Below are 263,903 nucleotides of genomic sequence, written 5' to 3'. Positions count from 1 at the left end.
GGCAGCTTTCGCGAGCGCGCCGACCAAATGTCGCCACACATCGAGAACTGGGACGACGACGACGACTTCCACGGCGATCTCTTCGCCCAGAGCGCTTCGTCGCACGCCAACCTCTCGCGCTCGTCGCGCGCCCCGTCGCTTCGCTCCGAGTCAGCCGCAGGCGAGGAGGACTGGCAGGTCCTGCTCGCGCCCAACGACGAGGCCTCCACCAAAGATGCCATTTCCTCTGCCAAACATGCCGGAATCCCCATTCCCACCACTGTGCCGTCCTCGGCTCTTCTCGGTGGTACCATTAAGCGTCTGGGAAAGAAGCCATCCCGGCAGAAGATCCACCAGGACGATGACTGGGCCGACGACCTCGAGCTGCCCGGTCCAAGCTCGGGCACCCTCAAATTAAAGACTCTCCAGCCGCCTGCTACGCCTTCCCAAGACGACGATGACTTCGACGATTGGGCTGAAGGTGGTTCCCTAGGCATTCGCTTTGGTGGCACGCGGCGCGACACACGCACCCGTGGCTCCTCCGTTTCAGCCGCCATGAGCCCCAGCATGGGTAGTTGCATGACCCTCGAGAGCGAGGATGACGACTTTGGCGGCTTGCTGCTTCCCAAAGAGCCCATCGACTTCAATGCCATTCTGCGCAAGCGCCAGGACGTCGAGACCGACGATGAAAAGACGCCCCAGCCCGAGCCGCGCCCTCCGCAGGAAGGCGCTACCGAGCCCGAGCGACAGGAAGAGCATGAGGAAGCTGCAGAGGCCGCTGCGCCGCTTCCAGATGGAGAGACCGCGCCGCAGTCCGAGAACGAGACCCTACCTGATCCGCAAGGCGAGCCGCCGGCTGAGCCAGAGCCACAATCTGCACCGCACCCAGAGCCGGAGCAACCCTTGCCACCTGCGACCCTGAAGTCTGTTCCCGAGGACGACGACTTCTTCGCTGATTTAGACATGGGTTCTGGCGATATATTGGATCCCGCAAAACTAACTGTTAACCGCAACGTCAAGGTCAATTCAAACAAGCCTCAACCCACGGCGAGCGTTCGCGCGACCACGACTCTAACCTTCACCGACAAGCCGTCCGTCTCCTCTACCTCTCGCATCCCGAGGCCAATGGTCCCTGTGGCTCCTCGGTCCCGTCTTGATCCCGTCTACGAGCCGGGCGCATTCCATCAAAACCGTCACGGTCGCATAGGTCCCACTACAACTAGCGCCCAATTGTTGAGAGCCAAGCGGTCTGCCCCAGTGCTTCGCAGTGACTACAAACCAAGCAGCAAACAGCCGACCAAGCCTTTTCTTCCTGCTGGCGTATCGACAAGGCAGTCGCAACACATCACCGCCAAGTCGTCTACCGGTCAGCTTCGTCGCGATTCTGATCCCCGCGCTCTGTCGCCCACCCCGCGAACATATTCTCGCCTCTCGCGCCAGGTGGAGACACCAAGTCGGACCGGAAACAGAAAGGACATTGCTCCTGCTTCGCTCGTCCGCGAAGCTGCAACCAAGCGCATGTTCACGAAGCCCGCGCGGAAGCGCAATTTTGGTGACGGCTCCGAGCTTGATGCGTTTGATGATCTACCAACTTCTGTAACCAAGGAAAGCAAATACGTCAAACAACCTTCCAACCGTCAGCCATCGAAGATGATCAGACAAGTCAGCCACAGCAAGCTGCCAGTCAACCCCGAGCGATCGCAGCAAAGCCCTCAGCCTCCGCCGACGCCGAAGAGAACGCTCAAACGCGAGAACACACCCAGCTTCGCACGTGACACCGCGTCAAGTCGCATAGCCAGGGAGGAACGACTAGGTGGGCCCAAGCGACGACCGGATTCCGGGCCATTGATGCCGATCAACACTAACTGGAAAGCTCAAGTCGCCTCACGCAACCCGAGTCCCCAAGCGCATAGAAAGAAGGGGACGGGGCAGAAGCCCTACCTCATCAAGCAGATGAACACGCCTGCAGTCAAGAGTATGTGAAACTTTTACCGTTGATTACGGATTCGGATACTGACTCATATGCAGACGAGAAGGGCATGACGTACAACCCCGTTCTCCATCGTTGGGAGGGTAACGAAGCCGCACTCCACCGATTTTCTTCACCTGTGCAGGAGATTAAGCGTCCGCGTATCGCCTCTCACCACTCATACTCGCATTCTCAACCTCAGGCTCAAATCTCGAGTCATCAGCACACGCGTTCGACGCCATCATTCCCGACTCCGGCGGCTGCACCGCACGCGAGCTCGCCACCGCGGCCAGCTCTTATCTCTCACATCTCATCCTCTCGTGGCGTTCAGATCGAGAAAGGCATGGTCTTCGATCCTCGCAAGATGTGCTGGCTTAAGCTTGACCCACGCCATACTGGCCCACTGTCTCCTGCCGCCTCGATTGGCGACGAATCTGATCCTTTCGCCGACATCGAGGACCTCAAGGATGACATCGACGTCGGTGCTGGTGCTGGTGGATACTTCTCCATCCAAGGCGGCCCTAGCGTTGCTCAGACTCCTATGGATACCTTTGTGTCTGAGGAGTTCGACCTTGGACCCGGCTTCATCCGACGCCAGCGCGAAGAGGAAGAAGTGTGGCGAAGGAGAGTTGAGGGCTGGGTTGGCGGGAGGAGAGAATATCTTGGCGAAGATTGGCGATGGTCAATCAGGGACTTGTCCATTGAAATGGCCGAGCATCTCCCAAGGTAGATATATGACGCCACCACATCTGGTTCTGACCATTTTCACGTCTTAACGGCCACCTCGATCACCCGAATACCCTCACGACATTGCATGGGGTCTCGCGACCTCCTCATACCCAAGAGAAGAAAAAGAAATCATGGTATTCGGGAATCTACATGTGTTCCCCGGTGGCGTTATTGAGTTTGTTGCTTTTTTTCCAATTTGCTTTTTCTGTTCGAGTGCCACGAGTTCCCTTTTTCGAGTTACGAATCTCATTTCAGGTCTTGGATGGGATTTGGGATGCGGTTCTTTCTGTCATCAAGGGAGGGGCGTGGGAAAAAAAGGAATTCGATGACCCGGAACTTTAACGACCTGTTCACGACCGCGATACACCTATACAAAGCCTTAACGACCGGATACGACCTTGCGAGAGTTTATGATGATGACGGAGAATTTCTGGGTTTCTTTTTTCCGCTTTGTCTCATTGTCCTGATTTCAGTGCTTCTACCTTTCTGAGGCCGAGTCGATTTTGATTTCTTCATTTCGTCGAACTCGAGTATAATGGAGGAGGCCGACCTGTGTTATTTTTAAGATTCTTGGGGTGCATGCTTTCATCGTGGGGAAGAGTAAGGATGATCGAGAAGTCTGGGAAGTGGAATGGCATTTACTGAAGGGATTATGTGGGCTTGAGGGGGGTTAGAGCTGTATTGGAAAGGCGGATTGAGGAGGGAGCCGTAAGAGAACTTGCATCGGTATTTGTTTGATGATCTCATTTTGGATTGTTCACTGATGGAACGGGACGGGAATGGCTGGAGCCGGAAGAGCATATTTTCCTCTGCATCTTGCTACTTTTCGTTTTGTTCTTTCCATTCATGCCGGGTTGCTCGAGATACCTCTAGGCTATTTTATGAACTGCTTTCTGCTTTGGGTAATGTCTACTTGGGTCAAGGTGATGGGCTTGCACGGAACTGTAATATTCTCTTGACTACGTAGGTAAGGAACATAGGATCCTTCGCACCATTGTAGCTAATTTCTGTCGTTACTTAGGTAGCTTCCGCTCCATCCGTAAGTCGGGTGCCTTTGCTCGCGAATATAATTACGGAAGATCACTTCTTTTGGCAGCTCCGTTTCACTGACTCAATTTTTGGACCCCAGGATTTCCAGATCGTCAGAAGTTAACGAGGAATTGAGTTTGGGAGCTATGCTAGGAACAGGAGCGAAATCGACACATCACCACCCGAACTATGGCGCAGTTTGATCGCCCTGGCAGACCCTTTCGTCCGCATTTACGATACCGCAGCCGACACCATGCCGCTTCCTTCAGCCGAGGGATCTCTAGTTCGGGCATCAAAAAGCCACGTACTATGCACGCCGGCGCCTGGTCACGGACCACCACGCTAGATCGCCCGGGGCGGGCGAAGACGCCATGAGGCGGCGAGGCGACGGATCAATAGGAAGCGGGAATTTTTGGGAAAAGGAAAAAAAAAGTAAAAAAAAAAAACAGGAGGTGGCAATGACGAGAGTGTCCACCAGGCAACGGCGCAGGGGCCATGAAAGGTGTGCGATGGTGGTTTCATTGAGCGAGGCGGTCGTAATGTGACAGCTAGTAGAGCGTTCGCCTTATTGGGCTCTCTCTCTTTGTCTTGGTTTTTGGCTCTCGTTTTACCCCGCGAGTTTGCCTTTTTCGAAACTCTCTGGAAACCCGTTTGGCATTTCAGAGTATGCGTCGCAGAAGCGTATGCGACATCGTTATCTGCGTTTTCCCATTGGAGCGGGGCTGCAGCTTTCTGGAACGTGGGGAGGGGGGGGCATGCATATCTGCAATGGCGATTGCGAGAGTGGGTGCCAGCAGCAGCCATCTTCCGCCCCGCTGATCCCGACGACCAGGATGGCCTGCAGGACACATCCCCTCTCCACTTTCCAAGCTTTGTCTAGTGCCGACATGACACGCGTGTGTGCCGGTTGAGGGGGGGGACGCTGCTCCTCTGGCATTTCCACGTGGCAGTGCGAGTCGGCCCATGTGATTGGACGCCCCACCGCCAGCATATCAACGGCCGACACCTGGTATTCCTGATACAAAGCAAGACCATCTGCCCGTGTCGCCCGACTTGGGGTGACCTGCTGGATGCCTCTCGTCCGAGGGGCCCGGACGTGGTGCCACTGCGCCGCTCCATCGCGGATATGATCGTGTTTCCACATGAGGCAGCTTCCTGCCTCCTGCTTTTGCTGACCGCCCGTTGGCTTGGAGTGTACGAGACGATGCGTCGGGCATCCGCGAGCACCTGTCTGACGAGCTCACGTTTTGGGATGTCCGCTTCATGCTGCAGGCTTCAATGTCAGTGGCAGTAATATCTCAGGATGAGACGGGGCTGAACTTTGCTCACATATTCACATCGTTCTACTCGCAGCCACTGAATGCGTTTACTACAGGTCTTCTACCACGGTAGACTACGGGAATCTCACATTTCTACAAAGAGGCATTGCAGCCGACGACTAGCGTGGATTTATTTTTCGCTCATGGCATGGGTAAACTACATTTACATCCGGATGGTAGCTTCAACTACCCATACATGTTCTTTCTCATTGTTGAAAAAAAAAAAAAAAAAAGAACTGAGGCATACTTACGCCATGTTCGAAGGCTCTACTGTCCTTCGCGCTAGCCATCGGCTACAGCACCTCTCTGTATGTCCTGTGAAGTACGAATACCCTGGCGGTTCAGGCAGTCAGAACCTAGTCAGGATATTTGCGTGGCACGTGGTTCTATGAATCACATTCACACAAGTGATTGTCCAAGTAGGCAGGTATAATTATATATTTCGAGTGCCGTTCTCCCAGAGAGCAATTCTACGCACAACCTGCTATGGTATAGCTATGATTCATGGTAATGCTTCCGCAACTGTGTTTTCGTCTTGTGCTGAGGTAGTTTGCGGAGGAGAAAAGGGCGATTTCCGTGTAGGTGACCAAGCAAAGTCCTGAGATACCTTCGATGCCGAACATCACCATTCATAGCATCATCTTCTCAGCATCATAGATATCGAAATGTGAAGGCGGCGTCGATCCGTTGGAGGTGGGCCTTGTCTCAACTTATCGAAGGTCAAACCAGCCGCTGCACACCAACACCAGTAAGATATGTAGAATTCGCTGGACCCCTCGCGGGACACCCCAGTTTGAAGCATCTGCTCCGCCTGCGCCCTGAAGGCAACCGAAACACTTGTCATAAAAACTTTCGAATAACATTGAAAGTGAAACTTATAGATTCCCAATTCGCTTGAAAGTGAATATTAAGCCCCGATCTCGAGGCAAAATCAATATTTCTTCACTCGTCACGTTGAGCTTTGAGAAGAAGCAAGCACATGTCCTGCCACAGATCTGCTGCTGAGGGTTCATGATATACAGAGTTGGGTTTACTGGAGGTCCCTTTCCCTGGTAGTACAACACTTTGATGACCTTTGGGCGCAGAGATGGCAGCATTATACTTCAATCACGCACATAATTAACAGTTCAAGATGATGTATTGCAACAGCAAGATGTATGAATCCTCACCAGCATTTTTCTCCGGGTACGGTGCGGCAATTTCCCAGCTGATACTACAAAACAGAGGGCTGAAAGTCCCGCCCACACAGACGACACAGTGACCTCTTTCTTGAGATCAGTTGCCAAATCCTCGTAGACTGCCACACAGGAATGGATGACGGACGAATAACCGATTTTCAGACTCCATTTGCATTATTTATCCTTACAAACAGAGCCTCCTCCACCAAGCACCCGCTGACCCATGTTCTCAACAGACCCTTCACGAAAAGCACACACACCTTCATCACCCGTGTGATGCGTCAGAATGCAGCTCAACATCACAGGCGCCTCGTCACAAGCCCCAGTCCATTCCCATCACGCGCTGCTACCTGGAGCCTCAGCACAAGAATCCCATGCATGTACTTTTGCTTATTGAAGTGTCAACATCATATAAACCGTATTATATGAGAGCGTCAACTTAGCCCACCAGCCAATTTTCTACTCTTGTAGCAGTCCTTTATGGAAGCACAGTGCACTGGCTCCGTGCTCGTTCTCCTCCGTTCATACACCAGCCCGGCCGAGTCGGGGAAGCGAAGTCGAGAAAAAGCTGCACCACTGCACCATGACCGTGTTCTTCAGCAATGGTGATGGATGCTGAGCCCCAACATTCAAGTTACACGATGTATTATCGTCCTTTAGCTACGGCGCCGCGCTGCATCATTGTACAAAACTGAATGCTGCATGTTCGAGATCAGAATTGCATTCCGAGACGTGACCATAGAACGACTTGAGGTCCCCGCCAGAGAGCGGACAGTAATGGGCGCGTCGATGCTTCCAATCAGTGGAGTATTCGGCTTCGGTTTGGAATCCTGACGGCAGAGCCGAGCGTCGAAGGAAAGGTTTATTTCTCAGGTAAGAACCCTTTTTATACTCTGCCTGCACCCTCACCAAGCGACCATTTGCCCAGATGACCACAATAATACACCTCGCATGTGCGGACCGGCGCACAACAGCAGCAGACAGGGCATCAATCACGCAGATCACAGCCATCTTCACACGTACCTGAAACTGACTCCAAAACAAACATTGCATACCAAGGCCAAAAAAAAAAGCGCCGCCCAGCCCTCTCACCAAACTCCATAAAAATGGTACTGAACACGATGATTTCCACCTTCCACTTCCATCCATCCACCCAACCACCCACTCAGCCCCCATCACACCACTATCCCCAAAACCTACAAGCCCCACCCGAGCACGAGCCCCACCGTCGCCGCAACAACCGCACTCCTCCTCACCACCACCCCCAGCCCCCTCCGCAAACTCGCACCACCATCGTTGACGTAATAAACGGCCCCCAAATAACTACACGTAACGGTCCCGTCCCCATTGCCCAGGCGATTGCCATAGCTCCTTTCCAGCCCCTTCCCCATGACCGGACACGCGAAGCCGAAGCTGGCAGGACAACTCTGAATCAGGCTGTAGCACAGGTCCTCGCAAGGCAGGACCTCCTTGTAAGGCCCCGGCTGGACGAGCTCGTCGATCATGGCGTTGCGGCTGCTGTTGGCGTAGGTGCGGTCCATGAGGGTGGCGTTGCTGAGGGGGTCGCGGCCGTAGTCGGTGTCGGCGAGGCGGGTGCCGTTGACGAAGGACTGGGCGATGTTGCGCGGCTGCAGCCAGTCGTCCTGGGCGCTGAAGTCCTCGCAGCGCGGGATCGTCACGGCGCACAGCCAGTTCTTGTAGTCGTGCGCGCAGTCGTCGCACGTCTTGGCCAGCGAGTACTGCGCCGTGTTGGTCGTGTTGCACGGGATCTGCTGCAGCGAGTAGTTGAAGTTCTGGTAGTGGCTCTTGGCGTAGTCGTCGTACAGCGTCGTGAGGTTCGTCACGTTGTACTTGTTCTGGTTCGACGGCACTGCGTATGCCACCTCGCTGCAGAACGTCAGGTTGAAGATGACCTGGCAATTGCCGTCTTTGAAGGCATGGAAAGTCAGCGCCCCCCGTCATTATCCGCTAGGGTTGAAAGCATATCACTTACCGGCTTTAGTCGTGAAGTTCACTGGCGACCAGACCTGCCCACCACCGCCGACTACACCAGACCCAGCAGCCGTTGAGTTTCCGTACATGACTGGGAATGCATGATATCGAGTGCTCCCATTCAGGCCCTGGACGTAAAATTGCTCCTTCGGCTTGCTTCCCAAGCCTCTGGTGGTCATGCCACTAATTTGGCTTGTCGGTTCGTCGTTCCAAGCGTTCAACAACCCGCAGTACGACCTTTCCATGCCCTTGATAGAGGACATATTGTAGCTGTAAGCGAACAACTGGAAAGGATTTCCTGCCTTCATCCAACGCTCATAGTCTTCTTCGCCCGGGTCGGCTGTCGTGAGATTGTCCGTAACAAAGAGCGCAGATTGAGTGTCCGTGTCGACGAGATAGACGAAACTGTTGGTAGGATCGTGGTAGTTGAACTGGTGGAAGGACTGGTCGATTGAAGCCGCGACCTGAAACTGCCAATCGCCGGTGAAGCCGCTGGGTAGAGGCGAAGGAGCAGATACGCCAATGTACACGTTCGAGGTCGCGTTGACCGTTGCGCTGGCGAAACCGCTAGTCAGAGTATGCGTACTTTGCAGGTTGCTATCCGCGTCCGGCCCGGGAGATGTGTTCCTGTCGGACGTTGAAACATACAGCGTCAACTGTGGAGGGGCTTCTTCCGTCGTCGTTCCATTGATGTCCGGCTGATTGCACGTATTCATCGACACGTAAACCTCCCTCGTCTTCGCGCTCTGCCGCTTCCTCAGCACAACCTTCCCATCCTCACCCTCCTCTTCCACCTCCTCTACTTCCTCCAATTCCCTCTTCTTCAGCTCCCTCTCCATATTCTCCCTCGACAGCAACTTCTTCCCATTGATCTCTGGCAACCCCGGCGTGGATTCCGAAAAATTGCCCCAAACCGACGAGTTCTCAAACTTGAAATACAGCGTGTTCCCAGCCGTGAGCGATTTGGTGGCGACCTCGTTATTCGTCAGCGTCACGGCCTCCGAGTCCTGCCTGCCGATGATATCCCTGCTGACGCCCACGAACGCCGGTTCGTACTGCGCCTCTGCCTCCTCCCCCTCGCCCACTTGTTCCGCCTTCTCCCTCGCTGCCCTAGCGTCCAGCTCGACGCCCATGAACCCGATGTTCTCTGCTAATCTCATGTGATTGTGGTCTGCATCCTCCAACGACGAGGGCACCTCGGCCGCGTAAGCTAGATGCGACGGGCCGAGCGAGAGGAAGACGAGGACGAGGAGGACGAGCGCCGACAGCGACGCGGCCAGCCGCGACTGCAGCGGCGTGGGGTTGGAACAGCTCATCAAGGGCTACTGCTTCTTCGTACGCCCCTGCGCCGCTTCGCTCTCTCACACACACGCGCGTGGGTTTCTCTGGTCCCTCTCGCCTCCAGGGGGGGCAGACTGCCGAAATATGTCTTTGAAACCCTCGATTAAGCAGCGCTCCTTCCCTTCCCCTCAGACTATGGTGTTCGCCGGGAATCAATTGTAATTTGGGGCGCCGAAAGTGCTCGGGGAGGGTTTCGTTGGCGCGGCGGCGGGCGATTCGAGAGCGAGCGTTTGCGAAAGCGATCGGTCGTGAGGGCGAGTCGCGCTTGAAGGTACGACCAGGCCGGCCGGTAGGTATGAAATGGCGCGACGAAAGTCCGTAAGGGCAGTTGCCGTGCAAGCAAGTTGGTACAGCTAGTAGTCGAGCTGGCTAGCTTGCGCTGTCCCCGCGGGGATGAACCGTGCAACGTAGATCGGAGAGAGCGTGCGCGTCTGTTCTCCGGCCGGTGCGTGTGGAGGAGGCTCTTTTCTCTTGCGATTCGAATCTGCTTTCTTAGAATTCTAGCGTCAGAAGGGGACCCGGCGTTTGGAAATGCGCGCGGGACCGCGGCGCGGGCGTGCCAACGGCCGGTACCTACAAGCCAAGCCGAACCACTGGGGTCGTCGGCGGACCGGCACCGCGTGGTTTCTTGGGTCGTTCGGAAAACGAGTGCAGATGGATTCGGCCGGCCGATCGAGAAGGACGAAAATCCTCCCAAAAACGGATAAACAAGAGAAAGAGAGTAGCAAGACGGCCGGGCGAAAGTACGAGAACGAGAGGATGCAATTTCGTCCTTGGGAGGAGCAGAGAGGAAGCTCAAGAAAAGTAGCTGATGATCCTTGATGAGACGCTGAAGTAGCAAGGGTGCCCGCTTGCTGCGAACACAGCATGACACGAACCTCCCGCCCATCGCATCCTAAAACTAAATAATACTCTCCCGTGAAACCTTCTACCTAGTGAATCCTTCCGCTTTTCCCGTCGCGCACACGAAATCGCCCCGCCAAAGGCATTCAGCCCTACGAGAAGCACGGATTTGCTTGCCGCTTTTCCCGGTGGCATTGCTCACGATCTGAACCAGACAGCGGGAATAATATTATTAGTGGAGGCAGGTAATTCACGGGCAGAAGCGGCCCGACAGGAGTGTGGGTGTTGCTATTTTTTGCAACAAAAGCGTTCCCCATACCCTCGCCATCGGCGGGGTCGCGCTTGCGTCGTGCGATTCTTCTTCATTCTCTCACAAACTCCCGCTGTTGTGCGCCCCGTCTGTTTCTCTCTCCCGGCTCTATCGGCATCTACTTCATGTTTCAGCAACCGAGTGTCACACCCTCCCACGTGCAAAGCAAGAGAAAGGGAGCTACGGTAACTCAAAAGCTTGTTGTCGCCGTCGTCGCAAGCTCGGCAGTTCCCGAAGGATATTTCAATGTCGCTTTCCCTGGCTCACGGATATTGACAGATTCAATCGAGAAACGAAAGTCAAATATAGACAAGAATCCCATATATACCTTATACTCAGACAATGCTCATGCCCATGTTCCTTCCTCTACCCTCCGACCTTCTTTCCGGGTCCTTTGCTAGCCGTTAAAACTTGAGATGCCTCCCATCTCATCGCGCCCACCTAGCCTCTATTTCGAAACATGTACAATCGGGCATTGGCCACTAATATGACCAATACGATAGCCCTATATGCTCATCGAATCACACGTATACGCCCAGTAGATCAATCGACGCGCAAGGCTGGCGTCCGGAAACCCAGCACCATCAAAGGATACACAATCCCCAACATCGAAGAGAAAAAGGCTGACTCGAATTTACAGCTTCGCCTTCGGAGGCTCCGCCAGAGCCTCCTCGTAGCACGCATCGATGAGGTCGCGATACTTCTTCGCCGTCTGCGGACGCTTGAGCTTGAGCCTGTTCGATCATTAGCACGACCCATTATCCATCATTTCTCCATCGGAGCACTTACGTCGGCGTCAAAAGCTCGTTCTCAATCGTAAACGGATCAATCAGCAGCCGGATCGCCTTGACCTTCTCGTAGCTGTTGAACTTGGCCTTCTTGCCCGCCTTGTCCAGCTCCTTCAGCGCCGCGGCGCGCACCTTCGGGTTCTCGGCCGCCTCCTTGAGCGCCGCGACGTCTGTCTGCCCGATGCTCTTGCCGAGGACCTTTCCGGCGAAGGTGGCGAACTGGTCGGGCTGGATGCCGAACAGGCCGACCAGGCAGGCCTGGTGCGAGTCGCCGTGGACGTAGGCCGTGGCCAGCCAGTTGCAGCTGGCCAGGTAGACGTTCTCGATGCGCTCGGGCGAGATGTACTCGCCCTGCGCCAGCTTGAGCACGTTCTTGCGGCGGTCGATGATCTTGAGCCGGCCCAGCTCGTCGATCTCGCCGATGTCGCCCGTGTGGAACCACCCATCCTCGTCGATCGTCTTGGCCGTCTCCTCCGGGTTGCGGAAGTACTCGCGGAAACGCGTGGGACCGCGCAACAGGATCTCGCCGCGCGGCCTGGGCGTGTCCGTGACGAGGTATTCCATATCCGGGACGGATTCCAGGCAGAATTCGGTAGACGGGGTGGCGGCACCGCAGTTTCCTGAAGAGTGATCGCCGGAAAGCTGCGCAACAGAAGCAGCGTAGGTCTCGGTCAAGCCATAACCTTGGACGAAGTCATTCGCACAGACAACGCGCAGGAAATCCTGCAGCGAGGGATCAATTGGTGCTGAGCCAGTGACCATGGTCTTCGTCCTGTCCAAACCAAGCGCTGCGGCAGCCTTCTTCGACCAAATGCGGTCATAGAAGAAGTGCTGGGTGGTGGGGTTGGGGCCCTGCAGCGCAGCCAATTTGGTGCTCACAACATGCCTTGACAGCGCTCCCCTGACACCAGGCGCCTGGACAGTTGCAGCCTTGACGGCGCCGCCAAAACGGTTGTACAGGCGAGGAACTCCACTGAAGACGGTGGGCCGCAAAAGCTTCAAGTCATCAACCAGCTCCTGGATGTTTCCGTGGAAATAACCGATGGCACAACCACCCCAGAGCGCAGCATGCTCACCAACACGCTCAAAAATGTGGGCAAGAGGCAAGAACGAGCACATAACATCATTACCAGTCTGGTTCGTGATGGTCATGGACGAACTGGTGGCTCCCATTGCATTCCTGTGCGTCAAGACAACACCCTTGGGGTTTCCAGTCGTTCCAGAGGTGTAATTGATGGTGATGATGTCATCCGGAGTAGGAGGGTTGTAGGCGCGCGGGTTCTGCTCTCCAAGCGCCTCGACATCCCTCAGGTAGAAAATACGGACTCCGAGATCAGCGGCAATCGCATTGAGAAGGTCGCCCTTGGACTCGCCCGGTCTCTCGCCCGCGTCAAGAGGATCCAAGCAGATGATCACCTTCAACGTGGGCAGGCGGGGCTTGAGCTTCAGAAGAGACGCAATATGGTTGAGCGAGGTCGCGACGCACGGCAGCTCCGCGTGGTTTATGATGTACTCGGTGGTGTCCGGGCCCAGAGTGTCGTAAATGGAGACGGTGTACATTCCCTGCGACATTGCCGCCAGATCTGGACCGTCATCAGTCGCGCCGGAATACTGGTCCCTCGAGAGCAATCACGTACCGGTTATCTGCCATTCCGGCCTGTTCTGGCACCACAGGCCAATACCCGTACCGCGCACCGGTGACACGCCAGCTTCCTCGAACAGCTTGACCAGACCAGCACCGAAGTTCCTCCTCCTCGTCTGAACCGTCGCGTAGTCTTCCCACACGTATGCTCCGTACGTTTTCGTCACAGGATCGTAGGGACGGTGGCCAAGGCAGCGGCTTCCAGGGTTGTTGTTCGCTGCGGAGACGTCAGTGTGGCTGTCGAGCAGGTGCCGTACTTTCCAAAGGGCTTACCGGACTGCTCGAATGCATCGTGCAGCGTTTGGACCTACAAGAAAAAAAGTTAGTGATGAGTGATCAGTGGGTTCGCTCCACATGGGCCGACTCACCGTCTCGTCCAGCGTCTCCAGCGGCCGGTCGACGAAGCGCCAATGTCTGTAGGTGCCTGTCCTATTCTCAGTGGCAGTGCCGGGGACGGGCACGCTGTGAGGCTGGCGGTTCGGCGGCAGTCCTTGCAATTCAGCTGCGCGCTGGACTGCGAGCAACTTGGGAGCCATGGCGGAGTGGTGACGAGGGGCAAGACGCGAGCGCAGGAGCTAGAATCTGGGGGAACACAGCTGGTCAGCGGGCGGAGAGCGTACAAATTGGTCGGTAAGGCCGGAGGGGCTGAGGGAACTCACGCGTCGTGGCTGGAGGGCGGAGCAGGCGGGCCAAGAAATGCAAGCGGAAAAGTGATGTCAGGCGGGCCAGGAATTAAAAGGACGAGAGGTGTGGTCTATGGCTCTATATCTAAAAGCTAAGGAAATGCGGGAAAGAAGAGCCGTCACACGTCCGGGGAGAGGGGATCACACAGGGGAGAGCAGAGGAGCAAAAGCTGAGGTGCGGCGGACGGCGGTTGATACAGCGCATCGCCGGCGGATGTGCCTCGGCATCTGCCCATCTTGGGGCAACGGAACGGGCTGCGAGAATGTCGGCCGTAGCGCACGGACCTGGCGCGTCCGCCGACCGACCTGTCTTTAAGGAGCCGCCATCTCCGGCACGCAACTCACACCCCAGAACAGCAGCGTCTGCGGGCTGCTAACGGCCGGACACCCCGCTCACGAGCCCACCGCCTCGCGCAGGGGGGCGCGACCGGCTGACCGAAAAACCCAGCGCCTCCTCGCTCAGAAACACACGCCCGCTGACCTCTCCCCCCAGCAGCGCAACTGGCGCTAGACGCCCGGCAGGAATTCCGGGGTAAGCCACATGCACGCCATCCAGATCGCCTTGCATCAACCTGCGCGCCGCACGTGATGTCTTCACATGCAAAATGGAAAAACCTCCGCTCCCTTCGTCCTTGGCGTTGACACATGTCGACTTTGGACTTTGAAACGAGCCAACAGCCCCGAAGCCATTTGACAGCCACGCGGGGGAGAGGTCGCTTTTGATGGCCTGGTAGCGAAGCTCCCCCGCACATCTGCCCGCGCTGCTGCTCCATTTTCTGGGGATGCACCGGCCTTGCCGCTTCAGGCAATCTGGTTACAGGAAGGTCAAAACAGGCTCAGAACTGTGCCGAATAAATCATAGCATGACCATATTTCCACGGTGTGATTCATTCATACGAAAGCCATTGCCAAACACACCAGTTCGGTTATATCCAAAGCCTCGCCATTCATAATGCCGTGTACATAGCACTCCCCGACTAAGCGAAAATACTTATGGCACTTTCTCCGAACGACAAACGGTACATGGCTTCCCAACAGAACACAAACAAGGTCACCGGCCCGGGAATGTTCAGGGAACAGTCCGATATAGCCTTTTCCAGTCTTCCCGAAACGCCGGTTATGCATGGCTGCACTCACCGCCGTACGAAGCTCTTGAAACGTTTTTGCTGGCCTTCTGACTCGGAGATTCCCCAGCTCCAATTTCCCTCTTCCCTTTGGCTTCATCTGTCGCTGTGAATACGTTTGATCTGGAAATGTCGGCTGCATCCCCGTTGTTTCGTCCAGAATCAGACTAAACACTTCCTCGAAACTGTCCGGACATGGCTGTGTCCCGTCCGCATCCTTGCCGGCAACGAGTGTTTGACAAAAGGCGCTGAAGACCATGCCTCCGGTAGGGTACGGATAGCATCCCCGTGAAATCTCGATCCACTCACGAAGTTCAGTATTGATCAATGCCGGGTTCTCGAAGCTGATCTGCGAGTTGGTGCAGCGGCGGCTTGGCCCACCAAGCTGGTCGAATATCTTCCCCTTGATGGTGAGAATAGACGGATTGATCCTGTCGAATGCGATTTCCGGGTTCAGTTGACTTGCTGCAGCGTAGATGGAGGCGGTGCAGTGAAGGTATCCCAAGGGAATAGTTCGCCGAGGCTGTCTCCAGTCGGGCACCCATGACGGCAGGCCCAGAAGGTCCGAATCGTGGTCGACGCTGACTAGCGACCTGAATATCGAATGCCGATTCAACGCATCTGCCTGGTCATTGTGTTTTGACTTGGTGCGTTGGAAGTTGTTGATCACTCGCATCATGTATTCGCGGGTTACATCGCGATAGAGATGCGCCGCGCTCTGCGAGTAGTCGATCTTGACGCAGTCTTGGCCACAGATGCCTAGAAGTCCGTAAACCTTATCGTGAGGTACGAACGCACGAGAATACCGAGTGGTAGTCATGGCCTCAAACAGCTGGTAATGACCTCTTCGAACCCTGAACACTTCGGCTATCCCGTATCTCAGTTGCTCCAACACCTCGGCCCCGCCGCTCGTTCTTGAGTTGGTATGTCCGTCGCACCGCACCAACTTATTAAGGCCGCTCCGCTGTAAAATACCGCAAGCTGTTTTGAACTCGTCTGCATTGAACAATCTTGTGCCACAAAGTTCCCAAAAGTCATCGGACAGGACATTTTCTTGGATAACCCACAATCTCCTAAAGTATGGCCGGGCGAGGAGTCTCCAGAGCGCTTGCCAACACTCGGAGGATGGACCGGGAATTGAAAAGGTGTCGAAGTCCTCAGGCGTGAGAGTTCTTTCTACAAGCGACAAATTGGTCCGAATGGTTCTTAGGAGATCGAATGCTTGGTCGCTTTCATCTGCTTCACCGAGCCAGCCCACGGTATTGAACGCATGTCGATAAATCCTCCCCATGAGTGGTATTTGTCGCGCCTTTTCTCCTTCGTCGTTTTGATTAATGCAGATCTGATCAATCCAAATGACGACAGAATAGTTTAGTTGACGAAAGTAGCGTAATGCAGTCTCCAAGGGCTTGGTGATGGCTAAGCTTTGATCACCACAGCTTATTTTACCTTTCAGAATGGAGCTTCCCCAAGTATAACTTAGCGCCGTATACTATATAGGCTTAGTAAAATCTGCTGAATGCAAAACATGTTTGGTAGGAACTAACAGGTTTGAATTCTTCTTGTCCAAATTTCCATACTCAAACTCAATGGAACAGTGATGTAAAGTCCCTGCCAGGTGATCATCAAGTGCCCCGGGGTGAAGTTCGAGCAGTCTTATATCCCAGGCACCAGTCAAGGGGCGATAACGACTTTGGAGGAGCGATATACTGCAATCAACTTGGTCGTATATTAACTTTTGATACTCGACTTCCCCTTTGGCCCATGAATGGACGGCTTCCTTATAGAATGTTTTCGCGTATGTCTCAAAGCCGTTGAGTCTGGCGAATTGAAATGTGTGGAGTTCATTGTTGTCGAGGCTGTATATATATTGCATGGTACCATATTCTGTGGCCTGAAGCCAGGGTAGTAGCCTGAATAATATTGAGAGAGGTAAATGGTGGTATTCCAAGTAAAAAGTGGACATAAACTATAGGAAAATTCAGCGAAGATAAGTCTGCTGGCAAGTAAAAGACCCCAGGCTACCAGGGTCAAGGGCGACCTCTCTCACGGCGGACGAGACTAACAACCATGACTCCCCCACACGAAAATCATTTGCAAGAGGACTGAATGTGTATGAGATCAGCCAATATGCAATATCTATGGGAACTTGTTCCATCTAGTAGCACATCCAAGCCAGAGTCATGATGGTTCAGCAAGTTGTTCCGGGGTACTTTATTAAAACGGTGCTCAAATAGAAACAGACACACACACACTTTCCCCGGTATATTCGTGTTGGCTCACGTCTTGGCATGGAGGCCCCACGATACTGCAGGTCACATAGCGGTTATGTGCTGACATGCAGTAGCGCCTTTGCAGTGCATATATTACGCACCCATAGCATTGTTTCAATACGAAGCAGTCTCGCTTAGTTGTAAATGGAACAGGACAGTGTTCCAGCTGCAATATCGACATTTCCCAACGGCTCCAGATCCTTGGGTTGCTGCCTAGGGGAGAAGTCAGTTTTTATAGCCGGAAACGAATCTCCCTTGCACTTCTAACCGTGTTGCTGTTCTATTTCTAGGTGGAGGGACAGGGGCGGTGCACCGGCTTCATTGAAAACTACCAGCAGAGAACGAACCGGAGTCCCTAGCACACCGTTCCCGGCTAAGAACAGTCTTTCAGACACAATGGCAAATCACTCCAATGACCTCAAACAGGACCGAGACGGTATCTCATTCCGAAAGGGATATAATCGCATTTGAAGTTCGCTAAACCATAATTTTGAAGGAAACCACAGGATATATATAAGTAAGACTGACATCTTTCTTCTCTTTTCAAACCTCTCTAGACCGTCTTTCCACCACATTCTCTCTAGGTAGAACCGCTCAACTTGGCATCGACCGCAACGTCACCAGTCTTGGCAGCGTTCGCCGCATTACCAGAAGCGTCCGGGTGGGTCGAGGATTGTGCGAAGGACTGCTCGAAGTCGGCAATAATGTCGTCAATATGTTCGGTGCCGACGGAGATACGGATGAGGTCCTGTAAAAGAAGAGATCAGTAATCCGCCCTATTGTTTTGACCCGACCATTGGATGATTACTAACCTCGGTGACACCGCTGCTGATCTTCTCCTCGTCGGTGAGCTGCTCGTGAGTGGTGCTCCAGGGATGGATGGCCAGAGACTTTGAGTCACCGACGCTGTGTATATACCGTTAGTAATCTTCTAGCAGGACGGATTGCTAAAGCATCTGCGGAAACTCACTTGGCAAGGTTGGAGATGAGCTTCAAGTTATCGACAACCTGGCTACCAGCCTGAGCGTCGCCCTTGACACCGAAAGACAGGACGCCACCGAAGCCCCTGGGGAGGTACTTCTTGGCAAGCTCGTGACTGGGGTGGCTCTCAAGGCCGGGATACGAGACCCAAGCAACGTTGGGGTTCTTCTGGAGCCACCTGGCGAGCTTGATGGCGTTCTCGGCGTGCCTCTCGCAGCGCAGGGAGAGTGTCTCGAGGCCGAGCAGGAGCTGCTGGGCGGCGAAGGGGTTCAGGGCCGGGCCGATGTCGCGGAGGAGCTCGACGCGGACGCGGATGGCGAAGGTGATGGGGCCGAATGTCTCCCAGAACTTGAGGCCGTGGTAGCCTGGCGATGGCTCGACCATGGTTGGGAAGCGCTTCGCGTTCTTGCCCCAGTCGAACTTGCCGCTGTCAATGACAACGCCGCCGATGGTGGTGCCGTGGCCGCCGATCCACTTGGTCGCGGAGTGGACAACGATGTCGGCGCCGTGGTCGATGGGGCGGCAGAAGAAGCCACCAGCACCGAAGGTGTTGTCGACCTGCAAGTTTTCCAATAATGTTAGCGCTTGGAGTCGCTGCGAGCTGCCCTGAGTGGAATTGAGAAATTACATACAACAACAGGCACACCGGCATCATGCGCAATCTTGCAGATAGCCTCAAAGTCCGGGATGTTATACTTGGGGTTTCCAATGCTTTCCAGATAGATGGCCTTGGTCTTGTCGTCGATCAAGTCCTTGAAGTCCTCAGGCTTGTCGCCATTGACGAATTTCGTGTTGATTCCCAGGCGCGGGAAGGCAACTTTGAATTGGTTGTAGGTACCGCCGTACAGGTTCGAGGTCGAGATGATGTTGTCTCCGGCCTCAGCGAGCGCTGCGATGGCCAGGAATTGAGCAGCCTGGCCTGAAGAGGCGGCAACGGCGGCAACACCGTTTTCGAGAGCTGCCATACGCTTCTCAAAGACATCGACCGTGGGCTATGACGCAGTCTCCGCTCAGCTTATGCGCCCGCCAAAAACTTCCACTGGGGCTGGATCGCTTACGTTCATAATGCGACTGTAGATATTGCCAAACTCCTTGAGGCCGAACAGCCTCGCGCCGTGTGCGGAGTCATTGAACACGTAAGACTGCGGAGGTCAGTTTCTGAAGCCATTGCGCAAGAAGAAGTCGTGAGAACCCACAGTGGTCGCGTAGATGGGTGTCGCGCGAGACCGCGTCGCCGAGTCAGGCTCCTGGCTGTGAGTATCTTGTCAGCACAGTCATGAAAGCCCATCGCGCTGAGTAGCACATACCCAGCGTGAAGCTGGAGGGTCTCGAATCTCTGGGGAAGCTCGCCGCTCATTTTTCCGGTCGCAATCTGGGGTTATTTGCAGGCGTTACTCTGGTCGTATGACACGACCGGGTATCTGAAAGTCACAATGTGGAAGCTGCACTGAAGGAGAGGAGGAGAGAAACGAAAGAGAGCGGGAAGGAGCTGGAATATTTGAGTCCCGAAATCGGTCGCTGGGATGACTGTCTTTGCGGGGACTTGGGATGGCGTCAAGCACGCCATTGCTCTTAACGCGTGAGCATCACTTGTCCCGCCCCAATTCGTGCGACCCTCTGGATCGCAGAAACGCCCATGCTCAGATAGGTGTGGTCGTGGGGGATCTCAACTACAAATGGCTATTGTCATGTGTTTTGCGCAAGAAAGTCAATATATGAGCCTGTCGATCGGCGTTGTTTGGACGCGCTGGGGGTGCGCGAATGCTGCTGGAAATTGTCGGTGCGCTGCGGGGTAATCCTTATCGATAGAAAAGATCCTTTCCCGCGGACCGCGCAGCTGGCGCCAGGAACAGTCTTCCTCCCCACCATTGTGAGGTCATGTTGCGTACGCGTGGCTCCGTCTCCTGCCATGTGGAAATGCCGTTACTTAACTACTAGGTCCCATTGATCCACGATTCTAAATTAAGGAGCGCTGCCTCAGTACCTACATGAGATCGCCGAAGCGAGTGGACCAATGACAAGCTTGCTGAACCTAAGCAGTAATCAACGCGCATTGACGCTGCCAGGCTAGTCGTGAGACGTTTCAAGGGAAAATGCATACAACAGCGTGAAGTATGAGATTTGGAATCCAGAGCGGTTGGAGCAACTACACAAACATGAAAGTCTAAAGAGTTGCGTTTGATGTTTGCTTCGAATGCTTGTGTCCCTCGTTCGTCTTTTATCTCGTGTCGCATTAACTTCTAAACTCCACGGGGTAATTATCCCGCTATCCGTCGCATGCTTCCATTTGTATGACAAGCACGACAGTTCATGAGGGTAATTGGTCCTACCGTCAATAGTTTTGTCGTATGATGTGACTAGCCAGTCGGATTGCGTCCGAGCTCACTGTCTGACTAAAGCTCCCGTCATTGATCCAGCACCGAGGCCTGTATCACCATTTATAGATGATTCCTTGAAAATCCGGGCGCCCTTGTTGGTCGATATTTTTAGACCCCAATACCATCTGCGAACTTATGCCGGACCTGTAGACCATGTTCCTTTCCATAACGCCACCTAAGATGCAAAACCGCTTTTTGAAACGAAATCAAGCCGACCTTTACGACTGAGACTTGGGAATGACAAATAGGCTGGGCTTCATGTTGATTTTGCACAAACGTGCAACGCATCCGGACAGCTGCAGGAAAGTTTGCACGCCTTCGAGAATGCGCATATGTGTGAAGCCGATTTCTTTGATGAACTCGAGCTTCGCGTGCTCAGACAGGGTAGGAATCGTTTTGGTGACCTTGAACATAGTGCTGATGATGTCGTGACAAGAGTAACCGAGGTCCCTGCATCAGACGTCAGCGATACTGGCACGTGGAAGTAACGGAGACGGAACGTACCAAAGTTCACGGAGTGTATCGAGAGCTACATCAACCTTCTGCTCGTGGCAAGCCTTGATCATTGCTTGAACCTTGATGGGATGCGGACTGTCAACGACCTTGAAGACATTGTCACCGTTGACGAATCCGAAACCTGCGTGTGTGCTCTGCAAGTTGTTGATTGCCTGACGCATATCTCCCTCGGCCGAGAACACAAGAGCTGCAAGGCCGTCTTCGGAGTATTCGACCTTCTCCGCGTCACATATCAGCATCAGTCGCTTGACCAGCTGCGCGTCGGTCAATCGGGAATAGCGCAAGATGGCGCAGCGGGACTGAAGCGGTTCGATGATCTTATTCGATTGGTTGCAGGCGAACGCAAACCGGGTCGTCGAGGAATAGATTTCCATAGTTCGTCGTAGGGCCTGTTGCGCACCGGACGTCATGCTGTTGCCCGGTCAGCATCGTACGAGATGGCAATTTAGCGTGACGTACCTGTCTGCCTCATCCAGGATGACAATCTTCTGGCGGCCTGCCGGCAGCGTGACTTTCTTCTGCGCGAAACCCTTGATACGGTTCCTCACCACATCGATGCCACGCTCGTCACTGGCGTTGAGCTCCAAGACCGCTTCCTTGTACGCATCTCCGAGCAGCTGGCGAGCCAGGCACAATATCGACGTCGTCTTTCCAATACCGGGCATGCCCGAGATGATAACATGCGGCATGTTGCCATCCTTGGCAATGATTTTGAGGCGCTCGATTGTCTCAGTGTTGCCAACGATGTCGTCCAAGAACACGGGACGGTACTTCTCAACCCTGTATGCAATCAGTGTGGGAAGCGGCGGGGTGGAGCGCAGGAGCGGACCATGGCAGCTCGTAGCCGGCGGCTGCGCCGCTTGGCTGTGCCTTCAGGCCGTTGCGAGCGGCAACGCTGGAAGATTCGGCTGTCACCATGGTGGCGAGCGATACCGTTGTCGTGGTGGGCTTGCGCAATGCTGGGCTTGACGATATCGCGCAGTCGCGTAGACGCGTGCTCGAACGCGCCTGGAAAACGGTGGCCCGTGCCCTGCCAGGCTCCAGGGTCAGGGCTCAGCCCTTCCAGGCTTCGGCTCGCCACAGACCGGGCGCTTCGATCTCCGTCAGCCTCATTAGTGCTCTCACACACTCCCCGCACCACAACATCCCTCCTGTCATGCAGGGCCCGGGGCCTGGACGGCTGCTGTCGCACTCCCAATTCCTCGAGCCGCCCTGATGCGCTCGCGCCTCTGGTTCCCCAGCGCCCTCGCCAAATCTGCCAAAAGCCGACGGAGCGCCGGAGACAGCCGCGTCTCGGGCCACACGACCGCAGCCTTACGCGTCACACCCGCCCTCAGCGAAGTCTCAGCTTGGCGCCCCATGCGGTACGGCGCAGCGGCGGCAGCTGGCCAGCTGGCAGCACGCAATCCAATATGTATGGCCTGACGAGCACCTTGGCCAACAGCGCCCAGGTGCTGAGCGCGGCTCGGGGCATGGCAGATCTCGGGCACAGCGGCTTCCGGCGCATCGCGGCTGTTCCTGTCGCAGATGCTGTGGGTTGCGGGTGCTCGCCTTGCATCCTATCATTCTCCAACACGGCGCTTACCAACAGCCTCCCGGCCCCCAGAGCCGCTCTGATCCTGACATGGTCAGCGTATTGAGCAATAATGCCCTGCACAGCCTGGCTGATCGCGTCGGCCAAGCAATGCTTAGCCGTCAGCTGTCGAAACCGCCCGTTGCAATTGCACGTATTTCTCAGGACGGCCCCGCGCTGTCTGCGCACCAGTGCCAGCCTCGTCTTCCCTTTCTGTTGATCGTCTTTTTCGCCGGTGGCGCGTGAGGTAAGCTTGGTCCGTCGTTGCCGACCACCGCCACACTACTTCTGGAGAGTCGTCGTCATCACCGTACGTCGTACGTACACGCCGCCGGGGCTCATAATAATCCCTGATCGCACAGCCGTCGCAGGCTCTGCGCGGCCCACTACCCGAGTGCCTCTTGCCTTCTTGAAAAGTTATATCCCGGACGGCATCCTGCCTTGCTCTGCATTCCTGTTTTGTACATCTCGCCAACCTCTCGTTCAATCGGAATCATGAGGTGTACTGCCGCACTGACGCTCGCTGCGGCGTTAATATCCTTAACCGACGGCCTCCAATTGGCCCCGAGATCAGTATGTCGCTACCTCCTTGCCACAGCATCCATCCCCTAACTTTGAGTTTAGAACTCCGAACCTAAAGTTGTCGGCGCCGAAATCCAGAGGAGAGAAGTCATAAATCCCATTGCACGCGACCAAGCGAGGAGAAGAAGAAAGCGGGACAGCCTACAGGCTACTCTTGACAATTTGGAAACGCTCTACTTCCTGAATGCTACCATTGGAACACCCGCACAATCACTCCGTCTCCACTTGGACACCGGCTCGAGCGATCTCTGGGTGAATACCGATGAATCCAGCCTCTGTTCCTCCTCCAGAAACGACTGCTCAAGCGCTGGCACCTACAGCGCAAACGACTCGTCGACATACGAATATGTAAACAGCGTGTTTAACATTTCCTACGTTGACGGCTCTGGTGCGTCCGGCGATTATGTCAAAGACACGTTCAGCTTCGGTGGTACCAACATCACCGAGCTGCAATTTGGCATTGGCTACACATCGACCTCATCAGAGGGTGTTTTGGGCATCGGCTATACTTCGAACGAAGTCGCCGTCAATCGAGCAGGTCTCGATGCCTATTCCAACCTGCCCCAGCTTATGGTGGACAAGGGACTTATCGAGTCCAACGCTTACAGCCTGTGGCTGAACGATCTGGATGCGAGCAGAGGAAACATTCTTTTCGGCGGCGTGGACACCGAAAAGTATCATGGCACTCTCGCGACCCTTCCCATCCTCAAGGAGGGCAACCAATACAGGGAACTCATCATTGCGCTGACTGGCATTGGCGCTAATGGCGAGAGCGGCACCTACTTGAGCGCCAACAGCAGCAGCGATGCCGTTCCTGTGCTCCTCGACACGGGCAGCAGTCTCACCTATCTGCCGGATTCCATCGTCAGCAGCATTTACTCGGATTTCAACGCCGTTTACGACAGCAGCGAGGGCGCCGCTTTCATCGACTGCGACTCAGCGGATAGCGACGACACGCTGGAGTTCACCTTCAGTTCCCCGACAATTAGCGTCCCGATGAACGAGCTGGTCCTCTTGGCCGGTTATTCACGTGGCCAAGCCGTCTGCATCCTTGGCATCAGCCCAGCCGGAGACTCGACTGCCGTGCTTGGTGACACCTTCCTGCGGTCCGCTTACGTCGTCTATGACCTTGCCAACAACGAGATCTCGCTTGCCCAGACCAACTACAACGCTACGGACTCCAACATCAAGGAGATCACCACTGGCACCGATTCCGTGCCCGATGCGACTGGCGTCGCCAATGCCGTGTCGGCCCTTGTGGCTGCGACGGGAGGCGCGAGGAATGACGGCTTGGGTGTCTCCGGCAACGCTGCCATGCCGATGAAGACCGCCATGCCAATAGCTCCCGTCGCCGCCGCGGCTGCCGCGGGTCTTCTGTTTGCGCTGTAGTCCCGCCAATCTTCATTGGGGCACGGTGATCTTCATGCGATCCCGGCCCGCTTTTGCTTTTGCGTCACGACCGTATGGGGCATCATGAGCGTTTCATCTTTTAGCTGTTGCATTAGGTTTTGGAGTTAACTTTGGCGGGAGTTTCACATATTCTAGACGATACCTCTAGGCTATTTTTCAATCGTTTTATGACATAGGGATAGCGATGAAGCGGGATTGGGAGTATATATCACTTGAACATTATGTGGACAATACAGAGATGATTAGGTAAAGAAGAAACCTAAAGAAGAAACTATTGGCTGTGCGCACGTTTCGTGAGTTCACGAAAAGTGCTTCACACGATAACTCGGAGAGGGCTGTGCGAGTACGAAGTGGGTTTAGTTTTTCAGGTGGCTGATCCTCATACTATCTTGGGCGCCTGGCCAGAAGAAATCTATTGGCGCCAGATGGCGCCATCGTCTTATGCTCTCTGCCACAAATAATGAAATGTGGAAAGTGTAACAGGTGTGTGAGAGATTAAGATTGTCAAATGCCAACCCCAGACCCCGGTCTCTCCGCCTATAATGCGGGCGCCACTATATGACCCTGTTGATGCACCCTTTTGGCATGTGGGCCGTCTGCTCGCGGGGGAACTGCAGAACGGGAAAGATCCCTCCCAGCAGAGATATCGAGCGGCAATAAGAAGTCTGTGAACCCCCAACAAGGGAAGGATTCCGAGGCATTGAATCTAAATACAAATTCACCCGCTTCGAGACGAGCACGTAAGATGCCCAAATCATTTGGCGTTTCGGTTTCTTTAGAATTTCCGGCTAAACCACGCGTGATTCGTTTTCCTGCGACTTGTTCTGGGCGCGGACGACACACTCTGAAGAGCTGGGGGCTTTCACAAAAGCGGTAGGTCGGCTAGAGTCAGTTGCTGATCGAAGGAGCGAGCCCATCAAGTCTCGCGTGAGAGCTCTTGTGATGGATACGGAGGCTACAGAAGCTCATTCTTCATCTGATCAGATAAGATCCATATTGTTCAGCCCTGCCCCTCAACGCTGCCCATCAGACCACAATCATGTGTTTCCATCTATCCAGTATTTTCCCAATTGCAAAATATCCGTTGACGCCGATTATTGTGCCGCCCTCAATCACGGATCTTTAGTCTCGTCTTTTAACGCCACACCCGCTCAAATGCAAATAAGATGTCGAAAAAGATTCGGTTTGGGTAGCTGTTCCGTTTTTTCTTCATGCATCGCCGAAGTCCTCCTGCTCGCTTCCGTCGCGCCTGTAGGGTATTGGTCAATTGCTGCCAATCAAGTCATGCGCGGCAACTGAATCACTTACGGAATGTACTTCACGCCCGCAGCCTCACATGCAGCTAACTGCTCCTCACCAAGCTGCATAGAAAGGACATCACATTAGCAGAGGTTCTTCCCTTTCAAATCCAGCAAAGACTGGCACTCCTCCACCGTCGGGCTCCTACACCAAGTAGACCAACCTCGCGCGGACAAAAAAAAGAGAAAAGACAGGGAGAGAGAGCAGAGGACTTACAATGCCGGAGACCTTGGTGGCGTACATTCCGGGCACGTAGCCGTCGAGGCGTTGCCACTTGGCGACCCAGCTCTGGCTAGGGTCAGCGAGAGCGATCAGGCCCTCGAAGACAGCCGACGTGCAGTCGGCAATGTGCGCCTCGTCGGCGCCCTGCATCTCCAGGAACTCGCAGTTGGGGCAGCCCAGTTGCCGGAACTTGTTGGCCGGCTGCACGAAGCTGCACACCATGCACGCGCGCAGGTGCCGATGCTGCGATGGCGTCACGTACGAGCGGGACATGGCTGTGGCGAAAGGCTTTTCTTGGTGTTGGTTATTTGGTAGGCGGTTGCTGCTGGCGTTTGCGCGGCGGGACGCGTGGCGGTTCGATGAGGGGAAACGGTTGAGGCGCGCAAGCGGTGGCTCTGGGGCCGAGTATAGGGACGGTGACCGGAGAGGAGCGCGCGAGAGCTCAAGGGATTCGTGGTTTGGTTGTTGAAAGAGACGGCGGCGGAGCACAATGGGGGAACACAGCAGCTCGGAGGAGCCGCGCATTGGAAGCGGGAGGGCTGCACGGACCGCGCCTCGGCCTTCTCGTGCTTTCCGCCGCCGTCATCGCATTCCAGAGCCCGTTACTCGAATTTGACGAGTTCTCTCTTTTTCCCTCCTCCGCCCGCTTGCCCTCTACCCTTGCGATCTTCAGCTCAGTTGCATTCTGCCCGGCTGCGCCCAGCTCCCGCGCACTCTCGCCTCCCTTCGTGCCTCGCCACTGCGCGTGCATCTGCTTGCGCCTTTAGACTTCCACCCCACGCGTGCTCTTACTTAGCTAGGCGCACGCCCCGAGCGTCAGCGGCGATTCGGTGATAGCAACAGTAACTGTCTCTGCCCACCAACCATGGGTGCACAGGAAGACGCCATTGCCCTCAAGGAGAAGGGCAACAAGGCCTTCAAGGAGCATGACTGGCCCACTGCCATCGACTTCTACACCAAGGCCATTGAGGTGTACGACAAGGAGCCCTCGTTCTACACCAACCGCGCCCAGGTATGCCTGTTCACCCCGCTTGCAGCAACCGCGCACGCGACAAGGAGCTGACGGATCCCTGTGCAGGCCAACATTAAGCTTGAGGCATACGGTTTCGCTGTTGCCGACGCGACCAAGGCGATCGAGATCGACCCGAATAATGTCAAGGTGCGTGGATATTACCAAGGGAAGGGTTGTTTAAATGCATTGCTGAACAAGCCTCGGACAGGCCTACTACCGTCGCGCCGTTGCCAACACGGCCATCTTGAAGCATAACGATGCGCTCCGCGACTGGAAGATCGTCGTGAAGAAGAACCCCGGCGACAAGAATGCGAAGCTGCAGCATGCAGAATGCGAGAAGATTGTCAAGCGCGATGCTTTCCTCAAGGCTATTGAGGTCGCCGATGCGCCCTCGGCTATCGAGGGCCTGGACCTGGACAACATGGTGGTGGAAGATGGCTACGACGGCGCAAGGATGGAGGATTCGAAGATGACCAAGGAATTCATCGAGGACATGATCCAGCGGTTCAAGGATGGCAAGAAGATCCACAGGAAATACGTCTACCAGATCATCATCGCCGTGAAGGAGCTAGTGTACAACGAGCCCACCATGGTCGAGTATGACGTTCCTGAGGGCACCAAGATCACCGTCTGCGGTGACACTCACGGTAAGTTGCACAATTCGCTCTGTTCCTGCATTAGCTGACCATGTTGCAGGCCAATTCTTCGATCTTCTGGAGATCTTCCGCCTCAACGGCTTCCCGTCGGAAACGCACGCATATCTCTTCAACGGCGACTTCGTTGACCGTGGATCGTGGTCGACTGAAGTTGCGCTTACGCTGTACGCCTACAAGATGCTGTACCCCAAGCTCTTCTTCCTCAACCGTGGCAACCACGAGACGGATGACATGAACCGCATGTATGGTTTCGAGGGCGAGTGCCGCGCCAAGTACACGGAGCGCGTCTTCAAGATCTTCTCCGAGTCTTTCTCCGCATTACCGCTGGCGACGCTCATTGGCAAGAAGTTCTTTGTCCTGCACGGCGGACTGTTCTCGAATGATGATATCAGCTTGGACGATGTGAGGAAGTTGAACAGGCACAAGCAGAGACAACCTGGCCAGAGCGGCTTGATGATGGAGATGCTGTGGACAGACCCTCAGACTGCACCGGGCCGTGGCCCCAGCAAGAGAGGTGTCGGCCTGCAGTTTGGACCTGACGTCACGAAGAGGTTCTGCGAGAAGAATGGTTTGGAGGCTGTCATCAGAAGTCACGAAGTCCGTATGGAGGGTTACGAAGTCGAGCACGACGGAAAGTGCATCACTGGTAAGTGCTCTTTACATGAAAGCTGCTCCAGGCTAATCAGATGGAAACAGTCTTCTCGGCACCCAGGTACTGCGACAGCACGGAAAACAAGGGTGCTTACATCAACGTTGGCCCCGAGTACAAGCTCGAGTTCCACAAGTTCGAGGCGGTGCCGCACCCGCCGATCAAGCCAATGGCGTACGCGCACAACGGCCTCATGTCGATGATGTAGATGGGTTATTGTGTGTAACGATTTGATGGCCTTTTTCTCCAGTTGATGTCTCGACAGCGGAGTTCTCGCATGTGGCAGCATTTGCTCGCTGCCATTCCGAATCTGGATTCCAAAAGCTCATTTTTCGGTTCGTACTTGCATCCGGTCTAAAGAGAGCAGAGGGATTTGGATGGGCGTTCTTGATCTATCATGAGATCACTGTTTTTCGTATCCTGGGGATTGCTAGGGAAAGGCTTTTCTTGCATAGCGTTGCGAGGAAAAAGTTTGTGGTGAGCCAAAGGGAGCTACATTCGGATGACTGGAAAGAGAGTCTTGATTCTCATACAATCTCTTCCATTTCTTTCGCTCGTCTTCTCTTCTTGATGTGTTTTTCAGAGATCCATTGGCTGATTTTGGAACGTTTCTGGCCCCTGGCGTAGGCGCAGAAACGGTTTTTCCTTTGTCCACTTTTCAGGGCCTTATCAGAGGCGCTGGTCTCCAACTGGTTGGCTGGCTACATGAGTTGGCTGATAGACGAGCATTACGGGTTGCTCTGGAGGCGTCAGGACTGGTGCTTGGTGGAAAGTCGTTTTCTACGCAACGCTGTTTCCCTTCGTAGTTGCGAGTTCGGAGGCGCCGTGTGCATGGTGCTCTCTTAAGTATAGGCATGTGAAAGATGAATATAAGCAATCGAAATGGCTATATACACCCCTCCTGACCGGCGGCAATCGACCTGGACATTGTCTTTGTATCGTACGCGGCGACCACATCAGACGTCATGGCATGATGAAGAAGGTGGTGAGGGCAGCGGAGCCTCTCGGTGCAACCGCGGCGCGCGCCGCCTCACCTTCTTGTTTGCTGAGTGGGCTGGGCCACAGACACACACACACAAGCAAAAAGTCAAACGACGTCAGAGCCCCAGTGGGAACTTTTTGCGGGTCAACGAGGACAGGAGAGGGAAGGCAGGCCGGCGGCCGGGCAACCCGAGTTGTGGGTCTTGCAAGCCTTAGCTCACAGCTTACTAGTTAGCTCGAGCCCTTTTAATTGCTTGCCTTGCCCCTCCATTTACCCCTCCTTCGTCCTTGCTCATCCACACCAACTTTCCCATCACTTCACAAGGTAGGTTCGGCTTTTCGGATTTTTCGTCAATGTGTCTGTTTCTTTTCCATCGTGGCGAGCGAGCGAGCTCGGTGCCGCACGGTGTCTCTGGGTTGCCTTGAAGCGGCGGAGGGGCAAGACGTGAGATCAGACCACGAGCTTTAGGGGCGCCATTGAGTCTCGCTGCTTGGACTATTCTTATCCTCCTCTCTTGAACCCAGGAGAAAGAGGGAAGTGTGGGTGAGGGGCGGGAATGCGGTTCACTCCACAGCTCCCCTTGAGGGCCGGGGGGTGCCGGGCTGTCCGCTGCGAAAGCGGCGCATTGGCTGCTTTTCCAGCATCGCCGTCACCCTTTCCAAAGACGGGGAGAGCTCAGCGGCCTTCCCCTCTGCATCCGGACTGCCAGGCGTTCGATCTCGGGGTCGCTATTTCCTAGAGTTCCCAAGCGTCCAAGCCTTAAACCTTCGTATGCGTTGTTTGGAGCGGAGCTGACGATCATCTGCACCAGCAAAACCAACCACCTCAGCAAAAATGGTCTACACCATCGTCGTTCACCTTTACGCCAAGGAGGGCAAGGAGGTCGAGGAGAAGCTCCGCAACAAGCTGATCGAGGCCTCGCAAGTCTACTCCAAGGACAAGGAGACCATCGGCTGGCACGTCATGCAGGACCACAAGGACCCCCGCAAGTGGTGCATCGTCGAGCGCTACGAGCACGAGAGCGTACGTTGTCCAAGACCAGCTGAAGTTGTGCCCCCCTGCGAATTGTGTCTAATCGTTCCGAACAGAGCCAGAAGTACCACCTGGAGAACCCCTACTGGAAGACCTTCGACCCTTATGTCATCCCCCTCCTGGACAAGGAGATGGACCTCCGCCGCTTCCACGAGCTGGACACCAGCAAGCCCGTCACCGTTGTTTAAACGGGGTGTGGAAGAAGTTTGAAACGCCTGGAACGGATGACCTGTATTAAACGAATGTAAATATCATGAAATCAACCCAGGGTAAATCCCTGTTGTCGGCTCCTCATTGCTCATTGACACGTGCTCTTTTGATGGCTCCTGCTTTGCCGGTTGGGGAAGCAGTCATGTGCACCTGGAGGGAGGTGGTCGACTGAGGAAGTTGGAACTCGATTATTTAAATGCCCTGGCTTTCTTGTCGTCAGCCAGTGTCGTTGCAACTAAGATTTCGCAAGGACTGCGATATCTGCAAAGAAACTTGTGGAAGCTGCCAACGGGAGCGCCACGGTGACTGCGTCTTTCGGTGCGTTCGGAGAGCCTGCTCGCCTTCTCTCGAATGCGGAGAGTTTGTACGTGATAGTATGACAGATCATGATGCACTTCATCAACTCATGTTAATGCTAAGCCACTGCACACTGACAGCTACTTGATGTTGGACTTGGTTTGATTTTATTGACGAGATCTGAAATGATTGACAAAAGCTAGATTGTACGGGAAGCCTCTGTCGAAGTTCTCTTTTTCCTCCGCACTATAACACTCCGCCAATCCACAGTAGAAGTTGTTGCGCCAACCGTTTTGTATACTTTCCTCTTGGTCCTCTCCATGGTAGATTCGAGTGCAGTACCGAATTACAAAACCCTAACGTATTATTTATAGGGAAAGGATGCCATAGCTTCAGCAGCTTAATATTGTAGCGATAACCGGTGGAAAGGGAAACCGCGTAGAGCTTGGATAATTTGGCAGCGAACGGTCCGGGAGAGTCCCGTGCAAACGCACCTTTAGCACAAGGCGGGCGGGATTTTAAAGAAATATAAAGTTCGGCTAATACACCTCAACGCATTTACTTCACCTTCTCGCCAAGCGAACAGAGCAGCGTCGTCACTTGTAACGAAATACTGGACTAGTCACCCTTGTACTTTTGTGGCTACATAAGCGCTTCAAAGACGATTCATAGCTCAGTGTTTCCAGCATCAAATATTCTATAAGTCAACTCCAACACCAGCATTAAGTAATGATAATCATATAATTCATTAGATGTTCTTGTCCTATTGCCTTATTATCGAATAATGAAGTGAACGAAGCAATCTAAATTCTATGCCCCAAGGAAAAGCGCCCAATAGATGGGTGCAGTAGCGAGTCTGGAATTGCACATGTCACCGCACGACGATGGAAGTAACCGTAATATCTAAACCTCACTGGACGCTGGCAAAGAATCCCACATTTCCCCGACATTTATAATTAGAGATATTTACCCCACTTACTTGGGTAGTTGAAGCGTACGTCTGGATGCATTTGTATAATTTAGAGTACAAATGCTTACTCAGATGTCTGGCCTCATTGTCCAGGCGGGAATTTGGAGGGTTTTCACAGACATGAGACGCGATCGTGGTGAAGCTCTGGAGGATGTTCTCCGCATCACACCCAAGACATCATCATCTGCAAGATCCATCTTTCTCATCGTTCTTGGCCCAATTCCTTGTGCCGTGCTTTAAACAAGAAGTACTGTGACTTACGGTGACTACGCCAGCACATCTGTCATCGTGCTATGTTGTTGAGAAGGAAGCTGCCTAATCCGGAAGATGAGGTATCGTGAATTCCCAGAGTAAAGTGTCGAGAGATAGTACGCCTGCTATACTCTGAGCCTCCTTGTTGATTGTCTGCTTTTAGCGACGAAAGAGAAAAGAAACAGACATGCTGGGCACTACTAGTGATAGAGGAGATCGTCGACACCGCCCGGAGCACAGTGCTCCGAAGACGTCAGCTCGGACTTCTCTCGTCCGGAAGTCTAGACACGAAATTTGTGGGCGACAGCTCCAGACAGGACTGGATGATTAGCACTGCACGTCTGATTGGACCGCCAAACACTGTCCCATGCGTCGATTGCCTGCTGTCACCAGCAACCAAAGGGCGTTCGTGCACCGGCGCCACCGGTGCCGACATGGGCCGGTCTCCGGAGCCGTCTTCGCTCCCCCGCAATCTTTCGCCTGACCTGCCCCACCATGCCCCTCTCTCAAAACGTCGACGGCTTGCTGACGTTTACTTTTCCTTCGCCCGCATTCCAATCATGCCAGCACGATCGGCGGGAGGGGGAGCCATCTGCTGCAGGGCCATCTCATCCCGGATTACAGAAACACGACGGCCCGCAATTTATCTAGCTTGGCCCGGCCGGCAGGACAGCTCCGGGGGAATTTGAGGCTGCGATTCCCCGCCAGCTATAAAAGATAAACAAACGGCCGCGCTGCCCACGATGTCGTGATCTCGCTATCGGGCCATTCCGTCGAGCACGCAATCCGCCAGCCATTGACCGTTCCGGCAAAAGAAAAATAAGACGCAAATAAAGGCATTGAGCCAGCCCCTCATCCGAAAAAATATTACTGGAGTTCCCTGGAATTCGGTCAACACCACCACCGCACAACCGTCGTCATGGGTAGCAACGGCGTCTGGCCCGCGGAGTCGGAGAAGGTGTGTACGTCTGAAGCTCTTCTTCTCACCCTACCATTATTCTTCTCCATTATCTTTTACCGGCCATAGTGCTGCAATTGAAAGCATGCCTGCCACCCAAAAAACACAACCCAGCTAACCGCACCCCCAGAACCCCTCCCTCCTCCTCCACAACCCGCACGACTTGCGCCCCTCAAACCGCCCCGTCCCCCAACCCACGACCCCTCACGACGTCCTCGTCCGCATCGCCTACGTCGGCTGCTGTGGCAGCGACGTGCACTTCTGGCACCACGGCGGCATGTCGCGCAAAGTGTCTCCCACCAACCCCATCGTCATGGGCCACGAGGCGTCCGGCACCATCGTCGCCGTCGGCGCCTCCGTCACCTCGCTCCGCCCCGGCGACGCCGTCGCCATCGAGCCCGGCTACCCGTGCCGCCGCTGCCGGCCGTGCAAGGAAGGAAGGTACAACTTGTGCAAGCTCATGCGCTTCGCCGCGGCCCCCGGCGGTATCGCGGCCGGCGTCGAGAAGATCGCGACGCATGGGACGTTGTGCAAGTATTTCCGGATTCCGGAGGACTTTTGTTATAAGTTGGGGGAAGGGGTCGGGTTGGACGAGGCGGTGCTGGTCGAGCCGCTGGCTGTGGCCGTGCATGCGAATCGCCTGGCGGATGTGAAGTCGGGCCAGCAGGTTGTTGTGATGGGCAGCGGGACGATCGGGCTGTTCTGCGCGGCTGTCGCGCGCGCGTTTGGGGCCGCGAAGGTCGTCGTCGTCGATGTGTTGGAGCGGAAGCTAGCCTTTGCTGAGAGCTTCGTGCCGGGCGTGCGGACCTTCGTACCTCCTACCGGTAAGCCGGAGGAGGGCGTCGATCCCGACGACGTCAGCCAGGCGACCGCCGCGCGCATGGTCGACGAGCTCGACCTCGGCGACGGCGCGGACGTCGTGCTCGAGGCGACGGGCGCGGAACCATGTATCCAAACCGGCATCCACGTGCTCAAGTCGGGCGGCACGCTCGTGCAGGCGGGCCTGGGCAAGGCGCGGACGTCGTTCCCTGTGGTGCGCATGAGCGAGAAGGAGTTGACCGTCAAGGGCTGCTTCCGCTACGGCGCCGGCGATTTTGAGCTCGCGCTGCAGCTGATGCGCGAAGGGAAAGTGTCGGTCAAGCCGCTCATCAGCTCGGAGGTGCCCTTCGAGCAGGCGAGCGAGGCGTGGGAGAGGACGGGGAGGGGCGAGGGGATCAAGAATTTGATCAGGGGCGTGCAGGATTGAAGGGGGGGAGGGGGGAGACACTTTTCGAGGTTTGAAAAAGATTGACGTGAAATGATATGACGTTTTCGACTGTGTACAATTGCGAGCTTGCAGGATCCGAAAGCTGTATGTACAATGTAGTTTCAGAAGAAGAAAATTTACCCCATCGAAACCGTGTCTTACGAGCCATTACACTCTCTACTTACGTTGGTGAACCCGCTGTCCCGACGTTTTGTACTATTCTGTGAAGTCAATTTTCCGGTCCGGATGTGCTGTAACTCCCCCCGCCAAACGAGCCTGTACGATTTTGAACACTGTAAAATCCTTTGTAACTCCCTTGTGTGTACCATCTATTTCTTCCTTGTCCTTCACGTCTCTAGCAACACAGCAGGTGTCGACAGATCTTGGAAGTCAAATTCTGCTCCTTCTCCTAAAATCCCTCCGAGATCCCCTTTTCGAGCGGCAACGGTCGCCGGCGCGGCAGAAGAAGCAGGAGCGGTAGACTGAATAGCGGCGGGGCCCATGCTGTTATAGACGCCCGGTGCCGCTGCTTTCTCCGGGTTGGCATGCAGCAGATGCACCCACGGCTGCAACCGCTGCGCCCAGAGGTGCAACGCGTCATCAATGTCGAGGGCCGAATACTGCAGATCGAAGAACTGGGATGGCAGCGAGCTGATCGAGAGCGGGATCTTGTGTTCCGAGAGGGCGGTACGGATGACCTTTTCACGTCGGTCTATCTGGGGTGTCAGCATACAAATGAATACTTGGTAAGAAGAAAACATACGAGATACCGGCCAGCGTTGACCGGAAGTCTTGAGGGCGTAGACTAGGAGATCGAGGTTGCGGGGGGTTTCGAGGTTGAAGTGTTTTGCATGAACTATATCGAATAAATGCGTCAGTTCTCGAGAATGCCTCAGACGATTCTGGTTGCTTAATTAATAGTCATACCGAGGAGGAATCGCGCTGCGACGAAGATGCAGAAGCTAAGTTGTGGATTCGTGGTCTCGATATCAACATCGTCCACTGAGCGCACAGCTGCGGTGATGTCGTCGCAGCTTTCAAGGCAGCGTTGAATGGCGTGGTACCACGGTTCAAAGAGGTGATCGAGACCGTGTGGCGGAACGGTGAGCCGTTGGTGTATGAGAATAATTGCACTTTGCCTGAGGTTAAATTAAGGGTACACCATTCGCTTGTGGGCTGTCACTTACGCATTGAACATGCATCGGGTCATGAGGATGTTGGGGTCAAAGGGGGTGAGAGTATTGCCGGAGGTAAATGCAAGAGCGCCGGAGCCAGCCCGCCACTGTAGAAGCCGAGTATCCACTGCCTCGCAGTCTGATTGTGCCTTTGGACGGTCTTCTGCTGATCTCATGTCGTACGATTGCTGTAGGAAATTGTGGACATGCCAAAGCTCGTTTGTGAAGAGACTGACGTAAAGAGACAAGGATGAGGAGAACTCGAGGTCATCAAGCGACCATATACCCATGGCTGCCTCGGAAAAGGACCACACAGCATTATTGCAGGGTAATAATGCGTTTTCAATAGGTTGAGGTAAACCAAGGTTCCAGGCTACACCAAGAGTGGAAGAGGAATCCAGGACTTCAGTCATCCAGTATGCGCGGACATTCTCCTCTTGCGATACCAAAGTACTGGGCAGTGGTAGCATGCGCGGCGGAAGAGTGGAAAGTTGGTTGAAGTTGGAGCATTTGTTAACCACGAGATCCCGGAGGCCTAGAAGTGTGGATATTCGCTTGCAAAGGGCTATGAGGTTCCAGTAATCCGTCAGCTTGCCGGCAGCTGAATCAAGGAGGGTGATGATCAGGATGGACTGAAGGCATTTTAAGGACAAAGTGCCCATTGCTTCCATGACAACCTCATTGCGTAGAGATTTGCAGATGCGTTGTCTTTCGTCAAGAGATGGAGCCCCGGAGAATGAGGAATGTGCAATAGTCACAGCAGCGATAGCCTTGAAAACAATATTCAAGTGGGAATCGGACGGGGGGACATTGGTCTGTAAGACATCCAAAACGGAGGGTTGATGCAGGATTGAAAACCAAGGATGGTAGTCGCGAAACCACAAGTCGCATAACTCATTTAGGACTGGAGGGCTAAGAGGGTCGAATGAGTGCGAATTAGGCGGAGTGGGAGATTGACTTGGCGAAAGGCGCGGGCTTTCACTTGAGGAGGCGGCGCTGGCGTTGCCGGAATCCGAAGAGGATGGCGGTGGGGGTTGCTGAGTTTTGAGATCGCGAACTTCTCTCTCAAGAATGGCTAGAGATTATCAGCCTTATGCTAGACTGGCAGGGCGACAAGACCCACAGAGCCTCTTTTCCAGCTCCGAAACATAGCCGGCGCGAAGGCCGGGCTGCTTCGCAGTGACCCAGCGACATTCCAGATTGCTTTGGGTGCAGAAGTTGCAGGCAGGGAGGCGGCGATCACACTTCTGCTTGCGCGTCCGGCACACTATACAGCTACCAATAGCTTAGCAGTTGATTACGGGCAGTCGGCAGCAGGGGGAACGTACACTGTCTTGCTAAGGCGACGGGAGTCTTCCATGTTGGGTGGTGATTGCTGAGTCGGAGGAGATGGCCCGGTGGAGCAGTGAAAGGCTTTCCGGCGAGCAGGCGGCGATATGACGCCCTACGGCGGGTAAGACTTCTGGGGCGCCAGGGTGCGAGGGCGAGGCAAACACTGCTGGCGGCGGGCCGTGTCTCGCCGAAGGATGGCGAGCAGTGGGGACGCGGGGCAGGGCAGCGGAGGTCTCGGCCCACCTTCCTTCCCCACGATCTCGGAGATTTGTCATGGCCGCTATGTATAGGTATCTTGCTATTGTAAGCGGCAACAACAATCATGCATCGCTCTCTCCGCATTTCCTGCCCCGCGATGCATCCACGTCACCCGCGATTTGCTGTCGTCGGAAGCAGCTGCCCTCGGGCCACATTCCCCGAGCATGCTGTGTCACCGCGGGGCCAGATCACCGCTCAGCTTCTGTCTCACGAAAATTCCCAATCTGCAGGATCAGGAGTATATAAGAACTAGTCCAATCCTTGGCTTCCTTCCCAACACTCTCTCTTCTCTACTCTTCAATTGACATCCCTTCGCCCGAAATGCTGGCCACCGACTCCCTACACACCATCAAGTTCCCAACCTTCACCAAGCCGGAGCCAGCACTCGCCTCGAAGACGCCCTCGCCGCCGGCAAACCCCAGCGAAGTCGCCTCCAAATGGCTCACCTCGTTCGCCGGCGCGCTGTCGGCGGCTGACCTGAGCGCCAGCCTGCCGACGGTGCTGCACGCCGACTGCTGGTGGCGCGACCACCTGGCGCTGGGGTGGGACCTGCGCACCGTCCGCGGCCTCGACGCGCTGAAGACGTACGTGGGGGCCGGGCAGCCGCGCTTCCAGCTGCAGCCGACCAAGCTCGCCGACCCCTCCAACAGGTTCGCCCCGGCCGTCAAGTCGCCGGTCGAGGGGCTCGAGTGGGTCGAGAGCATGTTCGAGTGGGAGACTAGCGTCGGCCGCGGCAAGGGCATGCTGAGGCTGGTGCTGGATGGCGGCGAGTGGAAGGCGTATATGCTGTACACGGCGCTGCAGGAGCTCAAGGGGTTTGAGGACAAGGTTGGCGTTAGGAGGCCGCATGGCGGCAACAATTCGCTGGTTGGAGGTGTCATGAATGGTGGTAATTGGACGGAGCGGAGAGAAAGACAGCGTGAATTTGTTGATGAGGAGCCGCAGGTTGTCTGTGTGGGGGCTGGTGAGTGCGGGCCGAGTCAATTCGTTTGCGAGTGGGAACTGACGCACTACCAGGCCAATCCGGTCTCAACATTGCCGCAAGGTTGCAGGCCATGGGCGTGTCATGCTTGTTGATTGACAGGAACAAGCGTGTGGGCGACAACTGGCGGTGCAGATACAGGGTAAGCCCCAAAGATACTCCCACATACCTCATCCAACCCCTGACATACGGCGTAGACTCTCGTCACCCATGACCCCGTCAACTACACCCACATGGCATACATGCCTTTCCCGAGCACGTGGCCGCTCTTCACGCCCAAGGACAAGCTCGGCGACTGGTTCGAAGCCTACGCCACGCTCCTCGAGCTCAACGTCTGGCTCTCCACCACCATCACCTCCAGCTCCTACTCGGACGCCACCCACACCTGGACCATCACCGTCAACCGCGGCAACACCGGCCAAGCCCGCACCCTCCACCCGCACCACGTCATCTTCTGCACCGGCCACTCCGGCGAACCCAAAATCCCCACCTTCCCCGGCCAATCCGACTTCGCCGGCACCGTCTACCACGGCAGCCAGCACGCCGACGCGACATCCAGCGGCGCCGACCTCTCCACCAAAAAGGTCGTCGTCGTCGGCACGGGCAACAGCGGCCACGACATCGCCCAGAACTACCACGAGGCCGGCGCCGCCAGCGTGACGATGGTCCAGCGCCGCGGCACCTACGTCATCTCGGCCGCCGAGGGGAAAGGCATCTTCGCCATGCACCAGGGCCTGTACGACGAGTTCGGCCCGCCCACCGAGGACGCAGACGTCTTCGCGCAGAGCTTGCCCGCCGCCGTGCAGTTCGCGCTGCACGTCCCGTTCACGACGATGGTGAGGGAGGAGCTCGAGCGCGAGACGGTTGAGGGGCTTACGCGGAATGGCTTCGTGCTGGACTGGGGCCCAGATGGTAGTGGGCTTTTCAGGAAGTACATCACCCGTGGTGGTGGGTACTATATTGATGTCGGCTGCTCGAAGCTCATCTGCGATGGCAAGGTTAAGGTTGCCAACAGCCCGGATGGTATCAAGGGCTTTGAGAAGGACGCGCTGGTCCTCGCTGATGGAAGGAGGCTGGAGGCTGATATCGTCGTGCTGGCGACCGGCTACGATAATATGCGGACGAGCGTGGCGAAGGCGCTCGGCAAGGAGCAGGCGGATAGGTGTCAGGACGTGTGGGATTTGGATCGGGAGGGTGAGATTAATGCGGTAAGTCATTCCTTTCGGAACGTAGTGCTTGAGACTGTTTTTGCTGATCTGCGTGCTTGACAGATGTGGCGCCCCAGTGGCCATCCTGGATTGTGGTTCATGGGCGGGAACTTGGCGCTGTGTAGGATCTACTCGAAGTTCCTGGCGTTGCAGATCAAGGCTGTTGAGGAGGGCTTGAACGCTTGATGGAGTTGTAGTTCTGGGTGATAACGAGAAGAAACAAGAGGTAGAAGACTGTCTAGAGAGTGACTGCTGAGAAGCCATGTATCGAACTGAAAGTATCTCAATTGTTGCCACGTTTGCCGTCGGAATGCGGAAAAAGAGTTGTATGAACAGTTTCTTAGCAGCCGAAGTGGGTCCCAAAGACAGCAGCTTCCTCACGTGGATAGTCAGGGCAAACTTCTGGATGACGATTCCAGAGCGCCCAGCCGAAGCTTTCAGCCCCCTCACCGAAGATAGTATACCAGGTTGTTGTATCACTTGATCGTTAGGATAAACTCATTGCCGGAGTCTGTCCTCTCCAGCCCTAAGCGCTCGTGGGATTCTGGAGGTAGAGGAGTCCCAGGTAGAAGTAACCGCCACTCTTGTAAGAACATAGGCCAATCATGGCCAATTCCAGGATCCACTCTGATATAGAAAAACCCGCAGCGATTGAAGTGTTGAGCATTTTCAGCAGGTTCAAGGACGAGTCCGAGGATAGTGAAAGAACCACCGAATCGTATATCGCCCTTCTCAAATGTCGCGACCGCTACAGGCAAAACGTAGCACGCCTTTAATGATAAGAGATCCGGATTATCCAAGTGGCGTCGCACTTCGTAAACCCACCTCTTGTGCATGATTTTTAAAGGACGATGCTGCTGTTCGTATAGGTGACGACGCGTGCTCTCGTGTAAAATTCCCTGAAGTTTGAGATAGCCATCGGCGATCTGTCCAAATGGCTCGTGAACGGGTGTAGTTTCTGCGGCTATAATCCTCACAAGGTCCCGCCTAGCTTGCGGAGGGTAGGGGGGATAAACTAACCACTCCATGTCCACCGACGCCCAAGACCAAGAAGGCGCACGGTAACTTGTCGACCGAACCGCAGTGCCAATATCATGCCAAAGGAGTTGCCACGCCAAATCGGCTTTCCACAACCCGGCCAAATAGGCAGCTTGCGCGCCAAACTCTTTCGCAACGCCGCTGAACGCGACGAGCTTATCCTCTTCGAATGTCACCCTGCAACTGCTGTATTTCTTAACCAGTTCGAACCAGTCTGAAAGTGTGCGGGTTTCCCTGATGTGACTCTTGTATGCCGACCTTCCAGAACGAACGGGGATGAAACCATCAAGTTCCGGGTACATTTCGCAAGCAACGGCTTCGCATTCCCAATGCAGTTGTTCCCCGAAAGATATCGTGCGTGGTGATAGGACCTGCTCCTGGAAGACCCATCCCCCGCGGCCGAGAGCATTTTCCTCGTGGTTGTTAGGATGATGACTGTTAACGAATGCGTAAAAACCGTTCTCTAGGGGTTGCCTGTCTGCGCTGGGTGCGGTCCAGGTTGTCCTCGCCAGGAAAGGGGTCCACCAGGTTTGTTTACGATCCACAAAAAAGCCATCCGGTCCATCAGCAGCTGCAGTTGCCGCAAAGTTACAAAACCCATGTTTGTATACACGACCCATGGCCGCACTTTCCATCTCCCAATCTTCGTTTGAATCTTGAATGATACACAGACAGTCTATCCAGACTTAATCTATGCCAAGAACCCTTGCCATTTCAAATGCGTCAAGGAAGGTTCTAGATAGCTCCTGTACGGGGATGGCATCTTTGAAAGCTTCAAGCTTGTCTGTTGTAAGTTTCACGAGGTCTCCTTTCCACCGATGGCTCAAGGTGGTGTATGCTGTCTGTGATGGAATTGCTGATCCCTTCACTAATCGTGGCGGTGATGTTGTGACATTGACTAGTCGTGTTGGTATCCATCCTTCGCTGTCAAATCGTTTGCAGTGTGTATGATTTTGAAAACAATGCTCGATCCATTGCTTTGCGAGGGTTATGCACGACTCGCTTCCCGTATTCGTCGGCAGACGGCGGTGGGGGTAGAACTGGATTATATCCTGAGAGAGCCTGGACAGGTCGGGATTTCCTCGTGGCAAATTTAAGGCAAAGTCTGTGAAGACGCAACGTTCAACTTCGAATAAGAGTGTCCTCGCTGTGGTGGGGCCCCAAAGGCTAAAACAAATGGTTGGGTTTTCGTTTTCTTTCAAAGTGAGTCCCAAAGCCCTAGGGCGAAACTCAAGGTAATCAGAGATAAGCATGCAAAACCGGCATCCATCTTTAGCTGATTGTCTAAGGTCGGCAAGGCTGAGGTGTTTGTAGAATATTCCGTCTTCGCAAGGGCCGGTGAAAATGGCTGGGCAACGATCACAGAGCATGGTTTCGTCGAATGGAATAGGGACAACAGTGGTTGCCCCAAGGGAAGACAAAATGGCAATGAACGACTTGTGAGGTTGAGATTACGAGACCAGCCTGCATGCGCATCATTGCGGGGATGTAAGAATGCCAAGGAACACGTGAGCAGGATGTATTACAGGTTACACAATATGCTATTGGAGGGGTTATTTAGAGAAAAGAACTAAGGTCTAGGTTGGAGACCGAATGCGTTTTTGCCAAATAATGTTAATAGAAGCAATATTGAGATATTGAGTTCTTATTCGCGTGCTCTAGGAAGCAAAACAGTGGCTCAAGTATGATTGACCTCAGCGGAGTCTTGGCCAGGATCAGGACTGTTGCCTGTGTCCGGAGGGATTGAGAACTAAAGGCAGACCGAGCAGGTGGCTTGATGTATTTTTCTTCTGGTGTTCTGTGTAATATTAAGTTGGCTTGGCTATTATCAGCATCTTTCCTACAGACACACATGGAATTCGCCGAGAAGGAGTTGGCGAGTAATACTACGCCCGTATCAGAAATCACCCGTATCTTCAGGGGAGTTGCGATAAGCTATTTGCAATGGACATTCAAGCCTTTTAGAAAAGCCCGAATCTTCGACGGCGAAGCCTTATTACAGCGATCACAACGGTCGGACGAAGCTCGCAAGACTCAAGTTCAGTGGCTGGCTAGACCAGGAGCAAGGTTATCTGTGGAGAGAGAGTGCAAGGCAGCACTCAAGCACCGAGCCAAGCTCGGGTGAGGCTCCGCATTTGCGGGTCGGGGTCTGATAGGCATGGAACCAGGGCTACCGCGGACGAAGATCCAAGGGGCCGCATGGCGGATGACGCAGCTGGGCTGCGACGAAATGAGAGCTGGGCGTGGGAGCGGTGATATGTCCGCTGCATGATATTGCCGTTTGGAGCAAGGACAGGTTGATAAGGAAGGCTGCAGGGACCATAGATATGGCAGATGAAACAGGAATTCTGGTAAGCGCGAGAGATTGCAAGTCATGGGCGGGCGCAAAGAGCGCTTCGCGGGCTGGTGTCTGGGGCAAGAGCTGCCGGCTCAGCCCGGTTGGGGGCTCCGATGACCGGGTTTTGCTCGTCAAGGCGTTATGTCACTCTTATCGCGCTGCGCGCCTGGTGCCGCTAACCCACACGGCAATCGACGCCCACACAGTCCCGTTGCCGACGCTATCGCGGGGCCTGGCCCAGTAGTCGTGTGCGCAGGGCTGAGGGCGAGGACATCATAATGGCGGCTCTGCGCCCGTCTGCGCCGCTCACACACCGAACGCTTTCCCTCCCACTGGTGGCGCGTCGCGCAGAAAAGTGAGTTCACCACACACCTCCACCCCGGAAAAACCGCCGTCTGTGCGGTGCGGAGCAACCCTCAGATCGCGGATTTGGCGCCCCCAGCTCTGCGCCATTCCGACCGCTGTCCGCCCGCGCTGGGCGGCGCGAGTGGGTACGCGCGGTGTCATGGCCCACGAGACCGCTTGCTGACAGATTTCCCCATAGGACGACCTCCGTTCTCTTCCTCGTCGCCCAAGCCTCAATCGCCGCCCGAAAACGCTTCGGTGCTCAACCACCATGCGCCAGAACTCGGTCGCCAGCAGCCGCCATGGCTCCGTCGACGCCAACGCCAACGCCGCGCTGGCGAAGATGGGCTACAAGGCCGAATTGCCCCGGAATCTGAGCATGTTCTCCGTTTTGGGCCTGTCGTTCGCCATCATGGCTGTTCCCTTCGGTCTCTCCACCACCTTTTACGTACGTTGCGATTGCGCCCTCGAGACACACAATTGGCTGATTTCAGAAAGATTACCCTTGCCGATGGACAATCCGTGACTATCCTCTGGGGCTGGGTCCTGGTTTCGCTCATTTCCCTCGGTATCGCCGCGTCTTTGGCCGAAATCTGCGCCGTGTATCCGACCGCCGGCGGTGTCTACTACTGGGCTGCCATGCTTTCGACCAAGAAATACGCACCAATTGCTTCGTGGATCGTGGGCTGGCTCACACTCGTCGGAAACTGGCTGGTCACTTGCAGTATCAACTTTTCCGGCGGCCAGCTGATCCTTAGCGCCATCAGCCTGTGGAACGAGGATTTTGTCGCCAACGAGTGGCAAACCATCCTGATGTTCTGGGCCGTCATGTTCGTCTGTTTCTCGGTCAATGTCTTCGGCGCCAAGTATCTGGACTTGATCAACAAGATTTGCGTCTACTGGACCGCCGCCAGCGTTGTCATCATCTTGGTGACGGTTCTGGCCATGGCCCCTTCGAAGCGTAGCGGCGAATTTGTCTTCGCTCACTTCGACGCCTCCGGAAGTGGATGGTAAGCTCAGACTGCTCATGCCCCGATTTTTGCAATTCCTAACTCGTTTCGTCTAGGCCGTCCGGCTGGGCTTTCTTCGTCGGCCTTCTCCAGGCTGCCTACACCTTGACCGGCTACGGTATGGTTGCCGCCATGTGCGAGGAGGTCCAAAACCCGGAGCGTGAAGTTCCCAAGGCCATTGTCCTCTCGGTCGCTGCCGCTGGCGTCACGGGTGTCGTGTATCTCATCCCCATTCTTTTCGTGCTGCCTGATGTGCAGATGCTTCTGAATGTGGCTAGCGGCCAGCCCATTGGTACCCTTTTCAAGGAGGTGACTGGTAGCGCGGGCGGTGGCTTTGGCCTTCTCTTCTTGATCCTCGGCATCCTGTTCTTCGCTGGTACCGGTGCTCTCACTGCCGCCAGTCGATGCACGTATGCCTTTGCCCGTGACGGTGCCATCCCCGGTAGCCGGCTGTGGTCTCGTGTCGATAAGCGCTTCGACATCCCCCTCTGGGGTCTGGTTCTCTCGACCGTTGTCGACTGTCTCTTGGGTCTCATCTTCTTCGGATCCAGTGCGGCTTTCAACTCCTTCACTGGATGCGCCACCATCTGCCTAAGCGCCTCGTATGGTGGGCCCATTCTTGTCAGCGTCCTGCGTGGTCGTAAGCTGGTCCGCCACTCGACTTTCTCTCTCGGCAAATTCGGTCTTGCTATCAACATCTTGACAATCATCTGGATCGCCTTGGCCGTAGTGCTTTTCTGCATGCCGGTAAGCTTGCCTGTGGATGCGACGACGATGAACTACGCTTCAGTTGTGTTTGTCGGATTTGGCACCATCTCGTTGGTGTGGTACATCATCAGGGGACGCAAGGACTTCAAGGGCCCGCCTGTCATGCAGACCGAGAACCCCGAGGATATCGGAGTCGTTGCTGGAATGCCGGTCGTGCCAGATTCATCGAGCGCAGATGGGACCGAGGGAAAAGAGGAGCTAGCGAAGGCTTGAAGGAGAGGAATGTGTTCTTGTAGATCATTGTAGCTTTGTCAATACCACTGTGATTTCTGGCTCCCATTTATCCGTGCATAATGCTTGCGTGTAGCTGTGTTTGGGAATATAAATAGCGAAATATCACAAGCATGCCGTGCAGTGTTGTTGAACGGAAGTCGGAGCACTGGTGTCTTGTGTTTAGAGAAGACGAGGGAACGGAGTGGAACAGGTTCCCCAGCGACAGCGAGAACCAGGAGAAAGCTTGACTCAGCAAGGCTCCTCTGCAATCGGCTGATTCTGGTAGAGTGGAGCTTCCAGACGAAGGCGTTCAAGCAGTCGGGGCGAATAGCGTGCTGGGCCATTCTGCAGCCTGTGACCGCCCAGGGTGAGCGGTCTTGGCGCATCATCACCGGCGTTGAAGCTCTGAGCTCAACCCGGCCGCCTCCAGCTCCAACATCACACATCCATCCGCCCCTCCATCTCCACCAACCCCGCCTCTCGCGCCTGCCGTCCACTCCAACTCGGGCCATCGCACCTTCGGCCCTCCTCCGCACCCACTTTCCGCCTCTCCAGCCGCACCGCCCAGCCTGCCCGCCATGCCCGCCACAACAGCAGAGACGCTGTCGCTGGTGACGCGGAACGTGTCCGTCGCCCCGCTCGTCCTCCTCTCCGCCGCAGACCACTACGGCCGCACCGCCAAGGGCACCAAGAAGCGTGTCGTCGGTGTGCTTCTGGGCCAGAATGACGGCAAGAACGTCCGGGTATCAAACAGCTTCGCCGGTAAGCTTGGCCACGCGACACTCTCCCCCGGCGCCAGCGCCGCCACAACCGCAATCGCTGATGAAACATTCGCTGTGCAGTGCCCTTCGAGGAGGACGAGAAGGACCCGTCAGTATGGTTCCTGGACCACAACTACGTCGAGTCGATGAACGACATGTTCAAGAAGGTCAACGCCCGCGAGAAGCTGATCGGCTGGTACCATTCGGGCCCCAAGCTGCGCGCGTCGGATCTGGAGATCAACGAGCTGTTCAAGAGATACACACCCAACCCGTTGCTCGTCATCATCGACGTTCAGCCCAAGGAGGTCGGCGTGCCGACGGACGCATACTTCGCCGTGGAGGAGATCAAGGATGTATGCCATCATCGCCGCCCACAACGCATTCGTCGGGATAAATGACTAACGCTGGAGGATAACAGGACGGCACCACCACCACCAAGACGTTCGTTCACACGCCCAGCATAATCGAGGCGGAAGAGGCAGAGGAGATTGGCGTCGAGCACCTGCTGCGCGACATCCGCGACGTGGCCGTGGGCACGCTGTCGACGCGCATAACGTCGCAGCTGCAGTCGCTGCAGGGCCTGCACCTGCGCCTACGAGACATCGGTACCTACCTGCAGAAGGTGCTGGACGGCGACCTGCCCGTCAACCACGCCATCCTCGGCAACCTGCAGGACGTCTTCAACCTGCTGCCCAACCTTACCACCCCCAAGCCCGTGCCCGCCGCAGCCACTGCCGACAGCAACGGCGCGGCCGTCCCGGCCGTCGGCGACAGCGACCTCGCCCGCGCCATGAGCGTCAAGACCAACGACCAGCTCATGACCATCTACCTCAGCAGCTTGATCCGCGCCATCACCGCTTTCCACGACCTCATCGAGAACAAGATTCAGAACAAGCAGCAGCAGGAAGACAAGGAGAACGGTGGCGCCAAGAAGGAGGGCGCCGAGAAGCAGGCCAACGGCTCCGCGGCAAACGGCGGCTCCAACACCGCCGCAAATGGGGAGAACAAGGACGCGAAGGGCGGCGATAAGGGGAAGGACAAGGCGCCGGAAAAGAAGAAATAAATGGGAGAGAGATTGGGGGGGAAGACAAGGGAGAGTTTTCCGTAGGAAAGAGATTAATGCCGAGAGAGCATATGAGCATGACAACTTTTTTTGAAGCCTTTTGTTTTAAGACGTATACTTGGCGGAGGTGGTGATGACGGTGGGGAAAGTAGTAGACGGAGACGGAGACGGAGATGGAGAGACTTTTTGTTTTGCTTGCATGACCGAAGCTCTGGCATGGGGTGTCTTTTCTACTTGTGTGTGTTGCAAAACGGGGCATGTTTGTCTCATTGGCGCTGCTTTCTCTTTGCTCCTACCGCTGCTGCTGCTCCTGCCGTTGCAGCCGCTGCCGCTGCCGAGCGAGGGTCTCTGCTATACACTGACTGCATAGCTGCTCTGGATGGGGTGATTGTTCAGGGCGTTGTAATGAATACTATAGAGCGCTTGTTTGGAAGTCGGTTCTGCTTCCTGTGACTCGTGTGTGGGCTGGAATAATTGTTTTCTGGCAGTTCCGTGTCACGGTGCTGGATGTACAGGCACTTCCAAGAAGCCCGAGGACTACAATGGAAATCCTCTCCGGATTGTCTTGGCCTTGATGTACACCGCCTGGAAGACCTCTCCAGTAGGCAAGACCAGAGCGGAGATTCAAGCCGAATCTGGTCATGCCTGGCTTCTGGTCACCATTCGGGATCCTCACAAGTATGGGCAAGAAATTTGTGGTCTTCTGCTCGGATATGCGCAACTCGAGCGACTATAGCAAGGCTAGAGAAAGGGATTCGCTTTTTCGAGCGCGTAGAAGGCATTTCATCGCCCACCTCAAGATTGATGACTCGCCCTAATGCCGAGGTTTGCACACTGAACTAGCTACGGTCCTGTCGGTGGACACTCTGATGAACGCCCATGGGTAGTGGAGAGGCTCCCCTCTGGACAAGATCGCGCTACGAGCACGGGGTTCCCATCAAGAGGTATCTCGTCAAATGGGAAGGCTGGGGACCTGCCCACAACGTCTGCCGATCTGAAGCGGAGCTCGACGGCGCTCAAGAGCTCATGGACGACTACGACGCACTCCACCCGCTGCCAGAAGGAGACCTAGAGCCCAGAAGGACCCGGGTCGCCACGACAAGACGAAGGCGCAGGAGGATGTGAGCCAAATGGGGCCCAAGCTGTGAGAGAAGGAGGAGACTCGGACGACGACGAACGCCCTTGGGCTGTAGAGAGACTCCTCTCCCGGCAAATAAAATACGAGCACGGTTTCCCTATCAAGCGCTACCTGGTGAACTGGGAAGGGTGTGGGGCTCCGCTCACAACATGTGGCCCTCCGCAGCGGAACTCGATGGCGCCCAGGAACTCATGGAGGAGTATGACGCTCAACACCCCCTGCCCCAAGAACACATGAAATCCAGAAGGGACCCGAAGCACCGCGACGAGGAGAAGACAGAGGAGAACTTAAGCTCCAGCACTCGGCTTTCTGGAGCGACCCGGGCACGATTCGCGCAAACTACACCAAACCCCACAGAACGAGCGAAAAAAAACAAATTCACGCTAGTCGTCGGCCGTAATACCCCCCTCTGTAGATGGAGGTTGGGTGGTCGAGGTAAATGGTGAAGCCTTCCGTGCTACAGTTTGGAAATTGGGAACAGCTGTGGCGGGATCTTCGCGTGATGACTAGAGATGGTGGTGAAAAGTTATTGAGACCTCAAATTTTCGTGATGATAGATGGGCTTTCTAAGAGCTTAGTGGAGTTGGGTGAATAATTGGTGAAGAGTATGATTGAAGGGAGTGGACTGGTTGAATCACGCAATAGTCTATTCAGAGTGAGATGACGTATTGGAATAACTTTCATAACCAAGTGAAGTCTGTGAATGAGCACCTTTATCACCTTTTGATGGTGGATTTCCGCCTTCATGCTTTACGTACTATTTTCACCTCATTCGCACACTTGCTTTTCTGCAAACAGCGTCCTCTCGTTTTGTGTTTCCTCTTGAGACTACTTTGCTACATCTCATGGAGAATTTGGAGCACATTTGGAGAATGTAAGCGCAAGTCCAAATTCATACAGACGCATCTGAATATGAACTTCACTTATGTATGCACACAAATGGGGGTGCAGTATCTTGTGGTAAGTATGTATCGACTATCGTGGTTTCGTGGCGACTCGAGTGTCCAGTTGAGACTTACTTTGCTATTTCATCCGCGAAGTGAGCTGCCGCTTACTGGAGAAGGGCATATCCAAAAGCCATCATCGTCTAATGTCCTCGTCATGTTCTATATCGGTGTTGATGAAGAACCCGTATGAATCAAGATCATCTAGCACGGCGTCTGTGGTGTAGCTTGCAGAGTGCTCTCGGCGTCCTGGCTTTGTAGGAGTTCGAGATTCAACCGGTGATGCTCGGCAAAAGCTCTGAGTTGGCTCGCACAGGTTGCGACCCCTCTGATCCGTTGCTTTTCGGGGCTCTTGAGTTTTCGCCAAAAGATCGTTTGCCAAAAAGTGGAGTCGGTTGACTGATCCAGCTTGACGAAATTCGGCTCCGGCTGAGAGCCGGCGCCACGGTTGCACGTAGGAGTGAGATCAAGGTATGCAGAGCGGATGGGGTGGGCCGTGGGACGGTGATTTATTTACTACCTTATGAAGGCTCAGGGAGGAAGAAGATTGAGGCTCCGGTAATTATGTCGATTAGTTGTCTGCAGTGATCTCATTGCTATTTGTTAATGAAGTTGTTCTCTTACTACTCGTGTAGCCCTACCATATGGGTAGTTGAAGCTATCATCCGGATGTAAATGTGGAATTGATAATTATATATCCACGTCCGGACGATAGCTTCAGCCAACCATATATGAGCGAGAGGTGAAGGGCGTCGTAAGGATGAATCAGTTGATGCTCCAGATGCACAAGGTCGTGGAGAAGCCGTAGATATTGACGAGCCATTGCATGATGAGTGGGGGGACGACACCAGAGAGGCAGGTGCCAGCCTGGAAGACGTTTTAGAATGGGATTGTAAAGGGGTATGTGGTATACTACTTACCACATGATGCCAGGAATAGATGAATAAGAATATCACCTGCTCGCTATAGAAAAGAAGTGAATGTGGGAAAGCCCAAGACGAGTTCGACATTCCCTGTGTCCATCTTTACCTTCCAATACGTTGCGGCCAAATAATTTGCCTTTTAGAAGGTCCTTTTATTATCAATCTATGGCTTAAGACCGTAGTGAAAATGTAGCTTGGAATCGCGGGGCGAGAAGAACAGCCCGCCATTTCTTTATTGGCTTTAAATACACATATGGACGTGAAGAGCTCTTTTTACAGGAGATTGGTGTGCACTACTCTGGTTAAGTGGAGCGGGAGTGGAGCGCAAGCGGAGCGCAGAGCTATTCAAGAAGCTTATACCGGATCTCCGAACGAAGTTGGAGGATTCTGTCCGTACGGAGAGCGATATTTACATCTCCACGCGGACAATTGCTCCTACTCTCCACAAGAACGTAGGATATCAAGGCTATTTTTCTACGCGTTACTTGTTAGTATAGCTGCAAAACATTATCACGTCCGTTGTTGCTGCGCTGCACTACTACGCGAATCAAAGGCATTCGATGAGGTCTTGTTAAACTAAAACTAAACCAAACTACTTTCCACGGAGGTTAAAGCACTCGTACTAACGCAAACCCCAAAAGTCAGACTACTATACTTGTATCAGATGTCTTCATTCTCTTCGAGCACTGGGAGATGCTAACTAACTTCACTGCCATAAGGTTATACCCTACTTTGTGAGCACGTCTTAGTTGAATCTATCGGCTGGCTTAAGTGTCTTCTGCAAAATAGCTCTCGCTGCGAATTTGGCGTCTTTGGCATTGCTACCTAGTCCTCTATGTCCTTTTCTTTCGAATCTGCCAATATGTAAAGTGCCAGCATTTACTACGTAGCACCCAGCTATGAAGTATAGCTCTTATTTTTATGCTTATATATACTTCTGACGATTCTGCACATAGAATCAACAGCATTCCGCCTCCATCAGCCCACGCCCTACCCACCCCAACCCGCCGCCCACGCAGCCGCCTCCTCAACACTAACAACCTTCTCCTCCACGCTTCCTGCAAACAGCCCCGGCGCCCTCTCGACCAGCAAGCACGCCAGCAGGTGCTTGCACACGGGCGGCACGTGCCCGGTCTCGCCAGTACCCCTCCTCAGCCCCCCGAAACCAAACCGCTCCCAAACGCCTTCGCCTCCATCACCTCCCACACCACCCTCCTCCTCCTCCCCTGCCGCAACGCCTCCTTTTTCCTGCTCCCCCTTCGCTTCTTCCTTCCACCCATCTTCCTCCATCCCGGCGGCGGACCCCTCCATCAGACCAGGCCCAGGGCTCGGGCTCGGCTCAGCCAGGTTCGCCGGAAACGACGCGAACGCGAACGCGGGGCACGAGCAGTTCCACGCGGCGAGTCGGACCTCGTACCAGTTCCCGGCGGCAGCGCCAGCGGGCTCGGCGGCAGATGATGCTACTGTATCATCCTCGTCTCCAAGAAGGGCGCCATGGCCGCCGTGGTGGTGACCGTGGCGCGATCGATGGCGGTAGTGGTGAAACTGGTGCCGATGCTGCTGTTGGGCGGAATGGACGTAGTACAGGGGAAGAGGGGGAGGAAGTCGATTTGTGGTGGTGTGCTCGGCATCTCCTTGTTGGTGCTCGGCGTTGTCGTGTGAAGAAGAAGCATCCGCCGGTGCCGATGCTGGGCGAGCGGGGTCGACGACGTCGTCGTTGCGATCGCCGCCAATGATGCCGGCGTTGTCGTCGTCTGCGGCTGGCCGACCAATGGTTTCTGCTGCTGCTCCCTCATCACATCCAGCATCACCGCCCCTGCGCGCCGCTGGAATGGTAGTAGCCGTCGTCTGCGCCCCGTCACCACCACCCACGATGAATCGCGTCACCAACCGGCGATCCAGCAGGTCCAGCGCCGGCAGCAGCTCGTTCGGGAATAGGACGTGTAGGGTTAGAAAGACGTTCCGATCGTTGCCCTGCAGGCCGCGGAGAGGGTTGGCGCTCGTCGTCGATATTGGCGCTGCTGCTGCTGCTGCTGCTCCTGCGACACGTGCCCTATTGCCGGCGGCGGCGCCATCGTCTCGCCCATCGTAGGGAGTAGTAGCAGGGGTCGTCCGTCCTGGAAGCGAGCCAAACAGGTCCGTCAGGAAGGCTCGCGGCGTGGGGAGATGATGCGGCGTCGGCGGCGGCGGCTGCGCTTGTTCGTGTTGGAGCTTCTTCTGGAACGGCTCGTCGGCGGTCTCATGAGACATTATGGCGGGGGTGGCGGTGGCATGACGCGGTTGATTGCGTGATAGCTAGTTGCTGCGTTGCGGGTTTCATGGTGATGGAGGATTGGGCGAATGGGCTGTTGTCGGAGAAAGCGCGTTTGGTGGAGAGGCGTTTTTCGGCGCGATGACACGTGATTGGCTCTGCTATGCTCGACTGATTAGGCATCTACGCTTTAGACTTCACCACTTGCTTGATAGCTCTATGGCAGTTTGGAATATGTGTCTACATCTATGTGAGGCTGCTGGATTGTCTATCGTTCGTGGTCTGGGACAACTACACGGCGACATCTCCAGCTCACCCATATTGCCTGAATGGTCGCGAGTCACGGCGTGAGTCTCTGAAGCAAGTGTCCAAATCAATTTATCTTTTGATTTGCATGGGCTTGTGTCAAAGAAGCTCTGTATGACTAGCTGTGGCCTCTATGGAAGTAGCTTTTTGACTATTACCTTTCTTGTTCGGTCACCACATATTAGCCGGAAAGCAAGACTGAAACTCCCAGAGCTAACGTCAGCCACGCCAATTGATGCAATCCACGGCTGCCATGTCGTGTGACTGAAGCTGCTCAAGCCTTTTCCACGAGTGGAATGTCCTTGAAGCTCGTGTGAACAGTAAAAGCCTCGCGATCGTCGTCCGAAAGTGGCTCATTGCCTGGACGGTCGATGACGAAGGACTTCATGCCGGCCTCAAGTGCGGCCCTGACCTCTGTAGTGTGGAGCGGTTAGATCTCCCATTCGCCCCAATTGCGCGCGGCCACATACCTTTTACGTTGTCACTAAGGAAGAGGATCTCATTGCACGGCTTCCCCAGCGCCCCCGCAATCTTCGTGTAGCTGGCGGCTTCCTGTTTGGGGCCGGCGTTTTGCGTGTCGAAGTAGTCGACGATCAGGTCGTTGATGTCCTCACCGAGATAAGGGCGGTGGAGCTTCTTGTGCTTGCGCTCCTGGACGCCGGGCAGCCTAGCTGGGGGATCCACCAGCGGCTCGGTGGCCTTGGGCTTCTTGGCCGCCGGCTCCTCAACGCTTTCCTCCTCGGGCTCATCAGCTTCGTCCGGCTTGCGCTTCTTCTCGGAGCTCTCGGCAACGTCGTCGTTGGCGGCCACTTGGGCGCCGTTGGCATCAGCGGTGCCGACGTGGCCGAACAACAACTTCTGAGCAGGCACGCTCCCGGACGAGAAGATGGCGATCTGTTTACCCTTGGCATGCCAGTCGCGTAGCTGGGGCAAGACGTCAGGGTACAGTGGCGCGACGAAGGCGCCGGTATTCCAGCCGTTCTTCCAGAGATAACCTGCAGACCATTGCCGCGTGAGCTGTGCGATCCACCAGTGGTCCCCTCTGTGGCTGCCGATCTGTGCGTGGGTGCGGGGGATACGCTGAAGGCATTGCCAAACCGGGCGGCGGCTTGGGGGGTCACGTTGGAAACGGACCGATGTCGCAGCCGCCGCTAGTCCGCAAGCTCAGGCCGCCTGCCACGTATCCGCTCTATGCGCGTGTGACGGCATCTGGTGGTGACCGAGTTACGTACCTTGCAACTTCTTCAGATACGGCACCTTGGAGTCCTGTTTCATGAGATTGATCGCATAGTCGGAGAATGTTTTGGCCGACTTCTGCGCAAGCTCAGGGAAGGCCTCCACGTAGCTCTTGAACTCGGCGTCGTCCCATTTGGCCGCCGCCGTCTCAGGGAGCACCTCGATTGCGTACGGAAACTGCTCAATCGCGTAAGCGTTATGTCAAAGCAAACATGCTATCAGCGCTCGTGCAACGCATCTGCCCCAATTGCGTGCACTCATGAACCTCGAGCCCTAGAACGATCCCAACGGGCGCCCGCATCCAAAGCGACCGGTGAACTCCACCAGCTCCGCATTATCTGTGCAACGACGACATTCGCTAACGATATGGGAAATGAGCCACCGGGGCTCTCTCTCTGCACGGCATTGATGCTCTGACGTCTCGCGACGGGATAATTAGGAGATGGGTGCTGGAAACGGAGAAACTGGCAACATCATTGCCCGGACGAGTAAGGGGCTATGACATGCCCGCGTTGTGAAGCGACATGTGCCGGATCATGGACGCCACAACATTGACAGGATCTATCTCCAGCCCGTCTTACGTCGGCAGAGACCGCAAATCCGATAGAAGTGTTGAGGACACGAGTCGTTTCAACAAGGGGGAGGCGCTTCGCGCGAACCGAGCCCGAGGTGCTCGCGATCGTCAACGATATCGTCCGCGGGCAGCTATGACCGTGTTCCTTTGCGCACCGGGTTCTTGGCATTGCTTGACTGGAGCAAGGGAGGGGAAATGTGAAGAAGTTCGTGCTCAATATGCCAAGCAATATGCGGAAATGAGGCAGTGACTCGGACGTCTGACTGGACCAGCAGAGCAGACAAACCCATCGCGGTCAAGCGTTTTACTCCACGTGTGTTTGCTCCAGCAGCTCAACAGTTGCACGGGAAGGCGAGCCTTGACCAGCGGCGACGTGCCTCAACGAGGCCTGTCCGGTCCGCGGGTGCCCTTGCTGGAGATTGATTCAGTTGCAAGATCTCTGGCTGGCTTGAGCAAGCCCGGACGAAACAGATCTGAGAAACTGTCAAACACGCGCTTCGCTCCAGCGCAGCAACGCGCGTCTTACCTGGCAGCCAGGTAGCCAGGTGGAGTTTCGCTACACCTCCTCTTTTGCCGCTCGCGGACGTGGACTCCCAAACAGAGCGGTGGACACGCGTAGGTGAGAATGTGATCCGGATGGGTCTGCCATGTCTTTGTCCGGGTGATGTTGCCCACGTGTTGGAACAAGTCGAGGGCGCCGGTGGCGCAGGAGGAGCCTCGCGCCATACGGCGGTGTGCAGTTTTCGCCGGAATGGGAGTACAAAGGTGGTGTGGTGAACACGTTCGCGGAAACTTGGCTTCTTACACGTGGGCAGGAAAAAAAGAAAGCAGGTGGAGAGTCCCGGACGAAAAAGAAAGAGGCGGTTGAGATAGGATGGAGCAAGGAAAAAAAGCTTACCAGGACCTCTCTGACGAATGAGATGGAGCACACGGTGCCCTCTGCAACAACCCGGGTCAGCGACTATCACCAAGACGAACAGCACCTGCAGGTCGGATCAATGCGAGCGAGGCGGAGGAGCCGCACACGGCAGGCGCTCGCATGCGGCACGCAGTAGTGTCGTCGACAGTCGGTGAGCAGCCGAAGTCGGGCGCGCAGGAAAAATTTTGCTGCTGAGACAAAGAACATACCGATGTCGAGCAGGAGGGTGGTGACGGGCTGCAGGTCGGCCGCCATGATGGAACAAAGGTGTAGCTAGTCAATTGAGGATCCTCCGGAACCAACCGAGCAGTGAAAGAGTAGTGGGCTGCTTCTATGGAGCCTCAGCAGAAACTCGCATCGACTCCACACCAACGATCTACGCGACAACGCCGCAGACCCTCTGCGGGCCGACACGAGGCCGATCCGCAATCGGCTGCTGCTCCACGCTCCACCACGAGCAGCGTGCTGCTGTGGCTGACTCTTGGTCTCCGCTACTGCATAAGTGGCCGGCAGTCACAGATAGTGTTCACAAAGTCGGTGTACCATCACCCGCAGCCGTTATACCAGCGCGACCAATGTAGATGTGCAACTGCTATCGCTTGGGGCCAGAACGGCGCCCGCATGCACCCGCCTGCATTAGCCGGCTCGCGCGGTGGCGAGACATGGGCGGCATAAGCGGGCGCGCTTGTGCCTGCGTCCAGCGAACGGCAGCGCGCGCAGCATCGGCCAAGCCCAGCTCGTCGCATGCGCGAGCTTCATTCCTCTGCCTTGGTGCTGACCGACTTTTGGCCGTGCAGAAAACGGGCAAGCGGCCATGGCCGAAATTAACAGCAGCGCGTCCTTGCGGGAGCTTGACGCCTCCACATCCCGCAGCGCGCGTCCCGAGCAGACGGCAATGGGAGGCACGACTCGCGGAGCTCTGACGCTATCGCAGCGTGTGCAGGTCGAGGCCGGAGATGCGCTCGTCTCCTGGCTGCAAGCGAGAGGCTGGCCAGAGCGGTTGATCAAACTCGCGGGGCGGCACAGCAGGCGCTCGCGGGCGAGTGCAGCAATTGCCGCGCCGAACATGGTCGCCTGAGGCCCGCCGGCCACTCGAGACCGCGCCGGGCAGCGTTATTGTGCGACATGTGCCACACGGCGGCATTGGGGCGGCGCTGTTACGAGAGCAGCGATGGCATGACCGTCAGGGCCGTCGTCACCGAGACAAAGGTGGGCGCGTCTGACGTCGATCACGGCGCTTTGCGGACCCTTCAGTGTTATTTCGGGTGGAGCCTTCGGGACATCGTTATTTACGGGCCAGGCAAGGAGACGGCGGGCGAGGGCGTTTCATCAGCAGGGGTGTGCCCTCTGTCGGTTTCAGGGCGCCGGAGGGCGACTTGTGCGAAAGCGGGGAGCCCAGCGAGCGACGAGCGAGCGGCACACGTAATCGCGACAAAGCGCTCGCTGGACGCAGGCGGGCGCGCGTTGCCATGGCGGCCGGGCGAGAAAGCGTGGAATCGGATCGAACCAGTTCGCCACCCAACGCTGCGAGGGTGGGCGGCCGGGCGCGCCGGCTGTTGGCTGGATGTGAGCAAGGGCCGCGCTTTCCTTGCACTAGAGCTGCCACGTTCGCGTGACGGTAAACCCTGGACGCGCTTTCCCCAAAGCGACGGCGCTGGGGGCGGCCGGGGGGTCCCGGCGGCGCGGCCAATCGAGGCCGGGCGCGCGCGTTGCGGATGGCTGTGCCCTGTATTAACGCTCGTCGTCCCTACAACAGCCAGCCCTCTCCTATCTGCCTCGTCCCCAGACTTCCAGCCCTCCTCGCCATGTCCTAACCTCTCGAGCCAAGCTTCGCTCACGTCGTTGCATCCCGCCAAAAGCTGCAGCATTCCTCTCCCTCCGTCCGTTGCCCCCTGCGACTCGCACCTCGTTCCATCATCTGCGCGCCTGCCTGCCGCCTGCCTGCAACACTGCTGCACCAGCCTCGACGAGCGACCACAACACACACGGCTCATCTCTCTCCCGCTCCCCCCAAACTTCTCTTTCGCACCGGAATCCTCTTTCGCACCTCTCGTCTCCACCCCCGAGTGACTCATTGCATTGGGCACTGCCGCCATCCGGACCCACGACCGACTCATACCGAGCTTTGACCTCCTGCCTCGCGTCATCGCAAACCGGATGCTCTGAGCCACGCCGACGACAGCCCAGCCGCTCATCACATCATCCCCACCAGCACCAACGCCTTTAAGCTCCCAGAGTCCGCCCTTTGATGGTACACGCGATCAAAGAACACTCGACAGCCACACCTCTCGCCTAAGGCAGTATCGTCGCCTCCGTCGATCCCGCTGCTACAGCCCTCCCCGAGACCCGGCTCTCGTCTCGACCACCTCTCTGCCGATAGACAACCGCACTCTCCTGGTCAATTCCCCGAGTGTTGGGTGGATCTTCGGGTCTTTCCCTACGTGCCACGACTTCTTCTCTTCTTCCCTTACGCAGCGAGCTCTTGCGATTCCTTCGGCTTACACCATCGGTTCCGGCCTCGGCTTCCGACAATCTTCACACCTATCGACCCTCACCGGCGACCTCAACCGATACTTTTCCTACACTCGTTGATTCGGGTTACACCATACTCTGATCTAATCTCTCAAATGCCAACAACCACACTCCTTCCATTTCCTTGCCTCTAACCTTTCGCGGTTCCTCCACCCACTCGACTCGACCTCTCCTCCTCTGTGCATATATTCCGATTACGACACTATACCACCTGAGCGATACGGTGTTTTTGCTTTGAAGCGCCTAACGAAACTTACAACTACTGTTACTGCAAAAAAAGTCTCTCGACTCTCGGACTTTCCTATCTCCCATTATCTATTCTGTATCATTCTTACCAGGTCCATTTCGCTTTCGCACTAAAAGCACCATAGAACTGGCCTTTTTTTGCTTCCGGAGCGGATTGTCGGCTTGTTCTTTTACGACTCGATTCTTCTTTACGGCGCTTTCTCATTCTTCTGACGCCGGTTTCTTGCTGTACGACCCACCTCGTCGGCCAAACTCCTCGTCCTAATACTTTTGGAAATGGAGTGTATGCGCAATCAGTTCAAGGATGGCGCACTTCTCGACGGACGTTTCGAGACCCTCTCCGCTCTCAATCATGGCTCCTTCGGCATGGTCTTCATGGCCAAGGACCACCACACCGGAGAGACGGTCGCCGTCAAGTGCTTGACCAAGACCACAGATGCCAGCGGATGCCCGTCGGCCTTCGCGATTGATGATCGCTCCGAGGAGCTGACCATTCACCGCAAGCTTAGCTCGCACCCGAACATCGTTAACCTTGTCCATACTTTCGAGACTGAGCACCATGTCTACCTCGTCCTCGAGCTCTGCCCGAATGGCGACCTGTACGAAGCCATTCGCCTCGGCCGCGGCCCCTTGGAGACGGAGCACGTTCGTGAGTTCATGCTCCAGCTGATCTCCGCTGTTGAGTTTATGCACTCCAAGGGTATCTACCACCGCGACGTCAAGCCTGAGAACATCTTCCTCACCCAGGACGGCGACATGAAGCTTGGTGACTTTGGCCTTGCGACTACTGACGAATGGTCTTACGAGTCTGCTGTCGGCAGTGACCGCTACATGGCTCCCGAGCAGTACGACTGCGGGACCAACGGTTACTCGCCTGCCAAGGCTGACGTCTGGGCGGTCGGCATTTGCCTGCTCAACATCCTGTTCTCCCGCAACCCCTTCGCTACGCCTACAACCTCGGACCCCCTGTTCCGCGATTTCGCCAGCGATCGCCAGTCTCTGTTCGATGTCTTCCCCAACATGTCTCAGGACACCTTTGAGGTCCTGATTCACTGCCTTGCCATCGACCCGGAGAACCGTTCGCTTAGCGCAGTCCGCAAGGCCCTCGACCGCGTCATCTCTTTCACCACCGATGACGAGTCGCTCGATGAGTTCTGCAACGAGGACCGCGACGTCATTGGAGCCACCGCCAACCGCGAGCCCCTTCGCACCCCTTCGGTCAGCACTGCCAACCTCGGCCAAGATGGTGCTTTCCCTTGGGCCAGGGCTCTTGCAATGACGCCTCCTCAGCCAGTCCGCCAGCTTTCGACCATTCACGACATGGACAGGTACTCGGAGGATTTGTTCCCCGAGTCGGAGCGCACCGAGGGCGATTGGTGCTCGTTCAAGCCTGAGCGTTCGTCGGTCGTCTCGTTCGTCGACTCTGGCCTTGGCATCTCTTTGCAGTCCAACGAGGGCACGCAGCCTCGTCCCATCCAAAAGGGCTCGTCGAGGCCCTTGGCTATTCCTGGCTCCATGCCCATGCGGCCCATGCCCAGCCTTGCGTCTGCGTTTGGAGCTAAGACCGACATGGTCTCTAAGAGTTGGAGCGACCTTTGGGAGGAAGAAGAGGAGGAGAACCTCGGAGGAATTGAGTACTCCTTCCAGGACAAGCTGGGTTTCAAGGAGCGTGTGTGGAGCAACGAGACTGGCTCTGGCCGCACTACACCTCGCGCTGGCCTGACGGAGATGAAGGACCCTGCTAGCATCCACAACAGCAGGAACCGTAGCCCGCCGGCGGCACCTCGCAGTGTCATCAGCGAGCAAACGGGCTTCATCTTTGAAGACCTGCAGCACCAGTCAAGTGAAAACAAGGAGCAGCGCAAGCCTATTGTTGTGCAAGTACAGCACAAGCCGACCGCTGCTAATCAGCTGACTGGACCCCGCTACTCGCCGCCGAAGAAGCGTTCGGGCTTCGACATGACGGAGAAGTGGGCGGCGCTGGGTGATCGCAGGCGAGCTCAGCCAAGTCCGGAGAAGACCAAGTCGCCGCAGATGGCGCACTCTTTGGGTTCTAAGCAACAGAAGAGCAACAAGACTTTGAATTGGAAGAAGGGTATGGGGTTTGGACATCACAACTTTCATGGATTTGATTTCGGCGTTGGAAAGGGACATCACCAGGGACATCAGGAGTGGAGTTTGAGTAAAGATTGGCGCCAACACGCAACTACCGGCGACGACATCGGCGATCTTGAGTGGGTTGGGGGCTGGAATGACCTTCACTTGTAGTTCGGCTTTCTACACGTGCATTGGGGCAGTAGCGATTGGAGCTACGGCATGCATGGTTAAGAAAGACTAGGAGCTGAACTCGTATCTTCGCATTGGTAGTAGGCCGCTGCGACGACTAGAATGCAAGATTTACCCGCTCAACAAACTGTCTCATGTGTGCTGTGAGGTTTGGATTTCCGAGTGCGGACCTTCGAGTCCCTGAACTGACAGACACTAGGCACAGTTCAACGTCAAGCTGACATGTTACAGGAGCTTTCGGCAGTTCTCGAACGAGACGAGAGCGTCTGCTCTCTTCCACCGGCTCATCCAGGGTCTGACAACACGTGTTGTGGGATCTGGTCGGCTGTCACGGAAGCAATTGGAGCGTCTCGAAGTGCCACTTCGTTCTTGTCTGGCCCCATCCCTACCCTCGAAGTGTTGGCATCAGATCTATGGAACCAACGGGCGGCCAATGACAGCTAGCAGATAACAAGATTTACCTTCCGCGGTTAGGGAACGGTTCGTCGTAGCGCACTCCTTCGTTACCGTAGTTTGTTGCACCTTGTCCCGGCCGGCCCCAGCCACCGAGCCGCCGTCCGTCTTGGTAATTCGCATCGTCGGCCGCCCCTACCGCCGCCGTCGCTATAACTATGGCCCGCGGCCGCCTCGGCCGCCATCAATTCCTCCGGCGAGCCGCGAGGCATTAACCACGGATTTCATCATCGCTCGGAGGCGGGCGTGCTCCGCGCGCGCGCCGGCCGAGCTATCGCATGATTTCTTTTCGATTGGAAATATTGGGCGAGGAAAGGGTGCCAGTAAGTTTAGTGCCGGTTCGGGTCAGAGGTGCATTGGTCCATGGGCCCTGTTTTGAGAGAGAAGCTCCAAGCATTCTGATTGGTGATTGCGCAATGCAATCATCCCTTTACTGGTCTTCTTGCTCTCGTCTTCCCGCCTGCATATCATCATCTGACGATGGGTGCTGGGTTGAGGGATGTTGTTTGTTTGTTTGGTATGTGGAACTCACATCAGCGCGCACATAGCCCACTCCAGTCAGCCTTGCGGGGCGGCGCGGCGGGGGGAAGGGAAGGCTGGGGCATGCTGCAAGAAGGAGGGGCTTTGTGGCAGGGTCGCACGCGCACACTCTCTCACAAACACTGTAGCACCGATCTCCTGTCACGCTCTTCTTGGTGTTGTTGTGCGCGCTTATGCGGTCAGCCATCGTCGGAATGGTTCTCCTCTGTTTCGTCTCACCATCATCACCCTACTAACTGCTAACTTGTTTATTTTTCTCCGCCCCTCCTGCCTTGCTACTCCTCCCCCCCTTCCCCGCTTTCTTGTCTCGTCGCACCACCAGCCTGACCTGTTCATCCCTTGCAGACGTACATACATACGCGTACCTGACAAAACAAAACCTCGCAAGGCTGCTTTCCTTGGGTAAGTAAGTGGGTCCAGGCCTAGGGCCAAGAGCCGGCTGCCACGCTATTATGTCTCCTGTCCGCCTCATAAACAGGAAAGGGATCATTAGGCAGAGGTGATCGTCTCTCATTCCTCCGGCCGCTACGCATTTTTAGGTTCAAGGCTGGGCGGGCGTACGGGGCGTGTGCGGCGGATCCGCGGCAGACATAATTATTATTTCGTTCAAACCCGTCTGTTCGTCGCCCGGCACAGCCCCTCCGGCGGCGGCAGGGCGCCAAAGAAAGTGTAAAACCTGACACTACTTTTACCCAACCCCCTCCCCCCGTTCCCCATGTTTTGGTTCGCTCCACACTTTCCCTGGGCGCTAAGAATGGCAAGGTGTCTCGGAGTCGCTCCCGTGGATCGAAGGCTTATCATTTCACGAACCGTTTCCCCGGCGCGTCCTCCGAGCAGGCTGAGTGGGCGTTTTTTTCTGCGCTTGGCTGCTGTCATACGTGTGATCTGGTGAGCGAGTGTTGTCCAATCGCTTCACTCTTATTTCCTCCAGCCTTTCCCGCTATTCTGGGCTCTAATTATGCAATAACGGTCATGAGCGGGCTGTAATTCGGCCGAATCTTGGAGCAAAGGAAAAGGCAGGGCAGATCACTTGCAGCGGCGGCGGCCAGTAGTCAAGATTGGTAGGCTTGCTCTGCAGCTAGGCTACTAGGTGTTCATCATTACTCGTATCCGCGTCCCCGCCGTCGTTCGTTAATCCTTCGAGACGGGGCGCGGCCCACCGTGGCGCCCAGCGGCCGCCCCCGTCCCCACGGGTGCGCGCGTTGTTTTTAAATCTGGGGTACGCTAGGGTTACGCAAACGTAAAGCGCACGGTTCGCCACGAAAGCCGCTGACGGCTTTTTTGGCGGTGATCAACCAACCCCACTAGCACTTCCCTCCAGGCCCAGCTGGTGAAACTCGCCGCGTGGGGTTGAGTGGCTTTTTGCTTAACTTTTGATGAGAGGTTTTTTTTTCTCCCGAACGGATGATGGCTGGAGTCTGGCTGCTGAGTGGCAGCTCGTGGTGGCGCGGGGAGGGGGAGTTCTGGCTTTGGTACAATATTTCGCCTTTTATCTTCCGTTTTCGGCAGTGAGAAGATGGTCGAGGGGAACGGTTCGCACAGAGCACACCCTCGTTCCTGGCCTTAGACAATAGTGCGAGTCCGAGCTTTTCCAGAGAGCTTCATTCTTTGCCTTTATCGGCTCAATATTGGTCCACCCGCCACGAAGTCAATGCGACGATGGCCCGTTTGGGAAACGAAGCAAATAAACGACCGATTGATCGTTTCCTGCTGCAGTTGTGTCTGGACCCGGGGCGGCCTCCCGCGGAGCCCAAGGCAGATAGATGACCCACGCCCGTCCGGTAGATGCCGTGGGCGTTGTACCTGTACCTGGTGACCATGGTGGAGGGGGGGGCCTGTGTACCTACACACATGAACCCCCCGCTAAACTTGAAACGGGGGCCGTACCCCTCTCTCGCGTACTATGTACCCTGCGCAGGATCACCAGCTCCTGCCAGGTACACACGCGCCCCAAAATAGGCGAGGGCAGCCATGATGAGACAAATCGAACAACCACTGTATTCTAGTCAGGAACAAGAAAACTTGATAATAATAGTAATTATGTTTTATACGTACCTCTCTTCTTTCTGTCTAGTGCGTTCCTGAGCCGCGTCGTGTTTTGTTTTCTCATGTTTCGATTCTCATACAACACAAGTTGGTCTCTGACTTTTGCTGTTTTGGCTGTGGGGTAGAATGCAATCTATCCACGACCAACGAGAGACGGCATTGCGCGCGCTCTTCCCTGCAACGAACTGCGCGTCCGTGCTGGCTGGGCCACGTATCTATCCGCTTCCGTCCGTCCGACCCGCGCCCCGGCCCGTGGCTGCCTGATGCGGGTGCTGTTTGGTTTCTTTTTCCGTTCCCTTTTTTCTTTTTCCTTTGCGGTGTTTCAAGCGAGAGGGAGAGAGCCTAGAACAGAGCTTATACCCGGTAAACACCATACACCCATCACATGATGGCTAAGTCTGTGGAGGGTGGGGAGGGGGATCCCTGATTGAGACAGGCTGGCTGGCTGCCACGTGCCAATGGGCCACTTTGAATCAGTTTCATCAGAACTCATTCCTTCGCCTTCCTCCTTCGTGCATTCTCAGGTAGAGTTCCGATTGGAGGATCACATGTCCAATCTCGTTTGAGTTTCGCAGGGGAAAAGTGAAGTGACGTAAGGGCATTTGGCTGGAATTGGTAGCTCCCCGAAATTAAAGCGAAGAGATAACGACCAGTGTCCGCGTGCGTGTGGGTAAACAGAGGGGTCGAGGCCGATAAGGAAGATTGTCAAGTGAAACCTTATCGCAAGAGGGGTGGGCCGCTGCAGCATGTGATAGAGAAGAAACCGGGGGGAAGCACTGATCGCCAAGCCAGCCAGGTACGTACCCTGCCAGATAAGCATGTGTGTTTTTGGAACTTTGAGCTAAGGGGCTTGTAGGTAGAGAAGCGCAATGACGGCAAGCTCCAAATCCTTCGTGGCGTGACGTGAGTCCCGCTAATTTCTGCCGAAATGCACAATCTGACAGGGTCCTGGTCCTCGGGAAATGCGTCGTCAGCCGAAGGTTGTTCGTTTGCTTGCGTTATCATGACTACTACTGCTTACGCCTTTTTTCGGCTCCTGTAGTTCGTACGAAGCCTACCCTTCGGGATTTGTTTCGGGAATCCTTAGGGGCACCGGATGAATGCTGATCCATGCCTGCCTCTTCTACTACATGATCAAACAGCTGGGCAGTGAGCGTGTAAGGTGGGGCCGATGTGCGGAAAAGAAACGTACGCCACACCCTTCCTGACTAGCCTAAACAGGTAATAGAGGCCGAAGTCTGAATACACGTCCAACCTACTTTGAATGTATCTTTGGTGGAGTTAGTCTTTATTGAATTCAATTGAATTGTTTAAAGAAAGCCAGACCTTCCGTAGGTTGCGTCGAACTGTCGTCCCAGCGACTTTTGATTGAAAATGGTAACGGGAATCCATATTCGAGAAACTATGGCAACCATTCTACCACTTTATGCCTATATAAAGCACCAGACGTGCATGACTATAAAACGACTTTTAAGTACCTGTGTGTCCGCGCCCTCGGCGATACTCTGCTGGGTGAATATGCTTCAGTGTTTGCAAGATGATCAAGTTATATGCTAGGGAAAGAAAGGAAAACAGAAAGCCGATGAGGTAGTACCCTATCCCCCCTAGAGCCGAAACGATCTCTCAGTCTACCAGAGTCGAGATATCCTTATATGTAATGCAAAATTGTCCAACATAAGGAACTCCGTAACCGACAAGTTTCGCAACATAGCGACGGTACCCTAGAAACAAAGCAAAAAGAAAGAGAGAGAGAAAGAAAGAACCACTAAAAACCAGTACTACTCCCTCGGCACATTCTCCTCCCTCCGCCTAAACTCAATCTTAACTGCCGGATCAACAAAGAACTCGGCATCCTTCCCAAACGTCGGGGGCCGCTCAGTAACACCACCGGGCAAGCGGATGTCGTACATGAGCAGCAGGTAGGCGAGGGCGATCTTGGCCTCGTTGGAGGCGAAGAAGCGCCCCGGGCAGGCGTGGGTGCCGTGGCCGAAGCCGAGGTGCTCGGGGCTGGTCGTCACGAACTGCCAGCTGTTCTCCTGGCCGGGCTGCTCGCGCATGCGCAGGAAGCGGCGGGCGTCGAACTTTTCCGGGTCCGGGTAGATGGCCGGGTTGCTCAGGTTGTCCATGGAGCACGAGACGACGGCGCCTTTTGGGATGTGGGTGCCGTCGCTGAGGGTGACGGCTTCTTCGGCGACGCGGTTCATGACGACTGGTGAGGTTGTGTGTTAGCATGATGAGAGAGAGTGAGGAGAGAATGGTGGAAAACTTACGCAGGCCGGGCGGATTCACGCGCTGCGACTCCTTCAGGAAGCTGTCCATCAGCCTCATCTTGTACAAGCTCGTCTTCTTCCAGCCCTCCTCCTTCAGCACCTGGCGCACCTCGGCGCGCAGGTCCTCGATCACGTCCGGGTGCGAAACAAGGTCGAGGACGGCCTGCGTTATCAGCCCGCTCGTCGTGTGCAGCGCGGCGACGGAGAAGAACAGCTGGTTGAGCACGGGGTCGAAGGGGCGGCCCTTTGCGACCTCGTCCATCCACGACACCGTGTCCTTGCCCTTGACCTTCTCGCCGCGCGCCGCCGCCTCGGCCACGGCCTTCCTGCGCTTCTCGATCTCGGGCACGATCAGCTTGCGCGCCTGGGCGATGGAGGCGCGCACCTTGCGCGGGCCCGGCAGGTACGCGTTGACCACCGGCCGCAGCCACGCAGGGTAGTGGCGCAGCTGCTGCACTGCGACGAAAGCCTCGACCGTGTAGTTGACGAAGACGTCGAGCCACTCGCGGTTGCGGCACAGCGACTCGCCCAGGAAGACGCGCGTCGAGAGGCGCGCCACGTAGTCGAGCGTGAAGGGCTTCAGCACCAGTGAGGTCCATTCTTTCGGCTCCCCAAGGCTGTCCAGCAGCGTCAGTTCGCTTTCTTGGCACAAGTCGTCGGTCAGTGTGCCTGGTAATCCGTGTCAGCCAACTTTACAGGCCTGAATATCTTCAGGGGAATCTTACCGAGTGCCTGCGTGAGCTTAGTCCGGACAGTTTCGGTGAAGACTGGCGTTTCAAACACTTTTCCGAAGCCCTCAAAGCCGTCTAGGTGAGACAAAAACTCCTACAATTTGCGCCGTCAGCGATTGCCCGTCTCCTTTCCTGGCCCCTTTTCTTGAATATGTCCTTTGTGGAAAGCGTTCGCAGGGAGGGTTTCTTCAACGCACATTCGCAGTCCACTTCCCGAAGCTGAACCTTTTATCGCTCTTGATCTCATTCACGTACGAGTTCGGCAGGATGATCTTGGGTCCGATGGGGCTGACGACCTGGAACGGCTTCCGGAACTGTATATCTCCACATGTCAGCATCATCTGCTAACAATAAAGAAGCAGAATCAAGGGAAGAACGCACAATGTTCAAACCGTGTTCGACCACTTCTTTCGCGCTTGTGCCCCAGTCCTTCTTCGCCTTCTCATAGTCCTTTTCATTTTGTAGGAAGGCGACTGGGAGCACGGGATATAGTCTTTCGCGGCGGACGTGGATGGCGGCGAGGAGGAGGACAACGGCGGTGGCGACGAGTTGAAGGTAGAAGGTCGTGCTTTGGTTTGCTAGGAGCATGGTGGTTGCAGGAGCGCCGGTGGCAGCTCCTGCCGCAGCTTGTGCTGGCATGGGATCGTCCATCTTCGGTGGAGTTCGTCGGCTATCTGTGAATGCAAACTGTCAAAGGAGAGACGATGATCGTGTATCGTTAGTTCAACCGATCATCTTTGTTGATCGTTTATATATGAACGACTGTTATTCTATAAGATATCTGGTTACTAAGCACCGAATTAGCAACGGAGTGGCCAGTGTCCTCTTCCTCCTTTAGAAATATCGGCCACCCGGATTCCCGCTACCCGAGTTCCCGAAGCCGATGGCCATTGCGGCAGGATCGAGCCAGTCAAAACGCAACGAATGTCATTTGATTGGTTGGTGTGGATCCAAATCCAAACGTCTTTGGTATTTCCTAGGGCCTGCTAGATCGGCTTACTTCACCTCCGCCTCCCGCGTGGCGCCGCAGATGGCGCCGTACTGCAAGCCCTCCGATAGGCTCCTCGTACTTTTTGCATGTCGATCAGCAGCAGAAGGGCATAGCCTCATCTCGTGTTACTTTTTGTGGTTAGTTTTGACGTAGAGAAGCTCGTCATGGCTAGTCACGATGCATTGCCCGTCTCCTGGCGGCCGAGTGAAGCCCGTGAAGACGTGTGACGACCTCTCATATTGGCTTAGGCTTCTGCATCTGAGGCAGCCACTTGCGCAGATCGACTGTCTTCTTCGCCTATCGGGACTTTTCGAGCCCTTCAGACCCGAGACAAGTTGCGTACGACGTGCCGGCGTAGAAGAGGATCCGTGCCGGTTACGAAGCTGCTTTGTCCTATCCGACGGAGATGGAGAGTGGGGATGGATGACGGTAGATTGCGAGTTTAACACTTCTTCTCTATGCAAGAAAATGTGTTATTACAAGTCCACAAAAGGAGATTCTTCTGGTGCTCTATGTACTGAATTCGCAAATGCCACTTCCAGAACTACCGCCCATGGTGTGGGTATCTCATAATGCAATCATGAAAAAAAGAAAAGGCAAGATGTCTCCCTGCCAAATCGAGGAACACCTGGTGTGCCGCTTGTACGCCGAAAAGACGTTCGACCAAAGGAAACTTTAACCTTGCAACCAAGCCATTAATGATCCCTGACGTACGTCAGGATGTAGGGTGTGCCGCCTCCGCTGTCAATAGGGCGCAGAAGTTCCTGAACCGATATGTGCGGCTTAACGTGCATGTCGCTGATGTGCTCAATACCCTTAGGTGAGACAACGTTGGCAACGTAGTGGCCGCTGCTGCGGCTGTCTCCCTGGTGGATGACTGTCGATCTGAGCTTGTATCGCAGCGTTCCAGACTGCTGCAGCCTCTTGCCGTTTTCGTCGTCGTCGCAGTAATCGGATAAGTCCAGGTAGAGGGGGAACTTCACCGGGTCGGATATCTTGTGAAATACCTGTTTTACGTCGCCAAACCTGGTCGGCTTGAATTTTGAGTTGAACCGCACCAGCTGGATCGGCAGGATTTCCGGCGCGCTCAAGATGAAATGCTTCCGGGTGTGCTTCCTCTTTTTGCACCCCTCGCAATCGATGGCTACTTCATCTTGAAAGTTGGCGTCGAGGTACCGCTTGAAGCCCAGTCCTTTTCCTGGTTCGCGCAGGTTGATTTGGGTATTCGTCCAGACCCAGGGTCCTGAAGTCTCTTGGTGTCCGCAGTTGTGGCAGGTACGCCTCGCGGAGCACTTCAGCCCGAATAGAGCCTCAAACTCGTCACGAGGCATGTATACCTTCTTGTCATGCAGAGTGTCGGAGAGGTTGTTTAAGATGAAAATCATGAACTCATGCGCGTCCTGCTGTTGATATTTGGCGCTCCCTGTACCAGGGCAGTTCGGCAGCCTGCTGATTGCTTTGTCGAAGTTTCTGACCGCTTCATTAACATACTTCTGGCTCTGTTTATTGCCACCAGTTGGCCAGTATTGATCTGCAAGCTTGCGGAGAGCACACGCCAGACAGCCGGATTGCGGGCAACGGTATTTTTGGCTTGTGCCGTGGCGCTTGATCCACTGGACGAAGACGGGGAGGTTCATGAGAGCTTGAAGGCAGCTCCTCCGGTAACACTGCACGCCGGTGTCGTTGGGAAGTCCAATGGCGCCAAGGTCCTTGCGCGAGAAGTCGCTGTCGAGGTTAGCGACGATGTGGCTTCGACCGGTTGGCTCTTGGGTGTGTAAGCGACGGCGCTTGTGGGTGGGTTCGGTGCTCATGGTGGCCTTGGTCGCCGGAACGAAGTTGATGGGGTCGTTGAGTAGCTCATCGAGCCTGCGTTTAGCGGTGGACTTGAAGTGCATGGCTTCGTCAGATGCCGTGGCAGGAACGCAAGGAATCTGGAGCCTCTGGACGGATGCTCCAATGGTGTCATGGTATAAGAGCTGATGGTCCGGTTCGGGACAATGGGGGGGATCCTCTTTGTTGCTGGGTTCCTTGAGCTTGATGGCGATTTTCGGCCTCGACTCAGGCAAGGCGTGCTTGTCGAGCGGCATTGTCTTCAAAGATGGCCGGGTGCGATGAGACAAAGGTTGGAGGTGACGAGAAGAAAGGACGACCAGGCGGCGACGACGGGTTTTGGCCTTCAGGTGGGCCTGGGCCAGCACCCTGCTGCTCACCCGGGACAGAGCCATTGTGAATGAAAATGGACCCAGAAAAGTGTTAACCGTAAGAATGATGCAGACTACAATAGACAAGAAGGAAAACGCTCCTGGCAGAGCAGCAGCGGTATTTACAGGCCGGTCCGGAAGAGGCGAGGACGGGAGACATGGAGCGAGCACGTGCCTATGCTGCCGGAGGGGTGACGGAGGCAGCCCGCAGCAACGCGCAGGCAATGGGACGACGCGCAGCAGAGCAGGCGCAGAGGCGAGGGGGAAAAAGTCGAAGTCAGCGATGCGCGCTCGGGGAAGGATGCGGCTCTACTTTTCCGCTATTTTTTTTCCTGGCCGGCGCCACTTCCGCCGAGAGATTGGAGAGCCCCGCCCGCTCCGCTCCCGCTGCGCTGCAAGTCATTGCTCTCCGCCCATGGCCTTGGATCAGCCCTGCCCGCTTGCAGCCATGCCTGTCGACAAAGGCCCTGCCTACGAGGACGAGCACGTCCACCAGGTCTACGAGCAGATCGCGAGCCACTTCTCCGAGACCCGCTACAAGGTAAGCCAATTCCATCGCGTCTGCGCCCTAAGCTCATCGCGCCTCTAGTAGCCATGGCCCATCGTCGAGCGCTTCCTGAACGGCCTCCCTGCAGGCGCCGTCGGCCTTGACATTGGTTGCGGAAATGGCAAGTACCTTGCCGTCAATCCCAACGTCTACATTGTCGCTTCCGACCGGTACGTTGGCCCGACGCATCGGCTGCCAGGTCTGACTGACGATTCAGATCCACCAACCTCGCCAAGATAGCCGCGAGACACCAGCCACACAGTGCCCTTGTCGCCGACACCTTAAGCCTACCTCATCCTCCCGCTGCCTTCGACTTCGCCATCTCCATCGCAGTCATCCATCACCTTTCGACTCCCGAGCGACGCGTTGAAGCAACTAGAGCCATATTGGACCATCTGAAACCCGAGGGGACGGCATTGGTGTATGTCTGGGCGCTCGAGCAGAAGGACAGCCGAAGGGGTTGGGATGAAGGTCACGAGCAGGATGTCATGGTGCCCTGGGTCATGAACAAGAATCAGCCAAAGAAAACAAAGAAGAAGGATGCCGCGCCGGAGGAGCCGACGGATGCCGCACCGACCGAAGGTCCAAAAACGTTCCACCGATATTACCATCTCTACCGGAAAGGCGAATTAGAGCACGACATTGAGCTGGCCGGAGGGGAGGTCGTCGAAGCTGGGTATGAGAAAGACAATTGGTGGGCCATCATGAAGCCCAAGGCTTAACCTCTGCTCTTTGTGGCACTGGAACGCACACACATCAGATGCGGCGCGAAACTCGGATCACGTTTGTACTTCACTCACGTGAGTAGTTGTGAAGTCTCCATCTACTTAAAATTAACATTATGTCCGGACAATGTTTCTCGCTGATCTTGCCTGGCGAGGTTAAAATCTTTTACCTCTCACTGACCACAAGTCACATCGAGAGCACTTGATGTGAGCCAGCAATTAATCAGGTTCAGGTTATTAGCATCCAGTCTCTCTCTCAGACTTCTCCCGCATAGAGCTTGTCCATCTCAATATCAGCCATAGGACGCGAGCTTGTCCCTGCATGGCAAGTCGGTCCCGAGACCTTGTGTCCCCAATACAGAACCGGACTCCACTCGTCGATGAGGTTCGCCAATGTCTGTATATGGCCGTACGCCGCCGGCTGAGGACCTTTTGGCCTCCACAAGCTCAAGCCCGTAATGTAGGCGGCCAACGCGGCCACGGCTCCAGCGAGGTAAAAGAAGGGGGTGCCCTTGATGTACACCCAGCGGTCCTCGACGGTCACAGCCAAACCAAAAACCCAATGGATGGCCGGCTTGGCTAGGAAGAGGACGAAGGCCTGCCAGCTGGAGACGGCTTTCCAGACGGCGTTGTAGCTCTCGAGGCGGTAGCCGTTCTTGGAGGCGGCGCGGCGCCAGGCGCGCTCGTCGCGGACGAGGTTGACGAGCAGCTCTGCGCAGTGCAGGGCCAGCGTGACGCCGGCCTGCAGCAGGCTGAAGACGAGCGTCTTGAGCAGCATGCCACCGGCCTCGACGCCCAGCTCGCCGCCGACGCTGACACCGGGCGCGCCGTCCTTGCGCGCGACCAGCGACACGGGCACGGCGCCCACCAGCGTCAGCGCCGCCAGCCCCCACAGCATCAGCACCACGACGCGCACCTCGCGGGCCGCCGCCCAGCTCGACGACTGCCGCGCCCGCGGCCGCACCGGCTCCGACCCGTGCGTCTTGTCAGTGACGCTGAGCAGGCACCGGTTCGGATGGTACCGCACGCTCCTCTCGGCCGCCGTCTCCCGCTGGCACGCGATGACGGCGTCGAAGGGGCTGGAGCTCCAGGTGGGGTTGTGCGTGAAGACGAGCGCGCACGTCGCGACGAAGGCCTGGGCCAGCAGCGCGGCGCCGAGGCACACGGTACTCGTGCTCGAGACGCTGACGGACACGTTCTCGACGCTCCACAGGCGGCGCAGGCGGTCCACATCGAGCGTCTTATTCTCTCCGTCATGCCAGTTGACGAGGATGAGCGACGACGACGAATACGCGACGACCATGGCGACGAACAGCAACAGGTTCGCGTACCACGCGTTGGGCACGCTGCTGCGCGCCGCCGTGAACAGCCGCAGGTTGCTGTTGAAGCCCAGCCGCCCTTCGCGCGCCAGCGCCCACTTCAGCGTCGTCGCGTGCACGTAGCCGACCCCGTCCAGCAGAAGCGTCAGCCACAGGTTGAGTGCTAGCGGCGCCAGCTGCTTGACGATTTCCGGCAGCTGGATGATGGTCGGCGCGCTCTCGGTCCAGGCGTGTGACGATAGCACCCAGAGGCCGCCGCCGAGCGCGGCGAGGCCGGTCGCCCAGGCGAGGACGACGAAGATGACGCAGACGTTGCGGGTCGAGAGATCGCGGTTGAGAGAGGGGAGGGGGCGACGGTGTGGTGGTGTTGTTGGGGGGTAGGGCGCCGCGCTTTTGCGGGTTGAGTTTTGGCTCTTGCGCGTGCTGTTGGAGTCGGTGAGGGTGAGGGTGCTGGTTGTCGTCTTGGGGGTTGCGTTGAGGGACGAGTAGTAGTAGCGGCCGTTCATGGTGGAGGAATAGGGGGCTTCGTTTAGACGGAACCGGGTTCTTTTCTCTGGGATGCTGTTTTTGGGATATATGTTTTCATGCCAGCAGTGCGGACTTTTTGGTCGCTACTGCTGCTGCTGCTGTTGTCGTCGTTGTCGTTATCGTTTCGTCGTTATGGGATAGGCTGATCTTCGAAGGGGGACCTCGAAGCAGGTACTGGTGTCCTCAGTGCATCTGCGGTCGCTTCGGATGGTGGTTACGGGGTACAACCAGGTCCCATCAGGCCACGAGGTCACCGAGACCTGTTCTCTTTAAGCTTTACTGCCTCGTGTGTGTACGGCTGAGTATTAGCTGACGCCAAGAACGTCGCAATAAACATTCTCTAAACCTTCCCCTCCACAAACCACTGCGTTTCCTCCCCCTTCACAGCCTTGCGGCGGGCAAGGTAGCAGCAAGCCAATCCCGAACAAGCGGGTTGTCGCTGCGAGAATGGCTTACTACATGCAAGCCACACAATGCCGTGTTTCGTCGAATCCCGCGCTAATCCTGAAAATAAGACTGAGGCCCTGCTTACTTTCTCGGTCTAGGCTCGAATGCTTTTCAGGGTAGGTCGTGGCTGGCGGAATACGCGCTGAGAATAGTAATACTAGTAGGAACGTGCGTTTTGTGACGTCGCACAGCCCGGGACCGCAGTTCGTCTCTCTTTTCTCTTTACCCTCTTTCGTCCCGTAAGGCTGACGATTGGATGAGGCTCTTCGCTCGTTTTTTTTTTTTTTTTTGCGGCATGTGCGGCGGTGCGCCTGGCAGGAACAACACGGTTGGGGACGTACGATTGTCATGCGGAGAAGTCTCGGGCTGGCTTGACTTGAGGGAGGGCCTGTTTAGAGATGGAACAACATCTTCATTGGGGGCTGTTTTGATTTTTTTTTCTCTGTGTGGGGCGTGGTCGCTCGCGTTCACCTATTGTGGAATCAGTTATACCACATACATGTCACGGCTGCAGAAGAAACTGCATATATGCAGACAGCCGCCGTCGACGCGATTTGTTCGGCCGAGATGTGATGGGCGCTTTGCAAAGGCGTTGTGGCGCACGAGGCTGAGTTGGTACGCTTATGGGGCGGCTCGAACCTTTACTTATTTTTGTTTTCCAATGCATGTATGACTCCTTTCATTGGCTGCGCTGACACTTCGACGTATGGTTCCTTTTTGGTTCCTGAACGGAAGGCTTGATTCGCGAGAATGGTTGTAGTTGACGTGCCGAATTTTGATGTATTATTTTTAAACCAACACCAACGCCTCAATTCCTCATTCGACTGCCGAGAGCGCCGGCTTATACATGTAAAAGAAATGTTCAGAGTGTTCAGGAAGCACGTACTTTTCCAAGACTTCTGTATAGAGTAGGAGAAAATTCTCACCTTATAGCCCTAAGCAATCACACCGATAGCCTCATTTGGTAAAACTCCTAAACGCAAGTACGAGAGTGGGGTCACAGCGATAGCCGGGGGTAGCTCTCCGGAGGGAAGCGGGGAAGGTGGATACACATCAGCCCATGATTGCGAGAAGTTTAAGAGCAATCCAAACCCAACGAAAAATTTGAAGAGCCGAACAACTTCTCAAGACATTCATCCAATTCTGAACATGGTTGACTGGCGCGCCGTTGCGAAAGAAAGACGAGCCGTGCAGGCCGCGCTCATCCCGCCCGCGCTTCGCCTCGAGAGCATCCCTGAAGGTCTCGTCAACGCCGTTGAATACGTCGAGTCCTGTGGACTGCTGTCAGAGGAAGAGCTGCAACTAACGAGCATCACCGACGCGCGCGTCTTGATTGACAAGCTTACGTCCGGCTCCGTCTCGAGCGTGAGGCTCACGACTGCCTTTATTAAGCGGACGGCAATCTTGCAGCAGCTGACTGGCTGCTGCACCGAAATCTTTTTCGACGAAGCGCTCAAGCGGGCGGAAGCGCTCGACAAGCACCTGGCTGAGACCGGCAAGTTCATTGGGCCTTTACACGGAGTTCCAGTCTCGGTGAAAGATGGGTTCGATGTCAAGGGCGTGGACACCACTGTCGGTACGCAAATCCAACAAACCCAGTGTACTGTAACATAGATCTGATTATGCTAGGCTGGGTCGGACTCGTGGGCAAACCAGCCCCAGAGAACGGCCCCGAAGTCGAGGCCCTGCTCAAGCTCGGAGCAGTCATCTACTGCAAGACCAACATCCCGCAGTCACTGATGGTGAGCAAATCAACAAACCCGGCACGTTCAGAGCAACCACAGCTGAGATGGCTCAGATGGCAGACTCGTACAACCACGTCTTCGGACAGTGCGTCAACCCCTTCAACCGCAACCTCATCTCGGGCGGCAGCTCCGGCGGCGAAGGCGCCCTCGTCGGCGGCCGCGGCAGCGTGCTCGGCATGGGGACGGACATCGGCGGCTCCATCCGCATCCCGGCCTGCCTCCAAGGCCTCTACGGCCTCTGCCCGACCATCGGCCGCATCACATTCCTCAAGTCGGCGTAAGCTTTGCGGTTTCCATCTTTTACTTCCTTATCCCCCCATCCCCTGATCCCCCGACCCCATCCTTTCGTCCTCCTAGCATTCAGAGAAGCTCATGTTTTCCCTCCCTCCTCTTTCCTCCTTGCAGGTGGGACCAGGAATACATCGTCCCCCCAGTCGCCGGCCCGCTCACCCACAGTCTCGACACGCTGGAGTACTACATGGATAGCTGGCTGGGCACGAGTCCGTGGAACGCCGACCCCCGCATCTTCCCGATCCCGTGGCGCAAGGAGCTGGCAGCGCCGCCGCAGCGCCCGTTGAAATTGGCTTTCATCTTCGACGACGGGTTCGTCAAGCCGCAGCCGCCCGTGGCGAGGGCGATTCGAGAGGCTGCCGATAAGCTGAAAGCTGCGGGCCATGAAGGTAAGTGTTCACGAGAAGTAGTAAAGAGGGGGTGTAGATTTGAAGCACGTCACATCTGCTGACCGAGATTGTGATTCAGTCGTCGAGTGGGACACCAAGCTGCACGAAGAAGGCTTGCGGCTGTGGGTCAAGGCCATCGTGGCGGACGGCGGGAAGAGTTGCAGAGACCACTGCACGATCATCGGCGAGCCGCTGATCGAGGGCATGGTCGTCGGCCAGGAAAAAGACTTTCTCGAGATTCCGGAGCGGCAGCAGGTACGTGTGTGCTGGCTCTCTCTCCCTCTCCCTCTCCATCTCTCCTCCTCTTTCCCTTTTTGGGACTGCATGTGCTGCAAGACAAGAAACATTGACAGGCAATCCAGCTCTCCGCCGAAAAGCTGAAGTACGAAAAGGCCTTCCTCGCGCAGTGGAACGCCGAGGGCATCGACGCCATCGTCCTGCCCGTCCTCCCTTGGGTCAATTACCGCCCGAAGACCTGGGTCAAGAGCAACCCGTGGCTCGGGTTCACGGCGCTGTGGAACCTGCTGAACTACACGGCGCTGGTCGTCCCCGGCTCGCGTGCTGATGCCGCGCTCGATCAGCCCGGGGATGATTGGAAGAACCACGTGCCGCGTAACGAATCGGACAAGTTCAATCATGAGCAATGTGAGTGTTGTTTGAGAGATCCTTGTTATGCTGGAAAGTGTTGCTGATGAAGGTGGGACAGACGATATCAACTTGGTGAATGGGATGCCTGTCGGGCTGCAGCTCGTTACGGGCAGATTCGGGGAGGAGAAGGCTGTTTCCATTGCGAAGGTTATTGCGAGCCTGAAGTAAACGAGGGGTCATGTTTTGCTGGTTCGCTTGATATGATCACTTTTGTAGAGAGTGACAATCCACGACAATGGCTTACCACCAGCCAATGGTTGATAGAAGCTACCTAAGACAGTTTTATGAGTAGGTGCATTCATACATTTATGTCCGAACAATGGCTTCAACTACGTACGTCTATGCTTCATGGTAACTCCTCAGTGACCCACTGTGGCGTTCTGACTCGGCCAGCCGATCACCTGCGGGTATCCGAGAGATTTGAAAGCATGATACGATTTCGGCGCTGACTCATGAAGAGGTGCACAGGGCGCGCGGCTTTTTCATTTACGGTGGCTATACATGGAAGGGCGGGGTACGGCTGCGGGGTTTTTAGCAGCCGAAGATCGGAATGTGAGTCAACGTCATGGTCTTATCGCGCTAGTGCAGGGACTATAAAGTCTGCGAAGAAATCTCCGTATAGCTAAACAAGACCAGTGGTATTCAATGGCAGACATGAGATCTGAACAGGAACGCGGACTGCTGTCTGCCCGAGGCAGCAAATTGATTGACGAGGCCGGTCATCGCAGCTTCCATGACGTCTTGGAGGACATCTACCAACCAGAGCACAACCCTGATGGCATTGTAAGCTTGGGATTAGCAGAGAATGTAAGTTGATGTCTTCTCCTGAATCCTAAAAGCGTACTGACGGCAATCTCGCAGTCATTGATGCACAATGAGCTCCTGGAATTTATCAACAACACGGTGAGTCACCCATCTACTCCAGGAATTCCGCAGGGCTGATGCGTCCAATGCAGCCGCAGTTCAAAATGTCAAGCCACTTCCTTATGTACGGCGATGGCTCTCACGGATCTAAGAAGCTTCGCGCGGCGGTGGCTAGCTTCGTGAACGAGCACTTCAACCCTGCGCTACCGGTCGAGAGCAAACATGTGCGTGTCTCGCTCGGAGTATCGAATGCCAATGAAGTGATGGCCTTTGTTTTGGCCAACGAAGGCGATGGCTTCCTCCTCGGCAGGCCGTACTATGGAGCTTTCGTGGGAGACTTTTGGGCACGTGCGAAGTATGCCCTTCTCCCGCCCCATCTTTGGCACTCCATACTAAGCTCGCACACAGAGTGAAGACCGTCGGCGTTGCCTTTGGCTCCACTGACCCATTCAGTCTTGAAGCCGTCGCAAAGTACGAAGAGGCGCTGCTGCGGTCCAATAACGAGGGAGTTCCGATCAAGGCCTTGGTCCTTTGCACGCCGAATAACCCACTTGGTTGTCCATTCCTTCCCCCAGCTTCGATAGGACCTGCGCTGACAGTTGCTAACAGGCCGGTGCTACTCCCGCGAGGTCATCGTCGAGCTGATGAAGCTCTGCCAGAAATACCAAATCCACCTCGTCAGCGACGAGATCTACGCCCTGTCCGTCTGGGACAACCCGGAAGCGCGAGACGCGCCACCCTTCACCTCGGTGCTGTCCATCGACACAGCCGGCATCATCGACCCCTCCCTCGTGCACGCCATGTGGGGCATGAGCAAGGTGAGTCACAACGACTCAAGCCCACCAAAACAAAGACACCATGCTGACGACCGCACTCCCCACCAAGGACTTCGGCGCCAACGGCCTGCGCATCGGCTACATCATCGACCAGCACAACCCCTCCTTCCGCGAGTCCGTCCGGCAGATCTCGTACGTCTCCAACCAACCCCTTCTTCCCATACTAAAATATTAACCCCGTCAACACCAGCCTCTTAAACTACCCCGCCGCCCCCTCGGACCTCCTCGCCACCGCCATCCTCTCCACACCCCCCTTCACAACGCCCTACATCGCCACCAACCGCACCCGCATCGCCGCCGCCTACGCCTTCGCCACGGACTGGCTGCGCGCGCGCGACATCGCGTTCGCGCCGGGGAGCAACGCCGGGTTTTTCCTGTGGATCGACGTCGGGCGCGCACTCTCTCGAGCCACTGGGAACAAGCCGTACGATCATGAGTTGTTTAAGAAGTTGTTGGCTGAGGCGAAGCTGAGCGTGGCGGATGCGCTGGCGTTTGGGGGCGAGGAGGTGGGGTGGTTTAGGGTGGTGTTTACGCATGGGCGGGGGTTCATGGAGATGGCGTTGGGGAGGTTGGAAGGGGTGATGGGGAGGTATGTTGGGGAGGTGGGGAGGTGAGGGGGGTGAGAGGCGGGAGGAGGTGGAGTGAAGGATACATAGAAAGAAGGGACAGTATGGATGAGGATGAGGGGAAGCGTAGAGGGTTGTAAGCTCTGTCGCATTTTGCAAGTAAACGGACAGCAGTAGTGAGTCACGTGACGTCATTGTGATGATGGTGGCCGCCGAGCGCGTAAGGCCCGAGCCTTGTAGACGCAGTCGCTTCATGACTTGTTTTTCTCGTGTGCGTGCATGAGTGAGTGACCTGCGGACGGCGGTAAGCAAAGGCTGTGTGTTTATATATTCGAGTCTTCGACCCTCACTTCATAGACCCGGCCAAGAATACCAGTAACGAGTGGGGAGTTGATGCAGACGCCCTCCCTGCTTAAGCTGTGACTTGGCCGCCACACGCAAGGGTGGGGTACGGTCGGAGGGTGTAACGGGAAAAAACAGGCGGTCCTTGAAGAGCCTGTTTCTGTGCCGACAGGCATAGTTTTTTGTCTTTTTTTTCTCTTGGTCCGGCAAGGTTGGTTAGTCTCAAAGGAAGAGAGAATAGAAGTATCATCACGGTATACCGGGCTGCATTTTATTCATGGTTCATTAAACTAAATCCTCGCGCATACTACTACTATTAGACCCGAAACGAATCAACTTATGGAAACTGAGTAACAACGACCCGTAGCTTCGAGTCGCCAATGCAGTTGACAGTCTCTGCTACTATTAAACCTTATAGAAACCCAACTTCTTAGTATTTCTCGTTGTGGACTCTCTGTTCCTGTACATCCGAGTTGTCGGCTTTCTGCTCCTGTTCGTGGCGGTGGTGCACCATTTCGTCGTGGAACTGGTACAGCGGGGGGTACGGCTCGACGTCCTTCCTCAGAATGTACTTGTTGAGGTACCAAGGCAGCTTCCGGGCGTAGTACTGCGCGTGCTCTCTGTTGCCGACCGAGAAGACCGTGTCCAGCTCTTCGAGAGTGAGGTTCTGTTAAAACTCAAGTCAGCTTCGATCACTTCAACCCGCAAAAGCAATGGCGGAGAAAAACTCACCTTCGTCTCCGGCAGGAAGAAGTAACAATATATCCACCCCACAAAATTCCACCCGGCGTACCACCCAAACGCGCCCTGAGGCTGGAAGGCCTCGACGAGGGCGGGCCAGGTCAGGCTGAGGATGAAGTTGAAGCCCCAGGTGGTGGCCGTGGCGAACGACATGCCCGTGTCGCGGATGTACAGCGGGAACGCCTCGGCGCTGTACGTGAACGGGACGGGGCCCTCGCCCGGCGAGTAGACCATCATGAACAGGAAGATGGCCGTCGCCACGCACGCCACGCGCGAGTCCGACACGCCGCCGTTCGGGTCGTCTGGGATGTAGAAGGAGAAGCCGCAGAAGAGGAGGAAGATGCCCATGAGCGGGAACGTCGTCAGCAGCAGGTTGCGACGCCCGAAGGTGTCGATTGTGTACACGGCCTGTGGGTTTTGTGTCAGTTTGCTTTTCCACGACGAGAGATGCGAAAAGAATAGGTGGACTAAGATCATGGTGACTTACTGGCAACGCAAACAGCCAGTTAGTGACGCCAGTTCCGAAAGATACAAGCAGGGCATTCGACCGCGAGAAGCCAGCCTGCTCAAAAATTTCGGACGAGTAGTAGGCAATCACGTTTACGCCGCAGAACTGCTGCATGAACATGACGAAGAAAGACGACTGAGCGGCGCGGCGGTTGCGCTTGACCATGAAGAACTCCTTGAAGAGGTTCTTGCCTTCACGCTCGGCGGCTTCGATCTCCAGGAGTTTGTATGCGTAGTACATATCACGCGCGGCCTGGATCTCATTCTTTCGCAGCCTCTTGAGGGCGTTGAAAGCTTTGTCGTACTTGCCCTTCTCCATATACCTGTGATGAATCAGCATTGATAGTTCGTCAGGGAAGGTAAGCCGTAGATCAACACTCACCATCTCGGACTCTCCGGGCAGAAGTAGACTTGGACCATGACAATGAAAGGCGGGATGGACGTCGACGCGAGCATCCAGCGCCACTGCGAATACTGGCCGAGGAAGTCGACGTTCTCAAAGGCGACCGAGACGACGAAGCCCAGCATGATGCCGAAGGCGGTCCACATCTGCCACATCATGGTCAGGGCGCCGCGGATGGTCTTGGGGGCCGACTCGGCGGCGTAGACGGGCGTGGTGCTGGACTTGGCGCCGACGGCGAAGCCGAGGGCGAAGCGGGCGATGAGCAGGTTGTACCACGAGTCGGCGGCGGCCATCCAGAAGCCGGTGACGAAGGAGATGAAGCACGAGATGAAGATGGTGCCGCGGCGGCCGAAGGCCTTGTTGAGCGGGGCGTTGGTCCAGCACCCAATCAGGGCCGAGGCGAGATAAGGAGCGCCGTTGAGCAGTCCTCGTTGCCACACGTTGGTGATTCCGTACTCTTCGAGGTAGTAGAGCTGTTGGGGGTTAGCTATGCGACTGAATCATTCGGGGAAGTAAGTCATCGAACCTGAGCTCCGTTGACGGCTGTCTGGTCCATGCCTTGCACGATGGCAGAACCGGCGCAAAGGATGACCAGGAAGTAAAGCATGAAAGGCTGGCTCCATCGGTGCTTGATCTCGTGCCGCAACAGCTCTTTCTCGGCTTCACTCAGGGCAGAGACACTCTCGAAGCCATCGTCCCTTTGCTGGACGCGGGCAAGTAGGGCTCCCTTGCGGAAAGCCTCTCTCGAGTCCTGGAGGCCCTTCTCCTCAACCCAAGCGTCGACCTCGGCGAGGACATCCTCTTCAGTCCGGCCTGCCAGAGGGTTGCGCAAAAGAGCGGCAACACTGGGCCGTCTTTGGCCATCTGCGTGTTCAGTGTTGCGGGCCCCGTCTTCAGCCGACTTGCTGCCCGTGGATGAGGCAGAACTGAAGGGGGCATTCGGCTCTGTCGCCTCCGTCGCCTCGATGTCCACGTGAGGCGGAGGCATGGTGTTCCGGGGATCCTATGGATTAGCCAAAGAAGAGTAACACGCGCGATCAGGGCAGCAGATCTGCAGAATAGTGACAACGACGGAGCAACGGATCGCTGCGCGCGTCGAACGGAAAATCGGGTCTCATCTCGCATTTAATACGTGCCCATGGGGCCGTGAGCTGAGCAGAAGCTGTGGGGAACCCAAGGCCGACAAGAAATCCTCGCCGTGGGCCGCATATAGGCCGCACCTGGGCATACATCATCGGCGATGCCGAGGCGGGCAGAAAGAAGCTCGAGGCGGAAGAGAGCACGGGCGCGGACAGGCTCGGCGAAAGCCCTGGGCGCGAGTGAGACGCACCAAGAACAGTCCGGGGAAGTGACATGTTGCGTGGCGGAGCAGAGTGGAAGTGGTCTTGGGAGTGCGCAAGCGGAGTCTTGGCTCGGCTCGCGGCTTCCGTCTGGGGCGTCTTGTTAAGCTCCCGCAAACGTCGCGCGCCGCTCATCTACCCGACGCCTCTGCCGCCCAGCCGCTGCCCGCCCCCCGGAGTGCTTGGCTCCGTCACTCCACCCGCCCATCGTGACCTTGCTGCTTGCAAATTATTGTGGGTCCGTCACTCACCTCCAGCCTCTTGGCACCAAGCCATTGACGCGGAGGCTCCGTGGGGTTCTCCATCACATCAGGCCTGGGAAGTGATTGACACATACATGTTGGATCCGTGGACCAACTTTCGCGCCCCCCTTGACCCGCCCGGCGGAAATGCTACCTTGGACCTCGTGAGGCAAGATGAAATGGGAATTTCAGTCCGAGACCGGAGTCTTTTCCACGTCGGAGATTTTGTGTTCCCCCAATCCAACACCTCCCTGAGACAGGCCATCCCCGTCGACCAAAAGAGGCCGTCTTGCGCGTCCTCGCCGCAATCCTCGTGCTGACGGCCAAGGCTCCTCGATGCGGGCGAGGCTGAGGTTCCATCCACCAAGAGGCTGACTGAAACGAGACGAAAGGGGCTGGACGAATCATCACTTCTATAATAAACTCCCTTGACAAGCTCGTTCAAGCAAATGTAAAAGCTGGAACGTGGGGAATCTTGAACAGATCGTGCAGCCAGACTTTTGGACGCCGGGCATAAGAAATCGACAAGCCACTTGGCGACAGCATGCAAACAGGAAGCAAAACGAAACACAGCATATCTCGGCGTGTAAGCGGCATACTTGGCATTATAAGCGGGGCTCTCCGGCTACCAGGAAACGGGATGCCCTGGTTTCGAGGTGGAGAAGTCTCGGTGGTACAATCCTCGTCTCGAGATCCTAGATGCTACTGGAAGTGAGTACAGAGGGCCATTTCAGGCCCGCGCGAAGAATAGTAGGGCTGTATGTCTACCTCCCTCAAACAGACGATCAAGTGCTTAGAAACCGTATAGCAAAAAGCCACCCTTGCATTTTTTTTTCTGTAATACTTTTTTCTTTTTAGAGAAGCCGGGACGGAGAATAAGGAATTTTAGCGGCAACAAGCCCATTCACGATCGACTCCCCACCGTAGCAGCCACACTTGAGTCATCTTCTTCGCAGTCATACCACTCATCTTCCTCATTCTCCACCACGTTTTTGTGTTTCGGCCGCAGCAGGTTTCTCCTTGCCTTTCTTTCCAAAGCCTGGCGACGAGTCTCCAGACTCTGTTTCAAGCGCTTCCGCTTCTCCTCTTCCTCCCTCAATTTCCTTTGCTCTGCAAACAAGTCAGTTTTCTGACCTAAAAAGAGAAATAAAAAAGAACAATAGGGAAAGCAACAAACCTTTCGTCAACGCCAACGCCGACAGCCCCAACGCGCGCAACGTCTCATTAGGCAGCAAAAACGCCCGCTCGACGACGACCTCGGCCCCGAGTATAACATCGCGCGGCATGTTCTCGAGCACGACGAACTCGTCCGTCCAGATGAAGCCGCCGCCCTTGCCCTTGCGCGCGTTGAACCGCCACCGTCCGTTGGCGATGTATTTGGGTTTCACGATGGACCCGTCGCCTGCCCAGAAGTTCAGGTGTGTGCACAGTCGTAGCTCTAAGCCGGCCTCGAGCGCTCTGTCTAGCCGGATGAAGTTGCGGTCTGCGCTCGTGTCGAGGAGGGCGCGGAGGGGCGTTTTGTCTGAGTGCGCGTTGTAGAAGTAGACTTCTTTTTCGAGTTGCGAGGTCGAGGAGGTGGTGGGTGGGGAGGAGGTGGTTGAGGAGGTCGACGACGAAGAGCAGGTCACGTCGCTGGGCTCGGGAGTCGTGGATTGGCGGGGCTGTTCGATGGTGTGGTGGATGTGATAGTTCTGTGGTTGTGGTTGCTGGTATTGTAGCTGGTGCTGTTGCTGGTGCTGCTGCTGTTGTTGTTGCTGCTGCTGCTGGCGGTAGGGGTCGCTGCGGGTTGAGTATGTTGGGTTGTAAGGAGTTGGTGCGTAGATATTGGGGCCAGGTGCTTGGCGGGCAAAGTAGGTAGGATTTGGTGTTACGGGATTCGGGGGTGCTGGGTACATCGGTGGTGTCTGTTGGTATGCCGCGTAGTAGTTGCCGTACATCGAGGGTCCTGGGGCTTCGGGGAAAGGCCCGGGAATGGGAACGGCGGGTTGCGGGGAATTGTAAAATTGTTGCGGAGGCGAAAAAGAGTATCTTGGTCGAGGAGGCTTTGGTCTATTCTGTGGTGTAGAGCTGTCTTTCTCCTGCTCTTGAGCTCTCTCATGTATCGTGTTTCGACGCGGAAGCACACGCCTAGGCTCGGGAGGACACGATCGTGGTGGCATCGGAGTCGGAGAGACTTTTGGTGAAGGGCCTGGGGATGGAGCCGGAGATGGCGGGAGGTTGAAGGATGGATGTGGTGCCGTGGCTAAAGTCGAGCTTGGGGAAGATGGAAGGCTGTGTTGAGCTGGCACCGACGAAGATCTGCCAAGCTCGTGAGCATGCACGACCTGGTCGTTGCTGTCCGAGTTGAATGGAGTTGCGCTCCTGAGCGGGGTCACGATATCAGATGCTGCGACTTCGATTTTGTCTGTCTCTTCGCAAGCCTCGTTTGCTGATACCATCTCGAACTCTGCCGCTGGTGTGTGGTATGAAGATGTAGGACCGGTAGATGCGTTGAGGTCGGTTGATTCAGGTGTCAATGGTCCCTCCGATTTGTCATCGGTAGCAATCGTGTGAACAGACTCACTGCGTTCTGGAGTCGTTCCTCGACCACACACACAAGCTCTGATTTCGTGAGGAGTAAGTTGCAACCAGTCGTCCAACCAGTCAGGCTTTAGATCCACTACTGGTGACACTGATGGTGTAGATTCGGTATCAATGCTGTATGTGGATTCGTTGATACTCTCATACAGAACTTCGAAAGGCTCCGGTGTCGACTGATAGTTCGAAAGATCGATTGGTGTTGCTTCTCTTGTGAGTTCTGCAGACTCGGAGTCTTCAGCATCCTCCACGGTAGGATAGACATAGTTGGAGAACCTGTTGACTTCTTCTAAAAGAGAGTCGACCTGGAAAGCGAATACGTCAAGGATTGGATCTGGTTCACACTGTACCGGTGATGAGTCTGGGAGCTCATCAAGGAGGTCTACAGGGTCGTCAAGGTCTTTTTGGCCAGTAGAATCCAGAGCAAGGTTATGCTTGTCATCCAGATCCTGATCCGCCTCATGATCAGGGTTATCCTTTTCAAGAGCTGAGGCTTCGGCAACTTTGCTAGTGTCTGGAGGCTCGGGTTCGGCAGGGGTAATTTCAATGGTGACCGGAAGGCTTTCTTGTTCAACGGGATCCTCTTGTGCTGCAGTATGATTCTGACTTTCATCCTTCTCTTCATGCCATTCTATGAGGAGAGGAGCTTTGTCTTCAGCAGATCCCGCCTGTTGATGCGGAGAACCGGGCTCCTGACTGTCACTAGGGATGCCGTTTTTGATGTCTCCTACATCAGGGCGTTCCATCTGGTTGTCAATAGACTGGGTGGGCCCTTCTTCATCGGACTCGACAGTGGCAGAACAGTATATGGGCTCAGGGACACCCGAAGGCTCAACAGCACCCGAAGATTCAGTGGCAGCCGCGGGTTCAGCGGCAGGCGTAGGTTCAGTGACAACCGTAGGCTCAGTGGCAACAATAGTTTCAGTGACATCCGAAGGTCCAGTGGCACCAGAAGAGCCAGAGACAGCCGAAGCTTCGTCCGGGAACGGCAGGACCTTGAGGGCGTTGAGGGCCTTGTCCGCTTCCTCTCGAGGATCCGGAGGCAAGACATCTGGTGGATCCGTCACCATGGTGTCCACCAGCATGTCGTGTGATTGTTCCACGGGCGGTGCGGGCCTTGGCTGAGGCGGAGACGATATGACTTTGCGCTCCGCGGGTTTCCCCTGGACTTTGAGGTATTCTTCAACGAAAAAGGAGAGGTCCCGCTCGAGAACATGTCCCAGAGGACACACGGGGTGTGAGTGAGCCACTTCAAAGTCCTGACCGTAGTTGAGTCGTGTTTTCGGGGAGAAGGGTTGGGCTCCTTTGTCTGCTCTTGCGCCGATAGGCTGACGTAGCTTTTCTTCTCCGCGAAGAGGTCTTGGAGGTTGGGCGACTGTATAGATAATAGCATGTTCGTGCTGCTTGCCTCGAACGTCTGACCGAGTCGTGGCCCGACCTTGGTAAGTCTTGATCATCCTGCAACGCAACTTAGCCACGACTTCTTACATCTGGTACAGAAAAAGGCTAGCTTACAAGCATCTTGACGACTCCTCGCCGGGCTCGACTACGACGTAGACACGAAGTGTACAATCCCAGTGCTTTATGCGGAAAATCTGCGCATCGTCAGTGGCCTGCGAGGGGGTTCAAGGGGCGGGAACGACGGGTCTTACCTGTCCAGTAGTGAAGAAATCAGACCATAGCTCTCGCGGCACGCAGTTGTAACCTGAACGAGAAGTCAGTAGAGGATCAAGCGATCAGTCGCAGCGCATGGCGGGGCAGCGAGACTGGGCGGTCGCGTGCGCGAAAGCCATGTTGACTTACTTGACGCGTCGGACCGCTTCTGAGCGACCGTTGCCCTATCGGTGCGTCCCCTGTATTGAGCCTTCCCCGACATTGACGCGAGTGATGCGGGCATCGAAAAGAATGATGGAAGTGATACGGCGTTGGATGGAGGTGCGTGACGACACACACTTCGGCGACGGACTTGCCTCCCTCGGCCGCTCTGTCTGGTAAGAAGAGGCTCTGCCTGACTCCGTCATTGATGGGCTGGGTGCATGTGCTCGAGCGGCCCGACGGCTTGGGACTGCAGAGCGTCGCATGTGGGCGCCCCAGTCGGTGGCCTACGATTGAAACGCGGCCACGTTCGCAGCAGTGCATGCAGCACACATACGAGGCGCACCACTTGGGCTCATGCATCAAGCCGTAAGGCCGGCAGAAACCCGCAGACGTCGAGCTCGTACTGCTTACTGCCGGAGGGTGCGAGGACTCAACTTTTCTCAAATTCGAAGGGAGACGACGACATGCGAGTGGCCGAATAAGGAGATAGAAAAATATTGCGGTTGTGCGGGGTCGATACCAACTGGTGTGGCATCCCAGTCAACACCAAAGGCGCTTACCTGCCTGCAAATGGGACGGCGTGGTGCAAGGCATTTCGGCTCAGCCCTGCATTACGCATGCTTTGGGCATGAACCCGGCGGTTAGGGCGTAAATCACCCTGTCCTTTGCATGACAACCCCCAGTCGGGGCCCATTTCTCCCAACCAATCACTGTTGAACCCATCCGAAAATAGACTCCTCATTAAATTCTCATTTCCAGGACGAAAATCTATGGTTCGACCTCGCCTTCAATCTAGCCAATGTATCTGAGTAAGTCTATATTTTGGCTCGGTGGCACCTTGCAACCGCGTAGCGGGAGGAGAACAGGATCCCCCTTCTGCGTATCAGGATGCACCTCGAACGTAGGATGTGGCTCAGCCGTACCGAACCGTACCGCCTCGACTGCGGCCAAGAGGTCAAACTCATCATCCGAGGGTACGTTGGACTGCTGCGAAAGCTGTACATCACTCTGGGTATTGACGCCAATTGCTGATGCAGATCCAGCATTCCTCGATGCACTCCTAAAACCGAAAATGCTGCGTAGCGACGCTACTAAGCCTGCATATAGGTGGCGCATCCATCTTGTCGGCAGACAATACTCAATGCCAACCCACAGTTTGAAGACCAGCTGGTCGGGGACAAGACGGATCAAACTACCCAAAGGAATCGTCAAGAAGCCGAACAGGATCGACCACCCCCATTGCGCGCCTGTGAGCGGGACCGTGTGGAATGCCTGTCCGCCCACGAAAACGATGATGATTTGGCCGGCGAGCGTAACTGCTTGGACGAATATGAACCACGGGTTTTGCATCACCCCCTCGAGGATGTTGAGTTTGTTGTCGGCGCGTCGAGAACTGTTCAATCGGATTAGGATACGTGGAAGCAAGAGGACTGGGTCTACATACTTGGCTTGGTTGAAGAACTGCATCAACACGTATGTATTGAACGTCATGGTCTGCAGCTGCCCTCGCTGGTCATCAAGGGGGGAGTTGAATATTGATTCGCCAGCGTAATAGAAGACGAAGATAACGGCCAGTTGGTATATCGACTGCCCGGTGATCATCTTCCACATTGTCGTGTTCAAGACTGATGTCCCATTCACTTCCGGTTTTCGTGAAAATAAGTCCCGGGTAGGGAAGTCTGTAGCCAAAGCGAGGGCAGCGAACGTGTCCATGATAAGATTGATCCATAGAAGCTGGACGACACTGAATACCGAAGCATCTGTGCCGCCGACGAGGGCGGATATGACAGTGAGAAGCCCGGCGGTGATGTTGATGGTGAATTGAAACTACATCACGTCAGTTCAGAAAGGGAGAAATAGCGAAGGGAAACGTACCTGTAGAAACTTCTTAGCGGCGTCATTGACAGCCCTTCCCCAGCCAATAGCCTTCACAATAGAAGCAAAGTTATCATCCATGAGAATAATGTCGGATGCCTCCCTCGCGACTTCTGTACCAGAGATGCCCATGGATAACCCAACATTGGCCGCCTTCAAAGCCAGGGCATCATTCGTGCCATCACCAGTGACGGCAACAATCTCGCCCATGGACCTCAGGTGCGACACAAGCAGCATCTTGTCATCTGGACTGGAGCGGGCAAGAACCTGTAGACGCGGCACAACGAGGTCCAGCTGCTCGGGCGTCAACTGTCGGAATGTTGGGCCATCCATGGCAATTCCGCCGGCCGTGTAGATGCCGCATTCCGAGGCGATCGCCTTAGCTGTGAAGAAGTTATCGCCAGTCACCATTCGTACGAACACACCGGCGGATCGACAGCGCTGTACCGAGTCAACGATCTCGGGGCGCAGGGGATCGCGGATGCCAAAGGCTCCAAGGAAGACTAGGTCTGAGATGTTCGCTGCCAGTTGCTCTTCCGGAACTACGCCATCCTGGAGAGCAGAAGCCGGCAAGTCACGATATGCAACGGCAACGACACGGAGTGACCGTCCAGCGTATTGGTGCATCGTGGTTTCTAAACCGTGGATTTCGTCGACCGATAGGATCTTGGTGGACATGTCGACGCTGGGATCTTGAAGAGTCTGGGTGCACCTGCCGAGGACGACTTCGGCGGCTCCCTTTACCAGTATTCTGCAACTCTCAGGGCCAGTTTTCATAAACGTGGCCATCCATTTTCTCTTTGAGTCGAATGGAAGCAACTGGACTACGTTCCCATTTGCCCTTTCTTCGCTCAGTGCAGCCATTCCAAGGTGATCAGAAGCGAATTTCAGGAGAGCTGTCTCTGTGCTTGACCCAACAAACTGATTGGAATCGCTGGTTTCGATAGCGGTCGAATTAAGGCAAAAGCTTGCTTTGAGGAGGTTCCGAACATTTGCAGAGAGAGATTGGATAAGTCTGCCTGCTGTAGGCAGAGTTTTCGGTTCTTCGCTAAGCGCATTGGAAGGCGTGCTGGTATCGAATCGTCCAAATGCACCCAAAATGCCAGACACCACTGTCATCTTGCTCTGCGTCAAGGTTCCCGTCTTGTCCGAGCAAACAGTTGTCGCATTTCCCATAATCTCGCAGGACCGTAGATGCCGAACCAGGTTGTTGTCCTTTAGCATCCTCGTGGTGGCGAATGCAAGCGCCAGAGTGACGGTCAGCGGCAGACCCCCGGGCACGGCAATCACGACGACGGTAATGGAGAGGATAAGGACGTTCAGGAATTCCTCTGCCTTAGCTCGTGGACCACGCTGAATATCGTCGAGCTGGACAAGAAAGCGGATGAAGATTATGGTGAAGAAGATAAGACCAGCTGCCAAGCCGAATCTGACAATGTGGTTTGCAAGAACACCAAGCTTTTGTTGAAGAGGCGTCTCTCCCACATCGTCTTGCAATGACGACGTAATCTTCCCGTACGTTGAGTTCACACCTACGGAAAGGGCAAGGTAGTTACCCACGCCGGTCACAACTTTTGTTCCGCTGAAAACGAATGGGTCGCCAGGCTGCTGGGTATGGGGTGAGATCTTGACTACCAGCTCTGACTCGCCTGTTAGGGCCGACTCATCGCATTGAATGTCGAATCCCTCGATCATGACTCCGTCCGCTGGTACGACGTCACCGGCTTCAATGTGTAAGACATCTCCGACAAGTATGTCAAAGATGGAGATGGACTGGTGCATTCCAGAGCGGGTGACCGTTACCATGCGCTCTTCTTTCTTCTGGTTGAGTTTCTGGAACTTGAAGCTCTTCTGGTAATCGTTGATTGCAGTGACAAATACAATGACGATGACAGCGACGATAATTGAAACACCTTCGACCCATTCGATGCCTCCCTCTTCAGTGTCGTCAACAGATTGGTATATGCCAAGAGCTAGGGAGACGATTGCAGAGGCAGTAAGGAGGAACATCAACTTGTGGTTGAACGCAAGCCAAAGGTACTGTACGAAGGTGGTCGGTTTCCTCTTAGGTACGCGATTCTCGCCGTAGATGTGTCGGCGATCCGTGAACTTTCCGGGGTCAGATTGGACGACAACACCGGATCCATCTTGCCTCAGCGGCCGGTTTCCGGCTTCCAGAACGTCCTTGCGAGTGATGATGCCATCCACAATGTCTTCATCTGCACCAAGACCGGCCTTGGTGTCCGTTCGGAGACCCTTTGACAGACCTGGTAGACCTCCAAAGTATCGTAGCGCGGCGAAACTACGAGAAGTAACCAACTGTTGTAAATGGCTCGGTGGAAACGCGAATTTGTTGCCGGGGACTGCGTCGGCCTCGGTTGCGGGATTGAGTGAGAATGTTGCTTCATCAAGGGCTTGAGTAGTAGTCTGTAACGTGTATTCCGTTGGTGCGGCTGGTGTAATCTCGTCTTCCATAATGACAACAATCCTGAATTTGCCAACGCAGAAGTCGGAGAAGGCAAGGAGTAAAGTGGAACGCGACGAATTCCTATCACGTTATGCAAAATGCTCTGCTAGCTGAGCCGTGTTTTCCGTCTTGGCATTCATTTCAGCATCCTCTTATACATCAGACCTACCGACCGAACCTACTAATTGAAGTTAGCAACGATTAATCTAGTCATTTAGTCACTTTAGTCATGCATACAGTCCCCTCTTAAAGCCGATCGCCGGCGTGGATTCTTTCTTTTTTTTTTTTTGCTCATGTCATTGGTAGCTGAAGCTATCGTCCGGGCGTGTGTGTAGAATTTTCATTGTCGTCCGGACGATAGCTTCAGCTACACGCATATGTTATTTTTCTAAGGTAGAGCTGGGGCGTGGTTACGCTTTGTTGCTATTCTACGCGCTAGCCATCGGCTGTAGCACCCCTCTGTAGTTATTACTGCGCTTTTAATCTCAGTACTTATCGTCCCACGCTGTACCTTATCGTTGATACTGCTCTACGATAACCGAGCTAAATGTGGACCCTCGGCGGCCCGTGCCTAGGTAGTACTGTGTACAAAAATCTACAGCTCTCCCAAGACTTGAGCAAACCTACCTACATTTATAGTCCCGGAAGCGTTGCGTGATACGAAACATGAGAAATACTAAGAAGCTGCCTGCTACCTACGAGGTCAGTCTACTAATAAACAAAGTTTAGGTACATGGTTTTGCTCTTGCCAGGATGCATTTCTTCACATGCATATAGTGTATTGGTGTGCACACAGGAGCCTCTAACTTTATGTACAGTGAACTGATCTCGTATCTACACTTTGATAGTCTTTGTTCCTCGGCCCAATCAGATGTCGTTCCCCGCTCGCGCTACAGCCGCCCCACCCGCCGCCCGACCAAAAAAATTTCCGCACACCAACCCAACACCCCCAAGGCGCTCTGGATAGCTCCAACGAAGAGCAAAAAGATAATTCCGTCGCCGGGAATCGAACCCGGGCCTTGCCGGCACTTGTAAGTGAGATGACTCTCGAAACTGAGAGCGGCAAATCCTAGCCCCTAGACCACAACGGATGTGATGGTCTACTCGGAAACCCGAGTAACTCTCTCAGCTGGTGAGAGATGCACCAAAGAAGATTCTATATATACAATTTTACTTGATTCCATTCTCGACCTCCGAAGAGTGATGGCTGGTTTAGGGGCCACGAAAGATAACAGCTAGGCTGAGAAACGTGCAGTAGTCTCTCCGTTTCGTTTCCAGTTGGGCTGAAACCCCTTAGCTCTTAGCGTCTTACTAGTCTGTTAGCATGAAACGAAGTTCGCTACATTGCAAGAGTGAAGTGATGAGATACTACACTATGTTATTCCTTCCCGGAATTAGTATTATGGACAGATATGATCAGTTCCCAAACATTCGAGCAGTTGCTAACTCGCTAATGGGAATATGAAGCACTTCCATAATCATATACAAGGCCAAACTTGTGACAGTGAAATCCGAAAAAGCACTGGGCGCGTCCAAATTACAGGATCGCCTGTCCGTTGACATGGCTGCTCACACCACCTGAAATCTCGTCAGAAGACACATCGTGATGATTTCGAGGAAGAAAACTTACCACGGCAGTTGGCCGGTGCACTTGAGAAGAAGAAGGTCCACTTGTTGTGCTCTCTGCACTTCTGTGCCAGCTTCTCCAGATCCAGCATCTCTCCAATCGGCATTCCCCACAAGGCTAGAAGGTATTCATGAAGGTAGTGTGCTACATAAAGTTAACTCGGCCTGTAACCGTGATGAAACAAATCTTCAGACTGACCTTCGTGCGACGGCCAAGCCTCGAATGCGGGAGCATCTCCAGCAGCGGTGGCGAAGTAGCAGTCGTGCAGCCAATCGATCATCCGCTCTTCCTGGCTCAGTCCGGCCCATCTCTGCCCGTCGTTGAGGCCGAATTGGTGTGGGCGCACGGCGAGGGCATTGCGCTCGTCAGGAGACTTCGAGTGGTACGCCTCGACCCAGCCGCTGCGGATGAAGAGCATGTCGCCGATCTTGATATCTCCGCCCTGGGCGGCGGGACGGATGTCAATACCTTGGTCTAAGCCGCATTGGTAGAGCTCCTAGTACTGGTCAGTGTGAAAGTAGTGAATGCAGGGACAGGAGCGACTCACCTCGTAGCTGATTGGGTAGTAGTCGTACGGATCGTACTCTATGCCCTTCTTCTTTGCATAGCCTCTGTAATCGAGCAGGACGCCACGACCCGCAATGCCGTGCTCGGCCCAATGGTGGATACTGCATTTGTGGCTCGCATTGGCCCCGCTGGGTGTGATGATGTCGGTGCCCTTGGTCTACAGGCGATAAGCTCGGGCATCCGGAAAGGAGGAGTAGCATCTTACGTTGTTGTAGAAGGTACCTGTCTCGACCCACGAGAACTGCAAGCCGTAAGTAGAGGAGCGGGGAAGGCACATAACCTGAACTTACATGACGGAAGCCGTCCCATTGGGTCCCTGATTGTGTGTTCAGCTCGTATACATCGTCGTAGGCAATGTTTTCGGCGAGGGTTTTGAGCTCATGCTTGAACTGCTGGCGATGGAATGCCGGAACTTCGGGAACATCAAGGGGTAAGCTTGTATCCGAGGTCAGCGTGTAGTCCGCCACCTTACTCAATGTTGTCTTACTTCACTGGAACAATCTCGCCGGATCGAATTTCTTTTGAGGCCGCAGCTACGCGGGCCGGAGTGAGGAGGTTCAGCCGACCGATCTAGTGGCTGAGAGTTAGCGCGCTGATGTACCACAGCTGGTAGACTAACAAAGTCATTCTCTCCCCAAACCCAGGCGGCGTCCTTGGGCGCACCCTCGATCCTGGGAAGTTCCTTTCGCGTGGGGAACTTAGTCGAGTTCGGGTCGAAGGGGATGGTAGTCGCCGTCTTGTTCATGGTGAGGAAGTCTTTGATCTGGGTCAGTCGCCGACCCGTTTGGCTTTGCTGGTCCGCCATTCTGGTGAGCTTCGTGGATGTGAGGAGGAAGCGGTCAATTGGAGAAGTGCGGAGAAACGCTCTCCACGACTGCGACCCATTCTTATTAGATCAGCGTTCCTGGGAAAGGGCGGAAGCCGGCATCCGGCAAGGCTCCCCGCATTTAGGATGCAGGCAGCGGCGGGGTGTAATTAGCGGGTGGAGCCACACAAGACTAATCGTCATAACAATGGCCGAGGTCCACGATGCAGCGGAACCTGCAGCGGAACCATCAACGAACTGGCACTCGACACTCTAATTCTCAAAACGGTAATCCCTTGGTGTGATAGTTTGGAATCCCTGAAATAAGCAAATAAGCTTATTCATTGAAAGCTGTTCCGTATGAGGATAGCGGCCAAGCGAATTGCGTTGGCATTAAGATCTGAAGCTCAGACCCTGGTCGGTAGTTGTGTGGGGGGGAGATGCCCCTCGCGCTCAAGACGTCATCGCAAGCCCGATGACTCGCCCGTCCGTGCCCCTCACTGGAGCCTAGCTACCACCACAGTACCGCGTGGTCGCACCTCTACCAAGTCTCTACCAAAATAAAAAAAATTATCCCCAGCCCTCGCCCACCATGTTCAAGAAGAAGCCAAACGTACGCCAGTCCCATTCGCGCCACCACACACCTCTCAGCTAAACCTACCCCAGATCAAACCGCTCTCGCCGATCAAAAACTCGGAGCGCCGCAAGCTCGCCGACCAGATCATCGCAGACCTAGGCCTCGAAGTGCCGCCACCGCCCGCCGATGTCGACCCTGCCGACAAGGCCGCCGCGACGGCCGGCCTGACGAACCTGCGCAACGCCCTGCTGCCCGACGGCTCGCTGTCGGCGCGCTTCACCACCACCGCCGGCCCGGACCTCAAGCAGGTGTCGGGCACCGTCTACGTCGGCGCGCCCGCCGGCAGCACCGACAACCGCGTGCTGTGGGTGCGCCTGGACGACAAGATGCACCCGACCGTCTACACGCTCTGGCGCAACCCGGGCATCGTGCCGCTGCTGCACACGCCCGGCTTCGTCGTCGAGAAGATCCAGGGCGGCGCCGACCTGATGACGCCCGGCCTGCAGAACGGCCCGCCGTTCCCGCAGAAGGCGAAGAAGGGCGCCGTCGTGGCTGTCGCGAGCTTGGAGAATCCGACGGTGCCGGTTGCGGTGGGTGTGTGCGAGATCGATGTCAGCGCGCTGCAGCAGGTGCAGGGGTTGAAGGGCCACGCCGTGAGGTCTGTGCATTGGGCGGGCGATGAGATATGGGCGTGGAGCACATCCGGAAAGGAGGGCACATCACCACCAGAGCATCTGGATGGGTGGTACAGTGAGGATGCAGAAGTTGAGGCGGTGGCGGACCAACTAGAAGGCACGGATTTGAAGGACGTCGAAGATGGTGGCGTGCAGCTGGATCCTCAGGTACCAGCCGAAGGTGCGGACGGCGAGGCCGTCTCGAAGGAAGAGAAGTTCGAGTATGCGGAGGATCAGGAGTTGACCACCAAAGGTAGTCCAGCCTTCTACCAGTCTTCCGCAGAACATGAGCTAATCATGCGCAGAAATCGACGAGGCTTTCAAGAAGGCCTTCATATATGGAGTTTACCAACACATGGAGACCAACAAGAGCGAGCCCAATCATGGTCTCTCCTTTCCGCTTTCTCAATCCTTCGTCATGGCCAACCTCGTCCAACCTTTCCTCCCCGCATTCACACCCAAGCAAACCGCCTCTCTCCAAATAAAGAAAACGTCCTTCAAAAACATCAAAAAGTTCATCAAGTCTCTAGACAAGTCACAATTGATCAAATCTAAAGACCGGGACGGCAACGAGGTCGTCATCCTCGACATCGACTTCAAAGATGCAGCAATCCGAGAATTCAAGCCGTACCGCCTCCCTAAGAAGGACACAGCGGGAGGCGGCAGCGCAGGTCGAGGCACCACAGCCACAGCAACGGCCGGCCCTGGCGGCGAGGACTCGTCCATCGGACAGAAGCTCAAGAAAGTCGAGCTTTTCCGGCCAAAGGAGAAGCTGGCGCCGCTCTTCACAGCGGCCAGCGCCGACCCGCGCGGCCTCTACACGGCCGCCGAGCTGCGGCCCGTCGTCACGGCGTACATCGAAGCCGAGAAGCTCGTCTCGCCGACCAACAAGCGCATGGTCACGCTCGACCCCGTCCTCGCCAACGCCGTCTTCGACGGCTCCGCGCGCACCGACAAGGAGGTCCTGGCCAAGGGCGCGGCGCCGCGCGACGCGCTCGTCGACCGCGTGCTGGCGTCCTGCGCGCCCTTCTACGCCATCCTCCGCAACGACGAGACGGTCGCGACGGCGAAGCAGCCCAAGGCCGGCGCCGCGCCCAAGGTCAACATCACGCTCGAGACGCGCAGCGGCAACAAGACGGTCACCAAGACCAGCGGCGTCGAGCCGTACTTCATCAACCCCCAGGCGCTGGCCGACGAGCTGCGCAAGGCGTGCGCCAGCAGCACCAGCGTCGAGCACAAGGTCGGCAGCTCGCCCAAGAACCCCGTCATGGAGGTCATGGTGCAGGGCCCGCAGAAGGACGCGGTGCTGAAGGCGCTGGAGAAGAGGGGCGTGGCGAAGGGGTGGGTCGAGATCGTGGATAAGACGAAGAAGAAGAAATGAGGCTGAGAAAAGGGGGAGGAGAGAGATAATTTGGCCACATTGATGTCGGGTGATGGATGCTCACTCTCACATTTGCATCAGGGCATGGTAGGGTAGACAAAAAGAAATGACACGAGCATGAATGGATGACCAGTCATGAAACTGTTCTGGCTTCAGGCACTGTGGATTTCATGGCTATTTTTCAAGGCACCTCGCTTGCAAACAGAGTATGTGGAAGATCAAATGCCTCGAGACTTTTGCGACTCCTGCCATGAGCATGGCGGACGCCGTCTTTAATTGCTATTTCTCTAGTTGATTTAAAATTGGAAATATAATCATTACAATGCAAATACTCGTGTGCGCCGTTCGTGACAAAAACGACGTGAGGGGGAGGTGCGTGCGCGCAAGCGCAACGACATGAACAACTCGAAACCACCAAACCAACCAGCAGAGGCCTCGGAATACGAGGGCCAATGTTGAACTTTCTCTTTCCCCGAGACAAGAAGGGTGTAAGACATGCAAATGCAGATAAATGATGCAGGAAAGAGTCGTGACAGCCGTGATAGCGGAAAACAACACCACCCCCAACCGCGCCGCCGTCGAACCATCTCCGCCGTTCACACCTCGTCCTTCCACAGCCGATTGATACCGCTACTACCGCCGCCACCGTTGCCGAGCCCGCCGTAGTTTTTATTATTATTGTTCTTCTTTTCGTTGTTGTGGTTTTGGAATTGACCGGTCTGCTTGTCGTCCGTTGTGGCGTCGATTTCTTCCTTTTCCGTCGTCACCGCCCCGGTGGGAGCCCCACCATCCGCTGACTCTGCTGATGCTGTTGCTCCACCACTGCTGACGCTAAGGACAATGTCGTTGTCGTTGCCGGAGCCCCTGCCCATCTCTTGCCTTTTCGGGCCGTGACCGCCTTTGCTGCCGCCGCTGTCGCCATTGTCGCCGAGCTCCAGAAATTGCTGGAACGCGTGTTGACGGTTCTGAGGAGTGTCTTCGATTAAGGCGCCCAGCTTGCTGTTGTAGAGCGGTTGCGATGATGTGGCTTGCGTGTTCTCTTGGCTGTCATTTTCGTCCGCGTTGGCGAATGGATTTTTCGTAGGAGCAGCGGTGGCAACAGCAGCGGTGGAATCCAGCAAAAGCGTCTCCTCGGGCATTGGCAGCATCAGCAGCGTCGGCGGCAACACCGGCCGCGGCAATTCCTTTTCATTGCTTTTTTCTTTTTCCTCCTTCTCCTCCCTTCCCTTTCCAATTTCCTCAACAGATGTGATGGTAACGACGGCGGCAGTAGTAGTGGTAGCAGTAGCGGTAGTAAAGTCGGCGACGGCGATGACAGGCAGCGTGATGGTGCGCGTGCGGCGTAGCGTCGTCGTCGCGGCGATTACGCGACGGCCTGGGCCTCCGGCTGGGCCTTGGGCTGCACCGGTTGCTCGTGCATGGCCAGCAGCAGCGGCGACATCAGCAGCGTCAGGAAGAAGCCCATCAGCGCCAGCGGGACCAGGATGCCCGAACGGAAGAGCGACTTGTTTTGCTTGGTGGCGGACGGGGAAGACATTTTCGTCGGTGGGTTGTGTTGTTGGTGGGAGGGTGATTAGTGTTGGGGTGGTTGATGATCGCGGCACAGGGAGGGCGTGAGTGAGATCAAGTTGGAAGAGGAGCGCGGAGGCTATGAGCAGGAGAGTGGTGGTGGAAGAGGGTGTGGAGCGGGGATGCGGTGGCATTTGAATGTTTTAATTGTGGAGATTATGCGAGCCCTCTCACTGGAGAAGGCGGTGGGCGCCGAGAAGAGGGTCTTGTGGCTACTTGTTCAAGATTATGATATGCAGGATTCACGCCCGGGATGTCAGCAGCGTGCTTGCGCTCTGGGCCGCTTGTGTTCTGGAGAATTCAGGGGTGTGGGCTCAATGCTCGAACCAGCTAGGAACATCGCTTTCTAGTTATTATAACCTAGCCATGGCTGCCGCCGGTGGCTTCAACAGAATGAGCAGGCGTTGTTGGAATGGAGCCCGCGTACCGCAAAACGCGTGTTTTAGTGCGACGGGAGACTGGAGCTTGGCCCCGCGGGGGCTGGCGGCGGAACACGACGAGGGATGGAATGAGCTCTAGGCATTGGCGCTTGTACAATTTGCGCACTGTGTGGAGAAGGGCGCCGTTGCCCTTGCCTTTGGTGCAGCACGGTTCTCCTGACCAAAGGCCATTGCAGCCGCGTACCTTGCTCGAAGCAGCACAGCAGAAGCCGTCGGGAAATTGTACCGAGCCTGCGCCCAATCACGCACGCCTTCTGGAATGCGTCGAGAAAGCCGCGCGCTGATCTGCCGCCCACAGGCGTTTTTAAGGCACCGCCCAAGCTTCATTGACGCCCGTGCGTTCCTGCGTCACGCGGCTGCAACTCCGGTCCGGGAGAACTCTGTCTTAGCTGCGGCTGTAAACACACGGTTGCTGACCGGCCTCTATTTGCACACAACGCCCCGTGCGAGCTCACGTCACGCGCCTGCAGCTGCGCGCCGCTTAAGCCATGCTGTCGCTCCCTCTTATCGTCCCGCACGACGTACGGCGCTCTCTCAGTTAGCATTGTCAGCGCTCGCTAACATGAGCACTCGCGCAGGACCATTCGATATGGCACTACTCCTCGCCGCACTTACGGCCCAATCCTCCCTCGCCGACCAATGCCTCCGCTCCGAACCAGCCGCCTGACGGCAGCATGAATGGCGCCGCGCATCACCACATGCACCGCCGAAGCAACCAGGGACCGCGCTCCTCTGCGCTGGCTGCGCTGTTGCACGACGAGAACATGATCGAGCAGCGCAAGCTGAACGTGCGCCGCTTCGGCGCCGGCTGGATACGCCCACCGGGCATCGCCAAGACGTATCAGGCGGCCATGGACGAGGCGGCGGAACGCGAGGAGCAGGAGCTGTTGGCGAGGCGGGAAGCGGCCATGATGGAGCTCGCGAACGCCCAGGAGCAGGAGGAAGAAGAGGCACGACGGAGGGAAATGATAGAAAGAGGGTTGGCCGAGGAGAGAGGAGAGGCTGCTGAGGGCGAAGACGAGGAGGGCGAGGCCGACCTGGATGCTGAAGTGCCTGACTTGGACGCTGATATACCAGAGGGCAGTTTGGGCGACGGCAGTGAGGAGGAAGAAGACGAAGACGAAGAAGATGAGGATGAAGACGACGACGAAGAGGTCGACGAGGACGACGAAGACGAAGAGGAGGCAGTAACCGAGGAGGAAGTAACCGGCGACGTAACACACGACGTGACTTTCAACGAGGAGAGCATGTACGGAGACGCCAGTCTACTTGGCGAAGAACACAACGAGGACGTGGAGAATGCGCAGCAATGGGTCGCACGGGAAGAGGCCGAAATGGCTGGAGATCTCCAGGACGAGCGTGACCTGGATGATGATATCCCGGAGGCTGGCGAATATGAGCACACCGACACGGAGATCGAAGACATTACAGAGGAAGACTTGCACAACAGCAGCTTCAACGCAAGCAGTCGTAGCACCCGATTAAGGTCAAGGTCAAGCAGACGTGGGGTTGCAGCCATGAGCCGCTTCGAGAATACCGGTCCATTTGGAAGTGGTGCAGGAGGAGCACGGCAAGCTACCGGCGTGCCCGCCTTCAATATAAACCGCCGGTCACTGAGGGGCAGCTTCCACAGCGATGGTCCAAGCTCCCTTTTAGGAGACGAGTCGTCATTCCTCGAGAGCAGTCCTAATGCAGGGAGGGGTCTCGGACGGGGCGCTCCCTCCTGGATGCAGCCACCACCTCGACCGAACTGGCGAAGGGGTCCTCGATAGTTTATCGTGCGCCAAGCAAGACGGTCTGTGCTCCTAGCAAGGCGTTGGAGGCTTATGTCAACGAAGGTATGAGTATATGTAATTACAACGACTATTCTAGAGTAAATACTATTAAGTGAGCTGCCTATCCTGCATGCTCTGAAGGTTCTTTTCATGCAACAATATGCTCCCCAACGCCATGCTTTTGTATAATGTGACCACCACCATACGGACCATAGTCATGATATGCTTTCCGTAAGCCATGCACATCAACAAGAGTATCCACGAGAGGCCCAACCTGCCCAACCCATCCAAACGTTGTCCCATGCACGTTCAAAACAGCCAGACATACCAGAACAGGAAGATAACAGCAGCGAAGAAGGCCACCCAGACCTTCCAGCCGACGCCGGTGCGCTCCGCCATGCGGAGCATGCGGTTCATGGTACCGCGCAGGCGCACACGAGTGCTATCGAACGAGTCGTTCATCTTCTCGGCGAGCGCGGTCGAATCACGGATTTCGTCGCCGATGGCCAATGTGATCTGCGTTGAGCCCGGACGTCAGCTCTCACGTACAAAGAACCCAGGTTCGTGTTCGTATGCGCTGTTTCTCTTTAGCGGTCAGAACTCACATCTTTCAGCATCTTGACCTTGGCGCTCATGCCATTCAGCTGCTCGTCATTCTGGCTTTCCAGCTCGCTCAGCACTGCATCGCTGTATTGACCGCGCGTATTGGGCGTTGCGCTCCGGTAACTGCTCTGACTCGGCGGGGGGTTGGATGCGCCAGGATAGGCCGAAAAGGCGGGGCCCGGATTAGCGGCGCCCGGGAAGCCGTAGCCGGCGCCAGAAGCTGGTCTACTCGCGGGGCGCGAGTGCGGCGATGGCGAGGCTTTGCGCTGCTCGTAGGGAGAGAAGAGCTGGGAACGGGCGTCGCGCTGGTGGAGATTCGAGCTAAACCTGCGGGATTTACAGCCACGGTCAGCCCAGGAGCGTCAGGGGTTGCGCAGCGTGCAGACGCACCTTGAAGACATTGTGGAGATGGGTGGTGGAGCCTGTGAAAGGAGTCGAAGGGTAGAAGCTGAAAGTTGAAGCGGCAACGATCTGTCTGGGGAAAGTTTGTGCGGCGGGCGACAGGGACCAGGGGTGCAGCTGCCAGTCACAACGGCGCGAGATCAGCCGAGTCACGTGATCGGGTGTGACGTGAATGGCGGCCAAAGAGGAAAGCTTGACGACCGGCGTGGCTGGTCCGTCCTGCCAACTCAATAGCTCCACCGCAGGCCCACACCCGCGCTTGCACCGTGAGACTTCGAGCGCAAGGTCCTTTACGAACGCACCGACAACCCCCTCCGCCTCTCCGCGGCCGATAAATATGCTTGCGAACCAGCTCTAATTTGAGCTTACCAGAACTTCATGAGCAGCGTTTCGAGGCTAGGCCTGGGTCTCAGGCTGCAGCCCTCGAGCTTCGGCTGCGCTGCCGCAGTCCCGCGGCGATGCATATCCTACTCCCCCAATAAACGCGTCAAATCCACTCTCGAAGCCGGCGAGGACAAATCCGGCCATATCAACCAAGACCAGAACCAGGCAGTTCTCTTCTTTGACCGTAAGTCGACTTTCTCTACGTCGATTCGCTCGGTATTGCAACGTGATTGGATGATGAAGCTTTTTCCTGGGCGTGTTTGTTTACATGTCCATCAAACTGTCACGTCCTCATCAACCCTGCAATATCGAGTGAACTGACCTTGTCCTGCACGTTACTCTCCCGTCTGCTCGAGGGAACATCCATGTCATGAGCCCCGCATTCCCGCGTAGCTTTCCTCCCGACTATTTCCCGCTTGATACATCTCGGCACATGCTAACGCCGCTCAGATGTATTCCCTCTCAAGCTGCAATGGCTGCTCCGCTTCCCCTTCTCCACCGAGAAGCAGTTTCCTGAATTGATGAAGCGGCTGAAAAGTCCTACCGTCGCCGCTGCTGATCCTGTTATTGTCTTGAAAAACTCTCCAATCCTGAGCAAAGCCAAAATCACCGTCGAAGAAGTGCTTCCCCGGCTCAAAGAGGGTGGCGCTTTTGTGAAGATTAGGCATGACCCGAACATCGACCCGAAGAACATCGAGTCTGAGATCCGAAACCACTTGAAGCAAACCCAGATCAAGCCATGGTGGAACCCTTTCCAGCGCATGCGTGCGAGGCTTGTCCGTGGCCGCCCGTGGGTCGAGGATCTGTACCGCCTGCCCAGCCAACGTTTAAAGGTCGAGTTTCTGCCTGCTGAGGTGGGCACCGAGCCTACCGAGTTGTCTCCAGAGCAGCTCTACAGCATCTTCAGACCCTACGGAAAGCTCAAGGACATCGCCACTCAGCCGCCGGACTCGAAAATTCTTCCTAAATTTGCATACCTGGACTTCACTCTAGCTCGTCGGGCCATCATGGCCAAGAACTGTCTGCATGGTGTCAAGGTGCCAGAAGCTGAAGGGGGTGGGAAGGCCGGGACGCTCCTGCGTCTCACGTACGAGGCCAAGGGAAAGGGCCATTGGTTCCGTGATTGGATTCTCGGTCATCCTAGGATCGTGATTCCCGCGGTGATTGCCGTCATTGGTACCATCACCGTCACCGTCTTTGATCCCATTCGAACATTCTTTATCAAAGCTCACGTGAACCGGTCCTTCAGCTTCGAGGACAACAAGATCTACAACTGGTTCCGATCTCAGGCAACAGACATCTTGTCCTTCCGTCGCAAACATGAAGATGAAGCAGGCATGGAAGCCATCTGGGACGATCGCAAGGGCAACATCGAACAGCTGCAGGCATGGTTGATGGAGTCAACCGACACGTTCATCATCGTGCAAGGCCCTCGCGGATCTGGAAAGAAGGAACTCGTCTTGGACCAAGCGCTCAAGGGCAGGAAACACAAACTAATTATCGACTGCAAGCCTATCCAAGAAGCCCGCAGTGACAGCGCCACCATCAACGCCGCGGCTGCAGAGGTTGGATATCGGCCTGTGTTCTCCTGGATGAACAGCATCAGCGGAATGATTGACCTTGCAGCACAAGGAGCTGCTGGTGTCAAGACTGGTTTCTCAGAAACACTCGATGGTCAGCTCACTAAAATCCTCAACAACACGGCCACAGCTCTGAAGCAAATTGCGCTCGACCACCGCGAGAGTAGCGACAAGGATGCAAGCCTCAGCGATGACGATTGGCTTGAGGTACATCCGGAGAAGCGGCCAGTTGTGGTGGTGGACAACTACCTTCACAAGAGCCAGGACGACACCCTCGTGTACGACAAGATTGCTGATTGGGCTGCCAGTCTGACAACGGCTAATGTTGCCCATGTCATCTTCTTGACACACGATGTGTCGTTTTCCAAATCGTTGAGCAAGGCTCTGCCGGACCGTGTTTTCAGGCTTATCTCCCTCAGTGATTGCTCGCCTGAAGTTGCGAAGCGCTTCGTCATCAAACATCTCGATGCAGATGACGATGATGGCAAGGGCCACTTTAGGAAGAAGAAGGATGAGCAGGAGGAGAAGCTGACTCCGTCTCAACGCCGTAAAGACATCGCAGAGCTAGACGACTGCATTGGCGCCCTTGGTGGTCGCCTCACAGATCTCGAGTTCCTTGCACGACGAATCAAGACGGGCGAGAGCCCGAGAAACGCGGTCCAGCAAATCATTGAGCAGTCTGCGTCTGAGATCCTCAAAATGTACCTGTTCGGTCAAGACGATGGAGACCGGAAATGGACGCCTGAGCAGGCTTGGCTTTTGATCAAGCAGCTTGCCACACAGGAGACGCTCCGCTACAACGGCATCTTGCTGGCAGACACATTCAAGACTGGTGGCGAACGCGTTCTTCAGGCACTGGAGCAGGCTGAGCTCATCACGATCGTCTCGAACAACGGGCGCCCACAGAGCATCAAACCTGGAAAACCCGTCTACCAGTCCGCATTCAAGATGCTCACTGCAGATCGCGTTCTCAAAGCCAAGTTGGATCTTGCAATCCTGGCGCAGCAGACCAAACTCGAGACTCAGAATATCGATAAGTACGAGGCCGAGCTCAAGCTGCTAGGATCGCTTCCAAAGCAGCCATGGGAGCTCGGATCCAGAATCAAGTGGCTGTTAGACAAAGTGCACACCAGCCAAACAAAGGTGGAAAAGTATGAGATGGAGAGTGCAGAATTGAAGAAGATACTGCAGCGTGACTTTTAAAAAAATTGCGGCACGGTTACAAACCAATGAGGAAGAGGGGAAACGAAAATCACCATGACACGGAACCCAAACCAAATGATCGTACACTCTTATTTCTTTTTTTTTCTGACGAACCGACAACACTACTCCGACCTCCACTCACCTATCAAAGCGAAACGAAACGGAATTTCAACCTCACACACGCGGAACTACCAGGCACCAGCACTGATGCAAGGATGGATATCCTCTCGCCCACTTGCCGACTGAAGTTCTCCACATCCATTTTTCACAAGCTTGAGGCTCAAACTCTCCACGGAACTCTCTGGCTCTCCTTTTCGCCACGGATGGATCGAAATGGATCGAGACTTTCATTGACGGACTCTCCTGACTCTCCCGCGCCTACCTAGGGATCGAGTCGGATCGAGACTGACTTTGATTGACTCTCCGTCTCTCCACACGGCTGAAGAGGATTGAGGCGGATCGAGGCTGTGGATCTGACGTCTGAGACTCGCGGAAGAATGTCGATGCGGGGTCGACTCGTTGGTCAATGACAAGCTTAAGTGGCTGAGTTATATAGCTGCTGGGGACTGGTTGGGATGATGATGATGAGAGGTTGAATCGACAGGATGTATATAGTGCGATGTACCATGTATGGCACGTGTATGACGGGTAGAAGCAATGACCACTCTATTATGGCGGTAAAAGTCTGGATTGTTATGTGATAAACGGGAACGTGACCGGCTCGAAGATTCCGGATCATTGCGAATGCCAATCTTGTAAGGAGGCACAGATTCCTTGGGGCGGCGCTTGCAATCAAGAATTCGGTTACACTAGCCTCGTGTTGACGCTGTGAAACCTGACTGGTCGTTTTGCTTTGACTAAGATTCCGGATCGCGAATCGAGGTGAGAAAACGACCAATGGCGGCAAAAGCGAATTGGACTCGAATTAGAGTAGAGAAGATAGACACTAGGTAGGTATCTGCCAATTGCCAACACACCCGCCACAAAGAAGAAAATCGACAGCTACTAAAGGCGTGGCGCGAACTGCTTGCCTCGTTCGATGTTCTAGGCCAGCCACACTAATGCGGGCCGGGTGCCGGAAGGGGACGATCGCGAAAGAGCAGAGGTCTCGGAGTGGCTGGAAAAGCATGTGCAGAGGCCATAGCTTCTTGCTTCGATGCGGTTTCACACGCGCGGCCAGATGCATGCAGGGAATGAAGAAAGACTTGAAGGCCTTGTGATGCACTAGCAGGGACAGGCGCTGTAGAGAGGATGATGAGAGACGAGAAGAGTCTGCCTAATAGTGGGTAGCAGCTGCGTGCTCAAAGTGGATATCGGCACGAGGCTGGCCACTGACATTGCGTTGTCCAGAAAAGCTCCGCGACGACGGCTGCATGTGGATGCACCACGCACCGTTTCGAGCCTGGCCCAAAAGGGCGATGGACGGATGGTGAGAGAGCTGTATGGGGATCCCATGTCTCCCACCACGCGCGAAGCCGGGGGCGGTTCGGCGCACGGACACGATCGATGACGCAAGAGCGGACGGACTCCACAAGCGCAACGGCATCTTCCCATGACGCCGTTGTAACTTCATCAACACCAATCTGCCGGGACCAGCTCGTGGGGTGCGTCGACAATCCCCATCTCAGCTGCTGCGCGTCAGAATAAGACTCCTTTAGGATGACGGCCGGTCATCCGGCACCCAAAGCCCTTCGCCAATGGCTGCTTTGCCGGGCGCTGGAACCCAGACGGCACGGCTTTTCCCTACCCATCCCAGTAGTCTGCTGTGGCTTGCATGCAGGCGAGCTGCTGCGGCGGCCGCTCCGGGGTCCTCTGCGTGCGTACGACGAGATGACATCCCGGCAAAACAAGGCAGAGTCCTTTCCCCATCCAAGCCCCAAAAATGCCCTGCATCACCACTGTCGTCATCCTCACACCAGCACCAACTTGATGTATGAGACACACACACACACGCACAAAAACTCTGCCCTCCCAAGCCTCTCTCCCTTGCTAGCTAGCCTCCTTTAAACCTTCGACTCTGCGCCACTTTCGTTCCTCTCCCTTTGAGTGACTCTTGACCACTTCCTCCTCTAATCCCAGCGAGTCGATTCGTCTCCCTACCGCATCAAGCGGCCTCTCGTCCTCCCCGACGACCTTCCCTCTAGCCACACCCAGCCCCCACACAGGCCCTTTGTCCAACAACACCCAAATGCCCACCGGCGCCATGTCCCCCACCGCCCGCTCGCCCTCGCCGCCCAAGGGCGACCGGCCGCTGCACGAGCTGCTCTCGCACTCGCTGGTCGACATATACGTGGGGCCCGAAAACACGCACTGGATCCTGCACGAGAAGCTGCTCTGCGCGCGCTCGCGCTTCTTCCAACGCATCTTCTACTCGAAGGACCACTCGCAGCAATCCTACGGGCTCCCCGACGACGAGGACGACGCCTTCGGCGCCTTCGTCGCGTGGCTGTACAGCGGGCACATCGCGCCGCCGCGCGAAGAAAAGGACCTAACAACACTGATCGACCTGTACCTGATGGGCGAGAAGTGGCAGGCGGCGCAGCTGGTGCGCGACGCGCTGCGCGCGGTGCGCGAGTGGTACGCGCGCACCGACACGTACCCGGGGCTCCGCAGGGTCCAGTACGTCTACGCCAACACGGACGAGGACAGCGAGATGCGCCGCCTGATGGTGTCGAGCGTCGCGCGCATGATGGCGCTCAACGAGAGCATCCCGCCGCACTGGGACAAGGCGCTGCGCAAGAACGGCCAGCTCGCCGTCGACCTCATCAAGAGCATCCAGAGCTGGCGCATCGACCCGGACAAGGTGCCCGACATGCGCCGCGTCGTCGAGGAAAAGGCCGACGAGTACGGCCTCGACGGCAGGAAGAAGAAGGAGCTCGAGGACAAGCTGGCTGGCGCCGTCAATGCCAACGCCGTCCCCCCGGACGTCGAAGGTGGTGTGAACAAGTTGGCCGAGGGTTTCCTCAAGAACGGCCTTGGCGGCGACAACAACAATGTGCAGCAGGCCAACGACGTTAAGGGCCGCGCTAAGAAGAGGGTCGATAGCGTGGCTGGCAGCGAGTCCGAGAAGGTGAAGCAGGAGCTCGACGAGAACCTGCCCAACGGCATTGGCCTGCCTACCGAGGCGCTCGACTAAAGCTTTTGCTTTATTTCTCTCCTCCACTGAGCTTTCTTTCCGCAAAAGTTATCTTATGACGTCACTGATGCTGCATACGGTCTTACTGTCACTCGGGATGGGACTTTGGCGCTTGGGAAACGTACATTGAAAGCCTTTTTAACCTTCTTCTTCTTATTGGCGGCCGATGGTCTTTTATCATTAGTTTGATTCTTGTCTTCACTTTTTGTTGTTTGGAGATTCTTACGATTTGGTTGGTAATCCTGGACTTCGCTTCGCTTCTCGAGCTACTCCTTTCGCCGTTCGTAGTCTGCGTAATATACCAGATTGGCTTTCTCTTCAGTGCCGTACTTTCCCAGAAGAAAGACACCTTGGATTGAAGTCTAAGCATTGCGCGTATCTTAATGAACCCCTGAAGCATTTTATCTCTCAGGAGGTACTCCGAGCTTTCCGATAGAGCTTCTGGATCGAGGAACCAGTTATTCCAAACATGTAGGCGTGAAAACACGCATTAAAAGGTGGTCTTGTCCTATGAAAGGTTAGTACACATGCTCCACAATAAACCACGAATCAACAATGCATTGGAAGTCCAAAATATGATCATCATAACGAGTGTCGTAGGATTAGCTCATTAGAGCTCCCGTAGTAGGAGTCTTTTTTGTGACGTCGTCACGTCGTAGTCGTAGTCTATGCTATCGTTACAGTTTTCTCAGCCGTGTGAGTGTGAATACAGTTGGTCGTACAGTCATGCCTGAGTACCCATCGCCGGGGCCTATCGGGACCGTGTTGTTAAACAATCAAAACCCGCCAGAAGATTACCGAGATAAAACGCCATGTACCCATGTAGACCGCTCAAGTGCCTTTTTCTCTCCAAGGTCACAAGCTCGGATAATTAGGATTCCGCAATGCAGAACCAAGGTAAAATTACAACGACTCCTTGACGAGGTAGACCTCGGCGCAGCTGGTCGGCAGCGAGCTGTTGGAGTAGGCCACGTCGGTCTTCCAGAAGAGCTGGGGGACGGTGTGCCACCAGTCGCAGACTGTTTCGTTCGTTAGCAATGCAGCCCTTGCTGAGAAAGTTTGAAGGTAGGACAAGACTTACCAAGCCAGCCGTCGAACTGGGTCACGTTCCAGACCAGACCGGACGGGGTGAAGGTGAAGAAGCCGTTGCCGGCATCGGCAAGACCGGCGTTGATGGTGACGGGAGCCCAAGCAGTGTAGGGCTCGTAGCCGATCTCCAGACTCCAGGGGAACCTACGTCACTTATCGTCAGCAACTCATTCCTCGGAAATTGCGTTCCAAACGGTGAACTTACTCAGTGCCGAAGTCGAATTCCTGGAACGAGCCGTCGGCGGTCTCATTGAGGAAGCCGGTGGCAGCGCTGTCCTTGGAGGTAGTGAAGACGGCGTCGTTGGTGCCGGCGCCGGTGTGGAAGGCAGTCAGGTAGAGGTTGTTGAACTTGGCCTTGGAGGTGTCGTTGTTGCTGACGAGCTGGGTCTTGAGGAGGTACTCCTCGCCGGTGGGCTCGAACGAGGCGGCGGCATCGCGCTTAGCCAGGAATTCGTCGCGGTTGTAGAAGCCAATGGGCAGGGCAAGGCCCATGACAGTCGCAGGCAGAGCGAGGGCAACCAGAGAGAACTTCATCTTGGTGGTGTAGGGTGGAGGTGACTGAGGGAGGACCGGAGGGAAGAGTGTAGGTTAAGTCTGCAGGTGGCGGAGGAATTGAGGTGACGTGACGAGCGAAGGCAGTCAGGGATGGTGCAGACGGAAGGAATAAATACGGCAGGCACAGCAGGGTCACGGTTTCCTAGCTCGGCAGCGAAGTGGCTGGTGGAGGCCGATCGGCTGTTGCTGGGCGATCGTCGGTGGAGTGCATGTGGAATAGTAATGTGGAGAGACGGCTAGTGACTCCCTGTTCCTCTCGAGCCTCCCTAGCTCTTCCGTGCTTGCCGTCCGTTGGAAGTATCGCTGTCCGTTGTAGGTATTGTGCCGTCGGAGGACGCACCGAATAACCACATTGCCGGTGCGCCGTGTGCGAGGAGCGCCTCGACCCGTCCCCATCCAGACCCAATATCTAGCTTTGACGTCGTGACACGCTGACAACAGGCGCGGAGGGCGCGGTACCACGGGCTGTGCGGCGTCCAGAGCTCGTGTACCTGATGGTCCCTGCCCCCTTCGGTGAGCCGCTCGCCCTACCAGTCGAACCACCCGCCGCGACCGACACTCTGCGCAAGTCGCACTGCCTGCCCAACCTCGCCCAGCGCTTCCGTCATCCGCTCTGCCACCAGCCCGCCGCCGCCCCAAGCGTATCACCAGCGAACACTGCTATCGTCAAGCGAGCGTCCGACCGCGCCCCATCTGTGCTCGGGCGCCGAGTGCGGTGAGGTGCTGTTGAGAGTGGGCAGCTCTCGTGTTCGCTGAAGCCTCTTTTGCCGCGCCAAGCCCCAGCCTCTATCGATCGACAGCCCTGCTAACTGCTTCAAGCCGGCGCCATGGCTGCTCCGAGGTAAGCACCGACGATGGATGCAGGGCCTCGCCCGAACAAACCCAACTCTCGCCGGGAGTCCGGCGGTCGACAGCCACCCGTTGTCGCCGCATGCTCCGGTTGCGACGCCGCTGCTCACCACCACAGTCCGGTGGAGATCCTCATATGCCAATTCGTAGGTGGCTGTCGTGCTGCCATGCCCCTGTCTCAGCCTTACAAGAAAAAGCTTGCCGATTCTTGAACTTGAGCCCGCATCCACTCATCTCCCCGCCATGGTCAAAGCCTGAGTACGGTAGCTGTGTTGCATTGTGCTTGGTCGCAACCTATAGAATACTTGATATCTCTTCTGTAGAACGTTTTGACAGGTCAAAAAAATGAAATGCTGAGAAAACCCCCCATCGAAACTGCCAGGTATATGCATTATGAGCCTGCTCCTCGACGCCCATGTTGCACCATAACGCCTTTTCCCCATCCACAAAAACGCGTGGCTTGCCCAGAGCATGACGTGTGGGCGGATTAGCCTTGAGACGGTGCGCCTTTGGCGCCCGCTATGTACTTTGGAACCCTCTTCTCTCGTGGCTGCTGGTGCACCCAGGATTTCTCTTCCGCCCGACCAACTCGATGAGTAGTAGCTCAAAGTTACTACGGCTTGGCCGTCTTTTTCTGTCTCTCATGACTCGCAGTCATCACAGCGCCAGTTCGGTACCCTCCGTTCGAGACCGACACAATCCAGGTGGAACTCTCTTCGCCGACAGTCCTGTGATTTGTAAGTACTCGTGCCGCATGTGATACAGAACATCATGCAACTCACCAGATTGGCGCACGAAATCGCCTCAAAGTCGTCGTCGACGACCCTGCCACATGTGCACCCACTCTGGACCGCCATTGTCGGCTGCTGTGGAGTCTCTTCCGGCAGAGGTGGCTTTGTTGAACTGTCCAGTCCTGCCCAGATGAATTCTCCATCAGTATTCTGCGGTGTTGGCAGAGAAGACACACTCATTTGGCTCGAGTGCTGTGAATTCTCCCTGTTGATGGTCGGCTTGGCCTTCTTACTTCTCCTCTTCTTGTCATCATCCACCACGTCGAACCATTTGCCTCCGCCACCTGGCCCTCCAGGGATGTACTTCCGCTTCATCTTAGGATCACTCTGCCGGGACAAAGTTCCGTTAGTCTCGGGAGCAATTGGCGTTGACTGATGCCTTTTGATTTCCGCAGATACTGCCAAGGCATCCATCATGCTACCGTCGCCCTCAATGAGGTCAACACAAGCTCTGAAAACCTCAGTGCATATGATGTTGTCGCTATGCAGTTCAGACGTCTTCCTGAGAAATTCATTGCCCATTCTTTCCTGAGTCCTCAGCCAAGCGCGATATTTTCGACCGAATCGCACAACAGCATCTCCCACGTGCGTATCCCCGGAAAGTTGTTCGTCCTGCATGTAGTCGTCCCATTTCATCATGAAGAGCTTGGCTACAGTGGGAACCCCAGTATCCTTCGTTGCCAGATTGCGTCGTAGCTTGAGCCAATCTTCTGAGATCTCATCATCGCTTTCGCTGAGGTATTCTCCTTCCACGAGCGGTCTTTTTGAGTCGGTTCTATAGAACCGTAACCCTTTTGGAGCTTTCGGGACCCGATGTCTCTTCTTCTCCACTCGGGGCATGTCTGGGACTTCGGTTGGCTTTTTCGGTTCGACGGCTCCTTGTGGAAGTGGCGGGATCCTGTGAGCTAGAGAGAGCTTTTTCTTCAATCCTAACCCGTCCGTTATCCAAGATTCATCGCCCTTGAGGTACGCCTTCAAGTCAAAAGGCTTCAAAGGAGCGACCCATTGGAATTCTCGCGAATCGGCGCCGCCATGGTTTGCTCGACAATCACTGTACTTGTCTGAGATGTCGACCTCAATCTTGAAATCGCACTGGAGGCATGCAGGCGCCTCACTTCCCAGCTTGCGAATTTTGAAAGTGAACATGTCGTGTTCAGTCTTGAAATGATGGTGCAGTCTGTCCAGTGAGTGTAGGTCGCGTCCACGGCAGAAAAGGCACAGAAACCCTTCCACAGATGTCGCTTTTGGTCGTACTTGATCCTTGAACCAATAGGCTAGGCGAGCGATTCCGGCAGGTGTCGATGGTTCCGAGATAGGCGATAATAGCTGTTCTCCTCGGACGCAGCGTAACGTTCGGTTATAATACTGCATTGGCGTTTCCCGGGGGACTTCCCAGCCAGCATGAACAGCCATGTCATAGGCTAAGGGGTAAGATTTGCCACCCGTTGTGAAATGCAACGGACAGCGACTTGCTTCTGATTCACTTTGAATAAGCGTGGTCATTTTCGCATGTATCTTGCCGGCTTTCTTTGGGAGAGAATTCCTCTTTGCGTCGAGGAACGGGAGAATGAATCTATCATCTCTGTCTTGTATGTATTCCTCTCTGTCGTGTGGGAATTCCATGTGGATAGTCATGTGGTAGGAATTCCCCATTAGCAGCCTGTACGCTTTTCCTTGGGAAATAGGCGTCTGAATTTTCAATTGATCTGCCGTGAAACAAACCGGCTTGTCCAAAGTCACGGAGACGAATTCTTCGCCAGTAGTATTATTGCGCCACGCTTGAAGCCAGCCATGGACATTTTCGGTGTGGAGATCTTCCAAGGCTTTGTCAGCCCCGGGCCGTAGCCTCGTAGTGTGGTAGACTCTGAAAATAAGGCGACATTGGGCGGCCCACTGCCGTGTTTTTATCTTTGATTGGGCCAGGTTGCTGTTTGTTCCTTTGGGGTCGTTTGGGAAGAGGTATTTGACGTCCACCTTTAGCACTGGTTTGTTCTTTTCGCTCAAAGCCGCCATGGTCGCATCATCAGGCAAACTCCAGGCCTTTCCCGATGCATCTTGGTACATGCCGTCGTCGGTTCCTGATTGGGAAGTGTGCAAGGCCTGATGGTGTTGATCGAGCGCTTGCTTAATGTTTCTCCGTAGAAAGGTCCCCTGGCGATATTTGCCAATCGTCAGGTACAAAGCCCCGTTCCCGCCGTACTTTTTGAAATCGGTCGAAGAGTTCATGCTCTTGACTTGGCGATGTGGCCGGAGGGGATAGTACCGGCAATGGACTCACCAACCCGCAGAGAAAAGGAACCAAGCGTAAAATGCAAAGCTGCTGACGCGGAAAAGCGCATGACGCGTGAGTAGAGGCAAAGGAAAGGCGTCGGGAAGGAAGCAGAGCAGCGCGACCCGGGGTGGCAGGCTGCGAGTCCCAGGCGGCGCTGGGGCAGAGAGAAGAGCTGCGCGTGCCGCTGGACGGACTGGGTGGATGCGCACCTCGGGGCGAGGAGCCGCGAGTGGGCGCGGATGCGAAAGGGTGTGAACCGCGTCGAGGTTGGGAGTGGTAGGTGCGCGCAGAGTTCGCGTTGCTGAGGCCTAGGAGATCGCGTCCGCGGCGCCACGCGCCCGAAGGAGAGGAAAAGAGAGGAAGGGTCGGTGCGACACCACGAGATGGGACCAACGTCGGCTTGCGGCTCAGTTACAGGCAGCCGCGACAGGCACGAGGATGTCTCTGCTCAATGCAGCGCGGTAGTCGGTATGGCCCCCAGCGCGGATTCGGCAAGAACGCGCAGTAGATGACACGCAAGCAGCGCCTGCACACGGGCGATGCGCAATAAGCAGGTGAGCAGGAGAGTGTGCATCAATTGTGCTGGTCTCACTTCACCTGGAGGAGCGAGCATCCACCTGCCCAGAGCGCGCGCCTGCGCCACGAGATCCCGTTGCACCGCTGCGCCAATGCCTAAGGCAAAAAGTGGCCCGGGCGTCCGGAGAAGCTGCGGGCCGGATGCCAATCGATAAGGCAGCGCGCGGCGATCGGCCATTCATCGTCATCGCTCCCTCCTCTCTGTACCTCCCTGCAGGGACTTGCACTTTTTCCCACGCCTGTGCTGCCCCGACCGTCCCCGGCCCTGAGAAGGACTACCTGCTCGCGAACCCGCTCTACAATTTGGCCCCCGCTGTCGCACACCCATCGCTTTCGCGCCTCGACAGCGAACATGGCCGCCGCTACTCGTGCGACGGCGGTCCGCGCCGGGCGTAAGAGAAGCCGCATTTCCTACCGCGAACCCAGCACCGACGAAGAAGAAGACCTCATCACAGGCGACGATGAGGAGGAGGCAATCGGTAGTGCGCGCAAACGCAGGCGCCGAAGTGCAGGTGTTCCCCAATCGCAACCGCAAGATTCAACCGGCCGCCGCCGCGGTAGGCGCGCAACTCACGAAGACCATCCTGCACGAAGCGGCTCTACCCCGCCCCCACCACGTAGTCGTAGCCACGGCCTGCTCTCAGCAAGTCCCGAAGTCCCAACAAAATTACGCCGCCTACCGGAGAAGTCATACCACCTACCCAGCGCTGGAGAGTCGGAGGACGATACAAATGAGAATGAGGATTCAAGAGGGGAGGGTGCTGGGCCGTCGAGGCCGAGGCGCACAGGGCGACTCCGAATACAAAGGTCGCAAAGCGGAGCTCATCTTCGGCGTGAACTCGCGCCTGCGTACACTGAGACCAATAGTGAGGACACAGGTGACGTCTCAGAGCGCCGAGGCCGACGAGCTCGCAAGCCAAGGCGTCTTGGAACAAAACGCGTAACCAGATCGTCGACAGCGAAGCACCCACGGAAGAATGCACAGTCCAAGAAGCGTAGGTCTTGCTCGGCTCAATTGCTTTGCGAGCTAACCTGACTCTTTTCGCACAGCTACCGATCCTTTCCCAGCCGCGACCAAGAAACTTGCCGTTCTGGAGAGCGATGGGGTCGTACCGGACTGGGCAAGTCTACCATACGAGGTTCTGCTACAGATCTTCATATTCGCAAGTGACCCTCTGCATGATGAGGATTTCCGTCCGACAACTAATGTTCCCTGGCTGGCGAGTACTGCACGCGTCTGCAAATCATTCATGGAACCAGCACTGACGGCACTCTACCGACGCCCGCCTCTGCTGACCATCGACAAGCCTCACAAGCTTCTTGAACTGCTCTCAGACACGACAGCGAAGCACTGTATCAACTACAATGTCAAAGTCCGCCGTCTGGAGTTTGATGCTCCCAGCACTCTTGCATACACTTGGTCTGGAAAACAATTCGAGATCGGTGACCTGATACCATTTGTCCCCCAGTTGACTGAGATTTCGATCGTCCACCCGCAGGATCGTCCACCGTTTCGAACTTTGAACAGGTCTGGACGGTGGCATTATAGCCAAGCCCTATTCACATCTCTTGCCGCCAGCAAGATTCGGTTGAAATCATGGAACTGGAACTCGAACTTCCGTTCCAGAGATCATGATCTCTTTTGGATGGGCGGTATTCACCAGCTGGATGCTTTTCAGCGATTGGAGCACCTTTCCCTGTTCAATTTCGGACCAGAGTCCTTCGCCGTGGTGACAAACGATGAAGGCCCTGAGCACTCAGGGCGCTCCAGTAAACAAGTCCTTGCGGATAATTTGGCGCTTTTGCCGGAGCTTAAAAGTCTGAGTTTCGAGTGCTGCCAGGTGCTCGATGCAGACTTCCTCCCTCTTCTGAAGGAAAATTTGCATCATCTTACGATCGTCAATTGTCACCATGTGACTTCTGAAATTCTTCGCGATTTTCTCATTTCACACGGAAGCCAGTTGGAGAGCTTGACTCTCAATCATAACCAGACTCTCGATATCTCCTTTCTCCCGGATTTGAAACGGGCATGTCCAAAGCTTCAAGCTTTGAAGATGGACTTGAACTACTTTGACTCTCACGACACTTTCAGAGATTCTGAACCAAAGTATTTCGACCTACTAAAGGATGACGAGGTACCGAGCTGGCCCACGACACTGCAAGTTATCGAAATGAACCAGCTTAGGCAATGGACTTCTGCGGCTGCGGAAAACTTCTTCTCTTCGCTCCTCGACTCTGCAGAAGAGCTACCTGACCTCCGCATACTTGTTCTCAAGGCGATCCTCAACATCGGATGGCGCGATCGGGCCTCCTTCCGTGACAAGTGGATTGGCAGGCTCCAGCGCGTCTTTTTGAGGAAGTCATCTCCACCTAACCCCCACCTCATGTCTGGTAAGCGTTGGCGGATGTTGAAAGACTCAACGCTACCCACACCTGACGATTCACCCCCAAAAGGGCCCACTGGACGGCTGCGACACGTTGCTGTCACTCCGCGTGCCAAGGACAAAGCACCTTTCTGGACTGCCGGAGAAGACGCCCATAGCGCGGATGAAAATCCCGACGACTCATCCGCACCAGCTCGTCGCCTTCGCCCACGCAGGGCTGTGGCAACTACTTCCGCCGCCGACGACACATCAGCAAGCTCCTCATCTTCCTCGTCCGAAGCGGAACCCTCGTCCGCAGAAGATGAGGATGACCACCACCGCTCTTCTGACGAAAACGGTGGCTCCAAAGACTGGAAGCACACCCGGGAGAAGTTCATACAGGGTATGTGCGAGATCGTCGACATCCGCATCGACAACCTCCGCCCCCGCGAGGAGCAGTTCAACGAAAACGACTTCCTCGACTCGGAGGTCAGCGGCGACGAGGACTGGAACGGTGAGGACAATTTCGTCGCGGATGATGGATATGCGTGGTGAGGGGGCTGTTGCCTTGAACTGGGTCGATTGCTTAGAGGGCAAACGACTGTCTGTTCGTTCCAATTGCCTCCTGCGTGTTTCCGATTTGTTTTTTTTTCTGTACTGTGCTTTGTATTTTCTTTCTTCTAAAGTCTGTGCGGTGGTCTGGCCCTGCACTTCATCATTCAAGATATCCATGTGGGAATACTGTCCGGTTATAATGGAGGCGCTAAAACTGGTTGCATGGGGCGAATTGGCGGGCGTTCGCACCCCTGAAGATACGAAAGACAGAAGGGGAAAGCGGGACTATGGGATAATCGAAGAATGGCTTCTTCAAACATTGCTGGCTGGGTCATTGGGTTTGCTTATTAAGCTTGAATAGTTGCTGGCTGATGGACGCTTTAATGCTGTATGAGTATTGATTGATAAACCATGTACTTTTGGTTTTGCATTTAATTAGACAATTCCTCTCTTTATTCCCCCCCTCCCTCCAGCCAGGTTCTTTCTTTGCATGCTACATCTTCCTACATCATCACATTTAAACCATTCTTTCTCTTCCCCAAAATCTAATCATCCTCATCCATCAACTCCGCCAACTCCCTCTCCTCGTCCTCGGTCAACAAGCTCTCCTTCTTCCCCTCCGCGTCCTCGTCCACGACGCCCTTCCTCGCCTTCTCCGCCTCCTCCCGCGCCTTCTTGACGTCTGCGCGCTTCAAGCTCCACCGGCGAACAGTGCCATCGATGCTGACGCTAACCAGCTTCTGGCCGGGCAGCAGGCATAAGCCGGTGACCTCCTCGTAGTGGCCCTCGAAGACGTGGGCGCACTCGGCAGCGCCCTTGTCCCAGACGCGCACGTTCTCGTCGCGGCAGGCGGTGGCGACCCAGCCGCCCTCGTCGTCGACTGCGACGTCGCGCACAAAGTCCGGATGCGGCAGGCTGGTGTCTGCGTGGGCGAAGGCGCGGGAGCGCGCAAGACACTTTGAGCTGCGGTCGGCCGACGCCGTCCACAGGTCGTCGGCCGAGTCGAAGACGAGCGCGTCGACCGACGTGTCGTGCGCGATCAGCGGCGTCACGACCGGGTCGCCGGTCCCTGCTGGTGCTTGCTCAAGCTCTTGCTCTTCCCCCTCCTTTCCGACGCTTCCCACATGGATCTGGTACCCGCGGTCCGCGCGGATGCGCCACGCGCGGATCTCCCGGTCGCTGCCGGCCGAGAGGATGGTGACGGCGGGCGCCTGGCGCGCGAGGCGCGTCGTGTGGCTGGCCGGGTCGACGGCGAGGGCGAGCACGCCGCGCGTGTGGCCCTTGAGCTTGTACAGCTGCTGCCCGCTCTCGACGTCCCACACGATGATGCACGCATCAGCGCCGCCCGACACCAGCAGATCCTTGCCGCCCAGCGAGAAGGCGAGCAGGCACTTCACGAAGTCGGTGTGGCCGTTGCTGAAGCGCGGCGTGCCCTTTATCGCTGCGGATTTTGTGGAGGAGGGCTCGGAGGAGGAGGATGACGACGGAAGCGGCCATGTCCAGATGTTCTTGTCCCAGCAGCCGGCGAAGAGGGTCGACGTCTTTGGCGATACGGCGATCGAGGTCAAGGGCGCAGTTGGACCGGTGAAGGTATGTGTTGTTTCACTTGCCTAAAGAATGCTTTCATGTCAGCCATCATTGCTCTGGTTTCGTGTTCTCGATTCATTTTTCATTGGCACACATAAGGGGTGTCGCCACTGGTATGGAATCGGGGGGACAATTTAGAAGAAGATCGTACAGACTTCAAGCGCTATCCTCCGCACGTTTCCCGCCGCCTCGGCTACGTAGATGCCATTGTCGTCCAGCGGATCCGCCGTCACGGCGAGCAGCTTCGAGGTGAGCTTGATCGGGTCGCCGAGCTTGTTCTTGGACTTCTCCGCTTTGCGCGCCTCCTCCGAGAGCGCGGAGCTGTTGAGTTGCGATTGGTGTTAGCTGACAGCTTCTTTTGGGGGTTTAGAATGGCTTTTCGAGCCAGAGAGACTACACATACCTCGTTTGGAAGAAATGGCCTGGATCGTTGGAGCGAGACATGGTTGTGTGGAGAGCGAGGGGTCGGAGGAGCTGGGGGTTCCGGTGTTTGGCGGGGCTCGCCAGCTTGGACGTGGGGCGGGCGGTAGACGCGTTTGAACGTGATCATGGAAATGTCAATTAATAATACAGCTTTGCGCCCAGAGTTGGTCCGTTCGGGATCGACTTCATTCGACCAAGATGGTGTCACGGCATCAACGCCGCGCCGCATTTGATATACGATTACAGACTGCGGCAAAGAAAGTGAACGTTATCCACGAATCGACCTCCACGTCTCCCTTTCTCCACTCAAGAGAGGTATATCCTAACAAACAGAATTCTCAAAAATACCACCTAATGCCATATCGCTTTTACAGTCGCCGTTCACCGCGCGTATGCCCTTTCCATGATCCACCTCCTATGCAAATTTCGATCATACTGCATCTTACACGCTCCAATTATAAATTTAGGAAAAATCAGTTACCACCCAGGTTGCGACGGTGCTCCGCTACCGTGGTATCCAGTCTGATGCTGCCCCTGCCCGTATGCATTGTGCTGCCCGTTCGGCGCTTGAGCGCTAAAACCTCCGCTGTAGCCACCCTGCTGATGCTGCACCGGCGATTGACCAAACCCTGCATGAGGGGACGGTTGCCCGTAAGGCACAGCGGTATAGTTGCCCTGAGGATAACTTCCCGCAGGGGGTGGCGGCGGGTGTTGGTTGTTGCTGTAGCCTCCATGCTGCCCATGTTGCCCGTAAGCACCCTGCGGAACCGCCTGGTTGAAGTACCCGCCGTGAGTCTGAGATGCGTCGTGCGGTGTAGAGCCATAACTGCCCTGGTGGTGCTGTTGCGGTTGAGCAGGAGGAGGTGGTGGGAAAGACGGGGTACCTTGCGCCTGCGGCCCCCACGATGACGAACTTTGCGGGCCAAATGAGGGCGCATGCTGCGGCGGCTGACCGAACGACGAGGTGTGTGCAGGAGGCGCATATTGGTTGTGACCGCTTTGCGGGTTGGGGCTGGAATATTGGTTGTTATAACCAGGTTGTCCAGGGTACGACGGGACAGAGCTGGGTGTGTGGGAGGCGGAGCCAGCAGGGTTATACTGGGCAGGCGGAGCCGTGCCAGAGTAACCACCAGAGGATGGCGCTCCAGAAGAATAACCGTAATTACTGTTTTGCTGGCCGTGCTGGACTTCATCAGTAAAAAGAAGCGGGACCTAGAGTTCACCATCGCCTTACCGAGCCATGGCTTCCACCGCCTAGGATGCCGCCCAAAACACTACCCAACCCGCTACTTTGATGCGAGCTAGAAGAACCGCTGTGGCTCCCTTGTTGTTGTTGTCCATGAGGCTTGCTCCCTCCAAGCAAGTTACTGGCAAGCGACCCAACGAGTCCGGCGGTGCCACTACTGTGTCCGCCAGAATGAGAGTTGCTGCTGTGCGAGCTGCTGCTGTTCAGGAGGGATGTAGCCAGGCTCCCGATTCCTGACGACTGTTTCCCGCCACCATGCTGTGATGCTAGAAGGTTGAAGGCCGTGCTCTGGATCAATGTCCATCAGCGACATGTACAAATGCCAGTCTCGGGCTCGCGCTTACACCAAGGCCTCTGTCGCCGCTGTATTCCTCGGGCTTGCCGTTCGGCGCACTCGCCGGGTCGGGAATGCCCGCATTTTCGCATGCGCTTGCGGGAATCTGCTCGGGTCGTCGTGAAGGGCCGGCAGGGGCTTCACTGGTCGGCAGATCCCACTGGGAGACGCCGGTGCTTATCTGGACGTAGTAGTACTTGCGAGAGCTGCAAGGATAGCGAGCGTCAGCGGCGGAGCTGCGAGATTCCTCAAGGCGGAGGGCGGGCGAATTGGCTCGTCATGCGGACACCCGGAAGACTGGGGTATCGAGCGCCTTTCAGAGCGGCGGCGCGGGGTAACGCACCTGCTGTCCCACTGCGCTATCCAGCCGGACGGCAGTTTGGGGAGGTGAGGATCGGTCGGGCCTGCGTCTGGCGACAGCGGCGCTCCCGGCGTGCCCGCCATGGTTGCCGAGGGAGGAGAGGTTTGTTGACCAGGTAGCGGGGGTCTGACCGAAGCGGACGGCAAGCAGATGTCTCGAGGGGTGGACTGGTGGGAAAGGAGAGCGGGCGCAGGAGTATCTTTGGGACCAGCGCTTGCGTGGAAATTGGGATAGAACGGGCGGCAGGGATGCGGGCAGTCGCGCGCGTCGGGCTTCAGGTCATATAGGCGTGGAGGGCTGTGCTCTGGAGCTCGCTGCCCATGATGCAACCCAAAGGGTCCAGCGGGCATTTGCTGGCACACCCGCAGGCCGGCGCTGCGCCACGTCGTTCAGCCACAGCGCAGGCAAAAAAAGACCGCCCAGCATCCCGAATTATCCCACGCGCGCGCCTTCTCTCGCCGGACGCGCCGTATTTAGTATTCCTGGTGCCGCTGCGGCCGCCGCAGGAACACGCCAGCCACCGCCGCGTAGGCGTCAGCAGTGCGCGCTCACCGATTGCGTGTGCGGCCTGATGCGCCCGTCTCCGCAGGCGGCGGCATACGGTAGGTCCGGCGCCCTGCGTTCCCACTTCGCCCGTCCCCGACGACCTCGCCGGACCAGCTGACATGTCCACCTGCGGTCTTGAAGTCCAAGCTAATCTGCATACACCGGTGTATGTGATGAAAAGGAGGGTTCTAACAGTGCAGAGATCCAGGGGAGGAGATGCTGCCGAAGGAAAAAGAGGCACAGGAGCAGCAGAGATATGTGGAATCCCTCATCGTCCGTACGATTGTTGAGAGCCGGTTGTGATTACCCGTACAGCAATGCAGTACTTCGTATCGTGCTCGGATAATGCAAGCCGAAAGACCGTGTCTGAATAGAATGCTGCGCTGTCGTGAGAAAGGCACCGCAACGCACGTAGCTGTAAATATACCAACGAAAGGCTTGACACACACGAACAAGGAATAGCTCTCTGACATACGTTGAAGTGTCCTCCACCAGGATCGTGAAACCCTTTGTTCTTCTTGCGCCGAAGTCTGGGCATTGTTCGAACTAGCAACAGATGCTGTGATGAGAGTCTTTGCAGGACACTTGTCATGGAGCCTGCCGGGTAGCCGTTTCGTGAGTTTTATTTGGAAGTACGTTGACTCCACAGGACTATCTCGGTCCTCATAGGGGTCCCTATCCCCGGGTCGATCATTCTGTAGCACCAGGCACCATCACTTTTCGGGCTGTAGGGGACGCGCAGGGCTGGGCTGCTGCGGAGAGCGGTTGTACGAAGTTTGATATCGCATTAAGAAAAAGCAGGAAAAAGAACAGACCCTCGCAACATCCATAAACCCGGCAAAAAGAAAAGATAGAAGCGTCTGCAAGAAAGGGGGGAAGGAAAAAGAATCCACAACTCTCACACCATGATCGCCGTAGAGCCTTATTCACCACGGATCCTCGATGGCAATCTGACGTTCCGATTCTCATCCCGCAGAGGCTAACCCGCGGGGACCGTATTATAAGTGACCAGAAAACCCGCGCGAATCCAAAGGACTGCCTGCCCGCCATCTACCATGCAACAGGACGCACTGAAACGTGAGGGACATCTCTGAATAGGACGTGATGCCCGGGTTCGTAGAGGGCATCCGGCTTCGCAAATCGCTCCGTCATGACCGACATAAAACCATCTAGCAGCATCCGCCACCCGAGCCCGACTGGACGCCCTGGCCCTGTCCGATCGGGACCGTGGGCTTGTTGTTGACCTGCGTCGTGCCCATGCGCTCCTTGATCTGCCTGGCCATTGTCAAGAAAGCCTGCTCGACGTTGGACGCGTTCTTGGCCGAAGTCTCGAGGAAGGGGATGCCAAGGCTGTCGGCAAATTCCTGCGCTATGGTGTCAGAATGCTTCCAGGCGGGTTGAAGAGCCTGGGCCTACCTTTGCAACGGTGTACTCGACCACCTTCTTGTCTGCCATATCGGACTTGTTGCCCACCAGCAGCTTGTTCACGCCCTCGGTGGCGTAGCGGTCGATCTCCTGGAGCCACTGCTTGACGTTGTTGAACGAGTCCATGTCGGTGACATCGTAGACGACGCAGATGCCGTGGGCGCCACGGTAGTAGGACGACGTGATGGTGCGGAAGCGCTCCTGACCGGCGGTGTCCCACTGCAGATCAGTTAGCCCCGCCTCTCTCCGCGCAGCTTGGAGGGGAACCCACAATCTGAAGCTTCACGGTCTTGCCATCCAGCTCGATAGTCCTGATCTTCTGTACGGTTGTCAGCTCTGTGGCCAGGCTGGCCGGCGGCGAGTGTGGGCGGACGCACGAAGTCGACACCGATGGTGGAGATGTAGCTCTCGGTGTAGGTGTCATCGGCGAACCGGAGCAGCAAGCAAGACTTGCCCACACCGGAGTCTCCGATGAGGAGCAGCTTAAAGAGGTAGTCGTATCTGAAGGTGGTGCGCGGTTAGCGTGGCCTGCAGGCGCGGCTGCCTGGGCTCTTCAGTAGCTTTGGCATCCGGGCGGGAGAGAAGACGACTCTGCAAAAACAGCTGTTAGCTTCTGGGCGGATCTTCGCGCGCCGCGGCGGTTGGTACGGGCGGCGGCGACAAAGGCGCACCGCGGCGGAGATACCATGGGGGTTACGTACTACTCGGGGTTCATCGTGGCTGCGAGATCTGAGCGGGCGGCTTTTCCGAAGAGAGCGAAAAGTGAGTCGTGGAAAGCAGCTTGCTGCGAGGGGAGGAAGGCAGAGTCGACAGTGTAGGGAGGGGGGAGCGTCGAAGGCGTCGTGAGCTAGATGTCGTATAGGGCACCCCAGGACCTCACCGTTCGCCCTGCAGGCGATCACGTGCGCGAAGGGTCAGTGTTTCACCGATGGCTACGCGCCCGCACGCCGCCTGGCCTTGAGCACCTTGGTACCTGACCCTCGCGGCCACATGTGTTTCGCTGCATCTGACCCGCCAGCGCACTTGATCTCACGAGCGCGTCATAGTGCCAAGCCGCGTGCAGAAGGAGCCGAGTTATCTTTTTCCGATCTCTAGGTACGCTGTCTAAGGCACCCTGCTTCTGCGGGCGTGCCACGTCCCGTCTAGACAGGGAGGTATAAGTAAAGTACAAAAAAAAACATCGCCGGGCTTCTCGCTCGCGATTCTAGCAGTCGTGAGAAATAAAAGACGCCCGCATTTACAAAGCCCGTAACACCGTATCATTTTTCCAGATCATTCGTAGCCTCCGCCACACGCTGGTCACCTGCGCAATGACTTCACATGAGTTTGTCGAACACCGGGATCAGCGTTTGCGCCAACCAGAACGAGAAGACGAGCTTGGGTCCAGTCATCAGGAGCTTGGGCGTCAAACCCTTAAAGAAGCTAGTGAAACCCTCGTTCTTCATCATGTTCGACACGATGCGGAATCCGCTCTCCGGGTTCTCGAAGTTGCGGTTCTGAATGCGCGTCTTGATCACATCGAGAGGGGCCGAGACAACGAGAGATGCGCTGGCACCGGCAATCGACGCGACAAAGTTCTGTCCCCAGGTGGCCTTGTTGTAGTCCGTGAGCTTGTAGATGTACTCCTTGGCAAAGGCAGATCCTCCGAAAAGCTAGCACATCGTCAGCAGTTGCGTTTCTGAGCTAGTACGAGGGCTGCTTACCGCGAACGAGCCGGGCGCGTTACGAGCAGCAGTCCAACCCCAACCCCTGTAAAGACCGAAACCCTCGTCCTTGATGATACGGATGAGACCGCGTCCCCTGAAAGCCTCGGGGTTCGTCTGGCGCTTGATCTTGAGGACATCGAGCGGAAGAATACAGATCTCACCAATACCAATCAAACTGCGCACTGTTAGAACCCGATTTTTGACAGTTTCACGTTAGAGTACCCACCTGCCCGCAGTGGCGTGCATGATAGCCTTGCCGGTACCCTTACCGAAGGCGTTGTCGAACTTGTCGCCGTGGTTCTTGGCCAGGTAGTCCCTAACGAAGGGCTGACCGCCGTACTTGTACACCCTTTGAAGGACCTAACGTATGTAAGCATCCGGGTAGCTTTCCAATCCATCTTCACGTACCTTGTAGGCAGCCGCATATCCGAGACCGGGGAACAGAGAGAAAAGACGGGTGGGAAGAGCGGCGCCAGCCTTGTCCTTGAAGACGACGGCGTTGAGCTGCGAGGCAGAGCTGATCTGAAGTGCAAGTCAGAATACGCTCATTTCTAGGGGTGACGGAGGCTACGAACCTTGCCCTGGTTGCTCATCAATCTCTTCGCGGTGGTGTCAACCTGTTGGGGAATGTCAGAATTGCGCGCAGAACACAAGGCGACAAGTTCAAGCGTACGGGGTGGAAGACGGCCAACTCGGCGATACCAGCGCATCCTAAGAGAGTCAATTGAAGCCTATGCGAAGCTCTCTGGTCGTCTTACCTGCTCCCGTCAATCTTGCCGCGGTTGACTCTTTCTTGAACTCCTTCGAGGCGGAGCCGCCGGATGCAAGTGCCGGTGACATTGTAAATAATAGTGCTCAGGAGTTTCCGGGAGCGAGGAGCGGGCGGGGATGGTGGTAGGGCGCGAACGAGACGTGAGGACGAGCGGAAGGTCGAGATCGGAGGAGGTTGAGCGATACTTTTTTTCGGGCGCATTGGATTCGCGCCGGGTTGCTTGAGCGGAGCCACAAAACGCCTCCGAGGCCGCTGGGCCGTACCTCGCCCGCTCCCCGCCTCAGCCGTTGCTCGACCACGGAAATGCACGTAGCCGTCTCCGCTTTTACGGAGGATATGCAGCGAGAGCCTCATTGCGCAATTAGGAGCCGGCATTTGGTTATTCTGCGTGCAGAACTCACAAAATTCGCACCTGACGGCTTGCCTTGAAAGACCAAGCAGAACCAATTATCAGCCATGACTTGCAAATGCGTGCACGCACCTGCCGGAGGAAGGTGCTTGGCCTCTTCATAGACAGTCTCTTCTCAGCTGCGCCATCTATATTCTAGAGTGGCTAGCATGTCTCGTTCACCATTCATCCAACGCGACTAGTTTGGATGTTGACCGGTGAAAGCTATGCGATGGACTCATACAACAAGCCATAGCCTTGTGACAGTGTGTCTATTAGCACACAGTTCTCAGAATTGATCAAAATCTAAGAATGATGATCATGATCAGGACGCCATTGTACCTCGAAACCACACGACTGCATATTTATATTTAATCTCACACTTGCATATGCAATTACTAAACGATGCACCGTCTAGGTAAGACCCGGAAGTTTGTATTTGCTTTTTGGGATATGGTATACTAGTGGTATTGCAGCCGAAGGATAGCGCGAAGAACAGTAGGATGGCGCAAGCTTTTTTTTTTTCTAAAAAAAAATCAAAACAGCGTTCAAGGTGGTTGAAGCTATCGTCCAGACGACTACATACACGTCCTCACGATAGCTTCAACTGCCCACGACATGAGCGAAATCAAATTGACGCTAGCTTTCGGATGCAATACCCCTCTGTATGAGTTTTTACGTCAGGACTAAACTTGACTATGCACTACTGTTGCAGGTTTGATTCATGTTTGACCGTTAGATGGTGAGAACACATCATTAGCTTGTAGGCAGATGATTGTCCCGGGGAAAAAAAAATACAAAGGCGCTGTAGGCACGCCTAAGTTCGGTGCGAAGCACTGCGCAACGTCATCATGTCAAACCAGCGCATATTGCATTGCTGCTTGCTGCAGGGTTCTTTGCATGCTGGCCGCAGACAATGCCCTGTGGAATCTCAACACCAGATCCGCCGGGCACACAAAAGGGTCGGACTAGAATGGGATTGTGCTCTCCGTGGTAACATTGTTGGCATGTGCAAGCCGCGAAAGGGCTGCTCTGAGTTTGACGATCTCAGCCTTGCACTCGTTGCTGTGGCGGATGTTTGCGCTAGGCCCTGGAGCGCATTTGCTGTGATGATTGGCCGGCGCGGGGAAGCGCGCAGCGTCGCGCTCATCGTTGCACGTCTTCTAGGCGAGCGCATCTCAGCGCGACAATATCTGCATCGCAATTTCACATCTGCAATCCCTTCCGCCCTCCACCCAAACAAAAGCAAGGCCAGCTCGCACTCTCCTGGTCCATCGACGATCGCCAGCCAACGCAACCACCCCCGCACATTCTTCACGCAGCCCGACTCAGAGCATCCAATACGCCAACATGAGCGCCCAGAACACTGACACCGCTATGAGTGGCGGCGATGCTACCCTTGACAAGGGCAAGGGCAAGGCCGCCGAGCCCACCCGTGAGGACGTCACCATGGGTGAGGAGGACAGTTCCGACGAGGAGTCTGGTGTCGAAGACCAGGTACGTCTGCACCGTCTACCCTTGCAGCCAATGCGCGACTGCTAACATTTATTCACCCAGGCCCCCGAACGTATGCGCCGCCCGCCCCATTCCGCCATTCGCATTTTCCGCTGACCGTGTGCATAGCTGAGGAGGTCGACGAGGATAACATGGAGGAGATCGATCCCGACAACATCATCCAGGATGGCAGGCGCACGCGCGGCAAGACGATCGACTTCAGCAAGGCTGCCGAAGAGGCCGGTCCGGACGACTACGACGAGGATGATGATGAGGACTTCGAGGACCCCGACGAGTCCATGGAGCACTAGGCGTACGTGCCTCCGTTGCTCCGTCGGAGCGTGCGCCCCACGCCGCACGACATCGGAACACTAGAGTGGGAGGCTGACAAGCGGGCAGGACCGTACGGATCGCAGACGCCTCAAGCTCCCTCCCAACCTTCGGTCAAAAACGGATTTCGAGTCCTGGAGTAAGCCGTGCCAAATCCGCACGGAAACATGATGATTGGAGATGATTTCAGTTTTCAAGAGAATCAACGAAAATAAAAGGAACCTGGTGCGGGGTATGAAATGGTATCAAAGGCTACGCATTGGCACGATGATGGTTCTAGCGTGGCAAAGACCCATTGGCATACCCGGGAGTAGGTAGCATTGGCATACAGAAATACCCCAATTACGATGCTTCCGACTGCTCCCGCTGGCATGCATTTGATTGACTGTGGTCGGGACGTTTTTACTTCTGTTTGATGTAAATCCGGTCATACGGACGGCGGGTACCGCAGCAGACTGGACGCATGCGTCCAATGGGGTCACACGCGTTTGGGGGATCTTCGTAGGTACATGGTGCATGGGACAGCTGTACATGGCAGAGACAGCTACGCAACGGGGTCGATGATGCCGTGGTCGGCCGTGCTTCGTGGATGCACAGTTGCAAACCTAATTAGGAAATCCTGCCCACTTCCTGGCATCCATGCTATCCCACGCGGCACCAATTCCGCCCATCACCGCAATTTCTATTTGAGGCCTCGGTGACTTGCGTCCGCAGCTCTAGCGCACTTGCTTTAATCTCCGCCGGCTGTACGTGTCCTGGATGCCAGTGCGCGCGTGGGAGGGTTGCATGATGCACACACGGGATTGGTTTCTTCGCAGACCCTGAGCCGCCTCGCCGCCGGACATCAGGCTGCCGGCAAAAAGCACACTACCGCAGGAAGACCCTTCCCGACTTCACGTGGAAAGAGAGATTGCGGGTGATGGCGCAACCTGGTTCCCTGGTTCCAAGATGAGCAGCATACCCCAAGATGCCGATGCATCCACCAAGACGCTACCGCCAGCATCGAGCCGGCGGATGCGGATGCAGGAGAAGGTTCAACGGCGTATCGGGGCAGCGGGCGCGGTTTCGTCCGCCCAGGCAGGAGACAACGGCGCAAGACCCTGATAGGATCCTCGCGGCGCAGGCAAATGCCCGCTTGCAGAGGCAGCCGTCGCGGCGGCATCCCAGCCCAGTTCGGCCGTAGGGATGGTGTGGTCGTGTACGACGTCTCGCGGAAAGTCAGCAGCGATATCGGCGCTTGGCCTGGCTGGAGGCTTTGGCGAGCAGCTGCTGGGGTGACTCATGGGGAGTGCATCCGCCTGAGGGTGGCGGAGGAGTGGGCAGAGGCAGCGGCCATAGAGGTGTTCCGTTTAATTCCGAGGCGCTTCGGCCTGCTCCGCGTCCAGTGGGTGGATATTTTGTCGCTGTTAGGGGAATGGTGCCATGGGGCCTGGGTTCCAGACGGCCAGTTGGGCGCCCCGACGGCCACGCGGGTTGCGCTCCCCGTTTCGTCAAGCAAATCACCGCCGACGGTCGGCGGCGCGGGCGAGCGACGCACAGCTGGGCAAGCGGGGAGTTTTAGCAGTCTATCAAGCCTGCCGCTTCCGGCTGCACGCTTGCTGATGTGCGCCTTCGGGATGGTCGCGATAAGGACAGGGCGGCGTCATGACGAGCTTGAATTACCCTCAGGGAAACTCGAGCAGCCAATGGCGGCCAATAAGCGCCGCGGAAACACAAGCTCGAAACGTGTACGCGGGCTGATTTGCGGCCGCCGTCTCCCCCTCGAAGCTTGGACGGCGCTCAAGCCGCATGCGAGCTGCAGCGGGCTGCCTTCGCCATGTCATCGAGCAGCGATCCGGCGAATCACAGACGCTGCTTAGCTACACCTGCTTCCACCGCCCTGGGAGGCTGGCGAGATCTAAGCAACTTTCGGCTGCGCGCCGTGGCAGAAACCGTGGGGTAGCAGGGAATTTTTCACGACCGACGTATGCAGATAAATAAACATGCGCGGAGCACCAGGCCCTGCCAAGCGGCCGCTGCGATTGCGGAGGGCGCGCGCGCAACCGTCAGGCGAGCGCCTCGGTGGCGGGCGCAGCGAGGGCGCGCGATGAAGTCGCGATGGGGGCGACGGTGAGAGACATCTCGCGGGCGACGGGGCGGACGACGGTGTCGCGGTCGTGTTCTCGGTGTAGCATGCGTAGAGCAGTGACGAAGTCAGCTCAGACTGCGGCGCGAGGCCAACCAGGCCATTGCCATTGGTAAAACAATTCAGTACGTGCCAATGAAAAATATCATAATGGTAATCTGGCTCTGGCTCTAGCGCTTTCGTCGCCTTCCCCACCTTCAGGGCAGGAGGCGCCTTCATAAGCTGCCTCCCCGTCCGCCTCCGGCACACTCCTGCCTTTCGCTCTCCCTCTCCCTCAGTTGTCACTCTGGTAGCGTTGCGCACGCAGTGACCCAGCCGTGCTCCCAAATTCCATACCATCCAGCGCGTGAGTGCATCTCCATCCACCTGCCCTTGCCACATCCACATGCAGCAAAATTCCTGCCGAGCAGGGCTAGTAGCGTGCGCCCCACCCGTCCTGTGATTCGCCCAAGCTCTTATCGTCAGCGTCTGGGGGACGACACAAGAGGCGCAAGTGAGCTACATCATCCGCCTGGAGATCGTCGCGACGTGGTCGACCAGCTTGCGCACCAGACGACAGCTCGCCCGTCCGCAACGCCCGATCGCCACCGCCGGCCTGCTCTTTTTTCCATTCCTCTGCCCGCTTGTTTGCTGGCAACCCACAGCCAAAATTTCTCTTCCGCTACACCTCACTCCTCCACCTCTCCCCATCGACCGACGTCACTCCGCCCACGCCGCACGCCCGAAACCAAGTGCTTCCGGGCCGTTCGCTAACCATTGACCCTTCAGGCGGCAACACTACCAGACAGCACACGGCACACTACCACAGCCGCGACCAGCGCTCCTGCAGTTCACTCTCCATCGCAGAAAGATTCGGCCTGTCGCCGAAGCTATGGGTCGGGTCTCGTTCGCTGAAGATACCAAACAATGCGACAGTATTGAAGCAGAGTACACGCCCAGTGTCTACGAGTACGAAAACACTCCGGACAACAAGTCATGGGCGGGTGCGCTCCCTAAGAAGCAGGGTCTCTATGACCCGGAGTTGGAGAAGGATGCGTGTGGTGTCGGTTTCGCTGCGTAAGTTACCTCCACTCGTTCACCGCCGGGCCCGTGACTAACTGTAGCACAGCAACATCAAGGGCATTGCGAGCCACAAGATCGTCAGCGATGGTAAACTTCGTACCCCCCACACTTCAGAAGCAGACGCTGACTCGTGAACCTCTTAGCTCGAAACCTTCTGTGCAACATGACCCACCGCGGTGCGGTCGGCTCGGACGCCAGAGATGGTGACGGTGCGGGTGTCATGACCTCCATCCCTCACAAGTTCTTCATCAAGAACTTCGAGCGGGACCAGGGCATCAAGCTGCCCCCTCAGGGCCAGTATGCCGCAGGCAACTTGTTCTTCAAGCCGGACACGGAGATATTGAAGGAGACGATTGCTACATTTGAGGAGATTGCGGATTCTCTTGGGTTGCGGGTTCTTGGGTGGCGAGAGGTTCCCAAGGATTCGACGCTGCTGGGACCGGCGGCGCTCTCGAGGGAGCCCATCATCCTGCAGCCGTTCGTCGTTGCTAGGGATGCCTATGGCCCCAGCAATGCGCCGAAGGAGACGTACTCCAAGGAGTTTGACGAGCCGTGGTTTGAGAGGCAGCTGTATGTGCTGCGCAAGAGGGCGACGCACGTCATTGGTCTTCACAACTGGTTTTACCTTTGCTCTTTGAGCAACAAGAACATCGTCTACAAGGGACAACTTGCCCCCGTCCAAGTATACGAATATTACCACGATTTGGTCAATGTTGACTACGAGGGCCACTTTGCTCTCGTTCACTCCCGTTTCTCGACCAACACTTTCCCTAGCTGGGACCGTGCTCAGCCTCTGCGGTGGGCGGCCCACAATGGTGAAATCAACACCCTGCGCGGCAACAAGAACTGGATGAGGGCCCGTGAGGGTAACCTGAAGTCCGATCTCTTCGGCGATGAGCTCGAACTGCTGTTCCCCATCATCGAGGATGGCGGTTCCGACTCTGCCGCCTTCGACAACGTGCTCGAACTTCTCACGATCAACGGTGTTCTCTCTCTCCCTGAGGCTGTTATGCTCATGGTTCCTGAAGCATGGCAGGGCAACCAGGCCGTGGACCCTGCGAAGCAGGCTTTCTACGAATGGGCTGGCTGCATGATGGAGCCTTGGGATGGACCCGCTCTTTTCACTTTCGCTGACGGCAGGTACTGCGGTGCGAACCTTGACCGCAACGGTCTGCGTCCTTGCCGTTACTACGTCACGGACGACGACCGCATCATCTGCGCGTCTGAAGTCGGTACCATCGGCATTGACCCGGAGCGCGTTGTCCAGAAGGGCAGGCTGCAGCCCGGAAGGATGCTTCTCGTCGACACCGTTGCAGGACGCATCGTCGATGACGCCGAGTTGAAGGCCACTGTCGCCAACAGGCACGACTTCAGGGCATGGATTGACAAGCACCTGCTCACCATGCAAGGCATCTACGGCGCTCTCACTCAGAAGGGCGAGGATCTCTCGCACACCATCACCGAGACCAAGATTCAGGAGGACCCCCGCCTAAAGGCTTTCGGCTACTCGCTGGAGCAAGTCAGCCTGCTCCTTGGCCCCATGGCTGCCGACTCTAAGGAAGCCCTTGGATCCATGGGTAACGATGCTCCGCTTGCCTGCTTGGCTGGTCAGCCTCGCCTACTCTACGAGTACTTCCGCCAGCTCTTCGCTCAGGTTACCAACCCCCCGATCGATCCCATCCGCGAGGCCATCGTCATGTCTTTGGAGGCATATGTTGGTCCCCAGGGTAACCTGCTCGAGATGGACGAGACCCAGGCACACCGTCTCCTCCTTCCCTCTCCTATTCTCTCGGTCGAGGAGTTCAACGCACTGAACAACATGCATATCGTTCAGCCCGAGTGGACCAGCAAAGTGATTGATATTACTTTCCCCAAGAAGGCCGGCGTTCAGGGCTATCTCGATGCTCTGGACAGCATCTGCAACGCTGCGACGGCGTGCATCGAGGAAGGCCACAGCATCCTGGTCCTTTCTGACCGCGCCGTCTCTGCTGACCGCGTTCCGGTGTCTGCTCTGCTGGCTACCGGTATGGTTCACCACCACCTTGTGAGGAACAGGTGGCGGTCCCAGGTTGCGCTTGTTGTCGAGACTGCTGAAGCTCGTGAGGTTCACCACATGTGCGTTCTCGTTGGTTATGGCGCCGATGCGATCTGCCCGTACCTCGCTATCGAGTGTATTCTCAAGATGCACCGCGAGAAGCTCATCCGCAAGAAGCTTGAGCCCAAGCAGCTTATTGACAACTACAAGCACTCTTGCGACGGTGGTATCCTGAAGGTCATGTCCAAGATGGGTATCTCGACCCTGCAGAGTTACAAGGGTGCTCAGATCTTCGAGGCTCTTGGTATCGACGACGCCGTTGTCGACCGCTGCTTTACCGGCACTGCCAGCCGTATCAAGGGTATGACCTTTGAGCTTATTGCCCAGGATGCCTTCGCGCTTCACGAGAAGGGTTTCCCCAGCCGCCCGATTGTCGAGGTGCCCGGTCTTTCTGAGACCGGCGAGTACCACTGGAGAGACGGTGGTGAGCCCCACGTCAACGATCCGACTGCTATCGCCAACATCCAGGATGCCGTTCGTTCCAAGAACGACAAGTCTTACGAGGCCTACTCTAAGGTCGAGTACGAGCGCATCAAGGACTGCACTCTCCGTGGTCTTCTGGACTTCAACTTCGAGGAGTGTACTCCTGTGCCCATCGAGCAGGTTGAGCCTTGGACTGAAATCGTCAGACGCTGCGTCACTGGTGCCATGTCTTACGGCTCCATCTCCATGGAGTCTCACTCGACTATCGCTGTCGCCATGAACCGCCTCGGTGGTAAGTCCAACACTGGCGAGGGTGGTGAGGATGCCGAGCGTAGCGCGATCATGGAGAACGGAGACACCATGAGGTCCGCTATTAAGCAGATTGCCTCTGGTCGTTTCGGTGTCACTAGCCACTACCTAGCCGATGCCGACGAACTCCAGATCAAGATGGCTCAGGGCGCTAAGCCCGGTGAGGGTGGTGAGCTGCCTGGCCACAAGGTCTCTGGCCCCATTGCGAAGACCCGCCACTCCACCCCTGGTGTTGGTCTGATCTCGCCTCCTCCTCACCACGACATCTACTCCATTGAGGATCTCAAGCAGCTCATCTACGACCTGAAGTGCTCCAACCCTCGCGCTCGCGTCTCCGTCAAGCTCGTGTCTGAGACTGGTGTGGGTATCGTTGCCTCCGGTGTCGCCAAGGCCAAGGCTGACCACATTCTGATCTCCGGCCACGACGGTGGTACCGGTGCCTCCAGGTGGACTGGTATCAAGTACGCCGGTCTGCCCTGGGAGCTGGGTCTTGCCGAGACTCACCAGACTCTGGTCCTGAACGATCTCCGTGGTCGTGTCATCGTCCAGACCGATGGCCAGATCCGTACCGGTCGCGACGTCGCCATTGCTACCCTGCTTGGTGCCGAGGAGTGGGGCTTCGCTACTACCCCTCTGATCGCCATGGGCTGTATCATGATGAGGAAGTGCCATTTGAATACTTGCCCTGTCGGTATTGCCACCCAGGATCCTGAGCTCCGGAAGAAGTTCACGGGTACCCCCGAGCACGTCATCAACTTCTTCTACTACATCGCCAACGAGCTGCGTGCCATCATGGCCAAGCTTGGTTTCCGCACCATCAACGAAATGGTTGGACGTTGCGATGTCCTCAAGATCCGTGATGACCTCCGCACTGCCAAGACGGAGAACATTGACCTCTCGCTCATCCTTACTCCGGCTCACACCCTCCGTCCTGGCGTTGCTACCTACAACGTCCGCAAGCAGGATCACCGCCTCCACGTCCGCCTGGATAACAAGCTCATTGCCGAGTCTGAGCTTGCTCTCGAGAAGGGTCTGCCCACTCGCATTGAGTGCGACATTGTCAACACTGACCGTGCCATGGGTGCCTCTCTGTCCTACCAGATCAGCAAGAGGTACGGCGAGGCCGGTCTCCCGCAGGATACCATCCACGTCAACATCAAGGGTTCTGCTGGTCAGTCGTTCGGTGCCTACCTGGCTCCTGGTGTTACTCTCGAGCTTGAGGGTGATGCCAACGACTACGTCGGCAAGGGTCTTTCTGGTGGCCGTCTCATCGTCTACCCTCCCAGGTCGGCTGTCTTCAAGGCTGAGGAGAACGTTCTCATCGGTAACGTCTGCTTGTACGGTGGTACTCGCGGCACTTGCTTCTTCCGCGGTGTCGCCGCTGAGCGTTTCGCCGTCCGTAACTCTGGTGTCACTGCCGTTGTTGAGGGTGTCGGTGACCACGGTTGCGAGTACATGACCGGTGGTCGCATTCTCATTCTCGGCTCCACTGGCCGTAACTTCGCTGCCGGTATGTCTGGTGGTATTGCCTACGTCCTCGACAAGCACAACGACTTCGAGAGCAAGGTCAACCAGGAGATGGTTGAGCTCTCCGGTCTGGAGGATCCGACCGAGATTGCCTTCGTCCGCGGTCTCATCGAGGACCACCACCACTACACTGGTTCCGAGCTGGCTGCCCGCATCCTGCTTGACTTCAACCGCGCTCTGCCCCGTTTCGTCAAGGTTCTCCCCACCGACTACAAGCGCGTCCTTCAGGAGGAGGCTGCCAAGGCCGCCGAGGCCAAGAAGCAGCAGTACCCTCTGCCCATCCTCCCTGGCAACCCCATGCGCACTGCTCACGAGGAGTCCAAGAAGAAGGAAGCTGAGAAGGAGAAGAAGAAGAGCGACCTTCTTGACATCGAGGAGAGTATCAGCGATGCCAAGGCCGAGAAGAAGCGTTCTGCTCTTGTCCTGGACAAGACCAAGGGCTTCATGAAGTACCAGCGCCGTTCTGAGAAGTACCGTAACCCCAAGACTCGCACCCGTGATTGGCAGGAGCTGTCTTCGCGTCTCACCGAGGACGAGCTCAAGTACCAGACTGCTCGCTGCATGGACTGCGGTGTCCCCTTCTGCCAGTCTGACAGCGGTTGCCCGATCTCCAACATCATTCCCAAGTGGAACGAGTTGGTCTTCCAGAACCAGTGGCAGGATGCGCTTAGGCGTCTGCTGATGACCAACAACTTCCCCGAGTTCACCGGTCGTGTCTGCCCCGCTCCTTGCGAGGGTGCTTGCGTTCTGGGCATCAACGAAGACCCTGTTGGCATCAAGTCTATTGAGTGCGCCATCATTGACCGTGGTTTCGAGATGGGCTGGATGGTCCCTTCGCCGCCCAAGAACCGTACCGGCAAGAACGTCGCCATCATCGGCTCCGGTCCTGCCGGTCTTGCCGCCGCCGACCAGCTGAACAAGGCTGGCCACACCGTCACCGTCTACGAGCGTGCTGACCGTATTGGTGGTCTTCTCATGTACGGTATCCCCAACATGAAGCTCGACAAGAAGGTTGTTCAGCGCCGTGTCGACTTCATGGCGGCTGAGGGCATCATCTTCAAGCCTGGTGTTGCTGTTGGCGAGGGTGACGTCACCCTTGACTCTTTGAGGGCTAAGAACGATGCGGTCATTCTGGCCACTGGTGCCACCGTCGCCCGTGACCTGCCCATTACCAACCGCAAGCTCGAGGGCATCCACTTCGCCATGGAGTTCCTCCACAAGAACACGAAGTCCCTCCTCGACTCCAACCTGGCTGATAACGCTTACATCTCGGCCAAGGACAAGCACGTTGTTGTCATTGGTGGTGGCGATACTGGTAACGATTGTATCGGTACTTCTCTCCGTCACGGCGCCAAGTCGGTCACCAACTTTGAGCTGCTGCCTCAGCCCCCGCCGGAGCGTGCCCGTGACAACCCATGGCCTCAGTGGCCCCGTATCTACCGTGTGGACTACGGTCACTCTGAGGTCAAGACCCACCACGGTAAGGACCCGCGTGAGTACTGCGTCATGTCTAAGGAGTTCGTCGACGACGGCAGTGGACGCGTCAAGGGTATCAACACCATCCGTGTCGAGTGGACCAAGAACGCCACTGGCGGCTGGGACATGAAGCAGGTCGAGGGCAGCGAGCAGTACTTCCCTGCTGACCTTGTCCTTCTCTCTATGGGTTTCTTGGGTCCTGAGGACCGTGTTCTTGGCAGCGGCATCGAGAAGGATGCGCGCAAGAACGTCAAGACTCCTCCCGGCAAGTACAACACCAACATCCCCGGCGTCTACGCCGCTGGTGATTGCCGTCGTGGCCAGTCCCTCATCGTCTGGGGCATCAACGAGGGCCGCATGTGCGCTCGCGACGTCGACACCTTCCTGACGGGCGTTGGCACTCAGCTACCCGTCACTGGCGGTATTGTCAAGCGTCCTCCGTATGAGCTCATGACCCAGAAGACTGCTCCCAAGGAGCTCATCACCGCCTCCGCTTAAATGCCGATCAAACACGGATAGTCTTCCCCCCGCTACTGAACGGCATTCGACCACGTTCTTTCCTTGCGATACCCAAATCAATTTCCACGAAAAGGATGACTGTACAGCGAGTAGCGGTAGAGGGTTGGCGAGGCTATTTTCCTTCTTTCGACGAAACGAACCCCCAAGGAGTTCGAAAAAAATCTTTTCATGGTATGAACGATAACGCTTTGTACGATGACGGACGGGAGATACGGGATAAGGAACAAAGAAAGGAGCAAATGGAGAACAGGGTATAAAGGGAACGATTCATTCCAGCTAAACAAAAAAACTTTGGGCGGCATGGATTTGGGCTTCTTAGGGGTTTTTTCTCTCTCCTTCCCGTTCACTCTTGTACAATTTTCTGCTTTTTCTCCTTTCCGATCTCTCTTTTCGCTTTGAGTTATGCCTTTTTGACATGTTTTTATTGCGACGGATAGGAAAGGCGTTTCTGCTTATAAATACTTGCGCTTCTCCTGATATTTGTGTTCTGCTTTTCTCGAAATTGACACTCAATCGCGATCCATGAGCTGGCTACAATCACTTCAGAGTTAGCGTTAGAGGCAATGGATTCGTATCTCTAAAACTATGATTTGCTTGTGACGATAATGTGGTAGAGCAGTGAAGCTACATCGAGACGAACAGATGGCTTAAGTAAGCTACTATTCTATGATGTATGAAGAATTAAGACTTGAGAGTCGGTCCTGAATTCCAAGACTCCTTCTTTTGATGCTCAACATGGAGACAAGACTAAAGCTTTTTAGTGAACCCAAACGTACTGGCTTGGTTGCTCAATCTTAGGAGGTGTTTGATTTAGAGAGGCGAGGTGCATCTATATTCAAATGAATCGAGTGAAATTTGCCTAAAAAATGAAGCAGATAATCAGAAGAACATAGAAACACGTTATATGGCTAGCCCCCGGTAAAATTACAGTCCCCTCTCGCAGCCAATGGCTAGCATGGATTTGTTTTTTACTCATGTCATGGGTAGTTGAAGCTATGGTCCGGACGAGAATGTAGAATTAAAAGTTCTACATACACGTCCGGACGATAGTTTCAACTACCCACATATGTCAATTTTTCTAAGGCAGCTCTGAGTCAAGTCCGGACCTCGGACAGTCAAGGCCTCGGTCGGGGTCTCATTCTTCCATGAGCTCAGAGGGAGAGAGGGGAGCACAACCAGTGTCAACAATCAAGGTTTATCACAAAGGCAACTTCTACGAAGACTGGTGGGTTTTGGAAGTCTCAGGTGTCGCTCTGAGTCTCCTCTTTATGGGCGGCATAGTGATTATGCTGTCTCAAATCGACGGCAAGCGGCTCGACAAGTGGAACTTCTTTTTCCAGCCTAACGCCATCGTTTCAACATTCGTCGTTGTTGCCAAGACTACCATGCTGGTGGCCGTCAGTGAGAGCCTCAATCAGCTGAAATGGCTGTACTTTTCTGGAGGAAGACGCTCACTTGGGGATTTCGAGGCCTTCGATGGAGCAAGCCGTGGTCCGTGGGGTGCTCTCAGCTTCTTCTGGCGCATGAGGTTGAAGGTTCCGTTTGCGCTTGTTGGATCAGTGGTCATGATTTTATCCCTCGCCATGGGCCCTTTCGCTCAACAGATCATCTCGTTTCCAGTCCGTTACGTTCAAAGTGTACATGAAGTTGCCGCGATCAATGTTACCAGCCACTTCACGAGAGGTAATCCATTTTTATTGTGGAAATGCAGCATTACTCCAAGCTAACGTGATCATGAAGCGGCGTATAAGCAAGAGAAAATCGGCCTGGCCGCAGCACTTTACGATGGTCTTTTCAACAAAAGCACACCCCTCGACTTTGTGTGTCCATCGGCAAATTGTACATGGGACCTGTTCTACACCCTCGGATTATGCAACGAGTGCAACGCCATTACTGTTAGTCCTGAGTGGCGCAAAGTCAATTGTTCGGACTCTGACGCAGCCCCTCTCTTGGATGGTCAAAACTGTACCAAGTACATGATAATCACTCCGAGTAACATGTCACTTCCGGTCATATTTGGCCGTTCGAATACTGGGGCCGCTGATGTCAGCACATACCTGACTGCGAACACAACTACCAGGAGCCTTAATCGTTGGTTTGACAATAGCTTTCCCAGTCAATCGATGGATACTCTTGCACTGTTAGCATTTGCACGCCTACCTCTAGAGCTTATCAAGAACTACGCGCCACATCTCACAGATATCAGCCAATCCACAGAAATTTTGGAATGTCGCATCACATGGTGCGCAAAACGCTACAAAGACGTCAAAGTTGTGCGTATCTCCACTTACACTCATTTCCTCTACTTATGCTCACAATATTCGCTTAGCTTAACGGAGAGATTCAACCGGGGTTTGTGGTTGAAGACGTTCCTCTAATCCCAGAACGTGACAATTTCGAATATACCGAGGAAATGTATCCACTGGCCATGACAACACCTTTCGACACACAATCTTTCTCTATAGGATGTGACGACGAACAAAATGCTGCCGATATTCTTAGCGATGGGCTTACCTTCAACTGGACATCTGCTGTCGCCGCAATCTTGTCAAACTTGAGTGCCATGATTTTTTCCAACAACACCAACGCAAGCGGAGTCTTCGACGACATTGTGGCATGCATGACCGACAGCCTTTGGCACAGCACGAACAGCACGATAGCAAAAGGGCACACTCTACGCCCTGTGGCTTTGATCCAGGTCAGCTGGATCTGGATCATCCTTCCAATCTCGCTCGTCCTCCTCAGCGCCATTTTCTTCGGTTGGACGCTCTGGTATAACTCGCACTACCGCGCTCCGCTTTGAAAATCCGGCCTCCTTCCGTTGCTTTTCCACGGCCTGGAGGGTTTCGATGATGCTGATCTCAGTGCTGAGAGAAGGCGTCTAATCAATGAGGTTGCGAGAGATATGCGCGTAAGGTTGACGGCGAATGAGGATGGCGTTACCAAGTTTTTGAAGAGCGACTTTGAAGGAGATATTGGATGATTGCACCTTCGTCTGGTATATGACGAGAACAGAGTATGGCACCGCGGTACAGTTCGTACAGCTCTACACAAATAAGGTCTCCGTATCTAGTCTGTTCACAAAATCCGGCTCAAGCACACTTTGATATTGCGGCCTACTACTGTGCACGATGAGCATTTATGGGCCAAGTCTTTCATGGTTCATTCAAGAAAATAGTTCCAGCATGCACATGTTTCATGGTATCTCGGGCGAACACTACGTAAAACCTTGCAACTGCAACCCTTTCTATACTCTTTTTAAAGTTCAATATTCCAAAAAACAAAGCTCCGTCTTTCACTTGAGCTACGCATACTGCTGCTTCGTTTGTCTAGACCGAAGTATCCGAAGATTAAGAATTGTTCAGATCATCGCAATTCAGTTTTATTCTGTGTGCTTCACCCTCCAAGGGTTCCTTGCATTGACCCGAATTCAGCCTTGGAGGGATTCGGTTACACAACCAATAGCCTTTGTCCGCAATGGCCAGGCAAACAGCCATGAGCAGGCTACACTTTGGTATCAGCCTTGCAGCTGCAATTGAGCTTGGCGCATCTGCATGCGTTACATAGCTCCGGTGTGGCGATACTCCATGTACTTTTAGTGGCGCTTCAGAATCTCAATGCAGCTGCAAACGAACAAGGCTGTATGTATGCATATCTTATCCAATCGGCCAATCGTGAAACATTGTTGTGCAAGGCTGCTGGCAGCACTGCTTTCGTATATGCAGTAAGTGTGACCCACACGCTCGCCACTAAGTTTATGGTCGTTGCCTAAATAGTCATGTGAATCGAGCCACTTATTACATAACATAGCCATATATCTAAGCGCTTAGGTCACTACTTCTGTCATCTAATACTTCATCTCTAATCATTTACTGCTACCCCTCCCCAGCGAAGGTAAATCGTCGTCAACAGTAAATTTATCATAAAACGCAATATACCCAGCGCCAAGATCAATCCAACGGTACTCACTCATACCTTTGCTCATAATGCCGATTCAACAAAGTAGGTTGTCTCTTATCTCACTCTCTGTGGCCTTTCTCCACCGACCGCCGCTGTCTATCAATACTGGAAAGGCTTTTGCTTTTCTCCCTCTTCGCTTTTCTTGATCGTCGACTGACATGATTAAGCTCCATCTCCATCAAACGACTCTTCAGATGTCAAATATGAGGAACATAGTCGGGAAAGGGAAAGAAGACGCGCCGTTTGTAAAACGATAAAGGCCCAGAAAAAAAAGGAAGACATTAGCGAAGTTGACACCAGCGAAGGCGATGGAGAGTTGAAGATCGGGGAGAGCTGTACTGTACAGATTGATGACAAGAATCAAGACGAGGACGGGCAGATGGGAGTGAAAGAGGAGGGAATAGTGGAGAAGATCAATGAAGAGCTGCAGGAAGAAGTAGACTGGTCACCAGTGCTAACCCGCTGGATGGGGAAAGCTCAGAAGGAACAACATCATTCCGCCGAAGACGATGCCCAGAGCGAGGCTTTCTCAGGATCCACTTTAGTAGACGAGTGGCAAAGTGAAGTCGCGGGCATGGCAGATTTCAATGAAGAACAGCAGGAAGAGGTAGACTGGTCACAAGTGCTAACCTCGATGGGGGAAGCTGAGAAGGAACAAAATCATTCCACCGAAGATGATACTCAGAGCCAGTGGCCATCAGAGAGCATTTTGATAGATTCATTGGAAAACGAAACTGAACCATACGAAGCTGCCTCAGTTGCAGAACTATACGAAGCTGCCTCAGTTGCAGCACCAGGGCCATACCAAGCAGCGCGGGAGGAATATGTGTTCTTGATCAAGGATGAGAAAAGGTTAAAAATTTTGCGCGATGACATCGAGAAGCTGTTGCGACCGGAAATTTTTGAAGAGAGCTTCAGAAACATGCTGGTGGTGTTTGCAACCCAGCTTCGCGCAGAAGCACGCCACTCAGAAGAGAAAGATGCAGCGAGAACTGTTCGCATCAACAGTATCTACATCGCAAACTGCATTACCGAAGGAATCTTCAAGATGGTCGAATTCCAGCGTCTCCCGGGAAGGAGAAATGTCCTGGAATCTTACTTGCTCAAGTATGGCCAAAAGGCCGGTGTTGGCAACGGTGTTCAGATTTTCGAGAGAGGAGAAGATGACGAATTAGATCAATTTGAAGAGAATGAACCCGAGGGCCCAATCAACTTGCTCAAGATGGAGGCGTTCATCAAGTCCAGCAGAGCTTGGTCCAAGCTTTTCGACAACCTTGAAAGCTGGATAAGAGACACGGAGAAAGCCAAGGGACTGTGGAGAAAGAAGCAGAAAATCGACAGCAATAACCAGAACCCGCCAGAACAAGATGCACAGAGCCAACAAACCAGCTCTGATGATACCTCATCATTGACTTCTTCGTTTAAACGAACGAGCTTTATGCATTGGAGCTCGTATTCCATTGGCAGTTCAACAACCAGGATTGAAAACTCCCCAGAAGTTTGCAGTACAGTGGCTACACTCCAAGTGGCTTTGCTCTGGGCATGGGCTATCGTAAGCTAGACATTCTTAGTAAATATCAAAACTATACTAATAAACCTGAAGAAAACATCAACCCAGCTCTACGGAAAATCGAATGTCGTCATGCAGGTTGTTCTCGAAGGTTTCGCGATCTTCCTTCCCATGTATGCCACGATTCTGCTACCACGGGAGCCGATATTCAAGTGCTACATACTCTGTTTGCTCATCCCGAAAGCCTACATGGTTTATGTAAATGCTTTAGGGTTTGGAATACTTGCCAGCCGCACTTACATTGCTATCCAACTGATGAGAACTGAGCAATTCTTCGTATGGCTGTGGGGGAGCTTGATCAGTGAAGAAGAAACGCCGCATGCTCGGGTAAAATTGCAATGCGTAAGTTTCTAAGAATCACGGTCCAAAGGAGAGCCACTAATAAAATGTATTCTCAGACCTGTGGTGACGAGTTCTTTGAGGATTTTGCAGAGTCACGAGAGAGAGATGCTATCTCTCTGTTCGAATACCTTTGCTATACTGGAAATCGCTCGCAACTTCAGATCTCCCCGAGAGATGGTATCAGTGCTACTAGAGTCTTCAACGATGGCTTACCTGGAATTGCTGTTGAACTAACTTCGCATGATAACTCGTGCGAGGACAACAATAAACAACGTCCATCTACAACAGATGCCTCAGACTTGGCCAATAGGACCGATAATGAGTCTCCAGTGAGTTCATCGGCCGATAATGGTACAGCGCAGAATGTCACTTCAGGACAGCCAGAAAGTGCCACTGAGGTAACTCAATCTTTGTTTACGGCTAATAGTAGAGATCAACGCGACGAATGGTTTCTTCTTTGTCACGATCATTACAAGGACGCTGGAAAAGCGTTGAATATCAGAGTCCCTGATTTTCTCGATGACTTATCCTTAATGCGTCACCTGCGACGTCAATATGTTGCGTCAAGAGGAGGTTTCGGGAGACATTTCAAGTGGAGTAAGATCAGAAATTTCAACTTCGTGCGAGTAAGTTATTGGAATGCACTCTCCAGTCTGAGCGTATGAAGCTCATTGAGCCACAGTTCCAAGCCCATCTTGATCCCCTGGCTGCTGAAGAGTTGGTATTCAAAGACAAGGAGTGGAGCGTGCCTCTTAATTGCTGTGACTCTAACTGGTCCCCCTGGCCCCTTAAGGAACGACCGCCTGTACTCGTGGAAAAGATGCTACGTCATTACTGGCATTATCCCCACGATAGCATATCCTTCCGTTTCTCAAACGCCTGCAAACATCTTACTCGGAACATCTGGTATAATTGTCAATCAGGATACGCCAGTGTGCTCAATTTTCTGTCTCACCAGCCCGCTCCATCATCGCTATGGACGGCCATGCGTGATGCTTCGAAACGATTTTATAGGAGTGCAAGGAACTGGATACAGAAGATCTGGAGCAACCACAAGCCAAACAAGGAAACCACTCTGCCACAATCGAACCGCGATGTAAACCTTACGTCTCAAGCTCCTCAAGGAAACAGTCAGCAGCAGCAACACTCAAGAACACCACCGGCCACCCCTTACACTCACTTTCATCAAGGAACCAATCCCAGCGCAGTTACACAACCAATACCTCAGCAGCGCCTTCCCTACACAATCTCAAGCGTCTACCCCCGCCGCCTCCACACAGAGCTGCACCCCAACCCGACCTGCTACGGCTGGGGTCTTTACCTCGACGAAGGCTTCGCAGTCCCCACCCAACTGATCGCCTTACTGCTGATCCTCCTGTTTGCAGTGCTCATTAGCACACTGACGGTCGCGCTTGTCGACTTCCACCGCGGCGATCGGTACGACGCGTTCAGCCTGCCGAGCTGGGCGGTCAGTGTGGCGAGCCTGGTGGGGTTCATTTTATTCTGGTGCTGTGACAGGTGGAGATGAGAACATATGGCTCCTGGAGGAAAGAATGTTTTCAATTTCATTTCACTCGATTTGTTTGGACGGGAGGAAAAACGATCAAGGAAAGAAATGAGGGCAGGATTAGTGACATCTTTCATCATGCATTTCATGTCAAGTATATGCTTCAATCAAACTTCCATTCGTTCCATCTCGGTCACCATCCTACAAAGCAAAAAAGAGCGCAAGAGAGACATGGGAAAAGAACGCCGCTCGTCTTTACCAACGCAGTCATTACGCCATTACCCCAACCGAAAAAAAAAAGAAAAGAAAACACCTTCGCCCCTTATCCACCAATCCGATCTCCGCAGGTAAAACGACTCCGCCTCAACACTCAAAAGGCTGGGAAAGAAGAAGGAAAAAAAAAAAAGAAGAAAAGGAAAGGAACTGCTTTCCCCTTATATCCAGCCTTTAACCCCACCTCCATCGTTAGACTATGCGGATAGTACAATAAAAGTCAAACTTTCGTCACCGTGTCCCCTCCCCTTCCTTTTCACCACCACCACCAGCATCATCATCATCATGATCTCCCCTCACCAATTTTCCAAAAAAGAGAAAGTGGGAAAGTGTGAAAATAAAGCAACACAGTGACTCGCTTTTTTTTTTGTCTCCCTTCCTTACCTCTCCTGATTCCACGGCCTATGCGACCCCGACGACGCGCCCAGCCCCGCCATGAACCCCGCAGCCATGGCGCTACCGATGCCGCCGCCGCCGCCACTCCCACCGGCACCACCCCCAGGCGTCCCGCTACCACTTCCGCTGCCACTCCCACTCCCGCCGCTCCCAGCACCACCACTGCCCGAACCACCACCACCAGCACCGCCACCGCCACCGCTGCCGGCACCACCGCCTCCACCACCAACCCCGCTCTGCCCACCCCCGTGCCCCAAACCGTGGCCATGGCTATGATTGTCAATCAGCTTGCCGACCTGCTCCATGGCCGTCTTGGCGCGCTCGCGGACGTCGAGCTCGGCGTCGCTCAGGCACAGGCGGACGCGCGCCTCGACGCCGAGGCCGCGCAGCTCGAGTGCGCGCTGGCGCGCCGCCGCGTGGTCCGACGCGTCCTCGATCCACGTCAGGTTGTTGACCAGCCACACGCACGCCACGCGGATGCGCCGGTCCGGGTGCGAGAAGAGGGGCAGCAGCTCGCGCATCAGGCCCGTTTGGGCGATGACCAGCTGCCGGTGCGCCGGCTTGCCGTTCGCCACGTGTACCACGATGAACGTCGTCGCTAGTAAGATCTCGGGCGGCGCCAGGTGCGCCAGGTCCGACGGCGCTGACGTGCTGCCGCCCGAATTGTTTCGGGTCGTAGCCGCGGCGCCTTCTGGGTTGGGGGATGATGTGGACGAGTGTTGTTGGTAGGGACTTGGGTGTTGGCTCGAAGAAGAGGGAGCTGCACCTGTAGAGCGAGGCCGCAATTTGGCGGTTAGGATTTCGAAGAAGCGGTCCCGGCCAAACGTCTGCAGGACGTGGTCAATCATATCGCCAGGGCTGGAGCCGGCGTCTGTCATGATCAGGTTGCGGATGAAATCAAGCGCCTGCTCCTGAATCCGTAGGTCTTCCTTCTGGGCACGGATTATAGGGTTGGTCTCTGCATCTTTTATTGCCCGCAGCTTCGCCTTGTTCTTGGCGACTGTGCTGTTTGCGTTGGCGCTGCGGTTCCGCAGAAGCCCGATGCTGTCTGCCATGACATCGTCCTCATCTCCTGAGGCTCCCGTGTCATTGTCGATATCCATACTTGGCTCCTCAACAGCATTGAGCAGATCAACTTGCTCGCCAGCGGCATTGGGGGTTCCCATGCCCAGTGATGGGGTGGCTGGTCTTGAGTGCTGGAAATGTCCCTTAGGCATCTGCACCTGTCGAGCCTCTCCACTGACAGTGTTGATCAGCCAGCCAGTACCAAGCTCTTCCAGACACTGTATCTTGATCTCGTTGTCTGCCTGCAAGACGAGATGCTTCAGAGCCCAGAGCGAGATCAGACGTATCCTTGAATCAGCCGAATGTGCGTGTTCGCATAAGGTCTTGACAACACCTGCCTCAATCAAGTCCTGAACGGTATTAGCAACCAAATCTCTCAATCAGAAAACCAAGCACTAACCTCTCTCATCGGCGAGAACTGCAAGAGCAGGTTGCATAGAACGTCCGTCGTCGCAATCTGCACGTCGATGACGGAATGCTTGAGAAGACCATAGATCGGCTTGGCGATGCCATAGTCCATCATACTTGTTCTCAGCACGCTGACCGATCTCGACATTGCCCTGGCCGCATTGCAGGCAGCAATCAGCACAGGTATAGGATTGCCATCCTTCGCGCCAGTCGAGATGGTGCCGCGTGACATTTCCTCATCCTCTCGCTCGTACGGAATAAGGGAATCGGCAATGCAAGCCACAGCACCGCTCTCGATGATCGTCTTTCGGTGAGGATCTTCCTTGTGTGCAATAGCCGCAAGCGCAAGCAACGAACACTCCCGACTCTTCAGGAGAATGTGTACCTCAGGTGATACTCCAGGGCTACCGAGCACGTCCGCTCTTTCCACGCCCTCCAGGCTGTCCATTTCATCCGGCGATGACGGAATAGGTGACCAGCGCTTCGGTTGATCGCCAACCACGGCGTCAAACGACTTCTTGAGAACATAACAGACCTTCCTGATGATGCCCGAGTCTGCAGCAGCGTTTTGCAGAATCGGATCGTACTCTAGCAACGCTGCCATTAATCTCATCGCCTTCGTGGAGCGCTCGGAGCGGCCACCTGCCTCGCCTTCGTCGGCCATCTTCGCGAGCAGCGGGACAATGAGAACAGCCAACAAGCGACGCTGACCCTCCTTTGCGTACTCAGATCGGTTATCAATAGGGTTGGTTTCCGCAAACTTGACCAGCTCCGCAAGTAGCTCGACAAAGATAAGCCTCTCGTCGTCGAGATGTTCCCTGGACATGCGAATGCACCACGCGTATATCGCAGTCTCGTATTCCTGTCCTGTCACGTGCTTCCCGGATTGCGAGTTCGGATCAGCGAAGCTCGATATCCTGGTTCCATCTCCTGGTGCGCTGAGGGACCCCAGAGCCGGGAATGCTTTCGAGAAGTTGCTCTCCTTGGTCTGCGTTACCTGCAGTTGAGGCAGAATGTATTCGTAAGGAGAGACGTTCTGCGTATTGTACGAATCGTTTGGCCGCGGCTGGACCATGAATCCGTACTTCTCAAAAGCGGAAATCTGCTTGGCTGCGGGGAAAATGGCCACCACAGGCTGGGAGTACAGGAACCGCGCCGTCCTGTAGCTCGACTCCGTAATGATACTCGAAATTGCCGAGACGATGTGGAGGAAGTGCGATTTCGACGGCGCGGGCGGGAACGAAGCTATGGCGGAGACCTCCACGACCGGTGACACCAACGAGGATGCCGACACGTGCGCTGCAAAGTGCGACGCGAGCAGGTCCAATGCCCCAGACTTGACCAAGAAATTGCGGTGATCGTCTTTCCGGCAAGTCTTCGAGATCAATTCGGCAGCCAGACCGATCTGCTCCTGTATCGTACGCATGGCCGACCGCTGAGCCAAAATCTCGGTCAAAGCGTCTCCATCGGGCTTCTGGTATATTTCGTTTGCTATCCGTTCCCGGTAGGCGCTGGGAAAGAGGTCAGACCCGGTGGCCGAGGCTAGAGAAATGAGCGTGCGCAAGGTAGCTATGACGAGCTTCGGCGGAGCGTCGCTCGGAGACAGTGCGGCGAGAAGCGGTTGAAGGAGGCCTCCGGCGAGGATTGGTGCAACGAAAGGTGGTCCACCTAAATTTCAACGTAACAGCCGTGTGAGCGTGGCTCTCCAAAATGCAACAAGAAAGGCCTCGTCTTCCCAGCGACGAGCAATTGACGTACCAACAGCCAAACTGCCCACGATCAACGTGGCCTGCAAGCGCTCCTCATCTTCCTGCGTCCAGCTCTCAACGTCTTCGGCAGCAGGCGCTGAGGTGGAAGCTCCTCCCGCCCCGCCATTGAGGTGGCGCTGCCGTCGCTTGCCCGCTGTCTTGACGTTCGCCTGCAGCACGCGCGCCAGCTCTGGTATTATGCCTCTGCGGACCACAAGCTCCTTTCTCTGGTCGTGCCCCACGATAAAGTTCTTGAGCTGCTTGAGAGCGTTGACCTGGACGGCGGGCGAGCTGGGATTGCGCAGCTCCCCCAAAGCCGGGGGCGAGGGTGCGCGCGTCATTCTCGCGGAGTGGTGTTCGTCGACGAAGTTCGGTAACGTGGCTGCGCTGGGCGGAGGATGCCGGAGGCTGCTCGGATGCGAGGGCGATGGCGGGGAACAAGCTCGAGGCTGAGGTATGCGGACAGCGGAGGTCGGAGGGCGGAGAGCGGAGGAGTGATGGTGCAGCCTCAGTGGAGATGTGGACGGAAAGAATATTTTGCCATCGAACGATCGAGGAATACACGAGTGCAAGCGGGCGGCCCTGTGGTCGTTTCGTGTCAAGAGCGGTGCGATGTGCGGCGGCGCGCGAGTTGTCAGAGGTGCTCAAGTCGAAGGCTCTTGCTTCGGACGGACGTGACGTTGATGCTCGGGGTGCCGAGCGCGTCAAGCTCCCGTCCCCGCCGCCGTTCGTCGCCGCTCCAGCCCGGTTCACATCTCACTATGCATGAATAATGTCACCACTATAACAAAGTCAAATCCAATTCGTGCAACGCCAGCTGCTTGCCCGATGCTTCGGGAGACCCAAAAATGCCGAAATCCATGTACCTAACCCCACACGCCCAACTGAGTTGCAGACCGCCGCCATGCCGTCATGCTATGCCCGATTATTGCCCTCGTTATCTAGCAGACCTGGTATCATTCGTAAACTCGTGCAGAATTTCCATCAAAGTACGTGCCACCCATGGTTTAGTCCTCATCCTTTTCAGTCACCCTGCCTCCTTCTGTCAAGATCACCACACTGATGCAAGACGCATATGCCTCTCTGATTGCGCAGGCCATGCACGTCTTTTTGATGTTTGCGACAATTGCGTGATGGCCTGTCTGCGCGCACCACGACCGGGCAAACACTTCATTGTCGCTGACGCCAAGCGCTTCGATGACGAGCACGCAATCCAGATGCGTGGATACCGGTTCCTGCATCGAAGCAAGCGTGGTTCGAGAGGTGTTGCGTGAAGCCATTTGCGAAGAATCCGAATGTGACAGGCCAGAGCCTTGGCTCCATTCCGTGATGTCGACAAGACCATCGTCCACTCGAATTGCCTTAAATTTGTAGTCGAAGAAGAGCACTACAGAAGCACCGTCAGGACGTCTGAGAAGGCAAAAAGGTGCACATGCGTATTGACTTACCATGCGGTCCCTGACGACAGGGATATGCCGCGACAAAATCCACGTCGTAGACTAGCCGCATCGGCCAGCTATCCCCGCCACAAGCAAACATTATTGATGCATCAAACAACAATGGCGCTCCTTCCCCTCCGTGCTTGAGCATTGGCTGCTCCTTGACGGGGTGGAAGCTCAGCTTCTGCACCCGTATGTCGTCCGTAATGTCTTCCATCTCGGGCATGACCAAGTCGTAGTCGCCAAGCGGATACTCGTCCTCTTCCGGACCAAGAGGATCTGTGCGCACCTTCACAGACTCCACATCCGATGGTGTTAGCCGGATCTTGGGAGGCGATATCTGGTTGATCTTGACGCATTCTGTGCGCTTGAGATCCGGGCTGTAGTAGCAAGGGCCAATCCAACCCGTTACCTGCTTGACTCCTCTTGATGCGCCAATGACCTTTCCCACAATGCATTTGTAGGACCAGTATGTATTAGCCCTGTACTGGAACCCGGAAGCCGGTGCAACGTGTGTGAGGTATTTGAGAGATGGACCAGTCTCCTTGTCACAGTCGATCAGAGAGTTCATGAGGAGCCACGGTAAAGTTGGGCCGGGAAGTATCACGCCCGCGAACCAGGACATGGCGTCTGCCGAACGGTCCTCAAGCGGTACCTCGTAGCGGTTTTGTTCCTCAAGGACGTAATCGAGTTCCTGCATGTTTGGCCATTTTAGCGTCTTTGCGAAGAGCCGCAATGCCTCCTTTTGCTTCTTTTTGTTCGTCAACTGGAAGCTGAACACGCTCTCATTCGATGATGTGCGCGACTTCTTGATCGTCATATTTTCCAACCAACGTTCCGCTAATGCAAGGTCCCATAACACCTTGGGAGGAAGCGCACCGATCAGAGTTCTCTTCGCTTGAGCGAGGTGCATATCGTGGTGCACCCGGAGGTACAGTTCGACGGCGAGCAGGAGCTGGTGGAAGAATTTCGTTTTTCTGGCGCCATCTTTGCTGTCGAAGAATTTGGCAACCACATGATTCTTCGGTTGGCTGAAATCAATCCACTCTGGGTTCGTAAGAACGGTGAACAGGGCAACGATCTGCTGCTCCAGCCCAGTGTTGTCATCAGCATTCGAGCTGTCCAGCAGAGTGTCGTACAAATCATGATGGAGTTCCTCAGGATCCTATGGTAGTCACGTCAGATATCAAGTAACCGAACTCCTTCACGAATCGAACAGAGCCGGGGTAAAACGAACATCGTCCTGGAATCCCTTCTCCAAATTGCGCAGCCGATCCAGTATGTGGCCCAACTTTATCTTGCGTGGCTGAATAGACCCGCCGCCGTACTTAAGCTTTGGCTTCAAGCTTCCCGACAGGCTGACTTTGTAATTGAGCGTCGTGGTCCCGGGCATCCAACCAAATGCATAGGCCATACAAGGTTGCTCCAGTGCGAGCCACGGATACGCGCTGCCGGATGACGTGGTTTGCGACATGGTTATGTCTTTGTATGCCTCGTGCTGGTACTGGGCGCGGTCATTCCGCTCGGCGTCATCTCCCTCCATTATGGCAAAAAAGCGGTAGTAGCCCGCGGGCGCACCGGGCGCGTCCTCGACGCGGCCCTTGAAAATGCTCGTGCCGGCGCTTATGAGCTCATCGGCCTGAGCTTGGTCCAGCATGGACTCGAGCGTGTAGCCGCGGGGTGGCCATTGTCGGCCAGCGGCTGGGCGGAATTCTTCGAGCAACGAGCTTCCGCGCCGGTGCTGGGCAGGCGATGCGGGCTTTTTCAGCGGATATTCGGGGGAGCTTGCTTTGCGGTGACGGATGGGCATGTCCAGCGCCCACTCGTCGTCGACCATCAAGGGCTGGATGGGATCGGAGACGTGACGTTGGGCGCGTGGACGGTGCGCGGGCGGGGCGGTGTGTGGGGTTGTGGTGAGTGCTCTGGAAGCTTTCCGCACCTGGCACAGACAGTGAGAAACGGCCTCTACTTTAGCGGGCGTGGAGGGGAAAGGGCCGGCCCGAAAAGATCAGGTTTGGGTTTACCTACCGGTGTGTATGAAGGTGAAACTGCCCATTGCGGCTCCGGTGAAGCTGAATATCGCGGCCTCCACCGCTCGCTGGAAAACCGCTCGTCAATGCTGGACGCATTGACCGACGACAGCCGCGAAAGGCTGTCCGTCGTCAACGCTGTTGTGGCCATGATTTTTTTTTTCTTTTTCACGGGAACTATGCAGCGGGCGGGAACTCGTGTGACTATCAAAGTCGCGCGGCTTAGCTTCAAGCTATGTATGCAGGAGACTTCAAAAAAACTCGCAGTAAAGTCCGCGCAGAAATTGAGCGGCAGAGACAGACCACGTAGACTCACGTTCATTTCACAGTTCGCCTGGCTCTTGAGACATGCGGCGGCTATGCGTGCATATGGGGTACCAATGCGCCTGCGGTGCTGCCAACAGGCGTTTGCGCGGCGGCCCTGGATGGACAAAGACAGCGAATCGGCCTGCGGCTGGACATGCAGCGTGATGCGCGAGTCTGCAGGGCCCACGGGGCGGAGCGTTGGGGGGCTGGAAAGGCGGGAGACGAGGGAGCAAGCCGTCTCAGAGCCGGGTACACGAGCGACGCGGCTGGGCGGCTGTGGAGATGCGTAGGGCAGCAGCGCGACGGCAGGTACTTGATTCTCTGCCGGTGCTGGGCGGATCTTCGATAGCGATGCTGATGCAGCAGCCCGAGACCGCGCCATGCGACTGCCCTCATCCTGCAGAGATCGCACGTCGAAGACGGGTGTGCGTCGTAGGTCGCCTCCCTGTCGTGGGCACAGCGATTCGACACCTTGTAAGGCTGTTGGCCGACCAGCGAGGTTGCCGGGGATGGCGCACCTCAAGCTTATTGGACCAGCGCAGCACCCGCCGCCCCTGTTCTCTCGTGAAGGCTCCGCTTCCTATCGCTATGACGAGAGCAAAGAGCATCGTGACTCGGTTTCGGCCGCTCGCTACGTTCCAATTGAGAGCAGCTTGCAGCCGCCCTCGTTCAATCAAGAAGGTTGATAGTCGCGGCACGCGACATCCGGGCCAATTGCACCCGCGCTGCCGGCATCACTTCTAGCGTGCTGTCAGCCTTGATAGAGGTGCTCGGAAGCTTCCATAGACGAACTATTCTGGTCCTCCATTCTAGAAAAGTCAAGAAAAAAAAGCCAGGCAAAAGCGCTGGCCGCAAATCCTGCATAACACCCTTGGTGGTATCCGCTATGCAATGCAATGCAATGCTGTCCCCCAACGCCGACTTTCGATATGCTCCACCCTTTCCCTTGCTCCGGTCCGTTCGCCGCGATTCCTCGTGCCACGTTCAGCTCAGGATCTCCGCCGGGATAAAATCATCTCCAAGGCCACACAGTTCCTTGCGTCGCCGGGACATCTCTATCCAATCCAAGCAGACCATTATCAGAAGCAACCGCCTATACACCGGTTTCCATCAATCACTCCGAATCCTCTGGATCTTGCGCCATCACGTAGCCATCGCCCCGCTCCACCAGGCTCCTGTAGTAGTCTACCAGAACCTCCGGTTTTGGCACGATCCGCCATTGCAGGCGCGTAAGGAACTCCAGCTCGAGCAGGGCCAGTTCGCGCGTGCTGACGCCTCCTACTCTTGCGTAGGTATTATTTGTCCAGAAGCTGTCGCTGAGGCCCTTGGAAGCTACCGTGGCGGCAGCGATGAGGAAACGATGGACGGTCAGACTGCTGATGGTGAAGGCAGGATAGAGAAGGCAGAGCCGGTCGATGTAATACACCATGGAAAGGAGAATTGGCGGCGAGAGAGTGGCATGTACAATGAGACGGTTGAGGTAATCGCGGACGGAAATGCTCGGCGGGGCACTAAAGCTGGGTTAGGATCGCGGTTGACGCGTGCCAGAGCTCGCCCGGAGGGACCCACAACCAGGGCTATGGAGCTTGCTGGGCCGCTGGCACGGGCAGGGCGGGTACGTACCGGGAGTGGAAGCGCGTCAGTTGGCCGTCCTGCAGCGGGAGGGCGTCGTTCAGCCGCACCAGCTCCATGAGCATGTCGGAGATCAGAACGCCCAGGTCCTTGACATCGCACGTCTCATAGCGGACGGGCATGACTTTGGCGTCTGGGTGGAGCGCATCTTGCTGGTGTTCCTGCTGCTCTCCGTCGCGCTGGGCGGCGCTCGAGACAGTGGCAGGCTGCGGGGTCACCCGCGGCTGCGGCTCTTGAGGGCCTTCCGTGGTGGCTACGTCGGCGGCGTCGGCGAAGGTCTCCCTCCGCTTGGCTGCCCTCGGGCTCTGGTGTAGTGGGTCGGCGCTGGCGCTGGACTGCCTCTTGCCCTGGGTCGGGCGGAACGTAGGCGGGTAGTCGTTGGGCGTGTACTGGGTTGCGGCATCAGAGGTCTGCCGCTTGGGTATCGGTGATCGGGCGTGTTGGACAGAGGCGGAGGTTGTGGGTACCAGCGATGGGGAGGCATCTATGCGCCGGGACGAAGGAGGCGCCGCGGCAGCTGCAGGGGTGAAGACGCGCGGGGAGGCAGCGCTGGAGGTGGACGAGCGGCACGAGGCATTGTACGGCCGCGACGGGGTGTGGAAGGGAGCGCTCGGCGAGTTGGAGGCGGAGAAGGTTGGCGAGGGAGAGTGCAACATGGCCATCGTCAGGCGCTCACGAAGTTTTTGCAGCAGGAGTGGGTAGCCGGCCGACGCATGTTCTTGCCTTCGCTCTCTCCGCGGGCAGCTCAGCGTTCGGCGGCGCGATGCGGGCGAGACCAGCGAGCGAGCAACGAGCAGGAGGAGCGCCGCCAGACCAGAAGTAGGGATCCAGGCTTGCGGAGGGCCGGCCGCCGTTATTTATCTCGACTATGCAGGCGTGCGGGTGGCTGCCAAGTATCCACGAGGGGCGACAATTGGCTGTCATTTCATCACGGATCACGGTGCCGGCAGCGCGAACGAGGATCAGCCAGCGTGCGCTTCGTCGATGTGCCGGCCCGTCCACCAGCGCCAGGCTGTCGTAGGGCTGCAACGCCGCCGCCTGTTCGCGACCTGAGAAACGGCCCGTCAAAACTCTGCGCTCCTAACCTCTTTCGCCCGCTTGTGTCATGCTCAAGGACCTTGATGGCATAGTCACGTTGCCTCGGAGCGTTTACCGGCGCTATCTTAGGGCCCCCCGCTCCGCACTTCTGCAACCGGTCGAACAAAAAGGGTATATTGCCAGCAGCTGTCCCGCTGCACTACGGAATTAATAACAATACAAGAAACGAACAAATCCATGCCTGTCTAAACACCGAACGCCGTGTTCCCGAGCTCGTTTGCTGCCGGCCTCAGCCCGCCATCTCGTGCACTTGAGGCTTCTTGGGGACCGGGGACGGCAGAGGTGGGGGTGGAGACGACGCCGGCGGCGGTGGGCTGCCCGTATTGGACGATCTCGAGACGCTGCGTCCTTGCATCAGCCTTGCGAAATAAGCGTTCGGACTCGACGAAAGCTGTACGAACCCGTCTGACACCATGGCATTGTGGTGCGGATACATGCCAACCTCGGTGAAGTACGACCGCGGATGGCCCCCGGACTGCCCTGTGCTGTACTCATCGCCGGCCGGCGAGTACGATGGCGGGCCGCCGCCGCCCATGTTAGACCGCTGGAGGTAGGGGCTGTTCTGCGGGAACATGCCGACTGGCGACTGGAACATGGGCGGGCTGCCCGCCGCTGCGTGGGGACTCATTGAAATCGATTGACGCTTCACCTTCTCTTTCAAAGACTTGGTGCGGCCAACGTAAAAGAACAAAGCAGCCATGATGGCAATCACCGCGAAGGCCCCGATAACAATACCAGCGATGGCCCCTCCAGAGAGGCTGCTCGAGTGACCGCCAGCCGCTGCCGCTGTTGATTTCGAGCTCGCAGTTGCCGATGCTGCTCCCGACAGAACTGATGATGAAGCCGCTTCGTCCGGGAACTTTTCACCGGGACTCAACGAAAAGGAGCTGTCGCCAGCCTTTTGCTTCTGAACCTCCAGCGATGTGGATTTGTTCTATACAAGTCAGCGTCTTTCACTTTGTCTTCCTTTCTCTGTGTGGACTCACCGGGTTTATCACCCCAACCATTTCATAGTTGATGCATGACCCAGGAGCAGAGCAGTAAAAGAAGATTGGATCAGTGTCATTGATCCGAACTGTATAGGATGGCGGCTGCAGGACATGTCAATTTCGACGACATATCAGCTTCGGGAAAGATACTCACGTCGTCCAGTATTACATCCACTGGCTTAAACCCAGAGTAAAACCCAGCCTTTCCCACGCCAGTCATCTCATAAGGAATACATGGATACCCGTACTCGGCGCGAACGACAGAGTGATTATTTGGGTAAAATTGGAACTTGACAAAGTCGCCCACCAGCGCCTGTGTAACGTCCGGTTCAAACTTATGATCTGCTTTCCCCACAAGAACCGTATGAGTAGTGGCGGCCGAGCTGGTAGCTGAAGACGCTGTTTGAGTTGTAGGAGAGCCGCTGCTCTGAGCAGAGGCGCCCATGCCGAGAAGAGCAAGGCCGCAAGCCACCGCTCTGAGTAATCGATGTGACTGATGCATCAGGTCTGTTGGGACGAATAATGTCGCAGAAGTTGAGAGACTCTTGAACGGAGGCAAAGAGGTGGGGACGATCCAACAATATGAGAATGAGAATAAGGCAACAAAGGAATCGGCAGGCGGAGCTATGAACGCCGGCCAAGAGAGCCTGGATGTAGAACGCAAGCCACAAAGCGTGCCACTGATCGGCTCTCAAAGAGCTAGTGTTGCTCGATACGCCTGTTTTGTGGTCTCGGTCCTCGGGCTGTGTCCAAGTAACACGGTGGTAAAACCAGCGTTCCTCGTCACCCCGCTGCACACGCCCCCTCATATATCTCAGTCGCTCTGAATTCATCGTAAATATACGCAAAAGTAGACTGTGCCTCGTTTCTGTGGGAGTTAGACCCTTGAAAAATCAAACCCTCATGTGCATAGAGTGTTCATGAGTAGTGCTTCCCTCAGAGCCAAGGTGGGTACCACGGCTGGGGGCAAGCCTCACAAAGACAGGCGGGAATTGGAGTGACCAGGAGAACAAAGTCTTTCCCCGAATTGGCATAAAGGCAGAATAACGGGGTTCGGGGGCCTTGTGGAAAGGTGTTGGACATCGTTACCAAACGGTAGTGCAAGATCCCGCCTCTGACAGCCTAACAATAGAACAAATGGGGTACAAATGTTATTGCTTCCAGTTACGCAGCAAGTATACCAACTTTGCATAGCCACGACTTGTGCGTGAGGACGGCGTGGGAAAGAAATGATTCCATTGCGAATGTCGAAACACTGACAAAATGCATGCGGGCTTTGATTCATGGTTTCGTTTTCCATATTCAAGGCTTTATTTGAGGAATCTGCAAAGTCAGTCTCAGCTTGTCTCCACGCGTCCAGGGTCAGACACAATTCATTCCAATGCCGGAGGCTCAGCTGGAACGCTCAATGATCGTCTAGATCACATTTATCCTTGGAAATAGCATATCGCACCCCTGGTTTAGCGTGCGTTTTCAGGGCAGTATCCCCAAAGCCGTTATGATATTAGGCATTTAAGGCTTTTGCGATCAGTCGTGAGCCATACCAGCAGCAATGTCGTCCGACTGCGTGACGATGAGGAATATTTGCCCTTCTCGTCGGCAATGCGATGGAGCATCTTGATTTGAGAATCCTCCTCTCAGTAAGGGTATTGGTCCTCGGCATGATTGGCAGGCGCCATAACACTCTGCGTTGTTCCAACAAAAAGCGCCGGAAATTGCCTTGCCCTCCATTTGCATTCGGGTTGCTCCAACCGTTGCATCCAGTCGTACTGTCCCATAATCACTCGCCTGTTGTCCTTCTCGCATCGGGCATGTTCTTCCTCTCCTTGGCGGTAGCCTTCTTGCGCCTCCTCTCGATGAGTCTTTCTCTCTGCTTGCCCTTCATGTTGGAGAACTGGTCCACGAGAGCTCGCTTCTTGACCTCGGCTATAGCATCAAAGTGTCAGTACATTGTTCACCAAATGAAGTAACGCCTGAACAAGTGGAACAACTTACACTTCTTCAAGAAGTACGGCGTCTTGCCCTCCTTCACTGCCTCCTTCTCTTGCTTCTTGTGCTCGCGGATAACCTTTTCCCGTCGCTCCTTAGACTCCTTGGCCTTCTTCTGACTTTCCATGCTCAATAGCTTCCGTTTCAGAATCTCCTTGTCTTCTTCGCTCTTCGTCTTCTTGATGGATGCCTTCAATTCAGCCATTTCGGAGTCACGGTACTGATCAAGGAAGGCGTAATTGTGCTTGAGCTTGTTCGAATCGAGAGGACCAGAAAGCGTATCGAAGCGCGGGTCGCGGGCAGCACGCTTCTTGGAAGCAAGAACCTCCCTCTTGCGGCTGACCGGCCTCTTGCTGGACATGACGGCGGGCGCATGCTTGGACGAGCGGGATTTTGCCTTCTTGCCGGAATCTTCCTGGTCGGAGTTGGACGATTCCGAGTCATCATCGGACGAGCCTTCGTCGTCGGGTTCCGGCGCCTTTGCCTTCTTCGAAGGGTTCTTGGTGTTGCTCCCCGCCGCCTTGGCTTCCTTCAGCTCTCTCAAGCGCTCGCGCAGAGCCTGCAACTTGTCCTCTTGGTCCGCTGTATGATCCGAACCCCGCTTCCGTTTCCTACTGCTGTCCTTCTGCTTCGAGAGTGAATCCTGGGCCTTCGCGAGCGCGCCAAACGAGACTTTGCTAAGTTGTTCCTGGACGTCTCCGCCGTTGTCTGACTATATTCCGGCGGGAAAGTAAGCATTTGGCGTCGCAAACCAAGAAAATTACTGAGAGCGTACCTCGGCATCATCCATATCCTCATCCTGGTCACCGTCGGACTCGGGTTCTGAGCTTTCAATCTCTCCACCATCGCCGGTTGCTAGCACGGAGGGCGAGCTGGCCTCGAGCTCGTCGGAGTATGGTTCGTCATCGGAGTCGTCCTCGCGCGCGCGCAGCGAGCGGCTTAGATTCCGCGATAGCACCATTTTCGCGCAGAGGTGTGGTTGTTGTTACTGCAGTGTCGCACCTCCACAGCCGGGAAGTTTTCAGCGGGTTCCGCACAGACCACTCGCGCATATCCCCGGCCCACTTGCAAACCCCGGCCGGTGACGACCGGCATGGTAGCAAGCCCGCTCTCCACAAAAAGCAATTGTGTCGGGACAGCTGCAAGCATGGACAGCCGAGGCTGCTCACCTACGCTTCATCAATCACCACGCACTGCGAAAATCATGAAGGATGCGTAAGATTGACTCCGTAGTCAAGAGCTCAAAGACCTCGTTCTTGGGAATGTAGTCGAGTATGTAGAGCCTACCGCTTTTTCTTGGACCCTGATTTTTCCTTTGATCTGTGCCTGGTAGTAGTTTAGTCGTTTAGACAGCTTGTCCAAAGGCGAGAGTGCGAAAGACTGCCGAAACGCTGTAAAAGACGGGATGTTGATGCAGGACGTTGGTGCAAAGCCTCTTTTCGGGGTGCTACCCGAATCCTACGACGTGTGGGTACTGTAAAGCAAAAAGGCATCTGCTGATTTGTTCGGCTCGCATAACATCAATCGCGAGGATCGGCATTGAGCTTTCAGCCCTACCGTATCGTGGAGTCGGTTTCGGAAGCTTGCCGCAGAGCTCCGCCGCTAGTCCCACACGATTCCTGCGAAACTCAAACCTCATCTCATCCCTTGTTCACTGGCCCATCATCCATCGTCATACCATGCCACGCCAAGGGCAACAGTTTGAAACCAGCTGGCGTGCTGGCGACTCTGTCTCACTTCAGAAAACTGTCCAATTCCCTTCATCGACCTACAGGGACCAGGCCCGGTGCGAGAATGCGAAAACTTTCGAGATTGTGGGACACGCAATATTTCATTCGAGTGACTGACGCGAGAAACACGACCAGGAAACTGCTGTTGTAGAGAATTGGCCGTGCTGGTGTTACAGAAATTGAGCCTTGGTCGTCTGGTATAAGAACGAAGCGATAGGTACGAATACCCTGGGCATTGCCTCCAGTGAGACCGTTCGGAAGAAGAAAGAGGATGTAGGGAATATACGAAGAGAGCCCGTGCTGTGGTGCAGGTGATTGCACGTGTGAGATGAGTTCACATGGTGCTGCGCTGTCTTTTTGCTCTCCGTTTCGTTCGCTGGTGTGTTGCGTTAGGTGTACATCACCATGAACAATTCTTGCCGCGGGGGTGCAATGTTAACACACGCGTGGTGATGGACAAAGAGCGTCGATGTTCCGCTGGGTGGACATCAAGGATGCACTGGTGAATGGTCAGCGCAGCTTTAGCGGCCATGTTGAGTTAGTCGCAAGACGTTGAGGTAGCCTTGTTGGGAGAGCGCCACTACGGACCCCGGTATATGAAGCTATTAGCCGGTCTACACGGGTATAGTCAGGTGTATCCATGGTCTACTTGTCACAGGCAACTACCACCAGATACAGCTCGTGGGCAAGGGCCACGGGTGCAGCAACCCTAAGTTCGATCCTGACTCCAAAACAGACGGTCCCTGAAGAGTCTGTTTATTATCGGGCACCACCCCCAGTCGCCTAACAAGAGTTGACGTAAACCTGAACCCTTTCCTCTGTGTTAGTTGAATACGGCTGATGGCGTGCTAGGCTCTGTGAGTCTGCTGGTGAGACGGGGAAATTCCTCACACAGATAACAGCTCGGGAGCCGTCGATATTTTTTTAACCTTTTTTTATTTAAAAAAAAAATCCTCTTTTCTATGTATACGTCTCTTCTCTAAGGATAAAGTACGAGTAACGAGAAGTATATATAACAGCACTTTTTGTAACCCCTAGTATTATAATGTCTATAGAGCGGTGAAGCACTGAGAAGGTCGGTGCACTTCTGAAGACTAAGATCAACATTACATATCATGGAAGTCTCCGTCTCTGAAGAGGATACGTGGATTCGATGGCACGGTTGTTTCTCTTTGGGTGAAAGGGGCAGCGCGTCCGTCGAAGAGCGGTGACGCATTCAGGGACATCGGCCAAGCGGATTCATACTAAAATCACCGACTGTGACGCAACATTCGTTTGCACTGAATCATGTGTTGCACGGTTCTAATGCACTCAATAAAAAAATAACCCAGTACCGCATTCGAGTTCGTGGTCGTAGTCATCGCGTCATGAACATACGACCATAAAGGCTTATAATCTGCAATAATAGAGCAACGAGAAATCCTCATGCCGAATCCCCCAAGCATATTACGTTAATAAAGAAATAGCGGGATGCCGCAGAACTGCAATCTTCCTCTGTAAAAATCGGGACACCAAAGCTAAGCCGCTCAACTCATCGAGACGCCAGGCCGCCCTCCAGATCCCTCGGTAAAGTCCGGCGTGTAAGGTATGCAGTGAAGAGGAGAATTGGGAAATCTCTCTAGCAGCACTTGCCCTGCTTCGCCTCGGTCTCAGCCGAGTTCGTGATCTCGATAACTCTGCGCTCGCCACCAATGGCGTTTTGTGCGGAGTCGCCCTGGTCCAGTGCCTTCTGCGAGACAATGCGGTAGATCTCTGTATTTTGCTCCTATTAGTATGAGATACGCGAGAAAATAGGGATGGGTGGAAATCAAGTATTTGGTTGGTTCAGCCCTGGCGCATTGTTGCTGCCTGATGACCGATACTCCCGAGAACGGTACCCAAACACTTGAACGCCAAAGGCTCGCCGCAAACAAAGCGGTGTGCGCATGGGAGAGGGATTTCGTACCGGTCAGGATGTTCTGGAAAGCAAGCTCGACGTTGCTGGCGTCCAGAGCGGACGTCTCGATGAAGGAAAGGTTGTTCTCGCCTGCGACGAACCGCGTCAGTATCCGGCAGGCGGAAACAAGAAAGCCGGCATCTACGTACTTGCGAATTGCTTGGCCTCCTCGGTGGGCACAGCTCTCAGATGCCGCAGATCGCTCTTGTTTCCAACCAGCATGATGACGATGTTCGAGTCGGCATGGTCCCTCAACTCCTTCAACCACCTGGTGACGTTCTCGTACGTCTGGTGCTTGCTGATGTCGTAGACGAGCAGCGCACCGACGGCGCCTCTGTAGTATGCGGAGGTGATGGCGCGGTAGCGCTCCTGACCAGCAGTGTCCCAAATCTGGGCCTTGATCGTCTTGGCATCAACCTGGATGGAGCGCGTGGCGAATTCGACACCGATGGTAGACTTGGAGTCGAGGTTGAACTCGTTGCGCGTGAAACGGCTCAAAAGGTTGGATTTACCAACGCCGGAATCTCCTATGAGGACAACTGTGAGGGGAAGCGGTGAGCGTACGTCGGGCACGACACAATCTCTGGACGCGGGTACCTTTGAAGAGGAACTGGAAGCAGGGCGGGTTAGCTCTATATCACATCGCAAGGCGCGAAACGAGGGCGGGGGTCGCTCACATCATACTCGTCGTTTGCCATTGTTGCGGAGGGAAGCTAGAACAGCCTAGAGGGTGCGGGCGACTGGGTAGATGGTGCGCGAATTGGGCGAAGGTTGCGGACCGAGGCTGGAGAGCGAAGGCGCAAAGGGGAAGGAGAGGTGCGGTCGCGAGGGAGAGTGTCAGGGTGGTGGAGCAGCTTGTGGATGTTCGGTGGCCTCCTCGCTGGCTGATGCGGCGCCCGGTATCTGCACGTGACGCAAACCCGCCGCCAAAAGTGGTGGCCGCGCGTTGACCGCCCAATGATATAGGGGAGCGCATGCGCCGCGGCGGGCCTGGCACCAGCGAGAACCGCCCATGGGCGGGAAGCAGCATGGCTAGCGGCCGCCACTTAGACCTTCGTAGAGAGCTGCGACAGCTGCTGCCCGAGCGCATTCCCGCTGTTCTATCAAGCGCAACTTTCATGTACGGGCCTGGATGGCCTCCTCAACGAGGGGGAGCAGGCGGGCAGCTCATTTGCTGTTGGGGAAGTACATTCGGATAACACCGTCGTTTTCTTGGCTGTAATAATCCGCATTCGGGCGGCAGCGTCATCTCCTCACGGCGTGCATCTTTCCAGCTGTCGCTGCCTGACGGCGTCATCGCGCCTGTTGGAAAAGGTGGCCGCTAGCGCTAACAAGGTCCGTGCGTAGCGAGCGGCAGCAAGACCCTACTGTCATGCCCCGCCGCCCCGCCATTTAAATTCCGCCCCGCGTTTGCTTCCCTTTCCGCTCCGCCATCTTCTGACAACCAACCACCGTCCATCGCTACACTTGCGCAACCGAAGAGCACCGCGACAAGCCCTATATCTTTGCTTGTGGCGAGCTCAAATTTCCAGCTTCGCCGAAGTGGCGCATGCCCAGATACTTTAAACCTGAGCATCTCTCAGCAAAGTTGGCCGTACACCTTCCAAGTACAGCATCTGACAAGATGTCCGTACTTATCCCTTCCCCCATATTTGGCAGTTATGGCTACACTTATGCGTTCAAAACTTAGTGGCCCCGTCAAATCTCAGTACCCAGTCCAATGCTATAGCAAACCTTGCCATGGCGCGTAGTCAAGAGCGTCTCAGGAAGAGACCCAGACCTTTGTCTGAATCTCCCAAGCGGCGGGAAAACCCAATACTCACGACAGATACCGTGATTGCCCGAAGAGCCTATCGTCCTCCTACCCCTCCGGAACGCTTCCGCCAAGGACCAGCTAATCGTCATGAATTCCTCGCCACATTCGCTCAGAAGAACAACCAAAATGACAGGCACACGAGGAAGAGGAGGCAGCAGTCTACTCCACCCCGCGACTCACATGAGAATCAGCTCAATGCCCAAGGCATACTACGGCCAAAGTTCCGCAGCCCCGCTCTGACTTGCCCACACTGGCTACGTCACCATCTCGGATGGGAGACGAAAGGATGCAGGGAGACCGAGAGGGACTGTGATAGTGCGCACTACTACACAGGCCACGTGCTAGACCAGCCCGGCATGCACAAGGTGATACATTCATCCAACGTAGGCTTCCTCTATCCCAAGCAGTTCAGATGCAAGGTCGATCTCGACGCCCAAAGGGGCCATGGTCGTCCTTGTAAGAACCGGGCAAAGTGCAAGTACAGGCATCGTGGAGAGATGAACCCTGTGCCGGATGGAGCCTACGTCTTCATCCAGGCGCATCAGGACCAATTCAACAAGTTCTTCAAGGAATTCTCAGATGGCTCAGAGAAGACAAAGTGGATCAATATCTTCATTGGAGCGCGTAGGGCTGAGTTCGACAAGTTCCTCAAGGAAAAGGGCATTCTCCACAAGAGCAATGATGATAGCGACGTTGATGAGAAGACAGATGTGAAGGAGGAGCCGGAGAACTCTGATTGAGGACAAAAGTCTCTTAGGTTTGGGGGTTTGGTGGAGTGGTGGAAATGCTAAAAGATCAATTGTGTTTCAAGAGATACCCATCGACGGCATCGGGTTTTGCGAGATTTGCGATGATTCCAGATTAGAATAGTATGGCCCTAGACGTAACTATTCAGACTTTTCTTTTCTTTGCTTCCTTTTTCTTAGAAAAACATACGTGGATAGTTGAAGCTATCATTTGGAGGAGGATGTGGAATTAAAAATCCTACATGCACGTCTGGACGATAACTCCAGCTACCCATGACATGAGCGAAAATCAAATTCACTTCAGCCTTCAGCTGCGATACCCCTCTGTAGCTCCCAACGATCCTTGTGTTACGAAGAGTCATCTTTGAAGAGTTTAGCCCTCCAAAATTCTTCATTCATAGGCAGTTGGCTCCATTGTCCAGACGAATTTGTACGTTTTGTTAAGAATTCATGTCTGCGTCCGGACACTCCAGTCAAGTATCTAGGTGAGTAGGGTTATTTTAGTGAAAGTGTCAATCGGTGTTTTCTGGTCACCGGCTGTGATAGTAGTGTGTGCACTTTCCTCATCTCAAACGTGGTTTTTGGCCAATGATCGAATATACTCTATCAGATAGATGCAGATGAACGAATATAAACCTTAAAGAGTAAGTAATTATGGACTGAATTAAAGCATGACCCAGAAAGAGAAATCTCCGAAAACGCCTCGCGCCATTGTATGCATATATCATACAGCCTGGCGAGCCATCCATCATCATAACCAAAAAGTGCCGTATCGTCAGTCATATCAACAGCATCCACCGCCGTTTTGCCCTCTCCTCGCTGCGGCAACATCATTCATTCCCAAGTTCACAGTCCTGGCGGTATTGCCGCCGCCCGCATTCGGCCCTTTGACGCCAGATCGCCTGTCGTTCAAGTCGTACTTTCCAGCCTCAATGTTCTGATATATGCGCTCGGCGACCTCAAGGAAAGCGCGCTCAACATTTTCTCCTGATTTCGCAGACGTCTCAACATACTGCATGACTTTGTTCTGGCGACACCACTCTTCCGCCTCTTCCCGCGTGACCTGGCGCTTGTTGTCGGCGTTGGCATGGGGATGTTCCGAGTCGTTGGAGGAAGCGACAAGCGAAGAAGGTGCTAGGTCAGCCTTGTTGCCGACTAATATGACGACAATTCCCTCCTCGGCGATCTGGCGCAGATCATGGAGCCATTCCGTGACACTCTCGAAGGTAGCGCGCCGGCTGATATCGAAAACCAGCAGCGCACCACTGGCACCCCGGAAATAGCTGCGCGTAATGCTCTTGTACGTCTCCTGGCCGGCAGTGTCCCAGATGGACAGCTTCATGTGCTTCTGGTCCTGTTCGGTAAGAGCGGTGACGTCCTTCGCGCCGCCGTCGGCGTTGGGATTGTTGATTCCGAGCTCGAGCGAGGCAGGAGGGCCGACAGGTACGATGCGCGAGCCGAACTCGACGCCAATGGTCACGTCATGGTGCGGAGAGAAGCGGCCTTCGCAGAGCCGGACTGTTAGCTGGAGGAAGCGAACGGATCAAATCAGCGGGCGTTTTTGGTGAAGAGCAGGCGAGAGAAGAAGTGTCGTACACTAGATTTGCCGCAACCGGAGTCGCCTAAAGACACTATTTTCGCGATGTAGTTCCTTTGAGGTGTGTGAGCCGCCTTGCCCCCATACGGCTCAACAATACGGAAGAGCTTACCATGGTTGCGCCGGGTGCGCCATTTGGGGCGGTTGCTCCCGAGGCCGGATGAGTGTGTGGGTGTGCGGCCGGTCGACGAGGGAGGGACCGCAGGAGGCGACAGCGGCGATTAAGGCGAAGGCGCGATGGAGTCGGGTGGTGCGCGGCGGATGACTCTGCGGGCTGGGTCGACTGACTGTTGCGGCGAGCGGAAGTGGCTGAAAAGCGGAGATGACGCAGACAAAGCGCGGCAGGCAGCAGGCGCTGGGCGGAAAGGCGGCGGCTCTTTGATGTGCTGTCGGAGGAGGCTGGTATATCTGTTGTATTCGCGGTTGCGCTTCTGACTGGGTGTGCGGCAGCGAATGACGTTTTCAGCGAGGGTCAGGGTTGTGCTGCATGAGCTCCACCCACCACCGGCGACCGCAGAGGCTTGACGGCCGCCTACCGCCCAGGCACCGCTGCAGCTGCCGTCCACGCCAGTCCCGGCTCCGACGCCGCGAGCCTCACTCTTCGCCTGCGGCCTCCCGATCCTCTTCACCTCCTCCTCCCTAGGACTGCCACATTTCTATCCGCCGCATCCCCGTTTGCCCAGGCGCCCGCCCCAGGCAGCTGATCGCCAGCCGGAGCGGAGCTCGACCTCACTGCTACCACTGCGCTCCAACCCGAACTCACCGACTCGCCGGCCTCTCCTCCGCTAGCAACGTCCTCAGCGCTCCCACGCGCTTGCTTTGCACCTGCATCCACCGCGGCCAGCTGCACCGCGCCACACTAGCAGCTGCCCGTGCATAAGACATCATGTTCTCCGAATGTAGGTTGCCGTAGCCCTTATCGCCAGGCAGATGATCGAGGCTGTCTCACATGGCCACGACCACGTTCGCGTGACTGACATGTGCGCTCCGCCGCCAAAATAGATGCCTCGCGCTTCCTCGCGCAGTCGCAGTCGCGTCTGCTCGGTGGACAAGAGAACGGTGAACCCTCGCAACATTCATCCCGCCCTAGTCGGCACCGCGGCCCCAACCAAGCCTCCTCCCGGTACCAGCCTTCGCGGTCCTATCTGCAGCGCCCAAACATGCCCAACCCGTACGGGCCCAGCGCCTCGCAAGTCTCGCGCTTCCCTTTTGCCTCGCGCACCTCCGGCCCCGCTCCGCTTTTCTACTCGGCAACCGACGACTTCCGGGAAGAGGATGACGGCGAGGAGCACGAGCGCGAGGTCGCCGACTTTTACGCCCTTCAAAAATCGCGCCGTCAGTTTGGGGGGAGTCATTTGACCGACTCCTCTGATATGGATGACCATGAGCGCGCCTCCAAGTCGGAGCACAGCAACGGCGGTGAAGATGATGACGAAGGGGCTCCTTTTGCTAGAGGAATCAGAAGCTCATGGAGAGGGAGTAGGGCGACAGTACGAGGCAGAGAGCCTACTGTGCAGCCTATTCAGGAAGACGAAGGTAGAGAACGGAGCGTCAGTGTTTCCGAGGCGAGTGCGCCGAGCAGCAAGGGGAAGGGTAAACTTGTGGATGTGGAGTTGGCCTCAACAGCGAAGGACAGCGGAGATGAGTTCCAAGACGATTACTCAGACGACGACCAAGACGCTCCGCCGGCGTACCAGCATCTCCCTCGAGCGCAAGGGATCAATCCGCCCCGTAACCCGCTACGCAATACGCTACCGATACCCCTGGAGACGGATGAGGAGGCTCTCTTGCAGCACCCAAGACCAGCAAGTCCAGACCGCGAAACGGTCGTCACTATCGTACCGGAGGAGCAGGAGGAGCGATACGACAGCTTCTGGTCGTATTTGTATCTCATTTGCCTCGCCGCGTTCTTGGGGACGGCATTCCTCGTGTGGCTACATACCTCCGCTCCCGGCAAGAAGCTTCCGTTGGGAGACACCATCTATTCGACATTACATTCGTCATTTCACCTGCTCTCGGTCTACACGCTTGTATCTATGATCGTGGCAGGGCTTTGGCTAGCTTGCTTGTCCTACTTTGCCCAACCGCTGGTGCAGCTAATCACTTTGGGTGTGCCGATCATTCTTACATCTTTCTTCCTATACCCTTTCATCTCAAGTTTCAAAGGGTCAGAAACCACTTTCCAGGATAAGGCCATGCGCTGGACATCCTTTATTCCCGGTATCTGCGCAGTTCTCTGGATTCACATGGTATACCAAGGGCGGCGCTCGATTGATAAAGCAACTCGTATACTACAGCTTGCGAGCCGGGTACTCGCGGAATGCTCGGCCCTGGTTCTTGTTGGCTTAGCCGTGCTTGCGTTTACCGTCCTATGGACGTGGACGTGGATAGGACTTTTCACCCGGCTGTTCCTCGAGGGTCATAGGAGTGATGGAAAGATCACTCTTTGGGTCATCGATTTCAGTACCTGGTGGCTTGGGGCTTTCTACATCCTGTTCTTCCTGTGGACCTCTTCAATCATCGCAGGAATTCAACGATCGTTGACCGCCGCCACCGTAAGTCAGTGGTACTTCCACCGCTACGCGACGCCAAAGCCTACAAGCCGTCAAGTTGCTCAAGCATCGTTCTGGCATGCCGTTGGTCCGATGTTTGGCTCCGTTTGCCTTTCGACTTTCCTGACAATCGCCCTCCGACTCCCTCTGATGGTTCTCCCCCGTCGCTTTGCTGCCTTTGTGAGCCTTTGCCTGTACCAATTCATCCCAACTTCAGCGGTAATGCTCACAAACCCGCTCACGCTTACTTACGCCTCAATCCACTCCATGGACCTCCGTCGCGCAGCTCACGGGCTCCGCCAGCTCTCCTTCGTCTCGCACTCGCGACCCACGACCACGCTGACGCCGCGCTCATTCTCGTCGCCCTCGGGCCATGAACTCGTCCCGTATCGTCTGGCGAAGCTGTTGCTGCACGCAACACGTTTCGTCATGTGTATGGCTCTGGGGTTCGGCGGCTGGGCCGGCACCGCCCATTCGCTGGAGCTCGCCGGCGCGAAGCACCACGGTAGTTACTACGCATACGTCGTCGGCATGATCGCCGCTGCAATCGGCTGGAGCGTGCTCGGCGCGTTCGAGGGCGTGCTGGGATTCATCCTGGACGGCCTGATCGTCTGCTGGGGTAGCGAGGTGGGCTCGCAGGGCACGGGCCAGAGTAGGTACTGCCCCGACGCTGGCCAGCTCTTCGGCGAGGAGTCTCGTAGGTATTAGTATGCGCAACGGCGGCGACGTTCGGTTCCGTCCATCCCACCGTTTTTTTAAAACACTCTCGGGATCATCATGTGATCATGCGCGTGCTTCCAATGGCCGGTCTGCTTTCTCTTTTCGGTATTGGCGAATCGGAAGGCTATTCTCGGACATATTTGTTTTAACTGGAGTTCTTTTGAACATGATGGTATAGATTGCAAAGCCGGATGCGGAGTTTTTACGTCTGCTTGTCTTTTTTTTCTTCCGTTCTTTTTTTTGTTTCTCGCGAGGCGTTTCATCCAGAGATGGACGGAGCAAACGGATTCGATTACCTGAGATGATGGGGTGGTGGTGGAAAGAGAGGCACGCACACTCTTTAACCGCCGCCCCCCTTTCTGGGAAACCCCGAGGGAAACCGGTTTATTTTTTTTGGGATATCAACCGTAGACCTTTTTCGTCCACGGCTGGAAGGAGAAGGGAGTCTTTTTTTGGAATTTCTAGGGAAATGGATCATGACAGCTTATGAATCCATAGGAAGGAGGTGGGAACTTGGGAATTGTGGGCTCCAGCAGGGTGTTTTTCTCGGTGTAACCCAGTCGTCTGCTTCTTTTTTTCCTGCCAGCCATGGTCATCATCATCCAGTCGATCGCGATATTCGCGAAGGAGGGCTCTTGGGGGAATTGCAGCGAAGATCGTTTTCTATTGCTTTCCTCATTGGCCTGGTTAAGTCATCGATGGATCTGAGATTGTCTGGTAGAAATAGAACAGACGGTTATTTTAAGCCTCAGATTTTGACGTAAAGCTATTTTAGTTGCTTATGGCGGAAGTTAGCACTGTGGCTGTAGATGAGTTCGTATTTTCTAATCAAAGGCACTCTCGATTTCCCGCTATCGCCTATTGTTAAATACCAAGTCACAATGTGTAGAGATAAGCAATTCTTCTACAGGTGAACATATATGCAGCATCATAAAGGAGAGCTATCCAATGCATGTTGTAAGAAACATCAGTCGAATCACTGACGCAAAAGTCGCCGGGCTACAAGGGGGAAAAGGACTTTCTACACCGAGGTATCATATCTAAAAACGTTCTTCCGTCTACTACGCATACTCCGGGCCTGCCTCAGACCAGAATTGTCCACAAGGGGAAGTCTAGAAAACAAAACGTGTAGGGGGGAGGGGATCTCATTTCACCAAAAGGGCGTAAGCATGTCATTGTACTCTCCCAAGACACCGTCGGCGCCACCAGTAAACTCATTGTGGGCATCATCCAGCCCGGCGAACAGCTCCGCCAGCTTCAACCCGCGCTGCCGCTCAGCCTCGATCTCGGCCCACGTCAGCTCGCCATCCTCGCCCTCCTTACCGTCACGAGGCGGGAAGGCAGGCAGGACGTACGAGCCGTCCACATCGGCCGAAGCACCAGATGTAAGAGGTGGAGGAGCGGAAGCGCTGCCATTGGACTCGAGCGAGCCCAGCTCGGCGGGGCGCGGGCCGGGCAGGACGCCCGAGTTGAGGAGCACGCGCTCGGCCGGCACCGTCCAGCGGCCCTTCTTGACGACGTACTTGGTGATGCTGGTGGCGTAGACGGCGCCCTTGAGCTTCTCGCGGAGCTTGGCGGCGTCCTCGGGCGTCATTCCGTCGTCGATGATGCCGTTCTTCTTCTTGCCGCCCTTCCGCCACGGCTGCAGCGTGTATGCCGCCGGTTTGGCGACGCCGGGCCGCACGATGTGCGAGACGAGGTACAGCCACTTGCGGTCCCAGCACAGCAGGCGCGTCCAGATCTCGTATCGGGCGTACGGCGGGACCTCGCGCTTGAAGTGGCAGGTGATGCCGCCGAGGGCGATGGCGAAGCTGCCCGGAGCGTCGCCGCCGAGCTCCTTCGTCGGGGATTCCTTGTGTTTGGTGGGGTCGTGGCGCTGGCGGATGCCCTGGCGGAGGAGGGCGCTGAGGAGGTGCATGCGGGAGACGTCGAGGTCGGAGAAGTAGGTCGAGTTGGACTTGTGCAGGTTGTAGTCGCACTCGACGAGCGGCGAGCGGGTCGACGTGATGATGGGCTGGAAGAGGGCGCGCGGCGGCAGAGGCGTCGGCTGCAGGTAGAGGTGGTAGAGGAGGCCGCGGAAGAGGCGGATCTGGAGGAGCTGGTGAGTACGGAGGTGCTTCTGGCGGAGGAGTGCGGAGGGTGGTTCCTTACGTGCCACATAAATGGTAGGTTCTTGAAGTTGATGGCGGCCAGAATCAGGGCAATCAGCCTCCACACGCCGCCCGGTGCGCTGATTCCCAGGACGCGCGACAGAAAGGCACGCAAAGTGGTGGACGAGGCCATGGCTGCGAGAGATGCGCCGGCTCCTGCAATGGCAGCAATGACGGGCAGCTTCGTGGAAGCTGACATGGAGGGTGGGAAGCGTCGCTATAATAAGAATGACAATTGGCGGTGGTTGACTCGCTTCCTTGTGACCTTGGGGGCCATTACGGTAGGAGATGGACGCGGTTGCGCGTGCTGGCACACATGGGCGCGTTGAGCCGAGGCCCTAGGCACCAGGGCGAAAATCCTCCGGCCATCGGGGATTTCACAGGTCGGGGATTCGCAAGAAAAAGAAAGCGCGCCTCGGGCAGGAGCGGTCGAGTCAAGCGTTTTGTCCAAGAGGCGAAGAATGTTGTTGCAGCCGTCAAGCTTCGCCGCGGCCAGACCCCGCGTCTTGCCATGACGGCTCCGTCCGCTCTACGCGAATGCCCCATGCAACTCCCTGGTCACCAACAATTTATCGACGCGTCGCTGACGCCAGATCCTCTCGTCATTGCTCTTCGGCCATGGCCGCCGTTTGTCGTATCAATCGGTCAGGACTCTCGTCTCTCAGTGGGCCGGGCCATCCTTCATGCTGGTATCAAGAAGGCCCTTGCGTTCGTCCCCCGCTCACACCCCAGCTTATCTAGCTGTTCTTGCATGAGAGACTTCTCGAACGCCCATCCGGCTGCATCTCATAACTGCGATCCATCAATAGCAATCAACGGAAGATTCCTGGCAGGCACGCTGTTCTCTTCTCTGGGCTTCGTCTGCCTCACGCTCCCAAGCTTCCACACCACTGTCGAATCCGGCAGGTGGCAGATAAGTCCAGGCGCCCGCCAAGCTCTTCTTCTATCTCCTGCATCTTGGCCTTTCTTGGCTTCCTCCATTCCTCTATCAGTCCGCTCTATCACGCAACCGAACTCGCAGCCCCTCCTCAGCCCATTCCCGCTCCTTCTTGGCGTTTATCGCCTCTCTTCGCCTCCGTTGGCTCCTCCAAACAAATCTCCTACCCAATGAAGCCAAACTGCCGTTTCGTGGATTATTCTCCCGTCGGATGAGGCTTGCCTAGGCAGTGCTGCCGCCGCCTATCCACACAGCTGCGTATAATCCGGGTTCTCGGATGCATGTCACATCAATCTATCCAAATCGTGCTTTAGCCAGGGGAAACACGGGCCGCAAGAGTCAGTGTACATGTATAAAAGGCGGCGTACAGTTGTTTGTTGCTGTCGTGTGCGTGGGACCGTCAATTGCCTTCTCTCCCTCATTCCTCCACTCGTTGTCTTCACAAGATGCGGTCCGCCTTCCGTTCTGCTGCCGCTGTCGGCGCGTTGGCACACATCGCCGTTGCTGCCCCCAACCCGTATACATGGAAGCCGGCGCCCAAGCCTCGCGATGTCTGGCGCCCGGCCGTGAGCTCTGTGCGTACCTCTGGCGCCCCTCCAAAGAAAAAAAAAATAAGACATCCAATTCGTCCCCAGTTTCCTAACATGCAACCCTCTTAGGACGAGCTCCAAGCCGCCATCACGGGCGACGCACTGTTCGCACATGAGGAGCAGCTGCAGAACTTCGCGTATGCCTACCCGGAGCGTAACCGCATCATGGGCGGGCAGGCCCACAACGACACTGTCACGTACATCTACGAGACGCTCACGGCGCTGGGCGACTACTACGATGTGACGCTGCAGCCGTGGTCGTCGGTTGTGCAGGTCAGCGGCGAGGCCTCCCTCGCCATTGACGGCACCAACATCACCGAGGCCACCCTGATGGAGTACTCTGCCAGTGGTGACGTCTCGGCGCCCCTCGTGCCTGTTTCGAACTTTGGTTGTGATCAGGTGTGTATTGATTTTGCCTCCAATTTCCACCCCAAGAGGAGAAAAGAGGAAGTGAAGGAGAGAAAACACCAAAAGGCTAACATGCTCATCCCAATAGTCCGACTACCCCTCTGAGGTCTCGGGCAACGTCGCCCTCATCTCTCGCGGCAGCTGCGAGTTCGGCCTCAAGTCCGTCTACGCAGGCCTCGCCGGTGCCGTCGGCGCCGTCATCTACAACAACATCGAGGGCAACCTGTCCGGCACGCTGGGCACGCCGCGCGAAGAGGGCCCCTACGTGCCCACCGTCGGCATCTCCAACTCCCTCGGTCTCGAGCTCGTTGACGAGATCGCGGGCGGCGCATCGCCCGTTGCCGATCTTTTCGTCGCCACCGTTATTGAGAACGCTACGACGTAAGTAAAAGTCCCCTGACATTCCCCTGAAAAGAACAAGAGGGCAAAACAGCCCTCGATACCCTACAAACAGACGGCATGGAAACCAAAAAGAACAATGCTAAAACCCCACCCTCCCACAGCTTCAACGTCCTCGCCCAAACCAAAGGCGGCGACCAAAACAACACGCTCATCCTCTCGGGCCACTCCGACTCCGTCGCCGCGGGTCCCGGCATCAACGACGACGGCAGCGGCAGCACCGGCATCCTCGAAGTCGCCATCCAACTCTCCAACTACACGACCACCAACTCGGTCCGCTTCGCCTGGTGGTCCGGCGAGGAAGAGGGCCTGCTCGGCTCGACCTACTACGTCGAAACGCTGCCCGAATCCGAGCTCGCGAAGCTGCGTCTCATGCTCGACTTCGACATGATCGCGTCGCCCAACTACATCTACGCCGTCTACGACGGCGACGGCTCCGCCTACAACATCTCCGGCCCCGCCGGCTCCGCCGAGGCTGAAGCGCTGTTCGTCGACTACTACGCTTCCCGCGGCGTCAACAGCACCGCCGCCGAGTTCGACGGCCGGTCTGATTACGGCCCGTTCTTGGATGCGGGCGTGGCGTGCGGCGGCGTCTTCACCGGCGCCGAGGGCATCAAGACGGAGGAGGAGGCGGTGCTGTTTGGCGGCGAGGCGGGCGTCGCGTACGACGTCAACTACCACGGCGCCGGCGACACGACGGATAACCTCGACATGGAGGCCTTCGTGCTCAACACGCAGGCTATCGCGCACGCTGTTGCCACGTACGCTACTAGCTTCGATAGCTTGAACCAGGCTGCGGCCGTGGCGCGCAGGGGCGTGCAGTGGCGGAAGCCGGTGCTGGAGGGCAAGGAGGCCCCGAGGGTGGCGAGGAGCAAGAGGAATGCGTTCAAGAGCAAGAAGACTGGCAAGCTGTTTGGTTGAAGTAAAATGATGCCCAGGTAGCTGGTCTCAGTTCTGTTGATAGCGTAGGTGGTAGGTTCATCAAAATATCAGGCATAGTAAGCCATAGCAACCGATAAAAAGACCGAATGTTTTGCACCGGAGTGAGCACTTGCGTAAGAAGCTTCTGCGAATTGCCATGTCTGATGTCTTGTTCTAATTCGTTCTCAACACTTTGGCTAACTGCCTGGACAACCTTACAAGTGTCTTGACAAAACATATAGCCTGTGCAAAGTCATGCGTTGACAAAAGACCATCGTCGCTACTCCCATATCCGCTATTTGGATTGCGGATCGCCGCAGACTTCAGCCAGACTGTCTGAAGCGGTCAATAATCATCATAGTATTGATCCTTTCAGAGGTTTGTAGATACAAATTGACAGTAGTGGATGAGCTGCGGCATGGGGTATCAAAACGTGCGGATGCAGCTCAACTGCTTGCGAAAAATTCGCCGATAGCTTCGTCCAACAGAACAAGAGCTGGATGCCACGGAGAGCAGCTTGGGTCGCACCATGTAGCAAGCCGATCCGGGATGGCTTGCAAGGCGAGCAGCGCAGGGAAGCGGACCAGAGCGCTGTGCCTGTACTGAAAATTTTCCGTCGCACTGCAGAAGCTTGCTGACTGCATCTCAAGCTCTAGTATTTTGGCTTTGCCGTATTCAGCCTCGCACAGCGTTCAAGAGCAGCAAAGCCGCAGCCCGCGCTGGAATCAGACGTACTCGCTCCATCCACCATTCTCGATGGAGCAAGACCGACAGGAACCTCGAAGGTGCCATTAAAGCTCTCGGTGCGGGCAGCAGCGGCTCAGAAGACCTCCTCAGTAACACGCCTGCCGAACCAATTGGACAGCTCGTCGCCGCCCTGGTGGTCGTCCCCCTGCAAGCCTGAAAAGTACGACGAGATGTTGGCGCCTTCGTCGTCGTCCTCGACCGGCCAGTCAACCTTGACCCCGTTGCTCTTCTTGTCCTCCAGCATGTCCTTGGCCGTGCCCCAACTGAAGCGGCACTCGGCGCCCCAGCCGAAGACGGGGTCCATATTGCGCTTCAACCATCCCGAGCACCTCGCGTCCGACGGGTACCCAGAGCCCCAGCCGGCGGCGGAGGCGGGCGTCTCGTCTGCGCTCGAAGCATACGTCTCGTAGCAGACGTCCAAGGCGGCGTCTCGCGTGACCTTGGCGCAGACAGAGGCGGCCGAGACGCAGGGGTAGAGCGAGTCGGCCTTCTTCGCGACGGTGATGTGGACGGTGGGGAAGATGCGCTCGAGCTTCTTCTGGTAGGCGGCGGGCTGGCCGATGGTGTCGATGTAGATCTCCTTGACGTTGACGCCCATGGCGAAGACGCGTTTGATAAGCTCAACAGTGGCATCCATGGCCTGCGCGTTGAGGTTGTACGTGCCGCCGGCCTTGAGCATGCCGGCCGAGATGTCGCGCGCCGACATGACCTTGGTCGCCCAGCCGCAGCGCTGGTACAGGTCCGTGTCGGCCGTGCACAGCGTCTCCATCAGCGACGAGCGCACCGCCGGCTGCAGCACCTTGGAGTCGTCGAAGTGGTGCGTCTCGGCTAGCAGGGAGCGGTGCTCCGAGAGCGGCAGGTAGAGCAGCGCGTATACCATGGGGCCTGCGGATGTTTAGAGACGGCTTGGAGGGATGCTTGAGGAGGTTATAGCTTACCGAGAACAGGCCCTCTTCCGGCTTCATCAACACCGAGCACACACTCAGTGGTCATGTCATTGGCGATGACCTCTGGAATGGGAGAGTAGTGAGCGTAGGAAGCGCCCTTCAGGATTTGCTCGGTGTTGATCGAAGGTGCGCGGAAGACATCGTCGGCGGGAGTCTCTTGCGCAACGTCCTGCACGTCAACCATAGGCTCGTCCATTGTTTCCCGCGGTGCAATTGAACGTGGTGTTGTTGATTGAAGGTTGAGGCCGGAGCGCGTCTGGGAGACGCGACGGAACGCGAGTGCAAGGATCGCGTGCACCAGCCACACTGCACCGCCTCGCCCACCACCATTTCCCTAGTACAGAACGTAGCCTTGACCTCACCGTAGCGCCTATGCCGCCAGCTGGCATTAGACTTACCCACCAGCGCACACTTAAACTCAACAGACCGTGAGCAGACTGATGATTGGCACGTTGCAGTCCGTCCACCATCATCACCCTAGCCCGTCAGCCCCCACCCAAGCTTCCGCCAATTGCCTCCAGTCGCACAGCCAGAAAAGCTTGCTTAGCCATGCCCGCCAAGCACGTTCTGCCCGGGAAATCGAGACTAATCCAGCAAGTCAAGCTCACTGGCTCGAGATCCTTTCGTACGTCGTGGCAGCACAGCCCCCGCGTCATACTTTCTTCACCGACCTTGCTTTTCCTCCTTCTGCCTGCTCTCCGAACTGCTATAAAGACCTCTGCTGCTGTGCTCGCTATATATTAGAAGACAACAAAAAAAAAGAAAAAACACCGCACTTGATATAACCACAACCACATCCTTTAACCAACCTCTATCTCCGTGCAACCGGGGAACTCAAAACCACCAATCATGTCCTCCTCCACCACCACCACCACCCGCACGACATTCCTCACCACCCTCCTCGCCCTCATCTTCATCAGCCAAATCGTGCTGCAACTCGTCGCCGCCGACCCCGTTCCCGTCCCCGCTCCCGAAGCCGCACCCGCACCCGCGCCTGAGCCCGAACCGAAAAAGGGCGGCAGTGCTGGCGCCGCCGCCGCGGGCAATCGCAGTGCCGGCACCTCGATCATGTTGTCTCCGGAAGATGGCGCCGTGATGATGATGACGGCCGTTGGGACGAGCGTCTTTACGTTCCTTGTGTCTCAGCTTCTCTGAAGAGAAGGAAGGAAAGTAGGGGGAATGAAAGGAGCTATGCAGCATTCAGACGACTGCGAGTAGCGAGTAAAAAGGGGGGGTTGGTTTTTGGGGTGTTGGAAAGTAGCTTATGAGACATGATATGAACGGCCTGTAATTTGGAATATACCCTACGAGTCTCGATTTGCATTTGCGGACGAGTAGATGAGCACCAGGTGGAGGGTGTGAGTAGTTTTTCTTCAAACATTGAGAGCGGTTCTACTTTGCACATACCGAGAATGACGTTGGCAAGTAAAAACATTGGTTAAATCAGACGATTTGATTTCATGTCCTTTATTACCACATACGCTCTAAAATACTGAGGTAGCAAACCCGTTCATCCGCTCCCCAACTCCCTGCACACCAAAATAACCTATACTGATCCCAAGTGTATACACAAGAATCGAATGCCAGCATCATCCCAAACCCCATCCCTCATCACTCTCAAAGTAATGCAATCATACCCACCGCACTAACCGCAACCCCCATCCCCGCAACCCAAAACCCACCCCTACCAACCATGACCGTAGCAGCCGAGCGCGACGACGTCCCGTCCATCACCGCACTCCTCACTAACCTTCAAGACGAGTAAGACGTCGCCTCCGGGCAGCCGACGTCGCTGCACAGGTCCGCGTACGCCTGGTTGGGCACGAACGTCTTGAGCGGCGAGCTGCGGCTCAGCACGTTACCAGCCGCATCCAGCGCCTCGACGGAAATGTACTGGCTGAATCCCTGCGCGCTGAAGCCCGTCTCGAAGCCCTGCTTCTCCGCGGTGCCGAGCTCCTGTGTAACTGCATCAGCAGCATCACCGCCGTAGAACTTCCAGCTAGCGGCCTCTGTCGCGCCGTTCCACGACACGTATACGGCCGTCGTCGCGGCGTCGGTGGCGTTACGGGCGAAAGCGTAGACGGCCGGCTCGGTTTTGGGCGTGGAAGTCCAGTTGAAGGTCCAGGCGCGGTAGTTCATGACCGGGTACGCGCCCCAGGTGGCGTAGAGGAGCGGGGTGCCGTCAGCGGCGTGCTCGGAGAGTGCGTCGATGCTGCCCCAGCCGTTGAAGAAGTTGCCGTTGGCCAGCAGCTGCGTGTTGCCCTGCGACGTCGACAGGATGCCGCCGGCCGCCGCGGGCGCCGTGATGCGTGACAGCATGGTCGCCTTGTTGGTCGTGTGGTCGAGCGCCACCACCATGGCAGAGGACTCGGGCGACGTCTGGTTGAAGCCGTTGGACGCGTTGTCGTAGAACGAGAGGACCGTGTGCGTCGAGTTCTCCGACACGAAGCGCGCGTCGTGCTGGTACGAGAAGTTGAAGTTGGTACAGTCGAAGTCGGTGTACTGGCCGCCGGCGCTGAGTGTCCAGATGATGCTGCCGTCGGTCGAGTTGAGGTTGTAGATCGAGGACACGCTGCGGGCCGAGATCAGGTAAGTGTCCGAGTACGAAGACTTGTCAACCGAGTTGATGTGGCTGTTGGATTTCAGTTAGCATGACTTTCGAATTTTGCTTCCTGCACTGAAGCAAAATAGTGGTAAATACGTACAACCAGTCCCAGGGCGAGCTCGTCGAGAGACCCGTGCCAGAAGTATCTGAAGCATTCGGCAACACATACGAGGCGGCCAGCGGCACATGGTCAATGGCACGCCATTCAAACAGCACGTTGCCGGTATCGACCTCGACTTCCTGGAAAACGCCGTCCTGGAGGTATCCGACGCCGGTAGTGATGCCGTAGTCGACCAAATCGTACGGAATCGTCATGTACGCAGTGACCAGCGCCGACTTTCCGTCGTCGATCATGTTGAATTCGTGCATGTCGACCGACGGAACGCCGCTGCCGCCAACCTCGATGGACTTGACGATCGTGTAGGACTTGTCGAGGATCAAGCCGTGGCCGCGGGCGTAACCCTTCATCTGGTTGCCCTGCATGAAACACAGGTGGTCTTCGCCCTTGTACGTGCAGACCTGGACGTCGTGCGAGGTCTCGGGGCCGGCGAAGCCAAATCCGGACCAAACAAGGTTCTGTTCGCGATCTTAGCATGCAGCCCCGGATTGCGTGCTCGGGAGATCGTCAGGCACTGACGCAAGACTTATCGTATATGTAAGGACCGGACTGCGTGGCGCCGTATGGCGCAATGAAGATATAACCTTAACAATTAACTTTAGCATGAGTCGATCATTGTGGGGAGGCGCCTGCCATCTCACCTGGCGCAACGCCATCTTCCTGGATTGAGCAGTCGAGAGCGGGAGGCGTCAAGTCCGGGCGCTGTGCGGAACGTTAGCATCAGCCCTCAAGCCATTTTGGCAAAGAAGACGTACGGAATAGAAAGTCGAAAGTGGTTCGGTGGTGTTGTCCTGTGCGGCGGCCAAAGTGAAAAAGGAAAAGGCCAGGGCGGCGAGAGCGTCGCGGGCCCTGGGCGCGGTGGTAGAAGCGAGCATGGCTCAAGAATCAAGACTACTGGATGAAGAGAGAATCACGACAAAGAGCGACGGTATGGCGACAGAGGCCAAAAAGAGCGAATACAGAGTAGTGGCGAGCCTGGGCGTATCCGCTGTTTTAACGAGCAGGAGCAGAAATAAGGATCCGCGGCGGCAGGCATCAAAGTAGATAAACATATGAAGAAAGCCCGCAAGCCGGATCAGCAAGGCAGGCAGGCGCACACATCATTGCCTGTTAACGCCGATGGTGCTCGGGTCCGCCATCGGCAGCGCCTGTCTGTAATCACAGCGCGATTGACAGGCGCACAGGTCTTCTTCACGCCGCATCAGGAAGGCGATGACGCCGAGCCACCTATGTAGGCGGGAATGGCGGACGGGGCTGACGGCGAAGGATCTGCTTCGCTGCGCTTGATTGCGCGTTATCGGTGTCATTGTGGCAGTCATGATGGGGAGACCTTGGTATTGGAGGTGGCACTTTTGCTAGGCTCTCCGATTGAAGGCTGTGCCACGCGGATACCTACCAGCCAGGGGTTTGATCCTGGTTGCGGGTAAAGTGCGTCGATTCATGAGCAGACAAGGCAGGTCGGGCGTGCGTTTCGAAACTACGTCGGCCTTAAGATCGTCATGGTCGGACTACCGTTTCGGCATAAAGTGACACGCGGCCGGTTTCCCGGCAGGGAAGGCAGAGGGGGAAAACCACTTAACTTTTGCCTGTTTCATGTCTCAGAGCTTCTTATTTTCTCGTTCGCCCTCGCCATCTTGATCTGCTCCACTGTCACCGCCGTCAGCATCTCCGCCAAGGCTTCATTCGCCGTGTTCCACTCAGCCGCAGGCGTCAGCCTCATCCTACCAAGGCCATAACGGTGCAAAGTGGCCGATTCCCGATGGATGGCACACGCAATCGCCGCCGTTTCCTGCAGTTGCTGCCCCAGAACGCATCATCTTCAGCCCAAGTTGGGGAAGCCGAAACGGATGTGGCGAGCCGGGCCGTGGCAATTAACGTGAGGTCATGCCCGCAAGCATCAGATAGAATATTGCCGCCGGCATTCGCGGAGCGGGGGAGCGGACACGATTGATGCTAGCTGCCGTCGCCGTTGAAAGCTGTAAGTTGTCTTGGCCGTCGTTCGTTAGCTCGGAGCTAATCGGATTTTGCGAACGAGCCGCGCCTTGCACGTGTATCACGACGCTTCCATTGAGGTATCTTCGTCTCTGCTTGTGGAGGCTTTTTACCCGCAATCCGATCAATTGGAACCCACCCCTGCTGGTACCAGGATAGATGACGGCAGCCTGGCTTACCCCTCCTCATCTCTTCGCGGGGTGTGGATCTGCCCTGTGCGATGGAGGGGAGACCACTTAGGTGCTCCCGTGACGCACGAAGCAAGCGAACCTGGATCTTACCGCTTGTGATCTGCCAGGTGCTGACCCCCGACGACAGAGCTGCAGACGCCGTCGAGGTTCGGGTCAGCTTGTGGCAGACGGCGGCAGCAGAAAGGGGTCTTTGTGACTGGCAGGACAGGCGCTGGTCCGCCGCGCTGCCACCTCTCAATTGACAATTGCCGCCGTACCAGTACCCATGGTCGAGTTTATGCCAAGCTCTCTGTCGACGATCGACGCGAGCCATCGCTGGGATCCGTCTTCTTCTTTTGGTTCGGAGAACAGCCGACGGACCGAAGCGAAAGGAGTCATGCGGTGCTGGAGGAGAGGGTGGTGGAAGGACAGCGAAGCCGCGATCACCGCTAAAGCCCGCCAGCGACCCACGTGTTGCGCCAACATGGTGCATTTCTCGTCATCGCAGTTAGCTCGCGTGCACGCACACATATAAAAGCCCTGCCCACGTTGATCTGTTCTTTTGCTTACTACTCGCAACTGCTTCTTTTTGTGACTAGGAAATATGACGCCTAGTTCCCCATGCTCGCTGCTATTCCGCGCAAGATGAGTGTCTCCAGACCTCCAACTCAGAACCTGCACCCGCAGGCGCCCACCTCGAAAAGTAATCCTTTTTTCCCCTACCATCGTTTTTTGTCCTTGTCCCGGAGTTCCAATCTGTCCCTGGATCGTTGATCCACCGTCGCAGCAATGATGATTAAAAGGAAAAAGAAGAACTCGCTCATGCTGCATGCAAGGAGCTGACGATCCATGGCTGCAAGATCTTACAAGAAAGAGAAGGAAAGGGTCGTAATCATGAATGCAGCTCCACTTCGCCAAACGAAGCTCACCGCCGTCGAATCCAACTACAAGCCACCCTCTTCTCGGCAGCCAGCCTCAAACTTGCGCCATCAAGGACATGACTGGCTTAGTTGGGGCAGGCAGCCTGGACGTGGCCGGGCTGCTTGCACTTGTAGCAGACACGCTCGTTGGACGTCTCGGACGGGCAGTCGCGGGACAGGTGGCCAACCTCGCCGCCTACAACACAGTTAGAGCCGTTGCGTGTGCCATCAGTGGGAAGGGTACTTACAGTTGTAGCACTTCTGGCCCTGGGTGCAGTCACGGGACATGTGGCCGTAGCCGCCGCAGGAGTAGCAGGTCTGGCCACGAGGACCGCCGCCAAAGCCGCTGCCACCGCCGTAGCCGCCGCCGAAACCACCGCCGTACGTGTTGCAGTTGCGAGCAATGTGGCCGACCTTGCCGCACTTGTAGCACTCCTGGCCAGCGCCCATGCCGGGAGCACCGCCCTCGGGGCACTCGCGGGACAGGTGACCGACCTTGCCGCAGCGGTAGCAGGGCTTCTCAGCCTGGGGCTGGGGGCATTCCCTGCTCAGGTGGCCCTGCTCGCCGCAGTTGTAGCAGGTGGGGTTGCCCTTGGTCGGGCAGTCCCTGGCCTGGTGCGAGGTGTCGCCGCCTTCTCCTCGATTAGCTCAGATTCCCCTCGGCGTTGGCGCAGAGAGCGACGAAACATGCCCGACGTTGAAGCTGGGGCGCGGTAACCAGACAACGTGGACAAGTAAAATACACAGGGTGGTGGGAGAGGTGGGCGCTTCACAAAAGGTCACATCGCAGTGCGGTCATCTCGGTCGGTCGCCGTGTGCCGAGCTGGGCACGCGAGCGATGGCCGACCAAGACTGCTCGTTGTGGGCGTCGCAAGGACTCCACTCGGATCTACAGCTCAACGAACCGTCCCCGCTGTGTGTGAGAGCTTAATGCGAATTTTGTATGCAGTGTGTGCGAGAAGCAGGTGGGCGGAGCGGCGCCGCAGGCATCGCGTGTGCGCTAGAGGAAAGGGCAGGACGTACAGTTGTAGCAGCCGCGGGCGGGGGGAGCCGAGAAGTCCATGGTGAGGTGGGTGGTGGGCTGTGACGTTGGAAGTCTGGGCGGCGTCAGTGAGGCAAGCAGTGGGAGGCGGGTGGGGAGCAGCAGGGCGCTGGGCTGGCGTACCGAAGAGCTGGACTTTGGGTCGTCAAAGAGGACGGAGATGGTGCTAGTGCGGAAAGACGTGTGTCGTGCGCAGAGTGGACCTTGGGGCGATTGAAGGGCAGCCGGACGCTTTATAAAGGCTGGAGGCAGAGAGGCGAAAACAAGAACGGTGGGTGCGATGCGCTAGCGCCCCGCGGGTACGGAAAGACGTCGGGCCTTTAGCGAGTAGTATCAGTCTTCGGTTTGCACACCCAAAAGAAACTGCAGCGCCGTGTGCGCAGCTGCGAGAGTGTTTGATGTAGACAGCCTCTGGCTCACCTACGACCCGCTGCCCGTTGGTGGAGTCTCCGATTTGCCAGATCTGCCCACCCCGCCGCAAGCTTTGATGCCCGCGCAGCAAGTGGAGCCGCCCGCTCGAGCAAATGTTGTGCAGGGCAGGCGCACCGGCGGTTGAGGCTCGTGACGGTGATGGTCGCACAGCAGCTGTCAGCCCCGTTGGATGCACGTGCTGAGGGGTCCGCCACCGCCAGGCTCTCCGCGCGGTGAAGCTCACGTCTCGATCGCTGCCAAACAACCCAAATCAAGCAAGACCAAGCCACCGGAAGGGCAGAATAGTGTGCGCCGCAGCTGGGCTGAGCAGCAACACTGCTGATCGAAGACCGAAGATCCTTCACAGTCCTAGGTCACCACGCCGTCTCGGCTGAGAAGATCCAGATGTTGTTGACCTTGGCGGTTGAGCCAAATGCGAAGCGGTCAAGGCGCATGAAACGTATCGAATATGGCCAGGACAGCGGGAGCTTGTCGCATGCGCGTCTCATTCCTGTGGTGGTCACCAACAGCGTGCCTTGTGTTCTGCCGCCCATTGCTGTCGGAAAAATCTTGCTTTGCCACCGACTGAATCCTGGAACCTGGGGGCATAGGGCTCATAACGTCCTGGAAGTGGTTGGATCACTCCTGAGGGCAGATTCGATACCGTCTTGGGCGGAAGTGCCGATACTCCAAAGTCGATTGCGGCGTTTCGATGCATCTCAACACAACTCACTGCCTAGGAAAGGCGATCTTCTTCACGGAACAGCGGCTTGTAAGGCCGCACACACACTCATTGTCCTGCCAACCCGGAGACTTTGTCTCTAGGTGAAATCATACACGACTAACGCTTGACTCCCCTCACTCCGTTCTCGCAACACAATCACTTTCTCCTCGTCAAATCCAATCCAACCTTTTGTTACAGCTGTCTCATCAAGACTGTGGTCTAGGGCGAGTCCGAGGTCAGAGCTGTGGCCGGCTTCATTGTCAGAGGGGTGATCCAAGTCCGACCGGAGAGGGGTCCGTTTTTCGGGTTTGATCCGGATACTCAGCTCCCCGGCAGGATTGCGCCTTCTAGTTGCCGAAGAAACCATGCCTCCCTCTAGCTCCCAAACGCGCAATTCATCGCCGCGTGAAGTGACGGAGACTGCCTTTCCTCTGCCCCCCACGTGCGCCCCAGACACTGATGACGTATGGCCCCATAACCTTGTGCCTGGTCCAATGTTCAACGAGGATGTCGTTGAGGTGACCATGTAAAGAGTAAGGGTGTTGTCTGGGTGTGAGCTGAGGAGATAAGGATGCGAGTATGAAAGAGACGTTGGCTTAGAGCAGATCGGAACTGATGTCGCCGGTGTGCCTGGATCCGAACGCCCACCAGGAGAAGGTGGTAGGCTCAAGTTTGAAACTAGCGATTGGAAACCCGGCTGGTCGGCTGACGCGAGCCGTGAATCCACAAGCTTTCCTTCTGGGGTAATGTGCATCTCTTGGATACCAACGGTCCATCCGGAGAAATATGTGGGCAAGGCATATGCGATTGATGCCACAACACTTTGCGAGGAATGTCGGATGGAAAGCGATAACGGCGGCCAGACGGTATGTGACCTCAGCGAGTATAGTAACCGAGGTGGGTCCAAGATATCTTGCCTTCGTAAATCTTGTGGCTCCTTGGGAAAACTGTAAAGTGATAATAGCTGCATGCCAGTCATTGTTAATATGTAAGGGGAAGCAAATGCCAGAGCTGAGAGCATGCCATTGGAGGAGGCAGGATGGCTGTATAAAAGAGAGAATATCATGCTGTTTTTAATTAGTTGATAGATAGAGAAGCTCCCATCTTCAAACCCCACGGCAACGTGTTGATGGGAGAGATTCTTTGTGTCTGTGTCGACGGTCAAGGACGTCGGTGCAGGACGTGCGCGGTCGTCATTATTCCCCAAAGCGATGCTTGCGAGGAGGGCTCGGTCTTTCTGAGTCGACCAGGCACGCAGTCCGGCGATCGCATCTGCAGTGTAGATGGTGCCGTCGTGCAGGTGGACCAAAATCGGCGGTACGGGTGGCGCCTCTGACAGCGGTATCTCATCCACATCACAACTTCCCCGCGACCAGTTGTGACGAAGTTTATACTGCTTCTTCCAGTTGGTCTCCTTGCCTTTCTTCACCAAAGTTGCCTCATCAAGCCATTTCGAAAGTTTGGAGGAGAAGTGGAGATGATCGGGTGTGTTCGCGTCCTTGATCCCGGGTAATCTCGATGCGCGAGGCCGGACGAAACGATTGTAATAGGCAGCTTTCCAAAGTTGACGATCGCTGGCGACGGCGTGTAACCGTTTCGATACCCTAATGGAATGTCAGTGCCTGGTCTCTTGCGGGCACGAAAGAATGCTTACCTCTGACATATATTCAACGTAGCGACTGGTACGTATGAAAGGATGCGCAACAGTAGCTCATCACTCAACTGAGACAGCTTGTCGGAGATGGGCTTTCTCGCTCGCTTTGCTGGAGGCAGCGCATGTTGGTCGCTATCTTCAGCGCAACGCTTAGGCATCGTAGCGACGGAGCGGCGGCGCGCGCGAGTGTCGGAGGAGAAGGCGGGAGTCACTGTCGGGGTTCGCGGCAAGCGCGAGTCGGTTCGTTATCGATTGCGATAATGAAATTAGCGCGCACGTGCGGCGCGTCACCGCGGTGGCGGCGTAGCTAATGGAACGCGCCACGTCTCTAGGCAACCACGCGTAGCGCATCCTTCATGACTACCTTGTGGTCGTGCAGCTCTCCTGGAATGTACCCTATACCATCTCGCATTGCAAACCGTCCGTCTTTACCTTCGCTTTTGACCCCGCTTGACGCAGCGACTGAACAGCAATCGCGAAAGTGACGCGTAGAGACGCGTCCGCATTCTTATTCGAGTCATGGAGAAGCAAGATGAAGTTGCCTTACCATGGCCAGAGATAGATGACACGGACGACGCGATCGAAAGGCACTCCAGGATTCTGCAGCAAAATATCAGAAATAACAATATTCGCCGTACGCATATCTATTGCTATTGCCTGCCCAAGCTTTTGCTGACCACGTCTAGATCAAAACGAAAAGCGAGCGCTAGAACGCAGCAACACAAAGCTCCTTGTTCGTATTGAGGAGTTAGAACGAGAACATGAGGAGTTGAAGCGTCAGCTTGAGGCTGCCATCCAGGCTTCTACGTCCACCGTACCGCAAATCGAACCCTTGTCGACGCCCAACACACACGCTCTTCCACGCAGTTCCGCAACCGTCGCGACCCAGGAGGCAACAGTCCCTTTTCATGAATACAAAGAGCTCGAGCGCATGTACAAGGTCATCCTCCGGGAGAACGATGGGCTGAGACTGAACTCGGAAATGATGGCCAAGCAGAATGCCTCGATGAAAAGCCGGGTCAAGGAGTGGAACACATGGGCCTCTAAGGAGCGCGAAAAAAGGCGTAAGAGCCGTCGAGACAGTACAGCAGGGAAGTCTGCCAAAGATTCTCTAGTCGACATGGACAGGCCACCATCACCCGCAAGCATCGCATCGCCGTCGTTGAAAGCACAACACACGCCAGGACCTTGTCTGGACGCGGAAAATATGCGTCAAAAAATAACAGAACAGGCAGTTCAGTTTCTGGAAACCGACGTTAACCCCCTTAAAGCTGTCTCAGCTGCTGCAGACCTCCCGGAAATCATTTCATCCGACATTCCGGAGGAGCTCCCACAGATCACTGATGTATCAGCAACACTTCCTCATTCAAAAGATGAGGAAGGTTTGTCTGAACAGCAAAAGTGCCAGTCTGATCAGCGAAATCAGGCCGATGCATCATCGCCCTCCCATCGCGGTTCTTTGGGACTCACATCCAGCCAAACAACTCAGGATGTTGATGACCGTAACGAAAACATGCAGGTTGCAGAGAAGCCTGCTAACCAGCATCATTCTTCTGATGACGAGCCAATAGTTGTCTCCGAAAGGTCCTTGAAACGAAAGCATCCTAGCCATGTCCCAGTGTATCAAGACCCTCGAGGCCGACGCTCGGAACCACCACCCCCTGTCAAAGCGGAGCCTGCTGATACTCAGGTCACGGCACCACCTGTCCCTGCGCTTCTCAACAGAGTCAGCACCCTTGATCTCGATGATATGGGAATTCGGATACAAACACCAAGGAAGCGTCGTCGTATGCAGGATGCCATCCGCAAATCGCAGCTGCAGAACGATGTATGGACAAAGTCTCGTCCAGCACTACTTCGCGAACGGTCTTCAAGCCTCCCGCTAGACTTTTCTCGAGGGACAGGGCTTACCGAAGAACCGAAACTAGAGGCGCAAGACGAAAATGTTGTGTTTGAAGTTTCTGATTCAGATCCCAGCCCTGCAGATGAAGAGCAAGATGACTTGCGGGAGTCTGCAAAAGCTATCTTAACGAGAAGCCCCAATAATCCGCGTAAAGCCAGAGTGCTGCGTTCTCGAGATGTCAACATACAACCACAGCCTCAGCTCGGGACTCTTCCTGCTCTTCGACCACGACGAGGCGGCGATGAGGGGCGAGGGGCAAAGGCTGTGCCGCTGCTCTCAGAGGACGGAGAAGGCACAGAGATACGAGAGCTCTCCCCAGCCAAGATGGAAGAGTCACGCCGGCGCTTTGCCGAATTGTACGATAATCCACCGCCAGAGCGAAAGCCACTCAGATCCCCGAGGACTCCAGCAACCAACCGTGCAGCCCGATCAGCCCCAAGGTCGACTGTGACGAAGAGTCGGGACGCCACAACGCCTAAATCCCGAAAATCAATCCCTGCTAAAAAGTCCCTGGCCTCTCAACTCCTGACACCGCAAACGGGATCTCGCACATCAAACAACAGTAGCTCGCTACGCCAACGGAATCGCCTACAAGCTCCCTCAGCTCCTCTCCGTACTAAATCGTTCTCTGATCTTAACCTCTCCGACTTCAAAATCAACCCCAACGCCAACGCTGGGCTTGAATTTGCTTTCACAGAAGTCGTCCGCAACCGTGATGCGCGACGCTGCCTTCCTGGCTGTACTAAGTCCGACTGCTGCGGCCGCGACTTTCGTGCAATGATCGAAGCCGGCCTGAATCCCCCGCTTCCGCACAGCTTCTGGGACGACTCGCAATCTCAGCAAGAGCCGCCGTTCAAAACAGAGCAGGAAGCAAATGATCACAGGTATCTCCGGTGGTTCATGGGCAATGGCTACTCGCGCGACCGCGTAGATGCCATGCCTGTTGTTCAACGTGAGGACCTCGTTGTCCAAGCGAAGATCAAGCTCCTAGCCAATCAAGCAGGTCGTCATAGGCATGCGCATCAGCGCGCGCGTACGCCACCAGGATTTTGGCGCGCTGATTTCCCAGGGACGCAGGAGATAGAGAAGGACAGAGAAGAAGCTCGAAAGAGGGAGAGAGAGGTGGTGGAGGAAAGATGGAGAGAGGCGATGACAGAGGGCGGACGTTGGATATTCAGAGACGAGTAAGCTGCTACTCTACAAGACTGGTTTCAATTACAATGTATTGCTTGGTATGAAGCTTTCGATGCTGGATTATCTTGATTCAAGCTGGCTTGTTTGCTCACCCATAGGCTAAAATGGGACGGAGGAGAGAGTGTTCTGTCTTACCATAGCGCTTGGCTACTCAGAGTTCTTCGGCTGCATATTTGGGTGAAAAGCACTAGAGATATTATTGCTTCTACTCTACAAATAAATTACTAGATGTTTCGATTGCATGGCAAAAAAAAAAAAAAAAATAAAGGCCCTCTGCCTTTATCTCTGAAAACTCATCTCCTCCGAGCCCCTTTATGATTGACGCGCAGCAGAAAAAAAACGTAGCTGAAGCCAAGAACAAAGGCCACCAGAGACCCGGCCCCACTTCCAGACGTTTGAAACATGTTGCACGCTACGGTGTCAGGACATTCTCTTTTGGGGATGTACGCATCGAGTCAATACGAGGTGTGGGGTCGACAGAATGCAACCACTCGGCGAAATTGTACAATTGTGTCAATCTGTAGGTACATTTATGCTCAGCTGCGAATATGCAAGCCTCGGAGATAAGAAACTCGGCTGCTCAAGGTGTAGTACGTCTGACCCAGTGCGAATGACGGTTCGCGTCTGAATGGAGCACTAGTTCGAAAGGTACCACATTCTCACATGCTACTTTCGGGCTTAGTGACGTCTGCTACCAAGGAATCAATCAAACGAGGCGTCACGATGGAAGAGGGCGCCATCTAGATTGAGACAAGTGGTGCCTCTGGGCATATCCGAGCTAAGCGACGCATGAGAGGCAGGTCGACAGCGACGGAGTCATGCCCTGGTCCAATGCAGTGATCACAGCAGGGTGTCAAGCGACTGGAGGAGGCGATGGACCAGGATGGCGGTACTACGTCAGGATTCAGTTTAGGCGGCGGGCGGAGAGCGGGCGGAATGGCGCTTAGGCTGCATTGTCCACGCGGACGCCTGAGGCTGACAGCGAGCGGCGGGCGGCGCGGAAGGCGGCCCAACGAGGCGGGCGGTGCCTGCAGCTGTGGGAGGACGAAAGTGCGTCGTTGCGACTCAGCAGACAGAGGAGGGTGGGCGTCGAGCTGCACGTTCCAGAGGCACGCGAGGACGGCCCTGCAAAAGGTTTCTGCGCACTAGCGAGCAATAGGGAAGGCTGCCGCTTCTTACCCCAGGTTTTCCAAGGTTCTGCGAAGACTCGGACGACCTCTGCGCCTGCCCAACGCTCTGCTTGCGCTCCCAAACCGAAGAAATGCTGCCACCGCCCGCGCGCCGCTTCTGATGACGCCTGGTCGGCTTCGGATGTCGCCGACTGCCCTCATGGACTTTTCGCTATCGCCCGCCCTCATCGTCCTTACGCCGCGCCACAACCTGTCAGCTGTGCCGCGCCCATCCATACGAGGGCGCGCCCTCTTTGCCTCAGCTCTGCTCTCGCTGCCTTTTTCTAGGAAGTGAGCAGGGCGGGCGCCGCATGAGACACTTCCTGTGAGTTCGCGACCAGTCCCTTCGTTCCGCATTTCGTGTATCTCCTGCCGCAGCCCCGCTGTCTAACCATGCTTTTTCCCCCAGAACATAGCTTGCCTACCAGCGACCGCCCTCATGTCCTCGTCGCCGCCGCCCGAGGCGCTGCCTCAGGTGCCGCCGACCTCCATGCGCAACTCGTCCTCGACCAGCTCAATCTCGAATTTGTTCAAAGACCTCATTGGCCGCTCACGCAACTCGACCTCCGACATCCCCTCCGCTTCTACCAATATCGCCCCGGTGCAAGGAATTTTTGCGAGAAGACCGAGCGTGTCGACGCTTCCGCGACACATTCACACCTCGTCTCCAGACAATGCAGACTTTGCGAACATACGTCATTCGCTCCGTATTCGGCCGAGCCATTATGACGGCGACATTCAAATTCCACCCGTCCTCGGAGGTCCTCCGGAGTTGGAGGAATTGCTGGAACGGCTTAGTCCGAAGGCATCACTATCGGCTCGCATCGATGCTGCCCACCGGCTATGCCCCATACTCGAGCAATATCCGGTGAAAGGCGTTTGGGCAGTATGGGTGCTTGCCCAAGAATCGCTATTAAAGAGCAAGGATCCGGAGGCTATTCAGGCAGCATGCCGCCTGCTTTCACGATTAGTGCAGCTGCCCGACCTCTCCTCTGCTGAGAGAAGCAACTTCTTCTCTTTCATATCTGGAGTGGAGCAGGAACAGGTCACGGAGATACGATTGCAGCTGCTCGGCTGCCTTACGCATGGCGGCCGGTCCATTGATGCTTTCGAGAGTAAGATCGCACCTCTCCTGACGCGAATGCTCGACAGGTGCTACGAAGCTGCGCGGAAGGCGAGGAGTGCCCACAGGGACTCAAGATCAGATCTTGAGCTTCCTGAAGACGCCAACCTACAGCAAGTATTCCGTTTTATTATCGATGTATTCAAGTTCAACTCTCAGCTCCTGGCGGACAAGCATATCGAAGAGCTCCTAGAAAAGGTTCTGTATGTCTCAAGACGGACAACAAGGAAACCGGATCTCAAGGGCGGAATCACTGTCATCGAAACACTGATCACGTATGCCGAGTTACCGCAGCCGCTTCTCAAACCGTGCTTGGAGCTGTTGTGTTCTGTCTGCAACAGGATGCTTCTGCTCGATGACCTCCGAGACCAGGCCGAACGGGTGATCACGCACTTATTTTATTCCCACGTGGCCCCGGCTGCTATCTATGAATTCATTGAGATCCTTTATGGCGAACTTGGCTCCTCCAAACAGAGGACGAATGTTGTTCGTGGGGCCGTCAAGGTCTTGGAAGACATGCTCTTCCACCCAAGAGCTGCGCATCTCCAGGAACTGCAACTTTCGCTCTTCTTGCCTGCACTGAACAACTTGATCTCGGTCGAGTATGCCAACCGGCGGGCGTCTGAGACGAATTCAGACGCGGACAATCACACTCTGAAGAAGATCAAAGCCGACAACTTCCACCTGGAATCGGACATCTGCAACATCATGTGGAAACTGCTCATCTCCGGAGATGCGGACAACAAGTACACCCGGCAGCTGCTTCAAGAATATGACTGGTCAACATTCCTGGAGATAATCGTCAAATGCGCCAACGACGTTTCTGACAATGAAGTCCGAGACTTCACGCACTTGGCCTCGGAGACTTTCTCAAGTCCCACTGATGATGGAGAGGATGAAGAAGAAGAACAAGAAAACACGCACCCCTCTATTCCTCTCCGCGGCGTCCTCTTGAAGCTTTTCGAAATTCGTAATGAACTTGATATCATTCAGAGGCAAGAGACTATGGCTATGCTTGTCCGCGTTGGCCCAAAACTCCCGGACGACATCGCCAAAGGAGTCATCCAATACTACGAGGATGAACGCCTTCTTCAGCCACCAAGCGAGGATTGGAAGGCCGCATGGGAACAGCTGCTTATTCCGTTCTTTAGGGACAAGCGCCGGTCATCCGACTTGCGGAAATATGCCATGGGCACAATTATCAGGACATATGATTACATTTCCTTCATGCTGTCGCCGGATGTCCAGGTTACTTGCGCGAAATTTATCCTTGAGCATATTCACGAGGAACTGGATCCAGATGTTCTCACCATTCTTGCTGATGCAGCTGTCAGCATTGCTGTCGAAGCATCAGATGAGCTGTTCGAATACGTGATAGATCTGTTCCGCGTCTATCTCTGGGAGTTCATTGGAGACATACATGAGCATCATGCAGCCGGAGACTTAATGTACGAGGACAATCCAGTTTCTCCAAGCAAGGTCATCACCAAGGCATTGATCCGTATCTTCATCCGCACCTACATTCATTCGGGTTGGAAGGCATCAAAGGCATACGAGCTGATTCTGTACGTGGCGGGAACCAACAAATGCAACATGGATGCCCGGATCGCCGCAATCAGATTCCTTGCTCGCCTCCGCAGTGATGCGAATTTCGCGCTGCGCGTCAATGCGGCCCCCGAAGGCGAGAACATAGCTGCGCTCTTAAACAGGACGGCGGATACTCTTGTTCCCATCCCGAAGGAAGAAGCTTCCTCGGAGGCGACGAGCCCTACAAGCATGGAAGAAAAGAGCCTAACACGGCGCTCGCTTGTGGGTTCGGTCCAGTTTCCTCAATCTCGGAATCCGTCTCGAGTCTCCAGCGGCGTAGTGAAGGCCAAACCCGTACAACCTCTCTGGACGTACCCAGATCAAGAAGGCCTCCCAGAGCAACCGCCAGGGATACCCAGCCTTGTACTCTTCACTGATCTTGGAGGCACGAGGGTTCAGAGCGACACAGAAAACGAAGCGACAGAGGAGAATGGCGATGCCACTGACACCGTTCACCGCGAACTGTTTCCGACAAGTCGGTGGCTGGAGATTGCTATTTCTCTCTTCCAAAATTGCAATGATTGGGAGGTTCTCAGCTACTTGTTCGTACATTTTGGAGCACAGCTTTGCAACCACGCACTTTGGAAAAATTGTATCCCACAGCTACGGCTTCTTCGCAGCGTCCTGAGTGACCAGATCAGAAACGGCAGTGTGCCAGAGCCGCCTCCGTACTCGGCCGTCAAGAAAGCTGACGTAGCTGTCTGCTACTTCCACATCCTCACTATGTTGGTTAGCTATCACCAGCATTTTGAGAAGAGTGAGGAGGACGATCTTGTCAAAACGTTCTATTTGGGAATTGGCTCTTGGGATAGGACATCGAAGTGGTGCATCCATGCTCTGACTGTTTGCTGCCACGAAATACCTGATTCGACGACGAAGCACCTTCAAAACATCGTGCAGAAGATGTCTCAGATCATCACGCAACCGCAAATTGCAATTCACATCTTGGAATTCCTTACCCACATGGTTCGGCTACCCGACTTGTACGTCAACTTCCGCGACGACGAGTTCAAGATGGTCTTTGGCGTCTGCTTCCGCTACCTGCAGTATGTGCGCGACCAGCAGGAGAAAGCCGCGAGTCCGGCGCCTGCTCGTCTCAGCGGGGCTGGCTTGAGACACACGGCTCCATCCCGCGACCTTCGGGACTCGAAAATGATCGACCAGAACACTGGCAAGGCGAGGCAAGCGGATGACCTTCCTCAATACGTTCACGCTTTGGCCTATCATGTCATTACTTTCTGGTTCATGGCCATCAAACTTGAAGACCGTGAAAAGTTTGTCCCATGGATCATCAAGAAACTGGTCCACACTGATCGCTTTGGGCGTGAGAGTCTCGAAGAGCAAGCTCTAATCACCATCGACATGTTGTACAGTCGTGCCTATACCGATCGAGATGAGACTGGGTACCAAGAGTCTTTCGCGAAGGAGGCCGATGGAGAGGTCACCAAGCGATCGTGGGTCATCGGTGGAGAAATGATTCTGACGCTTGAGACGGCCGCACGGACTGGCATTACTCAAATCATCAAGCGTCGACCATCGTACACAGGCTACGGCATCTATCACCCACATCTGATTCCCCCACCTCGTCATCAAGTTCCGCTGCTCACAGGCCTGGCCGCGGACGCCTTCTACACTTCTTCTTATGTCGGCGTTTTGCCCGAAGATATCTTCCAGGGCCTGTTCACCCCAATAACGCTTTTCGATCCCGGTGCGATCGAGAGATCTCCGTGGGTCAAATTGCCGGAGGATGATGCCACCCGTCGTTCCATCGGCGTGTTGGACCGCGCATCGACTGTCGATAGTCACAGGGTCGGCGTGATATTCATCGGCGAGGGTCAGACCAACGAGCAAGAGATTCTTGCTAACGTCATGGGCTCTGCAGACTACACGGTATTTGTCGAGTCTCTTGGAGAAGGCAAGCTTGTCCGCCTCAAAGGATCAAAGATGAACACGCAAGGACTGGATCGAGAGTTCGACAGTGATGGCACGCATGCAGTCTGCTGGCGCGACCGTGCTGTGGAGATGGTCTTCCACGTCATCACCATGATGCCCACGGATCTGGAAGTCGATCCTTACTGCATCAACAAGAAGAAGCACATCGGCAATGATTTCGTCAACATTGTCTTCAACAACTCGGGTCTGCCTTTCCGTTTTGACACGTTCCCTTCGCAGTTCAACTACGTTTATATTGTAATCACTCCCGAAGCTCGTACGACATTCGTTGACACGCGAGAAAACGACGGACTCGACCAGTTCTACAAGGTACAAGTCCTCACGCAGCCCGGGTTTCCGGAGGTATCGCCGGCGTCGGAGACGAAGGTCATCAGCGGGAAGGGCCTTCCTGCCTACATCCGTATGCTCGCGCTCAACGCGAGCGTGTTCTGTCAGGTGTGGTCCAGTCGCGATGCAGGCGAGTACGTGTCGTCGTGGCGCAGTCGTCTTCGGGAGATCAAGAAACTCTGGGACAAACACTTGCCTGGCGGGCCGACGCCACCGCCCAGTGCCGCAGGCCTCGGCATGAATAGCGGCGGCGGCGGCCTCTTCCATCGTCAGAGCATCGTGACGTACAATAGCGAGGGCAATAGATCCAGCATCATGAGCGGCACCAGCGCGGAGATGGAGCGGCAGAACTCGAGCGGGTCGCGTGGTTGAGTTTTTCCCTAATTCTTTAGTCCCTTTTTCCTTCCTCTCTTGCTCTTGTTGCTGCTTCTTTGCTCGACTGATACCCCCCGTTGTGGCGTTCGGGAACACTCTCACATCATCATCATCGACGGCGACCAAAACAAAAAATGACAAAATAAAGGAATAATAATGAGCATTACGGTAAGCGGAGGTCATTGTGTTTTTGCGCTGTAAGAAAAAAAAGTTGAAGGGTTCTTTTCTCTTCCTCATGGATTGCACACAGACAAAAGATAGACCGAATGGGTGGACACTGTTGACATTTCTGGGCGTTGTTTTCGTTGATGTTGACAATGTTTGCATGGCGGAATGATGGAGCTTTCTATCTATGGCTGGAAGGTCCCGGTGGGAAGAGGAAAAAGTACCTTTGTTTGCGGAATACCTCAATCTTCTACGGATGCCTTTAAATGTGAATTATGAAGGCTGACTTCAGCCGTCTTCGTAAGAAACGAAAAGGGCTGGTGATTCATGGAAAGCTGAGAGAAGCGCAGGGTGAGAAGGAACTGCACAAGAAGAAGCTTGGTTCAGATACAGAGCGTAGGACTTGATGACTTGATGGTACATAGAAGCTGTAGCTTAGGTAGGTCTTCCAGCTTCTAGAATGGCGTGTAGATTTGGTAATGACATCACGACACTATGCCTATTGCGCGCTAGTGCGAGAGCGGGGAGACCTCGGGGCTCTTGGTTGCGCGGCGGGATCAGAAAGTCTTGGAGCTGCCTTTCCACTCGACTGCACATCCACCTCCACCCTCCTTCCTCCGTTTCTTGGGCCAATCTTTGTGCAAGTCTTCCACGATGGCCGGAAACACTCAGGCTATCGCTCAGCTCCTGCAGCAGAGTCTGGATCCTCGTCACGCCAAAGAAGGTGCGTCTGTTTACACTGTTTGCTTTCCAAACTGATGCCCGCACCTCCGCCTACACACCCTCCGCTCCCCGCCCCCACGCCCTCCCGCTGCATGCCCGCACGCGACCGAGTGCCTATGAAGGAGCTGCCGTACTGACAGTCATTTGCGCAGCCGAGGCCGCCATTAAGCAACAAGAGGGCACGCCAGGCTTCTCGATTGCCTTACTCCACATCGTCGCCGATGCCTCCATACCCCAGACTTCGAGACTCGCCGCCGCCCTCTACTTCAAGAACTTCGTTAGGCGCAACTGGACCGTATGTATCCGGCCAAGCGCTTGCAGACAACATGGGTGGTAATCGATTTGCAGGACGTGGAAGGCAACTATAAGCTGCCGCAAAATGAGGTCGTCACGGTCAAGCAGGAGCTCATTGGCCTCATGATCTCTCAGCCGCCGTCCATACAGCCTCAGCTCGGCGAAGCCATCAGCACAATTGCCGAAAGTGATTTTTACGAGCGGTGGGAGAGCCTTGTTGACGTACGTTCTCATGCGCCCGAACCCCGCGCCCGACGTTTGCTTATACGCTTGCCAGGATCTCGTGTCGCGCTTGACGGCCGACAACCCTGTCACCAACAACGGCGTGCTACAGGTCGCCCACTCGGTCTTCAAGCGCTGGAGGCCGCTTTTCAGGTCCGACGACCTCTACACCGAGATCAACTTCGTGCTGGGCAAGTTTGCCGACCCCTTCCTCCAGCTCTTCCAGGTGCGTGTGATCGCGTGAATAAAACTGCGGAATAGCTGCCTGACAGTCTTCTAGAACACCGATGCGCAAATTACCGCCAATGCAGGCAACAAGGAAGCTCTGCAGAGCTGGGTCGCTTCCCTGAACCTTATTCTCAAGCTCGTCGTCGATCTCTCTTGCCAGGACCTGCCCCCGCAGTTTGACGAAAATATCAAGGGCCTGAGTGGGCTCCTCCACAAGTACCTTACCTACGACAACCCCGCGCTACACACCGATGATGACACAGAGGCTGGCCCTCTCGAGTTTGTCAAGGCTGGCATTTTCGAGGTCTTGATTCTCTACACCCAGAAGTACGAGGATGAGTTTGGACAGTACCTTGGAAGCTTCATTGAGAGCTCTTGGAGCCTCCTGACCAACATTGGCGCCGAGACAAAGTACGATATCCTTGTCAGCAAGGCATTGCAGTTCCTGACCTCGGTCACCTCCAACAACGCGCATGCTCAGCTTTTCAACAATGAGGCAACCCTCAACCAGGTGGTCGAGAAGGTCATCCTGCCCAACCTGTCCCTTCGCGAATCCGACGTTGAGATGTTCGAAGATGAGCCCATTGAGTTCATTCGTAGGGATCTGGAGGGCTCGGACAGCGATACCAGGAGACGTGCTGCTACCGACTTCCTGCGCCAGTTGATGACCCAGTTCGAGGGTTTGGTGACGGGCGTTGTGAACCAGTACATTGACAGGTACCTCCAACACTACGCGCAGAACAAGGCGGAAAACTGGAAATCCAAGGATACGGCCGTCTACCTCTTCTGCTCCATCGCTGCCAAGGGAACTTCTACCGCCCAGTTTGGTGTGAAGACCGTCAACTCTCATGTCAACATTCTGGACTTTTTCCAGAGGAACATCGCAGAGGACCTTACTGGTGACAGCGTCGAGCCCATCCTCAAGGTCGACGCTATCAAGTACGTCTATCTCTTCCGTAGTCAGCTCACCCAGGAGTACTGGCAAGCCGCTTTCCCCCTCCTTGTCAGACATCTCGGCGTTTCCAACTTTGTCATCTACTCTTACGCTGCTATTGCGGTTGAGAGGGCGCTGTATCTCACTGGCGATAACCGGCAACCGGTTATCCCGAGGGACACTGTTGCACCCTTGGCAAAGGATCTGCTGGTACACCTCTTCGGTCTGATCCAGAAAGAGTCGGCTCCGGAAAAGATCCAGGAGAACGAGTTCTTGATGAAGTGCGTTATGAGAGTTCTCATCGTCATCAAGGAAGGTGTTCTGCCTATCGCAGATGCCGTTCTCAAGAACTTCATCAACATCACCATGGTCATTCGCCACAACCCGAGCAACCCTCGCTTCTACTACTACCATTTCGAGGGTATCGGTGCACTCATCAGGGGTGCAGCGCCTTCGGAGCCTCAGAAGCTGGAGCAAGCCCTCTACGATCCTTTCTCGACGATTCTCCGTACCGAGGTTGAGGAATTTACGCCTTACGTTTTCCAGCTTTTCGCAGCTCTGCTCGAGTCAAACCCCTCTGGTGTCCTGCCCGAGTACTATAAGTCGCTGATTCCTCCGCTCTTGATGCCCGTTGTTTGGGAGAACAAGGGTAACATCCCGGCGCTGGTCCGCCTGCTGTCCGCCATGGTCAGCCGTGACCCCGGTAGCATCGTCCAGAACAACCAGCTCGAGCCCATGCTTGGTATTTTCCAGAAGCTCGTGTCCACCAAGACGAACGAGGCTCATGGCTTCGATCTGCTGGAGGCTATTGTGGCTGCAGTTCCAGCCGATAACCTGAAGCAGTACTTCGTGCCCATGCTCACCATCATGCTCACACGGTTGTCGAACTCAAAGACCGAGACTTTCGCTTCTCGCTTTGTGCGCTTCTACCACTTTGTTGCTGCGCGTGATGACAAGGGCCTGGGCTCGGACTTCTTCATCGGCGCTGCCGACAGTGTCCAGCAAGAGTAAGCTCTGCCCTAATCATGATTCATTGGGATGAGTTGACTAATGCCTTGACCAGCGTGTTCCGCCCTATCTATCCTCAAATCATCCTGCCTGACACTCAAAAGCTCACGCGTCCCTTCGACCGCAAGACGGCCGTTGTCTCCCTCACCAAAACCCTCACCGACGGTCAGGCCTTCGTCGAGCGCTACAAGAAGGGATGGGCTCTCACCTGTGAGGCTCTCCTCAAGCTCCTCATCAACCCGCCCGTCGCACCCAGCAGCGACGACATCATCCCGGAGCAGGACGTCGACGACCTGGGCTTCGGCGTCGGCTTCACGCAGCTCAACACGTGCCGCAAGGCCGCCGTCGACCCTTTCCCAGAGATCACCGATGTCAAGAGATGGGTTGGTGAGTACCTGAGGCAGGCCGACCAGAGGAACGGTGGCAGGGTGAGCGCGTTTGTGCAGGAGAGGTTGAGCGCCGAGGCTAAGCAGGCGTTGATGGCGACTATGCAGGGTTAGAGTAGAGTTTTTTTCTTTTGGGCGGCGGTGCGGTTGAGGTAGAAAACGGATGATGCGATTGATACCAATGATAGGGAGGAAAAGCAGAATGTAAAAGAGGGCGCGCTCAGCAGGGGTGGTGGCTTCATTTGAAAGAGTAGAATGGTACATTTGGTGGTCGACAGCTAGTCGGATCAAGCAAAATAAGATATTATTATTCATTTGCGACAACCGTTCTGGTCAATACTGTGTTGTTGTTGACTAATTTTGCAAACATGGGGGAGTGATGAGCGTAGGATAAATTTTCGTGTGTTGCGAGAGTTGAGGCTCTACACAGGAAAAATTAGAGTCTTCGGATGCTTCTGGAAAGAGAGAAGCAATTGGGGAATCCGTAGATGCAGTTCGATCTAAGTTCAAAAGACAAGTACGATTGATTGTGTGATAGCTAGCTGACTTCTATTGGCATCTATGGTACAGATTAGAAGAAAGCTCGAGGTGAAAAAAAGCGCATCGCCATTACTAAACGTGTCAACCTCTCACTGCTGTCTGCTTGACACTTCGTTCCCCTCTTTCCCCTCTTTCCCCTCTTTCCCCTTCTTCCTTCTACTTCCCACACGACTCCCTCTAACCTCCTACACAACTACTACAACTCAAATCCACCCCACTCAATGACACTTTCCCCCCGCCCAACAAGACAAACACCGCCATTCTCTCTCTCTCTCACAGCACGACCTGCACCCAACACAGACTCCCGATATGGCTGGCGGGGAATGGGCCCTCGGCGACCTCGAGGCCGAGCTCGATGACGAAGCCGGCCTGGCTGACGCCAAAGGGGCAGACGAGCTCGCTCTCGAGCTTGGCCTCGGCGCGGGGCTCGAGGCGCACGCGGCGGGCCCAGCCGAGCAGCTGCTGGGCGACGCGCGAGCGCACGCTGTCGTCCGGGTCGGCGAGGGGCGCGCCGCGCACGCGCACGACGGGGGCGACGGTGAAGCTGTGCGGCGTGTCGGGCGACGTGTTGAGGAGGGTGGCGGTGAGCTTGGCCGTGTCGCCGCGGCGGAGGGAGTAGAGTGGGGGAGGGGTCGTTGTGGTGGTGGATGATGACAGGGGGTTGGGGACGCGGAGTTCTGGGGGCAAGGTCATACTGATGGATAGGATGGACATGATGTAGCCGACGGTTTCGGGTGTGAGTTTGAGCGCGGCGCAGTTGACGAGGCCGTGGCGGGAGCCGGAGCGGTCGCGCCAGCGGCAGCGCAGGCTCTGCAGCAGCTTCTGCCGGTACCAGAAGCACATGCGCTCCTCGCGCGACAGCGGCTGCGTGTCCGTCAGCACGAACTGCCGGTCCTGCGCCGCGGGGATGGCGTCGTTGGAGTGCGGCAGGTGGATCTTGGGCACCAGCACCGCCATGCTGCTGGCCTGGCCCGGCTTGAGGAAGTCGGACCGGCTGGCGAGGTCGTTCGGCGGTTGTTGTTTGGTGGGGGAGGAGGCGGCGGCGGCGACCGTGGTGGCGGGGATGTCGTCGTACCAGGCCTCGACGCTGAGCTCGCGGTCTGAGATGTTGAGGAATTCGAAGATCAGCATGAAGTGCTCGTTCAAGTCGACCTGCGGGAATTTGGCCGCGATGTGCTCGCTCGCCTCGCGGCCGGGAAGCACGGAGAAGTGCGAGGCCGTGATGGATGGCTGGACCGTGACTGCGATTTCCTGGGAGACTCTGCTAGTCACCCAGTATTCTCCAGGTTCGGGTTTGTCCGCTGCAGCGTACTCGACGCCAACAATGCCCTTGTTCAGACCTGTGACGCCGAAAACATCGACGGTGAAGGTCATGGGTTTGTGTGGGTCTAGCTGCGACGAGGGTTTGAAATCCCCAGATTTCCACTCTGCGCGCCCGATGTCCTGGCCGAGCTCGTAGATTTTTGAGGGAAGGTTGCTACTTCTGCGCGAGACCCTCAATACGTCCACGGTGTTATTGCGACCAAGCATGTGTAGAATACTAGCCTTGATAGGTTTGTCCTTCTCATCGTGGCTGATGGTGACTTTGAACGACTTGGTCTCTCCCTCCAAGAGGGAGAGGGTGTCTTGTATCAGATTCGTTCTGACAGCGAGGCTCGGCTGTTGCGGGACCACGGTGACGGAAGGCAGAACCGGCTGTCCTCTTGAGACAGGCCTAATCGTTGTAGCTGTACCTGGCCTGGAAGAATCATTCGTCTTCTTGATCTTCGCAATATTGTGGCCCACCTCCTTCATCTTCTCCACCTCTTGAATTGTCGTTCGGCTGATGGAGACATCAAAATCCCTCTCGCGGCACTGGCGCACCTTGATGCGTAGCTTCACAAGATCGTGCACATCTGGTACGGTGGCAACGACCGGGACGCGCAGTGGCTGCACCGCGCATGGCGGTATTTGGTAGGTCAGATTAGGGGGACAAGAAATCTCGACATCTTTCGCAGACACCAGCTTGATGGATTCAATATCAAGAGGAAAGGCGAAGGGATTGCGCAGTGTTACGATGAACTCACTGGGCTCGCCCGCCACGAGTGGCACCACTGTCGAACCCTTGTTTTTGTCTCCAAAAGCTTGATGCTCGAACCTGGCGCTTGTTCTTTGTGCGTCGTCGGCATTTGTGTTTTTGCGGAGAGTCAAATCACGCCCTGCGCGCTCTGAATCATACTTGACGCTGTGCACAAGATGATCGTACCAGAAGATTGCCTCGGTCTGCTCCATACCAACCGCCTTCGCAGCTTCCAAAGAACGATGGATGTTTTGTACCAAACGATGCTGATCTTCTCTTGGCATGAGGCATCTGAAGCCTGGATCCGTCTCTTCGAGGGGCTCTTGTGGGGCAATAATGCTGAGGAATGATGAGGAAAAGTCCAATACTCCTTGAAGATCTGCCATAGCTTCACAGACATTGATACACCGTCGGAGAACCTCCGCCTTGAGCACAATGCTTCCGTAAGCCCGGAGGTTTTCTCCAACGCCATCGACCTTTGGCCCAAGTCGGCTTCTGGCGGGGACGCCGTATTCGCGTACGAATTGCTCCAGGAAGATGAAGACGGTTTCGCCGTATTTCCTGTCGGTTGGCTGGACTAGGCCGCCCGAAAGCATTCCTGCTGCAGGATGAATTCCCATTTCAGCAGCCCCTAGCTTCCGCGCTTGAAGCAGTGCTGGAACTAGGATGTCCATCAAGAGGGTAACGACGAAAGCCCTTTTCCTTGAAAGACCTAGTTTGGCCAAGCACCCAGCCGCTTCCGCATATACCGTGGCCCTCTCGGTGTCGGTGATGGTCGGTGATGAGGACACCGAATCGATGGCGTCCGAAAGTATGTTTGAAATGTAGACAATTCTGCTTGAACTTCCTTTTACCGGTGGCGAGTTGTTTTCAGACTGGCTCTCAACCTTCGCAAAGAATTCCTGGGGGGTGAAATTTTTGCCCGAGCGTTCTATAGCTGTGAGAAGGTTCGCCATTCGGATCTTGTTTTCCGCGTCGATCAAGGTGAGCAGGTGGCCGGAATCGCTCCTGAAAGAGAGCCTGTAAAAGCTCATAATTCGAGAAATCATCTCTGGGGCCCATTCAATGACATTTGCAAGAGTACCGGACACCGGCATCCCTTTTGTGCTGGGAGTGCAGGTGGTGGGTATCTGTGTAGCGGTGTTAATCACAGAGACTCTAAATTTCTAGGTGCGGCTTACCTCGAACTCTTGTTCCTGGCCGACAAGTATCACAGAGCAGATCAACATTTGCTCCAGAGCCTTCCCCATAACCAAATGTTCGTTGACATTTTCTGCCTTGAGATAAGTTTCATGAGCTCTTTTGAGGCCTTCAGCGACAAAGCCAGCCATCAAGCAAACTTGAGCATCAACTAGGTCGTGCCGGCAAGCGTTGCTGAGCCTTGCCTTTTCTTCCATACTGCCGGATCCGAAGCCTTGAATTGAAAAGCGCTGGAGGGCGCGAGGGCGTGAAGGTGCCGAATCAGTCGGAGTCGTGTCGCCAGATCTTCCGCTCGAAGGATCTTCGTTCGGGGAAAGTTCTGGTGGGGTAATAGCACGAGGGTGCTCGGTTGGAGGGCTCAGCCGCAAACCAAGGGAGCCCCGCCTCCCAGTCGCTTCCTGCTTCTGTAGCTGTTGGATCTGGACAGGCTGAGCGGGAGATCCAGTTCGGGTTGGACTGTTCTCTATCGACCCAAAGCCAAAAGAACTTTGGCGGACAAGAGAGAAAGGCGATTTGGGGGGCTGAGGGGACGAAGGGCCAGAAGCAATGCTAATCTCGGGCAGAGCTTGCAAAGATTTGGAGAGTCCCGTCATTTCGGCCAGTAGCAATGACGAGAGATCGCACATTACAGTCTTCATGGTTGTACTAGTGGATTCCGCTTGAGGCGGCACGAGCATCGTCTCTTCGGGCAGCCAAGGCGGCAGAGAAGGGAGACCACTGTCGAAAAGCAGCAGCTTGTGTACGATGGCGCGAGGGTACTCCTCACGCATGACATCAACGACTTCATTGAGTTCTTCTCGTTTCAAAGCAACATTAGTCTTGTCCTCAGCAGCGTTGGCAGTGTCGCTGTCCAAGGCCTCCTGATACTCCTCTCCATCAGCTACACCAAGGACCATGAGCGGCTCTCGGCATAGCTCGAAGGGGGAGAGGGAGATGTAGGAAGCTGGCGGCATGGATGTTGTGAAATAATACAAGACGGTGCCCTGGGGGTTGCGCAGGGGAGAGAACATGGCTTGGGCACACAATTAGCAAGATTGGCTCATGGTGCACTGCGGGGGCAGCGTACTTCTGTCGGGACGCGGGTCGGGAGTGACATCTCCAAGGCGGATGGAGGATTCAGGCTGCAGGCGCTCGACACAGGTCATGAATCGCGAGCGCTTGATCTTCCCCGCGGGGACCAGGAGCACCCGAATGCGCGCTGGCGCAATGGGCGAGAAAGGATCAACGGCCATGGTGACATCTGGTGTGGCTCGTGGCCGCCCCGGCGATGATAACTAGAGCAGCTCCGCGGCGGTCAGAACTCCAATGCGGTCACGTGGCGGAAAGCGGGCTGGTTGGGCAGAGGCGGGCGTCAGGCAGCGATCGCAGGCCTGCTGCACCGTCCTGCGTCCAGAGAAGGGCGGGCGAAATTGGCGGCGAGGGTGGCGGGCTCGGTGAAGCTTGAGGTTGCGCAGCATCAGGGAGCGCTGGATGGCCGAAAGGAGCGACGCAGCGGGGCCCCCGGGCGGGTCAGGGCACCGCGGTGGCGGGGCGGGCTTTCTTTTCGGCGGGCGGAATCGCAGCTTGGCCGCTGGCGGAGGTGCAGCCCTACCTGACTCGTGCGCCGCGCCGCTGCCCGCACCTCCACATGCACCAGCGCCTTTCCGGCATCAGCCTCAGTCTCTCCTCCCCGCCCCCTGTGCTTTGTCAGACCCTTCGTGTCACAGCGCTTGTCTGCGGCTCTTGGGGCGCAGGGCAAACGCTAGTATCCCGTGCTTCCATCACTTCCCTTCTCCTTCGACACCTGCCCATCGCCCACGCCACCGCTCCATCTCCTCTTTTTATATACCCGGCCGCCGCCCTGCGCACTGCGAGCTTCCCTCATGCACGCTACCGCCATCTCTTCCCCGCATCTCAACTAATACCGCAGGGCTGCCTGGGGACGCTGGCCGCTGCGGATCCTGAGACACGTCGCCAAATCGCCACCGCTGCCCAACCATGGCCGGTTCCATCAACTATGCTCGCATGCGCGAGCTGACTATGCAAGAGGGCCAAGATGATACCGTCACCGTCAACACCCGCGCTCTTATCGACAAGGTCTTGGCCCGGTACTCTGCCGAATTTACCACCTTGAGAGAGCTGGTCCAGAACGCCGCAGATGCCGGTGCCACCAAGGCCACCATCAGGTTGGAGACGGATCCATCCACGCGTGTGCCCTTGCCACAGACCCAGGATCCGTCCGTCGTGCTCAGACACGTCGTCAAGAACCACACCTTGAGGAGCCTCGACGTAGCTAATAACGGCAAGCCTTTTACCGATGCCGACTGGTCGCGTCTACGCTGTATCGCCGAGGGAAACCCTGACGAGACCAAGATCGGTGCTTTTGGTGTCGGCTTCTACTCGGTCTTCAGCGAATGTGACGAGCCTTTTGTGATATCTGGCAACAAGACCAGTAAGTTCCTATCGGACCGTTTGTATGCAGTGCCTTTGCTGACGCTTTGCAGTGGCCTTTTTCTGGAAGGGAAACACTCTCGCCGTCAAATCTTCAACTTTACCTCCTGAGCAGGCCTCGGACAGTACTCGATTCATCTTAGACTATCGCAAATCCTCTGACAAGAACGGAGATGTGACGCCTTCTCCGGTTCCTGACCTCTTTGAACTGTCCAAGTTCCTCACCACTAGTCTTACCTTTCTCGCATTACAGAGCATTGAATTATACGTTGATGATTTCAGAATACTGCAATTAACCAAGACAACATCTGCTGCTGCTCCAACTTCAATACCGAGCCATATCGGGAGGAAGTCCGAGAAAGGACTCATGGAGATCCGCGAAGTCATGCACCAGACGGCCAACATCAAGGCCGAGTGGACCAACGTGATAGCTTGGGACAGAAAAGATCATTCCCAGGAATCCGTAATTGAAGAGGCAGTGCCCGCCGTACCCAGTTTCAAGGGCTTTTTCGCGAGGTTCAACATCGGCACCGCGAGCAAGAGGGAACAGGAGCAAAAGGCAGCCAGAGAGAAGGCAGAGGCGGAGCAAAGAGCCGTCGCGGAAGATGTGGCTGGCATCTCGCAAGCAACCATTGCCTTGCGTATCAACACTGTCCATATAAACACAAAGGTTCCGAAGATCCTGTCCAGCGAGCTTCTTCGAGCAACCAAGAAACCGCCTCCTCAGCAGACTCGCTTAGCTATCTTGACTGCGGACCAGACTAGCCTGGAAACTTCAATAACGGACGCTTCCGGCCTCACCGTGGAGCGCTCTTCCGACCTCTTTGCCTCCGCTCTGCCAACGAAGAATGGACGTGTCTTCATCGGCTTCCCAACAGGTCAGACGACCGGCTACCAGTGCCATATCTTCGCACCTTCTCTGATTCCGACTGTCGAACGTGAGAGTATTGACCTGTCGAATCGTCACGTCTCAACGTGGAACGAGGCTATGCTCGAAATTGCCGGTATCGCTTGCCGGATGGCGTTTGACAGCGGCATGACTACCATCAAAGAAACCCTGTCGAAGGAGTTAGCATCCGCTGGGTCATCCAAACCTACGGCTGATCACATCTCAAAGATCATTCCTGATGCGTTGCGACTGTTGAAGCAATGGACCGCCCGAGAAGCTACACCATCTGGTGTGGTAGGAAGATGCGTTGAAGAAGGGTTCTGGAGGGCATCCAAAAAGACGGATATGCTCTCAACGAACGGCGTCCTGCCCTGTCAGAATGTGCGCGTGTCAATGCTGAAGCTGGGATTCCTTCAGGACCTTCCCATGGTTCCCGAACAGCTCATCGAAGAGACGAGAACTTTCGTCGAGAAAATGCTGAGTCGACGCATTCTGTACTACCTGACAGTAGAGGATATCGTCCAGCGCCTTGAGAACAAACCTCTGAGCGAGGAAGAAATGCGCGAGTTCCTCAAGTTCACTGCCCAAATGTCTAATTCCGATACAATCGACGCCAGCGACCTCAAGAAACTCTTCAATGCCGCGGTGTTGACCGATGGTTCGACTATTATCGCTCTTGGAAGCATCACCTTCTACTTGAATGCCGCCAAGTACCCTCCTGATCTTCCCTTTCCGGATTCTGTCATGCCGTTGAAGTACACAAAGGACTTCACCCGAGCACAACTCGAGGGTTTCGGATGGGAAGAACTCCCTGTGGAGGAATGGATACGCTATCTCTTGGAATTCAACCAGCGCAATGGCGGCAAATCACTCACCAAGGATGCCGAGTTTGCCACCTTAGTCCTCAAGGTGATATCTAAGCAGTGGGATCAACTCAGAGCGCACCAGCGAACCGCGGTGGTTGCGCTTCTCCAGCCCCACACTGTAATGCCTACAAAGAACGGCATGCAGACACCACAGCAGACATATCACCCCAACGTGAAGCTCTTTGAAGATCTTCCAAACCTCACTGTACCAGGCTTGAAACCAAAATTCCTCGAGGCACTGGGGCTTCGCCAGACCATTGACCTGGACTACGTCTTCACCCGACTGCTGGCTACTCCTAACAAATCCGCCGACGACAATCAGCCTAAGTGGAGTCACATGGATCTCATTGAATACTTGACGGATGTTCGGGACTCCATCCCCGCCAAGGATCGCACCGTTCTTGCCGAGAAGCAAATTTGGCCCGTGGAAGACTACGCTGGATTCCGGGGGGACGCGAAGCGGTCGTATAAACTGCAGCAGATCTATGAGCCAAGCAAGGACAACAAAGCACTCGGTCTTCCGGTCATCAAGTGGCGCGCAAATGCAGAGTATAAGTCTATGGACCCGAAGGCCAAGTTCCTTCGCGAGTTGGGTCTGCGAAAGAGCCCGAGCTGGACTGAGGTTATCGACATGGTTCTCGATTCAGCAAGGACAAATGATGCCCAGCAGTATGAGAAGGTTATGTATCACTTCTTGTCTAATCGCGCGATGTGGCAGAATATTCCGCCAGCCGCGCTAGCAGACAAGAAAATCCTACCTGTGGAGTCTTCTCCTTTCCCCTTCCTGGTCCGGCCATCGGAGTGCGTCACAAACTCCGATGCATCCCTTTTTGGGTACAATATTCTGCGCCGTGACATTCAGCCCCATGCAGCTGTCTTTGGTGTTTCTCGGGACCCTCCAATCGATGCTTGCGCCAGAAAATTGATCAGGTCTCCTCCAAGCAGCAAACAAGAAGCTGCTCTCTACTTCGGATACATGGCTGGGAGAATTGCCGACATTCAGAGTCAGCGCCACATTGCACAGGAGCTTGGCAGTTCTCCAATCGTCCCACTTCCTGGTCCGCAAGGCTCTGTAAAAGTCAGGCACATTCCACCGCAATCTTGTTTTGTCGGTGAGAGCAAGGAGTTTGGCAACATCCTGAACTTTGTGGACTTCGGAAGTATTGCAAACGCCTTCTTACGCACCGTCGGCGCCAAAGACCAACCTACCATTTTGGAGCTCGCCCGCATGGTCGTTGAAAACCCTACCAAGGTTTTACAGGAGCTTCAGGCGCCAAAGTATATGGACTTGCTTCGACAATTCGCCGTTGAGGAGAGGGAACTTAAGTCGGATAAGAGTGTTTGGGGTGCATTCAAGACCAGGCCAGTGTTGCTTGCTTTCAAGGATGAACAGCAAGCTGGCAAGGCAGCCGAGGAGAAGGAGAAGTCCCTACTTGACGGCGATGATGACGACATCGATGACCCTACCATTCAGCAGGTTCTCGTCAGCGCCACTGCCTCTCAGATTGTCATCCGAGACAATGTGCAGTATTATGGTGTGTTCCGGCACTCACTCCTAGTTGCTCCCGAGGATGAAGTTCTCGAACAGTTCTACATGCACCTTGGTGCCGAGAAGCTCAGCGATCGTGTCAACGTTGAGAAGATTGCCGGCAACCCCATCCCTGGTGGAGAGCACCAGGCAACCGCATTGAAGACGCTTCTCATAGAGCGAACGCCGATTTTCCTCGTGTCCTACAGCAAGGACCAAATATACCACGATACACGGTGGTTGGAATCAAATCTGGATGTGAAGCTTGTATCATCCCTTACGCATCGCCTTCAGTTGCCAGGACAGCGAGCTGTGTCGCTCAAGACCAGTGCTGGCCTTCTCAGAGTGAGGTCGAGGTTCCAGACGTCAACAATTCTTTACGTTCGTCAGGATTTCGACTTTTATGAAGTCAGCCGCGAGCTCGTTCCGCTACTGCTAAAGCGCCAAAACCCAAAGCATGAGGCTTTGATCCTGGAGACGATCTTGAGCAACAGCCTGCGTCGCTTACGAGACAAGGGCTATGATGTGCACCGCATTCTCGCCCGTAAAGAAAGACACAGAGCTCTGGAGCAGGCTCGGCTTGCCGAGGAGGAGAAGCAAAGAATTGCAGAGGAGGAAAGAATTGCAAACGCACCTCCGCCTTATTCCGAGCCAACATCAGCAAAGCAGCCCCTTCCTCCAGTGCAGCAACCGCCGCAAATTGAGGCAGCTGCCAATGCGGTGCCCCCGAAGACTCCAGAGAAGTCGATGCCGAGGATGCCTGGTGCCTTTGACTCACCTGAGCACGACGTACCGGACAACCAGGTCCAACGTCGCTCAAGTATCGAAGCGGCCTCAAACAACAACCGCCGCAGCAAGTTCATGTCGAACTTCACCAAAGCCTTCGAAAACCTAACTGCTGGCAACAACCGCTCCAGCATTTCGGCTCCAGGCGCCAGCAACACCACCAGCGCCGGCGGTGGTGGGCAGTCCCGACCCAGCGACCCGAACAACATGTCGAGCGACATCCGGGCCAATCTGGAGTCGGCGCTGCAGAAGTGCCGGGCGCACAACTCGCCACACGTACAGTCAGAGGCACGAACGCGCGACATCGACGAGGCACGCGGGTCGTACTGCGACAGCAGCACGAGCAAGGACCTGTCGCGCTGGATCCCGTCGCACCAGGGCACCGGCATTGCCGTCTACCTGGCCAACAACCCCGTCCGCCCCGTGCCCACTAGCGACCCGACCTTCCTCGCCGGCATCGATGCCTTCGCCAACCTTGTGCACCGCATCGGCGGCTCCGTCTTCGGCCTCGGCAACGCGCCCGGCGTGCTCAATATCTTCTACGAGGAGACGAGCAGCACCATCGCGTTCAACCAGGGCGGCGCGCTGTTCTTCAATTACCATTACTTCTTGACGCTGCACAATGCGGCCATGGACGCAAGCGAGGGAAAGAGGGATGCGCATATCTTCTGGTGGGAGGCGTTCTGTCATGAGATTGCGCACAATTTGTCTCAGGAGCATAGCGCGCAGCACGTCTTCTACGAGGGCAGCTTTGTGAAGGCGACGTTCGCCAGTATGTCAAGGTTGGTTGGGGGCATGTAGGTGAATTTTCTTTTTGATCATTACTAGAGAGCGCATGGTATGGTAGACTGTCCTCGATTTTCCCTGTTTAGATGTACTTTTTGTTCTTTGTCGCATCTGGTCTGCTGTTTCTTGCAAGAAGGGGGAGTGTAGATAGTAGAATAAGAACTGAGGCATTGCATCACGTGTACTCAAACTTGTAGATGAGTTAGGTAAAGAGCACGAAATAGACCATCTGCTAGAGTTGGCAGAACTGTTACGAGAAAAAAGACACTTCACTCCGTTATTTCCCGACACACCACGTTTCCTTTGTGCTTTGTTGTTTTTCCCAACCCGAAAACCGTCCACGCAAGCTTTTTCAGCCGCATGCAACATGGTCAGCTCTTTCCTCGTCCGAGATATCCAAAATGTAAGACACCGAGCAGGTGGTGGCTTTGTTGGACGAATGGGATGCGTCCGCTGAATGAGATTTCCAACACCGTTTCTCACCACGCACGTCCCTTCTCTCTTTCTCTCACAGACAAGCACTATACGGCTCTTTGAAGAGGCGGGCCAAGCGGCCCATCGATATAGTGTGGTCTGCTACAATCCCAGCTCGGCCGCATGCACGGCCATCAGTTTTGTTTGGCGTCTAGCTGATGAGTTTTGTGGCGGCATGAAGAACGGCGCTTTTGGGTGCTACGCGTATGGCAGCTGTAGGCCTAAGGTTCGAGTGACTCGGCCTGAAAAAAAAGTTTGACGTTTGAGAATCTGTTGGCTTTTCTCGGCAAGACGGACGGCCTGTTTTTGGCTTCGTTGCATAGCAGTGGCGCAAGCATGACAGGACGGAGTGACGTCGGGGGCGGGATGACGACGACGACGAAGAACGGCTGTTGGTTATGTGAGACTTGAAACTTGGGGGAAGGGATGGGGTGGAGGTGGATTGTGGTTGCCGTTCTTTGTCGTTGGCTGGCTGCTTAGGGAAAAGGGTGGGAAAGCGGGCGGATTGAGGAGATGGGTAGTAGAATGTGGTCATGAATAAGGCAAGCCGAGATGCTATTGGATCGTCTGGACAGCTTTAGTTGTATTATGTGGCTAGGTTGAAAAGAGGGATTAAACGTTCTAGCCAAGGTCTCATCTTGATCGCTCTATCGCGAGGCCGGGCCCAGTCGAAGAAAGTAAGTCTGGATTAATCCGAGAAAAGCATTTCCGGTAGTCTCTCACACAATCAGCGCATTCGACGGGGGCCTGGCCTTGATTTTGATTAAGCAAGTTGACAACACAAAGGACAACCCGCCGCTGACGCCGGTACACCTTGTTGGTTCTGCTCTCGACACGGCACCGCGGCAGCTGAGTGCTTGGCGATCTTCCTTTCTCAGCTTACTTCAGAACAGATTTCACCACAACCCCTATTAGAATCTAGCGTCTATCTTTGCGGTAATTCCAGTCAAACTTCTGAAACGGGCGCCCGGTATGTTGGCGCTTGTGCGACAAGAGGCGGCCCCGAACAGTTCCAGACTGCAGCAAGAGCTTCCGTACGAGCGGGAGTCGTGCAGGAAACATGCCCGTGCGTTGGGACCGGAGAGAGCGATGTAGAGGAGGGGCGATAATGCGCCCGGCGGCGCAGCGGATGGAATTCGTTATATTGAGCACTGTTAAAATTCCAATCCCGGATCGGCGCGCGTCGGACAGGGCAGATATTAGCGACTGTGGCTTGATGATCGCCGGTGCTTAAGATTTTACTTCTCGCTGCAGATATAGCGATTGGAGACAATCCTCGCTCGCGTAGATCAGCAATTAGAGAGCGATGCGATGCAGCGCGGAGGACAAGCGGCGGCGCTGCGGTAGCACCCGCGCCGCTGCATGTCTTTGCTGCAACTACTTGGTAATCGCCGTGGCCGTGAAACTAGCACAGGGTTATTTTTCGAATCAGTATCATCTCATGGTCGGATTTGGTGATTCAGAAAGCCGCAGGAATGTTGTCGTGGTGTCGCTCCGGCCGAAGCACCCGAAGCGTAGGCCATTCGGATGCAAGCCACGACGCATATTGTTCGCGAACGAGAGCACAAGGCAGCCGACACGGTGTTGGCAAGGCACATTACGGGCATGGCGATGGGTTAGGGGCAGCATCGGACAGAGGCAAGCGTCGGGGAGTGCTCGTGTCGCAAGTGTGTGCAACCTTGGATTCCCCTCTCCTTTCTGTTTCATCAGTGGTAGCGTTTCAGCGGCCAGACGTGAGGAATGCGGGGACGCGGCCGTTTCAGGGACGGATTCAGGCTCCGGCTGCTGCGAAGGGCGAGTCTTTGTGAGAGGTCAGTCTTGTTCTCTGGTGCCCGGTAAGGCCATGGGAGAGATCACGCGTTGTTCTGCGGCCCAAAGTGCCTTGCATATCTGCACGTCATGCTGACGCCGCGCATGAGCTTGTTACTGCCTGTCCGCTGCAGCGGATCACCGCAGAAAGTCCTCGAGCAGAGCAAATGTGCTGCATTCTGCCCGTTCCCCCAGTGACACGGCGAGCCGCGCATGCGCGCAACGGACGTCGCCCGCTGACTACGTCTCAATCTTCTAGCCGCGGGCGCGTACTGAAGGATTCAATGCAGTGGCGCAGTGACAGGTCGCAAGGTGGCCTCGGAAAGCAGCGCAGCGGACGGGGCAGGAATGGCGAGGACAGGGCACGGCCCTGGCCTGCACGCATAACGCGACCGTCCGAGACGAGGGAAACACGGAGTCCCGGGCTGAGGCCAATCAGGACCCGCGCGGGAGGGCCGTAGGGCAGCAGGCCCCGGCCGCTGATCATTGTAGCGGGAGCTGACGCTGGAGCCAGGCCTCGCGCGAGCCTGGCCCAAGACCTGTCCAAGCAACAAACGCCGCTGCCGCCGCCGCGAGCCTCAATCAAACAACTACGCTCCAGCCCATGCGATACAGCCTGGCGAGCGCGAGAGCGAGGTGGGCGGGCAAGCGTGGTTGCTGCTAAGGGGGATCCAGACATGCAGCGCATGCTCAAGCGCAGAGCCGACCCAAGCTGTCGGCGACGCGTGGACGTATAAACCAGCGGCTCTGCCAGAATTATTCGCGTGAGCCCAGCTCGTGTCGTCGCCGCTTTCCTGCTCTGCTGCGTTCGAGCCCCCGCGGACCGTCGCCCGCCCGCCGTTCCTTCCCGCTCTGCCCTCCGCCGCCGTCTGCACCCGCCCAAACAGGAAGGCACCCCAGCTAAGCGAGCGCTAGCGCGCCTGGCCGCCTATTTCTTCCTCAACTGCGCTTGCTCTTGCTCCTCTTCTTCCTCCTCATCCTTCTTTTACCCATCCACACTCCCTTGCAACTTCCGCTTTCTTCACTCAGTCGTTCCTTCCTTTGTGCGCCTCGGTCGTACACCCTTAGGTCCTCTCGCTGTGCTTGAGGCCGTCCACGTAAGTCTACAACACCACTGACCTCATCACTGACCTCACTCACCTCGTCCCACCTGTCCATCACCTTTTGCCTCACTCGCCGGCCTCCTGCTTCACTCCCACTGTCGTATATAAGTTGCTGCCTTCACTCTCTTTCCACCCCATCGGTCACCTCGTCCAAGCTCTTTCATCCCTTTACCTAACCTTCAGCCTTAGTCCTTCTCATTACATTCGACAAGTCGTCATGCGCTTCTCGGCTTTGATTGCCGGCGGCTTGGCTGCCCTGGCCACGGCGGCTCCGGTCATGGTCACCCGCACTGTTGTCAAGGTCGTCACCCACCATGGACCCAGGCCCACCGACTTCGTCAACAAGCACGTCGTGGAGTCTCCTCGTGTCGTCGTCATCACCAAGGCTGTTACCGTTACCGCCTCGCGCCCTCCCGTCGTCTTCCTCAGCACGGCCAAGCCTACTCTCCCGCTCCAGTCCAGGCCCCCCTCCATCCCTTCGACTGCCATCTCCTACCAGCGTGCTGGTGTCTTCAAGAAGGTCCAGCCCCCTGCCTACACGGCCCGTGCCAGTTCCGGTTCTAGCAGCAACGGTGTTGGCAGCGACTGCGGTGCTCTTCACCCTCAGGACCCCCAGCTCTGCCAAGATTCGCTGGATGCTCACAACCGTCACCGTCGCAACCACACCGTTCCCGAAATGAAGTGGTCCAAGGACTTGTTCCAGAGCGCCTTCTTCGTTGCCTCGCGCTGCAACTTCAGCCACCTCATGTAAGTGTGCCATCTTCCTCCTCTTAAAATGACTCAAGCTAAACAGAATCCAGGGACTACAACGGTGGAGGCTATGGCCAGAACCTTGAGATTGGCAGTCCTAGGGGCGAGATCCAGAGGGCCATCACCAATGGCTGGTACAACTCGGAGGTTGGCTACTGGCCCGACGAATACTATGGCCAGCCGACGCCCCCCGACATGATCGACCCCTCCAGCACGACTTGGGAGCGCTACGGTCACTTCACTCAAGTCATCTGGGCCGACTCGGACGAGGTCGGATGCGCCCAGGCTGAGTGCCCCAGGCTCGGATGCAGCCCCTCCATGGACGAGTGCCATGACGGCTACCTTCCCGACGGCAAGTACGGCCGTTACCTGACGGTCTGCAACTACAAGAGTGCCGGTTAGTCACCCGAGATTCCCGAACATGAAGCACCTACTGACACATGTGCCAGGCAACGTCAAGGGCGCCTTCGACAAGAACGTCATCCGCCCTCCCGTTGACGAAGAGACCTACACTGCCGTCTAAGTTTGTTGACCACCAGTACATTCCTTTACAGTACAGGAGTGAAGACAGTTCCCGGCGTACCCTTCTCTTTTCAATGGGGATACCTTATGGGAGGGTCAGTGCTATTTCAGCGTAGTGGTTTTCTTTCCTTCTTTTCTCTGTCAATTCTCAGATCCTCGGGCCTCTTTCTCATTTCACGAAGTCGGAATCGGGGCTTCTTGCAGTATCACAGATCAAGCAGGCTTCGAGAGTAGGCTCAGAGGGAGGCACCTTTACTTCATGGTACACACTTTCTTTCACAGCCGGTGGAGCGTGAGGGATTCTTTGGACAGAATCAGATATGAGAAATGACAGGATACCCGTCAAAGAGTGATTCTTTCGTTGAGTGACAATGGTGACGAAGTCGTGCAACATAGGCGATGACTTGAGGTTGGAATCGAATTCGTCGGTCTAATCTTAAGAGGCTTAGCGTGAATTGAGCCAGCCAATGGAAATGCTGGCATCACGCACACACCACCATGCCTTAACGACGCGTCCGCTTTCTCTTCCCGTCGCTTGCTGTCACACAGAAGTAAACAGGTTCATGCGCTCGATCATCTTGATATCATTCTTTAAAATCCTTATGTTTGTTGCTCGGCCGAGCAGCTCCGCATAATAGTGACCTTGAAACTTGCGTCTAATGACCCATGGTACTACAGCTGTACCATTTCTACTGACTCGGCTTTAGATCATGTAATACTTCGAACACAGCCTTGCGTTCATCGGCGCTATCTATCTACCTCTTTCGGTCCGAATTTTCCACGGGCTTCAGCAACAGACTAGAGCAATCTCTAACGGAGTTTACTTTATTCTGGACTACGGGCTGACCCGCGCGCCATGTTCCGCGTTTTCTTCCGGACCGTTTGACAGCACATGTTCATCTTGACTCCCTTGCGTCCGCCTTCTTCTAGCTTTCCGCGCACAAGGCAAACGGAGAGCGTCATTGGTATCACGAACTTCTGGCCCAGATCTTCATGACGCGGCCACGTGGAGTGGTTTCGTCTTACGGTCGGGTGCGGGGCGGATACAGCGTGAATCCTTCTACCGACTATGCGCGCCACGGCGCAGCAAGGGATGGGAACCAGGAGTGAGGACTAGTCGACGGTGGGATACACGTGGTTGCCTTGACCCGCAGCGCGATGAGCAGCATCGACCTTCGCGAACCGCAGCAAGCCGAGCAGTGCGAGGGAGTTCTTTGCTCGGCCTCTCCAAGCATCAACGGCGTCTGGTTGTGGAAGCTAAAGACTGATTCTGCGAATTTCTGAGCATCACTCGGAAGACTAAAACCCGATACTAGCGTTCGTGCTCTTTCTCATCTACAAGAAAGACTACGTTGAGGCGTTTGTCCTGAACTCTATTCCGCATGTTCATTATATGATTTGTTACTAGTAGATAGTTAGTTCGCACAGTCGGCTTATCACCAAATTATTTTACTCTCTACGCTTAAGTCCCAAGTGGAGGCGGGACGCCGGAGGCCCGCCTCTCTTCTGTTTCCGATATCGGATGAATATCTGGCATATGGCACATCCCCTTTCACCCTCTCGCACAAGACTTGGCTTGATCAACATGTTGCGTAGACTCCAAACACCGTTCATATGCATATCTGCTATAACCGGATATCAACAACACCGCCTCCTCGTATCCAACCAACAGGCGAAGAGAAGCAAAAGACACGTAATCATCATCATTATCCCCAATCATTCCCCTACAAAAACCAAGAATCGTCAAGCAGCCAGCCAGCCCAGCCTAACGCCGCACCTTTTTTGCCTCGTTCAGAACCGAAAAAAACCCGGCCGGACAAATCAATCCCCCCCCTCCCCTCCCCTTCCTTCCTACCTCTCACTAATCAGGACCGCCTTTCGTCAGTCTCGCGGGGCACATCAATACACGGTCTCCCCCTTAACATTAACGCCCAACCCCAGCCCCTCGCTCGCGGCGCTCAGCCTGGCGCACAAGCTCAAGAACACGACCGTCTCGGTGGCGGCGTAGTAGTTGAGCGTGTCGAGCAGGATGCGCAGGTGCTTGGTGAAGTTATCCTCGTACTTCTGGAGCAGGTCGATCATCTTGCCGAGCTTGGTCGGGTCGAAGGCGAAGGAGCGGGCGGACGAGCCCTTGTCGGTGCCGCCCGAGGCCGAGGGGTTGGCGTTGGTGGCGAGGTCGGCGTCGGCCGAGATGAGGTAGCGCGAGAGCGACGACGTGTAGTTGGCGAACATGGTGCAGGTGTTGAGGATCTTGGAGTTGATCTGGGCTGTCGGTTAGTCATTTGCTTTTAATCTTTTTTTTTATCTTGTGTTGTGGAGCTTACCTTGAGGAGCTTCGCGTTGGTGAGCATGCACTCCTTCAAGCACGTCGCCAAGAAATCAACGTGATCCTGCATCAACTCGTCCACGGTCCGCTTGACTTGGGGTCCTCCTCCGGCAGACGGGTCGGCGCCTCCGTCCACTGGTGGTGCTGTTACCATAGGGTCTATTGATTCCGTTGATTGAACGACCTCTGCGTTCTCTGCAGCGTCGCCCTTGCTGACGGCGTTGAGCCGCGACATCATGCTCTGCCAGTTCGGCTCAATGACTTCGGCAGTGCTATAGTACAGAAGCTGCTGGACGAAGACCAACATGCGCGCGCGCAGTGTCCACGCTTTCCGCTTCCACATCTCGATCTTCGGGTTCGATGACCGGTGTTTCCAGCTGCGGACCTTCGAGTGCTCTGACCAACTACCAACGAGCAGAGTCTCGAGATGACGTAGTGAAAGGAGGTAGCGGAAGAGAAGTTGGTATCGCGTCAGCGTGACACGGCTGACGACGAGGGAGAGGGGGAAGGGCATGGCGTAGTCGAGGACTAACGCATCGAAGCCAATGATGTCTTTGTCGTCGGTGATGGTTGCGCTTTGCTGTGCTGGGACGTAGTTTGAGAAGCTGCCTGTTGCGGCATCTTGGTCCAACCCAGTCACCGTAACGATCTTCATGAGCCAGTTGGTCAAACCGATCTCATTCATCTGGACTTTGACATCTTCCTTATAAGGATCTTCTGCTGCCACACTGCCAGGCTGGCGCAGAACAATATCCAGCAGTGATTGGAGTTTGCCGATGTTGACGGCTTTGGCCGGCTTCTTGAGCTCTGAAGTGCCAAGTTCGAGGAAATAAGAGAAGAAGTCGGATCGATCGAGGAAGAAGTAGTGTTTGAGAGAACGAAGGCGGGCGGGTAGTGCGTGCGTTGTAAGGAGCAGATGAAGAAGTGATGAATTTGCGTAGGCGTAGGCACTGTTAACGTTTTCAAGGAAGCGCGGGTCGTCGAAGGTGATTGGTACGTCTTGCACCCTTTTGCTAACATCAACACCGCCGCACTCTCGCACGACGTTCAGGTATTTGCCCGCGAGCAGGACCTTATCCTTTACGCCTTCCAGCTGTGGTGGGACAAGGTTGTCCCGGATTGTGTAGCGCTTCTCCCAGTACTCGTCTGTGTAGTCCTGATCAAGCCTCTCGCGCTTGATGCTCTTCTGTTCCTTGATGAGAAATTCAGCGTGAGGATCCTTGATTGATCCATGGTGTAGCCATTCGTTAAGCATTGTCATGTACGGACGACTCGCTTCGCGCAGCAACGTTGTGAGCAGTGTTCTTGCGGCCGGGTCGCCAGACATGGACGCCAAACGTTTTGATATTAAGCCCAGCACGCTTCCACCTTTGCACACCTTCTTGCTGCCTATTGAGCCTTGTGCGATGTTCCCTCCCTCTCGAAGAGATTCAAGAATATCTTCTAAATTCTCCGTCTCGTCGAGATCATCGTCGTTCTCATCATCAAGGAGAGCATTTGCCTTCAAGACCTCAACGCCCATGGTGTATAGCTGGTACAGCATATGGCTTGTTGGTTTGGTGTGCAGATTCAGTAGATGGAGAGTGAAAGTTGGGTTGGTGAGCATTTGGTGCTCCAGTTGGGCCATGAGTACCAAATAGTCTTTGAGGAGCTTCCGGACGACTGCACACAATGCGTGATTGACTGCGCCGTATTGTTCCCTACTTTGGACCTCGATGAAAGCCTCGAGAGCCGAGTAATGGGTTGCCATTTTTAGCATTGACGTTGTCAGGTCGCGCAAGCTAGGGTCCAACCCAGAAGCTACTCTGAACGAGGGGCCCATCAGACGGCTCTTTTCCTCCGTAGGAGTGTACGAAGCGGCATATCGGATATATTGCCCCTCAAAGCCCATGAAGACGAAGAGCAGGTCCTCTATTATAGCAGATTCTTGGGCATCGACGGGAAGCTCGGCCAGCGATTGCGGCTGCAGGTCAAGAGGAGCTAACAAGGCGAGTTGTGGAATGGATATGCGCGATGCGAGTGGTGCGGTAGTATGGGGGACGAGAGAAGCCTGCGGTTTCCATGGTTCTGTGAGAGAATCAGCAATTGCATGCATCAATGCGGCATAACATACCTCGTTCTTCCTTCTTAGGTTCGGCGGTGGTTGGAGTGCTGGGAGCGCTGACAGCGGTCTGCTTGCCATCCCTACTCCTGCGGGAGTTGGAGCGGCTCTCGGTGTGCCTGGCGGGACCGCGCTTCACGGTGACAGACTCGCGCGTGAGGACATTGTTGCGCTCGACGCGGCGTTCACCGGCCTTGCTGGTCGACTGCGAGCGCGAGTGGGAGTGCGAGTTGGAATGCGACTCTTGGGCAGTCGAGGCAACACGGGGGCGAGAGGAGCTGGGGACGCGTTCATGGCCGTAATATTTAGAGTTGGGGCGCGACGACGACATGGCGGTTGGTGGGGGAGCTCATGTGGCGTTGGACAAGAGAGCGACGCAATGTTTGTACACGAAGAGCTGCCGGGCAGTGATCGCGGGGAGCGCGTCGCCTAGCGCGCGTCGTCGTTGTGGCGCCTGTGGCCGTGCATCCAGCCCTACAGCTCGCCGACCGAGTCAAGCACCTCCCGCCTGCATGTGGGCGAACCGTCCGACCAGCGACCGCTATCCCATCGACTCTCGCTGAGATGATCTCGTCCTCCTTCCCTCCTCGATTCCGGCAATACCTGCACGCCGTGCCTGACGTCTGGGAGAGTACAGGATTCGTTTTCGGCCCGGGCCCACGAGGCGGTCAGCATTGGAGAGCCACTATCAGGCGAACGAAATGAGAGTGAGCACGCAGAGTGGGAGACCTAGTTGATTGTAGCGTCTTTCCCCTGCGCCTCGTCAAGCCTGACACTGTATGGTACCGTGCGTACCCTGTTTCGGACGCCAAATCATGTGCGTAAGGGCTCGCGGCGGGCAGAATCTGTCCGGGTCGAATGGAATTCCAGGCTAATAATTTATGCTTTTATGAGCCGTGAAGTGTCGAGCATGGAAGGTGTGGGGAACAGGAAGGCGACGGCATCGGACTGGAACGGGACCCTGATACCGGGGACAAGTCGGCTCCGCCTTCCAATCGCGCAGCCTCGGTCCATTGCGGCATGTGTTGCGCTCCCGCGAAGGCGACTGCGGAGAGACACGATCCACATCTTCCCCGGCGCCACGACACGTCCCCGACTACTTTCTCTGCCTTCGCATGTACGCGCTATTGCTACCCCACCCGCGACTTCAGTCCAGTGGTTCATGACCTCGCGCAACACCACAAGAGCTAAGCATTGGCGCTGATATGTCCGACTCTGTGGGTATGACGCACCGCGCATTCCCGTCCTTCTCCACCACGCGACCTCCCGCGGAGCTAACACAGCTCCTTGATACTCAGATAGAGTCTTCAGCCATGCCCTCAACACCGTCAACAAGATTCGGATCGGCTCCGAGAAGCCACCCTCGGCCATCCGCTTGAAGCTCTATGGCCTATACAAACAGAGCATGGGTATGATCCGATGGCCCGCACGCCTCAACAACATTTAACACGCTTTGCAGAGGGCGATGTCGACGGCATCATGGAGCGCCCGGAAGGCGATGACGAACAGACAAAGCGGTCGCAAGAGAAATGGTACACAGCCCGCCACAGTCCTCTCCGACATGTCATGATTTAACGCCTTCTCCACCAGGGATGCATGGAAACAGCAGAACGGCCTATCGCGAACCGAAGCTAAACGCCGCTACATTACCACCTTGATCGACACCATGCACAAGTACGCCTCGCCGAGCCCAGACGCACGGGAGCTGGTCGCTGAGCTGGAATTCGTCTGGGACCAAGTCAAGTCCAACGTACCCTCGTCATCTTCGTCATCGCCCCACGGACTAGGCATGCCCTCCTACCCCGCCCTTGGCTCATCCCGCGAGTCGCACGAGTACCCCCCGCCGCAAATACAGGCCTCGCAGATGCGCATCCTCACCCCTGCCGGCGCCGGCGAAGAAGAAGCTGGGGACGACAACGACGACGAATTCGTGGACGCGCAGGACTCGGGCTCCCACCACGGCGCCGACACGAACCCACGGCGGAATATCCGAGAGCGGCCCCCAGCGCGGGAACGGTCGGCGAGCGACAAGCAGTGGCGGCTCCGGGTGGAGCAGGCGTTGGTCAAGCTGACGGCCGAGGTGGCCGCCCTACGTGAGCAGCTCGAGTCGCGCCGGCTATTCCAGCACACGCGCCGCCGCCGCTTCCTCGCCTGGGTCGGCCGGTTCCTGTGGTTTATCGTTAAGCTTGTTGCCGCCGACATGGTCATCCTGGGCATAATACTGCTGTGGATGCGCCGCAAGAAGGACCGTCGTCTCGAGGGCGCCATCCGCGTGCTGTTGGGAGATGCCGTCGTGCAGATGCAGCGCGTCGGTAGCCAGCAGGTTGCCAATATTGGCAAAATCCAGTTGCCCAAGCTACCTGCCAAGCTGCCCATGACCAAGAGCTAGTCGAGGCCGTGGTTGAATACATATCGTCGCCGTCTTTGTAAATTGCCCCGAGCATGTTGGGGCTTGATACCACGCAGAATCGATCACGACCGTCACGAATCACGACAAGACGTGGTCGAGCCGATTGTAAATTCTGTCCTTTCTAATATTTCCTATTTTGTCGACCTTGCCTCCGCTATTTCTTGTCGACGTTCTGGGGCAGTTTGGGGGTTGAATTGATCAGAGAGACGTTGGCATAGGCAGATTCCCAGGACAGATATCTCTTTCGTGTACATTAGAATTGTACGAGATGAGCTCTTCCTCATTTGCGCCTTCTCTACCCTGTGTGACCCCCGTTAATATCACTGAAAAGGAGAAAGAACCACGATGGTGTGGTGACGACGCCAAGTTGCATTTGTGCCACAGTCACACTAAGTATTTGCGGCAATCCAGCCTTGATCTTATTCACAGCACAATTGGCATATCCGGGAGCAGTGGGGGCGGATGCCATGGAATCGGGTGGGCGTGCAAATATCCGTCAGACCGGAGGGCGCGATACTATCCTATCAAACTCTGGGAAGTGATGGCTACAGAAGCAAGCAAGCAAGATAAAGTACTCAAAGCTGACAATTATATTATGCCTATCAACAGATAGCGTAAACGGGAATCAAGAAATTTTGTTTGTCACGTATCAGGCGCTCAGATGGAAGCCTGTGCCGCTGCCCAAGCATCGTGATTCTTTTGGCTGGCGACCTTGCAACCGTAACCACACTCCGCCAGAACGGATTTTGACATCTCACTGTGCTTGTGAATCAAGTAACCGGAAGATACTGAAATGGGCAAAATTTTCCAGGGCAACTGCTCATGCTACTCTTAAATGGATGATACCTTGGGCAGGAAGGGTGGACTTCCCATGCTGCATAGAAGTATCATCCTCTCATACCGAATGGGTTGCACCTCACGCGATTCTCCCACGAGCGAAGCAGAGTAGACAGCTCAAAATGTCCATTTCGTGCTCCAGCAAACATCCTGTGCACCGCAGAAATCCTACCTTTCCTCAGAACTCAACGACGACCGCCACTATAAAGCTACTCTAACAACCTCCCAACCTTTCCCCCATGCATAACAGGCATCCACACATCCCCAATCACCCAAAAATGCACCACTCAATTACTACCCTCTTCTCCCTTCTACTCTCCTTCATCCCCCTTCTCGCACTCCTCCCAACCCTCACCACCGCCGTTCCCGCATTCGAGGCAGGCTGGCACATCCTCAACCTCACCCACATCCCCGTCAGGTCGACCGGGACCGACGTCTGCAATGGCAGCATAGGCTTCACACTGGCGAAAGGCAACAGGTTCGCCTCGCGTGTGTGCTCCCACACTTTCATCGCATCGACGGACGAGCAGGCCGCGGGCGGGCCATTCACGTGCAGTGACGACTGGCCGGATTTTACGTACTACTGGCGTGAGGATAATGGTGATGATGATGAGGAACAATCGACAGGAATTGCGGCAGCAACGGCAGAGAAGGGAAGTAATGTGGTGTTGGACATTTGGTTCGCAAATCTCGACTGTCGGTACGTTTAATCTTTCTCCCCTACCCTGACATTTCCCATCACCTCTCTCTTAGAGAAAGACAAAATGGAGCGGAGCTACTCCAGAAAGAGAAAACAATGGAAGGACCAAGCCTACAACGTCTATGTGACAATCAATTGGGAGTAACAAACATGATGAGCCAGACCCAACGGCGGCGCTGTGTCCGAATCGGGCAAGCTGACGCTGCCGCCGCCCACGACAACGGGCACCTTCGCCGCCGGCAGCCGCACGTGGAACGACGTCTACGTGGCAGCCGAGACGATTAGCTCGACAGCGTGGTTCCCCGGGCAGTACGAGGAGGTTTGTTTGAGCGGCTAGCCGAGTTTGGAAGCCGGTGATTCGGAAGAAGGGACAGCGACGACGACCGACAACAAGGGGGTTGAGGGAAGACTAGCTTGCTCGAATCGGATTTGGTTGATGTTGTGTCCTCTTCCTTGAAAGGGTCATCAGTTGACACGGTCTGGAAGCAGAAAGGGTTCCTCGTTGAGGTTGAGAAGGGGGAAGTTTGCTTAGGGTGCCGGCTTTGCGCTCAACTGTCCAATCTGATAGTCGGTCCAGGTGCCATTGATAGTTAACAGCTGGTTGGGAAAAGAAATGTGGCCAAGTATCCCAGCCTTTTGTACCATTTTTGTCCGCGGCGACTGTCTTGTCTCTGGGAAGAGAATTTGAAATTGCGTTCTTATTCCAACTTGTTTGTCTCGAGAGACGCAAATTATTTGAACTACCTGTAAACGTGTCATTTACAAATCCAAGGGGCTGATTTCATTTGCCACGAAGTCATCTCCTGTGTTACCCGATCATCGGCTGTCACAAGCGAAACCGAACTTACAATCCACTCTCGCAGCCGATGGCTAGCGTGGATTTGTTTTTTGCTCATGGCATGGGTAGCTGAAGTTTAATTCGACATTCTTGTCTGGACGATAGCTTCAACTACCCACACATGTTCATTTTTCTGAGGCAGAGCTGGGGCATAGTTACGCTATGTTCTGGAGCCCTGTCATTCTCCACGTTAGCCATCGGCTGCAGCATCTCTCTGTAGAGGGGAAAATATCCAGCAAATCCGCTTGGAATTAAGAAAATAAATCCAGATATCGAACCACAGATAACATGTTGACAACGCGGCAAAAAGATTTTCTTCAAGAAGAGTGGATCGTTTAATGATATATAACAGTGGAACCGCAAAAGAAAAATAGAAGACTAGTACAGATAGCTGGTATACTCCGGCCGTGACCATGTGTGTGTGAATGCAACAATCGGAATCACCCCCACAATGACGTGCACGCTCTCAACTTTTTCAGATAGTTCAAAAGGGTTATTTCGTTGACTCCCCACAGTTTCAACACCTCAATTCCTTCCCTTCCAGACTCCATGATCCCTCCTTGCCATTGCACACTATCCCCACTCTACGTAGCGCGCCCTAAAAAGACTCAGAAGAAAGATAGAAAGGAATCCGTCCATCTTACGCGTCCGTAACGCGCCACGTGCTGAACCACTTCAGATGGTTCCACTGCGCATTTGGTCCGACCATGCCGAAAGTGATGGCGCGGAAGTGGATGAAAAGTCCGAGGGTGATAGCGTAGAGGATGCTGTAGACGGCCCACTTGATCTGTGTGCGCGCGTTCCTGGTGAACCAATCGACCAGGAAAGAGAAGGAAAGGATAGCAAAGTAGAGGGCCGGGAAGTAATGGTGAACGTATGTGACACGAGCCATGGCAACGAATGGGAAGTAGTGGAGGAACCAGCCGATGATGGGGTAGATTCCCGCGTAGTGAATCTGGTCGATTTCCGCAGGCTTGAGCTCCACATATCCACGCTGCCAACGAATAAGGTACCAAGCGACGACGAGGCCGACACCGACGAGAGAGGCGGTGGAAGACCAGTAGACGAAGGGGTTGCCCAGGAGGAAGTATTTGACGGCTACGGATAAATGTCAGCAAAAATGAAACCAGAACGCAGTAAATTGACTTACTATCGTCACCCCAGCCGCACATGCGCAGACCGACGTGGAGAATGGGCCACTGCCAGGGCGCGGAGGCAAGATCGTCCTGCTTGTCCGGGTCAGGGACAAGGGCGTTGTTCGAGGTCATCATAGCAACGTTGAGATGAATGAAGTCACGGAAGAAAGGCGACTTGTAGGCACCGGGGTCACCAGCGGGAAGCCTGTCGTTCCAGTGGCTCTCGACGTTCCAGTGGGTGTACACGTCCCTGGGGTTGTTGGTCTTGGTGCAGGTAACCTCGATCTGCTTGAAACCCCACTGGGGAAGGTTGACATTGCCTGCGCGGAGATAGCAGCCAAGGTCGGGGTGCTTCAGACGGAAAGAAGTAGTCAAGGTCCTGATCTTGGAATAGTCGCGAGTGGCAGCGTCATTGACGACCTCGATTTGCCAGTGGTCCTTGGTATCGCCGATAGTCACGTTTCCGTAGGATGAGACTTCCCAGTCGGCCTTGGTGACAGGGGCAGCAATCTGGTGCGAGTGGAGGTTACGGCCAGTCTGGGCGTGGATCAAACGGATGATGCTACCGTCCTGGGGGAACCTCATGGGCTCTTCGCCAACGTTGTAGTCGGGCTCGAAGCGGTTAGGGTAAATGAACCAGTCGTTGTTAGCATCCTTGTGGTGGTAGCAGGTAACCTGCTGCTGCTGGGAACCCTCGGGGTAGGTCTGAACGTGCGAGTGGAGAAGGCCGCCGCCGTAGCCCATATTCTTAATGGTGGCGCGAGATCCGATAGCAAGCTCCAGAGGGCTGTCCTTTCCAACCTCGGTACCGCGAAGGTTGGCCTGGAAGAGAGAGCTCATCTGAGCGTCGCCGGGACCGCTGTTTTCCAGGATCAGGAAGTGGAGCCAGAAGGAAAACAGGTAAACCATCATGGGGATCATGATGAGCGCAAAGACACGGAAACCGAGGTGGGCAGCCAGCTCGACCTTGGGCATCCTAAGGTCTCCGAACTTGTTCCAGAGATCCTCGATAGTGTACAGACCAACCAGAGCGGTAGCGAAGAAACCAACCCACTTGACACTGCAGACGCAGCCAATGGAGACACCGCACAGCATAAGCCAGAGACCCCACTCGGGCGAGAAAGGATCATACTGGAGGCGGTGGAACTTGGCCCAGCAGAAGACGGTGGTGAAGGTAAAGAACAGAAGCATCGAGTCGAGAAGGATGAACCTGCTAATGGTCGCGAGCGAGTTGTCACACAGGACCATCAGCGCGGCCAGCCAGCACGCCGGCTTGCGGAAGTTCAGCTCCTTGGCCGTGTAGTATGCCAGGGGAACGCAGAGAGCACCGAAGGTCGAGTTGAAGGCACGCATGAAGGTGTAGTTGAGCTCCTCGGGGTAGACTTCGCCGGACTTGAACTCAAAGGATCCATTGTAACCAGCCAGGTAGCCCGAGAGGCCAACCAGCATCTTTCCGAGCGGCGGGTGGACATCGAAATAGAATTCGCGCTTGAGGTAGTGGGAGCCGAACTTGCCGAAGCTGTGCACCTATCGTCAGCAAGAGTGCTCATGATCCCATTGAGCGGCGGGCCGCGGGGTGGCGCTTACTGAGCTTCGTCCCAGGTGACGATGTTCGAGAGGCCGATCTTGTACATGCGCGTGAAGAAGGCAGCAGCGGTGAATAGAATGGGCGCCCAGATATATTCGTACTCGTCGATGGTGTCGAGGACGGATTTGGTCTGCTGATCAGCTCGTCGGTCCTGAGAGCCAAAGCTCCAAGTGGAGCTCTGTCCGTGGGAGCTTACCTTCTGCTTGGTCTTCTCTTCGGTCTGCGGACTGACGAAGGCAGGCTGGTCCTCGCCATTGGCGACGTTCCTCCGGCGCAGGGCGTCGGCCTGCTGGTCGGCGCCGGTGGCATAGCCTTGCGACGCCATGGTGTCAACGTCAACCCCTCAGGAAGCTCGCGGTGGAGCTGAGCTGAGAGCCGTGCGGGCGAGAGAGCTTGGAAAGCGATTCGGGGGGAAGGGTAACGACAAAAGGAAGTTGCAAAGGAGGGAAAGAAGAGCAAAGGCGCAGCGGGTGGAGGATGCGAAGCTCCAGCGGTGCTCGCCGTGATTCGCAAGCCAAGTTGAGCGGAGCAGGGGAAGCGTCGCTCGAAATAGCACGGGCAGGCCGTGGACTTTTCATACGCGGCCGGCGATCCTCGGTGCGGCAAGGGGGCGGATGCGCGTCGGCGCGGAGCTTGGTCAACGTGTCTTTTCCACCCACCTGCGCCCCCAAAAAACGAGCATCAGCGCCCTTCCGACGCGCATGCGCCACGCTGATTGGCTCTCGGCACGCAAGGTGCATGCCATCAATGGTCCTGCCAATGGCTAGATTTTGTATCCCTATGTCCCATATCTTCGACTGATGTACAAAAACCAACTGGAGGCTCCGGCGCCTGCGGGATGTGGCTCGAGCCACTGCAGAGCCGCATCTACTCCTCCGACTAGCTCGAGAAACATCCAACCATCTGAAACGAAAAAAACAAAAAGCGAAAAAAGAGCAAACGATTACCCGTCCGCCGCTGCGTCTTTGCCTGTCGTATGCCTTTTACATGCAAGGCTGTATGATGATCCCAGTGCGCCCGCATGAAAGTCTATCGTTGTGCGTGTGCAATCCGCATTCCGAACGAAACCTGCCTGCCCATCATTACACTCCATTCAATCCATCTAATCGTCATCCTGGTTAACACGTCTGTAACTGCCGCTCTGGCTGTCGCCCTCGCCGTTACCCTTGGAACGCTTGACCAAGTTAGAGATCCAGCCTCCAACGCCTTCGGACCGCTCGTCCGATTCGGGCTTCGAGTATTTGGGCTTGCCGCCCTCGACCGGTACCGACGGCGGGTTGATATCGAGGCCAGGAATGGCATTGTCCGCGCCAACGCCGCGGCGGATGTCCAGCGATGGCACTGGCGAGCCGTGGCCGCTGAAAAGCGATTCCGCCTCTGCGAGCGTAGCGGGCGTGGGCATCTGCGACGTGGCATCGCCGAAAATACTGTTCATATCCTCCAGACGGACATTGGCCGTCTCGGGGTAGATGAACCAAACTGTTGACTGTTAGAACCGGACTTTCGACAACAGGGCAGCTAAACTTACCAACAACGAAACTGACAGCGCAGAAAAAGGCATGCAGAAGGTACAAACGCCATTGAATCGCCTCCTGGAGGATCGGCGTCATCTCGCCAACCAGCCAGTTGAAAGCCCAGTTGGTAGCAGTGCTGAGAGACGCACCCTTGGCACGGATGCTGAGCGGCAGGATCTCGGGCGGGTAGAGCCAGGGGATAGGGCCCCAGGACGCTCCGAAGGCGCCGTTGTAAATCATGACGAAGATGACGACCAGGCGTGGCGTCCAATCCGGGATATCGAGGTAGATAAAATACGAAATGGCCGATAGAGAAATAATCATGAGGAAAGCGCCACCGAGCAGGATGGGACGGCGACCCCAGCTGTCGACCAGGTACCATGGGGGGATCGTGCAGGCAAGATAGCTCAGACCGTTGATACCAGTCATGAGAATGGCTGAGCGGCCAACCCAGCCGGCTTGCTCGAACACCAGCGGTGCGTAGTAGGAAATGACGTTGATGCCGTTGAGCTGCGCGAGAGCCTGCGCGGACATGGCGATGAAGACACGCTTGTTGTATCTCTTGAACATGTCGGTGTAGGAGCGCTCGCCTTCCTGACGCTGAAGCAGGACGTTCATCTTGATCTCGCGGTACTCGTCGCGGGCCTTGGGGTTGTGGATATCGCCCTTGCCATAGAGGTTGGCGATAACCACGATACCCTCCTCGTCGTGGTCATGGTCGAGAAGCCATCTATCGAAGATCAGCATGAATCATGAAAGATGAACCTTATCAAGAATTACCTGGGAGATTCGCAGATCACCAAGCTACCCAACGCAAGCAAGCTGCCCATGACGCACTGCATGAGCAAGGGAATACGCCAAGCCCAGTTGTTCGTGATGTAGCTGCAGAAGTAGTCGACCCAGACACTCGCGGCGTAACCGCAAATGTTTCCGGTGAACTCGACGCAAGCCAGCTTGCCGCGGTTGTGGGGCGGGGAGATCTCAGACTGATAGACGGGCACGATGGTGGACAGAGCACCAACACCCAGACCAGCAATGATCCTACCAACCATCATCATGGTCAAGTCATTGGCGCACGTCTGGAAAGCACCTCCCACCACGAATATCAGAGATCCGTATAGGATTGTACGCCGACGCCCGATCGCGTCTCCTATCCGTCCGACGGCTATCGAGGAGATGAAAGCGCCGACCTCGAGAATGGCCACCATCGTGCCGATCTGGGCACGCGTAGGCTGGTTGAACTGGTCTTTGAAATACGAACCCCTGCAGGAATCATCTGGCGTCAGTCGCGTTCGCGGGCGGCCGGTGGAAGCTGCAGAACATACGTGATGATGCCCGACATAACGCCTTGGTCGTAACCAAACAGAAAGACTCCTAATGACACAAATACACTAGTGAAGTAGCTGTTTATCCATCGTCAGCAGCGTTCCCAGCGATGCAGTCGATGGGATCTGTCCTTGAGGATACGTACATCAACTTCTTCCCGTGCAACCCGTGCATACGGGACGGCCCATCATTAGGGGCCATGATGGCAGCGAGCAACCTAGAGCGGCGTCAGTACTGCGGTCGGCGTGGTGGTGGCCGGCCAGGACGGCGATGCATCGTCGCACGTACCGTTCTCCGCGGGAAGCAAGCGGGCGGTGGATGTTGGGGATCTCTATGTCCTCCTTTCGAATGCGAGCGGGCTTTTCGCTGTCGTCGGCGTAGTGAACGTGGCGAGGGTGCCGGCGGTGCGGGACGGAAGAGGGTCCAAATTCCTGCGATTGGCGAAGCCGTGCCTGCAAGGGATCCTCCTCGCCGCCGAGCTGGTCGACGAGATCGCCTGTATCGCTCCACAGAGAGTCGAGGTCCGAGTGGTCGGAGTCGCTGTTGGAATGGCGGCGGCCACGCTTTTCGTCGGTGGAGGAACGTGACGACGAAAGCGTGTGGAGGGGGATGTTGGCGGGCCGGCGACTTGAGGAGGAAATCTTGACGAGGTTGGGCTGGGTTGGAGCAGCCCTCTCCACGATATCGGGTGTAGCAGGTCTAGGAGCGAGAAGGCCCGCTGACGTCTCGGGCACAGGGTCCGCAGGCGGCTGTTAGTCTGTACGGTGGAGCCAAGCAGGGCCAGTGGATCACGGGCATTGAAGAAAAACGAGCGAGTGCGTGGTCGGGTGCTGTACGAGTAGTGTGCTAGGCTGGCAAAGCAAGTTGGTCAACTGGAAAGAGCCGGAGCAGCTGCGAGCTGGGAGTGCAAGACCAGGGCATGTCTCCGGCCGCGAATAGCGGCGCAGGCCGGCGAGCTGGGGGCCTGCGGCGATCTCTATCAACGGCTAGAGCAGCATCATCGTACAGCGACAGACCGCCAAAGCGTGGACACGCCTGATTTGCCTGCCTGCGGTGGATCGCTTGCGCGACCTAAAATTTTCCACTCCAGGCCCTCTCTCTGCGCGCTGGCTAGAGCGCGATTGGGGCTGGGTGCGTTGCTGCGTCGCTGAATGCAGCGCCCTAAAGTGGGAACCTCTCTCCACGCCGCCGTCCGCAGCCGCGGCGCGGCACCAAGCAACCGTTTGGCTGCAGCGCGGCGCCCTCGTCAAGGGTCCTCCGATCGAACGTCACCAGGCACCGGATCCTCGTAGCTCACGGGTCATGTGGACCTGGAGAAGGCGCGCTCGTGAGCATTTCCCCAGGTCATCGCTAGCGGACTGTGGGGGAAGGACGACACCAAAAACTGGGCGCCTGATTAGTCAAGGCGGCTCACCAGCAGCCGGCGGGCAGCGAACCGCCAGCCGTCTCTCTGACCGGGCCTGTCGTGGCGAAAGTGGTGGAGCGGAATGGATCCCAGGGAGGCGCGCTTGCCCTCGCTGGCCCACATCGGCCTTCGTTCCTATACCGCCTTTTGTGATTGTATGCTTCGAAAACTGCCCACGGCGCGTCCGCCTGTGGCCAGCACCCGGCAAAACTCCTCCATCCGGCCGCTGTGAAGGATCTCTGCCTCATCATGCGCCGCCAATCGCCTCCCCCCACCGAGTAGTACCGCCCAGCGCATCTGCGCCTTTCATGCGCCCAGCCGACATTGCGCCTCCGTGTGTTTTGAAGTGATTGCGCCGGCGCAGCCTCATGCCAGTGCCTGCGTCAGGCGCTGCCGGTACCAAACTTCGCCCAGCCACTCAAAATGTCCGCTCGGTATAGAGTCTCCCGGCGCCGTCGATCGCTCCCTTTTCACATGCTGGAAACGGGCCTGGCAGCCTCCGTCTGCAAACAGCATGCAGGGTTCGAGGTGGCGCCCGACTCATGCGACCTGATATGAGCTCTGCAGCAACTGAGGTACATATAAGCTAATTGTAATTCCTTCTCCAACACCTGCCACTCCAACGAAAAGTTGGGTTCAGATGATTTCCTCCGATTTCATCTTCCGTGGCGCAATTGGCTAGCGCGTCTGACTGTTAAAGATGTCACTTGTGATATCATAGCAATCAGGAGGTTGACAGTTCAAGCCTGTCCGGGAGAGTTCTCTTTTTGCCTTTTTTTTTTTGTCCCCCCTGCCTCGGCACGAGTTTGATCATCGTCACACATCTTTTTTTCTTTTGGATGCAGAATATCCCGGCCACCATGCATCAGCGGTGTACCGGTTAGGAGCAAGCAGGGTGCGCGTCTCGCTCACATCAGCCACCGGCGTATCTCGCGTGGGACGGATCTGCTCAGCTGGTACCCTTAGGGGCTGAGACAGGAAATAAAATAAGAAGGCGTGGTCGATACCTTGCCGGTAGGGTGCATTCATGAGCGCAGATGACTGGCCTCGCCGCAGCCGCGCGTCTGCGCCCAGCCGTGATGAGGACTCGCTCTCTGCTGGTGAAAGTGCACCAAAGCGTCGCGGCGGGCAGCCTATCACGTAGGGGATGATGCGACTCTCCGCCGAGCACCGGCCACCAGCTGCACGGTCCGCATCGCATCATTGTTATCAGTGTGTCATTGTTGCAGCTAGCACCGCAGCCCAAAGGTGCGAAAAGGAGATGAGGAGGGTTGGAGATACTGGGCGAATGAGCGGCGCAAATATGAGCACGCGGGAGCCCACGTGGGAAAATCCCTGCCCAGCTCATGGAGTGGGAACAAAGGCACGGAGAGGATGTGAAAGAATTGCGAAGTAGAATCTACCTCATATTCGTCTGGTCTATATGATGTCCCTCTACAGTAAGAAGCACAGGAAGAAATAGGAAAGTGTGCAGCCAAACGCTGCCAGCTAAAACGTGTAGTATCGTCCAAAGTCTGACCAAGACAGATGCATCGTTTCGTGCTCATTCGAAGCCCGTCATGACTGGCCGCCTGCCACGGTCTTCCGGCCAAAACAACATGATATGTGCCTTTTTCCCATTGCCCATACAATTCTCTTGGTATCGCAAATACCCACAGACTGACCGAGATGACCGAGATGAGCCCCAAAAACGCCTGTGTCCGTCTAGTGCTTCGCCGTGACCTGGTCGCCAGTGAGCTTCTCGACAGCTTCCTTAGCCCTGTTGGAGAAGAGGTCAGCATGTATTGCCACTGTGGAGAAAGGTGTGGAGAGAGAACTGGGGGGAGTGGGATCACTTACACGTCACCCAAAGCAACCATGCAAACCGTCTGCCAAACGCCCAAACCAATCCTAGGAGTAACGCCCCTGTACAAACCCTTGATTCCGTTCTTCTGGTAGATGTACTTCGCCGCGCTGGCGACGTTCATTTTCTTCGGCCGGTTGGGGTCCTCGACCTTGCTCTGCAACTCGACGCGAATGACCTCGATCGGCTGGTTCCAGGCGGAGAGACCACCACCGAGGGTGGAGGCGATGATCTTCTCGAAGACGCTGAGCTTCTCGCCGCCTTCCTTGCCGGTGACCTTGCGGATTCCGGTTTCCGCAACTCGGGACAGACCGAAGCGAGAACCCCAGTTGGTGACCTGGCGGACGGCGACGGCGTTGACGCCCTTGTTGATGCCGCGGATACCCTCCTTGCGCCAGATCTCCATGAAAGTCTCCATCGTGCCCGGCGGCTTCGCGCCAGAGGCAGCGACCTTGTGCTTTGTGATCTCGACCGTCTTCATGCAGGTGCAGAAACCCATGGTGGCATAGGCCTGGGCGAGACCGCCGACCATGCCGCCAGTGATGCCACCGACGAAGGGGGAGGCGCCGAAGGAACGCGCGTGGTACTCAGCCTCGGAGGCGACGAAAAGGAGCACAGCTCCCTTCGTGGAGGCCTCAATCCAGGCCCAGGGGATCAGACCTTGGTAAACTGCGGGGAAATAGCGTCAGTACGGCTCTACTTTCCGTGTGCGTGTGTGACAACTTACAGCCAAGGACTCCACCACGAGCCCAGATCTTGCGGATGGCGCCACCGAAGCCTTCGCTGCGGTTAGCAGCCATGGTGGTCTTGACGACCTCCAAAGGCTGTACAGAAGGCGGTGCGTTAGCAACTGTGGGATCTCACAATGGCGCATTCTGAAAACGACTTACCTGGCCCAGCGTCGACACTTCGAACATGTTCAGACCCGAGCCAAGCAGCAAGTTGCTGAACTTGATCGGCTTCTTTTCGAGCTTCGGGGGCGCCTCGACGCCTGCCATGGTGGCTGCGGGAGTGGACATGATCTAGGTGCTTCGCGGTGGGGAGGGGGCCTGACCAAGGCAGTAGGGTGCTTCGTCGCAAAAGTAGTCTGGTATGCAGAGCAAAGGGAGGAAGGAGAAGAGGGTTTGAGTGGGCGGCGAGGAATGTATATGGGGGGCGGCGCACAGCTGGGCGCGCAGCGGGATGTCAGTCCGTGCTTGAGTAGCTTGCTAGTGGCCGAGAGCTGGGTGCACCCGCGGCGTCGGAGCGCTCCTGGATACTTTGCCGTTACGGGACAACAGTTGGGAAGAAAACCGGGACCGTGCAACGTGCTATTGCTGCGCGCTCTCACACGCCGCTGCTGTTGACAAGTTGCTTTCTTGGGGAGTCGGGGACTAACGGGACGCGCTGTGCATAGCCGCGGTTGCAGCTGCCCCGATTCGCCCTGCCTGTGACAGGCGCCCTAGGTCGTCGCTCGCATCAGGCACATGCTGAGTGAGCTGAGGCGGCATGGAATCCATTGCCGGTCGTATTGCTGAGCGCCGAAATCAATGAATACCGCACAGCGGAAGTCCGACCAGCGCGTCATCGGAGCTCGAGCGGCCCTGTTGTTGAGGCAGCGCAATGTCCGACGCCGACCCTGCGCACCCACACTCGGCTCCCCAGCGATCCTCTCCTCAGCAAACTTGCAGCGGTTCAACAACCGCGCCCCGTGCAGCCCCCCATCAGCCCCAACGTGCCGCCCCCCGGCCCTCACCGCTAGCCTATCTCTAGTTTTGCCGGCGCCTTCCCCCTCCCGCCGCCTCCTCCGCCGCCGACGGTGCCTGTAAGCTTGCCACTTCCGTTGCGCTGCGCATCCGATCTTATGTGAGGCTCAAGGTTTATTTTCGTTGACAAGACCAGGTGGCAGGGTCTGCAGGGCGAACCCAGGGAGCCCTGCGAGCTAGCGCCAGGCCCACACCGCGTCATCGTCGCGAACTCCTCATTTGCAAAAATTGCTCCAGAGCACTCTCAGGTCCCGTTTCAGGCTCAATGGACACGGAGCCCGCCGCGCGTGAATCGCAACACACTTGTCGTTTTGTCATGGGCGCATTGGGCCGCAGATACTCCATTCACCGTCACTGTGAGGCCGTGTGGCAGGGTAGCTGTTGTTACATTTCGTACATTTCAAATACTACGCATTGGGTAGACAATGCTTAGCGCCCACTCCAAACCCGTGAAAAAGTCCGTTATCCTAGTTAGGTACAATTTTCCCATCCATCTATGCTCTAAATCCCCCGAAAAGCGTTTACAGAGAAGCGCCAACCAGCTTGGCGTAGGCCTCGGTGCTGAAGGACTTAGGGCGCTCGATGGGCATGCCGACGGCGCGGTCGATGATGAGCTGGGGAAGGACACCGAGAGCGCGGGAGACACCGAAGAGGACGGTGTAGAAGTTCTGCTCGGTGAGGCCGTAGTACTGGAGGAGGACACCGGAGTGGGCGTCGACGTTGGGGTAGGGGTTCTTGGTCTTGCCGTGCTCGGTGAGGACACCAGGGGCGATCTTGTAGACCTGGGAGACGAGCTTGAACATGGGGTCGTCGGGCAGGTGCTTCTGGGCGAACTCGCGCTGAGAGACGTAGCGGGGGTCAGTCTTGCGGAGGACGGCGTGGCCGTAGCCGGGAACGACCTGGCCGGACTTGAGAGTGGACCACAGGTAGTCCTTGATGGACTCGTCGCTGAGGTCGTTGCCGACGGCGCTCTTCATCTTGGTGAGCCAGTTGAGCACCTCCTGGTTGGCCAGACCGTGGAGAGGACCGGCAAGACCGTTGAGACCAGCGGCCAGGGACAGGTAGGGGGAGCTGAGGGCGGAGCCAACAAGGTGGGTGGTGTGGGCGCTGACGTTGCCACCCTCGTGGTCGGAGTGGATGGTCAGGTAGAGCCTCATGAGCTCAACGAAGTCCTTGTTCTCAGCGAAGCCGAGCTGGTTGGCCAGGTTGTAGGAGTAGTCCTTGTCCTTCTGGACGGGAGCGACCTTGCCATCCTTGAAGACGTTGCGGTAGATGCGGGCGGCAATGGTGGGCAGCTTGGCGATGAGGTCCATGGAGTCCTCGAACGTGTGCTCCCAGTACTGGGCCTTGGGGATGCCGCGGGCGTAGGCCTTGGCGAAGGCAGACTGGTGCTCAAGAGCAGTGACGGCAAGAGAGAACTGAGCCATGGGGTGGAGGTCGTTGGGGCAGCGGTCAATGAGCTCCTCGACGAACTTGGGGATGTCGGAGCGGGCAGCCCACTCGGCAGAGAGGTCGCGGACCTGCTGCTCAGAGGGGACCTCGCCGGTCAGCAGAAGCCAGAAAAGACCTGTTCCCGTCAGCGCTTGTTTGTCCCCGTCTTGTCAAGCTCAACACATACCCTCGGGAAGAGGCTCCTCGCCGCCGGGAGCCTTGGGAAGGAGCTGCTGGCACTCGGGGATCTGGATATGGTGAGCAATTGATGACGCAAGTGGTACATCAGAGAACTTACGGTCTTGCCGCGGAAGCGGATACCCTCCTCAGAGTCGAGGACGGAGCCCTGGACGAAGCTGTCAGCATTGGGTGCTATCGAAGCGAGAGCTTGGTGTACTAACCTCCCAGACGAGGGCCTTGATGCCACGGGCACCACCGTAGACCTGGTCGAGGGTGACCTCGCCGAGGACCTTGCTGCCATACTCCCTGGTGTTGAGGTTAGCTAATGGCGGCCTGCTGCGGTGGCGGGATGGGATGCGCGCACTTCTTGAGCTTCTTGATCTTCTCCTGCTCCTGGGGAACCTTGGCGGCGAAGGTCTCCTTCAAGGACTGCAACAAGGCGTGTCAGCGCGAGGCGCGTTGAGCGGCGGCAGCGGTGGAAGCTTACGGAAGTCTTGCTGGAGTAGCAGCGCAGGCCGTTGAAGGCGACAGAGCGCGCGGGCGCCCTGGTAGAGGCGCGCAGAGCGGAAGAACCGAGGCGCAGAGCAGAAGCCATTGTGCAAGACGGAGATGGGGCGGGGGAAGAGGAGAGGAATTGATGGGGGAGTGGGTGGGATAAATAAATGGCGCGAAAGTTGGCGGGAAAGCTTTGAGGGCCAGCTGCCCGTTCTCCGGACCTCAGCGCGCCGATTGCGTCGGCCGTCCGGGTATCGCGTCTGTGCGCGCGGACCGCGTGCCTCGCTGCTGAGGTCTTGGCCCGAGCCTGCGCCGCGGCAGCGACTGTAAATGGCAGCGGCCGCACATCCCTCGTCATCGCCATTACTTACACCCGCAACACGCGCACTCGTCGCCTCGAGAAATAAGCACTGCTCCCGGCGCACGCTCAGCCCGTGGCACCCAGCTGGACGTGCTGCCTCCCGCCAGCGCCGCGACCCCCGTGACCGCCTTCCGCCTCTGGCTTGCCGGGCGCTGCGTTTCACGGCTTCCAAGCGCGAGTGCCAGATTGTCTCCTGAAGACGCAGTCACCACGCACCTCAGCTTCTACTCCGTATCCCAGCGCCGCCACCCGTAAGCTTTTGATCGTGTCAAGGAAGCGGCGAGCGCATCCGCTGTGGCCGTAGTCGCTGCGCCTCTCGCTCTCCACCTGCGTACCACCAAGTCTTCAGCTTGCGCCCTCGCAAAGCCCCATCTCACCCGCCGTCGCCTGGCTGCATCTGCTGCTTCCCGTCTGCTCTCTGCAGGTGTCGAGGTTGATTCAGTGACGTAGCGCCGCCGGCTCCGCTCCAGTACACTCAAGTATTCCGCAACCCTTGCTATACAACACGCGCAACTCGCGCACCCTCTGCTTGAGCTCGACCGTGGCGCCGTCGCGCCGGTAGAAGTAGTCATGTCGGCCATCGACGAGCTGAACACGTTGCTGCTGTCGCTGTCTGCGCTGAAGCCCCCAGGAGCCAACAAGTCGAAGATCACCGCCATTACCAACCTCTGCATCGCGAACGCAAACGTAGGCCGAGACCGCTCCCCCAGACAGACGTGGGCCTACTAACCTCTGGTCGCTGTAGCAATGCCCCCAGATCCTCCAGACGATCCGCGACCGTTTCAATACCTCTCCCAACACCCATAAGCTTGGCGTACTTTATGTGCTTGATGCCGTCGTGCGGCAGTGGGCGGACAAGGCCCGGCTGAACAAGGAAGATGCAGCATCTGCAGGCTCTGACGTTTCCAAGGCGCCGAACTCCATTGGAGTTGCCATTGCGACCCAGCTGCTCCCTCCGATGATGCACGACCTTATTCAGAACGCGCCAGAGGACCAGAAGGTACGCTTTGTCGAATCCGTGTGGCGCAGTATTTGTCTCCCGGATATGAGTTGTTTCGTCGTCGCGATTCGAGCAGTTTCAAACACGTACATGTGGCTGGTTTACTCACACGTTATTTTCTTTTCTAGGAGAGAATTGGCAAGATGATTGAAATCTGGGAACGCGGCAACACGTTTCCCCAGCAGATGCTCGCCGACTTCAAGCAGCGTTTAGGAGCCCGTAAGAATCTCCCCGGCTTGCAGGAACCGCACCATGAGGCGAAACAAGGGTCTGATATCTTCGTATCTGCAGCTGCGCCCCCAGCAACCGGAACTCCAACGGGTGCCACCTCTGACCCGACGGCTCAGCCGCATACAGCACCAGTAGCTTCAGCTCCGCCCTCTGGTACAGTCTCACTTCTTGCAAGCCTTGCAAATGTAGGAAAGCAGCAGACTGCCGCTCCGGCTCAAAATGTCCAATACCAAAACGGCACGCAATATGCCGCCCCTACTCAACCGCAGCAACAGAACGTAGGCACTTCTTTGACTGCTCCGCCCATGCCTCCATATGTACCCCAGCCGAACGGCCAAGGTAATGCCGCGCCTGCACCTGCTGCCGCACCGGCTCCCGCTGCGCCGGCCAATCCTCTGATGCCTCAGGCCTTCCAAAGTATGCCCGGCGGCAACGAGGCCTTCATGCAGTTCATAGGCTCTTTGGTTCAGCAAGGCTGGAGCCCGGAACAAATAGCTCAGGTCATTGCTGCCATGAGCGGTAGTGGTCAAGCTCTGCCCGGTATGCCAAGTATGCCGGCTGCCACTCAAGCTCCTCAGGCCCAGAACGCATTCGCACAAGCTGCGCCTAATGGTCAGGCCCAAGCTGCACAAGATTATAGGAGTAGAGATGATCCTCGCGACTTCGATCGCAACCGTGATCGCAGCCGCTCCCCAGATTCGAAGAATCGGCGCACGTCTCCGGTGAACCGCCGTGAGAGCCCGACGTATGGTGTTTACGACCCCTATACTGCACCCGGTGCTCCTGATGGGCCTGCTGGTGGACCTAGTGGCGGAAACGGTCAGCAGTCCAGTGAGCACGGTGGCAACCGTCGTGGTGGTAGGAAAAATAGGAGAAACCGTGATAAGCATCGCAACTCGCCCGCTGTTCAGCAACAACAACAGCAGCAGCAGCAGCAGCAGTCGCAGCAACAAAAAGGCACAAACACTAGGCCTAAGTACATCCAGCATGACCCCACTTTACCGAGGGGCAACATCAAGGTGCTTAGCCGTACTTTGTTCGTAGGAGGTGTCTCGTAAGTCACCCAGTCTACGTTCTATCTTGACGACCTGATGATCCCTAACTATGATTCAGGGCCACAGAGCAGGAGCTCCGGCAGATATTCAGCCGCTTTGGCGAGGTCCAGACCTGCATCGTCAATCCGGAAAAGCACCATGCCTTTGTCAAAATGGCTAACCGTACTGACTCTGTTCAAGCAAAACTTGGCATGGAGAAGGAGAAGAATCCACAGATTCTCAACAAGGCTCGTCAGGTCTGTTCACGATCCCATCGATTCAAAAAGTCTCTACTAACATAACCAAGACTCGTTGGGGTGTAGGCTTCGGTCCCCGCGAGTGCAGTGACTACAGCACTGGCATAAGTGTTATTCCCATTGAACGCCTGACGGAGGCCGATCGTAAGTGGGTCGTCACGTCCGAGTACGGTGGAACGGGTGGACGGGCTCTTGAAACTGGCCTCGTGATTGAAGAGCCGGACATCGAGATCGGAACCGGTGTCTCATCCAAAGGTATGTTCCTCACATCTTGAAAACCTGGGGAAATCAGTTAATGACGCAAGAGTCACAGCCATGAGTCGCCGCGTCGGCCCCGAGCCTACAGGTAAGCACGGTCACTTCCATGGCCGGCGCAACCATCACGGAGGTCACCATGGCGGCGGTTTCGACCCGAACGCGCCGCGCTTCCGCAAGCCCGATCCGCGCCCCGGTGGACCCCAGGGAGGGGAACCTCGGCCAGAGCCTCACACGATTGGCGTGCCCCCGGCCGTTCCGGGCTTCGGCTTCCAGCTGCCCGGTATGTGAGGTGGCTATAGCGTGCCGCTGACGAGTCACGTTCCTTGTGACGTTGCCCACCGTCCTGATCCAGACGTCTGGGACGGGTGGATGCTGCAGGTTTCCGCAATTCTCTGATACGTTCGGACTGCCATGCATGACGCTTTGCCTCCTGCTGGTTTTTCTCCACAGCTTCTTCGGCTTTCACCGTGCACACCGTGCTTTTATTACCAGGTTCTCAAATTCTGGTCTGATAGGTGGAGAGACTTGCTTTTTTTCTTTTCTGCTTTTGGTTCACCTGGTTCTATCCTAGCTTAAATATCGTTTCTGCGTGTAGTATATCAACCAAAAATTCCGGCGAGGGGCGGGGTGCAAGCAGCGGCTCTTCTTTTGCATCGACGGATGGCGGTTCTTTGCGTTTTCTTGGGTTGACCAGTAGTTTTTATTTTCTCTTGGTTCTGCATAGCTTGCGAGGTGATATTCCCTCTTATTCGGTCTTCCATTCAGGCAGCTAGGAGGGATCAAGGTAACGGTGCATCTGCTATCGGTTTCTATACCACTTCTGCTTCCGCATATTATGATTTTTTGCTTGGATGTGAAAATGGAGCAACCCTGTCAGAGTACGAATCGGCGTCACTATTCCCTCAACATGATATGATGTCTCGTTTTGGGTTCTTTCACTTATTGTGGTGGTGCTTTGTTCTTCTGTTTCCTTGGCATTCCTGCGAGCATTCTTTGATGAGGTCCCAGCGAGAAGGAGTGTGGTAATATTTTGTTATACTTTTTGTAACGGAGGTAATGCACAACCTACACGCAGCGCAACGCCATGAACGAGTTTCGAACTGCAATTTTTTCTATCATTATCCCTTGGTGGGTTCACGTTAATGGCAGGGCAGCCAGTCAACGCTCCAGGAGCATCGTCATGCACCACGAAAATGTTTGGGTGAGTCATTTCTCGGGTGTGTGGGCCCAAACCGAGATTGATGGTGCCCGCACCAACCACTCAGATTGAAGAACACGAAAACAAAAAGTGCAAAAAAAGAAAGCCAATATCTAGCTGCGAATGGTTTCGATCCATTGTCCTCCGGGTTATGAGCCCGGCGCTGTTAAGGTTGTTAGTGAATTTGTTTGGTTGTAGTTTGTGGATGAGAATTGCTTACCGCTTCCGCTGCGCCACGCAGCTTTCTTGATGGGCTTGATGAAGAGAAATAGTTGCCAATTTCAATTATGTACCTATTTTGCACACGAAGAAATCACCCACGTCTTGCGTCACCTGTTGGACTTTTCGTCCGAGGCATCCTTTTCAGCTTTTGGTCTCGTGGCTCTCCGGTCCTCCGACCTCGGGCTTGCTCGGCTTTGATTTTGCCGAATGCGGCGAAGTCGAGGCGGCTCGTTTGCTGCATCTAGCTGCATGACTAGCAAATCGCCTATGACGAAGGTCTGCTTACCGTTTGCATGTGAAAATTTATGTCGCACATGATCTTGTAAGCTTAACGTTCTCCAAACTTAATCCGAGGTGCCAAAAATCATGATAGCGAATTGGATTTGATCGAAGCAGTCGTAGACTTTGACATCGTAGATCAAAACAAAGATAGGAATCGCGATAGTGGTTAAAACGATCCGTGAGGTGCACGGCTATTTACGTGTGAACGTGAACATATCATTTCAAATACGCTCCTTGAAAAATAAGCTAGAGGCATTCGTACGCTTGTGGGGCCTCTGAGGAATCCGCTTCCCAATCGTCTCTCGTACATATAAACAATGGTGTGCCTGGCTGCCTTCCAGTGGAGCAGACCAATATTCATCCTGGTGGATGTTCGAAGCCGAAGCCCCGAGGTGTATTCCATAGGTGGTGTGACATGATGCCTGCAGCCCACTACTTATGCGAGGGCTGCACTGATGTTCTGTGCCACAGTGGAGGCCCTTTATTTCTTGATAGCCGCCCTCCTGGCCTTGACGGTCATGTCGTAGAGAGCATCCTTGAAAGCAAACAAGAACGCAGCCGTGATCACTGACTGAGTGACCTTAGGGCCAATACCTTTCACGACGTCAGTATATCTTCCTGCCGCATATCCGCTAGGAGTAGCTTACCTCCGTAAAGACCAGCCCATCCCTCCTCCTTGACGATGCGGCGGAAGCTCGTCATCATATCTTCCTTGGGACCATCCTTGCCGGCAACATGCATGCGGCTCTTCACGGTAATATACGGGTAGGTGATGGACGTAGCCAGGAGCTTACCCAGCGCACCCAGGTAGAACGAGTCCGTCGGAGTGACGCGCCGCCTCTTCTCCAAAACGTTCTTCAACTGCTCGAAAAATGTGTATTGCAGGATGGGGTTGATGACGAGGACGAGGGCGGGGACGACGCCGGCGAAGAGGCGCATGAAGCCTTCCTCCTTGATCATCGAGAGGAGGGTGCCGATGGTCGACGGGGCCTTGGCGGGCTTGCTGCCGGGCAGCTGCTCGTTGGACTCGGACTTGCGCGCCGTCATGCGCGTGTTGACGACCCAGATGGGGTTGGTGATGAGCACCGTGGCGCTGCCGGCGATGGCGCCCGCGATCATCGACTCGACGGTGGTGAGCTTCTTGGAGGCACGGCCGGCCTTGATGGCACCCTTCTCGAAGCCGGCGCGGGTCCATTCGTACCCTTTTTTCCTGTCAGCCTTTTTCCATCTCGGCCTGTCACATGTTACGCACAGTAGTAGTATACGAAGTTGGTGACGCTGATGCCGAACAGCGCCGACTCGAGACCGGCGTAGAGACCGCTAACACCCTCGCGCTGGATGATACGCTTGGCGGCATCGAGCGTCGATGACTGCGCCCGCTTCGACTCGACCTGGGCGCGAGTGGAGAGGGTGATGAGCGGGTAGCTGGCTTGTATCAGCGCTACGACGGCGGCGGGACTGCTGTCAAGGGAGCCTACGTCAGGGCCATGGAGAGCAGCCCTCCACCGGCACCGGCCAAGGCGTGAGCTACATTGTCGCTCTGCTGGGCGGCGCTGATGGTCGAAGGACCGGCGGCCTGGCTGTCGGACGTCTTCTTGAGGTCCTGAGCCTGTGCGGACATTTTGCGGGGAAAGGTGCGGGAGGGCGTAGGAAAGCTCGGGAAAGCGCTGTCGAAGCGGTCGTGGAAATACTCAATGGAGAGAAGAATTTGAGAAATGGCAGCCACGATAGAGTTCAAAGTCTGACGATAGCGCGGGTGTTCTGCGGATGGGAGACGAAAAAGGAGCGGAGCGTTATGATGGTCTTGGGCTCTTGAAGCTCCATCATGCACCCAGTCGGCTTTGCGTCCCTGCTCCAAACCTCGGCACTGGCGCAGACACATGGGACGGTCACGTGCAAGACGTTTGGCTGACTGCGGTTAGCGCCACGCGCGAGAGCGTTTCAGGTCATGGGGTGCCAAAAATATACCTGAAATTAGCGACAAACTCCCCTAAACTTCAGCGAGTCCACCAAAACGACCGCAAATTTAGGCACCAACACCCAACATAACCGCCTTTTTGCACCCGAAACCGCCCGCCACCAGCTGCACGCGTCACCGCCTGCCCCAAATCTCGACTCAAGCCGTGGGGCAAGGCTGCTCCACGCCCACGCGACTGCGCGCACGCCGCAGCGCTCGCGCGACGCGTGACGGCGCCCGTTCGCCTCCTGTCTGGGCATCCTACTCTGGGGCCCAGAAGACGACAAAAAGCGCTGGACGCCATTGGCGGCACTTATTCCGTGTCACCCGAAGTAGTAGCTGGACTACCGCTCTACGGAAACCATGGATTTCAACACTAACGGACCGCATCTTGCCCCGCACCCTCACCAGTACCCGCCGCAGCAGGGCTCTCCCAGTCCCGCCTATTCCCAGTATTCTACTGCCATAGACCCGCATCTGGCGTCTACCCCAGCAGCTCAACGCCATTTCCCTCATAATAACATGGCCGGCTCTTCTCCTGGGTTCAATGCCTCGCCGCGCTACAGCGCCTCGCCGGGCCACCAGCAGCAGTCAAACTTTGTTCCGTCTGATCGATCGCTGCCGGCGACAGACACCATCTCGGCCGATAATCTCGACGAGATCTATGCGGCTTTTATCCTGTACTGCAATCCCTACTTTCCTTCGAGTCATGACACAACCGAATTGAAGAAGATATTTAAGAAGCCGCCGATGAGCGATAACAAGACATTTGATCCGTATAATCTGTTCGAGCTCTTGAAGAAACTTGAAAAGGGTGAAATTAAAACTTGGATACAACTGGCTCTGGACCTGGGTGTCGAGCCTCCAGACATCGAAAAGGGCCAAAGTACGCAGAAGGTGCAACAATACGCCGTGAGATTGAAGGTGCGTTTGTCCAATGTTCATTTCCACTCCCAATGTTTTTTCCTATTCCCTTCCTTCTATCACCTATTCTGCTTCCGTTCCCCTCAAATCTCAAGGCTTTTCGGTCATTGTTTATCTTCTACCCGTGAGCCCACTAACCTGACACCAACTAGCGATGGATGCGTGCCATGCACATCGATGCATTTTTCGATTTCTTGCAAGGCAAGCCGCATTCGTACTACGCCAACATTCCTCCGTTAAATGAACCATTCCCTCCGGGTGGACGTGACGGTGTCCCACTGGAGGAAGATTTGGCGATCCGCGGCCTTGACCCTGCCTTCAAACCAAAGCGTGGTCGAAAGAAGGCAGACGAGTTGGAAGACGACGATCATGGCACCCCGCCGCCGAAGAGGCCTCACCTGGACACTTCATTCGCGTTCAACAGCGGCAACCATCCACCATCGGCGTATCCAAACAGCGCACTACCCATGAGCGCACACCCTGACAACTTTGTCGGCCATGACCCTTGGACAGCAGCCTCAATGGGAACACCTAACACTAACCAGAGGGGGCTAACTCCGAATTCTGCCCTGAATGCCGCCGGTGCACCCCACCTTCGTTGGCAGGTGAACAGCCACGAGAACCCCAGCACACCTCACCCTCTTTCTGCAGTCAGTCCGATGACAGAGCGACCTCCAGACTCTGCCTTTGATGAGCCACTGTCTGCAGTGACTCCTGGGTCCCGAAAACCCAGGCGTAGGCACGGGCCGGCGGTGTCATCTGCATGGCCGAGTAGCGGATCTGGCTCCAGTGGGAAGCTCCGTGGAAGACCACCACAGAACAGATCGGTTCGCGATGGACCTTACGTAACCTTCCCTGCGAATCCAAACACCAAAGAGCAACCGACCGTTGACCTCACTCGAACTACGCCGGATCCCACAACTGCGGGCGCCCAATTGCTGGATGCTGCACAGAGTCAAGGCCAGACTCAGGTTCATAGCCCATCTCCAGGTCCAACGCCTAGCCAGCAAGCCCGCTTTCCACCTACTCCGGCGTCAGCAACGCAGTCAGGACCATCCCCTGTACATAGTCGTGCAGGCCAACGCCTGTCCCTGCAGGTGCCACAGCACACTGGGGGGCCGGTCCATCTGGTCACGCCGACTGTACTAGTGAATGGCGAGTCGAACAGTCCGGACAAGCAACCAAGCTCGGCAGAGGCAGCCAGTGAGCTTCCTAAAGTCACTAGAGAGATGCTTAAGCGATTGCTTGCCGCTGATCTTCTCCGCGCCGATGTCAATGGTCGAAAACGCCTGCGCGGGCATGAGGCGAAAGACCTTGCTGATGCACTCCTGACACAGCTCAGTAGCCAGAACGAGCCAAGCGGCACGGGCGATGATGCGTCGAACCAAGGTCTTGCAAACTGGCTTGGATTTTCAACCCATCTTGGCTTAGGGCCGACACCGGTCCCAAGTGGCATCAAAAAGATTGATGTGCAAAAGTATCGGGTTAGCGATGACGGGTATGAGAGCCCTATCGATCCAGACGATGATAGTGCGCTAGCTCTAGGCGATGGTTCAAAGATCAAGGAGACTTTCGACGTCAGCTGGGCCCTCACGCTGGGTGGCTGTACAGGGAAGTTTGCCGTCAAAGGCTTGATGATTGAATCAAAGGGATGTGGAGAGAAGGAGGAGAAGGAGGGAGGAGAGGGGTTGCAGAGTAAGCAAAAGGAGAAGAGTCTCGAGGAGAGAGTCAAAGAACTGGAAGGCCAGTTGAAAGGCAAAGACAGAGAGGTGCAGCTATGGAGACAGCGAGTACTGGAAGCTGTTTTGTGAGTCTGTTGGAGAGCGGGTTTCCCATTTCTTCGTTTTTTCTTGACCCTTTACGGAGTAGGGCGGGAGCGTTCTTTGTTGTTTTGGATACCACTGAGTTTGTGTTTTAGTCTGTTCCCGTTGGAGAAGAGATTGACTGGAGTCCCTTGCGGCACAGCCGGCAAGGGCGGAGCCGGAGCCGGGTAATAATCTTCTATTTGTTTCTATCGGATCCATTTCGTGTTCAGGAGGTGAATCATTTTCCGGGTGTGTGAGAACTTGACAAACATCACCGGCCGAGACCTCTCGGCGGGACTAACAGCAGTGCATCCTTCAAGAAATGTCCGTCTACAGGCGGGAGACTAGTGTTGCTGTCAACGTTCCTGCAGCACTAGGTCAGCGCGACGGATCTGCAACGGGCCCTAACGACGGGGAGGTTCCGGCGAAACAGAATCTCGGGCGCTGCCACGAACAAGGGCGTGCTCAGCGTGAGCCTGCACCTTAGGCTCGCACTCGCGCCCCGTGCCTGGTGTTGTGAATCACGATGGGCCACGAAACTCGCTCCACACGTCGCACGGTCGTGGCTCGGTGGCATGCCTGAACTCTTCGATTGCGCTCCACGCACATCGGCGATCTGGTCGATTAGCGTCGCGGCCCGCCCTTCACTTACTCAGGAAATCGCATTGTCTAGAATTCCCATGCGCAGAATCGCACCCGTGGGCCTCCTCCAGCACCAACAATTACCCGCCGCCTAGCACGACTGAAACCTGCCCCCGAGGGCTGCGCGACGAAGACCCTTTTTTTCGCGTTTACACTATTGGCGATCGGCACAAGGTCCCGCTAGCCTTCCATTTCAAGCACTTCCCGCCTACTCTGCGTCCTCACGCCGCGCTGCTCTTTGTACCACCTCAGAACCTTGTCTGCACTCAGTTCCGGACGAATACCGTTGCGTTGCTGCGTTGTTAGCCACGGCCCAATCGAATCGAAGCACAGACCGCCCACCGAGCATACCCACCAGGAGCTGCGAACCATTTCCCAGCAGCGCGCGCGAGTGTTGCGAGACGCAATGCTGGCGTCGCTCGGGAGCAAGAGCGGCAGCAGAAGCAGCAGTAACTGCGGCTGCCAACCGCCGGCCGGAGGTAGCAACAGCAACAACAACAGCAGCAGCAGTAGCAGCGCCGGTGACGCCTCACGGCCCACCACGAGCGACCGCCCCGCGAGCGAACCGGCATGGTCAATCTTCGGCGTGCGGAGTAGTTCGCAGCACGTCCGCAACCCCCGCCAGCGTCACCACCACCACCAACACCACCACCATAATTTCCATGGCTTATATCAGGGTCCCGAGTCGGAACCGGAGGTGGGATTGCGCGACGGCGACATCCAGTTTGCCGGCGTCGCGCTCATCGATTTCCTGGACCTCGATGCTAGGCCCATCTTCGCCGTCGATCTGCTCGCCAACAAGTATACCTCGTCGGCCCCGGCCATGTCCCGCGCCGCCTCGTCGTCGTCCTCGTCGGTAACCTCGCACCCGTCGTCGTCGGTGTCAACACAGTCGCTGCCCATAATATACTATAACCAGGCGCTGCAGGATGCAGGCAACCTGCTGGAGATGGTCGAGGGCTCTGCGTCGAGCAGCCCGTACGGACAGCCCGCATGGGTTACCTACCCGGTCTTCAGGGCGTGGGTGCTCGATCTGTCGCGGAGCATGTTTGCGGCGAAAAAGGGCTCAATCGTGTACGGTGGGATGAGGTGGTCGGCGACAACGGTGCGCAGGCGCTGGAAAGTGCTGTCTGGCGAGGCTTACCGACATCGCGATCATCTGACCGGGTCATTTTCCAATATTCAGTTCTCCACGAAAGCAGTGGGAAAGGAACCGGAAAAGGTGCCTGAAGCGAAGTCGGAAGACGACTGGAGTGGAAAGTCAGGAGACTACTTGAGTGCGAAGTCGGCTGACAACTTAAATGAGACGTCGGGTGATTACTTGAGTGCAAAGCCGGAAATCTGCTTGAGCGAAATTCATGAGGAGGAAAACACAGCACCGGAAGAGTCTTGGCAGATGGAAGAGAAAACAGAATGGAGGAAAGAGGAGGAAGACGTTAAACTGAAGGAGTTTGGTGTGGGGAGAGCCGAGTCGGGAGCTGAGAGGTTCAGGAAGGGCTCGCTGAAAAACGAGAGGAGACACAGCTTACCACCCCCTGTCGAAGCGGTGCCCCTCACTCCTGGAACCAGTACTTATTACCGACAGAGCTCAATACCGGCCAATGTTCGATACGATTGGACATGCACACCGCCGCCTCCTAACCTCGCACCACACGTTCAACTAATCCGCGGGATAGACTGGGCCAACACCCCGCTTGGTCCAATCGATTCGTGGTCTCCTACCTTGAAGTTCATGTGCAACTTGATAATGGCATGCCCAAATCCAGCCATTGTCTTCTGGGGCCCGGAGCTGAACATGATCTACAACGAAGCGTACATTCCAATTGCCGGGGCAAAACATCCCTCGATGCTCGGCGTTCCGCCGTGGGTTGCCTTCCAAGAAGCCTGGGATGATTTTGAACCATTTTTGCGGAACTGTGAGGAGTCTGGATGTGGCGCCATGGTCGAGAACATGCTACTCTTCCTCAATCGCGGAGCTGGCCTCCAGGAGGAGTTTTATTGCTCGTTCAGTTTTACGCCCATTCTGGAGAACGACAAGATCGTAGGCTGGCACGAGGTCGTTTTTGAAACGACAAAACAGATGATCACCGAACGAAGGATATCAACATTGCTTACCCTCAGCGAGAAGCTTTCTACTTCGTTGACCCTCAAGAGCTTCTGGGAACAGACACTCGAGGGCCTGCAATCCAATTCACAAGACGTATGCTTCGCAGTGCTATACTCGGTAAGTGACTTAGCCGGGGAGAGCCATCTTGGACATCTTGGAGGCGCGGAACGATCCTCGTCGAGACGCTATGAGCTGGAAGGAAGCATTGGTGTTCCGGAAGGACATCCTGCTACATCAACTCGTCTTGATGTGGCATTGGGTCGGGACTGCTTCATGCGATACTTCCGTACCGCTGCAGAATCCAACGAGCCCCTTTTCCTCAGCATAAAGGATGGTACTTTGCCTGAGGCTTTGGTGCATGGAATCGAATCGAGAGCTTGGAATGAGCCTTGCGACTCTGTTGTTATATGTGCTATTCGCCCGACAACCGGTCACGCTTCCACTCGCGACACTGCTTTAGGCTTCCTGGTAATCGGTCTAAATCACCACAGACCCTATGACGACGAATACAAGACTTTTGTTCAACTGCTCAACCGTCAGTTCACGACTTATCTCGCTTCGGTACTGTTGCTAGAAGAAGAGACCAGACGAGGACGCACCGTCGCAGAACAAGCTGCCCTCGACCAGCAGAAAATAGAGGAGCAGTTGCAGCTCCGCACACGTGAACTGGAGCAGAGCGAGCTGCAACTCCAGCATTTCGCGGATGCCATACCTATTGGAATATTCATCCTCGAGTTTACCCCTGACAACATGGGCGGAAGCTACCGGTACCGGAACGAGAAATGGTTTGAGTTGATGGGTGACTCGCGCGAAAATATACCCAGCTGGAAAAGTCCTTTGTGGAAACAGATGCACCCGGAAGACCTTCCTGCTGTGCAGTTGTGCTGGAAAAAGCTCATGGAGGAGAAGACAGAACAGAGCTTCGAGTTCAGGATTCCACGACGGGGAGAGCCAACGTCACCCGTGGACGAGAACATGAAATCTACCTGGATTCTTTGTGTAAGCACTCCCCTGACTAACTCGAATCAACGGAACGACACTGACCCTACTTGTACAAAGCACGCCTTTTCGGTAGTGACGGACGACGGCTGGCTGCGGTCGATTGTCGGTTCGGTTACCGACATCACAACGATCAAGTGGGCGGAGGGTATTCAGAAACGAAAGATGGAGGATGCGATCGAGGCAAAGAGACAGCAAGAAAACTTCATTGATGTCACTTCGCATGAGATGCGCAATCCACTCAGCGCCATCATGATCTCGGGTGAGTCGAGCAGTTCGCTGTCTTCGGGCAGTCAGTCACCATTCGTTTGCTAATGAGCCTAGCGGATGATATCATCGCATCTTTGAAGGGCCTGAAGTCAAATTCGAAAGATTTTGAATCGGTCATCGAGAATAGCATTGACGCTGCAAATACGGTCTTGCATTGCGCTCAGCATCAGAAGAGAATTGGTAATATCTCCAATAGTTGAAAGACGGCAACTATTCATCTAACAGCTTATAGTTGACGATATCTTGACGATCAGCAAACTCGATTCTGGCCTTTTCTCTATAAACCCTATTGAGGTTCAACCGGTGGCTCTGATCAATGATCTATCCAAGATGTTCGCTGGTGAATACAATGCCGCTGGCATCACACAAACAACGGTCGTCGAAGATTCGTTCAAGACTTTGGGGGTCGACTGGGTTCTACTAGACTCAAGCCGGCTCACTCAAATTCTTATCAACCTTATCACTAACAGCATCAAGTTCACTCAATACCAGTCAACGCGCGAGATCAAAATTCGCATCGGAGCATCAAAAGAAAAACCAACAGTGAGTGCTGAAGGCATTCAGTATCTCGATTTCCGTATGAGCCGTGAGGACTTAACCCAGCGACGAGAGTGGGGGAACGGCGAGGAGCTCTACCTGCATTTCTCAGTCTCGGATACCGGATGCGGACTTACAGTGGATGAAAAGAAGCTTCTTTTCATGCGTTTCTCTCAAGCACCGCGTACCATGGTGCACTACGGAGGATCCGGGCTCGGCTTGTTTATATGTCGCGAACTCACGGAGCTCCAAGGTGGCTCGATAGGGGTCGATTCTGAGTCTGGAAAGGGCTCAACATTCGCATTCTACATCAAGACACGCCGGCTTATACCACGGGAAACCGAATTGCCGAGCCGACCAACACCTCAAGGGCCTGAATTGACGGCCTTGCAGCAGCTGCAGAACATCGAACAAACTTTCGAGCAACCTCTCTTGCCTCGCAAAGACCAATACGCGCCTAGCCCATACAGCAATCTACCAACACGGCCATCATCGCCAACGACAACCGTGACAACGACAAACACTACTACTTCCACACATTCGATACCGTCATCCGTGCCATTCGGCCCGCGTCCTCCTTTTGACTGTTTGATCGTCGAGGACAACAAGGTCAACCAATCGGTAATGAGCAAAGGGCTCGTCAAGCTTGGGCACACCGTGTTCGTGGCCAACCACGGCGCAGAGGCGCTCGAGTTCCTGCGCACGACGAAGCACTGGCGTGGGAATACGGGCGAGGCGCAAAACCTGTCCGTGGTGCTCATGGACATCGAGATGCCGGTCATGGACGGGTTGACGTGCGTGCGGGAGATCAGGAGGCTCGAGAGAGAGGGTTCGATCAATGGCCGCATCAAGGTTATTGCCATCACTGCAAATGCTCGAGTCGAGCAGGTCAACACGGCGATGCAGGCGGGTATGGATGACGTTGTGAGCAAACCCTTCAGGGTTGCGGAGCTGATTTCGAGCATTGAGAGGCTCGTGGATGCAAAGGAGCCTCGGGTGGAGACTGTGGAGGTTGAGGAAGCAGATTGAAAGGATGAGAAGAAGAACTCATCTTTTTATTCACTTCGGACGTTCGACAACTTCTCGGCATGGACTTTGTACGATTCTGCTGCACGGCACGGCACTTCAGACCACGATCCCCACACCAAGGAAGCACAACCGTTGCAGAAAATGGAGCCAGGCGACGGCTACCATACCATCCGTTCTCCGCGGAGGTTCTTGGCTACCTACAGATTTTAATACGATTTACACCGGAGTCTAGGAGATTATCGACTGGCAAGCATGGAGCATTCCTCCTACCTCTGGTCAGAAACCATGGGAACACCCGCAAATCGTTGCGGGATCAAGTAGATGATGCTTCCGGTGTGGGAGATTGGAGACGGCGTTAAAGGACTTCTTCCTTTCTAAATCATCAGGAAATTTTTCAATACCCCCCTGGGAACAGATTGAAATAAGAAGTAGGATAGGGCATCAAGGAAGAGAAAGATGAACGAAGGCCAGTGTATTACCATGTAAGCAATGATTCGACGCATAGCAGGGCTTTAGCGACCCAATGAGCTATGAATGCTCAGCAATCTGTAATGGCATTTGCGTGTTCTGGCAATTGACCAGTGGGGTGTCGTTGGAAATAGCAGTTCAAGCATCTGCATCCTTCCCAGCAACTTGACGTGTCGGGCACGTCTCCGAGTCGAGTAACACAACCAACGCATAGAACCGTCATCTGACCCTGATTGGGGAAGCAATATATTAAGCATGGCCTCGAGTTCAGATTCTTGACCATCGACATTTCTTTGCACTCGTCGGATCGACCTGTGACGTGCATCCTGTTTCCCCACAATGTGTCTCGGTCCATCCCCGTTGTGGATCCGGCCCGATGTCAGCGCCCCAATGCTGCGCGCATCACAGCTTTCAACCGTCGGCTCGTCGCATCAGATAATGTCTGGAGAAATGCAACACAGGGTGATCGAAGAAAACGATTCGATGGCGACGGCGACGCCAGCAGTCAGGAACAGGTTCGGAGGCGAAGACTGAGGCTGGACTAGTCTGGTGCGGCGCTGTTGCTAGGCGGGGCTTCCTGGCAAAAATTGGAGCTCTGATCGCACGTGGGAGCTCTGCGGACAGCTCACTCGCTCCCGCTCCTCCGTCAACCTTTCCCTCGCAACAATCTCTCCGTTCCAGCCCAAGATTCCTCCCGCCTTGCCCGTCCCGACCACCAGGCCGCATAGACACCGCCGAACCTGCGCACCAAAACACGCCGAGAGAAAACAGCAACCCGTCTTCCGTCTCTTTCCCACCCAATTGATCGTCGTCCCATTCCGCCAGGATGCGCTTTGGCCGCACGCTGCAGCGGTCCGTGTACCAGCCGTGGCGCGACAAGTACATCGACTACGACAAGCTCAAGCAGCTGCTGCGCGAGGGCGGCTCCGACCAGGGTAGCGACGAGGACTTCGACGACACTTGGACTGAGGAGGATGAGGGCCGCTTCGTCGAGGAGCTGGTCAACGTGCAGCTGGAGAAGGTGCACGACTTTCAGAACCAGAAATACCAGGACTTGCGCGACCGCACCTCGGAATGCGAACGCAAGCTGGAGCCCTTGACGCCGCCGGGCCACCAGGAGGCGGACGGTAGCGGTGGGAATGGCGAGGGTAGCAGCAATGATAATAACAACAATAGGCCCGATGTGCCCGAGGAGAAGCGCAAGCGGATTTTGCAGGAGGTGCTGAAGGAGCTGGATACCATCACCAAGGAAGTCAGCGAGCTTGAGCGCTACAGCCGCATCAACTACACCGGCTTCTTGAAGGCTGCCAAGAAGCACGACCGTAAGCGCGGCCACAGCTACCGCGTGAGGCCGCTCTTGCAGGTGCGCCTGGCCGCGTTACCATTCAACAAGGAGGACTACTCGCCGCTGCTGATCCGCCTGTCGGCCATGTACTCGTTCGTTCGCCAGAACCTTGAGGGCAAGGAGAAAAGGGAGCTGTCCTTTTCCGAGAACACCACCGGCGGCGAGTCCTTCACCTCGCACAAGTGTAGGGCGTCGTTGTCTTGTTTGAAATTGACTTCTGCTGACGTACGAGTGCAGTCTGGGTCCACCCCGAGAATTTGCTTGAGGTTAAGACCGTTATCCTTCGTCGGCTGCCTGTGCTCGTGTACAATCCTCAGACTTCCAAGGTTGCCGAGGGCACCCAACGTGATCCAACCATTACATCCATCTACTTTGATAACTACAAGTTTTCACTGTACACTGATAAGGTTGGACATGAGCCCGAAGCCTCGTCGCTGCGGCTGCGCTGGTACGGGCAGCTGGCGGAGAAGCCCGAGATTGTGCTTGAGAAGAAGACGATCAAGGATGGGGATGCTAGCGAGGAGCTGCGATTCCCAATCAAGGAGAAGTATATCGAGCAGTTTATTCGCGGAGAGTACAAGATGGAGAAGAGCATCGACAAGCTGAAGAGGACCGTTGGCGAGGATTCTCCGAAGGTCGAGGATCTTCAGAGGAGCGTTGACGCTATTCAGTCCTTCGTCCGGGAGCGCGAGCTTCAGCCTGTGCTGAGAGCAAACTACACTCGCACTGCCTTCCAGATTCCTGGAGACGACAGGGTCCGCATCTCCCTCGACACCAACCTTGCCCTCATCCGTGAGGATGCGATTGATCACGACCGTCCTTGCCGTGACCCGGATGACTGGCACAGGAGTGATATTGACAGCTCTCAAATGGAGTATCCCTTCAACGAGATACGCAAGGGCGAGATATCTCGTTTCCCGTTCGCCCTTCTGGAGATCAAGATCAAGGGCAAGAAGCAGTACGAGTGGGTCGAGGATTTGATGAACTCGCACCTTGTCAAGGAGGCACCCCGGTTCTCCAAGTTCGTGCACGGTGTTGCTCAGCTATTCGAGGATCAAGTCAACACCTTCCCCTTCTGGCTCAGCGAGCTCGAGACAGACATCCGCCGCGATCCCCACAAGGCCTTCGAGGAGGAGCAGGAGCGCAAGGCTAAAGCTGCTGAAGACGAGTTCGCCGTTGGCAGTCTATTTGGCACGCGCTCTAGCCCGGTGGCTTTCCGGGCATCCATGGCCTCTCCGGTGGGCTCTCCCTCTAATGCCGGCGCCATGAAGTTGAGCAAGTCGCCCAGGGCTACCGTTGCCGACACGCGCCGCGCCTCGCTGGCCGCGCAGACAGCGTCCGCAAAGCAGACGGGCACCGACAACGTCGCAGAGGAGCCAGACTCGGACTCGGACGGCCGACAAGCCGGTCCTTCGGGCGAGCGCAACATGACGTCGCCCGGCGGCGTGCGCTCGCTCTTCCCGTCCTTCTCGTACTCCAAGTACGCGCAACGCCACCGCGCTCGCCAACAGCAAGCGGTGTCGCTGCCGCCGGGCGTGCGGGACCCGGGCCCGCGGTGGATCAAAGACCAGGGACCGGTGCGCGTCGAGGCCAAGGTGTGGCTGGCCAACCAGCGCACCTTCATCAAGTGGCAGCACGTGTCGGTACTGCTGGCGACGCTGTCGCTCGGCCTGTTCAACGCTGCGGGCGAGGACAACAACGTCGCGCGCTCGCTGGCCGTCGTGTACACGTGCGTCGCGGCGTTTGCGGGCGTGTGGGGTTATGCCATGTACATGCATCGCGGCAAGCTGATCCGTGAGCGCAGTGGGAAGGACTTTGATAACGTGTTGGGGCCCATGGTCGTGTGTCTGGGATTGATTATTGCACTGTGCTGCAATTTTGGGTTCAGGGTGAGTTCTGTTTGCTTGATTTAATCTTTTCCTTTGCTGACTGAATGGGTTCCAGTATCATGCCATCACGAAAGAAAAGGAAAGAAGTGCGGATGGTGGCGGTGTGAATGCCACTGCGGCTGTCGTGGTGGAGGCTGTTGCGGGAATGCTTGGTACTGGAGAGCTGTAGAATTTCTTTTTTTCCCTCTCCGTACCCTTCCTTGTAAAAGACCGTTGTACCTGTACAAAATGTTTCCATTTTGTTGGTCCCTGAAAGACATGGTCGATTGCGGTGGGTGGTGTGATAAAAAAAAAGGTAGGCGTGGGAATGGTATGCATTGTTATTTTGCCGCTTCGTATGATATTGTCTGTATACGATCCTTATTGCTGTTAAATAATTTTTGGTGCTTTGATATATACAGGTTGGCGAAGGTGGGGTGGCTGCTGTATAATATATCGTTCTTTGTATCAATTGATAGTGTGGATGAAATTTCGTCTACTCCTTTTTCTGCTGAAGGCCCAGATAGTAACGCACATGGTAAAGTTCATTTGCCGTCATGTCCACCTGCCTCAGAACTCTACACCTGGATCAGATGAAAATGTGAGCATGAGACGGAAGTGGACAGGTAAAGCCAAACATTACATTACACGAGATTTTATTCTAAGATTCACACAGAAAATTCCCTGGACATAGAGTTCAAGCCTTTAACTAGATTACTCGTATAGATCTAATTTCTATACATACGTCTCGATATATTCTTTAATTACTTATACATTAGAGAAGTGTTTAACACCTCTTGCCAAAGATGTCTGAAAAAGTAACAAGTCCACGTTCCATCTGAATTACCAACATATAAACACGAGTTTCGGTCTCCTCTGTCCGAGTCCTCCTCGTTTCTTCTGCTGCTCATTTTATTATCCTGTTATTCTGGTTTCTTAGTGGTTGGGAACTAAAGCAAACTTTCCGAATTCAGAAAGTCTACAGTGCTTTATAGTAATCACTTAACGGCCGCCAAGCATGCTGCGAGTCTGATTGGACGAAACGAGCCGTGGTCGGACAATAAATCTGCCGTAGTCAAGGATGCTGCTACGTGACAGGCTGTCGGCAGTTGCATAAGGTAGGTCGTCAGGGTCCGGGGGATACGCGCGCGTGCACGCACGTGAAGACCCTTGCTGCAGATCATTTTTTAGCGCCGAACCCCCCGGCGGCACATCTGCCGCCGTCAGCACCGGCGTCATTGGCTGGACCAGACCCCTCGCCATTGCCCAAAACAGCCGTTCCATGCGTCATCCCGCTTTTGTCCATGTCGACTCCTCTCGCGAATTGACATCACCAACTAGGAGAATGCCATTCAAGTGCGTCATGCGACCATTTTGCGCATGCATGGCCACGAACCTGGAAACTGATAAACACTGGCGCGGGGATGCTTGAATTTGGTAAGATATTGTTGGACATTCAGGAAATGTCGTCCTCAGCGCTTATGCCTTCCCTCAGACAGTTCTCCTTTTCGCCGGTTTCTTGTAAAGCGCTTTCTCTTTCGCCACGTATTCCTCCTCGCACGTTGATATCCACGCGCCGTTTCCATCCCCCTCAGCGAAGACAACAAACAGCAACCAACACTTACCACCCTCCCTCCTCACGACGACCTCTCACTACCTCCACCATGAACACCCTCTGTACCACAATCGCCGAAAACATGGGCGGGCCAGCACACATACTCGCACCCGCAGACTCCCAATTCACGCTCTCCTCGGTACCCGATCTAACGGGCAAAGTGGCCGTCGTGACAGGCGGCAGCGAAGGCATCGGTTACGGGTGCACGCACACGCTCCTCTCGCACAACATCAGCAAACTATTCATAATATCACAATCGGCCGACATCGTAGCACACGCGCTAGCGGCGATACGGGACGAGCTGGGGCAGGAAGCGGCGGACCGCGTCGAGTGGATCCCCTGCGACCTGTCCGACTGGGACGCAGCAGCCGACACGGCTACACAAATCGCAGCGCGGACGGACCGGCTGGACATCCTCATCTGCAATGCAGCGCGCGGCATCATGACGGTACAGCGGGCGCCGCACAACGGCGTCGACCTGCACATGGCCGTCAACCACATGGGCCACAGCGTCATCACGTCGCACCTGCTGCCGCTGCTCAAGCGCACCGCCGCCGAGGGCCGCTTCGTGCGCGTCGTGCACCTGGCCAGCAACGCGCACGAGATGGCGCCGAAAGAAACGTCGTTCTCCTCTCCGGACGAGCTGAATACGGATTACGGCCCCAGCGCGCAGTACGGCCGCTCCAAGCTGGCCGCCATCCTGTACGCGCGCTACCTGGCCCAGCACCTGCGCCGCGAGCACCCCAACGTCCTCGTCAACGCCGCCCACCCGGGCGTCGTCGACACGCGCCAGACGACCGAGCACATCCACGAGGCTTACCCGCTCGGCGGCTATGGTGTTAGTGTCGCGGTCCACCCCTTCAAGAAGAGCGCCATGCAGGGCGCCGTGTCGACCATGTACGCCGCCACCGCTACGGAGAAGAGCGGCGAGTACGTGTGCCCGCCTGCCATTGTGGAGCCCGGCAGCGAGATGAGCAGGGATAAGGAGCTCGGCGAGCGGCTGATGCGCTTGACCCGCGAGCTGGTGGCTGAGAGGACGAGGAAGGCGAGTGTGGAGCAGGGGTGTCCGTTTAGGGATTATTAGGGGTGGGTGGGTTTGGTTGGTGATAAGCGTCTGGTTGTGGAGAAAAAAGAGTCGTTTTGGGTTTGTGTCTGTTTGTGGTGGAGCGAAGGCGGCGTGATGTGTCTTAACAGTTGGCGTTTGCGAGCGGGCATCGACTGAGATAGCGAGAGACGAGAGCGAATCAAACGCGTCGCGTACCTGTACTTGTACGTGTATCAGATCAGGAAGTCAGAACATGGTGGCATCATTCTAAGATCAGGCACTCACCACAGACCAGAAAGCTTAATTGGAGCTCTGCGCGCCGCATGGCCAGCACCCACTTTCCGACGCATGCTTGCATCACCTTATAACGAGTACAACTATTGGATGTGGCTGCATCGTTTCTGTAACACTTTAGCACGCAATGCAGGTGGTGTTCCAATAACAGCTCGAAAATGAACATTAGAAGAAAGTCGTAGGCTTTCTACGTATCCACAACCAAGCGCTTGCTCACCGACGCCCCTGAAGACAGTAACCGTACAACCCAAGAAAAAGTGGACCAACACCCTCCCCTCTATGAAGCATGCAGCGAACAGCAGATTTTTTGTAACCCTGTACAGGAGAGAACAGATGCTTCGTGGGAATTCGAAAAGCGCAACAACGAAAAGGGACGGGGGAATCATTATTTTTACTGAGGAACCTAGTGCTTCAGCTTGCCATCCCTGCGCTCCTGGTCCGCCTCAGCCTTGGCGGCAGCTTCGCGGGCCTTCATCTTGCGCTCCTCAGCCTCGACCATTTCTGTAACAGTGTCAGCACATCATGTCATGATGTCGGCCCATTTCGTTTGATACGTACCCCTCCACTGGTCTTCACCCGTGTAGCGCTCGTGGTGGATCTTCTTCTCGATGTAATGCGAGTGGGTGGGGTCGTTCGGGTCGAGGACCTTGACCGTCTCCCAGCGGCCCGCGCCCTTGTTGGCGTCGTTGGCCTCGAACGCAAAGCTGGCCAGCAGCACCGCGAGCGTTAGACCCTGAGCGTAGACACGAGCTTGCACCAACTTCTGCTGGCCCGACAGGTAGGGGTTGCGAGAGACGATGGCGAAGGAGCCGCCCATGGAAGCCAGCCACGCGGCGAAAACGATGGGGTAGCGGTGATCGGCAGCCCAGTCCTTGATTTTCTCGAACGACGTCTTGCCGGCCTCCAGCAGCTGCGCCTGGGCCTTCTCCTCCTCCTCGAGACGCTTCTTCTCCGGGTTGGTCTCAATGTCGTAGCGGCGCGAGGCGTGGTCGGCGGCAATGATACCTTTTCAAAACTCCGTTAGCCTCTTTTCACAGTGATTTATGACAGCGCATGTGCGATGGTTACGTACTGACGAAGGTACCGCCGGAGGTAACAAGGAAGGTCCGGAAAGGAATCGAGAGCTGGCGGAACATGGGGTATCTCCTCGAGGCGAACCAGACACCAGCACCGCTGATTGCCAGACCAGTCATGAGACCTACGGTGCCACCCTTGACCGTGGCGCTGTTGTTAAAGTCAGCACGCGAGCTCCGTGTCAGGCGATGGGTTTCTCGGTCGACGAGCGGGGTGCCATCGCGGCGAATTGTGCTGGAAAAACACTCACTTGTAGTGAGCCTGCTCCTCCTCCTTGGTAAGAATCTTCATGTTGACGGTGGATGCGACGGGGCGCGTAAAACGTGGGCAATGGGGTATCGAGCGGATTCAATCGTAGGCGCTTGGGCAACGGAGGGCTGCAGCAAGGCGATTGGCGCAGCTTTCGCAACGAAGTGGGCGATGGTAGAGATAGGGTGGATGGCGATGAATGTGGGAGAGAGAAAGGTTGGGGAGCGGCGGGAGAGTTTGGTTAATAAGTATGCATGACGTCGGCGAAAAGAGGGCTTGGGCGGTCGCGATCAGCAAAGCAACATAGGCCGCGCCGGCAGTGGGTGACGCCCACGCAAAAATCTCGGGCTCCACCGAACTTGCGCCGCACTGACGCGGATGGATTATATCACACCATGTCACGTCTGGTCGCCGTTGGTCCAGGGTCTCCCGCCGCCCGTCTCAGATCCCGCGCAGGCTATCTCCGGCGTCAAGCTTCCCCGTTTCTCCACTTTCTTCACGCCGTGCTCGACCGCAAGCGTAGCAGAACTGGCCATGGTCGTCCTATTCTGGCCTCGACATCTCGACAGCATCAGTCGCCGCCGTCAAAGGGGTGTTCCATGTTGCTGGCCTCGCGCGTCCCGAGTCTTCGCGACGGCTCCTTCAGCGTGGCCGAAAGTGCCGAAGATGCCGAATCGCCGATGCCGCGGGCCCAAGCTCGACGCCCTACGAGTCTCCCGCATTTGAGTTTCCAGATCCTGCCGAACAAGCCGCTTTTTACGGTAGAAACCGGGGAACCTGCTTCCGCCTTTGTCCACCCGCCGCTAGCAATCCTGGCTGCTGCTTATTTTTGCCTGCTGCTGATTCACTAGCTGGCGTCTGGAAGGGCGTCGATGCGCCTCCCACGGAAACGTCTCGCAATGACGGGGTCGCCGACCTTTTATACTCATCATCATTCCGGCCTATCGTCGTGGATCTACACTGGGCTCCACACATGCCTTATCATCAGCACCTCATTGCTTGACACCTGTTTACGGCTGATAGCGTCATCATCCCAGCTGCGGGTTCCCGACGATGAGTAATGAAGCCTCAGGCTCTTGTCCGCTCGAATTGGTCAAACGTAACGCGGCCGCTGCTAGTGTCATCATCCCAGCTGCAAGCTGCCGATGCTGAGTAATAGACGGAACCTTAGGCTCATCCGACCAATTGGTCAAGTGTAGTGCAGGCTCTGCACACATTTTTTGTGCTTACTAGAAGAACTCAAATGAGTTATTTTCGACAGTGACACTAGAAGAGATCTAGACTGCCACAGCGCTTACGCTATGCTAAAGTCACAAACGAAGAAGGAGGGAACACAGACTCGGGAAGAGTATCGCGACGTAACTGCACACAATCTCAGAAATGGCAGCTAACAGAGAATGAATAGGACAAATCTCAGACATGCAGAAAGGTTAGCGCGAATCGTTTTTCACTCATGTCATGGGTGGCTTGAGGCTGTCGTCCGGACGTAAATGTCGAATTGACAATCATACATTCATGTTCGGATGACGGCTTCTACTGCCCACCTAAGTCGAGTAATTCTGCGCGCGCGAGACTTCGGCCGCAACACCCTTCTGTAATTCTGCGTTCGAGAAGTAGTGATTTGCTGTTTTCCGCCCCCAACTTTTCTGCTAACCCCGCAGTTCCCATGACCCAACGAATTCCTCAAGAAAAGGACCCCAAAGTTCGCAAATCAAGCTCAAGCCCGTGTCAATACCATGTGTGTGCCTGAATATTGCGATGAGAAAACAATACCGGATCCAGCAGACGCAGATCCGGACGAAGATCTACTCCACCGCGGAGCGCTCGAGGAGATACACGTCCCACTATTCGGACCGGAAATGCCCGCTGTGCAAGCACCATTCTCACCTGACACTTCCCGACAATGGCAGGATACGCTGGGGACATACGGCGCACTGTCCTACGAAGACTCCAAAAGATGGACCCACAAGCTTTCCGAGCTACCTTGCATCAACCAACGATACTTCCATCCATGGTGCATCAAGCCGCCCCTGTGGATTTCCGACGTCTCCGCTACCACCGCCTGTCCTGGCGCGGCGATTCGGTTCTGCTTCAGCCAATACGCGCGCGGCATCCAACTTCGCGAGTGCAGAAATTCCGCATGCGTTGCCAGAAGAGAAGAGCTTGACGATGTCGTGCCTCAATGCGCGTGGGCCCGCTTCCGAGAATGGATCATCATGCTGCTCGGCTGCACACTGCACCTCAAGAACGGAGAGACTGACGTGAAGACGACTCCTTTCTGGGTATGCGAATTGCGGCTTGACAGGATCTTGCGGGATTTCGACAGAGGAAACAGCAGGCCGCTGGACCGGCCATGCGTGGACGTCATGGGTATCCGCAGCATCTTTGCTTGGGTGCTGTATACCCAGGTTGAAGGGCGATTTTGGGGCTTCATCCGGGATTCGACAAACCAGGACGAGCAGTCGCAATCAATGCAGGCTTTGTACCACGCTGCTGCGGTTGAAGCCGTGGACGAAGCGGTTGGTATGGGCATCTGTCCGTGGAGGTTGGAAAATGTCTCCAGGCTCAGCTTGAGAGGGGAGGTGGATCTGCCGCCCATCGTACAGATGGTCCGCCAAAAGGAACACTTGAAGATTGCTTTGGGAAGCGAAAAGCATGGAGAGTGTACAGCTGATTTCTGCAAAATAAGCAAGCTGGAGAGCACCGGTGTTCAGCAACTGCATATGTGCCGGGGTGCGTTGTGCGGCGAAACTATATTTTCCCAAGAGCAGCTGGTCGATGCCCTTAATACTGGGGCTCCTACTATTTGGTCAAGCGGACCGAGTTATCGTGCCACAGGTCACACCTCTTTGATTGACTCCGAGAAGATACAAGAATCTCCTTATGTAGCGATTTCCCACGTCTGGTCGGATGGAACAGGAGTCGGGTTGAAACCACCTGGTACCGTAAACAGCTGTCTCTTCGATTACTTTGCAGACATATCCGAGAAGCTTGGCTGCAAAGGTATCTGGTGGGACACGATAAGCATTCCGGAGGATTCCGATGCTCGGAAAAAAGCCATTCTCAGAATGAATTCTGAGTACGAGAATGCCGCGTTCACGGTCATCCATGATTCTGCCTTGGTAAATTTCGAATGGAGAGAGGACGGGAGTCCTTGCGTCGCGCTCTTTCTCTCGGACTGGTTCACTCGAGGCTGGACTGCGGTGGAGTTCTGCATATCACGGCGCGTCAAAGTTCTTTTCAAGGATCCGAGTTCTCCAAATGGACCACCTCTCATCAAGGACTTGGACAAGGATGTTTTACCTTCGGCAGAGCATCTTTGTCACCTCGGTGTCCGGAGTGCACAGCACATCATTGCGAAGTTCCGCGAATTCCGCCATGAAAATGAGAGACCAAACGGATCTACAAGACACCCCAGCAAAATACGCAGGAGCGCCCTCATAAATGACTTCAAAAATCTCACCGATGTCATAGCAACGCGAACAACATCTCGGAAGAAGGATGAGATGATCATCGCAGGCCTCCTGGGCCTCGAAGAGCTGGACAAGTCTTTGGACTCGGCTGCAATCACCAAACAGATCATTCAAAGATTCGCAGCGCACATTCCGACGTCGATTCTTTTCCACAAGGAACCAACCATTTGCTCGTCTGGTCCCTGGTCATGGTGTCCATCGTCGCTATATGACATCGTAGCTGTTGGACCGAAGAGACAGACGACGGCTTCAGATCCCCAGGCCCTGTCCCGCGGCGAGATTGTTCTTTACCTCCGACACCAGATTCTCGAGCGCGAAGACTGTGGCTTTGTCATTCCCCAAAGCGACAATGCCGAGGTCAGAGATTCAATCGTGGAGGCTCTCAAGCGATGGCAAAACTGCATATTACTTACGGACATAGGTGAAGCGGATAAAGTCTCACCACCGTCCTGCTTCTTGATCGCCTCCGTAATCAGCGCTTCCCCTAAATACATCATGGGGAGACAGAGAGGTGGGTTTGTCAAATGCAGGTTCATAGGCACAGTCACATTTCCGTTGGAAAGATTTAAGTGGACGAAAGGTGCTGATACCAGCAGATGGGGCCAGGCACTGCAATTCAGCTTTGGGTCAGATAATGGTCGGCCTGAACAAAATGCGAGGGCGCTTTTACAGCAATTCGACGAATGGTTTTGCAAGAATGCTTGAGTGCTTCCACAGCGCTGAAACAACGCCACAGACAGATCTGTACTTCATGAGAAGAGCCTCATATGACGTAGTTATTACTTGCCAGCTAAAAAAATTTTCCCCAAAATTGGCGGCCTCCTTATCCATCAAGGTATACTTGAGACTTTCTTCGTTGCCCTGAAAGCCGTATGGATGTTGTTTCTTGCGAATTGTATACAACCCCCCCCCCCCCCCCCCCCCCCC

General features: G+C 55.7%; 81 protein-coding genes across 81 annotated transcripts; 38 read left to right on the top strand and 43 right to left on the bottom strand.

The window, feature by feature from the left end:
* Nucleotides 1–27: 27 nt before the first annotated feature.
* Nucleotides 28–2,678, top strand: LTHEOB_7116 (Cytokinesis regulator; the record flags this gene model as incomplete). Its single annotated transcript, XM_035516447.1, has 2 exons — nucleotides 28–1,954; nucleotides 2,008–2,678. 2 exons carry the CDS (start codon nucleotides 28–30, stop codon nucleotides 2,676–2,678), a joined length of 2,598 nt encoding a protein of 865 aa, XP_035371563.1.
* Nucleotides 2,679–7,399: 4,721 nt separating this feature from the next.
* On the bottom strand, nucleotides 7,400–9,511 carry LTHEOB_7115 (Calcium channel subunit Mid1 protein; the record flags this gene model as incomplete). Its single annotated transcript, XM_035516446.1, has 2 exons — nucleotides 7,400–8,130; nucleotides 8,197–9,511. The coding sequence occupies 2 exons, from the start codon at nucleotides 9,509–9,511 to the stop codon at nucleotides 7,400–7,402; spliced, it is 2,046 nt and encodes a 681-aa protein (XP_035371562.1).
* A 1,812-nt stretch (nucleotides 9,512–11,323) lies between these two features.
* LTHEOB_7114 (AMP-binding enzyme) lies at nucleotides 11,324–13,655 on the bottom strand (the record flags this gene model as incomplete). Its single annotated transcript, XM_035516445.1, has 5 exons — nucleotides 11,324–11,423; nucleotides 11,479–13,060; nucleotides 13,115–13,336; nucleotides 13,393–13,426; nucleotides 13,488–13,655. 5 exons carry the CDS (start codon nucleotides 13,653–13,655, stop codon nucleotides 11,324–11,326), a joined length of 2,106 nt encoding a protein of 701 aa, XP_035371561.1.
* A 1,264-nt stretch (nucleotides 13,656–14,919) lies between these two features.
* On the bottom strand, nucleotides 14,920–15,746 carry LTHEOB_7113 (Heterokaryon incompatibility protein; the record flags this gene model as incomplete). The annotated part of the gene is made up of 2 exons (XM_035516444.1): nucleotides 14,920–15,026; nucleotides 15,236–15,746. 2 exons carry the CDS (start codon nucleotides 15,744–15,746, stop codon nucleotides 14,920–14,922), a joined length of 618 nt encoding a protein of 205 aa, XP_035371560.1.
* Nucleotides 15,747–17,779: 2,033 nt separating this feature from the next.
* On the bottom strand, nucleotides 17,780–19,537 carry LTHEOB_7112 (O-acetylhomoserine o-acetylserine sulfhydrylase; the record flags this gene model as incomplete). Its single annotated transcript, XM_035516443.1, has 7 exons — nucleotides 17,780–17,947; nucleotides 18,012–18,105; nucleotides 18,170–18,738; nucleotides 18,813–19,172; nucleotides 19,239–19,322; nucleotides 19,377–19,431; nucleotides 19,488–19,537. 7 exons carry the CDS (start codon nucleotides 19,535–19,537, stop codon nucleotides 17,780–17,782), a joined length of 1,380 nt encoding a protein of 459 aa, XP_035371559.1.
* Nucleotides 19,538–20,776: 1,239 nt separating this feature from the next.
* Nucleotides 20,777–21,992, bottom strand: LTHEOB_7111 (Replication factor c subunit 4 protein; the record flags this gene model as incomplete). Its single annotated transcript, XM_035516442.1, has 4 exons — nucleotides 20,777–21,008; nucleotides 21,063–21,485; nucleotides 21,534–21,854; nucleotides 21,904–21,992. 4 exons carry the CDS (start codon nucleotides 21,990–21,992, stop codon nucleotides 20,777–20,779), a joined length of 1,065 nt encoding a protein of 354 aa, XP_035371558.1.
* A 1,150-nt stretch (nucleotides 21,993–23,142) lies between these two features.
* On the top strand, nucleotides 23,143–24,618 carry LTHEOB_7110 (Candidapepsin-4 precursor protein; the record flags this gene model as incomplete). Its single annotated transcript, XM_035516441.1, has 2 exons — nucleotides 23,143–23,220; nucleotides 23,272–24,618. The coding sequence occupies 2 exons, from the start codon at nucleotides 23,143–23,145 to the stop codon at nucleotides 24,616–24,618; spliced, it is 1,425 nt and encodes a 474-aa protein (XP_035371557.1).
* Nucleotides 24,619–25,848: 1,230 nt separating this feature from the next.
* On the bottom strand, nucleotides 25,849–26,433 carry LTHEOB_7109 (Transcriptional elongation protein; the record flags this gene model as incomplete). Its single annotated transcript, XM_035516439.1, has 3 exons — nucleotides 25,849–25,888; nucleotides 25,948–26,000; nucleotides 26,155–26,433. 3 exons carry the CDS (start codon nucleotides 26,431–26,433, stop codon nucleotides 25,849–25,851), a joined length of 372 nt encoding a protein of 123 aa, XP_035371556.1.
* A 592-nt stretch (nucleotides 26,434–27,025) lies between these two features.
* LTHEOB_7108 (Serine threonine protein kinase) lies at nucleotides 27,026–28,685 on the top strand (the record flags this gene model as incomplete). Its single annotated transcript, XM_035516438.1, has 5 exons — nucleotides 27,026–27,172; nucleotides 27,239–27,319; nucleotides 27,381–27,819; nucleotides 27,869–28,474; nucleotides 28,525–28,685. 5 exons carry the CDS (start codon nucleotides 27,026–27,028, stop codon nucleotides 28,683–28,685), a joined length of 1,434 nt encoding a protein of 477 aa, XP_035371555.1.
* A 1,608-nt stretch (nucleotides 28,686–30,293) lies between these two features.
* Nucleotides 30,294–30,679, top strand: LTHEOB_7107 (Antibiotic biosynthesis monooxygenase; the record flags this gene model as incomplete). Its single annotated transcript, XM_035516437.1, has 2 exons — nucleotides 30,294–30,482; nucleotides 30,548–30,679. The coding sequence occupies 2 exons, from the start codon at nucleotides 30,294–30,296 to the stop codon at nucleotides 30,677–30,679; spliced, it is 321 nt and encodes a 106-aa protein (XP_035371554.1).
* A 2,460-nt stretch (nucleotides 30,680–33,139) lies between these two features.
* Nucleotides 33,140–34,424, top strand: LTHEOB_7106 (alcohol dehydrogenase; the record flags this gene model as incomplete). Its single annotated transcript, XM_035516436.1, has 2 exons — nucleotides 33,140–33,178; nucleotides 33,309–34,424. The coding sequence occupies 2 exons, from the start codon at nucleotides 33,140–33,142 to the stop codon at nucleotides 34,422–34,424; spliced, it is 1,155 nt and encodes a 384-aa protein (XP_035371553.1).
* Nucleotides 34,425–34,771: 347 nt separating this feature from the next.
* On the bottom strand, nucleotides 34,772–36,959 carry LTHEOB_7105 (C6 transcription factor; the record flags this gene model as incomplete). The annotated part of the gene is made up of 6 exons (XM_035516435.1): nucleotides 34,772–35,136; nucleotides 35,188–35,280; nucleotides 35,352–35,557; nucleotides 35,612–36,674; nucleotides 36,723–36,874; nucleotides 36,928–36,959. 6 exons carry the CDS (start codon nucleotides 36,957–36,959, stop codon nucleotides 34,772–34,774), a joined length of 1,911 nt encoding a protein of 636 aa, XP_035371552.1.
* Nucleotides 36,960–37,510: 551 nt separating this feature from the next.
* Nucleotides 37,511–39,565, top strand: LTHEOB_7104 (Flavin-containing monooxygenase; the record flags this gene model as incomplete). The annotated part of the gene is made up of 4 exons (XM_035516434.1): nucleotides 37,511–38,153; nucleotides 38,207–38,313; nucleotides 38,369–39,379; nucleotides 39,443–39,565. 4 exons carry the CDS (start codon nucleotides 37,511–37,513, stop codon nucleotides 39,563–39,565), a joined length of 1,884 nt encoding a protein of 627 aa, XP_035371551.1.
* Nucleotides 39,566–43,371: 3,806 nt separating this feature from the next.
* On the top strand, nucleotides 43,372–45,091 carry LTHEOB_7103 (Amino acid/polyamine transporter I; the record flags this gene model as incomplete). The annotated part of the gene is made up of 3 exons (XM_035516433.1): nucleotides 43,372–43,548; nucleotides 43,599–44,110; nucleotides 44,167–45,091. The coding sequence occupies 3 exons, from the start codon at nucleotides 43,372–43,374 to the stop codon at nucleotides 45,089–45,091; spliced, it is 1,614 nt and encodes a 537-aa protein (XP_035371550.1).
* Nucleotides 45,092–45,669: 578 nt separating this feature from the next.
* On the top strand, nucleotides 45,670–46,915 carry LTHEOB_7102 (26s proteasome regulatory subunit RPN8; the record flags this gene model as incomplete). The annotated part of the gene is made up of 3 exons (XM_035516432.1): nucleotides 45,670–45,853; nucleotides 45,934–46,205; nucleotides 46,271–46,915. 3 exons carry the CDS (start codon nucleotides 45,670–45,672, stop codon nucleotides 46,913–46,915), a joined length of 1,101 nt encoding a protein of 366 aa, XP_035371549.1.
* A 3,995-nt stretch (nucleotides 46,916–50,910) lies between these two features.
* Nucleotides 50,911–52,170, bottom strand: LTHEOB_7101 (uncharacterized protein; the record flags this gene model as incomplete). Its single annotated transcript, XM_035516431.1, has 1 exon — nucleotides 50,911–52,170. The coding sequence occupies one exon, from the start codon at nucleotides 52,168–52,170 to the stop codon at nucleotides 50,911–50,913; it is 1,260 nt and encodes a 419-aa protein (XP_035371548.1).
* A 581-nt stretch (nucleotides 52,171–52,751) lies between these two features.
* On the bottom strand, nucleotides 52,752–55,461 carry LTHEOB_7100 (Enolase-phosphatase E1; the record flags this gene model as incomplete). Its single annotated transcript, XM_035516430.1, has 5 exons — nucleotides 52,752–52,891; nucleotides 52,948–53,472; nucleotides 53,710–53,890; nucleotides 55,186–55,226; nucleotides 55,416–55,461. The coding sequence occupies 5 exons, from the start codon at nucleotides 55,459–55,461 to the stop codon at nucleotides 52,752–52,754; spliced, it is 933 nt and encodes a 310-aa protein (XP_035371547.1).
* A 2,799-nt stretch (nucleotides 55,462–58,260) lies between these two features.
* On the top strand, nucleotides 58,261–60,252 carry LTHEOB_7099 (Serine threonine protein; the record flags this gene model as incomplete). The annotated part of the gene is made up of 1 exon (XM_035516427.1): nucleotides 58,261–60,252. One exon carries the CDS (start codon nucleotides 58,261–58,263, stop codon nucleotides 60,250–60,252), a length of 1,992 nt encoding a protein of 663 aa, XP_035371546.1.
* A 4,835-nt stretch (nucleotides 60,253–65,087) lies between these two features.
* On the bottom strand, nucleotides 65,088–66,898 carry LTHEOB_7098 (Cytochrome p450; the record flags this gene model as incomplete). The annotated part of the gene is made up of 5 exons (XM_035516426.1): nucleotides 65,088–65,518; nucleotides 65,580–66,248; nucleotides 66,305–66,404; nucleotides 66,508–66,624; nucleotides 66,692–66,898. 5 exons carry the CDS (start codon nucleotides 66,896–66,898, stop codon nucleotides 65,088–65,090), a joined length of 1,524 nt encoding a protein of 507 aa, XP_035371545.1.
* Nucleotides 66,899–67,996: 1,098 nt separating this feature from the next.
* Nucleotides 67,997–69,388, bottom strand: LTHEOB_7097 (Ubiquitin carboxyl-terminal hydrolase; the record flags this gene model as incomplete). Its single annotated transcript, XM_035516425.1, has 1 exon — nucleotides 67,997–69,388. One exon carries the CDS (start codon nucleotides 69,386–69,388, stop codon nucleotides 67,997–67,999), a length of 1,392 nt encoding a protein of 463 aa, XP_035371544.1.
* Nucleotides 69,389–69,917: 529 nt separating this feature from the next.
* LTHEOB_7096 (tRNA (uracil-5-)-methyltransferase trm9 protein) lies at nucleotides 69,918–70,771 on the top strand (the record flags this gene model as incomplete). The annotated part of the gene is made up of 3 exons (XM_035516424.1): nucleotides 69,918–70,043; nucleotides 70,095–70,219; nucleotides 70,267–70,771. 3 exons carry the CDS (start codon nucleotides 69,918–69,920, stop codon nucleotides 70,769–70,771), a joined length of 756 nt encoding a protein of 251 aa, XP_035371543.1.
* A 259-nt stretch (nucleotides 70,772–71,030) lies between these two features.
* On the bottom strand, nucleotides 71,031–72,599 carry LTHEOB_7095 (E3 ubiquitin-protein ligase upl4; the record flags this gene model as incomplete). The annotated part of the gene is made up of 1 exon (XM_035516423.1): nucleotides 71,031–72,599. The coding sequence occupies one exon, from the start codon at nucleotides 72,597–72,599 to the stop codon at nucleotides 71,031–71,033; it is 1,569 nt and encodes a 522-aa protein (XP_035371542.1).
* A 1,618-nt stretch (nucleotides 72,600–74,217) lies between these two features.
* LTHEOB_7094 (Acetamidase) lies at nucleotides 74,218–76,309 on the top strand (the record flags this gene model as incomplete). The annotated part of the gene is made up of 7 exons (XM_035516422.1): nucleotides 74,218–74,644; nucleotides 74,698–74,810; nucleotides 74,867–75,090; nucleotides 75,219–75,493; nucleotides 75,573–75,748; nucleotides 75,856–76,138; nucleotides 76,200–76,309. The coding sequence occupies 7 exons, from the start codon at nucleotides 74,218–74,220 to the stop codon at nucleotides 76,307–76,309; spliced, it is 1,608 nt and encodes a 535-aa protein (XP_035371541.1).
* A 477-nt stretch (nucleotides 76,310–76,786) lies between these two features.
* Nucleotides 76,787–78,455, top strand: LTHEOB_7093 (1-aminocyclopropane-1-carboxylate synthase; the record flags this gene model as incomplete). Its single annotated transcript, XM_035516421.1, has 7 exons — nucleotides 76,787–76,948; nucleotides 77,003–77,044; nucleotides 77,098–77,360; nucleotides 77,414–77,562; nucleotides 77,615–77,823; nucleotides 77,891–77,973; nucleotides 78,032–78,455. The coding sequence occupies 7 exons, from the start codon at nucleotides 76,787–76,789 to the stop codon at nucleotides 78,453–78,455; spliced, it is 1,332 nt and encodes a 443-aa protein (XP_035371540.1).
* Nucleotides 78,456–79,179: 724 nt separating this feature from the next.
* LTHEOB_7092 (Sugar/inositol transporter) lies at nucleotides 79,180–81,388 on the bottom strand (the record flags this gene model as incomplete). Its single annotated transcript, XM_035516420.1, has 5 exons — nucleotides 79,180–79,416; nucleotides 79,482–79,898; nucleotides 79,978–80,320; nucleotides 80,380–80,873; nucleotides 80,927–81,388. The coding sequence occupies 5 exons, from the start codon at nucleotides 81,386–81,388 to the stop codon at nucleotides 79,180–79,182; spliced, it is 1,953 nt and encodes a 650-aa protein (XP_035371539.1).
* Nucleotides 81,389–82,886: 1,498 nt separating this feature from the next.
* Nucleotides 82,887–83,877, bottom strand: LTHEOB_7091 (Peptidase aspartic protein; the record flags this gene model as incomplete). Its single annotated transcript, XM_035516419.1, has 2 exons — nucleotides 82,887–83,092; nucleotides 83,160–83,877. 2 exons carry the CDS (start codon nucleotides 83,875–83,877, stop codon nucleotides 82,887–82,889), a joined length of 924 nt encoding a protein of 307 aa, XP_035371538.1.
* Nucleotides 83,878–84,109: 232 nt separating this feature from the next.
* On the bottom strand, nucleotides 84,110–86,435 carry LTHEOB_7090 (5,6-dimethylbenzimidazole synthase; the record flags this gene model as incomplete). Its single annotated transcript, XM_035516418.1, has 6 exons — nucleotides 84,110–84,280; nucleotides 84,358–85,934; nucleotides 85,998–86,017; nucleotides 86,075–86,154; nucleotides 86,212–86,264; nucleotides 86,363–86,435. The coding sequence occupies 6 exons, from the start codon at nucleotides 86,433–86,435 to the stop codon at nucleotides 84,110–84,112; spliced, it is 1,974 nt and encodes a 657-aa protein (XP_035371537.1).
* A 734-nt stretch (nucleotides 86,436–87,169) lies between these two features.
* LTHEOB_7089 (Calcium-translocating P-type ATPAse) lies at nucleotides 87,170–90,727 on the bottom strand (the record flags this gene model as incomplete). The annotated part of the gene is made up of 4 exons (XM_035516416.1): nucleotides 87,170–87,437; nucleotides 87,531–87,770; nucleotides 87,822–88,204; nucleotides 88,253–90,727. The coding sequence occupies 4 exons, from the start codon at nucleotides 90,725–90,727 to the stop codon at nucleotides 87,170–87,172; spliced, it is 3,366 nt and encodes a 1,121-aa protein (XP_035371536.1).
* A 1,529-nt stretch (nucleotides 90,728–92,256) lies between these two features.
* On the bottom strand, nucleotides 92,257–93,718 carry LTHEOB_7088 (Cyclase; the record flags this gene model as incomplete). Its single annotated transcript, XM_035516415.1, has 8 exons — nucleotides 92,257–92,297; nucleotides 92,350–92,490; nucleotides 92,545–92,842; nucleotides 92,894–93,070; nucleotides 93,119–93,154; nucleotides 93,204–93,348; nucleotides 93,401–93,483; nucleotides 93,533–93,718. The coding sequence occupies 8 exons, from the start codon at nucleotides 93,716–93,718 to the stop codon at nucleotides 92,257–92,259; spliced, it is 1,107 nt and encodes a 368-aa protein (XP_035371535.1).
* Nucleotides 93,719–94,310: 592 nt separating this feature from the next.
* LTHEOB_7087 (RNA binding protein ligatin protein) lies at nucleotides 94,311–96,350 on the top strand (the record flags this gene model as incomplete). Its single annotated transcript, XM_035516414.1, has 3 exons — nucleotides 94,311–94,331; nucleotides 94,385–95,222; nucleotides 95,275–96,350. 3 exons carry the CDS (start codon nucleotides 94,311–94,313, stop codon nucleotides 96,348–96,350), a joined length of 1,935 nt encoding a protein of 644 aa, XP_035371534.1.
* A 596-nt stretch (nucleotides 96,351–96,946) lies between these two features.
* LTHEOB_7086 (uncharacterized protein) lies at nucleotides 96,947–98,053 on the bottom strand (the record flags this gene model as incomplete). Its single annotated transcript, XM_035516413.1, has 1 exon — nucleotides 96,947–98,053. One exon carries the CDS (start codon nucleotides 98,051–98,053, stop codon nucleotides 96,947–96,949), a length of 1,107 nt encoding a protein of 368 aa, XP_035371533.1.
* Nucleotides 98,054–98,847: 794 nt separating this feature from the next.
* LTHEOB_7085 (Replicase polyprotein 1a) lies at nucleotides 98,848–100,131 on the top strand (the record flags this gene model as incomplete). Its single annotated transcript, XM_035516412.1, has 2 exons — nucleotides 98,848–98,880; nucleotides 98,938–100,131. The coding sequence occupies 2 exons, from the start codon at nucleotides 98,848–98,850 to the stop codon at nucleotides 100,129–100,131; spliced, it is 1,227 nt and encodes a 408-aa protein (XP_035371532.1).
* A 312-nt stretch (nucleotides 100,132–100,443) lies between these two features.
* On the bottom strand, nucleotides 100,444–101,138 carry LTHEOB_7084 (Snare complex subunit; the record flags this gene model as incomplete). Its single annotated transcript, XM_035516411.1, has 3 exons — nucleotides 100,444–100,650; nucleotides 100,740–101,064; nucleotides 101,128–101,138. The coding sequence occupies 3 exons, from the start codon at nucleotides 101,136–101,138 to the stop codon at nucleotides 100,444–100,446; spliced, it is 543 nt and encodes a 180-aa protein (XP_035371531.1).
* A 379-nt stretch (nucleotides 101,139–101,517) lies between these two features.
* On the top strand, nucleotides 101,518–104,306 carry LTHEOB_7083 (Protein RNA12; the record flags this gene model as incomplete). The annotated part of the gene is made up of 2 exons (XM_035516410.1): nucleotides 101,518–101,707; nucleotides 101,974–104,306. The coding sequence occupies 2 exons, from the start codon at nucleotides 101,518–101,520 to the stop codon at nucleotides 104,304–104,306; spliced, it is 2,523 nt and encodes an 840-aa protein (XP_035371530.1).
* A 2,188-nt stretch (nucleotides 104,307–106,494) lies between these two features.
* LTHEOB_7082 (BTB/POZ domain containing protein) lies at nucleotides 106,495–107,442 on the top strand (the record flags this gene model as incomplete). Its single annotated transcript, XM_035516409.1, has 1 exon — nucleotides 106,495–107,442. The coding sequence occupies one exon, from the start codon at nucleotides 106,495–106,497 to the stop codon at nucleotides 107,440–107,442; it is 948 nt and encodes a 315-aa protein (XP_035371529.1).
* Nucleotides 107,443–108,345: 903 nt separating this feature from the next.
* On the bottom strand, nucleotides 108,346–109,065 carry LTHEOB_7081 (uncharacterized protein; the record flags this gene model as incomplete). The annotated part of the gene is made up of 3 exons (XM_035516408.1): nucleotides 108,346–108,461; nucleotides 108,524–108,675; nucleotides 108,737–109,065. The coding sequence occupies 3 exons, from the start codon at nucleotides 109,063–109,065 to the stop codon at nucleotides 108,346–108,348; spliced, it is 597 nt and encodes a 198-aa protein (XP_035371528.1).
* A 1,511-nt stretch (nucleotides 109,066–110,576) lies between these two features.
* On the bottom strand, nucleotides 110,577–111,872 carry LTHEOB_7080 (Polycomb protein VEFS-Box; the record flags this gene model as incomplete). The annotated part of the gene is made up of 2 exons (XM_035516407.1): nucleotides 110,577–110,663; nucleotides 110,718–111,872. 2 exons carry the CDS (start codon nucleotides 111,870–111,872, stop codon nucleotides 110,577–110,579), a joined length of 1,242 nt encoding a protein of 413 aa, XP_035371527.1.
* A 2,054-nt stretch (nucleotides 111,873–113,926) lies between these two features.
* LTHEOB_7079 (uncharacterized protein) lies at nucleotides 113,927–116,492 on the top strand (the record flags this gene model as incomplete). The annotated part of the gene is made up of 4 exons (XM_035516405.1): nucleotides 113,927–114,131; nucleotides 114,534–114,569; nucleotides 114,625–115,965; nucleotides 116,029–116,492. 4 exons carry the CDS (start codon nucleotides 113,927–113,929, stop codon nucleotides 116,490–116,492), a joined length of 2,046 nt encoding a protein of 681 aa, XP_035371526.1.
* A 545-nt stretch (nucleotides 116,493–117,037) lies between these two features.
* Nucleotides 117,038–118,523, bottom strand: LTHEOB_7078 (WD repeat containing protein; the record flags this gene model as incomplete). Its single annotated transcript, XM_035516404.1, has 3 exons — nucleotides 117,038–118,102; nucleotides 118,235–118,400; nucleotides 118,483–118,523. 3 exons carry the CDS (start codon nucleotides 118,521–118,523, stop codon nucleotides 117,038–117,040), a joined length of 1,272 nt encoding a protein of 423 aa, XP_035371525.1.
* Nucleotides 118,524–118,979: 456 nt separating this feature from the next.
* LTHEOB_7077 (WW/Rsp5/WWP domain-containing protein) lies at nucleotides 118,980–120,526 on the bottom strand (the record flags this gene model as incomplete). Its single annotated transcript, XM_035516403.1, has 4 exons — nucleotides 118,980–119,684; nucleotides 119,737–120,036; nucleotides 120,093–120,288; nucleotides 120,426–120,526. The coding sequence occupies 4 exons, from the start codon at nucleotides 120,524–120,526 to the stop codon at nucleotides 118,980–118,982; spliced, it is 1,302 nt and encodes a 433-aa protein (XP_035371524.1).
* A 3,204-nt stretch (nucleotides 120,527–123,730) lies between these two features.
* Nucleotides 123,731–124,960, bottom strand: LTHEOB_7076 (Mitochondrial GTP GDP transporter; the record flags this gene model as incomplete). Its single annotated transcript, XM_035516402.1, has 7 exons — nucleotides 123,731–124,066; nucleotides 124,118–124,295; nucleotides 124,347–124,480; nucleotides 124,529–124,642; nucleotides 124,696–124,737; nucleotides 124,794–124,831; nucleotides 124,879–124,960. 7 exons carry the CDS (start codon nucleotides 124,958–124,960, stop codon nucleotides 123,731–123,733), a joined length of 924 nt encoding a protein of 307 aa, XP_035371523.1.
* A 1,670-nt stretch (nucleotides 124,961–126,630) lies between these two features.
* LTHEOB_7075 (Histone chaperone domain chz protein) lies at nucleotides 126,631–127,085 on the top strand (the record flags this gene model as incomplete). Its single annotated transcript, XM_035516401.1, has 3 exons — nucleotides 126,631–126,777; nucleotides 126,838–126,847; nucleotides 126,904–127,085. The coding sequence occupies 3 exons, from the start codon at nucleotides 126,631–126,633 to the stop codon at nucleotides 127,083–127,085; spliced, it is 339 nt and encodes a 112-aa protein (XP_035371522.1).
* Nucleotides 127,086–130,100: 3,015 nt separating this feature from the next.
* On the top strand, nucleotides 130,101–136,619 carry LTHEOB_7074 (Glutamate synthase; the record flags this gene model as incomplete). The annotated part of the gene is made up of 3 exons (XM_035516400.1): nucleotides 130,101–130,285; nucleotides 130,338–130,378; nucleotides 130,435–136,619. 3 exons carry the CDS (start codon nucleotides 130,101–130,103, stop codon nucleotides 136,617–136,619), a joined length of 6,411 nt encoding a protein of 2,136 aa, XP_035371521.1.
* Nucleotides 136,620–137,908: 1,289 nt separating this feature from the next.
* On the top strand, nucleotides 137,909–139,443 carry LTHEOB_7073 (C6 and c2h2 transcription factor; the record flags this gene model as incomplete). Its single annotated transcript, XM_035516399.1, has 3 exons — nucleotides 137,909–138,323; nucleotides 138,381–138,535; nucleotides 138,970–139,443. The coding sequence occupies 3 exons, from the start codon at nucleotides 137,909–137,911 to the stop codon at nucleotides 139,441–139,443; spliced, it is 1,044 nt and encodes a 347-aa protein (XP_035371520.1).
* Nucleotides 139,444–140,979: 1,536 nt separating this feature from the next.
* LTHEOB_7072 (uncharacterized protein) lies at nucleotides 140,980–142,161 on the top strand (the record flags this gene model as incomplete). The annotated part of the gene is made up of 1 exon (XM_035516398.1): nucleotides 140,980–142,161. One exon carries the CDS (start codon nucleotides 140,980–140,982, stop codon nucleotides 142,159–142,161), a length of 1,182 nt encoding a protein of 393 aa, XP_035371519.1.
* Nucleotides 142,162–144,672: 2,511 nt separating this feature from the next.
* LTHEOB_7071 (Armadillo repeat protein) lies at nucleotides 144,673–148,250 on the bottom strand (the record flags this gene model as incomplete). The annotated part of the gene is made up of 3 exons (XM_035516397.1): nucleotides 144,673–146,103; nucleotides 146,154–147,829; nucleotides 147,920–148,250. The coding sequence occupies 3 exons, from the start codon at nucleotides 148,248–148,250 to the stop codon at nucleotides 144,673–144,675; spliced, it is 3,438 nt and encodes a 1,145-aa protein (XP_035371518.1).
* Nucleotides 148,251–148,916: 666 nt separating this feature from the next.
* LTHEOB_7070 (Vtc domain-containing protein) lies at nucleotides 148,917–151,185 on the bottom strand (the record flags this gene model as incomplete). The annotated part of the gene is made up of 3 exons (XM_035516396.1): nucleotides 148,917–149,296; nucleotides 149,358–150,513; nucleotides 150,586–151,185. 3 exons carry the CDS (start codon nucleotides 151,183–151,185, stop codon nucleotides 148,917–148,919), a joined length of 2,136 nt encoding a protein of 711 aa, XP_035371517.1.
* A 1,613-nt stretch (nucleotides 151,186–152,798) lies between these two features.
* Nucleotides 152,799–153,978, bottom strand: LTHEOB_7069 (Cyclin-dependent protein kinase regulator pho80; the record flags this gene model as incomplete). Its single annotated transcript, XM_035516394.1, has 2 exons — nucleotides 152,799–153,195; nucleotides 153,308–153,978. The coding sequence occupies 2 exons, from the start codon at nucleotides 153,976–153,978 to the stop codon at nucleotides 152,799–152,801; spliced, it is 1,068 nt and encodes a 355-aa protein (XP_035371516.1).
* A 665-nt stretch (nucleotides 153,979–154,643) lies between these two features.
* Nucleotides 154,644–155,848, bottom strand: LTHEOB_7068 (Cyclin-dependent protein kinase regulator pho80 protein; the record flags this gene model as incomplete). The annotated part of the gene is made up of 3 exons (XM_035516393.1): nucleotides 154,644–155,348; nucleotides 155,401–155,505; nucleotides 155,558–155,848. The coding sequence occupies 3 exons, from the start codon at nucleotides 155,846–155,848 to the stop codon at nucleotides 154,644–154,646; spliced, it is 1,101 nt and encodes a 366-aa protein (XP_035371515.1).
* Nucleotides 155,849–157,183: 1,335 nt separating this feature from the next.
* Nucleotides 157,184–158,353, bottom strand: LTHEOB_7067 (Rrna processing protein; the record flags this gene model as incomplete). The annotated part of the gene is made up of 3 exons (XM_035516392.1): nucleotides 157,184–157,329; nucleotides 157,399–158,104; nucleotides 158,168–158,353. The coding sequence occupies 3 exons, from the start codon at nucleotides 158,351–158,353 to the stop codon at nucleotides 157,184–157,186; spliced, it is 1,038 nt and encodes a 345-aa protein (XP_035371514.1).
* Nucleotides 158,354–160,740: 2,387 nt separating this feature from the next.
* On the bottom strand, nucleotides 160,741–161,756 carry LTHEOB_7066 (Ras GTPAse; the record flags this gene model as incomplete). The annotated part of the gene is made up of 5 exons (XM_035516391.1): nucleotides 160,741–160,874; nucleotides 161,068–161,148; nucleotides 161,208–161,597; nucleotides 161,656–161,668; nucleotides 161,736–161,756. The coding sequence occupies 5 exons, from the start codon at nucleotides 161,754–161,756 to the stop codon at nucleotides 160,741–160,743; spliced, it is 639 nt and encodes a 212-aa protein (XP_035371513.1).
* A 1,474-nt stretch (nucleotides 161,757–163,230) lies between these two features.
* On the top strand, nucleotides 163,231–163,614 carry LTHEOB_7065 (Fatty acid desaturase; the record flags this gene model as incomplete). Its single annotated transcript, XM_035516390.1, has 1 exon — nucleotides 163,231–163,614. One exon carries the CDS (start codon nucleotides 163,231–163,233, stop codon nucleotides 163,612–163,614), a length of 384 nt encoding a protein of 127 aa, XP_035371512.1.
* Nucleotides 163,615–164,404: 790 nt separating this feature from the next.
* LTHEOB_7064 (Secretion related GTPAse protein) lies at nucleotides 164,405–165,352 on the bottom strand (the record flags this gene model as incomplete). The annotated part of the gene is made up of 3 exons (XM_035516389.1): nucleotides 164,405–165,145; nucleotides 165,217–165,271; nucleotides 165,330–165,352. 3 exons carry the CDS (start codon nucleotides 165,350–165,352, stop codon nucleotides 164,405–164,407), a joined length of 819 nt encoding a protein of 272 aa, XP_035371511.1.
* Nucleotides 165,353–166,377: 1,025 nt separating this feature from the next.
* On the top strand, nucleotides 166,378–168,477 carry LTHEOB_7063 (Choline transporter-like protein; the record flags this gene model as incomplete). Its single annotated transcript, XM_035516388.1, has 1 exon — nucleotides 166,378–168,477. One exon carries the CDS (start codon nucleotides 166,378–166,380, stop codon nucleotides 168,475–168,477), a length of 2,100 nt encoding a protein of 699 aa, XP_035371510.1.
* Nucleotides 168,478–169,639: 1,162 nt separating this feature from the next.
* Nucleotides 169,640–170,772, bottom strand: LTHEOB_7062 (Capsule polysaccharide biosynthesis protein; the record flags this gene model as incomplete). The annotated part of the gene is made up of 2 exons (XM_035516387.1): nucleotides 169,640–170,578; nucleotides 170,641–170,772. The coding sequence occupies 2 exons, from the start codon at nucleotides 170,770–170,772 to the stop codon at nucleotides 169,640–169,642; spliced, it is 1,071 nt and encodes a 356-aa protein (XP_035371509.1).
* Nucleotides 170,773–172,022: 1,250 nt separating this feature from the next.
* On the top strand, nucleotides 172,023–173,894 carry LTHEOB_7061 (Aminopeptidase y; the record flags this gene model as incomplete). Its single annotated transcript, XM_035516386.1, has 4 exons — nucleotides 172,023–172,151; nucleotides 172,236–172,565; nucleotides 172,663–172,955; nucleotides 173,078–173,894. 4 exons carry the CDS (start codon nucleotides 172,023–172,025, stop codon nucleotides 173,892–173,894), a joined length of 1,569 nt encoding a protein of 522 aa, XP_035371508.1.
* Nucleotides 173,895–174,714: 820 nt separating this feature from the next.
* LTHEOB_7060 (Ribonuclease hi large subunit) lies at nucleotides 174,715–175,784 on the bottom strand (the record flags this gene model as incomplete). The annotated part of the gene is made up of 2 exons (XM_035516385.1): nucleotides 174,715–175,526; nucleotides 175,580–175,784. The coding sequence occupies 2 exons, from the start codon at nucleotides 175,782–175,784 to the stop codon at nucleotides 174,715–174,717; spliced, it is 1,017 nt and encodes a 338-aa protein (XP_035371507.1).
* Nucleotides 175,785–176,437: 653 nt separating this feature from the next.
* Nucleotides 176,438–176,743, top strand: LTHEOB_7059 (uncharacterized protein; the record flags this gene model as incomplete). Its single annotated transcript, XM_035516383.1, has 1 exon — nucleotides 176,438–176,743. The coding sequence occupies one exon, from the start codon at nucleotides 176,438–176,440 to the stop codon at nucleotides 176,741–176,743; it is 306 nt and encodes a 101-aa protein (XP_035371506.1).
* A 597-nt stretch (nucleotides 176,744–177,340) lies between these two features.
* LTHEOB_7058 (Arylsulfotransferase) lies at nucleotides 177,341–179,186 on the bottom strand (the record flags this gene model as incomplete). The annotated part of the gene is made up of 5 exons (XM_035516382.1): nucleotides 177,341–178,220; nucleotides 178,294–178,769; nucleotides 178,831–178,895; nucleotides 178,953–179,013; nucleotides 179,067–179,186. 5 exons carry the CDS (start codon nucleotides 179,184–179,186, stop codon nucleotides 177,341–177,343), a joined length of 1,602 nt encoding a protein of 533 aa, XP_035371505.1.
* Nucleotides 179,187–181,479: 2,293 nt separating this feature from the next.
* LTHEOB_7057 (Zinc finger CCHC-type protein) lies at nucleotides 181,480–182,456 on the bottom strand (the record flags this gene model as incomplete). The annotated part of the gene is made up of 3 exons (XM_035516381.1): nucleotides 181,480–181,589; nucleotides 181,642–182,025; nucleotides 182,417–182,456. 3 exons carry the CDS (start codon nucleotides 182,454–182,456, stop codon nucleotides 181,480–181,482), a joined length of 534 nt encoding a protein of 177 aa, XP_035371504.1.
* Nucleotides 182,457–185,743: 3,287 nt separating this feature from the next.
* On the top strand, nucleotides 185,744–187,152 carry LTHEOB_7056 (DNA repair protein; the record flags this gene model as incomplete). Its single annotated transcript, XM_035516380.1, has 5 exons — nucleotides 185,744–185,858; nucleotides 185,911–186,288; nucleotides 186,496–186,606; nucleotides 186,895–187,052; nucleotides 187,129–187,152. The coding sequence occupies 5 exons, from the start codon at nucleotides 185,744–185,746 to the stop codon at nucleotides 187,150–187,152; spliced, it is 786 nt and encodes a 261-aa protein (XP_035371503.1).
* Nucleotides 187,153–189,929: 2,777 nt separating this feature from the next.
* Nucleotides 189,930–194,852, top strand: LTHEOB_7055 (GTPase activating protein; the record flags this gene model as incomplete). The annotated part of the gene is made up of 1 exon (XM_035516379.1): nucleotides 189,930–194,852. The coding sequence occupies one exon, from the start codon at nucleotides 189,930–189,932 to the stop codon at nucleotides 194,850–194,852; it is 4,923 nt and encodes a 1,640-aa protein (XP_035371502.1).
* Nucleotides 194,853–195,674: 822 nt separating this feature from the next.
* On the top strand, nucleotides 195,675–198,929 carry LTHEOB_7054 (Chromosome segregation protein cse1; the record flags this gene model as incomplete). The annotated part of the gene is made up of 6 exons (XM_035516378.1): nucleotides 195,675–195,744; nucleotides 195,896–196,038; nucleotides 196,092–196,259; nucleotides 196,315–196,485; nucleotides 196,540–198,428; nucleotides 198,485–198,929. The coding sequence occupies 6 exons, from the start codon at nucleotides 195,675–195,677 to the stop codon at nucleotides 198,927–198,929; spliced, it is 2,886 nt and encodes a 961-aa protein (XP_035371501.1).
* A 699-nt stretch (nucleotides 198,930–199,628) lies between these two features.
* LTHEOB_7053 (Transport protein Trs120) lies at nucleotides 199,629–203,846 on the bottom strand (the record flags this gene model as incomplete). Its single annotated transcript, XM_035516377.1, has 3 exons — nucleotides 199,629–202,544; nucleotides 202,596–203,626; nucleotides 203,681–203,846. The coding sequence occupies 3 exons, from the start codon at nucleotides 203,844–203,846 to the stop codon at nucleotides 199,629–199,631; spliced, it is 4,113 nt and encodes a 1,370-aa protein (XP_035371500.1).
* Nucleotides 203,847–204,591: 745 nt separating this feature from the next.
* LTHEOB_7052 (HATPase c domain-containing protein) lies at nucleotides 204,592–209,914 on the top strand (the record flags this gene model as incomplete). The annotated part of the gene is made up of 2 exons (XM_035516376.1): nucleotides 204,592–205,045; nucleotides 205,098–209,914. The coding sequence occupies 2 exons, from the start codon at nucleotides 204,592–204,594 to the stop codon at nucleotides 209,912–209,914; spliced, it is 5,271 nt and encodes a 1,756-aa protein (XP_035371499.1).
* A 3,588-nt stretch (nucleotides 209,915–213,502) lies between these two features.
* On the top strand, nucleotides 213,503–214,558 carry LTHEOB_7051 (Scp-like extracellular protein; the record flags this gene model as incomplete). Its single annotated transcript, XM_035516375.1, has 3 exons — nucleotides 213,503–214,032; nucleotides 214,086–214,432; nucleotides 214,485–214,558. The coding sequence occupies 3 exons, from the start codon at nucleotides 213,503–213,505 to the stop codon at nucleotides 214,556–214,558; spliced, it is 951 nt and encodes a 316-aa protein (XP_035371498.1).
* A 1,898-nt stretch (nucleotides 214,559–216,456) lies between these two features.
* LTHEOB_7050 (Spindle pole body component Alp4) lies at nucleotides 216,457–219,315 on the bottom strand (the record flags this gene model as incomplete). Its single annotated transcript, XM_035516374.1, has 3 exons — nucleotides 216,457–216,819; nucleotides 216,882–218,950; nucleotides 218,997–219,315. The coding sequence occupies 3 exons, from the start codon at nucleotides 219,313–219,315 to the stop codon at nucleotides 216,457–216,459; spliced, it is 2,751 nt and encodes a 916-aa protein (XP_035371497.1).
* An 874-nt stretch (nucleotides 219,316–220,189) lies between these two features.
* LTHEOB_7049 (Acyl-CoA-binding protein ACBP) lies at nucleotides 220,190–221,373 on the top strand (the record flags this gene model as incomplete). The annotated part of the gene is made up of 4 exons (XM_035516372.1): nucleotides 220,190–220,205; nucleotides 220,283–220,393; nucleotides 220,444–220,516; nucleotides 220,575–221,373. The coding sequence occupies 4 exons, from the start codon at nucleotides 220,190–220,192 to the stop codon at nucleotides 221,371–221,373; spliced, it is 999 nt and encodes a 332-aa protein (XP_035371496.1).
* A 1,136-nt stretch (nucleotides 221,374–222,509) lies between these two features.
* Nucleotides 222,510–223,268, top strand: LTHEOB_7048 (uncharacterized protein; the record flags this gene model as incomplete). The annotated part of the gene is made up of 2 exons (XM_035516371.1): nucleotides 222,510–222,931; nucleotides 223,094–223,268. 2 exons carry the CDS (start codon nucleotides 222,510–222,512, stop codon nucleotides 223,266–223,268), a joined length of 597 nt encoding a protein of 198 aa, XP_035371495.1.
* A 1,141-nt stretch (nucleotides 223,269–224,409) lies between these two features.
* LTHEOB_7047 (Protein o-mannosyl transferase) lies at nucleotides 224,410–226,818 on the bottom strand (the record flags this gene model as incomplete). Its single annotated transcript, XM_035516370.1, has 4 exons — nucleotides 224,410–224,867; nucleotides 224,920–226,424; nucleotides 226,493–226,623; nucleotides 226,690–226,818. 4 exons carry the CDS (start codon nucleotides 226,816–226,818, stop codon nucleotides 224,410–224,412), a joined length of 2,223 nt encoding a protein of 740 aa, XP_035371494.1.
* A 777-nt stretch (nucleotides 226,819–227,595) lies between these two features.
* Nucleotides 227,596–230,131, bottom strand: LTHEOB_7046 (Sugar/inositol transporter; the record flags this gene model as incomplete). Its single annotated transcript, XM_035516369.1, has 7 exons — nucleotides 227,596–227,972; nucleotides 228,022–228,737; nucleotides 228,788–229,270; nucleotides 229,333–229,410; nucleotides 229,479–229,550; nucleotides 229,622–230,082; nucleotides 230,126–230,131. 7 exons carry the CDS (start codon nucleotides 230,129–230,131, stop codon nucleotides 227,596–227,598), a joined length of 2,193 nt encoding a protein of 730 aa, XP_035371493.1.
* A 2,311-nt stretch (nucleotides 230,132–232,442) lies between these two features.
* Nucleotides 232,443–233,600, bottom strand: LTHEOB_7045 (Mitochondrial DNA replication protein; the record flags this gene model as incomplete). Its single annotated transcript, XM_035516368.1, has 4 exons — nucleotides 232,443–232,497; nucleotides 232,578–233,250; nucleotides 233,309–233,405; nucleotides 233,472–233,600. The coding sequence occupies 4 exons, from the start codon at nucleotides 233,598–233,600 to the stop codon at nucleotides 232,443–232,445; spliced, it is 954 nt and encodes a 317-aa protein (XP_035371492.1).
* A 1,247-nt stretch (nucleotides 233,601–234,847) lies between these two features.
* Nucleotides 234,848–236,532, bottom strand: LTHEOB_7044 (Citrate synthase; the record flags this gene model as incomplete). Its single annotated transcript, XM_035516367.1, has 6 exons — nucleotides 234,848–235,893; nucleotides 235,945–236,005; nucleotides 236,056–236,103; nucleotides 236,159–236,243; nucleotides 236,302–236,366; nucleotides 236,425–236,532. The coding sequence occupies 6 exons, from the start codon at nucleotides 236,530–236,532 to the stop codon at nucleotides 234,848–234,850; spliced, it is 1,413 nt and encodes a 470-aa protein (XP_035371491.1).
* Nucleotides 236,533–237,363: 831 nt separating this feature from the next.
* Nucleotides 237,364–239,969, top strand: LTHEOB_7043 (Rna binding protein nrd1; the record flags this gene model as incomplete). The annotated part of the gene is made up of 7 exons (XM_035516366.1): nucleotides 237,364–237,480; nucleotides 237,539–237,793; nucleotides 237,922–239,078; nucleotides 239,138–239,315; nucleotides 239,366–239,570; nucleotides 239,629–239,853; nucleotides 239,926–239,969. The coding sequence occupies 7 exons, from the start codon at nucleotides 237,364–237,366 to the stop codon at nucleotides 239,967–239,969; spliced, it is 2,181 nt and encodes a 726-aa protein (XP_035371490.1).
* Nucleotides 239,970–241,756: 1,787 nt separating this feature from the next.
* LTHEOB_7042 (Peroxisomal membrane protein) lies at nucleotides 241,757–242,896 on the bottom strand (the record flags this gene model as incomplete). The annotated part of the gene is made up of 4 exons (XM_035516365.1): nucleotides 241,757–241,869; nucleotides 241,923–242,477; nucleotides 242,528–242,700; nucleotides 242,754–242,896. 4 exons carry the CDS (start codon nucleotides 242,894–242,896, stop codon nucleotides 241,757–241,759), a joined length of 984 nt encoding a protein of 327 aa, XP_035371489.1.
* A 699-nt stretch (nucleotides 242,897–243,595) lies between these two features.
* Nucleotides 243,596–245,967, top strand: LTHEOB_7041 (ARS binding protein 2; the record flags this gene model as incomplete). The annotated part of the gene is made up of 4 exons (XM_035516364.1): nucleotides 243,596–244,156; nucleotides 244,309–244,856; nucleotides 244,980–245,127; nucleotides 245,254–245,967. The coding sequence occupies 4 exons, from the start codon at nucleotides 243,596–243,598 to the stop codon at nucleotides 245,965–245,967; spliced, it is 1,971 nt and encodes a 656-aa protein (XP_035371488.1).
* A 1,042-nt stretch (nucleotides 245,968–247,009) lies between these two features.
* LTHEOB_7040 (uncharacterized protein) lies at nucleotides 247,010–251,545 on the top strand (the record flags this gene model as incomplete). Its single annotated transcript, XM_035516363.1, has 4 exons — nucleotides 247,010–249,709; nucleotides 249,770–249,971; nucleotides 250,034–250,159; nucleotides 250,212–251,545. The coding sequence occupies 4 exons, from the start codon at nucleotides 247,010–247,012 to the stop codon at nucleotides 251,543–251,545; spliced, it is 4,362 nt and encodes a 1,453-aa protein (XP_035371487.1).
* Nucleotides 251,546–252,839: 1,294 nt separating this feature from the next.
* LTHEOB_7039 (Spx domain protein) lies at nucleotides 252,840–255,416 on the top strand (the record flags this gene model as incomplete). Its single annotated transcript, XM_035516361.1, has 3 exons — nucleotides 252,840–253,542; nucleotides 253,596–255,247; nucleotides 255,303–255,416. The coding sequence occupies 3 exons, from the start codon at nucleotides 252,840–252,842 to the stop codon at nucleotides 255,414–255,416; spliced, it is 2,469 nt and encodes an 822-aa protein (XP_035371486.1).
* A 1,474-nt stretch (nucleotides 255,417–256,890) lies between these two features.
* LTHEOB_7038 (Retinol dehydrogenase 12) lies at nucleotides 256,891–257,925 on the top strand (the record flags this gene model as incomplete). Its single annotated transcript, XM_035516360.1, has 1 exon — nucleotides 256,891–257,925. The coding sequence occupies one exon, from the start codon at nucleotides 256,891–256,893 to the stop codon at nucleotides 257,923–257,925; it is 1,035 nt and encodes a 344-aa protein (XP_035371485.1).
* Nucleotides 257,926–258,583: 658 nt separating this feature from the next.
* LTHEOB_7037 (Mitochondrial hypoxia responsive domain containing protein) lies at nucleotides 258,584–259,545 on the bottom strand (the record flags this gene model as incomplete). Its single annotated transcript, XM_035516359.1, has 4 exons — nucleotides 258,584–258,681; nucleotides 258,739–259,185; nucleotides 259,253–259,404; nucleotides 259,505–259,545. 4 exons carry the CDS (start codon nucleotides 259,543–259,545, stop codon nucleotides 258,584–258,586), a joined length of 738 nt encoding a protein of 245 aa, XP_035371484.1.
* Nucleotides 259,546–261,362: 1,817 nt separating this feature from the next.
* LTHEOB_7036 (Ankyrin repeat protein) lies at nucleotides 261,363–263,436 on the top strand (the record flags this gene model as incomplete). Its single annotated transcript, XM_035516358.1, has 3 exons — nucleotides 261,363–262,236; nucleotides 262,342–263,333; nucleotides 263,398–263,436. 3 exons carry the CDS (start codon nucleotides 261,363–261,365, stop codon nucleotides 263,434–263,436), a joined length of 1,905 nt encoding a protein of 634 aa, XP_035371483.1.
* Nucleotides 263,437–263,903: the final 467 nt, after the last annotated feature.

The sequence above is a fragment of the Lasiodiplodia theobromae genome (assembly GCF_012971845.1).
Source record: "Lasiodiplodia theobromae strain AM2As chromosome Unknown scaffold_21, whole genome shotgun sequence".
Lineage (NCBI taxonomy): Eukaryota > Fungi > Ascomycota > Dothideomycetes > Botryosphaeriales > Botryosphaeriaceae > Lasiodiplodia > Lasiodiplodia theobromae.
Note: the sequence above shows the minus strand (reverse complement) of the source record. Positions and strands in the feature narration are given on the sequence as shown.